General features: G+C 35.8%; 3 protein-coding genes, 1 long non-coding RNA gene, 1 other non-coding gene and 3 pseudogenes across 11 annotated transcripts; 5 read left to right on the plus strand and 3 right to left on the minus strand.

Annotated features, from left to right (window-relative positions):
- Window positions 1-52207: 52207 nt before the first annotated feature.
- On the minus strand, window positions 52208-59094 carry LOC139701613 (small ribosomal subunit protein eS4-like; annotated as a pseudogene).
- A 19607-nt stretch (window positions 59095-78701) lies between these two features.
- Window positions 78702-78774, plus strand: Trnaa-agc (transfer RNA alanine (anticodon AGC)). Its single transcript has one exon. It is a non-coding gene; the product is annotated as a tRNA-Ala (tRNA).
- Window positions 78775-85793: 7019 nt separating this feature from the next.
- On the minus strand, window positions 85794-86028 carry LOC139701615 (U6 snRNA-associated Sm-like protein LSm5 pseudogene; annotated as a pseudogene).
- Window positions 86029-86753: 725 nt separating this feature from the next.
- On the plus strand, window positions 86754-87325 carry LOC114101973 (cyclin-dependent kinase 2-associated protein 1 pseudogene; annotated as a pseudogene).
- Window positions 87326-90399: 3074 nt separating this feature from the next.
- On the minus strand, window positions 90400-92026 carry LOC139701503 (uncharacterized). The gene is made up of 2 exons (XR_011704034.1): window positions 91899-92026; window positions 90400-91110 (listed from the first exon to the last, which is right to left on the minus strand). It is a non-coding gene; the product is annotated as an uncharacterized lncRNA (long non-coding RNA).
- Window positions 92027-98917: 6891 nt separating this feature from the next.
- Window positions 98918-107213, plus strand: LOC139701616 (intermembrane lipid transfer protein VPS13A-like). Its single transcript, XM_071600796.1, has 6 exons — window positions 98918-98989; window positions 99056-99182; window positions 101938-101981; window positions 104329-104371; window positions 106630-106725; window positions 106987-107213. The coding sequence occupies exons 1-6, from the start codon at window positions 98918-98920 to the stop codon at window positions 107109-107111; spliced, it is 507 nt and encodes a 168-aa protein (XP_071456897.1). The 3' UTR covers window positions 107112-107213.
- Window positions 107063-206474, plus strand: LOC139701552 (intermembrane lipid transfer protein VPS13A-like). 6 transcript variants are annotated; one of them, XM_071600495.1, is made up of 11 exons: window positions 107063-107088; window positions 118050-118109; window positions 120889-120948; window positions 121149-121229; window positions 121601-121658; window positions 124481-124608; window positions 124796-124902; window positions 143566-143606; window positions 153772-153821; window positions 162984-163111; window positions 206456-206474. In XM_071600495.1, exons 2-10 carry the CDS (start codon window positions 118104-118106, stop codon window positions 163068-163070), a joined length of 618 nt encoding a protein of 205 aa, XP_071456596.1. In that variant the 5' UTR covers window positions 107063-107088; window positions 118050-118103; the 3' UTR covers window positions 163071-163111; window positions 206456-206474. The 6 variants fall into 6 exon arrangements, with proteins under 6 accessions (XP_071456596.1, XP_071456594.1, XP_071456595.1 ...); XM_071600493.1 differs by lacking the exon at window positions 206456-206474 and adding an exon at window positions 172157-172215; XM_071600494.1 differs by lacking the exon at window positions 206456-206474 and adding an exon at window positions 165295-165360.
- Window positions 206475-210269: 3795 nt separating this feature from the next.
- On the plus strand, window positions 210270-228645 carry LOC114082602 (spermatogenesis-associated protein 31D3-like). Of its 2 annotated transcripts, XM_071600490.1 has the most exons (5): window positions 210270-210334; window positions 213832-214110; window positions 224672-224711; window positions 225316-225376; window positions 225642-228645. In XM_071600490.1, the coding sequence occupies exons 2-5, from the start codon at window positions 213943-213945 to the stop codon at window positions 226477-226479; spliced, it is 1107 nt and encodes a 368-aa protein (XP_071456591.1). In that variant the 5' UTR covers window positions 210270-210334; window positions 213832-213942; the 3' UTR covers window positions 226480-228645. The 2 variants fall into 2 exon arrangements, with proteins under 2 accessions (XP_071456591.1, XP_071456592.1); XM_071600491.1 differs by lacking the exons at window positions 210270-210334; window positions 213832-214110 and adding an exon at window positions 221982-223946.
- The last annotated feature ends 59713 nt before the right edge of the window (window positions 228646-288358 follow it).

The following is a 288358-nucleotide window of genomic DNA, read 5'->3' on the forward strand; positions in this document are numbered from 1 at the left end:
ATTCTTTCAACAGCACAATGAAAATGTTCCGAGGTAGAGAGCTGTGTATGCTTCTCTAGTTAGTATATTTTTAAACTTAGGAATGATATTTTAATTATGTGCATGGTTCAGAGATTTTTGGGATGGGCGAATAATGTACATCACAAATACAAATAAATACATCTGATAGGTCATTTGGAAAAATAAGTATTTTTGCTTATAACCCGATAAGTACACTTGCAGATGTTTTCCTGTAAAAGAAGGGATATCCAGTGAATTTCAGGAACTTTATTGGAATGACAAAGTTCAAACTGCTGCCAAAGCCAACACATGAGGTTTATATACAGAGAGAAAAGAACAGATTTCACTGTGTTGATGAGACTTTTATTTCTTGGTTCCCGTTTTCCATTACTGCTTGGTCAATAGCCATGAAGGGTTCAGGGTGGTTATGCTCAATAAACATTTAAGTCTCATAACTTCTTTCCCAATTTTATTAGAAAACCAAGCACAAATATTAATAAAGATTATACATGTAGAGAGCCTAGTAAAATCAGTGAAAAGCTATACTAAGATCTCTGTGCATTTTTGAAGATAACCTAATATATAAGCTGTCTTTGGAACATGGACTTTGTTTAATAGTAATATTTTAGTAAAACTAAGTCATGGCACAGTTAAGAATTTCTGAAAATTGTGGTAATTGATCAGATTGAATGCATTCATCCAAGCAGTGTGCATTTCTTTTGTGTTTTGGAAGTGAAGATTACTAATACATCGGCTGTTATTTGCCTACCATGGTTTTCCATGTGCAAATGGATACCTCATTTATTATGGACACTTGAAGGGGGCTTGAAAGAAAAAGCACTCTGAGATCAATAGCTGACAGTAAATGATAATAAGTTGAAGTGTTATGTCTTAGAAATATTTTTGCTCCTCCGAAATGTATTTTATGTTAAAGTCATTTTACTTTCACTTGTTCTTTCTCTGCAGAACAGAGTATAGTCATGACCAGGGCTGTGATGTCTATTGAATTCTCGATTTGAAAGGTAAGAAATTTTTGAAGATGCACTTACAAAAGTATATTATAACTTTGAATCTAAAACTACGTTGATTGTAAAATAGAACACTCATTTGATGTACCACCAAGAAAAAAAAAATCACTAGATATCAAAGTTGATGTACGACCAATCATAAGACATATTGCAATTTCAGAGAAGTTAAAATGTGGTGACTTAAAATTGATAAAATATGATAGTTTTCATGATAAAATGTAGTCATACCACCTCAAGACCATTCAAAGAAGACTATATATAATGATACAGGAAAAAGGAGAGAACTTGATTACTTTAGGAGACATAATGATGCTTTACAATCACCCAGTGGAGTAGGTCTCTACTTCTGTACTTGAGAAACACCAGGGATCTCCACAACCACCACCAGCAGCAGCCAGAGCAAATGCGAGCACAGCCAATATTCAGAGATGCAAGGTCACTGTTTGGATACTTCTTGCCAATTTTGTTCAAGAAAGAAGATTCAAGAAACATGTTCAATTCTCATTCAAATAATTTGCTGATAGAGTTACTACAAGAGGAGGCCTGGGGATCAAGAAATGGCGAAAGTCTCAGAATGACCTGTAGTTTCTCATATCCTGAGACATTTGAGAGGTTTATTCCTCCAAAGCAAACAATGCTTCATATTTCTCTTCTCCCCACCAACCCCATTTTATTTCATGGAGACATATTATGATAAATGTGATGTGCTACTGGGGACATGAAAATAAAGGACAAATACTGTCAAGGTAGGATAGAACAAATAAAAAAATAGGTTAAAAGGAGATAAAAAGAAAATGTAATTTATATCTGAGATTCTACATAGCTTTCCAAGCCTGTTACTTCTCAAGCTAGTGTCTCTCCCAGGCTTGTCACCCCCAAATTTCTGGAAAAATCAATAAATCTTAAAGTTACCTAAATTCATCTGGTTATGGAGATTATCATATGCGCTGGTAATTAGTCCACCAATAAATAGATTAAGAGAGATATGCGATTTTAAATCTATAATCAGGAGACTTTCCTACATTATCTGTGGATCAGATACCAAAGACTGCTTAGCCTAACAATACTGAAAATGACCAGACCATCATAAACTATCTTGTAATCACCAAACTGAGGTCATCCCCACATACCTTTCCCATGCCCACCCATCACCAAACTATTTTTTTAAAACAAGAGCCTAACAACTCAAAAAGCATCTCTTGAAATGACCTGCTTTCTTCCTTGAACACATATTCCTTGCTTTTCTTAATAAATACCTGTTGCTCTTCTGGTATGGTGCTGAAATTCTTTTCCATCATATATACCAAGGACCCTACTTGTCCTAAGTTGAATTTCCCCTTTCCAGGAACTTCTTGGACCCTCTTCTGGTGACATCTCTTCTCCAGTGACACTGGAAGTCACATTCTAAAGGTTTACTGAGGTTAAATAAGGATAGCAAATCTCAATAAACAAGGGTTAGAATGAAAACAAGACAAAATAGAATCATGAAACTTAACAAGTAGTGATATAGAAGCCAATTAAGTTTATCTGAATAAATTTTCGAGATGAAATATAAATGTATGAGCCTTTTTGGGTTGGTTCATGTTTTGAATTGGATTAATCCTGATGGTCTACAGACTGAGAAGTAAGCAGACAGCACCATTGTCTTTCTCTAGATGCTTCTTAATTCCCAGTGATAAATGTGGTCCTCCACTAGGGCTTCCTAAGGGAAAGAAATTCTAGGAGACACTTCTCTCCAAAGAATCTAGAATAAAAAATAAAAATAAATAAAAATTCTAAATCTTATAGACATTTTAGAGATGCCTAGACATTTTCATATCTGGATACTTCAATTAAGGAGTTAAAAAAAGGCTTAGAGATGAAATCTATTCTTATATTTACATAGTCTACCAACTCTCTGTAAACCTATTTTAGTAAGAAAATATAAAAAGTTTCCCCCAAACTGCAAGATTCTTTTCTATTTCCTTTTAGTCTCATTTAGCATTGTTCTCCCTTTCAAAAAGAAGGAAAGAATCAAGAGAAAATGTACAGGAATGGTATGCCTACATGGCAACCTCTATGAACAACAAATTACAATGAAACCCAACTCCAAGTGTGTCCAACCTCACAAAACTGTGACATAAAACTGAAGCCAAATTATGAGGTGAAAAGATTCAGACTGCATTTAAGTTTTATCTTTAGAAAGTGCATGAATCTAAGAAAAAGACAAAATTAAATGGTGCACACTTTTCTTTTTCAATTTATTTAAAGGTATTTTTAATTCGAAAATATGTGAATACTTTATATGCATGATTCTACAATTTTTGATAGATTTCAGGAAATTAATTAGGCTTTGGACCCTGAGGATTTCCCATGTATGTGGAATGTCTGTCCTTTAGCTCAGTGGGTGCTCCATAGAGCAGAGCAGCTGCAACAACTTGAAAGGCATTTCTATTGTGCATGGCTCACTGTGGTCCTGAGAACCAGAACTGAGGGAGGTTTATCAACGCTGTTCTCTGCCTCTAATGCTATGCAGTGCACCTTTCTTTATGGAAGGACTACACTATTTAGACACTGAGAACAAATTTCTCCCACTGTCTTCCATTTCATAGTAATAAAATTAGTGCCATGTTCCCATGTAAAGAATATTAGTTCTGATATAAAACAAAATATGCCTTAAGATTGGAGCAACTCTTGCTTTCTCTCTCTTATTTTAAGTCACATGATGAAAAGGACAAGATTTCTTACAATTCCCAAATGGCAATCCTCCTAAAAAAATATTTGTGCAGACAAAAATGAAACTGATGATTCTTACTGAAAAAAAAAAAACAAAACAGAGCCCTCCTGGGGCTTGTTCCACATAAAAGCAATTGCCTTAGTCTTTAAATATAAAAGATATTGCTTTAAATACAGTTTGTAACTCATGACATTTTATGAGGGGCAGACATTGTCTCTCACTCCTTTAAATGTAATAGTTTTTCTGCCGAAGATTCCTTAACATAATAGGAAATTTTCTCTCACAAGTCAGGATTTGTTTTGTTTTACATTTATTGAACACTTATTATGTACTACATATTAAAGGTACTTCTCATACCTTTGTTTTATTAGGTCCTCTCAGCCCTGAGATATACTTATTAATATCACAGTTTCTAAAGGCAAGATAATGAAGGTTCAGAGATGTTGAATAAATCGTTTGAAGAAAAAAATTTAAAAGATAGAATTAGCACTTGGACTGAGTTTTTCTGATTCCATGTCTGTCTGCTTTCATAGACTGTTGTTTAATGAGTAGGCAGGTTGTAACATTCTTTGCTGGCATTTTCTCTCCTTATTTCTTTTATCAAGGCACGCTGCACTGGAATTTTGCTTAGATCTAGAGGGCACAACTGTCTTTGGACAGCTCAAATAAAATCCTTTAAGAAATAAATTTAGGTGACAGAGAGAAAGAGAAAGAGAGGTGCACACAGACTGAGGGTAGGTACTGATTGGCCCACACTAGAGACAAACTCAGAGCCATGCCTGAGTTGGCCTCTAGGTAGCATGCCTGACCAGCAAAAGTAGAAGAGTCTTGAAGACCAGCCCCACCCTAGGACCCAAGAGGTCTCTAATGCAAGATCACGTGCAAGTGAGTCTCCACTGTCTTTGTTTGCACTTAGTCGCAGTTTGATTAGGCAATGATGTGTACAGCAGCCCTTCTCAACTTCCATGAGCTTAGGAATCAGGAGGGAATTTGTTCAAATGTAGCTCTCTGGACCTGGAGTGGTCCCAAGATTCTGCATTTCTAACAAATTACCAGGCGACACTGATGCTGTTGATTCAGTGATCACATTTTGAATGGCAAAGATGTAGAGGAAATCACTAACTAGGGCTTCTGACAAAACAGTACCAGGAACTCAACTTCACTACTTAATATATATATAAATTAAAAGAAGTATCTTTATGCCTGAGCTTCTGTTTTCTCATCACTAAAGTGGAAATGATAGTAACATTTAATCAGTGTTACATGTGAGGCACTGCTTTAAATGCATGCAATAGGACAGACCCCAAGCAGCTTAGCTCAGGGGCCTACACTTAAACTTCCACACCTTATACTATCTTGCTATCATGTATATGAATACTATCTATGAGTGCTCAATAAATCCTAATTCCACTTTTCTTCTCCTACACCATGTTTACTGTCTTCAAGCAAACTCTACATATAACATAAAATTTAGAAACTGATACCGCTGTTTCATATGTGCTTTTCACCACAATCCTCTCTTGTGGACTTTTCTTTAGCTAGAGGAAGCCTTTGGTGTTTAGAGATTTGCATGAATTGCTACTGTTGACAGAAGGAATTGCTTTGATCTCTCTTGCATTATTACTTGATCCATTTGTTTCTTTTCTTTCTAGAAGTGCCAAAAAAAAAGAGTCTGCAATATATAGAAAAGAACATTTGCTACAACTGTAATCTTATAACTGTACCCTGCCTTTAGCAAAACACAAATCTAGATTTATTAAATATAAAATGGTTGTAGGTCATTTTTAACAGACTTACTGAAATCTCTTTTTAAATAGTAAGCTCTCTGACATTTAAAAAAAATTATTAAAAGTAACCCTTTTTACAACAATAAAACAACCAACAAATAAAAAATTAAAAAAAAATAACACTTTTTAAAAAGTGTCACTATCATGTTAAAAATTGGAAGCTATAGCAAAAATACTTTACATACACTGGTTTGCAGATAAAACTGGTCCTATCATGAGAAGACTTATACAGGAAAAATAAGTAAATGAAAATTATTATATCATACATACTAGTACAATAGATTGCTTCAAAATTAATTTCGTATTTAAATTTAATTAGGAACATACCCCAAAACATTAAATTGTCTCCCCTTTTATTTTGTTTCTGCCTATTATAATTCTCTTTCCGACATCCATGCTGACAAGCGTTGTAGCACTTCTGATATAGAACTTAGCCTATATGTCTGGAATATCACATGCTAGAGTTGTTTTGTTTCTTGTTTCTCCACAATTCATTTACCTCTTGCTATCATTTGCTAACTACACTCTGGATTTGAATTCCTGGTCCTTTATTGTAAACATATTACAGGTAATTGTTTATGTGATGAAGAAGAGATGATGAGGGTGAATCAGTCTATCCTATTATTTCATTGGCCCTAGAGGAAAGGGTGGAAAATAATAAATAATTTGTCTTTTAAGAGAGTAAGGAAGGATGATGACAGGCTAGAGCCTAGCAATACCTGATTTAAAATATATGTTTTCTAAATTCTCAGTGATTCAAACGGGATGATGCTAATGGCATGACTGAACAGCCAGATATTGGGGTAAATGGAGAGCCCACAGATAAGTTAAAATACATAAAGGAATCTGGAGTAGGACCATCTCAATCTAGTTGAGAAAATACACATCATTCAACAAATAAAATTGGAACAACTGAGTTCAAAAATAAATTGGACCTATAGTGGACACCTTACACCAAGTGGAAATTTCTAATTAGTCAAAGATTTAAATGTAAAACAAACAAACAAGAAATCCATAACATGTAAGGAGAAAATAATGGAGAAGTCATTAATACACTTGGCATAGGAATAAAGCATGGCAACCTTGTGATTTATGAGAAAGGACATCACTCCCTTTACACGCTCGGCTTCACTATCGTCCCACTCCCACCCCACTACACCAGTGGGTTAGAGGGCTTCAAGAGCAGATATTGCAGTCTTTCAATACCATTCCCGAATCAGTCTCAACCTAAGCACAATATATTAAAAAGGCCTGTCTTCAGCTCTAACTGGTTATATACAGAATAAACACTGATTTTCCCAGGCCCTCCCAAATGTAGCTTTTCATTTAACTTTGTTGCATTTGACAGCCTTCTGTATTTATTCTGCCAGCCTTTCTAGGTGAAGTCCTTTCTTAGAATAATTTTTTTAAAAAAGTAAACAAATATTCATCATCACTATAATTAGCACATATAAACAGAATAAGAATTTGAATACTTATCTGATTTTCTAGGTCAATGTTAGTCTTACTCATCTTTGTTTCCAGAAAGGAATGGACTTTTCACAACAACAAAATAATTGTCCATCTTAATAAGTTTAATCAGAAGACCACAAACTGCAGCTGGCTATTCACTTGTTCATACAAATGATGTTTGTGCAAATATTTGGGTGATTACAACATGGGCTGTTTGATAATGATATATAGATAGTTATGAGGTTGCACACAGAATTCTTCTACCTTTTTGTTTTCCAGAAAATAAGATTTCAGTCCAAATAATCTTTAGTTTTCTTAATGAGTTCCCTATGAGAGTCACTCTTTGATTAAAAGAACTAAATTGGGGTGCTTGAAATTTCAGAGGCATTTCTTACTATAAATTAAATAAAGCAGTCTTGGACTAGTGGACAATTCTAATAAAGTTTATAATGGGATTAGAAAAGGTTTCTTGAGTGAACCCAAACCCACCAACTATCTAAAATGTTTATATAGGACTAAACACCACTGATAAAATGTACACTTTTTCAAGAGTAAAAATGTATGGGCTAGAGAGTGCTTGAAATTTTTTTTAAAAAAGCATATCCAAAATTAAAATTTAGAAAAATAGTAAAAGAAGTTATTGGTTTGGAAAAAAAATTCACTGTACACATTAAAAAAAAGAAAGAAAGAAAAGAAAAAAAATCTCCACAATTCATAGTAAGTCTAAATTACAGTTGGAAGGCTGCCAGCTAGTTACAGAGCACAGAAAAGGTGAAAATCTCCCAAACTAGAGTACAATTAATGCTGCCTGGGCTCTCTGGAATCCTTTCCAAATGTATTTCCAAATAAAAGTACTCTGCTTCTCTGTTGGACGCCAATAAATGGTAAAACTTAAACTTGGGAACTTACAACCCAGCAATAGCCAAGAGCTCATTTACAAAACACTATGGAAGGATCCATTTCTTCACATAACGTGAGAGAGAAAAAAGTTCTCTTTCTTAAAAGAGTCTTCCACTCATTAGACATTCTGCCCTTTACCATCCACAACATTTTGCCTTCACTGCATTGTAGCAGAATGAATATATTTGGTTATGAAACTGCATGATAAAGTTTCCACTTTGCCTGACTAAATTGTGTTTCCTCTTTGGTAGGTTTTAGACTCCCCCCACCACCACCTTTTTTCAAACCACTGCAGCACACTCAGGGATAAGTAATAAGCAAAGATAGGAGTCTGAACTTTAAAGCTGCAAGCAAATGTAGATTCTAGCACATCTGCCTCCTTAAACACAGGTGAAAAATTAGACCCAGGAAGTTGAGTATCTTAACAAAAATCCTACAACTAACTAGCTGGTGAAAAAAAGTAGGCTTTAATTCAAATTAATCAACATATTTAGTTATTAATAACTCACATTTGTTGGATGGTTTATTTGAGTGACACTGCTCTACATCCTTTACACGATTTCTACATTTTATTTACACAAACACAAATAATCATGCATAACCTTCAAGACAATTATTGGCCAAGTCAAACGAGTCCTAAATAGTGGAGAAAGAATATGAATCTATGTCTTAGGGGAGATATAATAAAACTAACATACCTGCCCTAAAGGGGAAATCCAGAAAAAAAAATACTTTCTAATAATTCTAGCCTAAGTCATGTAGGATTATTCCTATCCTTTACTCTGGGAAGGAAACTGACCCATAGCTGGCAACGAACCTATAGAGGAGCAAAAATATATTTCTCTTGCCCTTCTTGGTCCATGGCTAAGTCCTCTATAACAAAAGAAAGACTAACAAGAAACTTGTTTAGGTTTTATGTGACATAGGAGCCTTCATAAGGAAATGAAGACCCAAAGAAACAGTTTAACTTATGTATTTTTATGCTAAGTCTGAAAAGGAAGTGAATAGTCATGGAGAAATAAGATTGGATAAGGAAGACATGACCTGATGATAACAAACTGGGGGTAACTTATCAAGGCCTGTTTGTTCAGCATCTCTGTGTCCTTATATCTTAAGAGTTTTTTTTTTGTTGTTTTTTTTTTTTTACTGTGGGCTGAGGGAGGGCACCTCTCACATGAGGATCTTATGACCTGCTTCAGAGGAAGGTCAAAAAATTCTTCCTAGGTTTTAGAAGCTGCTTCAGGGTAAAGAGTTGGGGAAAGATGAGAGTGACCTTCCTTCTAATGCAGTTTTTCCCAAATATCCAGCTTAAAATATTTGGGGGAAGCATGTTCTGAGCCCATCACACCTTTAAATTTAGCTTTATTAATAGTGAGCATATAATAATCACAGAATCACACACAGATGCTCTGTGGGTAACCGAAACCCTAAACACACAACTACAAATTATTTTGTTATAACATCTGACACAACCATCTAATTCTTCAGTTGATACTTGGAAATTATCTTCAGTGTCAATTGGCTTAAATTGAAAATTAATTGTTAATTAATTCAAAAGAGGAATGAATGTTTCTTCAAGCTTGTTTTGTTACCTACAATAGCCTTGGCAAGAGAAAGAAGTTGGAAAGAACTTATACTATCTATAATTTACCTAATAAACATTAAGTAGAACATGTTATATAGAATTTACATGTGTAGAACTAAAGGAATTGTTACCATAGCATTATAATAGTCTTTAGTTGGTATCTTAAACTATATCTAGGGTTCCAGATACTGTAGGTTCACATTTCCATATAGACATATAATAGAGCTTAAAAATTTCAGGTACTCATTTTCCAATCTCTTTGCATGTAGAGAAGCCACATGAGTTCTGGGTAACAAGACTAGGTCAGATGACCAAGGACAGGTCCAAGTCAAAAGATGGATGGGAAGAATGATTTGGACTTGTGTTAGCATTCTGTAACTACTGCAAAATACTATGAATTAAATTATAAGGTAGAAAAGTTTATCTTGACTCACAGTTTCAGAGGATTTAGTCTATGGTTCCACGGGCCTATTGCCTTTGGGACCTGTGGTGACACAGTACATCATGGTGAGAGCATGTGGTGTAGGATCTGCTCACCTCACAAAGGCCAACAAGCAAAGAGAAAAGAAGAGGTAGGGCCAGGTACCCAGCATCCCCTTCAAGGGAACACTCCCAATGACCTCACCTCCTTCCACCTGGCCCCACCTCCTAAAAGTCCCATCATCACCTAACAGAGATCAAGCTTTCGGGATTAGAAATCAAGCTTTTAACCCATGGACCTTGAAGGCACACTTATCCAAATTATAGTAAATAGGTGGCATAATGATATTCACCTGAGAAGTATGTAAGAAAATGAACGCTGCAACTTTCTGTAGTCTATATGAAAGATCAGTGCTCAGTGCAATCCAGATATTATGAGAAACCTACCAGTTCTTAGGAGCCAAGAAACTGCAGGCTTGAGCTCTTCATGTGATCATACTGGGAAAGAAACCACATTGGTCTTAGAAGCTCTGCCTGTTACCCTGAAAGGCAATTCCCTGCTCCATTATTGTAACATACCTCAGGGTTCTATTTTTAACTGCATCATATAGCCTATAAAAGATCAGGTGATGGTCTTCCACAGAAAGGGAAATATTCTTAGGGACAACTGAGTAGAGAATGAATTGCTTCTGGGAATTTTTTTTCCCCTAATGAAAAGAGATTCATGTTAAGTGAACTCTACTCTCCATTTCCTTCCTTCCTTCTTTGGAAGTAGAACATAAATCCTAAATTCAAGCAGAAATCTTATGACTGTATAGATCCAAAGAGGGATGAGCATGATTGAGAAGGATAAAACATCCTTGATCCTGAATCACTTTGGTAAACTGTTAAGATCATCAATCCTGAGATCTCCCACTTCTAAACTTCTCAAGAGAATAAAAGCTACATTTGCATGCATTAATTCTGACATTTGTGTTTAAAACATGTTAAGTGATGCTAGTGACATGCTAATGCATGAAGAAAATCAGAAATCAGAAAGGAAAAAAATATTTCAGGGAAATAATCTCTAAAACAAATGTCCTCTAAAAAGGTTATGACAGGTACTACCTTCTTTACCTCATAAACAGCACTTCTTCCAAAAATCTTCTGTAGTTAGGATTCTTAACGAAGGTCCTATCTGCATATGTGTCCTTTCAGCACTCATTTAATCTATAATTATCTCCTAACTGTCTGTGTTCTGTGACAAGCAGTGCAATAGCAAGCTCCAGAAAAGCAGAAGCTCTGACTCAATCTACACTATATTTGGCATACCGTACCCAGCATATAGCTTTAGTTGAATTAATACTCCAATTGGATTACTTGAATCTCTAAAAACCAAGTATAAGCCATTAATTATGTGAAACTGTCTTCAATGGTTTCTTCATTTCAGCTCTGTGACTTCCCCTTATAAAACTCTGTTGCTTCCTTTTATTTCAGTCTATCTTTGACTTCCTTAAAATTTTATGCTGCCCAAGGATTATAATTCTGATTTCTAAACCATGCCTGGTGCTGAAGAAAGGTATATGAGCCTTTGACCTTCCATTAATTATTTATATGTGGTGGATAATAGGTGCTTAATAACTACTGAACAAAAACATACACAATGAGTCAATTGTGTGACTGTTTTAAAGTGGATGATATTTGAGCTTTATTTATTTAATATGTCAAATTGGGATTTAACCAACAAATCTTCATTTAGAAGCTCATATGTTCAAGGCAACTGATAATTAACTTTATCTTTCCACATCAATTTAATTGAGTTTTTATTTTAATGGTAGACTTACATGTGCTTTTTGTCATTAATTGAAAAATGTCCTAAATTTATGAGATAAAACTAATTAGCACATTAGTATATACTCATTTATTATAGCAATTAGGTGGAATCTTGGTCTCTGAAGGGCCTAAGATAACAATTTTGTCCCTGGAAAAGAGCTCCAAAACCTTACATTCCAATGTCCTCAATTTATGGTCATTTTAGTAAACTCTGGAATTTGAACAGAGGTATATTATTTTCTACTGCTGCTCTAACAATTTATCAAAAGTTTAGTAGTTTAAACAACACACATTTATTACCTGACAGTTGTGTAGACCAGAGGTCAGACAGATGTCACTGGAATAAAATCAAGATGTCACCTAGGCTTTGCTCCTGACTAAAGTGGGTTGGAAGAGGAGCCATTTGGGACCTTCAGAGATCAAGTTTCTCATTACAGCTTTTCTCAGCTTTAAAACCACAAAGTTACATCTCTCTGACTTTTCTTTCTTTTTTTTCCCCCCTGTCATTCAATCACTTTCTCTTTGACTGCTGCTGGAAAAGATTCTTCACTTTTAAGAACCTGTAAAATTAGACTGGACCCACCCTGATAATTCAACATGATCCCTCCATCTCAAAGATCTCCTTCTCCTCCTCCTCCTCCTTGTCCTCCTCCTCCTCCTTCTTCTCCTCCTCCTCCTCTTCCTCCTCCTCCTCCTCCTTCCCTTCTCCCTTCCCCTTCCTCTTCTCCTTTTTCTCCTTCTCTTCCTCCTCCTCCTCCTCCTCCTTCTTGCTTGATATATTTGAGTCTTTCTTTTTATTTTTAAATTTGTTTTAATTAGCTATACATGATAATAGAATGTATTCTTAATCACATCTACAAAGTCCCTTTGCCGTGTAAGGTAACGTATTCCTAGATCCCAGGGATTACGATGTGCACATCATTGGAGGGTCATTATTCTGTTTACTGCAGCAGGATATACCTAACCATATATTAATTTGCATGCATGAATGGTTTACAGAGAGACAGAATTAGTTGTTGTGAAGGTACTGGAAAGAATATATTGGAGGTAGACAGGCAATCTAGAGACACACCTACTGAGAGAAAGGTTCAGGGTGGTGGTGGTGAACACAGCAGGAATGGGATGGAGGATGAATTAATAGAACTAAGTGGTCCTTACAGTTAGATTTAAGACAGCTAAATTCATGGAAACTCAGCTTTGTGGTGAGGAGCATCTCTAGAGCATGAAATTGACAGTTCACATCTGAATGTAATCTGTGTATGCAATATTTTTGGGGAAAATAATATAGAATATATATATTTACCTATCATGGTCTTTAGCTCCCAGGTAATTTGGGTTTGGAGACCTGTGTTCATAACAGGAGAAATGAGGTCCAAACAACTATGGGTAAGAAACTGAGCCATAGGGAAAACTTTATAGCTGGGAGCTCTATCACTGTGAAGCATCATCTGGAGGAGTATCGTGTGACCTTTGGGGGTAAAAGAATGGTCTACAGTGGGGAATAAAATGATTACCATAGACAAAAGAGGAGATGAGGGATTGGTAGACTGGTCAAACACAAATGCCATTTTCTAAAATTAAGAAAAGGTTCTTAAAACCAATCTGCAAGTAGAAAAACAGAACCCAGAATAAAGATGCCCTCTGTTGAAAGAGGTTACATGAATTAGATTGCCTGCAAAAAAAATTAGTTTAGCAAAGACCGGGGCCACTATGGCACTGCTTCTAACTGGGACCCTAGAATATGATTATATCTTAGAGTCCTCAGTTCTCTGGAATATGTTCTGACATCTTGTTACTCTCCTGACTTGATATTTCAGAGTTAATTTATCCAGAGAAAAGCTGGCCTGGCTCTTCTTTGTAAGCCTTGGCAAGTTCTTAGTCTGTTGGTGGTATGGCTGTAGGCCCAATTCTCATCCAGCGAATGTAGTCAGTGACTACATGTTTTGGTATGCAGGCCTGTTTATGTGTACCAGAAAAAGAACTTCGACATACATAAAGGAAAAAGCCTTTAAGGTATTTGAGCCTTATAACTACTGTTAAGTGTGAGGTGGCCTACCTCCTTATTACTGCACAGGTTTCTCTAATTTTGTTAATAAAAGCCAGATTCCTATTTCTATAGTTAGGTTATGACAATGATGAGTAAGAAGTGAAGAGAGCAGATGTGCAGAAATTCAACACCAGATAATGATATTTATCCTACAGTATCAGCATTAGATATTTGCAGTGAAAACATAATAAAAAGTGGCTGAAAAAATTTCCATTTGTTAATTCGGCAAGACTCAGGTTAAATAGTATTGTTCAGAATGCGGTCGATATTGACATTCTACTTTTCTAGAATGAAATCAGATCAGATGCAGACAGTATCTTCAAAAGAATTAAGCACCTATAAAAATGGAAAAAAAATTTAGTTCAACTATCCAGATGTTTGACCATATGGTGCCAAACATCTGCATATTCATTCTACACTGATTCAACTTTTGTTGAAATGTTTGAAAAATTATGTATAGGTGAACCAACTCAAAAAGATTAAACTTGGAAGGAGGTCTAGAGGTCATCTAGTTTCTACATTTTAGAGCTGACAGGAGAGTGAAAAGAGCACCCTTCAGTGGTGGAAGAAAAGAGTTGTGTTGGTTTGCTGGGGATGAAGCCCCAAGAAGTGACCTTTACTGAATTTTGTTCATTTTCATCATGTTTGTTGTTAGGTAGGAAGTTGCTTGATTTTTAATAGTTGACTGGCTAGATCTTTGGAGGTGAGTGAAAAAATAAAAAGACACTGACCTAAGTTCCCAGAGTCATCAGTTTGCCTCAGAAAGCAAAAGATAAAAGTCTTTTTTCATTTGCCACTAAAGTTCTACCCCTTTCCAAGGGCAAACGCTCATTTCCATAGGGTACATATAAAAGCAATTTAGAGCGCCTATCAATGGAAAATGTATTAGCTAAATTCCTTGGGCTTGAAATTAATAGGAGAGCTTTAAAATTAATGGGACTAGAAATATCATTGCTTTCACTTGCCATGATCTTTATGGCATCTTTATATTCTTAAAACACAATCTGTTATTATGAATCTCCTGTCTCTTCAGATGATTTTGTGAATTCTCAAGATCATAAAAATACAAAAACTAAGGAATGATTCTTGTCCTCTGTGCCATACAAATGAAACTGTATCTAATCATATTCAATTAAGCATCTGAGAAGCTAGAAGGCAAAGTTTATGGAAGTTATAAATAGAGATGTTTCTTAAATTTTCAAAACAGAATCAAGTAATCTAGAAAAATATATGCTGTTCTTCTAAATATACTATCAGCTAATGCTGATAGCTTTAATTTAATAAGAGTTTAATAATTAAATTTTTATATAATTAGTAATCAGAGATTTGTTGAGGATAAATATAGCTATAAATCCTTTGAAGGATGTGAAAGAAATATATTATTTTCCCCCTTTAACTGTAGTCTAGAAAAGCTAGATTCCAATGAAATTAAGAACAATAAAAAGTCTTATAATTATATTCTAAATTGTATATTTGAATTTAAGAAAACTTTAGTTTTTGAACCAAAATAAAATACTGTGGGTGTATTTTTCATTCCAAGTTTGTAAATGTTCCATGAATCTCAATTTAAAATGGAAGGTTCACTGCGGGAATTATAGTTGGAAAAGTAACAGAAAAAAATGACTACTGTTTTACCATATAAAATTACCAGGCCTTCCCCATAAGTTTTTCTCATTTGCTTCTCACAATAGCCTGTGAAGAGATAACTGAAATCCAGAGGAAAAAAGTAATTTTGTCAATATTACTAAGTGGAGGGTCAAAATTCAAATCCAGATTTGTCTAATTCTAGATCCTGTGTTCTATCATAGCTAACTCATAGTTAATTTTCATGCATCATGTTGTAGACACATCAGTGTTTAAAAGCATAATCACCCCGTAGTTGAAATGAGATGGTGAGACTGAGAGCTGAGATGAGTAGAACAAGCTTAACTTGGCCAATGATTCAGTGAATAATTGTGTCTTGGCCACTTAACTAGAATGGAGTCCACTTTCTCATTTATGAAACAGAAAATTTAGGTTAATCATTTGGAAAACTCATAGCTTCCAAATCAAATGAGTGCTTGCCTCGCCTCTAAGATGACAAATTGTAATGACTAACCCCATCCATATGCCAAAGGGATAAACATATTTCAAGCCAAACCTAATTTTAAAAATAATATATTTGTCCTTTATGCATTTGATATCTAAGTCTAAATAACAAATATGTGGTTTTGTCCATATTCAACCATACTACATCTAGGAAATTAAACAAGTAGGGTCATCTTATTTCTGAAGGAATTCTCAAATCTTCACATAGACTCTTTTTCTTAATTGTTGTTTTAGAATTTAATTTGAGTTTTTAAAGGTGCATTTAAATTTTTCTTTTACTTTTTTATAAAGAAATGTATATAGGCTGTGTTAAAGATTTTGAGGGAATTTATAAAATAAGGCAAAAAGAATAAAAAACTGTGTAATACTATTGGATTTAGGAAATAATATAAATTCTTCTATGGAATGAAGACCTCTATCAATCAACCATTCAATGTGTCAATGGAGTCATGAATATTAGATGAGGATTCAGTTTTAAGAGCTCACTTACTTATTGTTCTTACTATTTATTTTATTACTCAAATGAAAGAAATCTTTTAATTCTATTTTTAAAATATCTTTCCCATTTCAAATACTGTCCAAATGCTTTATAAATTAAGACTAATTTCCTGTCTGAGCTCTACAAAATTTTGCCAAAATACCCTGAGTCCAAAATCAAATAGCAAAACCATGAATCTGAAGGGGATACCAATGAGTCACCTTTCCTTACCCTAACTCTATGTCCTTACCCTAACTCTATGTCTCTCATTCTTCTCCCAGGTCAGTTTTCCTCTCCCCAATTCAGTGGTTCTCCCAGTTCACCAGTAAGCCATAATCTGAGCCTAGCAAATAAGCTCTTTCTGGTTCAATAATGTTCTTTGCTTTTATAATTCAAAGATGGCTCAAATTCCAGTCCTAATCACCATTTCTGTTCATTGGTGTCAAATTCATTTAAGTATCTATGCCTACTTCTTGAATGCCTACAATGGATTATTATTCCCATCTCAAGAGCTCCCTTGCTAGTTTAACCCATGCTCTTGTTTTGAATTGAGAAGTTCCTAATGCTATCTCTTTTTAATCACCAGGAAAATATAATTATTGTATAGTATTATTTTCTTAGCATATCTACAAATTTTAGTCTTACCATAATGTTCTATAGCATCAAAATATGTTTGGTAGTTGATCTAAGAATCATTTATTCTTCCTTTAATGAACAAGGCAGTATCTCTTCATACTTTTGTTATCAACAGTAGGGGTTAGGATGTGACTAGCTATGTAAATTTTAAGTATGTATGGATCTATTTGGAAAATTTGCTCTTTTTAATTTTATTTTGTATCTTAATTCATTTATACTCCTCCTTACTTTGTCCCTCAAAGTCCCAGAGCCTGCAAAGATATATAACATAAAACAATGCCAGAATAAAAGTGAGAGAGAAGAAAACAAACCAAGAAAGTTTAGTAGTGAGGTTATCATAAAAATGTAAACCCTAAAACCATTATTCACTATTGGACCAAAATTTTGATTTTATGTTTTCCTAGGAGCCAAAGTTGGAGGGCATTAGAAGGGAGAGAGATCTGATCCGGGTGTTAAAAAAAAAAAAAAGAAAAGAAAAAGAAATGCAAGATCTCAGAAGAGGCGAGCCATAGTTAAAACAAAGATTGAAATTTGGAAGCTGTGAAGCATAAAAATCACTTTTAACAAAATCCTTACTCTGAATACATTGAGTTCCCCAAAAAACTATTTCCTATGGTGGTCCACAATAAAGGCCAAAGGCCTTCTAACAGAATTAATTAAAGTAAAAAGAATGGTAGTAAGTGCAACACTGTGACAATAATGTAAATTGATTTTTGAATTTCCATTTAATACAGGTATTACTCTGGACTTTGACAACTACTGTCTGCATCAGGCTTCACATGTAAGTACTATACAAAAACTATAAACACAGTAATTTCTGCCTGCTGTTATTGATAAATGTTTGTCTATTTCTTATTTCTCCATTATATGTCTATTTGTTGCTTCTCCATTATAAGATTTATAGCAGTGTCTACATCTTGCAATCAATGCAAACATTGTTTTGTACGAAGAGGATATACACATTTGAAATTGCTGTTTTTAATCATCTTGACTTTTTGCCCACAATATTATGTCTTTTTAAAAAACCTTTTTCACATTATGACAGTTCATGAAACTAACAGTACAAAAGGGTCTCCTAGATGAGTCTATATACACAGGCAAAGGTAAAGGGCTCACACAGTTCCTGACATGTTTGTAGCATGCACAGGTAAAAAGGCAAAGTAATGTTCCTAAAATACTTGAGATGTTAGAGAGACATGTCAAAACACAGAGCATCTGGGATTGTCTCCTCTTTCCTGGTGAAATCAATGGAGGTAGGCCAGAACAGAACAACCCTCATGGCCTCCAGATATGTAATGTGTGCTATTTCTGATTTGAAAACTGAAATAGATTTTTAATTTATGATTGAAAAAGTTGAGTTCACCTTTGAACAGCTTAGGTAAATTAGATTGCCCCCAAGTCACCCTTGAAAAGCTCCATCACCACCACCATCAGTTTCAATTTGCAAAATGGAGCCAATGAAAGATTTGCTAGGGGCACATTCACACACCTCGCCCTTAAATTATGCATAAATAAGAACCACTAACACCTCCAGCAGGCAAATGAATTTCAAAGTGCAGGGATTTCTATGGAGAATACCTTGTGCAAAAGTTCAGCTCAGCAGTGCCAGCAGGACTGTACTAATGAATCAACTCTGAACCCACCATGGAAATGGAACAAAGATCACTGCTTTGTTATGACCAATATTTTTCTGTGGTAGTAACTAGGATGCCACTAAAGTGTGCTTCTCTAAAAGACCTAGTGAACTTAACTTCCTGATACTAGATACTACATGTTTAAAAACCAGACAACGCCCCCCCCCCAAAAAAAAGGGTAGATAATGCAATCTCAGCTAAAGTTCTTAATTTCCTTCCCTTCTCCAACAAAACTTATAAGATTATAATGAAAAATGTCAATTTGCACAAAGATTTAGAAGGTAGCATTTGGGTCTATGAATTCTCATTAAATTAGTCCTATAAATCAGATTCTATAGAATAACTCCGAAAAGCAAACCTTATCTTACCAGGAAAACTCACTGTATATATTTAAAACCTCATAAGTTTCTATTACTTATGCTATATATTGTATTAAGTAAGCCCATTTAAAGCATACACTTCAGCTTCCTTAAGCCAATGTTTTTACAAGTTCATGACCATGATAAAATATATTGCTTTTCAGAATAAATATCCTTTATGCCTATCATAACTATGTTCTACCAATTAAATTACACCAACATTTATGGGACAAGTTCCCTAGAAACAGACTGTGTTTAATGCCTGCAGTGACACCTACTGGTAATGAAGGACACCTAATTTTTGAAGGTATTTGAAAATAATAGTATCCTGAGTTCAGACTTTGATTCTCAGGTCCTGAATTTACTACCTACACCATATTCTTTCCTTTTATTTCCTTTTTAGATGATTCAGTGAAGTCTATTTTTTTGGCCACAACATACATACATAATGTTTTATTTTAGTAAATAAGTATTTGTCATGCAGTAGTTTGCATTATTATATAGAGTATGGTAAAGAAATGCCTTTTCGGTTGGTAACAGATTGTTACAAATCATTCCATTTACACTTATGCAAAAGCAGATGTCTCTTCCTAACCAAGATGAAAGATTGTGGTTCTAACAAAATGAGGAGAAAAAGAAAGAAAGAAACCTTTTGCAGCAATTGCAGATTTATAGAATGATCACCACTACTATTATCTTTGAAAGCTCCTGGATATATTCTCATTGATAATGTGGAATTATTTTAGGATTCTGTTCACCTAGTTGCAAACTTCCTTTATTAATCCTCAGGACTACCCTCCTCAAATATGCCACATACCCCTTCTCTGACCATATTAAAATCCTGCTTCCTGTGACTATGCCTTCCATCATGTATGCTTTCCTCAAATTTGCCAATCACATCCTCTTCTCCCTTACTCCTCTATAAAGTTACAGAAATTATTAGAAATCCTATGAAGCTTTTCCTGACCACTCCACTACCCATGAATTAGAATTCTCATTATTCATTGGTCTTTATGACATCATTAAAAACTGTTTCTGTCCTCTTTTTTAGTCTCTAATAACAGCAATTATGAATCATCCACAAAATGCTGGGAATATGTTAACCTGGATGTAATGGATTTCATTCTCATTATGACCTCTCAAGTTAGATGCTATCATCTCTACTTCACAGACACAGAAGCTGACAGGAAGGTAATAGACTGACAAAAGTTAAGATTCTAAACCAAATCTATCTTGAATTCCAAATAACTTCTGCTTCCACTATGGCACATAATTGTGTTTCAGTGAGATGTTTCCATCTGAATTCCAGATCTAGTGGCTGTTGGGAACATTTCATCTCCAAAGGCTATGGCTATCCCTCCCCTCAAACAATGACAGCTTTCTAGAAAGTTAGCACTTCCTCTACTAAACAGCATAGTTTCAGACTTTTCTAGTATTGCCTAAAAGTTAGTTTCTGGAGGAGGAGACCTAAGGTAGTTTTTGTAAACAATATTATTCACTAGGTTCTGGATATCATGCTAGTGCAATGGCTCACCAGGTAACATTTAAAAAATATGACTGCTGTTCTGTATACTACAATGCTGTATGCATGTCATTAGGCATTTGTGCAACCCCACAAAATGTACGATTCCAAGAGTGAAACCTCATCTCAACCATGGACTTGGGGTGACAATGATATGCCAATATAGATTCATCAACTGTAACAAATGCACCACTCTAATGCTAGAGTTGACAGTAGGGGAGGTTGTACATGTGTGGGGATGAGGGTATATGGGATTCTATGTATTAATTAATTAATTAAGTTTATTAATTTCAAAACACTGCCAGTGCCTGGACCCCACTCCAGGAAAGTAATTTAGGATCTCCAGAGATCAGATCTTTGTATTAGTATGTATTCGGTTTCCCCCAGGTAACTTTTTTTTTTTTTTTTTTTGGTATTAAGGATTAAACCCAGGGATGCTTAACTACTGAGCCACATCCCCAGCCCCACCCCACCCCTCACCCCCCTTTTTTTTTTTTCAATTTTGAGACAGGGTCTCACTAAGTTGCTTAGGGCCTTGCTAAATTGCTGAGGCTGGCTTTGAACTTGTGATACTCCTGTCTCAGCCTCCTGAGTTGCTGGGATTACAGGCATAAACCACCATGCCCAGTCCCCTCAGGAAACTTTACTATGTGCAGCTGGAGTTGAAAACTGCTGTGCTAGTATCTCTTGTATATCTGGAGTACCTATGGGCCTCAGGTTGCCTGAGAATAGAAGGCAACTAAGTCAGCTGAATTTGCCCATCCTGTAAACGCTCTGGAGTTATCTCCATGGAGATCCCTCAGCTTCCATCTCCCTTATTATAATATTAATTGTAGTATATGTTATATATATAATGTTTATAAAATGGTGAATCCATGTTGCTGTAAACAGACCATATCTGCACCTTATATAGCATACCACCACCTAACTCATTTGAATCTTTGTCCCAGAATCTGACTTCTGTGAAAACATTAGAATTGCTAACTGCTCCTGTGATTTTGATATCTGCCCCCAGATTCATCTCTGAACTCTTTTTTTATTTTTTATTTTTTTTAGATGAAGATGGACACAACACCTTTATTTATTTATTTATTTTATGTGGTGCTGAGGATTGAACCCAGGGCCTCATGTGTGCTAAACAAGCACTCTGCCGCTGAGCTACAGCCCCAGTCCTCAGCACTGAATCTTATCTCTCTCCTTCTCTCTGCCATCATCTTTCATTGAGTAAATATCCAGCTGTGTTTATTGAGATCATGAACTTTTCCAACATTATTTTACTGCCCGTGGGCAACACTGGCATACAGCTACTGTTAACCTGACAAAGGTTACATCCAGTTCAACATTCATGAACTTTTAACAGATCCTAATACCAAACACATCCCAAGACCTCTTCCATACATGTACATGCAGTTCCTAGGTTTGAATGAGTGTATTCAATCACACTTCACTTTATTAGATAGCAAGGTCTTTGAGGGCAGGAAATTGATCTCATTCATATTTACCAGCTACCATAGAACTTGATAAACCTTGGTAGATAACATTGTAAATGAATAAATCAACCTTTCACTTATCTTCCTGAGGCTATGAAATATGTCTAGAGAGTTAACAGTATCTACTGCCCTTATTAAAATATGTACTTGAAAGGTTGAGGTTGTGGCTCAGTGGTAGCACACTCGTCTGTCATGTGTGAGACACTGGGTTTGATTCTCAGCTCCACATAAAAATAAATAAATAAAGTAAAGGTATTGTGTCCATCTACAATTCAAAGGATATTTTTAAAAGAATATGCACTTGAACTATTTTCCCATATATGGCAGTGAGAGCTTCTACTAAATCATTCAAGTACTTCTTCAGAACACTCTTACAAGAGAATTATTATAAACTATTTACCAACTTTGTTGTCATTTGCACCTCATTCTAAGAAATCAAAAGGTGTACTTAAGGGTCATACATATCATTTTATTAAGCATTTTATTCAAATTTGGAATAATAAGTTACTTTCCAATTGGAAAACGAGTTCAGTTTCTTAAGGCAAAACACAAAACCTACTATTAAGTCCCAAATACTTAGTGTTCTGACCAACACCAAGTTACTTAAAGATGCAAACTACTTGTGGGGTTTATTATTATGTATATTTTGTAATAACATTTTTGTGCCAGATATGGGGAACATAACAAAGATAATAAATAATTTTTGTTATTATCACTATTGACATTTTAATTACTTCCCCATAAAAAAATTTTTAAAGAGGATTTAGCCTGCAATTGAAATACGGTATCTGTCATCAATCTGCATTTATCTGGAAAAGTTTACAGTTTTCTAGATCAGCCAATGGTCTTAAAATACAGTCTTTCATTCTTTTTTTTTTATTGTTGGTTGTTCAAAACATTACATAGTTCTTGATATATCATCTTTCACACTTTGCTTCAAGTGGGTTATGAACTCCCATTTTTAGCCCATATACAGATTGCAGAATCACATCAATTACACATCCATTGACAGTCTTTCATTCTTAAGAATACATTATTTAAAAGTGCATTGGCCACCATAGTTCAAAAAATGTTTTGATCATGTCAGGGAAGTTTTAATAAGGCAAATTATTTATATTTATCACCTATGTCAATCAACTAATATCTAAGTGTTCTACAGATGTTTTATGAGGAATGGACAATCTTTTTTTTTTGTGTGTGTGTGTGTGTGTGTGTGTGTGTGTTGCTGGGGATTGAACCCAGGGCCTTATGCATTCATGCAAAGCAAGCACTCTACCAACTGAGCTATATCCCCAACCCCAGAATGGAATATCTTAGTTTAGCTTGGCTACTAGGTCTCTATAATTGACACCTACATCCTAATTCTCAAAGAGATTTCTAATACCTGCCTTAGCAATAGAGAAGGATCAGGCCAGCTCTACTTGATATAGAAACATTCAGACTTTGGATCAAATTCTGGCATATTTAATAAGCCCAAGATTGTTTTGATGCCCTGAAAGTAGAATATTAATATTTTGGAAAAGGGATGAGGCAGCCAGACAGACCAGATGTTTATATCTGTCTGTTTTTGGCTGTGATTATCTAAGTACAACCTCAAGAAAGGTCTGATGAATACTTGCTGTGGTGATGAAAGTTCCTGCAGTGCTTCCAGGGTTTCAACAGTTGATTTGCATCCCTGCCTGATGTTAGGATGCTGGTGGGGCCTATTAGTGCTATTTTATAATAGATTTTCTATGTGCCTTATTTGGTATACATTTGAATGTGTATATGTACACACATAAATGTTTGTGCTTGTTATTTAAGATATTCCAAGTAAGGTATAAAACATTGAAACCATCTGATTTGCATTTTTCAACAAGAACCAACATTTGTATGTATTTATGGAAACATTTTTGGCATAAGACTTTCTACTAAATTATAATAAAAAGCTTTCTTTATCACCCTGGGGAATCTGGCAATCAGCCTACCTCCTACCCAGATCAGTCTTCTCCACCTACTCCTGCTTTCTCCCACCCACTGTATGCATAACTCAAAGCTGTGGTCTTGCCTGGAGCAGGAGTTGGGGGAAAACAGAAATTAAGTGAGGAAGTCTGTGGTAACATGACTGTGAGTCCACAGTTCTCTTGGTACCTAGGAACCCAGAGAGTCACGAGCTATCATTTAGGTTGCTCGATTTTCACTGTCCGCAAAATGGACATGAAATTATTTCACACTTATGTTTTATATTTCAAAATTTAGTTATACCCCAGAAATTAATTGAATACAATTATGCCTATGGCCTAAGGCTGGGAGAGCCACATTCCTGTCAATTTTCAAATTTTTCAACAACATTCAACCTATCTTTCCAGTCTAAAATGTATTATTACTGTTCCCCCAATTAAACAAGATGATTTTAAAATGTATAATATCATGGATTACTACCATTAAGATAATAATAATAACAATACACTTTCTTGAGTGCTTGTTGTTTTCCAGGTAGCAAAATTATTTAGATGTACACATTTTTTATATACATGATTTCATTTAATTATCAAAATTCTATGATGTCCAGTATGTAGATGATAAATTTGAAAATCCAAGAGGTTAAAGTGACTTTTCTAAATTCACACAATTAGAAAGTGTAATAAAGACAGAAAGAAAGAAAGAAAGAAAAAAGAAAGAAAGAAAGAAAGAAACTTAATCTAGTTGTGTCTTATTTAATTTACTTAACTTTAACGTATACTCATTTTATTTAAATAAATAAATAAATCCCAAAGTATGTCTGTATTCTTAGCTACTATCCAGCCTCCTATGCTTCTAATGTTTTATTAATAATAATGAACACAAAAGTGTATGTTTTTCCCCGTTAGTTGAACACTTATTGTTTCCCTGTTATTTTATTAAGTGCTTTAATTTCTGAATTAATCTTTATATTCCTGGGAGTTGAGCATTGTTAACTGCAATAGGGCCTTGTCTCTGCCCATACTGGAATACTTTGGAAGTATTTTTGTCTTGTTTTGTTTCTATTTATTTATTTATTGTAGATGGACACAATGCTTTTACTTTTTTTTATTTATTTATGTGATGTTGAAGATGGAACCCAGTGCCTCACATGTGCCAGGTAAGTGCTCTACCACTGAGCCACAACCCTAGCCTACAGTTGGAAGTTTTATTACAATGTACTTCTTTGTTTAATTATATCCATCTATTTAAGAAATGGTTACAAATGGAACCTGTAGAGAAGGGAACTAAGTATCTGAAAGAATGATACATATATACACAGGTGTTTTTAAAACAATAAGAGGAAAATACCTTGGATCTTTGGTTTAAGAGGTCATTTATTAAATAAGATATCAAAAAAGACCAAACCATAAAGGGGAATACACACACACACACACACACACACACACACACTTAAACATCTGAAGAGAAAAAAATGCGCAGCATACAAAGATACAGCTCCCTCTAAAAAGGATCAGATAAAATATATAGCAACATAATCAACATACAAAAGAGTTGTGGCTAGAATATATATGGACTACAATAAGAAGATTTTTTAAACCCAGTAGAAAAATTCAGAGAAAAGAATACCTATAAATATACAGATATTCTCATCTTCACTAGTAATGATGCTTGCCATACTCATCAGATAAATATTCAATAAATATCAAATATTAAAAATAAATATTAAAAAGTCAACACTACTTAGTGTTGAAGAAGACGAGGAAAATTGGAAGTATACTTCAGTAACAGCACAAATGGTCCAATCATTTTAAACGTACCACTATTTGGTAAAAGTGAAAAACAAATTTCTTATGACCTAACAAGTTGGATTCTACACAAATATGCTCCAGAAACATACAACTATATCAAATAAAAATGATTACAACATTGTTTGTAGCGGTAAAATGTGGAGACTACTTAAACTTCTAAGAGTATAAAGTATAAATGAATTTAATAGGATAAATTATAAATGAATTTAATAACAATTAAAAAGAGAAACTATTCTACATAGATCTCTAAATTTATGTTTTGTCCCCAAAAAATTACAAAATTAGATATACATGAATATATATTTTTAAAAAGCCTGGATTTCTCTAAAATCATAACGGGGGCTGACTTGGGTTAGAACAGAAATTGTGTCAATGGGGAAAACAAACTTCATTCAAGAATAATATTGAATTATTTAATGCATATAAAAGTTAAAGCAAAATGACAAAAGTATCATGATTTGGTAATTCTGGTACAACTACAAAAATCTAGATTGAACCTTTTTAAAAAGGAGAAAAAATGATCTTTTATGAGTTTATCTTTTTATTTTTCAGTGGGCTCTGCTTCTGGGTAAGTAATTTTAGCATTTTGCTTTTCAAATCAATGAATGGAAGTCAATTCTGTTGACGCTAATGGCTAAACTCAGGGATAATTGGAGAAATAGAGGTTAGATCTCACCAGTTTAGATATTATATTATGTTTTTGATTAAGCTGTTGGTATGTCAGTACAAGAAATTTAAATATTCTATGCATATTTTTTAGGGCAGTACCGGGGATTGAACTCAGGGGCATTCAACCACTGAGCCACACCCCCAACACTATTTTGTATTTTATTTAGAGACAGAGTCTCACTGAGTTGCTTAGCGCCTCACAGTTTCTGAGGTTGGCTTTGAACTCAGTATCCCCCTGTCTCAGGCTCCCAAGCAGCTGGGATTACAGGCATACACCACCGTGCTCGGCTCTATGCATATTTTTAAAGTTATATATTTTTATCTATAATAATAAAGCTTTTCTAGTGCCTTGTTTAAAAATATAACAATAACAATGTATATGGAATTATTGCCAAACATCATGCCAATTATTGTAATTTTACTTTATCATTTGTATAACATCTTATGGTGCCCACATCTCAATTTAAAAGATATGAAAACTATTTTTCACATCTGTGAAGATACTAGTAGCTAGTTTATAGGGTTGTTCTAAAGAGTCAGTCAACATATGTAATGTTACACATATATAGTAAGCTAATAGTATTGATTTGAAATTAAGGGAACTAAGGCTCAGAGTGGTAAAATAGCCAGCCTGAAATCACAGATCCAATGACTCTTTGCTTAACTACTGTCTGAAATATCAGTTTGTTCTATTAGAGCATAACCATGAAATACCAATTTTCATCTACTAGAGTCTCAGAAATCTAAATTTTTCATTAAAAAATATAGATAATATTGTTGAGATTGAGAGAAGCCAGGCACTCTAATACATGATTATGAGGAGAATTAATAGAATTTCTTCAGGCAAAAACAATCTTTTTCAAAATTTAAAATATGCATATCTTTTGATCTAGGAACTTCCCTTCTAATTTTATGCTTTCATTGCATAGACAAATGCTCAATAATACCTACCACATCACTTTAGCAAGCAAGACTGGAAACAACAAGTGTGATTATCAAATGTGGATTGTATTTAAAATGTATGTTCACTCAAGAAAATACTCAGAAGCCATTAAAAAGAATAAGATAGATCCATGATATTGCTATGGAATTGTTTGTATTATATTTCACAATTTTTTTTAAAAAGTGAGACAGAGATGAGTATATATATATATATATCATGCTAGCCTTTATATAAAAATAATCATAAATGTCTATGCTTCAATATGAGTATCTTCTTATCTCTCTGGAAAGTTGCCCAGGAAACCAAGAGCAAGAGCTTTCTTTGAGGTGAAGAACAAGAAAACAGAAATCAAAGAAGGGAGGAAAATAAAATTTTTGTACCACTTTTGGTTTTTCCCATATGTATTTACTAACATTCTAAAATTTCAAAAACTATATTTTTTAATTATGCATGTCTCTCCTGTTAAATGCTACATGAAAACATCATCTAAAGTCAATGTCTGCTGTATTATCTTGTTTCCCAAAGGAAGATAAGAGCTGGGAAAACTTAGCAAGAAGGAGGCTGGAGCTGGGGTATGCTGGGAGGAAGTAATGGGGGAAAAAAGAAAACAAAGGGGACTTATGAAAGAGAAGATAAGAATGGCTGAAACATTGAAATTCTGCAAAAGTTTAATCTCAACCCCTGGCCAGAGTCTATGCCTCAAAAATGGCAGCACAGATGCCAGCACTGGAACTTGCCACTGGAAAGGCAGAAGGCATGGAAACAGCATCTGCATAAAAGTGAACCGAGTAGAGGTGTCCACACAAAAAGCTGCCTCTCATGGCTTGAAGGTTTTTGTATTTATGTTTCCAGATGGTTTCCACAAAAATACCAGACACACTTGATAAATCTCTATCTGGGAGCTCAAAAAAACAGATGGCTTACAACTGGACACCAGACACTCTTATTTGCAGTATCTGATATCATGGAGAATAAAAAAGAAGGTCAAGGAGAATTTTGTAAGCATCCCTCTAACCTTGAGCACTCTACTAGACCTGAAACTATAGTGATAAGGTTGGGTAGATGTGGAGCTGATATTTCAGGACCCCAGCTTGTGGGGACAAGCCATACAGATGTACAACTTATGCTGGTGCGGCTTATGCAAGCGGCAGCTTCAGTAATGGAATTGCATTGCCTAACATACAGAACTGATTGTAATTTTTTTCCTTAATCTTTTTAAATTTACTGCCATATGAAAAAAGTAAGAATTTCTTGATTGGGGTGATAAAGAAATCACACTTCTATTTGGATGCTATAGAGAGAACATTGATAAATAATTATAACAGGAGAATTAGGAATTTAGCCATTCCTAGGCAGTAAGAGTTAAATGTTCTGCTTACAGCAACCTTGGAATACATGATGTTTTTAGATGTTCATCTTGTATATTCTATAGATATGTGGCATTTTTGATAAACCTTACCAACATTTCATTTTGCTATTTTGAGAACAAAATCAACTGCAAAAGCAATTTTTAAAGAAAAGGAAAGAAAAAAGAGAGAGAGAAAAGAAGAAAAACAATTTCTTGAGGCCGCTGGGGAAAACACTTCTTAAGAAATGAAGTTTAAGTAAATAAATTAGTTTAAATACAGTTAAAAACAAACTTTTAACTTTCTTGATAATAAAATATTTGCTGATAAATTCATGCCAGGTAACTTTCTTTTCTTCACAAATAAGTTAGTTGGTTTTAGTTACTTTCTGTCTCACACTATGAATAAGTGTAATTCCTGTTTCACCATATAGTTGCTTGGGAATTTACTTTTCAAAATACATTAAGGAAAGTTTCCAAGAATTGTCCCAGACTCGAACTTATTGAACCATCTGCCAGATTAATTTTGCTTATCAAGCTTCTTTGTTTATTCTTTTGAGATGCTACACCAAGACTCAATCAGATTTACTTTTTTTTTTTCCAAAGAAGAAACATATATTGAGTTTTAACAGATGTTCACATGTTTTAATTTTTGGAGTCTGCATTTCCCATTTGACTTTAATGAGTTCATTCAGTAATGCTGGCTTTTACTAGACACTATACATTCTCACGCTTGCTTTTTTAGCTCTAAACCACAAAAGAATACTGGAAAGGAGAGGCTGTACAGCAAGCTTATTGTGGGAATGGAATTCTCACATGCCAGTGGGGCTGCAGTGAGGGAGCATCCTTATATGGAAAGTAGGAAATGATGACAAATAAGAAGCACTTCAAAAAGCATATTCTTCACCATGGAATAAGCAACTTGCCTCTTAAATTCTAAATCTTTAATATGTGTAACTACCTTTGATAATAAACAAAATGTTATCTTTGCTAGATAGTGTCTGTCAGCATTTTGAATGAAAATGTAAAATTTAATATTTTCAGATTTTGTCTGTAAATCACATCCAATCAAGTAGAATTTCATTGAAAAGTTCCCAGATCTTTGTAATCTTACTTCTGTTTATAATACCAGAGTCTTCAATGAGAAAGCTAAATAGTGTTTATTTTCATATGTCAATGTCTCAGCAATTATATGTTATGATTCTAACATTTGAAGTACTTCGCACTAAATATATAATCACTCATAAAAATATTAAATAAGATTATCCTCATCCTTAGGGGATATTGTGCTCAGGATTCTACTCTGATGGAATTGATTCATGAGAATCAAAATGAAAATCCAAGCTTGATATAATATAGTATTGCATTGTGTGACGGGTATAAAATACTCGAATTACCAATTGCTATAAATTGATGTCCTAGGCTTTAAGATCTAACATACATTATAATCACATAGGAAAGATTTTTATTGTGCAGGCTTCAAGCTATTGCCAGTTCTAAATCCAAGATTGATTGAATTGGAATAAGAAAAAAAGGGAGTAATATTTTTCATAAAAAATCAGGGAACAGACATCCCATTCATTTTCCATTTTCTCTCCTCCAGCTCAAACATAATTCTTAGACATTATTCTGTGTTTTGCTTTATTTTTTGCTTTCTGTTCCTTTTTCTCTCACCCTTCCCTGACAAAACATTACTTCTTTTTTTTTAAAAGAGATTCCTTTATTGTTTTTAAATGGGCCTTTACTTTGTTCATTTATTTGTATGTGGTGCTGAGAATCGAACCCAGTGCCTCACACATGCCAGGCAAGCGCTCTAACACTGATGGTAAATTGCAGTAAACAGCACACAGGAACTCTGAGTGATAAAAATATACTAAGATTTCTCATTGTTCAAAGTGATTCATGCTTAAGCAATGTCAGGTTAAAGGTGTTACTTTTCCAGTATAAGTCTATTGGTTTAGATGCCTTCAAGTTATCTGCCATTTGGTTGAAAGCAATCTTGAAATTTTTAACATTAAATATTATCAAAGTGAATTTAATTTGGGTTTGTCCAAGATTGAAAGGATAGTTTGTAGATAGCAAACTTCAAAAGACAATAAATCCAATTTAAAAACAAACATATATTAAAATGCAGAAGATAAAATTCATCAAACCTTCCTAATAAAATTCAGAAGATCACAAAGAGAATAATACTTCCTGAGCATAATGTAGAATATCAATCTTACATAAATTGTCCAAAGCAAAATTATAGAGAAAGCCAAGAGGCATTCTCAGTAATATGAGAAAAATGACAAGAATATGTGCAATTCCTGTGTGCTATTTGCTTTCAGGCAAGATCCTGGTGGGAAACAGATGATACACATGCTGAGAGTGAGGAGCATTGCTCAGGCATGGGTAAGAGAATCCTCAGAGGATCCTGCAGCACCCTAGATTAGCAAGAGCAGGGAAACTATACTCAGGCCTGAAGGGCAGCTCTGTGGAGAGGATCCCAATAGGAATAGCAGCTTTTGGACACAGCCCACAGTACCACGTAAGCAGGGAGGGACTCCTAGAAAGAAACTTCCTCTCTTGCTCTTTGCTTCCTGCCAGTGCCCTCATTGGCTGGCTTAGAGCAAGGTACAAACTAGAAGAAAGCTGGAAGCAAACCAGCTTGCCCAAACACTGCTAAAAGTTAAATTCAGGTACAGATGGGAAAGCCTGCCTACAGGACCTGAGCTTTTAATTACCACATTATACTACTTCTCCCTAATCTTGAATTCCTGTTTAGATTAGATTTGAAGGGAAAAGACATTTTAATATCAGTGACAGCTAAAATCATAGAATGCCTCATTTCATAAGAATACCAAAATCATAAAATACATAGGAAACCTTAACAATATATAGGGGCTATGTAAAGAAAATATTTACTAAGGAATGTAAAATATTGTTTGAATAAATGGCAAGGGATAATATGCTCCTTAGTGAAAACATGAAATATTATCAGGACACCATTTTCTCTCACTTAACCTAATCCTTTTTTGTTGTTGTTGTTGTTGTTTTTTTTCATTTGGTACTGGAGATTGAATCCAGAGGCATTTTACCACTGAGCTACACCTCCAGCCCTATTTATTTATTTATTTTAATTTTAAGACAGGGTCTCATTAGATTGGTTAGGGCCTCACTAAGTTGCTGAGGCTGGCCTTGAACTCACAATTCTTCAGCCTCAGCTTTCACAGGCACTGGGATTATGGGTGTGCATTGCCATGCCCAACTCCCAATTGAGTTCTTTGTAATATTTTTAAATTAAGTTTCTTTCAAGGTTGAATTGAAAGAAAACTAGCAAAAAAGAAAGCTAATTTTGTTTTCCTGAAGGTTATTGAGGGGGTATTTGCACATTCAATTGAAGAACTTAATAATGTTTGAATTATAAAATATACTTTTTATCAGTAAAATTGGCAGATTTATTATTCTCTCTATTTTGCTTAAGACATCCACTGCAGTGTAGGATGTAATGAAAAGGACATTCTCACTGCTGTTGGGAGCATAAATTAGTGGAAACTCATGGGATACAAACTAGTAATATGGATAAGAATGCAAAGTATGTTCATACCCTTTGCCTACTAAATCAATTTTTAATATTTTTTTCTTTAGCAGGTGATTAGACTCCATAACAGTGTAGCTAGACAAGTATTCATAACATTATAATAAGTTTTTAAAGTAAACAACATAAATGTTTAATATGTGGAATTCATTAAATAATTGAAAAGTGATGTGCTAAAATACCACATAGACTTTAAGGGCATTTGTTTGAAATTTTTGAATAGCATAGAAGTACTCTATATGCAGGAGAGGGGAAGATGGCAGCGAAGGGAGTGCATTACCCCCGTGTACCTCGTCACTGTGTGGGAGAATGACGAGTTAGAAAGGCTAAAAGCTATCTTGTTAGGAATTTCCAACAAAATTGGGGTGCTCCAAAACCTAGAGGAAGGATTTCCATCGCACGAGGATCAGCTACGGGGGCTCAAACGCGAGAGATTTGTCCGCACGGAGGGTCACGCTGCTTATTCAGCAAATCGCCCCACGGCTAGAGTCTGTGGCGCGCGCTGGGAAGCGAGGAGATAGCAACGCAAAGATACAGCGCTGCAGTTTCCGCGGGCTTCTGCCAGCTGTGCAATCACCGTACTAAGTGCTAAATTCTGGGTTTGAGATGGGGGAAGGAAGCGGTCCAATTCGGTTCTCCACACCGGTCAGACCGCAGAGGAAGCCAGCGGCCACCATCTTGGAGAGCTGACATCACCATCCCTGTTTTCGACTGATCGCAGCTCATTCAGCCATAGAACAGGTAATTTCAGGCTGCCATTCGCCTGCGGCTCGCAGACAACTTACTCAGGCTCAGTGCTAATTAACCCACGGAAACTGCTTCTTGGAGCCTGCTCCTATCAGAACATACACCGAGCACAGAGCAGCCGAATTCTGGCTCCCAGAAATGCTCTGGCCCAGGGCTAAAGAATCCGCGGAAACTGCTTCTCGGTCTGGGCCCTGCTGAATACTGTGGAGATAAATACCAACCGAGCCTTCATAGGTAGTGGCAACAGGACTGAGACGGGGCTTGTGAGGGCCGGTCAGGACTCACCCGTTGCTTTGGTCACCCAGCAAAGGGAACGAAATGCTGCCATTCGCATGGGATACCAACATGGCAGAGATCTGATGTCATCAGAAAGCGGCAGAGGAGAGAACTTCATTGATACCAGCGGCGACAGAAACAGTTGGTCTCCTGGTAAAGAAAGTGAGTCACAAACACCCGAGTCTCTCTCACTTTATCATCAAGCCAGAGGGGCAGAGCAGAGCGGCCGCCCGTGCCTGGAACAGGACCAGCGGCCCGCCGGCGTGACCCCAATTGGAGTAGGGGCAGAGCAGAGCCACCACCCGCGCCAGCAAGGTAGGCAGACCTGCGACCGACCAGCAGAGCAGGCCCAGGGGTCTGCGGGCATGGTAGACACGTCACACCAATTGGAGGAGGGGCAGAGCAGAGCTGCCGCCAGCGCCTGCAAGGTAGGCAGACCACCGCCCAACCCTGCAAGGGAGACTTTTCAACTATACAAGAGCAATATAAATATATAGGGGGAAAAATCTTTCAAAAACACAACAGTTTCACCAAGCAGAAAGAAACGCAAGCAATATGAAAAGACAAGGAAAGAAAGGACTACAAGCAATGCAGGTCAACTCAACTTTAGAAGAGGTAACAGCTGCAGCAGATGGAATGTCAGATAAAGAATTCAGGATATACATGCTTAAGATGATCTGGAGTATCAAGGAAGACATTAGACAGCAAAATCAGACAATGAAAGATCACTTCGACAATGAATTACACAAACAAATCCAGGAATCAAAGGATCAACTATACAGGGAGATAGAGGTTATAAAAAACAAACAAACAGAAATCCTAGAAATGCAGGAAGCAATAAACCAACTTAAAAAATCAATTGAGAATACTACCAGCAGACTAGAACACTTAGAAGATAGAACATCAGACAATGAAGACAAAGTATTTCAACTTGAAAAGAACATAGACAGCTCAGCAAGACTGTTAAGAAACCATGAGCAGAACATCCAAGAAATATGGGATAACATAAAGAGACCAAACATAAGAGTCATTGGGATACAGGAAGGTATAGAGCTCCATACCAAAGGAATGAGCAATCTATTCAATGAAATAATACGAGAAAACTTCCCAGACTTGAAGAATGAGACAGAATCCCAAATCCTAGAAGCCTACAGGACGCCGAATGTGCAAAATCATAAGAGATCCACACCTAGACACATTATAACGAAGATGCCCAACATACAGAATAAGGAGAGAATTTTAAAAGCTACAAGAGAAAGGAAGCAGATTACATTTAGGGGTAAGCCAATCAGGATAACAGCTGATCTTTCAACACAGACTCTGAAAGCTAGAAGATCCTGGAATGACATATTTCAAACACTGAAAGAAAATGGGTTCCAACCAAGAATTGTGTATCCAGCGAAATTAAGCTTCAGGATGGAAGATGAAATTAAAACCTTCCACGATAAACAAAAGTTAAAAGAATTTGCAGCTAGAAAACCATCTCTTCAAAACATCCTCGGCAAAACATTACAGGAAGAGGAAATGGAAAATAACAACGAAAACCAACAGTGGGAGGTAGGACAGTAAAGGGGGGAAAAATAATCAAAGAGGAAAACAAACCATGTTTAGTAACATAAATAAACAAATATGGCTGGAAGAACAACCCATATCTCAATAATAACCCTAAATGTTAATGGCTTAAACTCACCAATTAAGAGACACAAGCTAGCAGAATGGATCACAAAACAAGACCCAACAATATGCTGCCTACAGGAGACGCATTTGATAGGAAAAGACATACATAGGCTGAAGGTGAAAGGTTGGGAAAAATCATATCACTCATATGGTCTTTGGAAACAAGCAGGAGTGTCCATTTTATTTTATCAAATAAAATATATTTCAAGCCAAAGTTAATCAAAAGGGATAAAGAGGGACACTACATACTGCTTAAGGGAACCATACACCAACAAGACATAACAATCATAAATATATATGCCCCAAACAATGGTGCAGCTATGTTCATCAAACAAACTCTTCTCAAGTTCAAGAGTCTAATAGACCACCATACAATAATCATGGGAGACTTCAACACACCTCTCTCGCCACTGGACAGATCTTCCAAACAAAAGTTGAATAAGGAAACTATAGAACTCAATAACACAATTAATAACCTAGACTTTATTGACATATATAGAATATACCACCCAACATCAAGCAATTACACTTTTTTCTCAGCAGCACATGGATCCTTCTCAAAAATAGATCATATATTATGTCACAGGGCAACTCTTAGACAATATAAAGGAGTAGAGATAATACCATGCATCCTATCTGATCATAATGGAATGAAACTGAAAATCAACGATAAAAGAAGGAAGGAAAAAGCATACATCACTTGGAGAATGAACAATAGGTTACTGAATGATCAATGGGTTATAGAAGACATCAAGGAGGAAATTAAAACATTCTTAGAGATTAATGAAAACACAGACACAACATATTGGAATCTATGGGACACATTGAAAGCAGTTCTAAGAGGAAAATTCATTGCTTGGAGTTCATTCCTTAAAAAAAGAAAAAAACAACTAATAAATGATCTCATACTTCATCTCAAAATCCTAGAAAAAGAAGAGCAAAACAACAGCAAAAGAAGTAGAAGGCAAGAAATAATTAAAATCAGAGCTGAAATTAATGAAATCGAAACAAAAGAAACAATTGAAAAAACTAAAAGTTGGTTCTTTGAAAAAATACACAAAATCAACAGACCCTTAGCCATGCCATGCTAGTGAAGAGGAGAGAGAACTCAAATTATTAGCATACGAGATGAAAAAGGCAATATCACAACAGACACTTCAGAAATACAGAAGATAATCAAAAATTAGTTTGAATCCTTATACTCCAATAAATTAGAAGATAGTGAAGGCATCAATAAATTTCTTAAGTCATATGATCTGCCCAGATTGAGTCAGGAGGATATAGACAACCTAAACAGACCAATATCAATTGAGGAAATAGAAGAAACCATCAAAAGACTAGCAACTAAGAAAAGCCCAGGACCGGATGGGTATACAGCAGAGTTTTACAAAACCTTTAAAGAGGAACTAATACCAATACTTTTCAAGCTACTTCGGGAAATAGAAAAAGAGGGAGAACTTCCAAATTCATTCTACGAGGCCAACATCACCCTGATACCTAAACCAGACAAAGACACTTCAAAGAAAGAAAACTACAGACCAATATCTCTAATGAACCTAGATGCAAAAATCCTCAATAAAATTCTGGCCACTCAGATACAAAAACATATCAAAAAAATTGTGCACCATGATCAAGTAGGATTCATCCCTGGGATGCAAGGATGGTTCAATATACGGAAATCAATAAATGTTATTCACCACATCAATAGACTTAAAAACAAGAACCATATGATCATCTCGATAGATGCGGAAAAAGCATTCGACAAAGTACAGCATCCCTTTATGTTCAAAACTCTAGAAAAACTAGGGTTAACAGGAACATACCTCAATATTGTAAAAGCAATCTATGCTAAGCCTCAGGCTAGCATCATTCTGAATGGAGAAAAATTGAAGGCATTCCCTCTAAAATCGGGAACAAGACAGGGGTGCCCTCTCTCACCACTTCTGTTCAACATAGTTCTTGAAACACTGGCCAGAGCAATTAGACAGACGAAAGAAATTAAAGGCATCAAAATAGGAAAAGAAGAACTTAAATTATCACTATTTGCAGATGACATGATTCTATACCTAGCAGACCCAAAAGGGTCTACAAAGAAACTATTAGAGCTAATAAATGAATTCAGCAAAGTGGCAGGATATAAAATCAACAAGCATAAATCAAAGGCATTCCTGTATATCAGCGACAAATCCTCTGAAATGGAGATGAGGACAACCACTCCATTCACAATATCTTCAAAAAAAATAAAATACTTGGGAATCAACCTAACAAAAGAGGTGAAAGACTTATACAATGAAAACTACAGAACCCTAAAGAGAGAAATAGAAGAAGATCTTAGAAGATGGAAAAATATACCCTGTTCATGGATAGGCAGAACTAACATCATCAAAATGGCGATATGACCAAAAGTTCTCTATAGGTTTAATGCAATGCCAATCAAAATCCCAACGGCATTTCTTGTAGAAATAGAGAAAGCAATCATGAAATTCATATGGAAAAATAAAAGACCCAGAATAGCAAAAACAATGCTAAGCAGGAAGTGTGAATCAGGTGGTATAGCGATACCAGACTTCAAACTATACTACAGAGCAATAGTAACAAAAACAGCATGGTACTGGTACCAAAACAGGCGGGTGGACCAATGGTACAGAATAGAGGACACAGAAACCACTCCACAAAACTACAACTATCTTATATTTGATAAAGGGGCTAAAAGCATGCAATGGAGGAAGGATAGCATCTTCAACAAATGGTGCTGGGAAAACTGGAAATCCATATGCAACAAAATGAAACTGAATCCCTTTCTCTCGCCATGCACAAAAGTGAATTCAAAATGGATCAAGGAGCTTGATATCAAATCAGAGACAAGCTGTCTGATAGAAGAAAAAGTTGGCTACGATCTACATACTGTGGGATCGGGCTCCAAATTCCTCAATAGGACACCCATAGCACAAAAGTTAATAACTAGAATCAACAAATGGGACTTACTCAAACTAAAAAGTTTTTTCTCAGCAAAAGAAACAATAAGAGAGGTAAATAGGGAGCCTACATCCTGGGAACAAATCTTTACTCCTCACACTTCAGATAGAGCCCTAATATCCAGAGTATACAAAGAACTCAAAAAATTAGACAATAAGAGAACAAACAACCCAATCAACAAATGGGCCAAGGACCTGAACAGACACTTCTCAGAGGAGGACATACAATTAATCAACAAGTACATGAAAAAATGCTCACCATCTCTAGCAGTCAGAGAAATGCAAATCAAAACCACCCTAAGATACCATCTCACTCCAGTAAGATTGGCAGCCATTAGGAAGTCAAACAACAACAAGTGCTGGCGAGGATGTGGGGAAAAGGGTACACTTGTACATTGCTGGTGGGACTGTAAATTGGTGCAGCCAATTTGGAAAGCAGTATGGAGATTTCTTGGAAAGCTGGGAATGGAGCCACCATTTGACCCAGCTATTCCCCTTCTCGGTCTATTCCCTAAAGACCTAAAAAGAGCATGCTACAGGGACACTGCTACATCGATGTTCATAGCAGCACAATTCACAATAGCAAGACTGTGGAACCAACCTAGATGCCCTTCAATAGACGAATGGATAAAAAAAATGTGGCATTTATACACAATGGAGTATTACTCTGCATTAAAAAATGACAAAATCATAGAATTTGCAGGGAAATGGATGGCATTAGAGCAGATTATACTAAGTGAAGCTAGCCAATCCCTAAAAAACAAATGCCAAATGTCTTCTTTGATATAAGGAGAGTAACTAAGAACAGAGTAGGGAGGAACAGCATGAGAAGAAGATTAACATTAAACAGAGATGAGAGGTGGGAGGGAAAGGGAGAGAGAAGGGAAATTGCATGGAAATGGAAGGAGACACTCAGGGTTATGCAAAAGTACATACAAGAGGAAATGAGGGGAAAGGGAAAAATAATACAAGGGGGAGAAATGAAAGACAGTAGAGCGGGTAGAGAGAGAAGAGGGGAGGGGAGGGGAGGGGAGGGGAGCGGGGATAGTAGAGGATAGGAAAGGTAGCAGAACACAACATACACTAGTATGGCAATATGTAAATCAATGGATGTGTAACTGATATGATTCTGCAATCTGTATATGGGCTAAAAATGGGAGTTCATAACCCACTTGAATCAAAGTGTGAAATATCATATATCAAGAACTATGTAATGTTTTGAACAACCAACAATAAAAAAATTTAAAAATAAATAAGTAAAATAAAGGCATTGTGTCCATCTATAACTAAAAATATATTTTAAAATAAAAAACTTTCCAAGGAATCATTCAAGTGTTTAATGTGTTGTACTGGCATATAGACTGTCGCTATGTGATTTATAGAGTTAAAACCCATTTTATTAAAGTCCACGATATTTTTTTACTTGTATAAAATGGCTTTTTTAAATCTATAAACCAAACTTCATATTCTGGAATCATTTTGTTCAATTATTTCAATCATTTTGTTCTCTAGGATTAAGAATTCTGGTTATTTATGTTTCATTTTTCTTTTCTTTAATGCTCTTTCCTGTTCCTCTCTGAAACTTACTGTATTGGATATCTTCTTTATCTCTCCAAATTCACTTTTCAGCCTTCTCTATTCTGCTACTTGGGGTCCAGAAGTCAACTTATATGGAATATAGCAATGAGTGGTATTTCTCATTGCTATATTCCTTATAACCATTTCGATTCCTTTAGCTCTTTCTCCTAATATACCAGTCTTCAGGTATTACCCATTGATAACCTACAATAAAAAGTGACTCTCTTATATGCCGCTGTCTGTCTTCCTGTCTCTCTCTCACTCACTCTCTCTCTCTCACACACACACATACATTTACCCTCTACCAAACAAATTCTATGTCACCCCGTTTTTACCAGATAAATATTCAGTGTTTTCATGATTATAGGAGCACATCAAATATTACCTTTTGTGCCTAGTACACTTTTCCCTCATAAAGTTAATGATTACCTCATTTTTATACCTATTTTGTTCTTATCTATGAATTGATCACCAGTTCATCCCCAAACTCTGTATTTGAAATCTTTTGATATATGCAAATATATTAAAAGAAAACTCTTTTGACATATGCAAATATATATAGTTTATATTTTTATTCTAGAGCTCCCCTTCCTACTGCTCCCCTTTAGACTGCTACTTTCTTGGTCTGGTCTTGCACTGGGGATCTTCTTTCACCATAATCCTGGGAATTTCTTTTACCTTTCTCTGACTTTTGTCTCCCATTTTGGATCCCATGCTTTTCCTTTCTCTGTTGCCTTTATTGTTTTAGTGGAATACATCCTCCAGAAACTTTGTGAGAAATGGTGTAGGCAAATATATTTTGGGAGATATTAAATTCTGTTAATACTCTAATTCACTAAGTTGTTTTTCAGGGTATAGAAATCTAAATTGGAAAGCACTTTTCTTCATAATTTTGAAGACATTCCTCCATTTTCTTTTAGTTTCCAAAGTTGTGGTTGTAAAACCAATTCCTCTCTTGATCCTTTATGAGTTTTCTTTTTTAAACTTACACTTAAATGCTTTCAGAATATCCACTTCCTCCAAAGTACTAAAATTTTATAATCATGTGCCTTGAGGTGGGTATGTGACTTTTTCATGTGTTGGGCCTTCAACAGATTTTTCAAACTGGATTTATGTTCTCTAGTTGTAGTAATTTTTAAAGTGTATATATTTAATGATATTATCCCATTTCTTCTTTCCGTTTTCAGGTAGTTCTTTAAAAATTATCGAAATATTGGATAACATGGCTGATGCTCTTTTTTTTTTCTTTTCTCTCATTGGTCTGCCATTTAAAATATTTTCTTGACTTTATCTTCAAATTGCTCTTGAGATTTTTATTTATGCTATTTTAATTTTCTTACTGACAGAATTATTCTCTTTTATTGCTCTTGTTCTTGTTTTATGGAAGCACTGTGTTTTCTTATTTCTCTCTGGAAAATAATTATGGATGTTCTTTTTGCCAGTGCTTTTTTTCTTCATAAACTCTGAACTGCTTTTTTAAAATTAATTTAATTTTTTTCTATTTTGGTCTCTTTCTTTCATATTTGAAGCTTTCCTTAAATGTTTGATGATTGCTTACTGTATGGAATAAAGTATTAAAAAGCTAATGTTAACTCTGTGCACATGGGTGGGGCATTTGAACTGATGAGTTTCACTATCCAGTGATCAGGATTTTGGTAGATTTGGCACTCCTATACAACAGCATATGTAAACTTTCCCCTGGTCAAAGATTTACCCCCTGCTTGCTCAGAAAAAATACCATTTTGCATTGGGGTATGTATCTGCATGATGGTATTCCTAGATCTATCATGGGAAGATAACAGTAGTATCAAAAAAAAGGTAAAGGATTCATGAATGGATGAATTTATATTTATAAGCCTGAACATATTTCATATTTTATGTTACATTTTAATGTTTAGTTAATTAGCAAGAATATACACACTATACATAAAATACTTTTTTAATGGACAGAATGCCTTTATTTATTTATTTATTTATTTATTATGTGGTGCTAAAGTTCGAACCCAGTGCCTCACACTTGCTAAGCAAGTGCTCTGCCACTAAGCTACAGTCCAAGCCCTGGCCCCATAAAATAGTTCTTGAGACTTAAATATATGTACTTGTGGAAGTTTCATTTATTGCTGCTCAAAGGCTATGATTCAATTTATGTGCATTTTCAGTCTGAATATTGAGAAATGATTGGAATGCTCTCACTGACACTAGTAAATGCAATCAGTTCATTAACATGATTCTGATAATTAGATAATTTCTGGTTATGAACTCAGAATGCAACCAGCACAGAGGTCAAAAAGAAAAAGTGTGGGTTGGAATTGTAACTCAGTGGTAGACTGCTTGCCTCACATGTGGAAAGCACTGGGTTTGATCCTCAGCACCACATAAAAATAAAATACAGGCATTGTGTCCATCTATGACTAAAAAAAAATTTTAAAAAGAAAAAGAGCAAATGTACTAGTCATATAGATATGGTCTTAATTAATTTGTGGTGCTGTTGGGCATTCAAAGCCATCTGCTTGCTCACTTGAACCATGTAGGTGCTATTCTGCAGAATATTGTAGCACATCTTATCTCAGCTTTAGTAAGTTTTTTTCATCCAATTATTATTATGAATTCCACATGCCTTTTACAAGGATCTACCATGATTTTCTTCTTTCTAATATCTTCTTAAGTACTCCAAGTTTATATTCAATCTCATTCATTTCAATCCCTTTTAGAAACTAAAACCTTTCTATTTGATTTACTCAAATATACAAGTACAAAAAAAAGATTTTCAACAACTTAAGTATTATCACTTAAATTGAAAATTCCTAAACTCTTTTTCATTTTTCTTTTTATTTCTTTTTATTTTTTTTAGTAGTACTAGGGATAGAACCCAGGGGTGCTCTATCAATGAGCTATATCTCTAGCCCTTCTTATTTTTACTTTGATACAGGATCTCGATATGTTGCCCAGGCTGGCTTTGAACTTGCCATCCTCTTTCCTCATTCTGCAGCATAACTGGTTTTATAGGTATGTACCACTGTGCCTGGCATACTATTGAATTTTTTTTTCAATGCTGAGCATGAAACCCGGGGCCTCACCTAGTCTAGGCAAGCACTCTGCAATGAGCTACCCAGCCCTCAATTTATTCTTAATATGATTGAAATGATGGATATAATGTGAATAAACAGAGCAGTATCTTTTAGGTAATGAAGGTCATCAGAATTTTGCTATCTTAAATTAATATATTGGCATAATTAGCATATGGTTAAACTCTAAAACCTCAATAGGGTAAATTGGCAGGTAGGTCAAAATGATTGAGCTTTAAAATTAGGAAAGTTCTGTTAAAAAAAATAAAAAACAAAACAAAGAACAACAAAAGAGCAGACTAGATAGAAAGAGTAATGTAGTTAAAAGATTTCCAAAATGAGTTCATTCATGGATTTGGAAGATTCTCATTCCAAGTGGAATGATTTCTTTAATCCTATATTGAGGTTCTCACTAAATTTGACTGTGAAATTGTTTAAAATAAATTTTGATAATTTATCAAAAGAATAAGTCTTGCATCAAAAGCTATCTCACAAGAATGCTTATTTTAAGTCAAAAGCAATTTATAATCCCATCTAGCATACAATGTATCCCACACTTATGCTTTTGTTATATCATTTTGTTACAAAATGATCCAAATTTAATTGGGAATAGATTGTGCCTATAAAATGGTATATTAACAAATCTAATCACTGAAGGTTTAAACTTTACTGGCAGTTTCTAGTAAACAAGAAAGCCTCATGTCATAGAATACTTTCCTATAGTCTAGGGAGCCACTTCAGTTAACAAATTTGTACTTCAGTTGACAAATCAACCACAAGGTTACTTTCTTGGTTCTTTTCTCTTTACCTGGCTAAATAATCATTTCTTTTTTCAAAGAGGAAGTTTGGTGTTCTGCAACTTTTCTGTGTTGCTTTAGGCATCTAAGGTAGAAATGATGAGCAAGTTTGGCTTCCGTTGAAGGGGAAGAATATGCTCAGTTTATAAATGTCTCAGGTATTTCCAATAAATTGGAGGTCACCACAAAAGATGTTGGGATAATAAATCTAGCCTTAAGTACACACTCCCTTTGCCCAGCGGGTAGCCTCCTGGGATCATTTGTCTGCTGTTCATTATCTTGTCTGCATTATTCAACAGCTCTGTTCTTGCTCCTTGGGCTTCGGAGAGCTTTTAACAGCTGCAGCATCCTCCAATTTTTACTTAAGTTCCCTTTGTAATAGGGGAAAAAAAAGCCAAGAAGAAGAAAAGAAAAGAAAATCTGTCTTTGATGGCCAAGAGCTACCTGGATAATCGAATCCACATCAAAACTGAGTTTGTTTGCTTGTTTTTGCATTAACTGTATTGGTGTCATATTGTCATATTTAAAGGTGCAAAATAGAAAGCTTACATTCAAATACTAAAAATATGAGGATTCTTTAAAAAGGTACCACAAACCATCTATAGGCTATTATGAAAAGGAAAAAAAAAATCATTTGATTCCTTGGAAATACTAAGTATAAGCATCACTTTTTGTACATGAAAAATTGAGAAATTCTTTAAAAACCACCAAAAAATCTACGATGTGATTGAAAGAAAAGAAACTTTGAAGAAAGGAAAGCAAGAAGATAGTTTATTAGCTTACTGGGGTAGAAATCTTTGCATTTGATTTGTTTCAATGGGGACATATTTAGCTGACCCCTCAGGTAAGCTATTTTTCAGAAAGGTTTGACATTCATGACCATGATCTGACTTAATAAGACTATCTTGAATCTAACCTAAAGCTATTGTGTTAAAATAAAGTATGGGACTGTATTTATCAACCAGATGATGGAAAATGTGAGATAGTTTTCCAATGACCAGAAGCAGGGAACCTACTTTTTAAAAAAATTCTTTTTAATTTGTTCTTTTTAGTCATATATGATACTAGAATGTATTTTGACATATCATATATACATGGAGTATAATTTCCCATTTTTGTGGTTGCATATGATGTGGTTTTACACTGGTCATGTATTCATATATAAACATAGGAAAGTAATGTCTGATTCATTCTACTGTCTTTCCCATTCCATCCTACTCTTTCTCCTGCTCAAAAGTACCTGATGACAAGAACAGCAGTAAGCCCACGAAGAAGCTAATGGAAGCACTTTGTGGACTTGTCACTATTTTGACAAAGTTATGTGAGATTCAGAGGACTAATGAAAATTTTCTAATCAGAATGATGGAGACCCACTACAATTGGTTCTATTCCCAACACTTTATGGTCTACAGCATAAAAAAAGTTCAGGTGAGTGGAACACTATAAATAAACAAGCATTTAAAAAATGGATCTAGCTCATGTCAATCATAAGGAATGAAGTTATCCAATAATAACGTGATTTGTAATTAACACGAATTATCCATTTTTTTCTCTGAAAGCTATGCTTTAGACTAAAAGTGTTTAAGATGGGAGCGGAGAGAAAGGGATAGTTGTGGACAAAGTAAAGTGATTTAAATTTACTCCTGTTGCCTAGAGATCCTCTGATCATTAGCAAGAAAATAAGGTCTACAGAGGTTACAGTCCACATCCAGAATGGAATGTCTTGATCTATGTATAATAACAAGAGACTGCAATTTCCTAGCATTAGATCATCATATTAAAAACCAAGGGAGCTTTTCAGCACCACCATTTGATCAGATTAAGATCCTTAGTTTTGTACAAAACACAGCTTGTTAGCCACCCAAAGTCTGAAAGCATCTCTAAAGTGTCATAGAAATGCTAAGTAGTCTCAGGCACCTGGACAATGCCTGACCTCCAAGTAAAAACCAAAGATCTTCTCAATTATCAGGATATTTGTTACTGGGAAAAATATAAATAATTAACTGAATTTGTGGTTAGAAATATGTAAATAAATGCAGGTAACTTTTATCCTAATCCTTGATACAGTTTTATGTGGACCTCTTAAAGCACATTAAATGCTCTGAAAGCAAAGATGACCTTTGGCACTTGCTCTCTGAGATGGAAGAATACCAGTACAACAAAACTGTAAAAGTTATACCCTGTTCCTCAAAATTATTTTCCAAATTGTTAAACATACCAAATCTGAAACTGCTTCCTTAAACTATTAAAATTCAGTTTATAAAAGTAGCAGATTTAAGTTTGTATTTGCTTTATATATTAATTCTCTCTCTTAGAGTAGACAGTCATTCTTGCAATTCAGTGATTTAACTCTCATCAGTAACATCTTTTAGTTTAAGAATAGGATGTGTTAGGGCTGGGGCTATGGCTCAGCATGTGCGAGGCACTGGGTTTGATCCTCAGCACCACTTAAAAATAAATAAAATAAAGGTATTGTGTTCATCTACAACTAAAAACTATTTAAATAAAGAGAATAGGATATATTTTAGTATGCGGTCAGCACAAAATAAAAAGTTTAAGATAGGGTACATTTAAAGTAACTCTAGTCTCACAAAGTAGGTATCCAGATTCCTCTTATGAAAACAACTTCTAAATTTTTGTTTTGCTTTTATTTTTCATTCCACCACTACTAAAATCTCAGGTTTCCACTATCAGGGGAAATAAAATAATCATTCAATGTATTTTTTGGCTTATTTTCATATTGTCTGCTAACCAAGACAATTCATATAACAATAAAAAAGACAGATTGCCCCAAATGTGTCATTTATACACAAAATCTCAAGAAAAAAAGAAGAAAACCTCAACAATATTCAATGTAATAGAAGATACGTTACTCAATTATATAAAATTATGGAGAGAAAAGAGGGCAGTAGGTAGACATACATTTTAAATAAACCATGTGATGTTAAACTACCTTTTTTAGCTTTGTAGCTGTATATTTTACTATCCAATCTTCATTACTTCATTTCTCTCTCTCTCTCTCTCTCTCTCTCTCTCTCTCTCTCTCTCTCTCTCTCTCTCTTTTGTTAAGAAGGAGTCCTGGTTTCAGAGTAACTGGAAACATGGTTGATGATTACAGTGTCCCTTGTATCATAGTGGTTTCTGCTTCACTCTGACTTCCAGATCAGTATAAGGAGAGAGCAAGAAGAGGTGCAGGGAGTATCTCTGAGACAGTCTATGCTTCTTTTTATCTATGAACATTGGTTAGATAGGTATGAGTGTGTGGAGCAAATTGTTCATAAAAGCAGACATCACAAGTGTGGAACAAAGCTCACAAGCTCAGGCATGAAGTGCTGGCTAATGACCCTACTAAGCATAATTTAATTCCTGTCCTATATGAAGATCTATATGATCACCCACAAAATGTAACTGTTTTTAAGAAGGGATTCAGGCACAGATATGAAGCATCTGCCTCATATTATACCTGAGATTTGCGAACTATGACTCACAGATCAAATCTAGTATGCCACCTGTTAATTATATGACACATAAGAGAAGAATCTTTTTTATACATTTAAATAGTTAAAAAAATATATTCACCTGGGCATGGTGGCACATGTCTGTAATCCCAGAGGCTCTGGAGGCTGAGACAGGAGGATTGCGAGTTCAAATTCAGCCTCAGCAAAGGCAAGGCACTAAGCAACTCAATGAGACCCTGTCTTTAAATACAATACAAAATAGGGCTGGGGATGTGACTCAGGGGTTGAGGGCCTCTGAGTCCAATCCCTGGTACCCCAAAAAATTCAAACAAAAAAGAATATTTATGACATATAAATGATATAAAATTCAAATTTTGGTGTCTATAAATAAAGTTTTTGTTGTTTTTTTTGTTTTTTTGTGGGTACCAAGGATTGACTGAGGCTGTCTTTGAACTTGTGGTCCTCCTGCCTCTGCCTCCTGAGGTGCTGGGATTACAGGCGTGTGCCACAATTATTCATTTACAGATTGTCAATAGCTGCTTTTGCACAATGCCAGAGTACAATAGTTGCAACAGACACCATCTGGCTTGCATAGCCTAAAATATTTATTACCTGGCTCCTTACAGAAAAAAAATACTGACCCTGTAGGTTACTTAATTCTTCCTATCTATTTATCTATCAATCTATCTATGTTTTACACTTCAGCAGCTATTGTTCCAAATTGTTTCAGTACTTGAATTCTTTCCTCATCATATAAATCACCTGTACATTTTCATTTCATTGAGGGGGTTTATTTCCCAAAGAAATATATTCTCAGCATCATGTTTTTAGATTTGTGGTTACTAGTAGTACAAAGATTAGTGCTCCTCTGTTTCTTGTTTCTTTCTTAAAAAAAAAAAAAATTCTCCCCGTTTTCTTTCTACTTCTTCATTAATTTTATAAAATTGACCTCTATCATAGTTGGAAAATTCCACAATCCTTACAAAAGAATCAAAAACACTAGTTTCTTCTGAGGCAGTGCCAAGAGTCCTGTAATATGTATACTTTCCCAAACAAGATTGGCAAACTTGGCCACTGAAGCAGCTGTAAAAATGGAAATGCAATCACAGAAGGAGTTATCAGCCTTATGAATTGAGGCGTCTTGACACTACTTGACATTCATTCTCAATTACCAAGTTCAGGCTTCTTGCCTTCATTGAGCAGCACTACAGAGCACCTCACATAAATGAGTGGCTTCTGGGCAGCCATGATGGTATAAGTAACATGCTTCCCTGCTTCAAAGGACTTGGGTCAGCCAACAAAGCACAAAGCATTAAATTATTTTTGACAGCAGCCACAGGCTTTTAGAATGCAATCCGCCTCTCTCTTTCAGATGTTTATCTTTGAAGAAACCACTCACATCTTTATTGCAGTCATAAAGTGTGTTGTAATGATAAAAATAAAAAAGACATTTAACCTTTACCTACACCCTGGAGCAGAGACCTGGATATATTAATTGCTTTCTCTCATACTTTCTTCACTTCTGTTGTAAGGTAAAATCTGTGGAAAGATCAAAATGAGGAAGAACTGCTATGGAGTCATGATAAAGTCAGGGATGTTCCCAAGAACTCTTGTCTCCCCAAGAATATGAGTGGAAAGGAATAAGGAAAACTGAGTTTTGTCAAGACATGTATGTTTTTGTTGCAGTATTTATAATAGCTTCATGAATCATAAGATACAGAAATATCTATGGCTTCTTTGGAATTTGATATTTTAAAAACTTTGTAATGAGGGAAACTAAAGGAATTTATATTCTATATATTCTTGTCTTCATTGAGTGTCTAATATGTTTCAGATATTGTGCTAAACAAATACATATATGACTACCAACACCATTAAGGAAAATACAGAGAATCCAGCAAGAATGATTTTCGTTAAGCTTGAGGACAGGTCAGTCAGTGTCTGGCAAAAATCCTTTGAGGCAAGGGAATTTAAATTGCAAAGGAAAAGAAGATGCCAGGCAAGGAAAATGTTCCATGGCCAATGGCCAATAGTGGAAGGACTATGGTCCTTTCAGGTGAGTGACTAGGTCACTAAGGTTTAGAGATACACCCATTAATTTTAATCCATCAATAACAATAACAATAACAAGATAACTCCACATGCCACTGATTGAAATTGAGATCTTCTTTTATAGGAAAGAAATACTTTATGACCTAAATTATTTAATATGTAATTATGCATTAAGTTCATTCAATTATATGTTTAGAAGAAAAACTACAGTTGTGGAAAGTGCCTGCATGGAATCAACTACAGGTATTCAAAATCCAAATTTTCTCTGTCTTTTTTAAAAGAGAGAGAGAGAGAGAGAGAGAGAGAGAGAGAGTATTATCTTAACCATAGCAAGAGATTATGAGACATGGGGATGGAAATGTGCTTCATATTTGTGCCTGTATTATAATGGCTAAGATGGTTTGGTTCCAAAAACCATTTGCTCAGGAAGAGGCTCAAGAAGACCCAGGAGTTCTGAACCTATGTCACACCCATAGCACTGATAAAACCACACATGACACATTTCCCTCTCTCCCTACCCTCCCCTTTTATGTAAAACTCTGACAAATAAATCACTAAGAAAAATACCAGAAATCCAATGAGAGAAAAAGAACAAAAGATTTAAACAGGTAACTGACAAGAAATACAAACAGCCTTAAAAATGCAAAGATGTGGCTAGGGTTGTAGTGGTAGAGTATATGTTTTACATGCTTGAGGCCTTGGGTTTAATACCAGTGTAAGAAGGAGAAGGAGGGCTGGGGATGTAGCTCAGTGGCAGAGCACTTGCCTAGCATGTGTGAGACACTGGGTTCAATCCTAGCACCACGTATAAATGAACAAATAAAATAAAGGTATTCTGTCCATCCACAACTACAAAAAAAAATTTTTTTTTAAAGGAGAAGGAGCAGGTGCAAGAAAAGAAAATTCAACCCCTAGTCTTTTTTTTTTTTTTTTTTGCTACCAGGGATTGAACTCAGGGACCCTCAACCACTGAGCCACATCCCCAGCCCTTTTTTGTATTTTATTTAGAGACAAGGTCTCACTGAGTTGCTTAGTGCCTGGCTTTTGCTGAGGCTGACTTTGAATCACCATCTTCCTGGTTTCAGCCTCCCAAGCTGCTGGTATTACAGATCTTCTTTTGTAGGAAAGAAATACTTTATGACCTAAATTATTTAATATGTTTTGAAGTCTAGACATCCACTGCACCTGGCTATTTTTTTAAATATTTATTTTTTAATTGTAGTTGGACACAATACTTTTATTTCACTTATTTATTTTTTTGTAGTGCTGAGGATCGAACTCAGGGTCTCGCACATGGCAGGTGAGCGCTCTACTGCTGAGCCACAATCCCAGCCCCCTATTTTTTTAAGCAGATTTTGTTAGTTGTAGATGAACACTATACCTTTATTTTATTTATTTATTTTTATGCAGTGCTGAGGATCAAATCTGGTACCTATAAGTGCTAGATAAGCATTCCACCACTGAGCTACAACCCCAGCCCTCAACCCCTACTCTTAATTAAGGAAATTAAAATTAAAATTGCATTGAATGTTGTTTTCAAGTACTTAATTAACAAAGATGAAAAGATCAGATAATATAGAACTGTGGCCAGGGAATGGGTTATTTCACGTATGCTATTGGTCAAAGTGTAAACTGGTACCCTATATTTGTGAAACAATTAGTAAACATAATTATAAAAATATATATAAAAAGCATAAGGAGCCTAATTGTTTTGTCCAGACCAAAAAAAAAAATCAGACAACAAAATACCCTACAGCCATTTAAATAATGAGGTGGATGTATTGCTGCTATATGATATGAAAAGACCATCAAGATAGAGTAAATGAAAAAAGGCCAAGGGAAATGTGATTATTAAAAAATACATTAATATTTTTCTAAAGGAAATATACATATACATGTGTTTGGGGCTGAATTATGTTCCACAAAATCCGTATGTTGAAGGCCCAACACCCAGTAACTCAGAATGTGACTGTACTTGAAGACTTTAAAGAGGCGATTAAGGTAAAATGAGATTTAGGGTAGGACCTGTTTAATGTGATACCTTTATAAGAAGAGGATATTAGGATCTACAGGGCCACACCAAAGATGAGTGCCCTGAGGAAAGGCCATGAAAGGACAGAGCCAGAAAGGGGCCATCTGCAAGCCAAGGTAAGAGGACTCAGGAGAAATCAAACCAGGCAAATCTTGTTCTTGGATGTCTAGACTTCAAAACTGTGAGAAAATAAATTTCTGTAATTTAAACTACGCACAATGCTCTTTTGTTATGGCAGCCGGCAAACTAATACAACATGCATATGCAAACATGTGCTTGGGATATTTCTGGATCTTAAGATCTTATCTTAAGATCTTATCCTAAGATCTTAAGAGTATGGCTAAGGTCTAAAGTAGAAAGGATACTAACTTTTGTACTACTTTAGCTTTTCCATGTGCATCTGTAGTGAATTTGAAGATTTCAGAGTTGATCAAAGGAAACACCATAGTATTGCACAGCAAGCTTTCATGGGCATCTCTGGGACAAGGTTGCATGAGAGGAATCCCTCATGCCAGTAAACCTTCAAGAGACAGTGGTATGAAGCCTCTACATACAAGGGAAGAGGGTAAGGGAATGCTGGAGGGAGAGGAGAGTTGGACAGGTCTAAGCAATGCTTAGCAGCAAGGCAAGGAGTCTCTGGGTCAGAGACCTGCAAAGGGCAGCCACAGTTTGGGGTCATTTGTAACTAGAGAGTTTATCTTCTCTATAACTAGCACATGCTGGGTGCAGTTTCATGGATTATGAAAAACAAATATACTGAATTGCTAAAACTGAGCTTTTTGGATATATCTTATCACATTACATATATATATATATATATATATATATATATATATATATACACACACACATATATATATACACACACATAATATATATATTAATATGTTATATAATTTATATATTTTATATAATTATATATTAATTATATAATGCATGGATCAATACATTACATAATTAATATATTATATATATTAATTTATTGTTAATATTAATATATTAATTTATTATTAATATATGATAATATATTATATTAATCATGTAATATATCGATTTTATATAATTATGTAATATATTGATATATTACATCATTAATATATATAATTATTACATCAATATTATGTATACTATAATTAGTACATAATATATCAATTTATATATCAATTAATACATTATTAATTATATATTGATTATGATACATTATCTTTAATCAAGTACAAAGACATTTCCTTTCCAAGAATGTCACCTAACCATTCATTTCACCTGCTTCTCTGTTTGGCCACCAGTCTCTTTTGTCTCTCTTTTTCCTAAGGGAAGAAAAATCCTTGATTTGTTCCCTTTGCCAATAATGAGAATGTGGATAGCCAAGCTGCAAAGCTGTTGCCTTGGACATAGTTTACATGAACCACATCAAAGGATCCAGGATGCTACTCCATGTTGGTGATTACACCAATTCTACCCAAGTTAACACTTCTGGTCACCATACACTTTACCACTTAATGAAATCAGCAATGCTGATAGTCTTCAAATCATTCTGAATGGTGTCATTCATCTTGATGAGAGGATCTGGGTAGCAAATTATGAGTATTGTGAGTCACAAGATGATGGGTTCTTTTTGTTCCCACAAAGATCTGTCTCACTTTGTACAACATGTACTTGGCCCCCTCAGGTGTAATACAATGAATAAATAGCAAAGCAACCTTTGGTGTCATGGATCAGATGGAAATTTTATATGGTCTTGTAAATGCAGATGACATTCATAAAACCAGCAAGGTAGAATATATCAGTTCAGACTTTGTTATCAGTCTTAATAAAGATTTGTAAAACAATTAGTAAACATAATTATGAAAATATATAAAAAGCATAAGTAACCTAATTGTTCAACAATTGTGTTCTTGATAAATAAAATACAGAATAATCAGAAAAAATAAAATTTTAAAAAAGAATATTGTTTCACAATCTTCTTTATTTCATCTCCTATTAAGGCATACTTAAGTCTGTTCCTTATGAAAATGATGAAAGACATTCTCTGCTTGTGGGGACAAGTGGATGGGCAAGGAGCAAACACACTGTTCAACTTATCCTGTGGAGAGCAGTGACACTAAATGGTAGAGCAGTGTCTGAAATTGGAGTCCCTGATGACTTCATGGCTGTGCCTGGGGAAGTTTCTTGCAAAGGTGCAAGATGCCTAGTTGCTATAGTAATGCCCTCCATGAGGAGAGACTGTACTAGAGTATTATCAGCCTCAACATTTATCTCAGGCACACAGCTCCTGGGAATAAAAGAACTCTTTGCTAGACAACCACAATGTTTCACCAGCTCTGCTGCTCCTGAACCTGCTCCCAGAACAATAACTTTTAAAAATGAACTTTCTTGAGAGCTACACAAAGCTCCTAACATTGTACATTGCAACTGTAGAATGTAACAGAGGAATAAACTGCATAATGTTGCAAACTCTGTAACTTTCATGAATACAAAACTAATGCTTGCATAGTTTTTAATATTATGTGCAATACTATGGTGTTTTCTTTATATATTAATGAGATGTATGTAATAAAGATTTCTGGAGTAATTCTTTGGACCTGCTTCTCCATCAGAGAGCAGCACTCCACCCAATCCCAGCTGTTATCTTCAAAATCTGTGCACGTGAGTCTTTATTTTCTAATCCCCACCCTCCCGCCACCCCTTGCCAGAACCTACTTGTTTAGCCACAATGGTTAAGGCATTATCCAGTATCCAATAGTGTGGAGCTGCTACTTACTTCAGATTCTTCTTCAGACCATGAGTCTTAGGTGTGCCTCACATGGAAAGAGCCTTAGGGCTATAATTTAATGCCAGTGGAAATTAGCTTGTTTTAACCACTTCACAGTGTGTGAATTTCAAACCATATTGTTGTACACAAGCACATACTATTTTGTCAATTAAAAATACATAAGTAATTGTTAAAACATCCTATTTTCAATATTGTAAGTATGCAAAATTTTTATTTGCTTTTTTAAAAAAAGTTTTAAACAAATAGAAAAAAAAACCAAAGAAATTGGATGTGTAAAGATGCGAGTTCAGCATCAGAGGGCTTTGAGCTAACAGTCCTAGCTTTCTGTGACGAAGTAAACAGTATAGGGGTTAATAGAGAAGGGTCATCTTTAACCAATTCACATAATAACATAATTATTATCATTGTCATCATTGTTGCCATTGTCCATCATCAACATCAAGTATTAAGTGTGAAAAAAGAGATGTGGCTACATAGAAATTTCACTCTCTGAAGACTAAGATGTTGAAAAGTAAGATGTCAAGCATTTTCACCTCTACTATCCTTCACTGGGAGGCCTCAGACTGAAGTTTCCCACCATCCATTTATTAAACATACTGCCTTTCTCACTTATTCTGAATCTCTGTGACATTTCCTTTACTTAAAGCTGGCAAGCTGGTGTGTCTTGATAATCAGGACTTTTATCTCTTCTGGGAAGTCATTTTACATTTTCTCAAAATCTATTGATATACATTCATTGGCAATATCTTTGAGCCAGTATGTCCAGAGAAGAAAATGATATTTGATTTATTCCACAATGATGGCTATTTTTCTAAGGATCACAATTAATGCAACTAAGGCTTTGTGAGGAGTAAAAGACAATGAAATCTTACATGCACGTAATTTGACTAAATGGCCTCTAAATGTTGCTTAAATATCTCCTTTTCTGCAGTCTAGTGCTAGCTGTGATGTAAATACATACTAAGAGAGTTCACAATTAGTGTGCTCAGTGTCAGCAGATTAGTAAGGACAGAGAATTTTCATAAAATTCTTAAGACTGGAGATACCCTGGAAGAAGGACAGCATTTAGATAAGATGAAGAAGAAAAAAATGTAAGCAAAAGAAACATAGGATGATGATGCCAAGGTCTCGTTCATGGTAGGAGGAACATGGCAAGGGCATCTGACCCAAGACTTTCTACCAGTGAAAGAATGTCTAAGACCAGCTGGGTGACCAGAACAAGAAGGTGGGGAGGGTAAAGAATCATCCCCATTTTGTTCAACTAGCCATTTTAATCATTTCCTTGAAAAGAAAAATATTTAAGACTATGTTATAGGATTTGTGGGCTTGTGTATGTGTGTGTGTGAAATGAGTTGGTCCATAAATATGTTAAACACGAATATGGTTTTTAAAATCAGAAGAATAACATGTGAAATAAATGTCTCCTTGTAATAAGATAGGTGGCAAAACAGAAGTCAATCTGTAATGTCATAATGTTTCAATGTTTGCTAGAAAAATTAAATAAATTTATATAAAAACAGCCTCTTGAGGATATAAAACATATATTTGCCCTAAGTAATAAATGAGACTTGTAATTGACATAAGTAATTCTTAAGTTATGGATTTTTTAGGTCAATATACATATATATGTATACACACAAATATAAATGTGTGTGTGTATATGTATATATATAAAATGCTTAGGGAAAAATTTGATTTAACCATTTGGGACAAATAAACAGTGTGTTTGTCTTTGGTTTCTAGAGGGTATTCAAAGTTCTCCTTACTACTACAACTACTAGTTCTGTGCCCATTAACTATTGCTAGAAATATATATTTTATCATTCCAACCACAGATGAAGAGCAAGTTGTGCTTCTGAAATGCTGACATTAATAGGTGGCATATATAGTAAACTAAGAATTGTCTGAGTTTCTGATACTTGTTTGTGTAAGCTTTCCAAAATTAAGCTCAGAATTTTCATAACGTACATATTTAATAGAGTGCAAAAAGGAAGTATAAATCTGCTTTATCTCTGTGTACAAAAAATACCAGATTCTGTATTCAGTCTACATGACACTGCAATACAAAGATGAGGTCAGTGAACTCCGATATCAACTGAAATTATACTATGTAGAATAGAAAACTTTGAAGAAAGAAACTGAATTTTAAATGAGAGTGGGAAAGCAAAAATTTCATAGGATTAATAAATTACAAATACTGTATTATAAATGTTTAGCAAATTAGAATCAGCCTGGAAGGATTTAACATAGGAAATAAACAAACTTTAAGCCCTGTGCCCATAACTAACAAATACTTTGTTAAACACAAAATGTTTTACTTTGTAAAACAAATATGTTTTTTTTTAAATCAGATGAAAATAACTTCCTATACACTTGGAATTTTTGGTCATTATTCAAAATTCACAGGGACAGATTCTTTTGGGTTGAATCAGTATACATAATCTGAAATCAGAATTATTTTATCAAAATTCAGCCACAGGACTCACTATGCTATAATTGAGAGTTAGACTGCCAATTTTTTCTGCAATATACAAATAAATAAATAAAATATAGCAATATTTCATTAATGACTGTTAAGATCTCATGGCTTCTTTTATGCATGCAAATTTTAGTGTTTTCTCAAATGTATTATCTCATTCTTGCAATCATTTATTTTATATATATGGAAAATAAGACTCAAAAGAAAACTGACAAAGTTAAAACTAGGATCTCTGTATACCTTCCCTTTGTAAACTAAATGCATTATTTGTCAGACTATTCTGGGTATAAAAGCCAGGGCTCTATCGGCCTGTGCTAGAAAGACCCTGCCACTTCTATCCAGAGTATATGCCCAGCTCCAATACTGAAGTATTATTTTGTCTGCTGTGTTTGAAAGCATCTGTTTTGACTGGCTTTTTAATAATATTAATATCATCCTTGTTTCTATCCAGACCTATTTAGGACCAAGTTTTCAAGGCTGTTAAAAGATTATAGGGATTAAATCTACCTGTTCATCTATAGGTTAATTACATAACACAAACATCAAGTGACTTACTGATCTGTGTTTAATGAAAGCTATTGTCATTGAAGAACTGAATAAACATTAGTCATTGTTGGAACTTAATACAAAGAAATTTTTAATTGAAAAGACAATATAGTAGTGAGATGAATAAAACTTAATTCTAAAAATAAATGGTAGCTATTGTCATTGGATTCTATATGTAGGCCTACAATCATATTTTTAAAAAAATATTTTTAGTTGTTATGGATCTTTATTCTATTCATTTATTTATATGTGGTACTGAGAATCGAACCCAGTTCCTCACACATGGGAAGCAATTGCTCTACCACTGAGCCACAACCCAACCCACATATTTTAATATGATGCTTTATTCACTTTACATGGTTATAAACATTTTTTCCTTGTCCTTACAGTTTTTTTCTAATCATACTACAACAGCTGCATACTATGTCAGCATATATAATTTTAATCTTAAATATGATGTTATCAATTTATGATAATGTAAAGTTAATACATTAATGTTTTGTCAAGCATCAGGTATTTGAATTTACATGATTCACAACACTAAATATTTTTAAGATGGTTATTATTTTAATTATCTACACTCTTGCAAGCATTGTTATCCTAAGGTGTGAACAAACTTAATTCAAATTGGAAAATGTGAAAACATACCTTGAAGGTACAAACTACTTTTACAATAAATACCAAATGATTTTGATTTGTTTAACATAAAACTTAAACCAAACAGGTAATTAAATATAGTTTTAAAGAAAAAATAATTTAAACCAATATGCTACATGCTTGTTGAATAGATATTTATATCACTATTTCTATAGGAGACAAGTAAAAGAGCTCAACCTTGGTGAAACTAGAGAATTTAGAAGAAGAAGAAAGAATCCCTACACATGGCCACTTTGTTTTTATACATGTTTTAATAGTAACATGTCTAAACATATTATTTCGGTATTCAGACCTTCATGGCAATTGAACACTTGAATGACCGTCACTGCTTCAGTCCAGACAGCAGTATGATTTAACTTGAGGTCAAATCCCACACCAGCACAATTTATCAATGCAAAATTTTATCTCACCAAAGTATAATGCATTCTGCCAAGCCTCTCAGTGCCAATGCAGATTATTTAGTATATAATTGGCTGCAACTGGCACTCGCACAAGCTGTGACATTTTCTATCAGCAATAGAAAGTATTTGTAAAGTCAAAGAAACAATTATGTACTGCAGGAGATGGCCAGATTTGAGAAGAAAGGAAATATAAAACAACTCAGCTTTTCTCCACTTCAAACAGGTAGTGAGGAAAATGCAATACTTGCCATCCTCTCTTATACAAAATTTGAGAAATTAAATTTAAAAATAAAAGAAAGGAAGAAAGAAAGAAAATGCTGACTTGGGAAATAAAGGATGAAATCATTTGGGGTCTTCTGTGTAGGTAAAGGCATAAAATGAAGAGAATATTAATTAAAGGACCCAGAGACTACATAATATTAAGGTGAAAAATAACATTAACATGAAATATCATTCCATTGATAAATTCTTCAATAAGAAAGTAGGCAGCCAGGTGTGTGGCATGTGACTGTTATTTCCAGCTGTTAGAAAGGATGAGGCAGGAAGATTGCTTGAGCCCACAAGTTCAAGGCCAGCCTAGGCAACATTGTGAGAACTTGTCCCCCCACCAAAACAACAACAAAAAGGGGAATAGACTAGGCACATATGGGAAAATACAAAGCTAAATTAGCATCAATAATAAGTTAGCTAAATTGGCATAAATTTATTTTCTTATTTTCCTTATAAATTTTGTGTGTGTGTGTGTGTGTGTGTGCTGGGGATTGAACCCAGGGCCTTGTGCATGCAAGGGAGGCACTCTACCAAATGAGCTATATCCCCAGTCCCCTCATAATTTAATATAAAATAATATAAGTGATATTTAATCCTTGCCTGTCCCATTAGCAAACATAAAACAGAAATTTAATATCCAGTTTGGACAAGTGTGTGGATAACAGTCTCCTACACTATTGATGAAAATAAAAATAAACTTTGAGTGGAACTGATGTGTAAAACTTTATTGAACTATTCATATTCATTCACTCAATAGTCTCCCTTAGAGAGAGACACTTAAAAAGTATGAAACAATAGAGAAACGAAGATGGCAGGCCAGAGGGAGGCAGCATTCTGTGTCGCTACGTGATCCAGATCTCACCAAATTGGAATATTGCATCCCTGAGAGTGTTAGAGGACCCCTATACAGCTGCTTTCCGCAGAAATCACCAGCGCTGTGACACCACACAGGGCTCTGGGCCTCAGCATTCGAGCAGGACTCCAGACTCCTGGCTCCCAAAACCCAAAGCCCAAAGTTCCAGCAAATTCAGGGCTTGGTAGTGCTGTAGCAGAATCACCTATCAGCATCTCTGCAGAACTCCAGACTTTGCTCTGCTCCCATGCAGGTCACTCAGCTGCTACCTACCCACAGAATAACACTATCACTGGGCTCCCCCCACCTCACCAGACACCCTGACACTGGAGGCAGATGTCTTCATCTTGGCTCACCTCCCTTGCCATATTTGGTGGGGGCAGCTCCCAGATTGAATCTCCAGCTAGCCAGGTACCAGATTTCCAACTCTCCCCCTCCCCAGTGGCAGTAACCCAACACAGTAACTGCCCAACTCAAAACAACTCTCAGTTGGACAGGTATGCAGTGTGATCGGGGCACCACCCATGGGAGCCCCAGTGCGAGAGGTCCCACAATTGGGAACTGCTAAGGCAGAGGGAAATGGGACTAAAGTTTGGAGCCTAACAGAGAGACCAGGAATTGGGAAATCTCCAAGCAAGATAGGGAGATAGTACCGGGTGCTCAAGTCATGAGCAGTCCCAAAAAGACTTGCAATCTCCCTGCAGGGACTGGCGGGTGACACTCTGGGCTTCCAGGCACCCTACACCAGGATCAGTCTTCCCACCCTGGCTACCTCCACCATCCTGAGGGCAGAGACACCAGTTTACAATAGACAACCCCCACTATTGGATGAGAAAAGAAGCAGGAAAGAAATGGATCTCTAAAACTAGCAACAACCCTGGTTTCTTCCATTGAGTGTGTGTGTGTGTGTGTGTATTTTTTTTTTCTCTCTCTTTCTTTTCTACTCCTCTATCCTCTGGCCCTCACATCCCCAACATATGTGAAATCAAGAACTTTGCATGAAATAGGATTTTGAGGACTGAGTCATCTGAATAAAATAATATAGAGGTGTTGTGTTCTTTCATTTTTCTTTCCCCCTCCAAATTTTACTATTTTAACATCCTGTATTTTTCTAAATACATGTGTATTTATTTTATGTACTCTACTGTCTTCCCACCTACTTGTCTACCCTAAATTATTTCCTGTCTATTCTTTTGCTACTAACTCTCTTCATTAGATTTCTATTTCACATTTCCTAAGATATATTAACTTTAAATCCTCTCATCCTATCTCCTCAGCATATTGTCCTGCGCCCCACCCCCAGTTCATTGTCCACATTTAGAAACTGTGAACCTTTTTACAAAACTACTGATTATATTTTAGATAATAATTGAACTCATCATTTCTGTACAGTGAGAATAAACTGTAAACATCTTAATAACAAATTGTTCACAGATGGTATATGGTTGGTATTGGGATCTGTTAACATTTTCCTTCCCCACAAAAGAGAGGTCTTGGAACCCTACAAGAGCACTACAAACCTATAAGGTAAAAACAATAACACTCCAGACCCACAGAACTGGAAAGGAAGACACACCAGCAACATGAAAAAACAAGAGAAGAAAGTTCTCCAAACAGATGAAGACACCACATCCTTAGAATCATTGGCAGCCATAGCAAAAGAAGTTACAGAGAAGGAGTTCAGGATGTACATAGTTAAAATGTTCTGGGATCTCAAAGAAGAAATAAGAGAATAAATACAGGCAGTGAAAGATCAATTTGACAAGGAGCTACATAAACAAATCCAAGAAGCAAAAGATCACCTCAACAGGGAGATAGAGGTTGTAAAACAAAAGCCAAATAGAAATCCTTGAAATGAAATAAACAATAAACCAAATTAAAAGCTCAAAAGAAAATATCACCAACAGAGTAGACCACTTAGAAGATAGAACATCAGACAATGAAAATAATATATAATCTTGAAAAGAACATAGACCACACAGTGATAATGGTAAAAAAAAAAACCATGAGCAGAACATCCAAGAAATATGGGATAGCATAAAAAGACCAAATTTAAGAGTTATTGGGATAGAGGAAGGCTAGAGGTCCAAACCAAAGGAATGCACAATCTATTCAATGAAATAATATCAGAAAACTTCCCAAACACAAAGAATAAATTGGAAATCAAAATTCAAGAAGCCTACAAGACTCCAAATGTACAAAATCACAATAGATCCACACCAAGGCACATTATAATAAAAATGCCCAACATACAGAATAAGAAGAGAATTTTAAAAGCCACAAGAGAAAGGAATCAGATTACATACAGGGGAAAACCAATTGGGATAACAGCAGGTTTTTCAACACAGATCCTAGAAGATCCTGGAACAACACATATCAAGCTCTGAAAGAAAATGAATGACAGCAAGAATCCTGTATCCAGCAAAAGTAAGCTTTAGATTTGATGATGAAATAAAAACTTTCCATGATAAACAAAAATTAAAAGAATTTATAGCTGGAAAACCGGCACTACAAAACATCCTTGGAAAAATATTCCATGAAGAGGAAACAAAAAACAACAATGAAGATCAGCAGAAGGAGGTAGTACCCTAAAGGAAAAACTAATCAAAGAAGAAAATCAAGTCAAGTTAAATAACAAAAATAAACAAACATGGCTGAGAATACAAACCATGTCTCAATAATAACCCTGAATGTTAATGGCTTAAACTCACCAATCAAAAGACATAGACTAGCAGATTGGATTAAAAAATACCCAACAATATGCTACCTCAGGAGACTCATCTGATAGGAAAAGACATACACATACTGAAGGTGAAGGGTTGGGAAAAATCATACCACTCATATTGATTGAGGAAGCAAGTAGGGGTTTCCATCTCATATCAAATACAGTAGACTTCAAGCCAAAGTTAGTCAAAAGGGATAAAGATGGACATTAAATACTGCTCAAGAGAACCATACACCAATAAGACATAACAATCATAAATATATATGCCCCAAACAATGGAGAAACTATGTTCATCAAACAAATTCTTCTCAAGTTCAAAAGTCAAATTGAACACAACACAATAATCTTGGGTTACTTTAACACACCACTTTTACCACAGGATAGATCTTCCAAACAAAAGTTGAATAAAGAAACTATAAATATTAATAATATAATTAATAACTTTGACTTAACTGACATACATAGAATATTTCAACCTGCATCAAGCAGATACACTTTCATCTCAGCAGCACAGGGATCCTTCTCTAAAATAGACCATATAACATGCCACAGAGCAACTCTTAGCAAATACAAAAAAGTAGAGATACTACCTTGCATTTTATCAGATCATAATGGAATGAAATTCGAAATCAATGACAAAATAAAAAATAAAAATTAGTCCAACACCTTAAGACTAAATAATATGCTACTGAATGAATGATGGGTTGCAGAAGACATCAAGGAGGAGATTAAAAAATTCTTAGAGGTAAATGAGAACATAAACACAACATATAGAAATCTATGGGATATTATGAAAGCAGTTCTAAGAGGAAAGTTTATTGCATGGAGTTCATTTCTTAAAAGAACAAAAAGTCAACAAATAAATGAGCTAACTTAACATCTCAAAGCCCTATAAACACCAAAAGCAGCAGAAGTCAAGAAATAATTAAAGTTAGAGCTGAAATCAATGAAATAGAAAAAAAGAGAAACAATTGAAAAAAATTGACAAAACAAAAAGATGGTTCTTTGAAAAAATAAATAAAATTGACAGACCCTTAGCTGCATTAATGAAGAGAAGGAGAGAGAAAAATTAAATTATGAGCATACGTGATGAAAAAGGTAATATCACAACAGACACTACAGAAATACAGAGGATAATTAGAAGTTATTTTGAAAACTTATACTCCAATAAAATAAAAGATATTGAAGGCATCAACAAATTCTTAAGTCATATGATTTGCCCAAATTAAATCAGGATGATATACACAATTTTAACAGACCAATATCAAGTGATGAAATAGAAGACACCATCAAAAGTCTACCAACCAAGAAAAACCCAGGACCCAATGAATACACAGTCAAGTTCTACAAGACCTTTAAAGAAGAACTAATACCAATACTCTTCAATTTATTTCAGGAAATAAAACAAGAGGAAGCACTTCCAAACTCATTCTATGAAGCCAATATCACCCTGATTCCAAAACCAGGCAAAGTCACATCAAAAAAATTAAAATTTAGACCAATATCTCTAATGAACATAAATGTAAAAATTCCCAATAAGATTCTGGCAAATCAAATACAAAAACATATCAAAAAGATTGTGCACCAAGATCAAGTGGAATTCATCCCAGGGATGCAAGTTTGGTTCAACATATGGAAATCAATAAATGTAATTCATCACATCAATAGACTCAAAGACAAAAATCATATGATAATCTCAATAGATGCAGAAAAAGCATTTGACAAAATATAGCACCCCTTCATGTTCATAACACTAGAAAAACTAGTGATAATAGGAACATACCTCAACATTGTAAAAGCTATCTATGCTAAGCCCCAGGCCAACATCATTCTAAATGGAGAAAATTTGAAGGCATTCCCTCTAAAAACTGGAACAAGATAGGGATGCCCTGTTTCACAGCTTCTGTTTAATGTAGTTCTTGAAACACTGGCCAGAGCAATTAGACGAAAGAAATTAAAGGGATACACATAGGAAAAGAAGAACTTAAATTAGCACTATTTGCTGACAATATGATTCTATACCTAGAACACCTAAAAAGCTCCACCAGAAAACTTCTAGAACTAGTAAATGAATTCAGCAAAGTAGCAGGATATAAAATCAACGCCCATAAATCAAAGGCATTTCTATATATCAGTGACAAATCCTCTGAGAAGGAAATGAGGAAAACTACCTCATTTACAATAGCCTCAAAACAAATAAAATACTTGGGAATCAACTTAACAAAAGAGGTGAAAGATCTATTCAATGAAAATTATAGAACCCTAAAGAAAGAAATCAAAGAAGACTTTAGAAGATGGAAAGATCTACCTTGCTCTTGGATAGGCTGAATTAATATTATCAAAAAGATCATACTACCAAAAGCACTATACAGATTTAATGCAATTCTGATCAAAATCCCAATGGCATTCCTCATAGAAATAGAAAAAGCAATCATGAAATTCATCTGGAAAAATAAGAGACCCAGAATAGCTAAAGCAATCCTTAGTAGGAAGAGTGAAGTAGGTGGCATCACTATACCAGAACTTAAACTATACTGCAGAGCAATAGTAACAAAACCAGCATGGTATTGGCACCAGAATAGACTGGTAGACCAATGGTACAGAATAGAGGACACATAGACTAATCCACAAAATTCCAATTATCTTATATTAGACAAAGGTGCCAAAAACATGCATTGGAGAAAAGATAGCCTCTTAATGGTGCTGGGAAAACTGGAAATCCATATGCAACAAAATGAAATTAAACCCCTATCTCTCACCATACACAAAACTCAATTCAAAGTGGATCAAGGACCAAGGAGACTTGCACCTAATAGAAGAAAAAGTAGGCCCTAATCTTCATCATGTGGGATTAGGCTCCAACTTTCTTAATAAGACTCCTATAGTGCAAGAATTAAAACCAAGAATCAATAAGTGGGATGGATTCAAATTAAAAAGTTTCTTCTCAGCAAAAGAAACAATCTGGGAGATGAATAGAGAGCCTACATCTTGAGAGCAAATTTTTATCCCTCACACATCAGATAGAGCACTAATCTCTAGGGTATATGAAGAACTCAAAAAGCTAAACACCAAAAAAACAAATAACCCAATCAATAAATGAGCCAAGGACCTGACAGACACTTCTCAGAAGAGGATATACAATCCAATCAACAAATATATGAAAAAATGTTCATCATCTCTAGCTATTAGAGAAATGCAAATCAAAACTACTCTAAGATATCATCTCACTCCAGTCAGAATGGCAGCTATTATGAAGACAAACAACAATAAGTGTTGGTGAGGATGTGGAGAAAAAGGCACACTCATACAGTGCTGGTGGGACTGCAAATTGGTGTAGCCAATATGGAAAGCAGTATGGAGATTCCTTGGAAAACTGAGAATGGAACCACCATTTGACTCAGCTATCCCTCTCCTCAGTCTATACCCAAAGGACTTTAAAAAAGCATTCTACAGGGACACGGCCACATCAATGTTTATAGCAGCACCATTCACAATAGCTAAACTGTGGAACCAACCTAGATGCCTTTTAGTAGATGAGTGGATAAAAAAAAGTGGCATATATACGCAATGGAATTTTACTCAGCAATAAAAGAGAATAAAATCATGGCATTTGCAGGTAAATGGATGGAGTTAGAGAAGATAATGCTAAGTGAACTTAGCCAATCCCCCCAAAAAACAAATGCCGAATGTTTTCTCTGATACAAGGTAACTGACTCATAGTTGGGTAGGCAGGGGGAGCATGGGAGGAATAGACGAACTCTAGATAGGGCAGAGAGGTGGGACGGAAAGGGAGGGAGCAGGGGGTTATCAAGGATGATGGAATATGATGGACATCATTATCCAAAGTACAGGTATGAAGACATGAGTTGGTATGAATATAGTTTATATACAACCAGAGATATGAAAAATTGTGCTCTATATTTGTAATAAGAATTCTAACAAATTCCACTGTCATTTATTTTTTAAAAAAATCAACAAAAAATGTTAATAAGTTAAAAAAAAGTATGAAACAATAGAGCCAGGTATGGTGGTACAGACTTGTAATTTCAGCTACTTGGGAGGCTACTTGGGAGGCAGGAGAATCACAAATTCAAGGCCAGCCCGGGCTATTAGTAAGACTCTGTCTCAAAATAAAACAAAGAAGGCGCTGTGAATTTAGCTCAGACATAGAGCACTTGACGAGCATGTGGGAATCCCTAAGTTCAATTTCCAGTACTGAAAAAAAAAAAGTGTTAAAAAGATATGTGTATGTTGCCTGTGCATATAAGATACAAGTTGATGATCAAGAAAAGTTGAGAACAACCTAAAAATGAATGAGTTATTGATTTAATAAATTGTCATACAGCCACACCATGAAAAACTGTATATAAATGAGAAAAAACATAAGAAAATCTTACAATAATAGAATGTTCAATGTATGTTAAGTGAAAATGCCTATAATAATAGCAATAACAATGATCATAATAAAAAGCTAATATTATATGATTTTGACTATATAACAGTTTTGGAAATGTGAAACTATGGAAATAGTAAGATCCGTTGGTGCTAAAGGTTAGAGAGGAGGGATGGATAAATAGGTGGAGCACAGAGGAATTTTAGGGCAGTGAAACACGCCAGCCTGGTAAGTACAGTGGTAAGGATTATTTGCCAATCCCAGTGTATAACAGCAAGAGTGAACCCTAATATAGACTATGGACTTTGAATGATAAAGATGTGCCAATGCCGATTGGTGAACTATAGCAAAGGTACAACTCTGATGGGGAGTATCGATAGCAGGGGGTTCAGGGGACATTTGGGACTGTATACTTTTTACTCATTTTTGCTATGAACCTAAAACTACTCTAAAAATATAGTTTATTAATAACATAAAGTTAATATTTATTGAGAACTTATTTTTAATAGCATGCCAAGTCCTTTACAAGCATTATTTCACAAGGAATCTGAGCTGTAAGGAGGTTAAATATGTTGTCCAGGATATTAAGTAGGTCAGAGCTGAGTCCCAAAGCCAGATATACCTGGTTTCCAAGCCCAAGCTTAGAGTCTCAGAGTGCCTAGGACTTAATAAACTCCCAAGGTCAAGTCTAAGTGTAAACTTCCAAAGTCTGGATGCCCAAAGTATAGAATGATCCAATTTCTAGAAGAAATACCTAGTAAATGCATAGGAAAAAAATAGAGTATTGACCAAATTGTTAACATCTTCTATATGCCGAAGTGTAGACTATAATGTTGTATTACATTCTGTTTATTTCTACATTTGTAATTTTGTAATAACATTTACTGTTTTTTAATAAGGAAAGTCAATAACATTATGCTTGCTTTCTGAAAGTTGATTGTAAAATAGCACTCCAAAATGACTGGCATGTCTCTGAGTGCAGAGACTCCCAAATGCCAGCCTATGAACTTATCATGTCACAATTATTTTATTGCACACATCCATTTTTTTTTTGTTTTGGCCCCAAGTGTCTCATCCTAACCAGTATGGTGTATCTGGGATGGAGCTTAGGAATTTACATCTTTAAAAAGCTCCTCAGGTGATTCTGATACCCAGCCAGGTTTGGGAATCACTGTCTAAGGAAATGTGATTTATGTAGATCAAAAGAAGAGAGAAAGAGTGCACCATATGGTATGTTAACTCTTTTTAAATTTTATTTTAGAAGTGGTGTCATGGAGAAACGTTGCTTTATCAACAATACATGACTTTATCATTGAAAAGATGCTCACAACCTTATTTCCTGAAATTGGCAATAGTTCATAAATAACTTGGAATGGAGGGTGTTTGTAAGGTTTGAGGGAGAGAAAATGTTTGTAAGGTTTTATATTTGAATAATTAAAATGCAGTGGCATGAGTGCAGGGATAGACATCAAGACCAATGGAGCATAATAAAGAACACAGCCATGTGTGGTGGTGCACGCCTGTAATCCCAGCGGCTTGGGAGGCTGAGGCAAGAGGATCAAAAGTTCAAAGCCAGCCTCAGCAAAAGCAGGGCACTAAGCAACTCAGTGAAACCGTGTCTCTAAATAAAATACAGCATAGGGTTGGGAATGTGGCTCAGTGGTCAAGTGTCCCTGAGTTCAATCCCTGGTACCAAAAAAAATTTATTTAAATAAAATTTTTTTAAAAATAAAGACCACAGAAACATAATCAAGCACAGGTGGGCTGTTGGCCTATTGCAAGATTAATTCTTAACAGAGTTCCTGGTACTTATTGGGCATTCATCCTTTTGTTTTAATAGAGTAATAGCTTAAAAAACAAAACAAAACAAATCCCGAATTCCCCTTCATTAGCTGGTCTTCTTGGGTAGAGGAATCACCTTTACAAACCTCCTCCCCTACCTTCCATCCAGTGATCTTATTCCCCCTGGGTTCTCTCCATGGTTGTCTTCCCGTTTCTTTAGTTTCTTCCTACCCTCCTGGATGGTCTCATCCATTCTCATGACAAAGACAAAAAGAAACCCCAAATATTTTCTTTCCAAAAGAAGCTTTTTTTTTCCCCAAATTCCAAACACACATTCTAAAGCTTAAGGGATCAGAATGGCACCTGACATAACTTATTTTCATCTCTCAACACTTTCCCTACTGAAATCACAATTTAAATTAATGAACTCCCTACCCAACAATTGTCCCAAGGTAGAAATTTGTTAGTCATACTTAACTTTGTATTTTCCCTGTAATCTGTTCAGTTATACCTAAAATACATTTCTTGACAATACTCCATCTCCATTACCTTTGCCTTAGTTTAAGTCCCCACCACTCTCACTCTATAACTGCATATCTCCTATCTCATCTCCCTATTTTCCACCTTTCCCTGGTCCCGTTTATTCATCATATTCCAATGTGGAGTGATTTAAATAGAGTTGGTTAAAAAACATCAAATTATGCCTACCGCTTCCCCTCTTAAAGAACCAGTGGCTTACGAAAGTCTACATAACTAAGTCCAAATGACAATAATAACAGAACTAGCATATGAGTGCCGATTTTATAGGTGAACTAAATGAGGTTCTAAGATGTTTCATGTATTTTTCAAGGTGACTTACAAGTAGCAAAGCTGGGATTTGAACCCAGACTGAATTTATCTGAGGGAGGAAATTTATAATAAGAAGAGCTGTTTGAAAATAAAACATTTACAACAAAATGTCAAAAGCTCTGGATCAGTGGAAGCAATCAAGCAGATTGCTTGATTTGTCCAAAGGTACAAAGAAAAGAATTTCCATAGCATTGTGGAATGGTTTAACTTATGGATACATAGGAGTTTTTCCTAGTAAATTTTCCATGTATATATTTCATTGTTTGCATCTCCAAGTGATTAAAAGGATGCAATGTATTTTAAGAGGGAAGGATTTAAACCTTGCATTTTGGTGAACACCTATAATACCAGTAACTTGGGGGCTGAAGCAGGAGGATAACAAGTTTGAAGACATCTTGATAAAGCTCTGTCTCAAAATAAAAAAATTAAAAAGGGCTAAGGATGTAGCTCAGTGGCAGAAAATTTCTGGGTTCAATTCCCAGTACAGAAAGAAAGAAAGAAAGAAAGAAAGGACTTGGCAAGTGTGGAAGTTATTCAAAAAACAATAATGTTAATGTTTACCATTTTGCTTATTTCCTAAAGTCTTTGTACCTTTACTTAGATAACAAATATTTGTGGTCTTTAATTAAGGGCAACTCTCAGAATCAAAATTTAATAAGTAATCCTTGTTTGATAATATCATGTTATCGAGGAATAAGATCTTTGCTCCTCTGTTTCATGTAGTTAGACTTTCATAATGACCCTTTGTAAAGGATAAATCAGGTCTAAAATGGATTAGCCTTCTTGTTTCTCTGTGAAAAGCAATGAGTGAAGCATATGTAATTCATTTCCATTGTTTTTCATGAGTCTTTTTTTCTTTAGGAATATTTTATTGATATATAATAAATATACATAGTTATGTGATATAGTGTGATAATTTGACATATATACACTATGTACAATAAACAAATCAGGGTAATTAGCATTTCCACCTCCTTAAATTGTTCTCATTTGTGTCAGGGTGCCTCAAATACCTCTCTTCTAGTTCTTTGTAAAACATTAAAAATAAATTGTGAAAAATAGCCTATATAGGCTAAAATACATTAGAAAATTTATGCTTCCTAAGTAACTGCATTTTTGTTACTGTTGTCCAACCTCCCTTTATTCAAACCCCTCACTCTTTTTGTTGACACAAGTCAAAGAAAATGCATTAAAGAGAACATCAACTATGAAGGTATAAATTTGTTACCTCCACTGATCAATACTTGCTGCCATCTGCTGGTCAAAAGAGAAAACTGCAGGTAACCGACATGACTATGGTCAGGTTTGTGGTAGGGTTTTTATAAAGGACAGGGAAGGATTAATAATCCAGAACTGCGCTTTTTAAAAATTTGTGCATTAAAATTATACATAATAGTGGGATTAGTTATGCCATCTCTAAACATACGAATAACACTTTGATCAATTTCCCTCCCCAGTATCTCCCCTTTCCCTCCCCCATCTATTTGCTTTATTGATCTCCTTTCTATTATTATTATTATTATTATTATTATTATTATTACTATTGAAGTAAAATTATACATAATAAGTATTCATTGTGGTATATTCATAAGTGGACAAAGCATAGTTTGGTAGATTTAGTTTCTCAGAACTTCCTCATTTCCTCACCCCCATTCCCCCCTTTGGATTCCCTCTCTCTACCCTCTTGGACTCTCCTTTATTTTCACGAGATCACATATTTTTGATTCCTATTCTTTTTTTCTCTGTACAATTTCCATGCATGAAAGAAAACATTCAGCCTTTAACTTTCTGGGTCTGGCTTATTTCAGTTAGCATGATATTCTTCAGTTTTATCCATTTACTAGCAAATTACATAATTTCATTCTTCTTTATGGCTGAATAAAACTCCATTATATATATACATAACAGATGAATGGATAAAGAAAATGTGTTATCCATTCATCTGTTAACAGGCACCTAGGCTAGTTCTATAACTTGACTATAACTTGTTCTATAATTTGATCCTGAACCAATGTGAGAATGGAGGTCCAGGGCTCAACATGAAGAAAAATAAAAAAACCTAAATCTCTTATGATCATGGAGCTAATATACCATCTCTGGACTGCATCTAGTACACTCTCCTTTAGAGAAAAATCAAACTTTACCATATTTACGTCCTTTATTTGGGTTTTCAGCTAAATTTAATCTTAATATATCTTTAACAAAACTGGAATGAGAGAGAAACTGAAAAGATTATGTGCTTCAAGAAAAACAGGGGAATTTTATAAAAATAATGTTGGTTTCATTATATTTAACATGCAAAAGATATGTACTTTCACACCTGACTAGTTTCCCTCATTTACTGTCACTTGCCTGGTCTATGGATGCATTTGAGTCCATGATTCTCGCCCCAGATTCCCTAAAGAAGACTCTTCTTACAAAGTCATGATATAGGGATGGGGTTGGCGCTCAGTGGTAGAGTGCTTGCCTAGTATATGTGAGGCACTGGGTTTGATCCTCAGCACCACATAAAAAATAAATAAACCAATAAAAATAAAGTTATAATTTTTTTTAAAAAGTCATGATACATGATAAGAAGTAAGCATTAGGGAAGATCAATTAATATTTTTAACTCAGTCTCCCAAACTTATTGAATATGGAAATACTTTCTAAAATGAATCCCTTATTAATATTCTACAGAACTAATAATGTTCTATAGGAAACACTTGAGGCAAAGCTGTTCTAATGATGGGTTGTTGCCTTTTGCTATTAGTAACTTCACATTTCAACATTTGACCAAGAAATTATCTATGCTTTTTAAATTTTTTTTTAGTTGTAAGTTGGACACAATACCTTTATTTTATTTATTTACTTTTATGTGGTGCTGAGGATCAAACCCAGGGCCTTGCATGTGCTAGGCGAGCGCTCTACTGCTGAGCCACAGCCCCAGCCCATGATCTATGCTTTTTTAAGATGCAGAGAAATTTTAGGAATACTATACTATTTAATTTTCTGTACCAAACTAATCTAATACTCTTTTTAAAATTTAAGGCTTCTATTTTCTGGTCTTATAACAGTGTACTTGAAAAACCCTAAAAAAAATCAATGAGGAAACTAAGTAAGTAAAACAATAAGAGCTGGGCAGGTACCAAAAATTAAGGGACTTTATTTATATTCACAAATATCAACTAACAAGAAGATGTTATGGATAAGACAAAACTACTTATAATAGCAACGCAAAACAAAGAGAAAATACTTAGGGATAAATTACACAAAAAATGTTCAACACCCATATGAAGACAATAATAAAATTCTTCTGAAAGGCACAAAGTAGATGTATTTGATAGGAAAAATAAATCATCACATACTTTATTCTATCTCTTAAATTCCTTTTTTATTCTTGCACATTTTCTCATCCCCACTGTCTCCTTTTTAGGGCACCATCACCCCCTTCCTTTTTATAAGAAAAAAAATCTTAATAATTTTTCTAAATCTGCTTTTTGTCTTCCTATCTCCAGCCTTAACCCCACACAACCTATTATCATTACTGTCTTCTAGTTGATTGTTAAGGTTTAGATCTAGAATGTCCCCTAAAGTTTCTTGTGTCGTAGGCTTGGTCTCCAATGCAGTAATGTTTAGGGGATTTGGGGAAATAACTTTGAGAGCTTTGACCTCAGTGGATTAATCCATTGGTGTGAGAGGCCATCCTTGCACAGGATTGAGTTACCTCCCCAGCTGGGTGAGAGGCGCTCAGACACTTTTCTAATGTGTTAGAGTTTTCCCCATCCTTCTTGGGTCCAAGGGCTTGTCCATGTGAAGGTGTGCCTGATCACAGCCCTCAAAAATCCAATCATCTCACCTGACCTTGGAGCACTGCCCCCTTAACCTTCATTGGATGGGATTTTCCCCAGAATTTTTTGTTCCCCAATAAAAGCCCTCTCCCTGGCATGCTCACCCTCTCTTGCTAGCCTCTTCAGTAAATCTTGCTACTTCCTTGGGTAGCTTGAGGCTGGGGGTTTGAGGAGCCGTCCTGGAGCTAGTTTAAAGGAAATTGGAGTCTGTGTCTTTAATTTAAACTCCTTTAGGATTTTCCCACTTAGCCAAACCGTTCATACATTCATACTGTTCATACCGTCTGCGCTGGCCGCGGACTAAACATCGGTGAATTAATAATTTTGTGGCATTAATGGGACATGGTTGAAACTGTAGGAAGTGTTGTCTAGATGGAAGAAGTAGGTCACTGAGAGTATTTGCTGGAAGGGTGTATCTTGCCCCTGGTCCCTTCCTCCCCACTACTATCTCTGCTAGTGACTATTATGAATTGGGCAGCCTTCCTCTGTGTTAGGATGGCCTTAGGCCTGAGCCTAAGCAACTCCATTTTAAAAACTCCAGTTTGAAACCTGCAGTTTCACCAGGCACACCCACAGAGCCCTCCAGTATGGCCTCAGACAAGTTACTTCCCCTCACCCTGATGAACAGAGCAAGCCCCTGGCAGGCTGTCCTCGCCTGATAAGAGGGAAAGATGAGATCAGGATGGAGACCACCAGACCAGATGTCTCTGACCCCCAGGGTAAATGATGTCACTGAGAAATCTAGTGGTAGCTGATAAGGATTGAAAGGAGGGTCAAAACCCCCAAAATTTAAATAATAGAGCAAATGAACAGGAATTGAGCCAGCCGAAACAAAGATGCACTTGAGCTGGAGAGCCTAATGAGGACCTGACATCCCATCACTTGCCATCATTTCCTGAGCCTCTGCAGATCCTAACCTCTCTCAAACTCTATCACCTTGTCTGGACCTTCAACCCTCTCCTCAATTGGTCATCCACTCCACGCCAGGAAAAGACTGCCTAGGTTCCAGACCTGGTTACCAGGGTCTGAGTGAGTGTGCATCTGCTGGACATAAAGCCTAAGGCTTAAGACTTTTGAATTTAGCATGCAGAGGAAATGTCTGTCATGATTAAGTGTGTTTTGCAGTGCTTAGAATTAATCTAGAATTGTTTGCTGTGAATTAGTTAATCTAGAATTGTTTGCTGTGAATTGATTATGTCTATTGCATTGCCTAGTGTTAAGGATTGTTGTTTTCTTGATTATGAACCTATAGAGAGAAATTGTATTGAGTAATTTGAGTGGATAAAGCACTGAAAGGAGCAGAAACGCGTGGGTATTCTTTATTTCTCCCCTCGACTGCATACATTGCAATTTTGCTCCCTCACGACACTCTGCCATGTCCTTCCACCATGCTGTTTCTGCTTTAGAGGCAACCAACCAAGAACTGAAACCTCTGAAACTGTGAACCAAAATAAATCTTTCCTCCTAAGTTTTTCTCAATTTTTTTCCAGCAATAGAAAGCTGACTGATAGAGTAAAAATTAATGAATATTGGTCTGGCTTATTGTCTCTAGGGAGGATTTATGAACCTCAATATACCGCCCGGTCAGCATTTTTAGGAAAGATTAGATCCGACCAATTTATCCCTAAGGGGATATATGTTAACCAACATTTACAGAAATAAAGAACATTTTTTCCCCATTGCAACACTTCAACTGCTTTCTTCCATATCATTTTTCCTTATTCTGACATAACAACCTACATTTCACTACTTTAGGTTGAGATTTGTGAAATTGCTAGTTCACTCAGCAATATCTTTGGACCCAATCTACAGCATCAAGGAAGAAAATATACCCTACAGAGAGCAGCAGTCAAGACAAGGGGAAGGAGGCAGAGGTTCAATGCCATGGACTTTGGTATTACTGGAGAGAGAACTCGAGTCACCCAGGATCCTGCAGGGGTGAAAACATGCTGAGATGCTAGTAAGTGAAGTTGCCAAAGAGATTACAGTCACTGTAACCTACATCCCTTGGGCTATATCTCTATTCAAAGAAGGAGAAAATGAAGAAACACAGTTACATGCATAGATATATCAAGGAAATCAGAAATCTCCCTTTTGACTGCTTTTGGGGTTTTCTGGAATACTTCAAACCTTTGAAGACCAAATAATGACCACAAAGACTTAATTAAAGAATGCCTAACAGAGGTATGATTATCATCTTTGAATTGTAGTACACTATTAAAAAGAGAAGATTTAAGAATATAGAAGCATAGCACACTCTCCTGGCTCATGTGTGTATCAAAACAACATGAATAAACCCATTCACTTGTTTCCTACTGTACAACTTGAAAGATTTCTTTTTCTTTCTCTCCCGCTCTCCCTCCTCCATCTATTTTAGTTTTAAAGGGTTTTTTTCTGATAGCAAAAAAAAAAAAAAAAAAAACAAATACACATCCAATAAAATTAATTCAATGATCAATGATCAAAAAATATAAGAAACTTAATTTATACCTAGTTCTACCATTTCGATACAGTCACTTTTATGTTCTGGTATAATTTATCTTAGACTTTTTTGTTTTGTTTTGTTTTGGGACAGGGGATTAAACCTGAGCTTCATCATCAGCCTATTTATATCCTGAGACAAGGTCTCACTAAGTTTCTGAGAAACTCATTAATTTGCTGAAGCTGGTCTCAAATTTAGGCTCCTTTTGCCTCAGCCTCCTCCTCTACCGCAGTCATGAGAAAATACAAAAAGAAGTTAAAATGAATCATAGACTTTAATGTAAAATGTAAAAATTTAAAAACTATTATGTTTTTAAAACATAAGAGAATATCTTTAGGATCTAGTGTTAGTCAAAGATTTAATATACTTGACACCAAAAGTAAAATCCATAAAAGGAAAACTTGATAAATGAACTATGTCAAAATTAAAAACATTTTTCCAGGCATAGCAACATACACCTGTAATCCCAGTGATTCAGGAGGCTGAGGCAAGAGGAGCACAAGTCAAGGCCAGATTCAGCAACTTAGGAAGACCTTCAGCAACTTAGCAAAACCCTCTCTCAAAAAAAAAAAAAAAAAAAAAAAAATTAAAGGACTGGGAATGTGGCTCAGTGGTTAACAAAACAAAACAAAACACCCCTGAGTTCAATCCCCAGTACCACCCTCCAAAAAAGAGAGAAAATTAAAAATATTTTTGTTTTTTCAAAAGTTTTGTTAAGAGGTTGAAAAGACAATCTAACAATCAGGAGAAGATGTTTGTGAAACATATATCTGACACAGGACTATATCCAGAATATTTGAAGAATGCTTGATACAGTTTAAAAAGCCAACAATCCAAATACATTCCTAAGTCATAAATATTTCACTAAGAAGATAATGAGGATGACCAATAGCATGTAAAAAGATATAAAAAGGTGTTCCATATGGCTAGTTATTAGAGAAATGCACACCTATCAGAATAACTGAAAACATTGCTGGTGGGATTGCAAATTGGTGCAGCCACTATGGAAAGCATTATAGAGATCCTTGGAAAACTGACAATGGAACCACCATTTGACCCAGCTATCCCTCTCCTCAGTCTATACCTAAAGGACTTAAAAACAGCATTCTACAGGTACACAGCCACATCAATGTTTATAGCAGCACAATTCACAATAGCTAAACTGTGAAGCCAACCTAGATGCACTTCAGTGGGTGAATGGATAAAAAAGAAAATGTGGCATATATACACAAAGTAATTTTACTCAGCAATAAAAAAGAACAAAATCATGGCATTTGCAGGTATATGGATGGCATTGGAGAAGATAATGCTAAGTGAAGTTAGTTAATCCCAGAAAAACAAATGCCCAATGTTTTCTCTGATAAAAAGAGTATGACTCATAGTGGAGTAGGGAGGGGGAGCATGGGAGAAATAGATGAATTCTAGATAGGACAGAGGGGTGAGAGGGAAAAGGAGTGGCAAGGGGTTAGCAAGCATGTTGGAATGTGATAGATATCATTATCCAAAGTACATGTATGAAGACACGAATTGGTGTCAACATACTTTATATACAACCAGAGATATGAAAAATGGTGCTGTATATGTGTAATAAGAATTGTAATGCATTCTGCTGTCATTTTTTTAAAAAAAATCAATAAAGAAATTTTAACACAGAAAAAAAAATAAAGACAGTGACATCAAGTGCTGGGGAGGATATGGAGGAACTAGATCGCTCAGTAACTGCTGGTGGGCATGTGAATTGGCACCACCTGGCAGTTTCTAAACACTACACATGAAACTGCTGTGCTACTCACTAGTTGCACTCCTGGGCATTTATCCAGAGAAATGAAAATGTATGTTTTCACAAAAACCTGTGTACAAATGTTTATAGCAAATTTATTCATAATAGCTCCAAACAGGAAACCACCTTGTTATCTTTCAGTGTATGAGTGGTTAGACAAACTGTGGTATACCCACACGTTGATTTCTACTCAGTAACAAAGAGGAACAAATTACTGATACATGCCACAATGTGGATGAATCATCAGAGAACTGCACTGCATAAAAAATGCCCAACATAAAGTGATATAGCTGAATCATCCCACTTATCTGACATTTTTAAAATGACAAAATGATAAGAAATGGAGGTTAGAGTAGTGGTTACCAGTGTTTAAGGAAGGTGCATGGTGGGGTGAGTGGCAATGGCTATGTAAGGAGAGTATGAGTGATCTTTGTTCTGATGGCAATGTTCTGGAACTTGGTAATACGGGTGTTGATATCCTTGTGCTACTGTATTATAGTTTTGAAAGGTTTTACTAATGAGGGAAACTGGGTGAAGAGTACATAGGATCTCTATTATTTCTTATATAACTGTGTGTGAACTAAAATTATCTCAAAATAAAAAGGTCTTTAAAAACTTAAAAGTTAAAGCTTTTATAGTAGCTACAGTAGCTATTCTAACTGCTATGGCTTGTATGATTGGCCCTTCCAAAACTAATGTAGAAATTTAATTGCTGTTGTGATAGTATTAAGAGATAGAACCTGAAAGAAGTAATTAGGCCATGAAGTCTCTATTCTCATGGGTGGATTAAATACCTTAATAAAAGGCCTTTTAGATGTGAGTTTGCTCATTCTCTAGCAGCTTAGTCCAGATATATTTTCATTGAAGTGGCCCAATCATCCAAGTGCTTTTAAGATATATTCCATCATCTCAATTGGCCCAAACAAGTCACATGACCAGATGGACAGTCAAAGGGTGAGGCAGAATGTGCCTGCCAGGAAGGGAGAATGCTGCAAATTAAAGGACAAGACACACAGTCTTTTGCCAAAGAATGGAGTCAATGATGAAATTTTTACAGAAAGAGTCAGAAAACGAACATCTGTATATTATGAGACATAATGATAAGTACCATAAGAGAAAATAAAACTATGAAAATAATGACATGAGGTAGAGGTAGAGATGGAATTGGTGCTCTTTTTGATTGGGTGGTTAGGGGACATCTCCTTGATTAGGAGACATTTGAGCAGAGACTTCAATATGAGGAGGGATCATTTGGGGGAATCTGATGGAAGCTAAAAGAAACAAAATAGAAAAATAGGTAGGGGAATAGGCAAACAAAAGTGATGAGAACGCAGATGAAAATTATGAACTTGTATCCCTATTGACCATATGGTGCCATAACCACTTTTACATGTTGATGATGTACTCCAAAGTGCCACAGCATCTTCATTTTGCTGCTCACATTGTTTACAGTATCTCCAGCCTGATGATGAAATCAGTGTTTCAAGCTGAGTCAGTCATCATGTTTGTCTTTTTATACCAGATGAATTAATGAATTTTATGCAATCAGAGAAAAAAAACAGTTTGTACTGGGGCATGGCAACTAAAAGATAAAATGGAGTCTTATACAGTCATCTTTAAACCTCCTCAGAGACCAGTACAAATGCCTGACATACTCAGTGAATAGAATCAAAACTTTGTTTAAAAACTGGCCCACTAACAATATCATGTTGAAGAAAAGAAAAGCTAAATTTGTATTCCATACCACAAAGTTGCAAGAAAAGCCAAATTTGTGTTTAATACTGCAAAGTTGCCATCAATTGAGACTTTTTAAAAAAGGTATGGTTAAAAATGCCATAAATTGACATTAATAATGTTGCACTTTTGATCTGACATTTAGTTAAAAAGAGGTTTAGAATTTAGTTAATTAATTATGTAAGAATTAGTTTATAATCAATATCACTTAAAAAAAGTTTGTCTTAAAAATTGGTAATTTCGGGGCTGTGGTTGTGGCTCAGTGGTAGAGTGCTCGCCTAGCATGTGAGGGGTGCTGGGTTCGATCCTCAGCACCACATAAAAATAAAATAAAGGTATTGTGTCTAACTACAACTAAAAAACAAAATATTTTTAAAAAATTGGTAATTTCAATTCGAAGACCAAATAAGAGGGATTTTATATAAAAAGTTCCACTAGATGGTGCTCTCCTAACTTCTTGGAGGGAAAGCTCAAGCAGTTGGATTCAGTAGCAGACTACTTGACTCAGCTCATTTAATGTTAATAAAACTCTGAATTTCCCTGGATATAAAAAGCAGAGTGTGGCCGGATGCAGTGGTGCACACCTGTAATCCCAGCAGTTCGGGAGGTTGAGGCATGAGGATCCCAAGTTCAAAGCCACCGTCAGCAACAGTGAGGCTCTAAGCAACTCAATGAGACCCTGTCTCTAAATAAAATACAAAATAGGGCTGGGGATGTGGCTCAGTGGTGGAGTGCCCCTGAAATCAATCCCCAGTATCCCTGCCTCCAAGAAAACGAATTAAAATACTGCAAAAATACAAAAAAAAAAGTGTTATTGAACTTTCATTGACAATGAATATTTATCTTAACATTGAAGAAGCTGTGTATGTTTATGTTAAGTATGGACATGAACTGGATTTTCTAGATGAAAATGCACAACTAATAAAGATGAGTCTCACATTTGTTAGTACCTGTTTTTGTGATTTAAAACTGTTCTCTTTTTATGACTCTTAAAATTACTTTTGTTAGGTATCTTAATTTTCTGTTGCTGTAACTGAAGACTATAGACTGGGTAATTTATAAATGGAGGTTTATTTGGCTCATGATTCTGGAGGCTACAAAGTCTACCAGCATGGGCAAGCATCTGGTGAGGGCCTTCCTGCCACATAACAATGTGGTGGAGGGCATCACGTGGCAAGATAGCACAAGCGTTCTAGCTCAGGTCTCTTCTTCAGAGCCACTAATGCCAGCCTGGGAACATAACCTCATCTAATCCTACTTACTTCCCAAAGACCCTACTTCCAAAGTCTGTTATCATATGAACTTGGGATTAAGTTTCAACACATGAACTTCTAAGGAATTCTTTCAAGCCATAGCAACATCTCAGGTGGATCAAATGAACTTGTTTGCATTCTCTAATAGCTAAATTCATTTTAGTTTTCAGAATTTTTCTTTTTTGGTATCTCTCTGATTTTGATATTGCTGACTACCCTCTTCCGCTTATAAATCCTTCTTGGATTTCTATGTTATTCCTGGTATGCTGGTTTATGTTGTAGGATTCCTCATGTTTGTTTGCCTCCTCTCAAAAGGAGAGTTTCTTCACCATTCAGTTCTTACGTTTCTGTTTTTCTTTCTCTAGAATTCTTTTTTATTTTTTGGGTACCAGTATTGAAAGGGGCAGTCAACCACTGAGCCACATCTTCAGCCCTATTTTGTATTTTATTTAGAGACAATTGCTTAGCACTTCTCCTTTGCTGAGGCTGTCTTTGAACTCGTGATCCTCCTACCTCAGTCTCCTGAGTCGTGAGGATTACAGGTGTGCACCACTGTGTCTGGTTTCTCTTATTTTTATTTTGGTAGTGGGAATTGAACTCAGGGTTGCTGTACCACACTGAGTTATGTCCCCAGTCCAGGGACAGGGCTTTGCTAAGTTACTGTGGCTGGTCTTAAACTTGTAATCCTCCTCCTCAGCATCCTAGATTGCTGGAATTACAGACATGTGCCATTGTGCTTGCAACAGTTTTTTACTCCAGAGTGTCATCCATTCATTGTATACTGATGATTACTTCTGTGTAGGGAGTTTTCAAGTATTCATCTCTTGACCTAGACTCTCACTGGAATCCCATTCCTTAATTTCTAACTATTATTAAACATTTCCTTCTGGATTTTTAATTCTAATCTATCCTGAATATTTTGTTAGATTTGAAATTCCATGTAATGTATCAAAACCTGAACTCCTTATCATCTCCCATAAAACCAATGCCTTATTTTTACATTCCAGTTACTATGAATAATACCATCTTTAAATGACTTAATTTACCTAATTCACCACACTTAATTAGTCTCCAAGGCTGGTTAATTCCACCTTTATGACCTCCATCACATCTATGCATTTTCTATTTATTTAATGTACATGGACTTGTCAAGATTCATAATTATTTCTTGCCCAAATCTCAATAATGGCCTCCTGGCTGCTCTGTAAATTTGGTAGTTTCCCCACCTGTCCTTGTCATTGCTTCTTATTTGTATGTTTCAGTTTACTTACACTAAAAGGTTGCATAAGGTAGGCAAGGCACAGTGATGGAGGCTGGCCTTAGAGCTGCACCTTGAAGTAGTGACCCAGGCTCTGGGAGATAGCTTAACAAAAGTGGCAACATACACAGGTTCACAAGGTCTGTTCAGTCAATGATTTACAAAGGAAGGAAAGAGAACAGTGGCAGGAAATTGAGATGGTAGTTAATATTTAAAGGTCCAAATCAGCAGAGTTAATTTCTGGGAGATCTTTCACATTCTGTCTAAATCAAGAACATGATTTAGACAAATGGGAAGATAGGCTGGTCTGAACAAGCAAGGGTGATATTAGGGGATTCATCTCATGAAGAGCTACTTAACTCTGCTGGTCTTGTGCCACAGGACAATTAGGATCAGACTCTCAGCACTTCTCTGCATCCTTCAACTTGACACACCTAATACTTCACTGCCTGACCTGTTCTTGATCATCTGAGTGCCTGACCCTTGGATTCATTATCCATTTATAGACTGGCTGTTATTGCCTGGCTTCTCTCTTCATCCATAATTTGCATTTACTCTCTTTGATGATATTGTTCCCATCTCTCAGCCAAACATCTCCTTTGGCACAGATGTTCCTTCTCTTAACAATAGATGTATACAGAATCGTTAACTAGATAGAAAATTATATAATGAAAAGGTGAAAGGCATCCTCCAAGATATCAAGGATATACCTAACTCAAGGGTTGAGTGAGCAAAGGGACAGAGCTGGACACTCAGAGGAACCTTCCAGCTGATACTCAGATTTCCAAGGTGGGGTGCTGTTTGATTGGCCTCTGTTTCTGAGTTCTGAGGATGGAAAATGATAAGATTGGTTCTGATGTCTTTGGAGATGGTGATATGATGCTGCTTCTGCAAGTGTTGGAGAAAATGCAAGCCAGATTCAGGTGCTGCTAAAATAATTTGACCAAGTATGACTGCTGAAGACTGACAGGTCAGGGAAGAACTCTCTGATTAGATGACATTTTTTTTTTTGGACACAAACCTGAATAACAGTCAGTCAGTTCTGTAAAATCAACCATCTAACCAGAAATCTGAGATCAGCAAATATTGATTGATGTGAGCATTTTGGGCTCTCTAACTGAAAAGAGGCCAATTGTTTCAGATAGAGGCAGAAGACAGTGCTTAAAAATCCCTTATTTTATGTTCCCTTTTCAAGTATTTTAATGGAGACCACATAGTAATGGTATTTTAATAATTCTGATAAGGGACTACATTCAAATACCTTTCCTTGAATAATTTACCAAGGACCCTAGGCAGAAATGTTAAAACATCACATAGAATCTCTTAAGCTCATTTCGTTTTTTTTTTTTTTTTTTGAGGCAACTCCTAGTTGACCTTAAATTAGCAGAACTTTAAAGAATTATTTTAAAATAATTATAGATTCATAGGAAGTTGTAAAAATAATTACAAGAAAATCGCATGTACCATTACCCAGTTTTCCTCAATAGTAGTATCTTAAATAACTATAATACACCATCAAAACCTGGAAATAGAGACATCAGTACCATCTGTAGTGCTTATTCAGATTTCATGAGTCTTAAGCACTTCTCTGTGTGTGTAGTTTAATGTAACCACCATTGCAATCAAGATTCAGAAATGTACCATAAACACAAGATACTTTCCTACTACTTAATTATAGCCACACCTACCATTTCTGCTCATACCTAACCTTCTATCCATTTGTAGCTACACGTACCCCCTACTCATACCTAACCTTTGGCAAACAGTCATCTGTTATCCATTTCAAGATTTTTTTTTCAGTGCTGGGGTTTGAAACCTGGGCTTTATGCATGCTAAACAAGCAGTCTTCCACTTAGCTATATCCCAATCCCATTTTAAGAATGTTTTATAAATGGGATAATACAGCTTCATGCAACACAATTCCCCTGAGATCATGCAATTTGTTGCATGTATTGGTAGTTTATTTCTTTCTATTACTATTACTTCATATTATGGAGGAACCACAATATAACCATTTAGCCATTGAAAAAAATTGGGCTGTTTCCAGCTTTGGCTATTTATGAACAAAGTGGCTATATACTTTCGTGTATAGTTTTTTGTGTGAACATATATTTTCATTTATTTAGGGTAAATGTCTAGGAGTACAACTGCTGGTTTATATGGCAGGCACATGTTTAGTTTTTGTATAAATTGCCTTTTTTCCAGAGTGGGTGTATCATTTCACATTTCTAATATACGATTAATCCAAATTTTCCTTATCCTCACCAGCATTTGTTGTTAAACTATTCTGACAGGTTAAATAGAATAAGATATTCTGATATCTCACTGTGGTTTTAATTTTTGTTTCCCCAATGGCTAATAACATTGAACATATTTTCATATACTTATTTGCCATCTGTACACTCTCTTTGGGAAATGTCTGCTTGTGTCTTTTGGCAGACTTTTAAAGGTTCATATCCCTCTTCATATCTTGGCTATAAATCTAGGGAGAACAATTTGTCCTTGTGCATTTATACTTTTCCCAGTTATAAAATAACATACAATATAATAAAATTTCAAACACATTCCTCTTCACAGGTTAGAACAAATTAATACATGCTCACTGTTAAAAAAAAAAAAAAGAACTTCAAGAATAGAGAAAAATGTTCATTCACAAAAAACTTGTCATCTGGAAATAACTGTGTTAATATTTGGTGAGTGTACTTCTAGATTTCTGTATTTTATGTATATACATATGTGTGTGTGTGTGTGTGTGTGTATATATATATATATATATATATATATATATATATATATATACTTTGCATGCTTAAAAACACATCCACAATTTATACAGTTGGTGTGATACTATTCTGCATCTTGTTTCTTATAATATTGGCATCCTTCCATATTAGTTTACATCTTCTCTATCATCTTAATGCCTGCATAGTAACACAATGTGTTTACTTATGTTTACTTATTAATGGATATTTAAATTGTTTATGGGTTTTTTGTTATAAGTAAAGCGTTAGTGAATATTTCTAGAGGGATAGTTTTTGGGATTTTTACAATTTTTTAGATCAAATCTCTAGAAGTGGGATTGCTGAGTCAAAAGTCATCTCTGTGTGTGTTTGTAAATGTTTAAAAATTGCCTTTTAGATTGTGTCAATTTACATTTCCACCTATACTACTTGAGTATGTTTCTTGTCTCTCATGTATGCTTCTGATACATTTCTCCATTTAAAGACTGAAGCACATATATCCAAGTAACTTTTATTTATTTTAAATTTTTTTTCTTAGTCATAGATGGATACAATATCTTTATTTTTATGTGGTGCTGAGATTCGAACCCAGTGCCTCACACATGCAAGGTAAGTGATCTACCACTGAGCTACAACCACAGTCCAACTTTTATTATTTATAATTTTTAAGCCATTAACTGAGACAGAGTCCAAGGCTCTGTATGGCTAAGTCAGTTAATGGTCATCTTTCTCCAGCATACTTTTTAGGATCATGGTCTTCTTCAATGGCTTTGTAATCCATCTAGCCTGCTACTATAAAACTAATGATAAAGACAAGCAGAACCCCAAAGATGTTTACTAGTGGATAGAAGAATTAAGAGTTGCAGAAAAAAGGTTCAAGATCACTACCAGCATGCAATTTCATAGACAGAAACTAAACATAAAACAGCAAGTCCTACCTACAAAAGTCAGAAATTTATTGAAGTTAGATGATATTGTAGTTTGGGGTCCTTTGAGTGCTCCCCCAGGCTTTTCCCATCTGATCATACAATTTGGTGATACAACGAAATATAACATTTTAATTATGTTTATGGAAGAAAAACAATTTACATAGACATATTCCCAAATTTAATACTTGAACTTTTTTCTTAGTAGTTCTTAGGCTTATTTTTCAAGGTCCAATAGAAATTTGGTTTAATTATCGTACCTGTGTTTTTCATTATAGCATAAACGTAGTTTTACCTGCAAACTTCCTTGGATGGATTAGGCAACACCATGACTGAATGTAAATAATATGTTTGAGTAACAGGGAAATGTGTTGTTCATGATTTACTACCTAATATTAGAATAGGATTCAGTTACAATATGAATTTTATTTCTAAACTTTCTTCAGTAGATTTTTTTTCATTGCCATTCAGCAATTAAATTCTCATACTTCTAATTTTTCAGCAGCACCCTTTCCCTTTTCTTGGATTGTAGAAAACCAATATTAAGTTGTTGAGATACTTAAAGATGCATTTTTGGAGTAAATTCTGGAAGTTCTTGCAACTTTAAATTTATGATGGTTGATATAACAATGGAATTTTGTGGCTACTGTACATCTGGCTTCTTACTAATAGTAAAATAGCAAAATACCTCATTAGGGCTTTATCCTTTGCTAAGTATCTTCGCCTCTATTAGTTTCTCCATACAGATATTCTGAAATAGGTTTCTTTTTTCTTTTTTCTTTTTCCAACCAAAAAGTCTTTACCTTTTAGTCTTCAAAAAACCAAACTCATAGGGCTGGGGCTATAGCTCAGTGGCAGAGCACTTGCTTCGATCCTCAGCACTACATAAAAATAAACAAATAAAATAAAGGCATTCTGTCCATCTACAACTACAAAAAAAAGGAACTGAATTAATTTCTTCTTTTTCCATGATAATTATGATTAATTTAGAAATTTGGTCATACAATATATCTTGAAAGTATTTCCCTTTAATGGGAAAAATTATCCTTAGAGAACCTAAACATTAAAAGATTTAAAAAATATATATTTTAAAAATACTCAAGATTTTAAAAAATCTATTATAAAACAAAATGGAATCTAGTATAAGTCAAGGAAAATCATTCATCCTTCAGGTCCCTCTCCTTCAGGAACCAACATTGTTATATTCTTTCCATTAAGCAAAATCTTATCAGATTTAGTAATCCTTTTTCCTTCTGATGTCAAACTCAGTGACATCTTACAGCACCATATTGACAGTTAATCCTAGAAGAGTTCCATCAATTTCCTTATCATTCATCACAATATGAATTCTTGATCCTATACACTTGTCCACAAACTCTAGTGGCAGCAGGTGCATTATACTTGTGCTATACTCTTGCTTTGTATACTTGTCTGTAAGCTCTAGTGGCAGTAGGCAGTGTTAGCCAGAAGTGGCCAGCATCCTGTAGTGGCTAAGCCAGAAGTGGCCAGCATCCTGTAGTAGATTTCTAATGTAAGCCAAATGCAAGAGAAGCAATGCAGTGCTTCTGACCTCCACCACTGAGTGAGGTCAGTTAGAAAGGCCAGGTTCCAGTTCTGTGTGACTTTGGAGAAAACCTTAACATCTCCACTTCATTATCTTTAAGACCTTTAAAAAGACCTTATAAAGGCCCTTCAAATATAAGATTGTATAAAAATAATTAATCAATTCATGTAAAATAAAATTTTACACCGTTTTTTTTTTTTTTTTGCCAGTCATTCTACTTGCAAAGATAAAACTTGAACTTTTAGTTTTGAAACCCTGGTGAGGACGCCGCCGCCCCTCCCGGCCGGGCCGGCCCCGCTGGCTCGGCTCAAAGTTTGCGGCCGCCCCTGCGCCGCGCGCCCGATGTATGGGTGATATACTGCGGCGGTGTCAGGGTGAGGGACGGCCATATTTGCCGGTGCGGCCCCAGCGGTCAACAACAAAAAGTGCGCGGGCGCTCGGCGGGCGCTCGGAGGGGCGCGGGGACGCGGGGGCCGCCGCGCCGCCGCCCGGCCTCGCCGCCGCGGCTGCCCTCGTGGCCTGGCCCGGCTGCGCCCGGCGCGCCCGCCGCCCGGGGGATGTCGTACAAGCCGAACTTGGCCCCGCACATGCCCGCCGCCGCCCTCAACGCTGCTGGAAGTGTCCACTCGCCTTCCACCAGCATGGCAGCATCCTCCCAGTACCGCCAGCTGCTGAGTGACTATGGGCCACCATCGCTGGGCTACACCCAGGGAACTGGAAATAGCCAGGTGCCCCAGAGCAAGTATGCGGAACTGCTGGCCATCATTGAAGAGCTGGGGAAGGAGATAAGACCCACCTATGCAGGGAGCAAGAGCGCCATGGAGAGACTAAAACGAGGCATCATTCACGCACGAGGACTGGTTCGGGAGTGCTTGGCTGAAAGGGAACGGAATGCCAGGTCCTAGCCTCCCCGCCAGCTTGGGGGTTCCTGGCTCTCTACAGCTCATCTCCCCTGTTCAGATGAAATACTCATTTTCAAAATGGTAACAGTTTAGTTTTTTCTCCCAAGATTCATAGTCTCAAAATATTGGGAAAAGATTTCGAAGTTAATTAGGATTTGCATTTTAAGTAGTTAGGAATGACCCAGGTTTTTTTGTTTTTGTTTTTTTAAGATGCATGTGAAGTTATTTTTCAGCAAACTATTGTTTGGCTCCAAGATACCAGTGTCTCCCTTTAATCTTTTGAATACTTTATGTCACCCAAGTTGTTATTTGTACCTTTTCATAAGCTCATTTGATCCCAAGGACTTTGTTTTAATGCATCCTGACCACCTGCTTCACTTAGCTGGTCCCATGTGCCATACAGTGTAGATTCTGCTTACTGGCACTTCTTTTTTGCTTAAGCATTTGCATGACTCTTAGTGCTTTGAAGTCAATTTTAAGAGTGCACAAGTTATAAATACAGAAGAAAGAGCAACCTACCAAATCTAATAAGGACCCCGAAAATTTTCATACTAAGACTGTATGTAGATTTCAGTTTGTGTTTACTGTAAGTTGTTCAAAACATCTGGAAGAAAATGACTAAAACTGTTTGCATCTTTGTATGTATTTATTACTTGATGTAATAAAGCTTATTTTCATTAAAAAAAAAAAAAGAAGGAAAGAAACCCTGGTGACTATGCTCAAAATTTAGTAATATGGGGCTGGGATATAGCTTAGTTGATAGGGTGCTTGTCTCACATGCACACAGCCCTGGGTTCAATGCTCAGCACTACAAAAAAAAAAAAATAGTAATATGATACAGAAAGTAACAGAAGTCATTGCTATTTGACATGCAGAGAAGTTCAAGGTACACTCATATCTGAAATAGGTAAGAAGGTGATCACTCATCTCCAAATCTCACATCTAGTGCTCCTGTGATCTCAGGCCTTTAGGGCTATTATAAACCTCAGAAATGGGGTTGAAAGAGCTCTAATTTTTACTTAATTTAGGTCAGTGTTGGGCTAGGCCCCAAAATGGCTGTAGTTAGGTTACCTAGCTGAGACTTCCAGCAAGCTGTTATGTTTCTAATGTGCAGCTAGGGCTAGAAACCAATTATGTTATGGTAAGTCAAGGCCAGAAACACTCTGATTCAGCTTTTATACTCAAGGTCATAAACATTAACTTATGAGCATGAGTCCTGCTCCCCTCCATCCCCATGTAACCTGTTGGCAGTGTGCCTTCTTTGATTTGCATATATAAAAAGGGCCTATGGGAAAGACTCAGGGTGAACTGGGCTAATGGGGGTAAAAATGGGGGCTGAAGCTGAAGCTGCAAACTGTGGCCATCGCTAAGTAAAACACATCTACTATACTAACTGCATTTTGCATCTTCTTCTACCTGCCAACCCTGAATTTGTTTCCTGGGTCTGAGTCCTCCGAGACAGTCTGTCACTTCCCAAAGCTCGCAGGATGTGTGTGTGTGTGTGTGTTTGTGCGCGCGCGCGCGCGTATGTGTGTGTGGCTGCGGGTGTGTGGAGGGGGTGCAGCGAGTATCCAGGAAGCACTCAGTATTCCTTTGAGGGACTCCGCAGTTTCTGGACTGGCTGACTTTTTGTATCTGTGAGAAACCTGTCATTCTTTGGAATGAAAGGCGGCTCCCAAAAACAACAGGGGGAAAAAAAAAGTGCCAATTGTTCTAATTGCAGTTATAGGAAAGGGGGCGTGGCATTCCATTCCCGAGTTAACTTTCGGTCACTACACCCAGCCCCCATTTGCAGCTAGGGAGCTTAAGATATCTCGAGGGCTGATGGCGCTTTCTCCCCGGGGCATGGAGGACAGGAAGGGACAGTACAACCGTCCAAATACCCAGCTGGCCGAACCCTCCCAACCTGTAATGAGTGGGGGTATTGCTCCCTGACCTACCTCCTTGGGAAACCTTTGGCCTAACAGAGAAGGGGCTGGAATTAGCCCACGCTTTACTTAGGGGCAGCTCCTTCAGCTCAAATGGCGGCGGGTGGGGAGTCTATCATTTCCTCAGACTGGGAAGGGGCGTTCCTGCCTGGCGGTGAGAAGCGCGGTGCTGGGTCCAGCCGGAGTGGCAGGTCCACTCCCGGGACTGCAGGTCTGGAAGGGGTAGGAAAAGTCCTGTAGACCAAGCATTTGTTCTGTTGCTAGGCAATGCGGAGGAGGCGGGGCCCAAGGAAGACCAGCGGGCTTTGGCCCCAATGGGGAACGCGCCGGACTGGCAGCCGCGCAGCAACCCTTCCGCTTGGAGAGGCGCGCTCAGATCTACACCACGCCCCGCCCCCACCCACAAGCCCGAGCTGCGCAAGCGCAGTGAGAGCGGCCCCTTCGCCCTTGCCGGCCTCCGCGCTGGGGCTGAGCGGCAGAGGCGCTGCATTCGGAGCCGTCCAGGAGCCGTTAAACTGGGCGGTCTCGAGGGCGGGGCACTGGGAGAAGAGGGAGGCCGCTGTACCTTGCGCAGCCGAGGAAGATGGTATTCGAGTCAGTGGTCGTGGACGTGTTGAACCGGTTCTTGGGGGACTATGTGGTGAACCTGGACACGTCCCAGCTCTCTTTGGGCATCTGAAAAGGTAAGGAGGCCGCCGCCGACATCCGTCTCGCTTGCCTCCGGGGCCCTCGCTGCCTGCGCCGGGTGGTGCCTTCTTGGGGCCTCGGGCTTTTGGCTAGCCCTGCGCTGCCACCTGCCGCCGTCCGCCTAGCTGTTCAAGTTACCTAAAGAGGGCCGCGGTTCCCGGGCCTCAGCTCCTGAGTTACTTTTGGGGGAGGGTCATGAGTGCAGGGTGAAAGACTGCCAGTTTTTGGAGCTGAGGGCACTGGTAGTGGGCTCCATGGGTTCAGGTTCCGGGGGAGGCGCCCATTTTTTGGGCCCTTGTCCAGCGCGTTTGGCTAGGGAAAGCCACCACATGCTTCTGAGTTTGGTCTCATCACTGTCATTTTCCCCTTGGGTTATGAGGAAGGCTCCAGAGAGCCCACGGGAATGTTGCACGCTGCTTCGCACGTGAAGGCAAGGCGCTGTGACCAAATACGCCCTCCTACTTCCTCTCCCAGACTCGCTTGTTTGGCTCAACACCTGGGTTTTCCTTCTACCAGCCTGGGCTCCGGGCTGGTAACTAACAGGAAAGTCCTGAATAGAACAACAAAAATTTGGTTTTTTGTACCGAGTATTAAACCCAGGGGCGCTTAACCACTGAGCTATATCCCTTGCTGCAGTCCGGCTGCAGCAAAATAACCGGGGGGTGAAGAATAACTTGTGTACTTGATACAGCAGGAGTAGGAGCCCTTTATTGCAGGACAGGAGCAGTATTTATACATTCCACAGAGCTTATCTAATTAGCATAAACTAGATACAGCAGTCAACCAATCAGGAATCTCCACACTTAATGGCTTGCTTTTGTTACTTCTCAAACCACTCCCTCTGGCATTTTGCCAGGCACCATCCAGACTTGTTTACAAACTCTAACATTCCCCTGGCAAAATGCCAGGTGTTATTTTTGACTTGTTTACAGACTCTAACATTTCCCCCTTTTGTTTAATTTAAATAACGACCATAGTGGTTTTTACACAAACACCATAAATAATCTGCTACAAGCAGAAGGGGAGGATACAAAATGTCACAATACCAAGCCAATTGATGGCTCCATGCAAGAAGCCCTTGGAAAAATTATACCAGCAATGACACTGTTAGCAAAGATACCGAGTTACAATTTGTTATAGATTACAGTTTGTTGTCTCAGTCCAGGTAAAGCAGTCTCTCAATAGATTAACTCACAGTCCTGGTAAATCACAGTCCAGGTAAGTTCTGCAGGCAGCTAGCTTAAATCACAGTCCAGGTAAGTTCTGCAGGCAACTAGCTTGATCCGAAGTCTTGTCCGGTTTTCAGCAACACTGGAAATTCTTCCACCTTCGTCTTCACCCACACTGGGAGGAAGGCAGGAACTCCAGATGGCTAAAGAAAATCCTGTAGCATTCCACTAAGAAAACAACCTTCTGAACAATTTAGTACATTATCTCAAGGTTTTTTTGCATTTGAAATAAGCATTAATAGTGCTCATTACTCATCAGCTTCCAGGTGTGGGAGAACCATTGTAGCTTAGTTATTGGCATTGAAAATGACCAAACATCAGGGACACCAGTAGCGTCTTCTGCTGGCTGTAGTACCTGGGCAGCCCCAGATCGCCCTGGGGAGTGTCCCGGGCTCAAACTGCTACTGGGCACAGGGAGCAAGAGCCTGCGAGACTGTGCCTCCAGGTCAGGTCTAGATTTGGGCTCGCGGCAGTGGAAGAGCCAGCTCCCCGGCCAGGAGGCGGGGAAGGGCCAGTCGCCGCCGCCTCTTGGAAAATCCTTGCTGCGCTGTGACCGGCTTGCACACTCGGCAGCCGCCTCTCCGCTTCACGCACCCTCCGGTAACGAAAAGTATTTAGTAATAGCCTTTTGCTGCAACTTTTTTCCTGATAATCCTTCTTCTTCTGAACTTTCTTTTTCTTTCTGACTAGAGTTCCTGGGCTTTTATCAACACATGCCCTAACTATTCTTGGTTCCACTGGGGTGCCTTCTTCCCTTAGTAATTTACTTCTCACCCCTTCCATATTTTCATCACAAAGACAATACAATACACTGAGACAAAACAAGACACAAACATACTGTATCAATCTTCTCCATTTTCTCAAAATGGCCATTTTTCCTCTAGTCCTATCTGCCTAGGGACGAGCAGATTGCTCCCGTCCTATCTATGGACGGGCAGCTTTTTTTCATCACTTACCCCCGAGTGTCCCGGGGCTCCCCGTAACGGGCCACCATCTGCCGCAGTCCTGCTGCAGCAGAATAACCAGGGGGGTGACGAACAACTTGTGTGCATTGATACAGCAGGAGTAGGAGCAGTTTATTGCAGGACAGGAGCAGTATTTATACATTCCACAGAGCTTATCTAATTAGCATAAACTAGATACAGCAGTCAACCAATCAGGAATCTCCACACTTAATGGCTTGCTTTTGTTACTTCTCAAACCACTCCCTCTGGCATTTTGCCAGGCACCATCCAGACTTGTTTACGAACTCTAACATTCCCCTGGCAAAATGCCAGGTGTTATTTTTGACTTGTTTACAGACTCTAACAATCCCTAGCCCATTTTATTTATTTATTTTTTTTCTTTTGAGGTAGTGTCTCACTAAGTTGCTTAGGGCCTTGCTAAATTGCTGAGGCTGAACTTGGGATACTCCTGCCTCAACTTCCCCAGCAGCTGGGGTTACAGACGGGTGTGGCTCAGCGGTAGGGTGCTCGCCTGTCCTGTATGAACCACTGGGTTCAGTTCCCAGTAATGCAAAAAGAGATGAAAGTGCTAAGTCAGAATAACTCTTTAGGTCGTTCTTGTGTGTTCAGTGATAGCTTGACCAAGAAGAATGTGGCATTGGCAGTGAATTACTGACTTAAAAAACAAAAACAACAAAACCTAAATGGTCTGGGCATCATGTCAAGCCTACAGAAGATAGGAAAGAACATGCATGCATCTGCACTGTATGGTGAAGGACTAAAGCTTTATTTTGTGTGTCTCTACTGTAGTGCTGTACCTTATCTAGAGCCTCATTTTTAGTTCTTCCATCTGTTCTGTGTTATACCCTTTCTTATTTTAAAAATGTATTAGAAATTAGATTCCTTTTTGAATTGAATTTCTGAGGCCAAAATTAAGGCTAATTATTTGTGTGAATAGTATATTGTTTTAAAAGTACTTTGTTCTCAGACATACGCACACTTCCAGCCTTCTAAAATACTTGTTTGAGTCTTCTTGTTTATGGAATAATATAAACAAGTAATTTAGTTTGACTTTTTAAAAACCTCTGTAACTACTGATGTCATCTAATACCGTGATGGAGTGGACTACAAAAATCAAGGACTTAAATGTAAGCACAGCCTCTCTGATGAGTACCAGAAACTTGTAGATTGTTTGATTTGTGCTACTTCTCAGTTGCAAAGCGAAAGTAATAAAACCTGACTCCTCATTGTGCCTCAGAAAGAAGCCTTAGAAAACACTTAAGGTGTACTTTTTTGCAGGGATACAGGAATTGAACTCAGGGTCACTCAACCACTGAGCCACATCCCCAGCCCTATTTTGTTGTTGTATTTTATTTAGAGACAGGGTTGCTTAGCACTGAGTTGCTTAGCACTTCGCTTTTGCTGAGGCTGGCTTTGAACTCTGGATTCTCCTTCCTCAGCCTCCCAAGCCTCTGGGATCACAGCACTGCACCTGGCATTAAGGTGTACTTTTATCTGTAGGGAAACAGTGTTTCTGCAGTTGATGAGAAGTTTTGTGTAGTGTGATTTATCAATAACTTTATTTATTTAAAACACTTGTGTACAAGTCTCTCTTGATGAATGGTAAGAAGCAGATATCATCACAATAATGATCTAGAAAAGTTCCATCAAGCCCCCCCAAATTCATTCTGCTGCTCCTTTGTAGTTGACCACTCCCAACCTCCTAGCAATTGCTGATCTATTTCTATCTCTATCATTTTGCCTTTTTCAGAGTGTCATATAAATGGAATTACAGGATTTGTAGTCTTTTGAGTCTGACTTCTTGATTTCACTTTTTTACACAAAATGCATTTGAGAGTCATCCATGTGTTGTATACATAAGTATTTCATTCCTGTACTTGTGAATGTTGTTTATTCTCTAAATGAACTACAAATATTTATATTTTTGACAGTTGAAGTATATTCCTATTTTGGCAGTTACGAGTAAAACTGCAGTAACATTCATTTACAGGTTTTTGTGTAAACATAAATTGTTGTTTCTCTTGAGTAAATACCTAAGAGAGTAGGATTGTGTGGTCATATGGTAACTTTATGAGAAACTACATATTTCAGGCATAAAGAAGAATGAAATGATGGCATTTGCCAGTCCCCAAAAAACCAAAGGCCAAATGTTCTCTCCAATATGTCGATGCTAACACATAATAGAGGGGGAAAGAAGAATAGAAGTTCATTGGATTAGACAAAGGAGGATGAGAACAGGAAAGACAGTAGAATGAATTGAACATAACTTGCCTATGTTCACATATGAATGTGAAGCTCCATATCATGTACAACCTCAAGAATGGGATTCAAATTAGAATAAGTTATATTCCATGTATGTATAGTATGTTAAAATATACTCTACTGTCATATATATTTAAAAAGAACAAATAATAAATAAAAAAAACTCCACACTATGATTTGGATATAGTATGAATGTATCCCCCAAAGGTGTTGGAAGCTTGGTCCCCAGTGTGGTGATGTTAAGAGGTTCTGGGATCTTCTAGAGCTAGGGCCTAGTGGGAAGTCATTACTTGTTCCTCACTTTGGCTTCCTGTCCCCCTGTGTGATCTCTTTCTTGCATGTGTTCCTGCCATTGTGAGTCCATCTACCACAAGATGCTATAGCCAGGGGGACCCTCACCATAGCACTGTGCTTTTTTGAATTTCAGCCTCTAAGATTGTGGGCTAATTATACTACTACTACTATTACTACTACTACTACTCTCCCCCTCCTCCTCCTCCTCCTCCTCCTCCTCCTCCTCCTCCTCCTCCTCCTCCTCTTCCTCCCCCCTCCCTCCCTTCCTCCCTCCCTCCCTTCTTTTTTAGTAAGTGCCCAGCCTGAGATATTTCATCATAATAACAACAATAGCAAAGTATTAATGCTATATGAAATTGCTTTTTGAAGTTTCTGTATCATTTGCAATCTCATCAATATAATATCAGGATTTAATTTCACTACATCCTCAAAAGCACTGGTATTTTTTATATGAATATTTTGCCTATATTATTGCACTCCTTTGTATTTGCAGTTATAACATTTAAGCAGTGCCCTCTTTTTAAAATTTTTTTTTGGGGGGGACTTATACATAAATGGCTTCTTTGGGATATGTTTAATCTGCACATAGCATAATTTGGTCTATTTCTTTCCTTTATATTTTTCTTTTCTCCTCTCCCTTTCCCTAATCCCCAGCCTTTATTCTACTGCTCTCCCTTCTATTTTCATGAGATCCTCTTCCTTTTTCTGTCTTCCACATATGAGGGAATACATATGACTCTTGACTTTCTGAGTCTAGTGGCTATGTCACTTTGATATCGTTCAGTTTTGTTCATTTCCTGCAAATGACAATTTTATTCTTCTTTATGCCTGAGTGAAACTCAGCATGCCACATTTTCTTTATCCATTATCTTCTGATGAACACCTAGGCTGGTTCCATAAATGGCTCTTGTGCAATGTTATGCATGTATCACTATAGGGTGCATACCAAGAAGTGCAATAGCTGGGTCATACGGTGGTTGTATTCCTCATCTTTTGAGGAACCTCCTTATTGATTTTCAGTTGTTTTATTAATTTGCAACTAAGTGTTTAACAGTGTTTAAATGTACCTTTTTCACCATATCCACTTCAGCATTTTTTATTACTTGTGTTGTTGATGATTGCCATTCTAACTGGAATTAGATGAAATGTGTTAATTTGCCCATTTATTGATTAGATTATTTGTTTTTTGGTGTTAAGTTTTTGAGTTCTGTATATATTTTAGATATTCTGTCAGAAGAATAACTGGCAAGGATTTTTCTCCTATTTTGTAGGCTCTCCATGATCTTAATAGTTTCTTTTGCTGTGCAGTTTTTTGTTGTTTGTTTGTTTTAATTTGATGCCATTCATTTGTTAATTCTTGGTTTTATTTACTGAACTTTAAGAGTCTTATTGAGGAAGGCAATGCCTGCACCTGTATATTAAGAGTGTTGACTCTGTGTTTTCTTCTAGCATTTATAGAATTTCTGGTCTAAATCCTAGGTCTTTGATCCATTTTAAGTTGACTTGTGCAGGGTAAGAGATAGGGATTTTGTTTCATTTTTTTATATATGGGTAAACAGTTTTCCCAGCACCATTTGTTAAAAGGCTGTCTTTTCCCCAAATATGTTTTTGGCACCTTTGTCAAAGATCAGGTGTCTGTGGAATTTTTTGTCTTCTCTTCTATTGTTGTTCATGTCTGTTTTTATGCCAATTCCTTGCTGTTTTTATTACTATAGGTCTATAGTATAATTCGAAGTCAGGGATAGTGGTACCTCCAGCTTTGCTTTTATTGCTCAAAATAGCCTTGACTATTCTGAGCCTTTTATTCTTCCATATGAATTTTAGAAGTTTTCTTCTAGTTCCATGAAGGATGTCATTGGTATTTTGATTGAGATTGCATTGATCTGTGTATCACTTTTCATAATATGACCATTTAATAATATTAATTCTGCTTATCCAAGAACATTGGAGGTCTTTTTATTTTCCAAGGTCTTCTTCATTTTTTCTTCAATGTTCTATAATTTTCATTGTAAAGGTCTTTTCCTTCCCAGGTTAGATTTATTCCTGGGTATATTATTATTATTATTATTATTATTATTATTATTAAAAAATAATAAGACAATTGTGAATGGAATTGTTTTATTGATTTCTTTTTCAGTGGATTCACCATTGGTATATGGAAAAGCTGTTGGTTTTTGTATATTGGTTTTGTATCCTGCTACTTTGCTGAATATATTTATCAGCTCTAGAAGTCTCCTGATAGAGACACGACAGTCCTGTGATGTCTCCCTCCCCACCCCCAGTGGATCTTCTAAGTATAGGAACATGTCAAGGACATCCTGTCTTGTTCCTGATTTTAGAGGAAATGCTTTCAGTTTTTCTCTATTCAATGTGATGTTGGCTTTGGGTTTGTCGCATATAGTCTTTATGATGTTGAGGTAGGTCCCTTCTATCCTTAATTTCTTTGGTATTTTTAGCATGAATGGATGCTGGATTTTGCTAAAGGCTTTTCCTGTATCTACTGAGATGACAACATGATTTTTGTTCTTAATTCTACTTATGTGGTAAGTTACATTTATTGATTTGTTTATGTTAAATCATCCTGTCAATCCTGGAATTAAAGCAAAATTGAAGTATAGTCTTCTTAATATGTTGAATATAACTTGCTAACATTTTATTAAGGATTTTTGCATCTGTGTTCATCAGGGATACTGGTGTGTAGTTTTCTTTCCTTGTTGTGTCCTTTCCTGATTTTGGTATCAGGGTGATACTGGCTTCATAGGATGATTTGGGGAGTATTCCCTCCTTTTCTCTTTCATGGAATACATTAAGGAACACTGACATTAGTTCTTTAAATGTGTTAGAATTCAGGTGAGAATCCATCTGGTTTTAAGTTGGGAGACTTCATTTCTTTGTTGGGAGACTTCATTACTGCTTTAATTTCATTGCTTTTTATTGGTTGGTTTAGGTTTTATTTTCTTGATTCAATTTTGATAAGTTGTATGTATCCAGAAATTTGTCCATATTTTTAAATTTTTGGAATATAAGTTTTCAAAGTAGCCCCTAATGATGCTCTGGATTTCAGAAATGTGTGAAGATGTCCTTTTTAATCTCTAATTTTATTAGTTTGGGTCTTTCTTTGGGTTACTTTTTAAGGGAACATTTAAGGCAAAAGTGTTAGAAATTCAAAAGGCAGTTAAAGTGTCTTGTGTAATAATTATTACTTTCAGCATAGAAAAACCTGAATTTCATAGCCTTTTCTTAATTTAGTCTTTCTTCTCTTCTTTTTTTTCTCCAAATTTACACTACTTGGACAACTATAATTTTTGTTGTTGTTATGCCTGACATCTTTATGTAACATAGTTATTGCTCTTTAACTGGTGTGCATATCCTGTTTTTGAAATGTTAAGTCCCAGTTTTCTCTTTGTGTACAGTACAGTAGCCATTTACTGCATACCTCCATTCTGCTAGGGACTGGACTATATAGGAAAAAATGAAGATTCAGTCAGGACCTTTTTCCTAATTTTAAGAGGTCATTATTCTGAAATAGGAATATACTAGGGAACCAGACAAATGGTTCTTGCAGTTCAGGGGTAATTACCAATTCTAATTCTTGAAGTATTATTATTGTTACTATTTTTATTTTTCCAGTGTTGGGGACCAAACTCAGGACCTTGTGCATGTGAAGCAAGCATTTTACCTCTGAGCTACATCCCCAGCCCTTAAGTAATCGTTTTAAAATTTTTATTTACTTATTTACTTTTACCATGTTCTAAGTTCTTTCATAGTACTTTTATGAAAAGTATTCAAGTATGAATCCATGTTATCAGATTTTCTTAGCCTATGTCCATTTACATACCTATCCACTATCTAGATCCTGCTACATATATGTTAAACAGGTATTTGAGGTATAATTGACATAGTAAAATACATACTATTTTTTTCAAATGCACTTTTTAAAGTCTATAATTTGGTAAGTGTTGGCATGTGTATGCAATTGGAATACGTCATCAGAATTAAGATAATGAACATATCAGTCATGCTCCAAAGTTTCTTGTGTCACTTTGTCATCCTTTCTTTTAAGCCCCCTTTCCTTTCTCATGTTTCTTGTCCACTGATCAGCCACTGATCTGCTTTCTGTCACTATTAGTTTGAGTTTTCCAAAGTATCTTTATCTGGTTTTGGTATTGGGATAATTCTGGCCTCATAGAATGAATTAGGAAGTGTTCCCTCTGCTTGTGTTTTCTGGAAGAGATTATAAGGGATTAGTATTTTTTCCTTAAATGTTTGGTAGAACATCACTGAAACTGTCTTCCCCAGCCTCTCCTTGCTCTCTTCTGGGGTGAGCTGATCGAAGGTCTTGGAGTCCTCTTTGCCCAGGAAGGCCTCGTGGTCGCACTGGAAACTCTGGTTGTCCTCCGGGCGGCCGCTCGCCCAGCTCTGAGTAGGGCCTCACCACGCGCTCCTTGCGCACCATGGGCTTGCCCCGCAGCGCCCGCGGCGCCAGCAGGAGCCCCAGGAGGCGGCAGGGGCCACGGCGCGCCACGGTCCGGAGGAGAGGGCGGCCGCTAGGGAGGCAGGAGCGGGCGACACGAGCGGTGGATCAGCTGTAGGGGCTCGCAGCGCAGCGGCTGAGCTGGGACCGCCGGGGGGAGGGACGGCCGGCGCCGCAGCCAGAGCCTGCCCCGGCCCCGCCGAGGGGCGCGCCCCGACCTCGTGCGGGCGGCTTCCAGTTAAGAGGTTTTGAATTAAAGTTTATATGTCTGATTATATCTAGCATAGATATCCCTACTCTTTTGAGATTTCTTTTCCTATCTTTTTGCTTTTAACCTATGTGTGTTCTTAGCATATTATTGGATCCTATTTTGTTTTAATCCATTCTGCCATTATTTATTTATTTATTTTTGGTTAGGGAGTTAAACATTTATATTTAAAGTAATTACATATAAGAAAGGACTTAGTATTGTCTTTTTTGGTACTCACTTTCTATATGTTTGAAAGCTTATTTTTGTCTCTCATTTGCACCTTATGGCTTTTATGTGTTCAGTTGATTTTTTTTTTTTTTTTTTTTTTTTGGTAGGGACATGTTTTTATCCCCCCCCCCCTTTTTTGGTGTATATTCTATAGATATTTTCTTTGTGGTAACCATGGTGATTGCATATCCTGATGTTATGACACTGTATTTTAAATAAGTACCAATTTAACTTGAATTGTGTACAAAAACAACTTTACAGGTGCATCCCCCCTTGATCTATATTTTGATTAGTGAGACAAATTACATCTTATGTCGTATACTCATTAACATAGACTTATAATTATTTTTTTGTACTTTTGTCATATAAAACATAATATAAAGTGGAGATGCAGATCAACATTATAAGACTGCTGGATCTTATATTTGTCCTTGTTTGACTTTCCTGGAGAAATTTATGCTTTTCATGTGATGTTTGTTTATTATCTGGTATCCTTTCTTTTCAACTTGAAGGATTTCCTTTAGAATTTTTTATAGGGTAGGTTTAATGGAAATGAACTTGCTCAGCTTTTGTTTATCTGGGAATATATTAATTTCTCTTTTATTTTTGAAAGAGTTTAAGTGGATATAATCTTTGTTAAAATTGTTTCCCAGTATTTTAAATATGTTATCTCATTGACTTTTGATTGCAAAGTTTCTGCTGAGAAGTTTAATAATCTTTAGGTTTATCCTATCTGGAATTTCTTGAGATTCTTGGATTTGTATATTCATGTCTTCCTTAAATGTGGGAAGTTTTTGTATGTTATTTCTTCAAAGAGCTCTCTGCTCTTTATCTCTCATCTCTGAGACTTCCATGACACATAAAATGATCAATTTGATAGTGTCCTGTTAGTCCTTAGGCTCTATTTACTTTTCTTCTTTTTTGCTCCTCTACAATTTCAGATGACTGATCTTCAAGACAGTGATTGTTTCTTCTGCCTGTTTAAATCTACTATTAATATTTCTGTAGCAAATTTTTCCATCTGATTATTATACTTTTCAGCTCTAGAATTTATATTTGGTTCTTTTTTTTTAATATTTCTAACTCTGTAGATATTCTTTGTTTATAGTTTCCCAGATTTCCTTAAGTTCTGTATCCTGTGTTTCTTCAGTTCTTTGATCATAATTGAAAGTTGTTTTAAAGTCATTTTTCTAGTAAATCCTGAGCCTGTTTCTTTAATGTTGGTTTCCTGAAGTTTTTTCACCTTAGAATGGACCATGTTTTTGTGTTTCTTTGTATGCATCTTTGTATGTATTATTTATCTTTTCTTAAAAATTGGGTATTTGAAAAGAGAGCTGCCTCTTAGTCTGCAGACTGGCTCTGTACTTAAGAGACCTTCATGAGGAAGCCCTGAATGAAGGCCTAAGGTTTTCTCAGCCTTCTTTTTGGCATGCATTATCCCTTGGCTTATGTTTGTGGGTTTTTTTTTTTTCCCCCTCTCAGTTCCCCCAGATATGCAGCTGCTTGCTTGCCTGCAAGCAGCCAGGGGTCTTGCCAAGTTGCTGAAGCTGGGTTCAAACTTGTGATTCTCCTGCTGCAACCTCCTGAGTTGCTGAGATTACCACTATACCAGGTTACAACTGCTTTTAATATGACTTAAATTTTTAAATATACCTCACCTACTTCTTTGTGCCATATGTATTCTTTTTGTATTTATTTATACTTAATCTCTTGGATCTCAGTTTTACAGGCTATAGTTCGGTGTAGCTCTTATGAGTTATGGTGTCTACCACTGGTTTTCTTGGCTTTTAACCTGATATCCAAACTATAATTTCTTTTCCTGAGCTCTGAGTCATCTAATACAGAAACCATTCCTTTCAGTAGTCCCCAGAGAGGTCAGAACTTGGTGTTCTCTGAGCTTCCTGGATCTATGGTGTTTGTATCATTAATTTTGGAAATTTCGCAGCTATTATTACTCAAACTATATCATATTACATATAATATGTATGTAATGTTATCTCTCCTTTTTTTCTCCTCTGGAAAAATAATAATCATCTGGCAGTTCTATTATGTTAATTTAAATTTTTTTCATTTTGTATTTGAATTTGAAAATTTTTATATTTAAATATCTGTGTGCTCACTGATTTTACATTTTTATAATTTCTTTCCAGACTGTTCATTGCCCATATAAATACAACTTGCTTTTTGCTTATTGATCTTGTATTATGCTACTTTGGTGGATTTATATTGTTTGTATTATTCTGATTAAATTATTTGTATACATTAATGTTAGGCTACAATTGCAGAGGTAAAAAAATTTCAATAGGTTTTGATTAAACATACCATCTTAGGTCATGCAGAAGAATGAAGGTAAGCTAGTTAAAAAAAAAAAAAGGTAGATTTTATTTTCTGTTTATGTACTTTTTTTGTGATTATTCTTCCCTAGTATTATATTTAAGAATGAAACATACTTAACCTTTTAAAATGAAAAAGTTTTGAACATTTTAAGTTTATTTTTGTAATTTTTTTTTTTTTTTTTTTAGGAGATGTGGCCCTCAAGAATCTTGAAGTCAAAGAAAATGCCCTGGTAGGTATTAACTATAAAAATTTTTAATGTTAGTGCATTTGATGTATTCTTCCTAATACAGCTTGCCATTCTAAATTATGTAAGTTTGAAAAAACTTTTTGGAAGTTATTTTTAAAATGTGAATTGTGTAAAACAAAGATTCAATTTCATTAAAAGCACAAACTGATATTGTGGCTCAGTGGTAGAATGCTTACCTAGTATGGGTAAGGCCCTGGTTTCAGACCCCAACATTGCCATAAATACATACATACTTGCATACATAAAAATTTATATTTTATTTATTCCCATACTGTTTTATTTTAGTGTTTCATTTGTCTTCTAGTTTTCACTTAATTTTTTTTTTAGTTGTAGATGGACACAGTACCTTCATTTTATTTATTTATTTTTATGTGGTGCTGAGGATCGAACCCAGGATCTCACACATGCTAGATGAGCGCTCTACCACTGAGCCACAATTGCAGCCCCCCCCTCAGTTTTCACTTTTTTAAAATACCATTTTAATATGTTCAGTTCAGTGGCATGGCTTATATTCACAATTTCGTGCAGCCTTCATAGTACTATTTCCACAACTTTTCCATCCCCAGGAGAAACTATAGCCATTAAATAGTAACGTCTATTCCCTCTCCCCACAGACCCTGGGACTCTTTATACATTGCAAACTGAAGCTCTGTATTCATTAAAAAGTAGTTTCCTAATCCCCTCTCACCACCCTGATACATTTGCCTATTCTAAATATAAATGGAATTATGTGGTATTTGTCCAGTTATGTCTAGCTTATTTCACTTACAAAGTGTCTTTATGGTTCATCATGTTGTAGCATGTATCAGACTCTCATTCCTTGTTATGGCTGAATAATATTTGTGGTGTGTGTGTGTGTGTGTGTACATATACATACGGATCGTATCCATTCAGCTGTTGATGAACACATGGGTTGTTTCTGCCTTTTGGCTCTTGTGAATAATGCTACAATGATATTTGTGTACATGTGTTCATTCCAGATGCTGTTTTCAACTTCTTTGAGTATTTATTTAGGAGTAAAATTGCTGGGTCATATGAAAATTTTTATTTATATTTATATATATTTTAGAGACCACCCAGGTTTTTTTCTCCATAGTAGTTGTACCATTTTCCATTCCCCCCGGCAGTGCACAGGATTTTAATTTCTCCAAATCCTTGTTGAGTGCCTTGATGTATGCCTGCAACACAGAAGGCTAAGGCAGGAGGTTTGCAAGTTCTAAGCCAGTCTCAGAAATTTAGCAAGACTCTCAGCAACTTATTGAGACCCTGTCTCAAAAGTAAAAAAGACAGGAGAAATAGTTCAGTGGTATTAGGTTCAATCACCAGAACCAAAAAAAAAAAAAAAAAAGAATTTCTTCATATCCTTTAAATCTTCTAGCATTTGTTATTTCTGCTTTTATTTGATAATAGCCATTCCAATAGATGTGAAGTGATATCTTATTATTTTGATTAGTATCAATTTAAATTAGTAATGACTAATGATATTGAACCTCTTTTCATGTGCTTATTACCATTTGTGTATGTTTGTAGAAATGTCTGTCCAAGTCCTTTATCGTTTTTTAATCAGGTTTTTGTTGTTGTTGCTGTGGTTGTTAAGTTTTTGGCAATCTATCTATTCTGCATATTGACCCTTAACAGATATTTTACCTCTTTCCAATGGTTACCTTAACATTCTATTGACAGTATCCTTTGGTGTTCAAAAGTTTTTAATTTGATAAAGGTCAGTTCATCTGTTTTTTAAATTATGTGTGCTTTTGTTGTCTTATCCAGGAAATCATTGCCAAATCTAATGTCATGAAGATTTTTCCTTATATTTTCCTCTAAGACGTTTATAGTGTTAGCTTTTACATTTAGTTCTTTAATCCATTTTGAGTTAATTTTTTGTATGGCATAAGACATATTTTTGCAACTAGGTATACAATTTTCCTAACACCATTTATTATAAAGGCTGTTCTTTCTGACATTGAATGGGGAGAAATGTTTTGAAACTTTTTTTTTTTTTTTTGCAAAATGTTTCTAGAAGCACAAACGGACAGTGAGCTTTCTCACTTAAAAAAAAATAATACAAAAGTGTTAATTATCTGGTATGGGTAGCTTTTTTGGGCAGCAGGAATGTGGACCCTTATACTACTTATTATGAAAAGAGAAGCCTCCATTAATTTTATTGACTTGAATAATATTTTAATTATATATTTGTAAATTTAAGTAAGTATTGAAGATAATGTGCAGGTAATTCAGATACGCTTTAAGCAATTATTGGGAGAAAAAAGTAGTTTTTGTTTTGAACTTTATATTTATTAATGTTTTACATATTTTTTTTTCTTGGTAGAGTCAACTGGATGTGCCCTTTAAAGTTAAAGTTGGTCATATTGGTAAGCTGTATTAGTGGAATGCCCTTCTTGCCCTGTAATGATATATTTTAAATATTTCTGAGCACTGCTGAAAATAAAGTTATCATGTATTCTTGTTTAGGTAGGGTTTAGTTGTATGGCTTAAAAATATTGTGAGATTTATGTACTCTTGCCCAGTACTTGATACCTTCATAATTTAGAAATGACACATTCTAGTAGGTTTTAAAATTGAGTTGGGGGCCACCAGGTACCTTAAGTGTCTTTGTTTTCTAGGTTTCTGAGTAATCACTGTTGCTGTATTCTGATTAGTACTGGATATATGATGTGAGGATGAGGGTTTGGATCATCCGTGTACTGTCACCAGGAACCAATCTGAAAACTTGTTTCTGCTCTGGATTTTTTTCCCTAGGTTTCCAGAATTTCCAGAAAATACTGTATAATTTCTTGTTTTACATTTTTTATATTTTAAATTTTATTTTTAATTATTTATCTTATGTTATTTTTTTGTGGTTCTGGGATCAAAGATAGGGTCTGGTATGTCCTAGGCAAGTGCTCAACCTCTAAGTTAGTACCCCAGCCCCTTGTTTTTGTATTAATTTACCTGTATTTATAGTGCATACTTTAAATATATTGATTGACTAGAAACTGAGTGTAAAGTTTCAACATGTTTAATAAAAACTTGTCATAATTCTTAGATTATATTATGGTTTTATTTTAAATATTGTGGAAGATGATAAGTGTCTTTAGTTGGGACTTTGAAATTTTTGCTATATTGTTTTTGAAGTGGGATTCTATAATGTTATTGAATATGTATTGGTCCCATTGAGGAACTGGTATTTTGAAAGTTTACATAAATTATATTATGAAGGTTTTCACAGTTTTGTGTATTATAGTTGGTATTGGACCATATACCACAGAAAGTTTTCATCACCTTATATTGCCAAGACTTGAATTTTGTCCCATTCCTCCACCCATTTAAAGGCAGTTTAGCATAAGTAAAAGGGTGGGGGGGAACATCACCCATTATTTTGCCCCCTTACATTTTTCTTTTTGGAGTTTTTGATTGTGTACATGTATATATTTTAAATACTTATAACCATGTTGTATTTATGTGTAATAAGGATTTCTTATAATCCAAGTTGACTTGAACTCATTTATTTCTTATGGTATCATAATAATCCTATAAATGCATATTTGGGTATGGTGAATAATCCCCATTAGTCCATTGTACAACAGGTAATATATTTAAGATAGCTTTTAAAAATTTCAATAAGTCATTGAATTCTTAAAATAATTATTGTCATATTTTATTGTGTATTAATTTAACCTCATGTATCAGGAGGGAGTGGTGGGTAAAGCTCAGTGATATAATATGTGCTTCGTAGGCATAAGGTGTTGGGTTTGATTCTCAGGCACCACCTCTTTCCCACCCAAATGTGTGTGTGTGTATGTATATGTGTGAGTATAGATATATAAATTCATATATATGTATATGTATATGCATGTATATACATATGTGTGTGTATATAGATATCTAGTTCCTTTTGATGGACCTATTTCCCTTAGATCATGCATTCCTCTTTTTTCTTGCTTGCTATTGTTTAAAAATGATAAGGTAATGTTTAGTGGTAATACAAGGTAATGGAAAGAACTCTGGACTAAACAAGATAATTTGGAGAATCATTTAAGGTATTTGTTTGCATACCTTTCTCCTAGTACCTATCGTTCTTTTTTTAAAATTTTATTTAATTATTTTTAAAATACACAACAACAGTGGAATGCATTACAATTCTTATTACACATATAGAGCACAACTATCGTTCTTTAATATTATTATTATTGTTTATTTTTTCTTTCTAGTCACTTTCTTTTTAAAAATTCAATATTTTTAGTTGTAGATAGACACAATACCTTTATTTTATTTATTTTTATGTGGTGCTGAGGATCGAACCCAATGCCTCACATGTGCTAAGCAAGCACTCTACCACTGAGCTACAATCCCAACCTGACACCAAGTTTCTGGAGAAGAAGTCAGTTTAGTTTTTATTGTATCCTCACCACTTAGCATCTTCCCTAGTATATATAATAGGAATACAATTTGTTGAATGAGAAAACATTTCCAAATGTGTGGTACAATGAGCATATTGTCCCCTTGCCATTATTGGATATAGTTAGTCTTATTGATCTTTCAAAGATCTCTTCTAAGGCAGAATAAAATAGATGGATGGTAAATGTAGGTTGGATGAATATTTTCATACTTTTTTTTTTTTTGACTGTAGGTAATCTTAAACTTAGAATTCCATGGAAAAACCTTTATACTCAACCATTTGAAGCTGTATTAGAAGATATTTATTTACTCATAGTGCCTTCTTCCAGTAAGTCAAATATTAAAGTTTATAATTTACTCTTTTTTATAGATGGGAAAACCTTTATGTTTTATAATTATATTTGTATAAAATATTTTGGGTGGTATTTTGGAGATATTTTAATATATAAATTTGGTATATTCAAATAAAATTGGCTTTTATTCTAAATTTTTGTAGACGATGAATTAGTGATTTTTTTCAAAGGTAAATATTAGAATGAGTATATTTAAATTTAAAGTATTTAGATTCTTCCTTTTAATGCTTCTATAGGAATAAAATATGATCCTTTAAAGGAAGAAAAACAACTCCTAGAAGCAAAGCAACAGGAATTAAAAAGAATAGAAGAAACAAAGCAAAAAGTAGTTGATCAAGGTAAAAAAACCAAACAAACCTAAAAGTGCTAATAAGAAAGTGTAAAAAAACAAATATTTCTCATAATAGAATGTTTGTCTCTGGAGGCACTGAGATTATTTAACAAATATGAGAGAATCTTATTACATGGAGAATTTTAGTGTGGTTTGTATTTTGTCATGTATACAAAATTTTTTACCTTGCAGAATTTATCTTAAGGCATAAATACTATGTCTGGTTTATAAGGATAAAGGTCAGTTTTTAGTGATAGCCATTAATTTTATCAAGTGTATTTTCTTACCTTTCTAGTCCTTGCTTTTGTATTCTCCTTGTATCAATTTTTACACTTTTGAAGATACTTAGTATCTTGATATATTTATATTTGCCATAGACTGTTTATTTGCTTTCTTACTTCACATCTTTTCCTATTCAAATTAGACCACATGGTCCATTATTACTATAAGCCCTTTTTCAGTGGTATATGAGGTATCCTGCATCTCTTTATTTTCACTTCCTAGTCAGCATCTCCAGCTACTTTTTACATGCTGACTCTTTGCTTCTTTCCCTAGTGGATTTTTCTTCTTAGCTTAAACATACTGTAGCCTCTCCTTATTTTTAAAAATAAAGTCATCTACCTAATCTAGTCCTTTGCTTATCTTTTACTCCTCTGTTATTCCTTGAACAGCTAAGCATCTTTAAAATAAAGCATATGTATACTTCACTATTCTTGCATTGATTGTTTTTAAATGAAAAGTGAACTCCAGAAATAAAATGTTTTACCTGTTGACAAACATTAGTGGAGATTTAGCATAATCTCTGGTAGTACCACATGTAAATCTATTTTCTTTGTCAGACTTTTTTCATATCCTCTATATAGTCATTTGTAGGCATTTTCTTTTTAAAATATTTATTTTATCAATATAATAAACAGTACATAACTTTAAAGCTAAATAGTACTATAGTACCCAAAGTTAAATAAACAAAACACTTCTCACTTAGCCATATACCCTACTCCCTAAAGAATTATCATATTGCTAAATAAGATACATTTCTATTACTTGATTTATTAAATTTAGACTGTGTGTGTGTATGTGGGTGTGTGTGTATGTGTATAGTGTGTGTGTGAATGATATAGTGATGGGACTGTGAAGATTGACCAAGTAGTATAAATGTTTACCGTTGAGCCAAATAGTATACTCTAATTACATAGATTTTCTTTTTTTAAATTATTCTAATTTGTTATATATGAGCACAATTTTTTATATCTCTAGTTTTACACAAAGTAGAGTCACACCATTTGTGTCTTCATACATGTACTTAGGGTAATGATGTCCATCTTCTTCTATCGCCTTTCCTACCCCCATGCCTTCTACTTTCCCATCCCTTCCCTTTTCCCTATCTAGAGTTCATCTATCTTAAGGCATAAATAATATCCTTTATCCTTATAAACCCATGCCCTCCTCCAACCCCATTATGAATCAGTATCCTTATATTGGAGAAAACATTTGGCACTTTTTGGTATTGGCTTACGTCACTTAGCATAATATTCTCCAACTCCATCCATTTACCTGCAAATGCCATGATTTTATTCTCTATTCATGCTGAATAATATTTCATTGTGTATATATACCACATTTTCTTTATCCATTCATCTACTGAAGGGCATCTAGGTTGATTCTACAGTTTAGCTGTTGTGTTGTGTTGCTATAAACATGGATGTGGCTGTGTCCCTGTAGTATGCTGTTTTTAAATCCTTTGGGAATAGACCGAGGAGTGGGATAGCTAGGTCAAATTGTGGTTCCATTCCCAGTTTTCCAAGGAATCTCCATACTGCTTTCTATATTGGTAGCACCAATTTGCAGTCCCACCAGCACTGTATGAGTGTGCCTTTTTCCCCACATCCTCGCCAACACTTATTGTTGTTTGTATGCATAATAGCTGCCATTCTGACTGGAGTGAGATAAAGTCTTAGAGTAGTTTTGATTTGCATTTCTCTAATTGCTAGAGATGATGAACATTTTTTCATATATTTATTGATTGATTATATATCATCTCTGAGAAGTGTCTGTTCAGTTCCTTGGCCCATTGATTGATTGGGTTATTTCTTTTTTTTGGTGTTTAGCTTTTTGAGTTCTTTATATACCCTAGGGATCAGTGGTCTTTGATGTGTGAGGGGTAAAAATTTGCTCCCAAGATATAGTCTCTCTATTCTTTTTTTGCTGAGAAGAAGCTTTTTAGTTTGAATCCATCCTATTTATTCTTGATTTTACTTCTTGTACTATAAGAGTCTTATTAAGGAAAGTGGGGCCTAATCTGACATGATGGAGATTTGGGCACAGTTTATCTGGTTTAATTCCTAGGTCCTTGATCCACTTTGAGTTGAGTTTTGTGCATGGTGGGAGATAGGGTTTTAATTTCATTTTGTTGCATATGGATTTCTAGTTTTCCTAGCACCATTGTTGAAGAGGCTATCTTTTCTCCAATGTATGTTTTTGGCACCTTTGTCCATATACGATAACTGTAATTATGTAGGTTAGTCTTTGTTCTCTATTTTGTACCATTGGTCTACAAATCTATTTTGGTGCCAATACCATGCTATTTTTGTTACTATTGCTCTGTAGTATTGTTTAAGGTCTGGTAAAGTGATGCCACCTGTTTCACTCTTCTTGCTAAGGATAGCTTTAGTTATTCTGGGTCTCTTTATTTTTCCAGATGAATTTCATGACTGTTCTTTCTAATTCTAAAAGGAATGTCATTGGGATTTTGATTGGAATTGCCTTAAATCTGTATAGTGCTTTTGGTACTATGGTCATTTTGACAATATTAATTCTGCCTCTCCAAGAACAAGGCAGATCTTTTCATCTTCTAAGGTCTTCTTTAATTTCTTTAGTGTTCTATAGTTTCCATTGTAGAGGTCTTTCACTTCTTTTGTTAGGTTGATTTCCAAGTATTTTATTTGTTTTGAGGCTATTATAAATGGGTAATTTTCCTTTCAGAGGATTTGTATATCAGATATACAGAAATGCCTTTGTTTAATGGGTATTGATTTTGTATCCTGTTACTTTGCTGAATTCATTTACTAGTTCTAGAAGTTTTCTGGTGGAATTTTTTGGGTCTTCTATGTATACAGTCATATCATTAGCATAGTGCTGATTTGAATTCTTCTTTTCCTATCCATATCCATTTAATTTCTTTCATCTGTCTAATTGCTGTGGCCAGTGTTTTAAGAATTGTGTTAAATAGAAATGGTGAAAGAGGGCATACCTGTCTTGTTCTAGTTTTTAGAGGGAATACTTTCAATTTTTCTCAATTTAGAATGATGTTGGCCTGGGGCTTTGCGTAGATAGCTTTTACAAAATGTCAAGATATGTGCCTGTTTTTCCCTGGTTTTTCTAGTGTTCTGAACATGAAGGGGTGCTGTATTTGACAAATGCTTTTTTTCTGCATTGATTATCATTAGATAAAATCATATGATTCTTATCTTTAAGTCTCTTGATGTGATGAGTTACATTTATTCATTTCCGTATGTTGAACCAAACTTGTATCCCTGGAGTGAACCCCTTGTGATCATGGTGCATTATCTTTTTGATATGTTTTTATTTGATTCGTCAGAACTTATTGAGAATTTTTGCATGTATGTTCATTAGTGAAATTGGTTTGAAGTTTTCTTTCTTTGATGTGTCTTTGCCTGGTTTTGGAATCAGGGTGACATTGGCCTCATAGGATGAGTTTGGAAGTGCTGCCTCTTTTTCTATTTCCTGAAATAAATTCGAGAGTATTGGTATTAGTTCTTCTTCAAAAGTCTTGTAGAACTCGGATGTGTATCCATCTGGTCCTGGACTTTTCTTGGTCAGTAGGCTTCTGATGGCATCTTCTATTTCATCATTTAAAATTGATAAATTTAAATTGTGTATATCATTCTGATTCAATTTGTGCAAATCATATGACTCTAGAAATTTGTCGATGCCTTCAGTATTTTCTATTTTATTGGAATATAAGTTTTCAAAATAATTTCTAATTATCTTCTGTATTTTTGTAGTGTCTGTTGTGATAGTACCTTTTTCATCATGTATGTTAGTGATTTGAGTTTTCTCTCTCCTTCTCTTCATTAGCATGGCTAAGGGTCTGTCAATTTTATATATTTTTTTCAAAGAAGCAACTTTTTGTCAATTTTTTCAGTTGTTTCTTTTGTTTCACTTTCATGGATTTCAGCTCTGATTTTAATTATTTTCTGTCTTCTGCTTTTGGTGTTGATTTGTTCTTCTTTTTCTAGGGCTTTGAAATGTAATGTTAGGTCATATATTTGTTGACTTTTTTTTTTTTTTTTTTAAGGAATGAACTCCATGCAATGAACTTTCCTCTTAGTACTGCCGTTATGGTGTCCCAGAGATTTTGATATGTTGTGTCAGTGTTCTCATTTACCTCTAAGAATTTTTGAATCTCCTCCTTGATGTCTTTTGCAACCCTTTGTTCATTCAGTAGCATATTACTTAGTCTCCACGTGTTGGAGTAGCTTTTATTTTTATTTTATCATTGATTTGTAATTTTTTTTCATTATGATCTGATAGAATGCAGGATAGTATCTCTACTTTTTTGTATTTGCTAAGAGTTTCTTTGTGGCATAATACATGATCTAGTATAGAGAAGGAACCATGTGCTGCTGAGAAGAAAGTGTATTCGCTTGTTGAAGGATGAAATATTCTCTCTATATATATATGTCAGGTCTAAGTTATTGATTGTATTATTGAGTTCTGTAGTTTCTTTTGTTTGGAAGATCTATCTAGTGGTGGACGTGGTATGTTAAAGTCACTCAAAATTATTGTGTTATGGTCTGTTTGATTATTGAACTTGAGAAGAGTTTGATGAATGTAGATGCTCCATTGTTTGGGGAATATATTTTTATAATTGTTAAGTCTTGTCGGTGTATGGTTCCCTTGAGCAGTATGAAATATCCTTCTTTCTCCCTTTTGATTAACTTTAGCTTGATGTCTACTTTATTTGATATGAAGATGGAAACCCCTGCTTGCTTCCGCAGTCCATGTGAGTGGTATGATTTTTCCCCACCTTTCACCTTCGGTCTGTGGATGTCTTCTCCTATGAGATGAGTCTCTTGGTGGCATCATATTGTTGGGTCTTTTTAAAAAATCTAATCTGCTAGTCTGTGTCTTTTGATATGTGAGTTTAGACCATTAACATTCAGGGTTATTATTTAGACATGATTTGTATTCTCAACCATTTTTGTCATTTAATTTGACTTGGTTCTCCTTTGATTAGTTTTTTCTTTAGTGTGATACCTCCCTCTGATGAATTTTATTGTTTTTTTTTCATTTCCTCTTCATGGAATATTTTGCCTAGGATGTTCTGTAGTGCAGGCTTTCTAGTTGTAAATTCTTTTTAACTTTTTTTTTTATCATGGTAGGTTTTTATTTCATCATCAAATCTAAATCTTTATTTTGCTTGATATAAGGTTCTTGATTGGCATCCATTTTCTTTCAGAGCTTGATAAATGTTGTTCCAGGATCTTCTAGCTTTCAGGGTATGGGTTGACAAATCTGCAGATAACCTAATTGGATTTCCCCTACATGTAATCTGATTCTTTTCACTCCTGGCTTTTAAAATTCTCTTTTTATTCTGTATGCTAGACATTTTCATTATAATGTGCCTTGGTGTGGAACTGTTGTGATTTTGTACATTTGGCGTCCTGTAAGCCTCTTATATTTGCTTTTCCAATTCATTCTTCATGTTTGGAAAATTTTCTGATAGTATTTCCTAGATTGCTCATTCCTTTGGTTTGGAATTCTATACCTTCCTCTATCCCAATAATTCTTAAATCTGTTCTTTTTATGCACTGCCATATTTTGAATGCTCTACTCATGGTTTCTTACCATCTTCATTGGGTGGTCTATATTCTTTTCAAGATTATATATTTTCTCTTCATGGTCTGAGGTCCTGTCTTCCAAGTGGTCTAATCTATTGGTGATGCTTTCAATTGAACTTTTAACTTGGTTTATTATTTCTTTCATTTCAAGAATTTCTGTTTGGTGTTTTTTTTAGAACCTCCATCATCCTATTGAAGTAATCTTTTGCTTCCTGTATTTGCTTATGTAGCTGTTTATTGAAATGATCTTTCCTGCCTGTATTTGTTCTCATATCATTGTTTAATTCACAGCACATTTTAATCATGTACATCCTGAACTCCTTCTCTGTCATTTCTTCTTCTGTGTTGGCCATGGATCTGAAAATGTAGTGACTTTATTTGTTTGGTACACTTTCTTCCTTTGTCTTTTCACATTGTTCTTGTGTCTTCCCTTTTAGCAGGATTGGAGGTGTTCCAGTTTTACCATATAGGCTTATATTGTCCCTGCAGGGTTCCAGTACCTCTCCTTTGAGGGGAAGGACAATGTTAATAGTTCCCAATACAAATAACATACAACCTTAAACCAAATAGTTGTTATTAAGATGTTTACAGTTTGGTCACAATATACAGAAATGGTGAATTTAGTTATTATCTACAATATAAATAGTAGGTTTGCAAAAGGGTTTACAGTTTCTGATGTTGGACAAAGAGCCTGGAGTGAGGTGGAGGATAAGATGTTGAGTAGATAGGAGGTGAGGATGTAGAGTTATTATATCTTAGGAAATATGAAAGAAGAATCTAAAGAAGAAAGTTTAGTAGCAGGAGAAGAAAGTAATTTTGGGAAGACAAGTGGAAAGACAGTAGAACACATAAACAAAAAACACATAAATATTAGAAAAATTTAAAAAATGTAAAAATAGGAGAAAAAAGAATATACAACACAACTGTAAGATACTATTTAGACATCCCAGTCCTCAGTATCCTAATTCATACAAAGTACTTGGTTTCAGATATGTTAGGGATGTGAGGGCGAGAGAGAGAGAGAGAGAGAGAGAGAGAGAGAGAGAGAGAGAGGGGGAGGGAGAGGGAGAGGAAAGTATAATCTTGAAGAAAGAAATAAGAATTGTTTTGGTTGGAGATTAGTATCTTTCCTGCTTTCCTTCTCTCCCAGTAGGTGGGGTTGACTGTTGTTAGCTGATATCTCTACCCTCAGGATGGTGAAGGTTACCAAAGTGGGAGGGTTGGACTTGGGTGCAGGTCACCTGGAAGTGGGGTATGGCACCTGCCATTCCCCAATGGGAGACTGCACCCCAAGGATCTCCTTTGGGGCCTGCTCATGTGATGTGAGTGCCTGGTCTTATCTCCTTATCTCACCTATAGATCTCACAGTTCCTGGTCTCTTAAATTAGACTCCAAATTGTATCTCACTCACCCTTTCCCTTTCTACTTCCTAATCAGGGACCTTTATCTCCAGAGGTCTTATGGGTTGTGCTTTGGGAGCCGCACACCTGTCTTGGAGAGTTGTTTTGTATTGTGCAGTCACTGCTAGGCTAGCGGCTGCCGGGGAGACGGGGTAATTGGGAACTATGATACCTGCTCTGCCAGTGTTCCATACTTGGAGTTGCCCCAACCAAAGGTGGTGATGAAGGTGACCCAAGATGGAGGCAACTGTTTTCAGCCATGGGGTGTTGGGTCGGGTTGGGAGAGCCGGGCCATGGTGTTGGGCGATGTGTTTAGAGATTAGCTCTGTGGTGTGCAGTGTTGTGGCTGTTGGCTGTCTTCAGAACCTGTGCAATGTCCCCAGGTGCAGGTAATCTACTGCACACAGGGGACTATGACAATGGCTGCAGAGTCCCAAGATGGAGGTGATGTGGGAGCCCCATGTTAGTAGATGGAGTCTGCATGGGAGTGGTGGCTGGAGTTCCTGCGCGTGGGCAGTGGCCATGTGTCCTGCGTGGGAGCATTGTCTGGGATTTCTGTGTGGGTGGGTTGCCAGAAGTCCTTTGTGGGTTCTGATGCTGGTGGTCCTGCTTGGGCACCTGGGAGACCTATGTTGGTGAGTAGTGGGGAGTCCTGCTCTAATGCTGAGGCCTGAAGCCCTGCGTGGGAGCAGCTGTGTGTGTGGGGGTGTTCTCTCTCTCTCTCTCTCTCTCTCTCTCTCTCTCTCTCGTGCATGCACACTCGTGCGCTCAAAGAAGCAGTATTCTTACTACTTGAGTCTTAGGTCATGGAGCGACACAGAATGCTTCCTCCCTTTGGACCACCATCTTGGATCCTCCTCTAATTACATATATTTTCTAGCTCAGCTTTGTTATGTGTTTGATAATATTATTAAGTGAATGTGCATGTAATTGTACATTATGTAGAATTTTACTCTGTTTTAGTGTGAGCCTTATTCTGCTGCCCCCCCCCCCAAATGAATCTGGAGCCTGTTAGGTAAATTTTCTCCAGAATAAACCATTCCATTCTCATTTGTTTGCAAAAGGGATAATTGCTTGGCTATTAGGAGAGGACCTAGAAGTTTAACTACTTTGTATGCAGACTTTAAATCAATTCTTGTATTGTCTCCCTTTCCCTTCACCGTGCTCCCTGATGGCCATTTTTCTTTTGTGGGGGTTTAAGCCTGAATGTTTCCAGGATTCTGTTTTCAAATTAATTTTGTGTTTCAATGGTATTTCCATTCATGGTCATTTAGAATTGAATTTCTTCTTCCTTAAGGCCATCTACTTTCTAGTTTCTGATTTTTCATTGCTTTGTCATCTGCTCTTTTTCCTCTCTTTTTTTCCTTTGACCCTGGGGATTTATTCATTTTCCCCCTTGTTTTGCTTTAATGAGGTTTTATTGAGCAATAGAGAAATTTATGCAATCCATCATGTTTAATCAGAAGTCCTTCCTATTATACTAGATCTAAAATATAAATGCGTAGTCATGCTTAAAATTCATTATTGACACCTTGTTCTTATCAGGATAAGGTTTAAACTCTTCAGCAAAATATATAAAAGCTCTTATGATAATGAATCTCATCTACGTCTCTAGCCTTATAACTGGCCCCAAATCTCATCTCCTCCATTCTTCACTCTAGCCATATTGAACTCTTTGTAGTTTACTGAATGTGTTGAGTTCTCTGCACTTTGTATTTCACTTCCTACTTTATTCAATATTTATTTGAGAGTTACCAGCATTGGATTTATAATTCAGGCAAGAAGATATAGATGAGGTTCCCTGAAGCAGCACTATAGAGTAAGAAGTGAAATAATCCTAGGATTGAGCCTTAAAGAAATCTAACATGTAGGATTGTATAGCAGAGGAAAACATACAAAAAGAGAAAAGGAGTGGATAAATAATAGGAGGAAATTTGGAATTTATAGTTCTGTGGGAAAGGGGCTGTTTTAAGATGCAAACAATAGATCTTGATGAAATATATGGGTAAGATGATTAAGAAATTATTTTGTTTCTGGCGTGTAGGTTATTGTTCACCTTAAAAACAGTTGTTTTGACTGAATCATGATGACAGAGAAGGAGTTATCTAACTGTGAAACTGCCTTCTTCCAAAGTTGGAGGCAAGAACATCTAGTAAAAGAAAACAGAGTTGTGTAAATAGAGTAGTTGGAACTTTGAAGAGAGTCAAAATGAATTTTGAAATAGTTGTTCTAAGAGTATGAACATGTTGACTAGAGAAATGTAATAGGGTTACTGGTTGCTTGAAGATAGTGATGAGTACTGTACCATAATTCTAGTCTGTCCTGTTGTGATCTGTATTTTGTAGCACTCACCTGGTAAGACACAAGCATGAGCATATTTTTATATGAAGTTTATATAAAATTGGTCTTATTCAGGGTTGGGTCTTTATTGACAAGGGAAAATTAGAAAAAAGAGCAAATCAGTTTAAGGAGTGGGTGAAATAATACATAGTAGTCCACCCGTGTCTGTGGGGCCCCCTGGTGTAAGCAGGAAATCTCACTATATATAAATATATACACTATTTTTTTTCCTATGCATAAATTTCTGTGATAAATTATAAGTTTAAATTGGGCATAGTAAGAGATTAACAGCAATGAAAAACAGAACAATTATAATGATATACTGTAATAAATAAAAGTTATGTGAATGTAGTCTCTTGAGAAAGTTAAGATAGATGTTAATATTTTTGGATTGGTTGACTACAGGTAGCTGAAACCATGGAAAGTGAAATGATGGGTAGGAGGATACTGTTGTTACATGAAATTTGAGCTGCATAAGGAAGTCAGGAGGACAATAGTGGGTAGGGAAAGAAATACTTATCATTTAATTGAATAAGTTTATAAGGGCAAAGGATTTTATTATGAAACAGGATTCAAGGTTGAAATATGGTCTTCTGGTTTCAAAGAGCTTATATTCTATGGACTGATTTACTTAATTATATAGACCTTTTATATTCAGATATTCTTACTTAACTCTTGTAGTTTTGAGGTGTATAGTTGATATCTTCATTCACTTTTTGTGAAGTCCTCCTGGGCCAACTGAATTAGGAGATGTAGGTAATTAGAGTAAAAGAGAGTATATATATATATATATATATATATATATATATATAGTCTATAAAGAAGACTGATAATACTAAAGGAGAAATAGACTAGAAATACAAAAGGAGATAGCTTTCATCAGCACTTTTAAAAAGAGAATAGGGATGGTAACTAGCAGTTATCAAAGGCATATGTCAGAAAGAATTATAGTCCTCAATTGTTTATTCTTTCTGTTCCCCTGGAAAGTATTGAAACTGAAGATACTTAATATTTTCTTTTTCTTTTTTTCTGGCAAGGGTGATGATACCAGGGATTGGACTCAGGGGCACTCAACCACTGAGCCACAACCCCAGCCCTGTGTCAATGTTTTTTAATAAACTTTTTTTTATAAACTAGAAAACATTGTGTAGGTGTATCATTATAGTATAACACAGATGTTAATATTTAGTATTTTAATTTGTTTTAGGAAAAATGTAGGAACCAAAGATATTTTCAAAGGAAGAAATACAATGTTTTTGAATATTCAAAATAGGATACTTCCTAGAAAGTTAACTTTTTCCATAAAGTGAATTTTGTTCAACTGTTAACAAATTTGACTAAGATTTTCTTTTTTCCCTCTTTAGATCACAAATCGTGAGAAACCACTGTCATTTGGTATTTCTTTACAAAATCTCAGCATGCAGGTACTTCATTTAAAAAAGTAATGACGATATTTAATTGTGGAATACCGTTATTCAGACTACAATTATGATTTGTATATGCTGTATTAGAAATAGTTTTGCATTTAGTTGTAGAAAAGTCATACATAGAATTGGAATTGAGGGGAAAGTAAATTCACATTTATGAAACTGGAAATAAAATTTAGTTTAAAATGTGAGGGCCTATTATTATTGGTAACTACAATGTTAGATACTTTTGTTTGCTTAAAAAATTGATTTTCTCCTCAGCACTGCAAAAATATTTCCAAAGTTCTAATAAATAAGTACTAAATAAAAATAATAAATATTTGTTTCGGAATCTTTGATTAGTCTTGAAAAACTCTAAGAATTCATTTCCTCACCACTATTATTAGTATTGTCGCATATTTTCTCCTGTTTAATTGTAAAATAGAGCAATTTTGAAAATAAAGGAACACAGAGAATTTTGAAAAATTTGCTTGCATTCAGAATGAATAGTTGTTGAATTTGTTACTTACTCTAAATATTAAATAATTTTATAGGACTACACAGTTATAGATAAAGTTTAAACTCCTTTTGTTTTCAATTCACCCTTCTCATCTCCCCTAGAGATAAACATTCTAAGTATTAAAACTTTTATACAATATGTTCATTAAAAATGTAGGTTTATTTGAAAAGTTTACATAAATATTTTGTTTCTTCAGTACGTTAACTTTTCCACTTCACAATATTTAAAAAACTCTTTTTTTCCTCACATGTAATGCAATTTAACTTCTATATAGCTTTTTATTATATAGTTGCATATCTTGTATCTGTTGGGTTTTATGTATGATTTCATTTTTCATGGCTCTACCATAAGCAAAAACAAAAAGTGAAAAGTCACTCTAAAGTGGGTAGGGTAAGTTGTCAAATACTGCTGTTATGTTGAAAATAAGGACAGAATACCTTGATTGCTTTAAGGAAAAATGTGTAGTTTTGTCTTTGTATAGTTTATAAATCTTGTAATCTGACTCCACGTAACATAACAGATTTCACCTCTTTTCTTTGTTTGTGTTATATTCTCTGGCCATACTGCGTTGTTTCAGTTCTCTGAACGTGTCATCTTTACATATCTTTGGGCCTTCTTTTTGTGAACAATAATTCCTACTGAGGATCAATAATTTCTACTCATATCATAAATTAGGTTAGTCATAAGCCTTTTTTCAGGTGTCATTTCTATAGTTCATTTTATTAAGTTGATCATCATTTTATTTGGCAAGCTCTTTGTTGCCACTGCCATTTGGCAAGCTCTTTGTTGTCACAGTTAACTATTTAACCTCTGTGGTGACACTTACCTGTTTGTATTTACTTGTTTTGTTTTTGACCTCCATGAAAGCAGAGACTTTCCTGTGGTCCTTAGTAGTCTTTGATTGAATGATTTTGCGGGGTGGGGTTCCAGGGGTTGAACTCAAAGGCTCTGAGCCACATCCCCAGCCCTATTTTGTATTTTACTTAGAGACAGGGTCTCACTGAGTTGCTTAGCGCCTCGCTTTTGCTGAGGTTGGCTTTGAACTCAGCAATCTTCCTGTCTCAGCCTCCTGAGCCTCTGGGATTACAGGTGTGTGCCACCACAACCAGTTGGAATGGTATATTTTAAAAAAGATTATTAGAGCTTTGTGGTTCTACATAGTAGTTGAGTTCATTCTGACAAACAGATATGTTCAAGGAGTTTGATTTTGGTTCACAATCCACCCCCTTTGTCCCTCCACCCACATTTCCTACCTGTCCTTCCTCCCCTCTCCCATGCTTCTTCCTCTACTAGACTTCCTTTTGCTCCCTAGCCTATTATTTTATTTGATTGGTTCTTTATGTAATTTTATCTTTCCTTTCCCTTTTCCTTTAGTTTACTCTAGTTTCTGCATATGAGAGAAAATATTTTGACCTTTAAGTTTCTGAGTTTGGCTAGTTTCACTTCCATTTCCATCTACTGGCACAGGCCATAATTTCATTCTTTTTAATGGCTGAGTAAAACTCCATTGTGTTTTTTTTTTTTTTTTAATGTGTGTGTGTGTGTTTCTTGCACTATGGGGGTCTTGTTAAGGAAGACTTATATGATGGAATGTTGGCCCTGTATTGTCTTCTAGCAGTTATAAATTTTTGTTCTAATTCCTAAGCCTTTGATCCATTTCAGTTTGACTTTTGTTCAGGATGGGTGATATAGGTCTAGTTTCTATTTTTTTCTACACATAGCTATCCTGTTTTCCTAGCACCACTTGTTAAAAAGGCTTTTTCCAAAATATATTTTTTGCACTTTTTGTCAAATATCACATGGCTGTAGAAATGTGGCTTTGTCTCTGTGTTTTCTGTTCCTTTCATCTTCTTGTCTATCTTGCTGCCAGTCCATGCTGCTTTTGTTAAGATAGCTCTGTAGCATAATTTCAGATCAGCTATTATGAGGCCTCCTTCTTTGCTTTCCTACTTTGTATGGCTTTGGTTATCCTGTGTGTCTTATTCTTCCAAATGAATTTAAGAATTTTTGTTTTCTAATTCTGTGAAGAATGTTATTGGTATTTGAGAGGGATTGCATTGAATCTGTATACTGCTTTTGGTAGTATGGCCATTTTGACAATATTTATTCTGCCAATTAAGAACACAGGATATCTTTCCATCTTCTAAAGGTTTTTTTTCCTAAATTATATATATTTAATGGCATTTTCATGAGAAATTGGTCTTAGGTTATAATGACAGCACTCTGCCATTTCAAATGTAATGATCATTTTACTGCTCTTCTTTTTTCCCTTTTCAGACCACTGATCAGTACTGGGTTCCATATTTACAAGATGAAACTGAGAAACTAGTTCGTAAGGTAAAATAAACAAGTGCTAACTCATTGACTTGAAAGAGACTTTTAGAAAAATAAATGAAAATATACATATAGATAAGAGTTAATGTGAACTGTTGCTGTTTGCTTAACTCTGTCATATCACTCAATTATTTGAGACTTCTGAATGGCTTATGTTAATACTTCAAAGAAAATAAAACATAATAAATTTGATTTATTTTCAGTTAATTCGATTGGACAATCTTTTTGCCTACTGGAATGTACAGTCTCAGATGTTTTATCTTAATGATTATGACAAATCATTGGTGAGTAAATTATTTGGATGTGTGCATATATGTTTGTTAGTATAAAGTATATGTTTGTTTTGTATAAAGTATAATTCATCATAAGTATTCTATCACTACCAGAGTTGGTATTTTTTTTCCTAGGTAAAATCCATTAGCTATTTATACTAATAGGTGAATTACACAAGCATGAATGCACGTACACACACATATATGCATATCTTAATATCTCTTAAAGCATTGTTTTGTAGTAGTTTAGTGCTATATTGTTTAATTACTTTAATATTTTCTCATAGCTAAGTGGTTTTAAACATTTTTTGCAGATAATAGAATTTTATAGGATAAAGGCATATTGATGTGAATATAAATAAAAGTAATTTGTCTTTTAATAGGACAACTTGAAGAATGGCGTTGTTAATGAATATATTGTTCCAAAAGGTTATGATTTTGGTAAGTGTCTCCTATAAAATAAAATAAAAATCAGTATAAAATGTACATTAACATTTTTGATATCACTGTTCTTTTATATTAAATTTTCTCTTGTATAGTTGAGATCTCTATAATATATTTAATATATGTGAGAAGAAAGGAGGAGGGATGAGAATGGGAATGACAGTAGAATGAATGAGACATAGCTTTCCTATGTTCATGTATGAATGAATACACAACCAGTATAGTTCTACATCATGTACAACCACAAGAATGGGAAGTTATACTCCATGTATGAATGAAATGTCAAAATACATTCTATTGTCATGTATAACTACAAAGAACAACAAAAAAAAATTTGAAAAACAAAAAAATTATCTTTTTTATATGCTTAGGAGCTTTAGTTATCATTCAGAACTACAGGAGAAAATGTCTAAAAACAAATACGGTAATAAATTGTGATAAATCTCTAAGGAATATATTCAATAAGGCTTATATTCAGTTATATTTAATATTAAGATAATGTTTATAAAGATATTTTGACATAGCAAATACAGCTTAATAAAACTAGCTGCATAGCTTTAGTTGCACTGTGATCTTACTATTTTAAAAACATGCACTTAAAATTTTTCTTCTTTATAGTTTTTTGTTTTTCAAATTTTCTAAATGAATACATATTGCTTTTATAATGTGAAACAAGTTACTAAAATACACAGAGAAAAGGAGTGTCATTTCTTCAATCCTGAGGGCACTCTTGAATTTGGCTGCCTGCTGTCATTAACCACAAAATATTCTCCCTGAAAGTATTTTTCTTTTTTGTATTATTCTACCTTATTGATAACCTTTGTCAGTTTCCTCAAATGGCTCTTCTTATTCTTCCCACTCTTAAAATATTATTTTCATTTTTTTGAATATGGTTTCATTTTTAAACTTGTTCCTCATAGGAAATGCTCAGAATAGAAGAGCTATCTATCATATATGTTTATGATTCTCAAATCTGTTACTTAAGGTTTGACTTATTTTTCCTTTGCCCTGTGGTCATTTTATATTGTATCAGTAAGGATCCAATGAAGAGAGAGAATTGAATATAATTTGAACATGTAAAGTTTAATGTAAATAAATATTAACTGTTAGACAGGTTTGGAGTAACAAGGTGTTGACTAGTTAAAAAAAAAAAAAGAAGAGAAATCTAAAAAATTTAGGAGTAGATGATAAAAGAAATAGCTTCTACCCTAGGGCTAAGATGAAGTGCCTAAAGAAGGACCCCTTCCTGAGGACTGAGGTCTAGACCTTGTTGGAGAGATAATGGTTGTAGCTCACTGAATGGCAGAAAGTCCCTATTCTGCTGTGCCCGCAAATCTGTTCCCTGGTTAGCCTCATGGAGAGGTTTCTTACTGTCAGTACTTTAGTACAGGTCTTCCTAAGTAGGGTAGTAGGGGAAGTTGCTGCTCTAAGCTCTACCTTCAAAAGGCTGGTTCTAAATACCTTCATGTTATAGGAACCAGTTAGTGGTTAAAGTCTGTTCTAAAGGAATGGAGAACCATTCCTTTGTAGAAGTTTTTTAAATGACCACACTGGAAACAGGCAGGATAAATCCTTCCTCTGTAGTGTCGCTAGTGGTTTAAAGGTTATTATTATAATGGCTGGTAAAGGAAAAATATTTGAAGGACCTTAAACCATTTTTCAGAGCAGGCATAAAGGGTAAATTTGGAATTCACAGGCAATAAATTCATAACTGGCATAATGCTAGGAAGGGGAGTTGTTTGTTTGTTTGTTTGTTTAGTACTGGGGTCTTGCTGTGTTGTTTAGAGCCTCGTTGAGTTGCTGAGGCTGGCTTTGAACTTGGGATCCTCCTGCCTCAGCTTCCCAAGCCACTGGGATTATAGGCATGTGCCACCATGCCCAGCTGGAAAGGAAGTTTTTATCATGAAATTTTCACTATAAATGATGAATCTTTGAGGACATAGATAGATATGTTTAACCATATTTAAACATTTCACGATGTATGCATGTATTCAAACAGTAGATGACAACCCATTAATAGGTATAATTTTTATGCTTTTACCTATCAGTTAAGACATTTTAAAAAGTAGAGAAAACAGACTTTAAAAACAGTAACACAAAAATAACATGGCAGAGTATGGATGAAACTAAGGACATGTAGCAAAGTGAAAAGTTTGCAGATCAATCAGTTGTAGTAAGTGATAGTCTTTAGGGATGATTAAGAGGAATGCATTATCATTGTATACAAATTAGTTTATAATTTGATGGTTGATGTCTGTCTGGATTCTGCTATTATTGGTCTCCCTCTGCATAGTTCTTATTCTTTTTGGTATGATGGAATGAGCGAAGCAGGTAATCTGGGAAAAACTGTCATTTTCTCTGCCCTTTTTTCACAAATTGAAAGGAGGAATAGGAAGATACAGAGAAATTTAGAATTCAAAATCATAAAATGAAAGTCAATTTTAAATATAATTGTTTTCCTCATAATATTTCTAATAATCATTTTAACGGTATACTTTTAGTGAAACCATTTTATTGGACTGTTTTTCCTTATAGTTGAGTGTTGCTGCTTTTAAGCATTTATTGGTGTTCTGAGGGTGCGTTTTGTTAGCCTTATTCTACTTATGGAAGGTAACATGAATTATAAGAAAGAAAAAAACCCATTTTCACTCATTAAGAAACAGTTCTTTGGACCAAGTTATGGCAGTGTGAACATTTAAGAACTGTAGAAAGGGTATAAAAGAAATGAAAATCAGTGTTTTCAACTTGATCCGTTTGGTGCCTTGAGACTTTTAAAGGATGATTGAATTTAATTTTTTTCAATTTCTATTATTTTTCAGTATTTCGCCCCATATCTGCTAAAGCCAAACTTCAGATGAATCGCCGATCAGATTTTGACTTTTCTGACCCCAAAATAAACTTGGAAGTTGAGTTACATAGCATAGCAATTGAATTTAATAAACCACAGGTGATTTTCTTTGATGAAATTTTAAGTTTTGAGTTATTGTTTAATCAAAGCAGAACTAAGATTTTCAATGTTTTTCTAAAATTCATAATGTTATATGGTAGCATTTCCTTAAAAAGTTGGTAATTTCACTTTTCAGTTGAGCAAAAAACTTCAAACATTTGAGAATTTTAATTTGTCCATTCTTTAGTATTTCAGTGTTATGGAGCTTCTTGAATCAGTTGAGATGATGACACAAAACCTGCCATACAGGAAATTCAAACCTGATGTTCCTCTTCATTTCCATGCCAAGGAATGGTAAAAATGCCTTTTAAGTTTGTTTGTTTGTTTGTTTTGTTTTTTAATAATGATTTAAAACATATGGCAAAAAAGTAAGTTTCTTAGACATTAGTTTTTTTAAGGTAGTCTTTTTAAGGTCTTGATACAAACTTTGATTAAATTGATTTGTGTCTGGAAATGTATGTAGTAGCTGTTTTTGTTAGTAACACTGACTCAAGGGGTTCTTTATAACCGTTTATAGCTAGAGATAATAAAATACCGTAATTTTTATTTACTATAGAGGGATCAGTGTTTTTGCAATTATTTAAAAACTATCTTGGTTTGTTTTCTAGAAATATCTTCTTTATTTCCTTCAAACTTTCCTGTCGGACCCACTAAATCTATTTATTAGACATAAGTTTTAAAAACTGAGAAGGTTATAGAGTGTATATGGTAAAACTCCATTTTAAACTGCAAAGATATATTGTTATTCTAGTTTTTAAATAATTATCTAGTTTCTACAAGTTTCTATGACTTTTTTAGGTACGTAGGTACGTACTTCAATTATTATTTTACTAAAAAGCCTTAATAGTTTTTGTGTAGAGCCATATAAGTTTTAGCCAAAATTGAATGATTTTGCTTATTTTTACTTTGGAAAGAAGATTAATGATTAATGGATTGTTAATATAAACAGGATTGGGAAACAGCAAATGCTCAGATAATACATCTTTTTACTAATCTCAATATTATAGATATGCTTGTTGTTAGAGTATAAGTTTTGTTTCAGACTGTTGATTTTAGAGTGTTATGTTTGGGGTGTTTGTTTTGTAACTAGGTGGGCTTATGCTATACATGGTATTCTTGAAGTAAATGTTTGCCCCAGCTTACGGATATGGTCATGGAAGCATATTCGGGAACATACATGAACAGGATATATCTCTTGATGTATTTGGCTCTTCTTTAATTTTTCTCATAGCTGTTTTATAGTTCTTATCCCTGTTATATGTTTAATAATACTGTAAATGGTATTATGTACTAGTGTAAATTTCAACACTGTCATTACTAATACAACATGTCTGGTATTGAAATATATATGTGCTTTCTAACAGTTTCTGTTATTTTTTTCATTAATTTTTTTAGATTTTTCTGCATAGAAAGTTATATCTGCAAATAAAGATAGTTTTACTTCTCCCTTTCCATTTTTCTTCCTTTTGTTATTTTTTCTCACCTTATTACACTGGTTAGGATCTCCATTGTTAAGCAGAAATGGTGAGTGTTGAGGGTATCCTTGCCCTCTTTCTGATGTTAGAAGAAAAGCATTCAGTGTTTCTTTCATCATTGAGTATGCTGCTATTTATAAATTTTTCTAGTTGCCCTATAGCAGGTCAAGGACATTCCCTTCTATTCCTGATTTGCTGGAGTTTAATTATTTGAATTGTAATGGCCTCTTATGCATTGTGTTTTAGTCTTTTAATTTAGTAAATTATCCTGATTGATATTCTTTTAATAAAGCCACCTTGAATTCTAAAATAAACCCATTTTATCATTGTATATATATAATGAGATATGTATGTGTGTGTAAACTTTTATATTTATTTATATATAAGTATATGTGTGTATATATATATATATATATTTTTTTTTTTTCATCCCCACACCCCCAGGATTTGATTTGTTAGGATTTTTTTATCAAATATTTTTGTGTCTATTTTCTGGAGGGATATTGGTCTGCAGTTATATTTTCTTGTGTTTTGTCATTTATTCTTACTTAAACCATTGTAATGCTGGCCTCATAAAATGAATTGGGGGATGTTTTCCCTTTTATTAGTAGGAAGAATAAACACTAACTTATTTGTGAATTCACACGTAAGTTCACTTGTACCATTCTTAAAAGCTTATTTCTTATGACTAAAGTAAACATTTTAGTATTTGGTAAAGGGTATGTTCTACCTTTCAAATATTCTCCAAATAGTTATTTGTACCTAAAACTAAACTAGCAACAACAAAACAGAAACTTGAATATACAAATAGGGTTACAGTAGGTATTTATAAACATTGATATGCACATTAAATGTTTTATATCTTTGAGTGTAAATTTAATCACAACACATTTTGAATATATGAAAGCATATTCACAGAAATGTTTAAACTTGCATTAATTTTTATTCATTTAAACACTTTATGCAGTTTCTTATTCATTCTTATTAAGTCATGCATTGTTTATGCTTCAACTTCTTTTTTTTTAAACTTTTTAAATTGTAGATGGACATAATACCTTTATTTATTTATTTTTATGTGGTGCTGAGGATTGAACCCAGTGCCTCACACATACAGATGCGTGCGGTACCACTGAGCCACAACCCTAGCCCAGTGCTTCAACTTCTTAACAAATTTTTTAGTGGTAATTGTTATACTGCAGTGAATTAAAATAAATCTTGATTTAGCAGAATATTGTTCTACTTACATTTCTTCCTAGCAAGAAACTATTTCTTAAAAGTGCAATAGTTCTTAAATTGTATCTTTATATATGAGAAAACTGGTAGATCTATTGCAGTTGCTTAGTCATCAGTTTGACTTGATATTATTGCATGGCTTTTTGCATGTTGGAGTTGAAACATCCAAAGCACATTCTGTGAACTTCGGGATCTGATTAATAATAGTATTTGTTAAATTGATTATACTGTTTTTAAAAATTGTTTTGGAGGGTTGGGAAATTGGATTGAATGAATTAATAGTAAGCTAATTTGGCAGTAAAGAAATCAAATTTATGTTTTGATGAGATGAAAATAATTTGTTGCTTACTTAGGTATTTTCAAGAATATTTGAATTAAAACTTTACCAAGAGCTTTGTAAACATTTGCTATGTTATTTTTGTCTGTATCTAGTTTAAAATATATACTCCTTGGGGAGAAACTGTATGCCCTGTAGATCGTCTAGTATGTTCTTGTGTTGATAAATGTTATATAGGATTTGTTAGGATAATGAAAACTTAAAACTGCCTAGAAAGTTTGAATAATATAAAATGAGATTTAATAAGGTGCTTAAATAGATTCTTTTTTCATTTTTTGTCATGAACCTTAACTTTCTCTCCTGTGTAAATTTGCTAAGTGCTTACTTTGCGGTAAACGCCACCTACATAATGATATAATCTGTGAGTCAATAGCTATAACCAAATCATTAAATGCATTGTTGATACTTTGCATGATTATATTTTATGAAGTATCTCACTCCATGAACTGCACTTATATTTTGTTTACTCTAAGGCATTACATAAAAAGTCAAGTTTTACATTACTAAAAGCAGCAGTAAAACTAGTATAATGTATATTTTAAATGAATATTAATGAAGACAAAGTAAGAAAGAAGTAGTAAATCTCAGGGATGGATGTTCTAACTCTCTCAGAAGTGTCGTATTTTATAAATTATGGTAACCTGCCATCTTACAAGTAAAATTGTGAAAACATTAAATATATCAAAGTAAGAAGTGTTAGAAGACATTTGTAGCTGTCTGTTGCACATATAATAAAATATATATTGTTGATTAAGAAATTGAGAGATCATCTAAGGAAGTGCCATCTTTTCTTACTGTAGAAATAGAAGTATGTATACTTGGAACTGACAAGGAAAATAAGGAGCAGTGTTTTGTTTTTTTTTTATAGTGGGCATGTGTAGCTTATAATTACCTGCTGTATCTTAGTGTAATTAGTTATGCAAAGTATCAAGTTTGAGGATTTTATTCCCTCCTGAACCTGGGGTGGGGGGAAGGGAGGTTAAAGAAAAACTCTTGAGATTCTGTGAAAATCCTGCTTTAGATGAGTTGTTCTAGAATGAAGTGACCAAGTGATACAATGAGGCTTTATAACAAATTTAGTTTGTCAATTTCAGGTTTAATGTTTAGAAAAGTAAGATTGAACATTGAAAGTTATATTTTTGGATTTTTAAAAATGTTGGTTTATCTGATTTATTTGATGAGTACATAATGTATAGGGAAATGGGGAGAGTGTCAGGGTGATCTTTGCTTTATTGAACAAATTTTTTTTTCTAATAAAGTTACATCTGTTATGTGATGTTGTTAATATTACATTAAATTTAGTTTCATTCATGCATATATGGAGGTGCAGCAATGTATGTGTTTTATGTTAAGGTGTGTAGTTCTTAGCATACTTGATGCTGATATAATCTGAATCTTTTTGTAAGAAACTCTGGTATTTTGGTTTAATATAATACTTAAAGCCTAAAATAGATTTAGTATCTTCATAGTGTTTGACAAGTAACTTAGGTTTTTTCAGCCTATGCCTTCCTTTGTCTAGTTTGTCACAGACACTGTGACAAAGCTGGTAAGTTTGTGTGTTCATATTTAGGTTGGGTTGTTAGCCAGGATAATGGTAGAGGGCAAGAGGAAGATCCCAGATGAGAATCCTTTGATATGTGTCACCATCTTTTATCATGGAAAACTCATTATATAATAAATATTTTTCTATATCATGTCACTATAATGTTACTTAATATCTTTTTTTCTTGACAATAAAATAGCACATAGATCATTAAGAAGAAAGGAACTATTACCCATAATCTCAGCATTCATAATAATTGGATTACCTTTTATAGATAATAATACATGTGAAATTATTTGAGGGTAACTACTATAAGATTTTTTCAGATTCTGCCTTCTCAAAATATAAGTTACTCTGCATAGAATGAGTACAAACATAGCAGAATGAGTGTGTAACTAGGGGCTAAGGTGAAGACTCCCAAGAACTCTGGGAAGGAAAAAGTCCTCATTAACTCACTGATGTGCTGACCAAAAAGGGAAAAATACCCAAAACATCTGACCTCATGAGTGTATCTGTGGAAATGCAAGTATTATACATAAATAAGTATTGTTAACCATGTTGTATATTATTTGCAACTTATCCTTTATTACTTTTGAAATTAATTTTGACTCCAGTTGCATTTTAGTTAGCAGTGTCCCTCCCAATGAAAAATAATGTCTTCACAACTGAAGAAGTGTCCAGTAAGCACTACTTTTATTAGGAGAATTTAATTAATAGTATCTTGTCCTTAAACTTAACAAGTGTGTATTCTACTTTTCACAGATGCAATTGAGGTAGAAATCATTCCTGTTTATCTGAATGAGAACTCTGGTAAAATTCCTTTGATTCTAAGATAACTAGATGAAATGTGTTGCATAAATCATGTCACTGCAAACAGTTGTCACCTGGCACTAGAACTTGATGAAATTTAAAAATGTTGGCTCATTGCCTGTAGTGTTCAGTTGCAGTTCTATAGAAAGTCTGCTTGTACCAGATGCAGTAGTTCTTGGTGTGATGCAAGATTCATCTCTCAAGTGATAGGACTGGTGTAAATTTATACAGAGATCCATGCTCTGAGCTACTGAGACATACTTAGTGGACCTTTGTTTGAATTTCTCATTGTGTTCCCTTTGGCACAATTATAAGAAAATGGAAAAGACCTTCAGTTTGGTGAAACCCTCTGTATTTTAGTCCAGCATCTACCATAGAGTAGGATTATTTTCTGTAATATTCTTGGCAGATGATCAGATCTGGGCTTTAAGATGCTGTTTTTATTTGAAACTATTTACTCCCCTTCAGACCTCATATTTGCTTCCATCAATTTCTGAAATGTTACATTCATCTTACTTATTGGTACTTTTGTTTGAAACCTCACCTTTTCCTACAGAATTATAGGGATCTACTCAGCATATGTAGAAAAGGGGCAAGAAACCCATTCTCTTCACTCCAGAAGAAAACATAACTAAAGGGCTGTAGCCTTCTTCTTTTTAAAAACCACATTAGATTTTGCCATTCTCAGATCTTGAAACCTCTGCTACTTATAGGAAAATATATAGACTTTCTTGGACATCAAACAGGTGCATAATTGCTGAAAAAAATCCCTTGTTCTCGTTTCCCACCCCATCCCCTATTTTTCCCACTCCATAAGTAAGTACTCTAATGTTTTAACCTGAATCTTTTTGTTTGTGTTCTTGTAAAACATGTAGATTTATTTTGTGTGCACACAATGGGTGTGTACATATTTTAAATTTGTATTGCTGGTATTATGCTGTAGGCATTGTTTATTTTGCCTTGAACACTATTCCATCTTGATTGCTACTCCTAATTGCTGCTTAGTATTCTGTAGAGAATATTTGCTTTTATTTATCCTATATCCTATATATTAGGCACCTAGATTATAAAAGCTTTTTATAACTGGCTGCATGTTTTCAGGCTGTTTCTTGCAGCTTATAATCTGTGGAACTTCAATCCCAGACACATGAAGTTAATCACTTTTGTGTGAAAACAATGTACTTTTTCATATTGCCATGGCTTTTGCACATGCTGTCCCTAAAATACTTCCAGTTTTCTAATGACTGCTTTTTCACAACTCATTTTGAATGTTGTTTCTTGATGAAGTCTTCAGTAGCTGTTTTATGCTTGAGCTAGTTTCTCTGTACTCTGCTCAACAGCACTTATTTTTATCTTGGTAATTTAGAAGTGTATATTTCTGCCTATTGGTCTATATTTCCCTCTGGATTACTTAAAGTCAGGAACCAGATCATAGGCATCATTTTGTCCTTTGTTTTAGTTTGTTCAGGTGTATATAGGGGGCAGTCATTTATTGAATGAATGAAGGGTGTGGAAGTTCTTTAAAAGTGATATACTGACAGTATAAGCACATGAGTCTCACAAATTAAAACAAAAATAATATATGAAACTCAGGGAATGACATATTGGAGACTGAATCCTAAAATGAATTGAGAGATACTAAGCACCACAACATACTGTGTTCCGATTATGAAAATGAAGCAAATAATTGTTTGAGACTGATGGTATAATGTTACGTGTTAAGCAGAGTTATGGAACTCCTGGATTGGTTTCAACTGATCCATCATAAGAAAACAATATAAAAATTCAATAAAGGAGACTAATAGTGATACTGAGGGAATTAAAATCAAGCAAGGTGAAGCAATGATGAGACCACATTCTGATGCCTTCAACTAGTTAAATGTCCTACTATTAAATGACTGGCAGATATGCATGACTTGGTGATCTTCTGGCAATTATGGTCAGTACCAGAGGTGCCAAATGGCTAAACATTATGTAGATACTCAAGAATTTCACAACTATAAAGATTAGTAGATTTTATATCAGTCCTTGTGACAATTTTCTTTTCATTAGCTAGGTGGTTTGTGAGAATTTAACCAGGAAAAGAATCAGTTCTCTGGAGTCCACATTAAAGGAAGTATCACATTAAATATTGTGTATATTTTTTCCAGTATGGGTGGAATAAGTCTATTTGAGCAAGGTTTTAGATTAAGTGTTTCATGGTATAGTCATGATGTAGGTAGTCAAATTAGGGTAGATTATTAGGATTGATACAAACTTGGATAGAGGATTTCTATGACATGATGTGGCTCTTTTTCCTCTTTTCCTGTGAATCATTTTTATCACTGAATTGGATGAAAGAGGCAAAAGCTAATAGTGTGGATGAAGGAATCAGGATTGAAAAGAAGTTTAGCCATCTGAAATAATTGGCTAGAACTAAGTTGGCATATAATAGTGACTAATGTAAAATTCTGCACATTGGTTTGTCAAATTATTCACATTCATCAAGACTATAGAAGACATGTTTTTAAGAGCATTATATGCGGAGACTTGGTGATTTGTAATATTACTGTCACTGCCATGTTTCCTGTTACTATCCCTCCAAAATTCAGGTGTTGAAACTTAATGGCCAGCATGTTGGCATTAATATGTGAGCCTTTAGGGTTGTTTAGGTTATGAGGGACCTTTTCTTCTTTGATTAGATTGATACTTTACAAACGAGGATTCACACACCATGCTATATGTAGATTGCTCTTCCATACCTCTGCTATACAAAGACACAAACTTTCTTCCCTCTGGAGATTTCAGCGCTCACCAGACAACTGAACTTGCCAGTGACTTTATCTTGGAATTTACAGCCTCCAGAACTTGAGAAATAAATTTATTTGATTTATAAAGTATCTAGTCTCTGATTTTTCTGTTATGGCTGTACAAGCAGACTAGGATACTGTATAGATTCTTTTAATAGAAGTATAGTCTCTGTGGACTGAAGAGAAGATATCATTGTGTTCATTTATGACTTCCAGGCTTTTTGTTTTTTCTTTCTTTTTTTTCATTTGTGGTGCTGGAAATCAAATGTAGGACCTTACATATGCTAGGCAAGTGCTCTACCACTGAACTACACCCCTGCCCAGTTCCAGGTTTTAAGATGCTATCTGGGCAATCACTCCTGCAAGGTAGGCGGGCCTGCGACCCACCGGCAGAAGAGGAGCAGCCTCCTGCTGAGAGGCTGAGCCGCCCCCTCCCCCTGCGCCGGCATAGTAGAGGGAACTGTGACCAAACACAGAGCAGGCCCAGCGGCCTGCTGAGGGACAGAGCCGCCCCCCACCCCCCTCGCCTGCCAGGTAGGGGAAGGGTGACCACCGACAGAAAAGGCCCAGTGCCCCGCGGCGGGACAGAGCTTCCATTCACTCCTGCAAGGTAGGCGGGCCTGCGACCCACCGGCAGAAGAGGAGCAGCCGCCTGCTGAGAGGCTGAGCCGCCCCCTCCCCCTGCGCCGGCATAGTAGAGGGAACTGTGACCAAACACAGAGCAGGCCCAGCGGTCAGCTGAGGGGCAGAGCCGCCCCCCACCCCCCTCGGCTGCCAGGTAGGGGAAGGGTGACCACCGACAGAAAAGGCCCAGTGGCCCGCGGCGGGACAAAGCTTCCAATCACTCCTGCAAGGTAGGCGGGCCTGCGACCCACCGGCAGAAGAGGAGCAGCCGCCTGCTGAGAGGCTGAGCCGCCCCCTCCCCCTGCACCGGCATAGTAGAGGGAACTGTGACCAAACACAGAGCAGGCCCAGCGGCCGGCTAAGGGGCAGAGCCGCCCCCCACCCCCCTCGCCTGCCAGGTAGGGGAAGGGTGACCACCGACAGAAAAGGCCCAGTGGCCCGCGGCGGGACAGAGCTTCCAATCACTCCTGTAAGGTAGGCGGGCCTGCGACCCACCGGCAGAAGAGGAGCAGCCGCCTGCTGAGAGGCTGAGCCGCCCCCTCCCCCTGCGCCGGCATAGTAGAGGGAACTGTGACCAAACTCAGAGCAGGCCCAGCGGCCTGCTGAGGGGCAGGGCCGCCCCCCACCCCCCTCGCCTGCCAGGTAGGGGAAGGGTGACCACTGACAGAAAAGGCCCAGTGGCCAGCGGCGGGACAGAGCTTCCAATCACTCCTGCAAGGTAGGCGGGCCTGCGACCCACTGGCAGAAGAGGAGCAGCCGCCTGCTGAGAGGCTGAGCCGCCCCCTCCCCCTGCGCCGGCATAGTAGAGGGAACTGTGACCAAACACAGAGCAGGCCCAGCGGCCTGCTGAGGGGCAGAGCCGCCCCCCACCCCCCTCGCCTGCCAGGTAGGGGAAGGGTGACCACCGACAGAAAAGGCCCAGTGGCCCGCGGCGGGACAGAGCTTCCAATCACTCCTGCAAGGTAGGCGGGCCTGCGACCCACCGGCAGAAGAGGAGCAGCGGCCTGCTGAGAGGCAGAGCCGCCCCCTCCCCCCCGCGCCTGCAAGGTAGTCGGAACTGTGACCACTATCAGAACAGGTCAGACCTGCAACCGAGAGACAGAACAGGCCCAGTGGCCTGAGGAAGGGTAGAGCCGCCCCCCCCCACGCCTGCAAAGTAGGCAGACCTGCGACCCACTGGCAGTACAGCCCCAGAGGCCTGCAGAGGGGCAGTGCCGCTGCCTGCGCCTGCAACGTAGGCAGAACTGCGACCACCGACAGAACAAGCCTAGCGGCCCGCAGAGGGACAGAGCCGCTGCCCGCGCCTGCAAGGTCGGCGGACCTGCTACCGACTGGCAGAGCAGGCCCAGCGGCCTGCCGGCGTGGTAGGCACATTGCCCCAATTGGAGGAGGGGCAGAGCCGCCGCCCGCGCCTGCGAGGGAGACTTTGCAACTATACAAGACCAATATAAATATATAGGGGGAAAATTCAATAGCACAACAGTTTCACCAAGTAGAAAGGAACGCGAACAGTATGAAGAGACAAGGAAAGAAAGGACCACAAGCATTGCAGGTCAACTCAACGTTACAAGAGGTAATAGCTGCAGCTGATGGAATGTCAGATAAAGAATTCAGGATATACATGCTTCAGATGATCTGGAGTCTCAAGAAAGACATCAGACAGCAAAATCAGACAATGAAAGATCACTTCAACAATGAATTACATAAACAAATCCAAGAAGCAAAAGATCAACTATACAGGGAAATAGAGGTTATAAAAAACAAACAAACAGAAATCCTAGAAATGCAGGAAGCAATAAGCCAACTTAAAAACTCAATTGAGAATACTACCAGCAGAGTAGAACACTTAGAAGACAGAACATCAGACAATGAAGATAAAGTATTTCAACGTGAAAAGAACATAGACAGCTCAGCAAGACTGTTAAGAAACCATGAGCAGAACATCCAAGAAATATGGGATAACATCAAGAGACCAAATTTAAGAGTCATTGGGATACAGGAAGGGACAGAGTTTCAAACCAAAGGAATGAGCAATCTATTCAATGAAATAATACGAGAAAACTTCCCAGACTTGAAGAATGAGACAGAACCCCAAATCTTAGAAGCCTACAGGACGCCGAATGTGCAAAATCATAAGAGACCCACACCTAGACACATTATAATGAAGATGCCCAACATACAGAATAAGGAGAGAATTTTAAAAGCTACAAGAGAAAGGAAGCAGATCACATTTAGGGGTAAGCCAATCAGGATAACAGCTGATCTTTCAACACAGACTCTGAAAGCTAGAAGATCCTGGAATAACATATTTCAAACACTGAAAGAAAATGGGTTCCAACCAAGAATTGTGTTTCCAGCGAAATTAAGCTTCAGGATGGAAGATGAAATTAAAACCTTCCATGATAAACAAAAGTTAAAAGAATTTGCAGCTAGAAAACCATCTCTTCAAAACATCCTTGGCAAAACATTACAGGAAGAGGAAATGGAAAATAACAATGAAAACCAACAGTGGGAGGTAGGACACTAAAGGGGGGAAAATAATCAAAGTGGAAAACAAACCATGTTTAGTAACATAAATAAACAAATATGGCTGGAAGAACAACCCATATCTCAATAATAACCCTAAATGTTAATGGCTTAAACTCACCAATCAAGAGACACAGGCTAGTAGAATGGATCACAAAACAAGACCCAACAATATGCTGCCTACAGGAGACGCATTTGATAGGAAAAGACATACATAGGCTGAAGGTGAAAGGTTGGGAAAAATCATATCACTCATATGGACTTCGGAAACAAGCAGGAGTATCCATACTCATATCAAATAAAATAGATTTTAAGCCAAAGTTAATCAAAAGGGATAAAGAGGGACACTACATACTGCTCAAGGGAACCATACACCAACAAGGCATAACAATCATAAATATATATGCCCCAAACAATGGTGCAGCTATGTTCATCAAACAAACTCTTCTCAAGTTCAAGAGTCTAATAGACCACCATACAATAATCATGGGAGACTTCAACACACCTCTATCGCCACTGGACAGATCTTCCAAACAAAAGTTGAATAAGGAAACTATAGAACTCAATAACACAATTAATAACCTAGACTTTATTGACATATATAGAATATACCACCCAACATCAAGCAATTACACTTTTTTCTCAGCAGCACATGGATCCTTCTCAAAAATAGATCATATATTATGTCACAGGGAAACTCTTAGACAATACAAAGGAGTAGAGATAATACCATGCATCCTATCTGATCATAATGGAATGGAACTGAAAATCAACGATAAAAGAAGGAAGGAAAAAGAATACATCACTTGGAGAATGAACAATAGGTTACTGAATGATCAATGGGTTATAGAAGACATCAAGGAGGAAATTAAAAAATTCTTAGAGATTAATGAAAACACAGACACAACATATCGGAATCTATGGGACACATTGAAAGCAGTTCTAAGAGGAAAATTCATTGCTTGGAGTTCATTCCTTAAAAAAAGAAAAAACCAACAAATAAATGATCTCATACTTCATCTCAAAATCCTAGAAAAAGAAGAGCAAAACAACAGCAAAAGAAGTAGAAGGCAAGAAATAATGAAAATCAGAGCTGAAATTAATGAAATCGAAACAAAAGAAACAATTGAAAAAATTGACAAAACTAAAAGTTGGTTCTTTGAAAAAATAAACAAAATCGACAGACCCTTAGCCATGCTAGCGAAGAGAAGAAGAGAGAGAACTCAAATCACTAACATACGGGATGAAAGAGGCAATATCACAACAGACACTTCAGAAATACAGAAGATAATCAAAAATTATTTTGAATCCTTATACTCCAATAAATTAGAAGATAGTGAAGGCATAGATAAATTTCTTAAGTCATATGATCTGCCCAGATTGAGTCAGGAGGATATAGACAACCTAAACAGACCAATATCAATTGAGGAAATAGAAGAAACCATCAAAAGACTACCAACTAAGAAAAGCCCAGGACCGGATGGGTATACAGCAGAGTTTTACAAAACCTTTAAAGAGGAACTAATACCAATACTTTTCAAGCTACTTCGGGAAATAGAAAAAGAGGGAGAACTTCCAAATTCATTCTACGAGGCCAACATCACCCTGATACCTAAACCAGACAAAGACACTTCAAAGAAAGAAAACTACAGACCAATATCTCTAATGAACCTAGATGCAAAAATCCTCAATAAAATTCTGGCCACTCAGATACAAAAACATATCAAAAAAATTGTGCACCATGATCAAGTAGGATTCATCCCTGGGATGCAAGGATGGTTCAATATACGGAAATCAATAAATGTTATTCACCACATCAATAGACTTAAAAACAAGAACCATATGATCATCTCGATAGATGCGGAAAAAGCATTCGACAAAGTACAGCATCCCTTTATGTTCAAAACTCTAGAAAAACTAGGGTTAACAGGAACATACCTCAATATTGTAAAAGCAATCTATGCTAAGCCTCAGGCTAGCATCATTCTGAATGGAGAAAAATTGAAGGCATTCCCTCTAAAATCGGGAACAAGACAGGGGTGCCCTCTCTCACCACTTCTGTTCAACATAGTTCTTGAAACACTGGCCAGAGCAATTAGACAGACGAAAGAAATTAAAGGCATCAAAATAGGAAAAGAAGAACTTAAATTATCACTATTTGCAGATGACATGATTCTATACCTAGCAGACCCAAAAGGGTCTACAAAGAAACTATTAGAGCTAATAAATGAATTCAGCAAAGTGGCAGGATATAAAATCAACACGCATAAATCAAAGGCATTCCTGTATATCAGCGACAAATCCTCTGAAATGGAAATGAGGACAACCACTCCATTCACAATATCTTCAAAAAAAATAAAATACTTGGGAATCAACCTAACAAAAGAGGTGAAAGACTTATACAATGAAAACTACAGAACCCTAAAGAGAGAAATAGAAGAAGATCTTAGAAGATGGAAAAATATACCCTGTTCATGGATAGGCAGAACTAACATCATCAAAATGGCGATATGACCAAAAGTTCTCTATAGGTTTAATGCAATGCCAATCAAAATCCCAACGGCATTTCTTGTAGAAATAGAGAAAGCAATCATGAAATTCATATGGAAAAATAAAAGACCCAGAATAGCAAAAACAATGCTAAGCAGGAAGTTTGAATCAGGCGGTATAGCGATACCAGACTTCAAACTATATTACAGAGCAATAGTAACAAAAACAGCATGGTACTGGTACCAAAACAGGCGGGTGGACCAATGGTACAGAATAGAGGACACAGAAACCAATCCACAAAACTACAACTATCTTATATTTGATAAAGGGTCTAAAAGCATGCAATGGAGGAAGGATAGCATCTTCAACAAATGGTGCTGGGAAAACTGGAAATCCATATGCAACAAAATGAAACTGAATCCCTTTCTCTCGCCATGCACAAAAGTTAATTCAAAATGGATCAAGGAGCTTGATATCAAATCAGAGACACGCCGTCTGATAGAAGAAAAAGTTGGCTACGATCTACATACTGTGGGATCGGGCTCCAAATTCCTCAATAGGACACCCATAGCACAAAAGTTAATAACTAGAATCAACAAATGGGACTTACTCAAACTAAAAAGTTTTTTCTCAGCAAAAGATACAATAAGAGAGGTAAATAGAGAGCCTACATCCTGGGAACAAATCTTTACTCCTCACACTTCAGATAGAGCCCTAATATCCAGAGTATACAAAGAACTCAAAAAATTAGACAATAAGAGAACAAACAACCCAATCAACAAATGGGCCAAGTACCTGAACAGACACTTCTCAGAGGAGGACATACAATCAATCAACAAGTACATGAAAAAATGCTCACCATCTCTAGCAGTCAGAGAAATGCAAATCAAAACCACCCTAAGATACCATCTCACTCCAGTTAGATTGGCAGCCATTAGGAAGTCAAACAACAACAAGTGCTGGCGAGGATGTGGGGAAAAGGGTACACTTGTACATTGCTGGTGGGACTGCAAATTGGTGCAGCCAATTTGGAAAGCAGTATGGAGATTTCTTGGAAAGCTGGGAATGGAGCCACCATTTGACCCAGCTATTCCCCTTCTTGGTCTATTCCCTAAAGACCTAAAAAGAGCATGCTACAGGGACACTGCTACATCGATGTTCATAGCAGCACAATTCACAATAGCTAGACTGTGGAACCAACCTAGATGCCCTTCAATGGATGAATGGATAAAAAAAAATGTGGCATTTATACATAATGGAGTATTACTCTGCATTAAAAAATGACAAAATCATAGAATTTACAGGGAAATGGATGGCATTAGAACAGATTATGCTAAGTGAAGCTAGCCAATCCCTAAAAAACAAATGCCAAATGTCTTCTTTGATATAAGGAGAGTAACTAAGAACAGAGTAGGGTCGAAGAGCATGAGAAGAAGATTAACATTAAACAGGGATGAGAGGTGGGAGGGAAAGGGAGAGAGAAGGGAAAATGCATGGAAATGGAAGGAGACCCTCAGAGTTATACAAAAGTACATACAAGAGGAAGTGAGGGGAAGGGGAAAAATAATACAAGGGGGACAAACGAATGTCAGTAGAGGGGGCAGAGAGAGAAGAGGGGAGGGGAGGGGAGGGGAGGGGGGATAGTAGAGGATAGGAAAGGCAGCAGAATACAACAGACACTAGTATGGCAATATGTAAATCAATGGATGTGTAACTGATGTGATTCTGCAATCTGTATATGGGGTAAAAATGGGAGCTCATAACCCACTTGAATCAAATTGTGAAATATGATATATCAAGTACTATGTAATGTTTTGTACAGCCAACAATAAAAAATTAAAAAAAAAAAAAAAAGATGAGAAAGTTTAAAAAAAAAAAAAGATGCTATCTGGGAATATTCTCATAAAAGGGATATTTCAAAGAATCAGGGTGGTTTCTTTATTAAAATTAATATATATATATATATATATATATATATATATATATATATATATATAAAAAGAGAAAAATCATTGGAATAACAGCTATTTTTTTCAAATATTTAAAGATTAAAAGAGGAATTAGCCTATTTCTATATTTTTTCAAGTTTTCTTTTTCTTTTTTTACATTGTTGATTTATTATTTCTTTTATAATATTAATATGTGACTGTGCTTTTTTTTAAAAAAAACTAATCCTTTTATAATTTTGTTGTTACTGCCAATTTTACTGGCTTTCTAATTTGATTTCTGCTGCTATCTTAATTCCCTCCTTCTGACTTTTTAAAAAATTCTAATTAGTTATACAATGCAGTAGAATTTGTTTTGACATAAATGGAGCATAACTTCTCATTCCTCTGGCTTTACATGGTGCTAAATCACACCAGTAGTATAATCATAAATGTATATAGGGTAATAACGTCTGTCTCACTCTACTGCCCTTCCCATCCTCACTGCCCCATACCTCCCCTCACAATCCAAAGTTCCTTCATTCTTCCCTATCCCACCCCCCACTATGGATCAGCATCCCCTTATCAGAGAAAATATATGGCCTTTGGTTTTTTGGGATTGGCTTATTTCACTTAGCATGATATTCTCTACTTCCATCCATTTACCTGCAAATGCCATAATTTCATTTTTCTTTAAGGCTAAGTAATATTCCATTATGTATATGTACTACAGTTTCTTTATCCATTCATCTGTTGAAGGACATCTAGGTTGGCTCCACAGTTTAGCTATTGTGAATTGAGCTGCTATAAACATTGTTGTAGCTGTGTTACTGTAGTATGCTGATTTTAAGTCCTTTGGTGTAAACCGAGGAGTGGGATGGTTGGGTCAAATGGTGGTTCCATTCCAAGTTTTCTGAGGAGGAATCTTCATACAGCTTTCTCTAGTGGTTGCACTAATTTGCAGTCCTACCAGCAATGTATGAGTGTAACTTCCTACTCATATTCTTGCCAACACTTATCATTGCTTGTATTCTTGATAATTGCCACTCTGACTGGAGTGAGATAAAATCTCAGAGTAGTTTTGATTTGCATTTCTCTAATTGCTAGAGATGTTTAACATTTTTTCATGGTTATTGATTAATTGTATTTCTTCTTCTGTGAAGTGTCTGTTCAGTTCCTTGGCCCATTAATTAATTGGGTTATTTGTTTTTTTGGTGTCAAGTTTTTTCAATTCTTTATATATCCTGGAGATTAATGCTGTATCTGAGGTGTATATGGTAAAGATTTTTCCCACGCTGTAGGCTTTCTCATCACTTTATTGATGAGAGAAAGCTTTTTAGTTTGAATCCATGTTTATTGATTCTTGATTTTAGTTCTTGTGCTTTAGGAGTCTTGTTAAGGAAGTCAGGTCCTAAGCTGACATGATGAAGATTTTGGCCTACTTTTTCTTCTGTTAGGCATAGGGTCTCTGTTCTAGTGTCTAACTCTTTGATCTACTTTGAGTTGATTTTTGAGCAGGGTGAGAGGTACAATATAATGCCATTTTTGTTACTATTGTTCTGTAATATAGTTTAAGTTCTGGTATTGTGATGATGCATCCTGCTTCACTCTTCTTGCTAAGAATTGCTTTGGTTATTCTGGGTCTCTTATTTTTCCAAATGAATTTCATAATTGCTTTGTTCAGGTTTTCAAAGAAAAAGTTAAATATCTAATATGGTGCTGAAAATAGTACCAAGGATTGGGATTATATTAATGATTAAAAACAGAAATACTTCCTTACTGCTTATAGCGTGGACAATCTGTTGGAAAAGGTAGACATTAGCCAAGTAATTACATGAGTGAATGTAAATTGCAACTATGCCAACTTCAGTGAAGTAGAGGTACATGGTACTATGAGAGACCACATATTTTGTAATGAAATTTTATTTGGTTAGTGTGATAATGGAAGGGAAGACTTGATAAGGTGAGAAAGAGGGCATTAGCCAGGTAAAAATGGACAAAGAGGGATGTAGGGTGAGCAAGTATGGTGAATACAAAAATCAGAAAGTCTGCCTGGCACACAAGAGTATTTTCTTCTAAAGGAAGGGATCAGGCCATATTCAGCCTTTGAAGACCATAGTAAGAAGTTTACTCCTTATCTAGAAACAATAAAAGTGTTTGGTAATCTTACCTAAACACATATATGATTTAAATTTGGGAAGATATCTCTGGCTACTGTGTAGGGGATTGATTGAAGTCAGAGAAGGTGTGATTAAACCACTTAAGGAAGGATTGCAGGTGATGAACAGGCGTTGTTATGCTCCAACAAAAATATATGCTCCAAAAAGAGAAAAAATCCTGGAAGTCACAAATGAACACAACACACATGTGTGGTTATGCTCCATAAATAAACACACAACTGCTGTCTTATTGGAGAAAGTAGAATTGAGTTCAGACTCTCAGGTGCAATAGTGTGAACATAAAAATTTGGGGGCAGAAGATTTGGGTATAAATCCCAGTTTTGCTACCAACTAGTTGATGGCCTTGGGCAAACAGCATTATTATTATTATTTTTTATCTCCAGTTTAAGTGTTTTGTTATTTTTTTTTCAGGATTAGATGATTTGTTATATGTGTGAATGAATGGCTTAAAATACTGTGAAGTGTTCTATGTGAAATAGACGATTTCAGGGAAAAAAGTAATCAATAAAATCAATATTAGACAGGGTTGTCAGTAATGGATTGGGACTTTTTTTTCAGTGATTCCTAGTTTAACTAGTTTGAATGGGTGGTTCTTTTAGAATTTTTTTTAATATTATAGTTTCAGAATTTTGTATCTCTTCCCAATTGTTTTGAAGCATTCAGTATCAGCAATAGAGTAATATTTTATAGTAGGTCTATGCTCTTTGGTTTTCTAGTAGTAATTGAGTAGTTTGAGGTGTTTTAAATCAGTTTTACATCAATTGTTTTCCTTATGTGTGATCTCAGAAGTAAAAAGCAATTTTAAGAAATCTCTGGCAAAACCTTAAAGCAAAGAATTAGAAAGTATAAAAAATTCTCATATCATTTAGTTAGGTGGAAGTTTGATATTTTCAAGTACATAGAGGTACACATGTATTTCTTCTCTGGATCATTATGTGTGTATGTATTGGAAATCATGCAAAGGTCCTGTGAAATATACCTTTATGTTTTTCTTTTAATACCTGTATTTTATTATTTTTTTTTAGTATGGTACTGAGGATCAAACCCAGCACCTTGCACATGCTAGGTGAGTGCTCTACCACTGAGCCACAACCCCAGCCCCTATACTTTTTTGTTTTTAAAATGCTAATTTTAAAAGCATGATACAGTGAAAATCAGGGTAAAATAATGTTTTTTGGTTTTTTTTTGCTGATTTTTTTGTGAGAAAAAGAACAAATTTTCTAATACCTCTTAGGAGGGCATATGTGTATTTGCTATTATGACAGAATTCACTCAAACATACATGTTTATTTGCATTACTCTAAACTGCATTTTTATTAAAGTTTTTATGTATGTTACCTCTGGCCTCAAAGGTGTACCCAAGTAAAATGTGACATACCCTTTTGCAGTTCACTAAGACAAAAGTAAGGATGCAAATAAAATCTAAAATTTTAAATATGCACTGTTTTCTGTGAGAATCCCAAAGACCATGCCCATTGTAGCTCTTTAAAAGTTTTAGAATGTTTGATGTTACAGTACTTGAGAATTTTCTCGTTTATGGTCTGTGAGAATTATTTACTTCTAAATATTTGTGACTTTGTGTCTTTTGCTTTGGAATATTTCTGTGCAGAGGAGTAAATAATGATAATTTTAGTATTTAGTGATAAATATTTAGTTCAATATGGAACCAGGAATAATAATTTCTAAAAACCAGTTATACTTTGGCAGTGTTCATATTTGCTTCTGAATCCATAGATGAGTAGAAGACATGCCTGAGTGATAAATCCAGTCTTCACACAGACTGCTGATAATGACAGTAATACATAGGTTAGCCATGAGGGCTAAAGATTTTACATGTATTTTTACTTCTTGTTGTGGTGCTATATTAAAAAGAGATAATACACAGATAGCAGACACAAAAGTTGATGTCAGAAACCTATATGGATCCCAGAGTAACAATGAATTTTTTGTTGTTGCCCATTATAATGAGTTTTTAAATAATTAATGCATGCACATAATGAAAAATAATCCAGATAGTTCAATAGTTTATTTAGTGCAAAGTATGTCTCCCTCTCACTGTATCCTCCCGTTCCCTTAAGCAGAGCAACTACTTTATCTAATTATTGGTTATTATTCTAAAGATAATGTTAACATGAGTTGATTTTTTTTTTTTTAAAAAATGGCATCTAAGGATCAAAGAAACAAACTTTAAGAAGCTGGTTTGTCACTGGGTTGTCACCTGGGTTAGCCAAGTCAGGGAAGGCTGGATGCCTAAGACACTAGGGTTGAAAATGCACCAGGACCATCTGCATTTATCCCCCTATCCCATAGGGGTGGTAGAAAGTCCTTGCAGCATTTGTGTGTGTTTTATAGATAAACAAAGTCATTATTTAAGTCACATGTATAGTTAAAGCAGAACTCAGCTGCAGGGTTATGCCTCTTTCTATCCTACTACAGTGAAGTGACCTCTGGATTTCAGAGTGTTGTGAAGAATTATATAACTGGAAAAACAGCATACTTCAGGGACACAGCCACATAAATGTTTATAGCAGCACAATTCATAATAGCTAGACTGTGGAACCAACCTAGATGCCCTTTAACAGATGAATAGATAAAAAAAATGTGGCATAAATACACAGTGGAATATTACTCAGCAATAAAAGAGAATAAAATCATGGCATTTGCAGGTAAATGGATGAGTTAGAGAAGATAATGCTAAGTAAAGTTAGCCAATCCTAAAAAAACCAAATGCCAGAATGTGTTCTCTGATATAAGGAGGCTGATTCATAATGGGGTAGGGAGGGGTAGCGTGGGATGAATAGATGAACTCTAGATAAGGCAGAGGGGTGGGAGGGAAGGGAAAGGGTATGGGGATAGAAATGATGGTGGAATGTGATAAACATTATTATCCAAAGTACATATGTGAAGACACAAATTGGTGTGAATATACTTTGTATACAATCAGAGATATGAAAAATTGGGCTCTATATGTGTAATAAGAATTGTAATACATTCTGCTGTAATAAATAAATTAAAAGAAAAGGGGGGGAAAGAACTATACAATTGAAATAAGAATCTCGGAAGCAAACATTTTAGGAAGCCAAAAATAGTGCTTTTTTTTTTTTTTTTTTTTTGCTTGTTTTCTTTTAAAATGCTGTTTTAATTTTAGAATAGATTTAGATTCCTGGAAAGTTTATAACAATAGTACATTGTTTTCATATACCCTGCCCTAGTTTTTCCTATTAACAGGTTTCACCACTATAAAGTTACTCCTTATCCCTTATAATCATATTGTACTCTTTCAAAGGAAGTAATTCTACAACATACATTTAAGGAGTGGGAAGTTATATTCCTCCTTGAGCCTGAAATATCTAAGTAAATTATCGGGCATACTTCTGAACAAGGGATTTCTCTCTCCTCACCCATCTATGTTCTGTCATTTAAGTATGGATTCATAGTATGATTATTAGGTTATAATTCAGTACAACTGAGGGATTTTTAAAGTTGGCTTCTGGGTCTCTGTGATGTACCTTTCTCATGGTGATTATATTTTATTGAGCACTTCTTTACTTTCTGAATATGCAGTATACTTAAGATTCAACTTATATATTTCCTACTCTTCTTCTAGAAACTACAGTTTCTCCAAGTTGGCCTTATTCCTTTTACTGAAAGATAATATTAGAAACTAAGATCTAAGTGCCAGATATGTAATTGCAATTCTTTTTAAAAAACCAAATATTGAGTGGAAAAGAAAGTTTTACTTATTGTCCTAGGAAACATTAAATTAGATCTTAATAAGAATTTATTTAATTTTGCTGAAATGTAAGATTTGCCTCAGTTATTTGAATTGATTGATACTAAGAATTTTTAATGGACAAATCTAGGAAATTTTATTACTTTTTTTGTTACTTAAGAAAAAAACCTGTCCTTGATGTTAATTTACTTGATATATATGTGTGTGAGTGTGTGTGTGTGTGTGTGTGTGTGTGTGTATATATATATATATATATATATATATATATATATATATGTAATATATATATAAGGTACATATATAATGTATATTTTATGTAAAACATTTTATGATATGTATATTATATAATAAATATTATATAGAAATGTGTGCTATATAATTATGAATAATATACATTTTATTAAAAATATATAATATATGTGTGTGTATATATTTTGGTGCACTTGACCAGAATACCTGGGGCAAAACTTAGAGCATGGTAATTTGAAACAGGTTGAGATTAACTCTGGGATATTGAAAGGGTTTTATATTCCATTAGGAAAATTAACAGGCATGGAGTCTATGAAACACATGTAGTTTATATTTATCTAAAGAGTAATACTTTTTTTATGACTAAGCATTTATTTTGTGTGTCCAGCAGAGAATTGGGGAAATGGTTTTTTAAGAAAAGGGAAAAGCAAAACAAAACATTAAAAAATGATTAAAGAGAATAATGACTAATCTGTTATAAATAATCTATTATATTAATCTGATGTCCTAATATGTATTATATATATATTAATTATATATTAATTTTCTATATATACGCTATATATTAATTTTCTATCTCTTTGTTAAACTATAAGAATAATCTTTTTAAGTCAATGTAAATAGAAAAGTATTTTTAAAAGCCTGTGTACAATTGCAATTAGTAAGAAACAGAACTTATCAGGAACATAACCAGCAGGTGAAAAATAAAGCAAAGGTAAATGAAGGTATCTTTAATGAATTAGTAAACCATGACAGCACATGGGAAAATCATGAGGCAGAAATGCCCTGGGAGCTCTAGAATGAAAATAGCTGGAAAGCCTCAAGAGGAGTGGAGTGAGTGTAGAGATGGGAAAACAATAAAAGTGAGATTTTGGGTGAGGATTGCTGGTGAGGGGTGAGGACTGCTGGTGAGTGCTGAGGCTGGCAAGGTTGCCAGGAAAAATGTGAGATCCCAAGCATCTTATTGGAGGTTCAGTGGAAATGTTGAAAGCAATGCTTGAAGAGCCTGGAAACGGTGATCTGGGACCTGGCAGAGGGAAATATTTTTATTGTGTCCACAGTATGTTAGGTACTGCCCTTCCATGTATTATGTCATTTAATTCTCACATCAACTCTTTGAGAAGAGGATGTTATTAGTTATGTCTTACATGACGAAATGAGGCACTGAGGGAATTGAGAACATAGGGTAAATGACATAGCAGCCAACTGGATGGAGGTAAAATCAGACCAAGATATTATTTTTAACTTCAAAGTTGTGTAGGGATCAAGTTGAAAACCAGCTAGGTATAGCATAGGTGCAAACTCTTAGGGCTTGGAGCAACCAGCTGTACTTTTTGGAGTTTTGGTGTTTAATTGGTTAAGAGAAAGGAACTTAAAATGGTACCAGGTTTAGATAGTTCTTAGTTGTCTAAGCAGTTAAAAGTTGGGGTACTGATCATGATCTGTATCTTGGGAAGGTCTCAGAATGGACAGTGGATTAATGGTGATGGATGATACAGAAAATAGGCTTGGGCATGGGATTATTTGGTCATTTTAATTACCATTTAACACTCACTTTGAACAAAATCCTTTGACAGGATTTATACAGGGAGTAATTTTGACTCTTCTTGAGGAGGATAATATTTAAGGATTGTTTTATGACTCTGGCAAGCTGGTTGATATTGCATTAGTCCATTTTTGAATGGGAAAGGAGAATAACTAAAACTACTGTGAATTTTAAGAAGGTAGTTTTTTAAAATGGTGTGTTTGTATTTACAGAGTAAATCTCAAGAGCAAATTAATTATATGACTATAGTTCTTGAAGTTAAGTAGGCTAAGTGAGGGAAAAGCATGATTTAATCTTGCTTTATTGCTTGCCAAATCTCTATGCTAGCCATTTTTTCCTTTTAATAAAAATGCTTGTGGTTCCTTGTTTTCCCATTAGCTCATAGTTGAGAGCTCTGTTGTCTGTGAGATGGAGTGTATTAAGCTTGCCTGATTAAAATTGTTCACGAGAGATCAAGCAGACAAGGGACTTTTAGCATAATTTAAAAAGCACTGCTGCCCTTTAAAGATGAGAAATCAGAGATTTTCAAAATTTATATCCACCTGTAGGGATGTGTGTTTATGTAATTATATTCCATTTCTTTCATGAACCCTTCTTTCTTAATTCATACATGGTGTCTTTCCTTTTATGGGGTATTATCTTTGCATGTAAGAAACAAAAGAACTGTTTAGAAGAGCCTAGAACTTGAATGAATCAAAATGTTTCCCTTGAAAGATCACAATGTAACAAGTTAAAAAAATTATCAGTTATCTCCTTATTTTTTTTTTTTTTTTTGAACAGAAAAATGACATTTTAATCTGATTAGCCAGCAACATAAGAACAAATCTCTTCTTGGAAGCACCAATTTTTATAGTGGTAAAGTAGGTGTTTTAGAAGGAATAATATTGGGTAAATTAGAGATCAAGGAATGAATTATCAACACTAGCGTATTATCAATCACCAGATCAGAATAATATTAATTTCATATTCTCCTAATGTCCTTGAATATTATCCTACCACTCTGATGGTGTTTTGCAAACTTTAACCATAGTAGACAAGTTCTTGGTTGCTTACTTTAACTTTTGAAGGTTTTAAAATCCATTTTTCTATATAAACATTACTTTCAGTTAAATCTAAATTTTGACACAGAAAGACTGATAAAACAGCCTACTGTTGATGTTTTATAATTTACTAAATGTACAAGTAGATATTAAGTAAAAGAAAACCAGCGAATGGAAGGATAGCAGAATAAAATAGACATTATTATTGCTGTGGGTATATATGTGACTGCATGACCAATGTAATTCTGCAACCTGTACACTCAGAAAAATAAGAAATTATATCCCATCTGATTTAAATGTATGATATGTCAAGATCATTGTACTGTCATGTGTAACTAATTAAAACAAATTTAAAAAATGGGAAAAAAAAGAAAAAAAAAGTGGAGTGGAAAGCTCAAACCAGAGTTTAAAATGGTACCAGGTTTAGATGGTTAGAAACCTCCTCAGTAACCCTAAGCCTATCCTTTATTCTGCTTCTTTTGGACTTCTTGAACTTCCTTTGCAATACTATTCTATTGAAATTAATTGTACACAGCAAGATAATCACAGATAAACTTGAAAGCTTTCAAGGGAAATTTCCTAATTTATGTCATTTGATCTTTCCAATTTCCTAATAGACTTATTTTTCATATAAATGTGTTTTAGGCTAAACACCTCATAGAATTCAGAATATAACATTTTAAATATAGAGTGACAGGCACTTTTACATTTCAGTGCTTTTTAGGAGAGTTTGAAGTTATCCTTTTCTTAGGAAAGTCATTCACTTAAAGTCCACAGATCAGAATTATTACCCTATCTACTTTAAAGTTATAGTTGATCTCCATTTTAAGTTGGTTTTATATGGGTTTAGATATTATTTAAATCATATATAAAATAACTACATAATGGTTAACATCTAACAGGTATTAATCTTATCATTTGATGCCTGTATAGTAATATTGCTATTGTTTAATCTTAAAAGATGAAATAACTTACATAATAGTTGAATTTAGTTATGTTCTATTTTTACTTTTTAAATTAAATTATTTATTCTAATTTGTTATACACGATGGCAGAATGCAGTTCATTTCATATTACACATATAGAGCACAGTTTCTCAAGTCATGATTGTACACAAAGTATTTTCACACCATCCATGTCTTCATACATGTACTTAGGGTAATGATGTCTAACTCATTCTACCATCATTCAGTTACTTCCTTATTGAATACCAGAGTAAAGTTGAAGATGACAATGGGAAAAATTGAAGCAAATTGCATATCCTGTGTTCTCAGGCTAATCTGAAAAAATTATACCAGTTTTTGGGAAATAGTCTCCTTTTGTTTAATGGATGTCTTAGCCCAAAGTTTTTAATTTTGTCTTTTTATTTTGCAGTTCTCAAACTTTGCATTGCTGGGCTTTGAAATAATTCATTATTATTTTATTTTATTATCATATTTCATGGAAAGAAATGGATATACTTAATGTGGTTTAAAATTGCTCCTTCTTTTGTCTGTTTGAAGCAAAGTCCACTGCTATAGACTGTTTGAGTACTTTCTTGAGCATGTCAGTTGTTTTTCCTGTGTATGTTTTTAAAAAGATGTTTTAGTTCTTCAGAATGGAACCCTTTCCAGAATAAATCAAAATGATAGTGCTATAATGAGGCAGTATTTTAAAAGAAAATTACTAAGGTGTGAATTTTTTTTAAAACCTACATGTATAAGGCATTAATTTTAAAGACTAATGGCTTCTGACATGGGGATACTTCTTTAGGGAAGACATTTTCCTCAACAAATAAGTAATGCTTTGTTTTCACCTAGAAAATTGCTTTAGAATATTTTTCATGAAATTTAAATGATTTTTCCATTAGCTGAGAATGGTTCTCAAAGTGTCTTGATTTGTTTTAGCTTCATCTTAGTTTGCATTTTTAAAAATATTTAGCTCTATCTTGATTTTAACATAAAACAACAGTGTCCAACAAGAACCCAAGTTATTTCCATATCAGGTCTGAGCAAGAGAATACAATGATAGAAGAAGCTTCTCAAACCAAAATGTATTGTAAATTCCTATAGTTATGTTCGGACTGATTTGAAAAAAACTAATCAAACATATTTGACCAGGCATAAAAATATTTTAATTTAAATCATAAGAAATAAAGATGAAAGGAGCCTGAAATTTTAAATGGTAGAAGTTGTTTTATTTCCTTCTTTTTTTTCTTCTTTTTAAAAAATGTCTCATTATCTGCAGGAGGAGAGCACTAAACAAGGTTACATCTTGAAATGGTAAAATCTGAATACTTTTATTTGTGGGAGGAGGTCACAAAAAAGGTTATTCCTCTGACTTCTTCTTGACAAGTAATCAGAGAGGAGTTCAAAGATTTCCTGGTCTCCAATCATTTTAGAGTCTTGAGAATTAAGTTTCGGCATCAAATTATATATTACTTTTATTTTTGATTAAATAAACTGTTTTAATAGACTGTACAATCCAGCAGACTAGATAATAATAGATGTTACAATTAAGATATAATTGAGGATGAAATCTTATGGAATTTTTAAGATGTAGTATGTGTTGTAGTTGTGGAGACTTGTGTATCTCTATTATACATAGTATTACTTCTTTTATATATCCCTGCAAAAAAAGTCCTTAATTTCAGATACTGCTAGTATATCTGTTTATTCATTCATCTATCATTCATTCATTCAGACAATAAACACTTTTTGAACATTTCTTATACCTCAGGCATTAGGCTTGGGTGGTAGAGATACTGTGATGAGTTTACCTGTTTTTGAGGAGAGATTTATGACAGAAACAAACTCACAGATAAATCAGTATAAACATAGAATGGTATAATGTAATTGTGGCTGGAATATCAGAAATGATTTCAAAAGAGGGAATTATATTTAAAACTGATTCTGGAAGGGCAAGAGTCCATTTGCTGAGCCCAAACTAAGAAAAATGTACATGTAGAAAGTGGGAAGAGCACGTACAAATGTACTGCATTTTTAAAGGACTTTTAAAATATTTTAGTCTGTCTGGACTATATAGATGTACTTGCAGATGATTGTGGAAAACTAGGTGGGAAGGCTCTTGTTCACCACTTTGACAAATTTTGACTTCATCAGCAGGAACTGAAGGTGATTAAGTAACATGAGAAAATTTGTATTTAAAAAAATATGTGGAAATATTTGGAAAGGGAGAAAAGACTATACACAGTGTTCATCAGCTGGACCTTCCAGTAAACCAGGAGACATTCCTGTATCATCAGGTTATGGAAAACTTACTGCAGATCTTCAATCTGAAGATTTTTAATTTCCTCAGTGTAAGATTTTTCATCTATAAAATGGGGATAATAGCTATGTTGAAATATTGTAAACTTGAATTGCCAAAGATGTCCTACTGAAATTTTTAGGCGTATAATATTCAGTAGAATAAATGGTAGCTGTTATTGTCAAACTTGAGGTGCTTAGCATTGCATAATAAACATTATAAATGCTCAGTTCTCCAAGAAATTCATGATAAACCCAAAAAGAGAAAAACACATTATAAAACTATGCTTATCTTTGAAGCTGTCTTAAAATACAAAAAAAAACCCAGTTATATTTTTTAAGGTATAGTACATTAATTAACTCGGTTCATATACTCCCAAATACTTTAAATAACTCAAAATGTTTGGTGTTATGGCTTGAAAATTTGATGAATAGGATTCAGTAACTTTCTGTCCAAGTGCAAACTAGTTGTTCTGTTTTTCTAACCATTGATTAAGGATCAAGAAGTACCATCTTCTATCCCAGATGGGAATTTCTCCTAATTCCTCATGTAAAAGGTGATCAGTTTAGTTTCTGCTTAAACTCTTTTCTGACATAGACCTTTACATTCATTCCATGTATAGACAACTATGATTGTCATTGTATTCCATGAATGTAGCTGACATAACTTTTAATTTCTATTCCTTTGGTACTAGTTCTCTCATGAAGCTGCATAGACCAAATCTAATCACTATTTCATTTGCCATGCCATCAGCCATTTGTGAAAATCATTCCTTTTCTGAGGCTTCTCATTTCCAAGTCCAGTATATTTCCAGATTTTCCAAGTTTGTGATTGTTGATTTTTTTTAAACAGTTTTGTTGAGGCGTATTTGATATACAATGAACTGCATCTAGTTGAAGTGTACAATTTGATGAGTTTTGATGATGTATCTATGAAATCATCATTATAATCAAGATAGTGAAGATACTATCATTCCCAAAGCTTCTTTCTGTCCTTTTGTATTCTCTTTTTTCTGTCTCTCCCTGCCCCTCCTGATCTATTCCCATCCTCACAACTGCAGTCACTTATCTCTTTTGTCACTATAGAATTGTTTACATTTACTAGAACTTTAGATAATGAATACATACAGTTTATATTCCTTTTTATTGAAGAGTAGTATAGTAGTATTCCATCATGACTATATCACAATTGGTTTAGTCATTTACCTGTTGATGGAAACTTGGGTTTAAAAGATGTCCAATTTTTATGATTAAAGCTGCTATAACCATTGATGTACATGACCTTGGACAAATACTCCCTATGCATTTGGGCAAATAGGAGTAGTATGGTTGGGTTATATGGTAGGTATGTGTTTAAATTTGTAAGAAACTCCTGAAACATTTTTCAAACTGGTTGCACCATTTTACATTCCCACCAGCGTTGTATGAGAATTCCAGTTCTTCTACATCCTTGCCAACATTTGATATGGTAAGTCTTAAATTTTGACCATTCTAATGGGTGTGTAATGGTTTCTCTTTGTGGTTAATGTGCATCTTCCTGATGACTGATAATGTTGAGCATCTTTTTATGTGCTTACTTGCAATCTGTATATCTTCTCTGGTGTGTGTTCAAGTTTTGTGCCAATTTTAAATCAAGTTATTTGCTTTAATAAGTTTTTTTAATTAGATATGTACTTTACAAATCTTAGTCTGTTTTTTCATCTTCACAGTGCCCTAAAAATGCAAAAGTTTAAAATTTTGATGGAATGTAATTTCTCAATCATATCTTTTTAAAGATTGTGTTGTTGCCATCATATGTAATAAATTTTGCCTAACTCAAGGTAAAAAATACTGTCTTGTGTTCTAGCTATATTTATGGCTTTACTTTTTTACATTTAAGTCGATAATACTTTTTTATAATGACTTTTTTAGTTTGGAAGAATTTTAGATTTTCAGAAAAGTAGCAAAAGGTAGTACAGAGAGTGGCTGTATACCCCTCATCCACTTTCTTTTATTATTAACATCTTATATAAACATGGAAGGTTTGTCAAAACTAAGCACCCATAGTTGGTACATTACTATTAATTATACTTTAGACTTTATTTGGATATTACCAGTTTACCTCTAACACCTGATTTCTGTTTTAGAATTCACTCTCAGATTGCACATTGTGTCCTCATGTCCTCTTAGTCCGCTCTGATCCCTGATAGTTCCTCCATCCTTGTTTTTCATGAATTTTACATTTTGAACAGGGCTGGTAGTGTTTATAGAATTTATCACAATTTGCATTTATCTGATATTTTTGTCTTGATTAGATGGAGGCTATGACTTTTGGGGGAGAGTTCCTTTCCTGTCACATTGTAATCATGGTGACAAACTATCAGCATGCCTTAACTGACAGCAGTTACTTATCCTTGATTACCTGACCAAGGTATTGTTAGCCAGTTTTCTTCACTGTAAAGTTAGTCTTTTTAAAAAATCATTTTTATAGTCTGTTCTTTTGAAGCAAGTCACTAAGTATAGCTCATATTTAAGGGAAAGGTGGGAAAGGAACCAGAGGAGGGCATTTTTGCCCAGTATTCTGGCACTGGGTTTCTACATAAATTATTTGAAATTATTCTGTAAGAAATATTTGTTTCTCCTTCATTTATTTCTTTACATTAATATGTACTCATATATTTATTTTGTATATTCAAGTACTGTTATTTATTTTATTGCTCAAATTGGTTTATTTTAAGATATGGGGAGCTCTTTTAGGTTGGGTCCAGGATCCCTTTAAACACCTCTTTTTTGGAGCAAATCTTTGTTTCTTGACACTGCAAGATATGTATGGCTTCTTTTATGTTTTCTATGTCCTAGCCTTAGAATAATTCATTTCTCAAAGAATCTCTGATTCATGTTTTTTAAGTATGTTGTTAAGAAACCAATATCTGTGTACTAGGTATATTGGTTGCTGTTACTGGGGTGTCATATGTCTAGGTTCACTTCCTGACAGGGCCAGGAAATATATGTATATTTGCTAATCCATGGATATATGCTATCTATCATTATTTCTGTATCTTTCCACTTGTATTTATGTTAAGCTAAATGTGAGTTCATACTGATTGATGTCTCTGATTCTAATCCAGTTTCATGTGATTCATTTTATCATGTTTTATTGTGTATATCTAAGTATTTCTCTCAAACAGTGAGAAAATGGCTTCTGCCATCTATTTTTCATTGTTTTAACCCCAGTATACATGTAAAGCAGTTTCAGGATGTTAGCCTGAACCCTGAAATCCATTTTTAGTTAATTTATATATGTGGCATGTGGTATGAATCAAAGTTAATTCCTAAAAAACTATATTTATGTGTGTACATATGTGTGTATACATATGTGTGTGTGTATATATATATATATATATATATATATATATATATATATAATTGTTTCAACAAATATTTATTCGAAAGGCTATCTTCTATTGTTTTTATGTCTTTGTTAAAATTGCTTGTCAATTTATGTGGGGGTCAGTTTTGGAATTCTCCATTTTCTTTTCCTTTGGTGTGTTTGTCTATTTTTATCTTATAACAGATTGTCTGGATTACTGTTAACCTAAAGTAGGTCTTCAAATCAGATAGTGTTAGTCCTCCTATTTTCTTTTTTCTTCAGAGTTGTTTTGGCTGTCCTAAGTCTTCTGCATTTGCCTATGAAATTTAGAACTAGCTTCAATTTCTGTTTTAAAAGCTTACTTTTATGTGCCTTAAATGTTTAGATCACTTTTGGAAGAAATGACATTTTAACAATATTGAGTCAAGTAACCCATGAGCAAGTTATATATATATATATTTAGACCTTTAGTTTCTATGAGAAGTATTTCTATAGTTTTCAGCATACAGATCTGTTTTACATCTTTTGTCAGATTTATTCCTAAGTATTTTATATTTGAAATTCCAAATTGGTTGCTAGTAAATAAACATACAATTGATTTTTTGAATATTGATCTTGGGTCCTATAATCTTGTTAAACTCACCAGTTCTTATAGCTCTTTTATAGATCCTGATTTTCTACATAGAAGATCATGTTGTCTAGGAAAAGTTTTACTTCTTTCTTTAAATTCCAAACACTTGTAATTTATTTTTCTTGGCTGATTGGGCTAGCTAGATTGTACATCACACTGTTAAAGAGAAATAATAAGAGCAGTCATCTGATTCCTGATCATAGAAGGAGACACATTCACCTTCAAGTAGGATGTTAGCTGCAAGTTTTTCAGATGCCTCTTTACTTAGGCTGAAGAAATTGTCTTCTATTACTACTTTGTGGAGAGTTTTTAATCAGAAATTTCATGCTGGATTTTGTCAAATACTTCTTAGGTTCTCATTTATTTATTTTCAAATGACTATTATGAGTCTGGCACTGTGATAAGTATTTTATGACATTATCTTTGATTTTCAAAGCCATTCTCAAAATAAACATTCCTGTCCTTGTTTTAGATAAAGAACTTAAGTCTGTAAAGACCTTAACAATATCTTCCTCTTGAATTCCTGGATTTAATGTGCATCCTCATGTGGATAGTTCACAGAAATGATAAGCCCCAGATTTCTTTCTGCCCCTAAGTTCTTTCTTTCCCTTTTTTTTCCTTTGAGCTTATATTTAGGTGATCATTGTTTTCCTTTTAAAATTTCTTAATATGATAAATTACATATAAACCAACCTTGAAACCTTTTTTTCATTTTTTAATTGATTTTTTAAAGAATAAATGACAGCAGAATGCATTATAATTCTTATTACACATATTTAACAAAAATTTTCATATCTCTGGTTGTATATAAAGTATGTTCACACCAATTCATGTCTTCATACATGTACTTTGGTTAATGATGTCCATCACATTCCACCATCCTTGCTAACCCCCTGCCCCTTCCTTTCCCCTCCCACCTCTCTGCCCTATCTAGAGTTCATCTATTCCTCCCATGTTCCCCCTCTCTACCCCACTATGAATCAGCTTCCTTATATCAGAGAAAACATTCGGCATTTGGTTTTTTGGGATTGGCTAATTTTACCTAGCATTATCTTCTCTAACTCATCCATTTACCTGCAAATGCCATGATTTTATTCTCTTTGATTGCTGAGTAATATTCCACTGTGTATATATGCCACATTTTTTTTTATCCATTCATCTATTAAAGGGCATCTAGGTTGGTTCCATAGTTTAGCTATTGTGAATTGTGGTGCTATAAATATTGATGTTGCTGTGTCCCTGTAGTATGCTGTTGTTAATTCCTTTGAGTGTAGACCGAGAAGAGGGATAGCTGGGTCAAATGGTGGTTCCATTCCCAATTTTCCAAGGAATCTCTATACTGCTTTCCATATTGGCTGCACCAATTTGCAGTCCCACCAGCAATGTATGAGTGTACCTTTTCCCCCACATCCTTGCCAACACTTACTATTGTTTGTCTTCATAATAGCTGCTGCTCTGACTGGAGTGAGATGATAGAGTAGTTTTGATTTGCATTTCTCTAATTGCTAGAAATGATGAACATTTTTTCATATATTTGTTGATTGATTGTATATCACTTCTGAGAAGTGTCTGTTCAGGTCATTGACCCATTTATTGGTTATTTGTTTTTTTAGTGCTTAGTTTTCTGAGTTTTTTATATACCCTAGAGATTAGTCCTGTATATGATGTGTGAGGAGTAAAAATTTGTTTCCAAGATGTAGGCCCTCTGTTCACCTCACAGATCATTTTTTTTTTTTGCTGAGAAGAAACTTTTTTGTATGAATCCATCCCATTTATTGATTCTTGGTTTTAATTCTTGTGCTATAGGAGTCTTATTAAGGAAGTTGGGGCCTAATCCCACATGATGAGATTAGGGCCTACTTTTTCTTTTATTAGACCCAGAGTCTTTGTTTTAATTCCTAGGTCCTTGATCCACTTTAAGTTGAGTTTTGTGCATGGTGAGAGATAGGGGTAAAGGCTATCTATGCTAAGCCCCAGGCCAACATCATTCTAAATGGAGAAAAATTGAAGGCATTCCCTCTAAAAACTGGTACAAGATAGGGATTCCCTCTTTCAGCACTTCCATTTAACATAGTTCTTGAAACACCGGCCAGAAAATTAGACAGGCAAAAGTAATTAAAGGGCTACGTATAGGAAAAGAAGAACTTAAAGTAGCACTATTTGGTGATGATATGATTCTATACCTAGAAGACCCAAAAAGCTTCACCAGAAATCTTCTAGAACTAATAAATGAATTTGGCCAAGTAGCAGGATATAAAATCAACACCTGTAAATCAAAGGTATGTCTGTATATCAGGGGCAAATCCTGTGAGAGGGAAATGAGGAAAACTACCCCATTTAAAATAGCCTAAAAAAAAAAATACTTGGGAATCAACTTAACAAAAGAGATGAAAGATCTATACAGTAAAAACTACAGAGCCCTGAGGAAAGAAATCAAAGAAATATTAAGAAGATGGAAAGATCTACCTTGCTCTTGGATAGTCAGATTTGATATTATCAAAACGACAATACTACCAAAAGCACTATACAGATTTAATTCCTTTGAGTATAGACCGAGAAGACCAAGAAAAATGCAATTCTGATCAAAATCCTAGTGGCATTCCTCATAGAAATAGAAAAAGCAATTATGAAATTCATCTGGAAAAATAAGAGACCCAGAATTGCTAAAGCAATCCTTAGCAGGATGAGTGAAGCAGGTGGCATCACTATTCCAGACCTTAAACTATACTACAGAGCAATAGTAACAAAAACAAATGGTGCTGGGCAAACTGGAAATCCATATGCAACAAAATTGAAACCTTAAGGTAAAATTAAAACTTAAAAATTCCAAGGTTGACCTTATGTGGTAGGCTTGACATATCATGCCTTATGGATACTGCGATACTCAAATTTTAGGATTCTTAATATTTACTACATACATGAGGAATCTTGATATGTAGTTTCCTTTTATTGTATCTGTATTTGGTTCTGGTTTCAGAATAATGCTGGCTTTGTAAGTGGAAAGTATTTTCTGAAATGTTTGGGTAAATTGTGTTTGTATTTTTAAGTGAGCTTATGTCATTTGAATTCTTTAAGAAATCAATCATTTCTTTTAGATTGTCTAAATTGTCAAATTTGTTATATTTTTTATAATATTGCCATATTATCTGTAGATACTGTAGTTATGCCAGCTCAGTCCTGATGTTGTTAATTTATATCCTTTAGTTGTTGAGAAATGTGTCTAGAGATTTATCAATTTTTTCACCATTTAAGAGAGTGAAGTTTGTTTTCATTGGTTTTTTTTTCTTTTTCATTGAATTCTGCTACAATTCAATTTCCTTTTGTCTGTTTAATTTAGGTTTGATCTGATGCTTTTCTAATTTTTTTGTTTTACTTAGTTACACATGACAGTACAGTGATCTTGATATGTCATACATTTGAATCAGATGGGATATAATTTCTCATTTTTCTGAGTATACAGGTTGCAGAATCACATTGGTCATGCAGTCACATATATACACACAGTAATAATAATGTCTGTTTCATTCTACTATCCTTCCTATCTCCCCAACCCCTCCCCTCCCCTCCCTCCACTTCTCTTTACTTAATCTAGGGTAATGCTATTCTTCTTTTTTTTCTTTCTCACATCTTCATACATGTATTTTCTATAACAATGAGGGTCTCTAATTTCTTAGAGTAGAAGCTAAAACCACTCAGACCTTTCTTCTTTTCTAATACAGATACTTAGTGTAAAAATTTTCCTCCCAAGTACAATTTCAGTGGCAGTCTACAAATGTTAATGTGGTGTATTTTAAGTTTCCTTCAATTTAAAATATCTTCTAATTTTTCTTTTGATTTCTTCTTTGACCCTTTGATAATTTAGAAATGTCTTATTTAGTTCCCAAATATTTGGGGGTTTCCAGAGATCTTTCTGTTATTGTTTCCTGATTAAGTTAATTGTGAACAAATAACATACTTTATATGATTTGAATGGTTTTACATTTGAGACTTATTTTGTGGTCAGAATAGTGTATACGTGATTTCTGTTGGTTTTTACATCCTGTATCTTGAAGCTGTTATTAGGTGCATAAAGATTTGGCATTAGTTTGTCCTCTTTATGAATTGACCACTTTATCATTATGGCATTATTCTGTGAATCTGTGGTAATAGTTTTGTTCTGAAATAAACCTTTTCTGATATTGATGTAGCCACTCCAGGTTTTTTGACCAGTATTGGTATAGTATATCTTTTCATATCATTTTGCTTTTAACCTGTCTATGTTTAATTTACACTTTTCCAAAGTGGCATGTTTTGCCTTGCTTTTTAGGAGTCTGTTAATCTCTGTGTTGTAATTTTTTTTCCCCACTAGTGCTGGAAATTGATCTCAGGGCATCATGCAGGCTAGACAAGTGCTCTTCCATTGAGCTACCTTGAGCCCAATCTCTGCTTTTTAATTGGAGTTCTTAGATCAGTTACATTTATTAATGTGATTGTTGACATGTTTTAAGCCTGTCATTTTGATATTTATTCTCTCTTTGTTTCATCTGTTCTTTGTTTCCCATTTCTCTTTCTCTACTTCTTTTGTTTGTTTTAATACTGTTTTGTTTTTTTTTTCTTCTTCACAGCTTTCCAGACCATTTAAGCTTCCTTGGACTAGCTTCGATGTTATATTCTCAAAGCTTGAATTTTTAATTAATGTCTTCTAACTACTTTTGACTAGGATTTTGCTAGTCATAAAAAATTTGCTTGCTAATTTTGTATTTGCTATAATACTTAGGTGATAGACTATCTGGGTTTTATAGTTAGTGTTGAGTGACCTTTCCAGGATTTAGTATTGGTTTTGTGCTCTTCCCATTTTCTCATGGCAGTGACACACTGGAACCTGGGCTGATTGCTTTGGAATATAGGGAGAACATCTGGGAGAAGTCAACTGGAATTCCTGAGTAAAAAGTATTTATCTGCCTTGGTTTCTAATCTTTTCTTCATTTATTTTTAAAGGTCGGGGGAGAGAGGAAAAGAAAAAGAAAAAATTTTGGTATCTCCATCTCTACTCATTCTTTCCCAAATAGCAGGGATGACCGAATATATCTTTCAAAAAGTTGAGAAGCCTTTCCTATCGTATTTTTAAAAAGTAGATCTAATATATCATTCAAGGAAGGGAGGTCATTCCAGGTCTTGAAATTTCTGTAGGGAAGGGGCAATCACATGAAGAAAGGAGAAAGGAATAATGGGGTTATGTTTGAATAATTCATGGTTGTTTTACCAGATTTGAAATGGGCAAGTCAGCACCTTTTAATCTCAAATACTATAATATGAGGAGGTATGAGATCTGTGCCTGGGCTCCCTGGAGACCTATACCTGAAATAACTTTATTAACCCTGGCCTAGAACTGAGGAAAAAGAACTTCTCTGAGTTACCCCTTCTTTGAAGTTGCCTTGTTCCTAGAGGATTTCCTTGAAATAGAATTGTCACTAAGGATTTTTGTTTAAGTAGCTCCTTTCCAGAAGATATGTAAGTAAGGGTATTCTTGTTCATTGTACATTGTAAGTCTAGCTCCTATGATTTCAAAGATGCAGAGTGTGGTACATCTTTATTTGAATGCAGGTGCTTTCTGCCTTGTTTACTTCAGACAGTTGAATGTCTATAGTGGTTAGCACTGATGATTTGTAAGCCTATGAATGATGCCAAAAACTAAATGTCTCTTGAGTACAGTGGAGCCTATATTCTAGTCTCCATGAATATTAGGGCAGTGTGCCAACTAAAGCTGGTTTAATTCTGCAAGCAGGAGCCCTTTGCAGAAGGATTCGTGGTAATTAACCAATTGAAAGTGCAATATTTTCCTTTCATTAATTTGGCAGAAAACAACTAAATATCTATGGCAAGACTGTTTTTGACATATTCAGTTGCTGCTTGGAAAATAATGGATATTTTGAATTAGGCTATAAAAGAAAGCTGTTAGGATTTTGTCATTTACATTTTAACTTTCTAACAAAAAGTAGATTTCTCAATTAGCAATTAAAAAAAGTAGGATAGTTGGCTGCAGGAGTGACTAGAGCTGATTCACATCTTGAATCGATTGACTTGCAGGAGATTCTTAGGGATTTATTGGCTCAGACCTATTGCTTTGTACATCTACTTCCCTTTATGTCATAAGATTCTATTGATGGTGATAGTTTCTTATACTTCCTTTCTTCTCAAGTTCATTTCTACTCATGTTGGAGAGCATTTCTTTTTCTTGTTTCTTTGAGGTTAAAGAATTTTTTTTTTTTTTTTACCTCAAATCATTTGAAGAATTGTTAACTCTTTACTTTAAAAAATGTACTTAGGGCCAGCCACCCAGCATTGGGTATTTTGAATAATTTTGGAACTAGCAGTTCATTGATGCAAAAATTTTCCTGGAGGACTTATAAAAGAATTTATTCATTTTAGGATATGTTAGTTTCCATATAAATATTCTTATTTGTGGATAGTGTTTTTCATTTCATGAAAAATGTTTTATAATTTTCAAAATTTTACTAAACTGCAGTTATTGAATGATTTCTTGGTTCAATATTTTCCTCCTCTTATATTTCGACACATTTTCTGGGTATACTTTTTCCTCTGTATGGTCTGGATGTACTTAGTTAGAAAATATTTTTATTTTTAAATATTCTTTCAATTGTAAATATTAGGAATCCATTTCCAACCCTCCAAAAACACAAATATGGAAGGATATTGGGATATCTCCTGAAAAATCAGAGAACAGCTTGGCTTCATGAGGAATTGGAACTTTCCATGAGTAAAGCCATTAGGAACCAAGGTAATCCTCCCCATCTTATATGCTTTATTCTGTCTACATGTTTCTTCTTCTTCACAATTTATAAACTTAATTTTCATTTCTTTCACATACACAGAATCCAAATTGCAATCTATTATTATTCATTAGTCAGAGTGAGAAGCATATAGACTGAGAGGCCGGAGTCCAGTCTCAATTCCAAAAATGGAAGAGAGAATGTCTACCCTTGTTCTAATAGCCATATTCTAGAAGGCAGCATCATAGAGTGCAAAATTGGGTACTAGGCCCTTGCAGATAAAAGGCAGTGCTTGTAAACTAGATAGATACATTAGAGTATTCACATTGTAAATATAGGATAAGAGAAAAATTTCTCTATAGACATAAAGATGTCTGTTTAGCCAATATATAAATTTGTGTCTAAATATCTCAAGAACTGTGTCAGGGATTCAGTGGTGAAGGAGGTAAATATAGTTTTTAACCTTAAGGAGCTTACATTCCAGTAGGATAAATGGAATTTTGAAAAGTCAACATATAAGAAGGTAATATAATTATAAAGTGTGATAAGTGCTTTGAAGAAGAACTATAGTGCTGATATAGAAAACCACATTAGTAATGGGAAAGGGTCTGGTGAGAGAGGATCAGGATATTTATTTTCTCTGCTGACTTATGAAGAGGTAAAATTATGTTTAGATTTGAAGGGATGGGGGAAATTTTTCCTATCAGGGAAAATGATATGTATAAAGGCCTTGACGTATAAGGAACATGGAATGCTTAAACAAATAAAATATGATCATTATGGATGAATGTAGAAAACAAGCTTAGGGACTAATTTGTCAATAACCATGAGCTTTTTTTTTTTTACTGTCTACATGGACCTAGACTGATTTAACTCAGTAACATTTAGTGGGAAACCTACCATTATTTTAGAGATTGCTAGATTTAGTAAGCTTAAAAGCTAAGCTGAACATAAAGAAGGATAACCCCCCCCAAAAAAATAACACATTTAATAATGATATAAGAAAGTGACTGATATTCTATTAGAATCTTATTCTTTGTTTATTGGTTCCTCATACAAACATTTATTGATTATGTGATGGGCACTGTTTTTGTTACTGAGACTTTAGAGTAAATAATTAGATAGGATCCTTCTTGTCATGGAGCTAACTAGAAACTTACTACTCAAAAATGTCATCTTCTGAACAACTTCAGCATTAATCAACTGGGAGATTACTATAACTGCAGATTCTCAGGCCCAGCCCAGACCTACTGAATCAGAATCTGCATTAAGATTCCCATGTGATTATATGAAGATTGAGAACTCTTATTCTAAAGTAGCAGTTGACAAACTGGCCTTCAGGACAAATTCAGCAGGTGGCCTATTTTTAAAAAATTTGTATATTTTAACTGATGCATAAAAACAGAAAAAAAATGTACATGTTGATGGTAAACCATGTAATATTTCAATACATGTGTACATTGTATAATGTTTAAGTCAGGATAACCATATGTCTGTACCCAGTTATTTATCAGCTATGCCTATTTGTTTATTTGTTAATGCCTTCACTGTACAATGGCAGATTTGAATAGAAGCAGTGGAAATGCATTTGATATCTAGGTATTGATTTTATATCCTGCTACTTTGCTGAATTCATTTATTAGTTCTAGAAGTTTTTTGGTGGAGTTTTTCAGACCCTGTAAGTATAGAATCATGTCATTGGCAAATAATGATAGTTGAGTTCTTCTTTTCTTCTTTTCCTATCTGTATCCCTTCAACAACTTTTTTTTTTCTTTGCTGACTACAGAGACTTTTAAAAACTAATGTAGGAATATAACCACGTATCACAGATCTGAAATAAACTAGCTTCTTACCACAACTACCTTGTAAACACACTGCAATCTTTCTTCTCTCCAAAATGACCCTGATATCACATGAAAACAGTTAGTGGGGGAACCAGAAACCTAGATTTATAAACAAAACTATAAACAAAAGGAAAAATAGTAATTCAGTGGTTTGATAAAAGCAGGGAATTCAGTGCCCTTCACTGTGCTGCTTTGTTCTTACTCTTGCTCTTTTTGTCTGTCTCCTTCAGCCCATCCGTGTTGTGTTAGCTCTCAATAGGTTTGAATAAGCTATCTGAAACTTATTCACTTCTTTTGGAGCTCACCACTGTGCTGATCTTCTTTTTTCCATCCATTGCTCTCAACAGATACATATTGTCTGAGGGATCAATGCCCTCCACAGAACCCTTCCTCTGTGCAGGTTTAATTAAGCCATCATACTTCTTCAAGGTGATGTACAGGCTGCCTGACAACCAACACTTCGGGAAGAGCCTGGTCATCTCTATCAGGAACTACTTGCACTCCAGGAGTACCACCTTGCTGCTCTGTGGGACCCTCCTCATCAACCAAAGTCCCCTCCCTTAAATTTCTTTCCTCTGTCTAATTGCCCTGGCTAGATTTCAAGGGCTATGTTAAAAGAAGTGGTGAAAGAGAGAATCCCTGTTTTATTCCAGTTTTTAGAGCGAATGCTTTCAATTTTTCTCCATTTAGAAAGATGTTGGCCTTGGGCTTAGCATAGATAGTTTTCAGAATGTTTAGATATGTTCCTATTACCCCTGTCTTTTCTAGTGTTTTGAACATGAAGGGGTGCTGTATTGTATTGAGATGATCATATGATTCTTATCTTGATGTGATGCATTACATTTATTGATTTCTGTATGTTGAACCAACCTTGCATCCCTGGGATGAACCCCCTTTGTTTAGGGTGCACTATCTTTTTAATATGTTTTTGTATGTGATTTGCCAGAATTTTATTGAGAAGTTTTGTATCTATGTTCATTAGAGATATGGGTCTGAAGTTTTCTTTCTGTGATGTGTCTTTGCCTGGTTTTGGAATCAGGGTGATGTTGGCCTCATAGAATAAGTTTGGAAGTGTCCCCTCTTTTTCTATTTCATGAAATAATTTGAGGAGTACTGGTATTAGTTCTTCTTTGAAGGTCTTATAGAACTCAGCTGTTTATCCATCTGGTCCTGGACTTTTCTTGGTTGGTGGGCTTCTGATGGCATCTTCTATTTCATTGCTTGAAATTGATCTGTTTAAATTGTGTATATCATCCTGATTCTGTCTGGGTGAATCACATGATTCTAGAAATTTGTCGATGTCTTTGATATTTTCAATTTTATTGGAGTACAAATTTTCAAAATAATTTCTAATTATCTTCTGTATTTCTGTAGTGTCTGTCATGATATTTCCTTTTTCATTATGGATTTTAGTAATTTGAGTTTTCGCCTTCTCTTCATTAGCATGGATAAGGGTTTATCAGTTTTATTTATTTTTTCGAAGAACCAACTTTTTGTTTTGTCAGTGTTTTTAGTTGTTACTTTTGTTTCCATTTCATTGATTTCAGCTCTTATTTTAATCATTTCCTGTCTTCTGCTTTTGGTGTTGATTTGTTCTTCTTTTTCTAGGACTTTTGAGATGTAATGTTAGGTCATTTATTTGTTGATTTTTTTCTTCTTTTAAGGAATGAACTTCATGTAATGAACTTTCCTTTTAGTATTGCTTTCATAGTGTCCCAGAGATTTTGATATGTTGTATCAGTGTTCTCATTTACCTCTAAGATTTTTTAAATCTCCTTTTTGATGTTTTCTGCAATTTATTGTTCATTCATTAGCATAATATTTAGTCTACAGGTGTTGGAGTAACTTCTAATTTTCAATTTATCATTGATTTTTAATTTCATTCCACTGGTAGAATGCAAGGTAGTATCTCTACTTTTTTTGTGTTTGCTAAGAGTTGCTTTGTGAGATAATATACGGTCTGTTTTAGAGACGAATTCATGTGCTGCTGAGAAGTGTATTCACTCATTGGAAGGAATAATCTATATGTATTTGTTAAGTCTAAGTTATTGATTGTATTGAGTTCTATAGTTTCTTTGTTTAGCATTTGGAAGAGCTATCTAGTGGTGAAAGAGATGTTTTAAAGTCACCTAGTATTATTGGGTTGTGGTCTCTTTGACTCTTTAAATTGAGAAGAGTTTGTTTGATGAACATAGATGCTCCATTGTTTGGGGCATATATATTTAAAGCCTGCAGTATTTATAGTTTAGCCCTTTGCAAAGTAAAATGTGTACCTTTCTTCTAAAGTTTCAAGTAATTTCAGCTTGAATTTATGACAGATTATTTTTTTACTTGTTGATAGTGAGATATTTTATAAACTAGGCAGTGTTTGAACTATTTTGAAAAGCAGTGGTTTTATACCTTTGTGGCCTACAATCTGTAATTCAAATGGAATACTTTGGAGACTGACACATAAAACATATTAAAAAGTTCAAAAGAATGAATTCGGCTTTGTGACGGATACAGTATAGACAATGGAATTCGGACCTAGGAGATTTAAGATTTTTTAGTGTCATTGTGAGGAAATAAAAGAATAAGAATAATATACATTTATTTATTTAATTTTATTTGTTTTTTTTTCCCCCTTGAAATGGGTCTTTCTATGACGTCCAGACAAATTAGCTTGAACTTGTGGACTCAACACCCTCCTGCCTCAGCCATCTGAGAGGCCGGGACTACAAGTGTGTGTTCCACCATGCCTGGCTTACTTACTGTGTTTAAAAGTTGTCTTTTTTTTTTTTTTTTTTTTTTTTTTTTTTGTAGCTATAGACGGGCAGAATGCCTTTATTTTATGTTTATGTGGTGCTAAAGATCAAACCCAGTGCCTCACACATGCTAGGGAAGTGCTCTGCCACTAAAAAAATCCCTGAAAAAATTTTTTTACCAAATGTTTTTGAAGCAAATTGTTTATTTCATGGTAATAATACTTTGGAGATTGCCAGGGCTTATGTTTATATGTCTATATTATTTATGAAGAAATTGAGACTAAAATTAAGGAAAAAGTTTTTTTATTACTAAGATTTGGGGGCTAAAATGAAGACCTCGGCTTTCTGATTAAACTCACTAAATTTCCATGAAGCAAATGGATTTTAGGAGGTTCATGGTTAGATTTAGCCATGCTATTCTCTTTTATTCCAAGCTTTGATCCAGATTGCTCTGCTTTTATATATTCCAAGTATTATATTTATAAGTAAAAATTCTTTTGAATATCAATGGAAAAATAATTCTCTTAAATCACTTTTCTCAATGAAGATTTTGTTTGTAACTTTGGTCACTATTAATACATATGCCATGAAGCCGTGATGATTTGAATATAGGAAGCACTTGCTTGAACAACTATGAATAAGTAATTCAGAGGACCTGGAAAAGTCAGTGAAACTAGTAGCCTAAGTCATCTAAGGAGAAATTGAGACACTGTGGGTTCTCAGTGTGATTCTCATCTTGGCTCTACAAGTGGGCTGTGGGTTGGAAGCCACTGCTTAAACAGGAACTTGTGATGATAGGCTGCTTCAAAGAGATATATAGAAATGGGAAGAGACATCAAGTTCACTTCTAGTGTAGAAAATAAATATAAAATAGTTGTGTAGCATATGTGAAGATAACATCTGCACAGTAGCTTAAAAGAGCCCACAGAGATATCTATTTATCATTGTACCATTTGTCCAGTATCTTCTAGTTCTTGGTTTGCCAAATAATTGCAAATGGTGCAGTTCATCTACACCAAAAAGACTAGGGAAAAGGTTAGGGATGGATGAGTACCTCTGAGAACCTGGAGGGAATAATACCTCATTCAGTCTAGTAGAAAGATACCTAGGGCCGCACACTGTAGAATCTACTTATTTTAAAGTAAATTAAATAAATTCAAACATGTTTTTGGGTTCCTGAAAGAATTATGGTCCCTAATATCTAATGGGTAAGTTGGTGCTATTTCTAGTCATTTGTTTGAATGAACATCTTTAGTATCTTAAGTCAATTGAAAAGTCCATATTCAAAAAGCATATACTTCATTTGTGGAACCTTCCATTTTGTGAAAATATTTTTAATTAAAACTTATATATATTTACATCAATTTGTCATTCAAATTGCTCATGGTTTATCTAGTAGTTGTTTCTATGCTCCTAAATATAGATAGTCATTTACACTTACGGCAGTGAGATCAAACTAATTTAAAAAATTGGAAAGTAAGGAGAATTCTGATAACTTGAGGTTTTCTTATTTTTCTATTCTTATTTTAACTTGAATAAAAATAGGCAAACATACTCTAACAAGAAAATAATGTTAAAGGTAATAAGGCATCCATTTATCGATAATATGTTTCTTATGCTGTTTTGTTTATGAAAAAGGCAAATAAGTATGGGAGGATACTTTAAAAATCAATTTTAAATAATTTTGCTATACTTCAGAAACTATAAAACTCATGATAATGCTTTCCATCATCATTATAAGATCTAAGATATTTTACCAAGATCATTTAGCACTATGTACAAATTGAACCTCAGGCTCATAAAATGTACACATTGGGCATGAAGAGACAAGTGAAATATAAATTGAGACTGAGAGAAAACAAGAAAAGTTTAAATTAATATGGGGAAGAACTTCTGTTACTGACCTTGGTGGAATAACTGGTAATGGGTTAATTCTCCTGCCACAAACAATTAATAAAATTGACAAAATATTTGAGGCAACTGTCTTTAGGAATTGGACAATAGGCAGTGCAAGAAGCCATTTATAAGAAGAACCCCACTTGTTCTCCGCCTGCGACTAAGGGCAGTTTCCTGTATTGTGACAAGGACCTGAAGTATAAGCAGAAATAATGACACCTTTCGACTGAGAAGGCAAAAATCAGAGTTTGGGGTTATTGAGGCATCGGATATCTGGAGTAAGGCATGAGAAAAGAGAGGGTGGGGGTTCAGAATTTAAAGTTGGGTTCCCCTTGAGTCCTTTAATGAAGGATTGTGTAGATAGGTTCCAAATGAGACTGTGTGAGCTTGCCAGAGAGTGTCTACTAGTGATTTGATCATGTCTGTGTTAAAGGTTTCCAGTAGACATTGGAACTCTGTCCCAAACAAAGTACAGAGATGTTATGATCCTGCTAGCTGACCAGTTGAGAATCAGGAAAGTCCCTAGTTTAAGAGTAAGGACCTCTGCCTTAGTAAATTTTAATGCTGTTACAAAATACTTGGGACTGAGTAATTCTTAAGAAATGGGATTTTATTTTCCCACACTTCTGTAAACTAAGAAGTTGAAGACCAAGGCACCAGAGGTTTAGTTTCCTGGTGAGGGCTGCTCCTACTTCCAAGATGGCACCTTCAATTCTTTGGCCTCCAGAGGGGAGGATGCTGTGTCCTTACAGCAAAAGTTGTCGAAAGGTGGAAGCGCTAGAGAGCTGAATTTTGTGTAGTTCTTAATCACAACCATGAGGAGATTCCTCATGACCTAGTTACCTCTTAAAATCCTCACCTCTTAATATCATCACTGATATTAATACTAAATTTTGGAGTGGACCCATGCAAATCATAGCAGCATCCCAGAGTAAGGCTTAATAAGATTAAAACTGGATAGAACTCTGCAATAAACAGGAGGCAGAAATTTAATACTGCCAAACTGGAGGAGTTTGTAAGAAATACCTTGGGCCTTTCAAAACATCCGTAACTCAAAAGTGTACAGCCAATTGTACTGCTTGAGAATAAGAGTCACTTACCAGTCTTCATAGGATCATAGCACAGAACCAAGATTTCTTCATTTTTTAAAATTATAATGTTCCATATATAATAAAAAATTACTAGACCTGTAAAAGAACCAATAAAAAATGGAACCTGTAGTTGAGAGGAAATGAAGTCAACAGAAACAGATTTTGAGATAACCTGGATGTTGATCTTCAGAGGCTTATGTATTATACAAGGACTGAAACACAAAAATAAGCCAAGCAAGCAGAGTGAAAAATCTGTGATCTTCATCAGTGAACAGGTTGAGTATTTTGGCTGAGAAATGGAAACTATAAAGAAAGCTAAATGGAAATTTATACCTGGGGAGAACAATAATTATAATTAAAATTTTATTGGTTTTACCATCTCTAATAAAATGTTTTAAAGAAGCAATGAATGTGATGTACATCAATAAAATTTACTCAGTCTGAAGAACCTAGAGAAAAAAGGTTGAAGAAAAATGAGCAAAAATCCAGAGAACTACTGACCTAGCATATGTATAATTGGAGTTACAGCAGGAGAATATCATGAGAATGGAGCATAATATTTAAGGAAAAATGGTTGAAATTTTTTGATTAAGAAAACATCAGTTTATACCCTCCAAGAAGCTTAGCAAGCTCTAGACATTTTAAATAGACTATAATGTGGCAAGTTAAACTGTTAAAATATCTAAAAGTCATTCTGGTGGTGATGAAATTGTCAAGGTACTTAAAGTAGCCCATTATTTAAGAAGGCATTAACTTTGTCTCACATAGGGAAGGTAGGCCTCTTATATTTAAAAATATTGGATCATAAGGTCTTTCTGCCTGTGTGGGCCCATTTAAAAATAATTTTATGTTTCAGAATATAAAAGCAATACAGGTTCATTGAAGATATTCATAGTCATATAAATATAAAATAAAATTGCTTTGGCCCTTTTATCCTGCCATGTTTCTATTTTTTTGTTTGATTACTTTTGATAAGCAGTATGGAATCTTCTAAAAGAACACAAAACTGTCTCACTAACTTCTGTTACTTTCTAAAATAAGCCTTATACTCTGATTCTACCTAAATTTTTTATCTTAATTTGGGACTGATATTGTCGCTTTGTGACTAAAGCTCACCATAAATTCACCTTAAATATAATATGTATGTGTGTATACATTTATTTAAAAGATAGACCAATTATAGATGAGAACTCATTCATAGAACTGAAGAACATAAACATTGCTTATTTTTTATTTCCTTATTAAGAAACTTGGATATATAATTTCGTTTTTAATTAATAAGACCCTCAATCATGTATTATACTTATCATTCTTTCTCCCCATGTTTGAGATGGTATTGCCCTACTAAAAAAAAATTCCATAGACCTTGTGGATATTTGAGATTTTTCTCTTACTTAAATAGTATTTAGAAAAATGAAATTGAAGTAATTTTGTATCTGAAGTCCACCAAAGACAGCTTCCTATTTCTTTTTATTCAGAGATTTTTATCAGAGGAATGTAGACTGGAATCTGCAATGGTTCTCAAAATCTCAGAGTGGTAAGTGAGACCAATTAAGTCTTTTCTTACCAGTATTTAATTTTTTTTCTCTGTAGTTTTTAACTGAAATATTTCATATGACAAGCCAAATTAATTCTTGGTTTCTTGACTTTTAATGACAGCCTTCTTTTAGTTGTTTTGCCATCGATAACTTTAGTTTGGTTGCTAGAAATTCTGTATTTTGTATCCTCAGGGTTTTTATTTATTTGGGACCTGGAATGAGGTCTAAGAATAGTGGGAGTCTTTGAGGCTGCCATCATGTTCTCTATACTTGTGTCATCTTTGTGGAGCTGACCACCCTGAATCCTGGAGTTGATTTCTCTTTGACCAGCCCCTGGTTGATTGTGGTAGTCTGAGAATAGAGGTGGCATTTAACTGTTTTCACCTCACCAATTCAAGAATTGTTTGCTGAACCCATTAAATCTGGCATGGATATTGATTAGGTGGTTGAAATGAATCTAAAAACATTTAAAAATTTTAAATGCTTATAAGAATTAGCCATGCTGGAGCTACAGCATGGTGATTGAGAGCTTATTGAGCATGAACAAGGCCCTGAGTATTTGATCCCCAACTCTGGGGTGGGGGAAGAAAAGAAAAAAGAGAGCGAGAGAGCAAGGGGGTAGGGGGAGAGAGAGAGAGAAGGGAAAGAGGTAAGAAGGGAGGAAGGAAGGAAGAAAAATCCGCATAGAGAAATGAAAGATGCTCAATGAATGGGGACTTAGATTATTATGTCATTAACACCAGAATTACTTTTAATTTGTAGCTTTAGCTATAAATTTCAAAACCGGTTTTGAGTATTATTGACATATATTTTAGTCTGTCTTCCTTTCTGTAATTTTTATTGCAAATAATAAAAAGATAAAAAACTGACTCATAAACTTAAGCTACTAATGAATATATTAGCTCATGTAACTTCAAAGAACTACTTTGGAAATGATACAGCAATTCAGTGACTTCTGTTTTTTGTTTTGGCTTTCTGGTGTTGCTTTCATTCTGGTGCTCCTGATAAGGCTTTTACTAGCTCTTAACTATTATTATTTCCATGTTTACTTTCACTTAGAAAAAGAGTATTTGCCTCTGTATATTTAATAAATGTCCCAATATTTATTCTGGTTTGACCAGTGGAGATCATATTTCCATCTCAGTAGTGTTGTATCTGGTTTGTATGTTTCATTCCAGGAGACAATGATGAAGGTAACTTCTTTGGAACTTTTGGATCCCCAAATGAGTAATTGTCTTCTTGGAAAAGGAAAGTGGAGAATAAATGTGAAGGCAGGTGATTAACATGCATTACATAACCTTCATTCTTTACTTTCACCTGTCCCATACTTTATCATTAGTATCTACCTGATGATGTCTTAACTTTATTTTTTGTCATTCTTGCTACATATTAGGGACTCTCCCCAACCCAAACAAATAGAAAAACCACTATTGTCCAGGCCATTCATTTACCTTTATTAGAAACTTGCTTGCCACATTTTCTTTGTCAACAGTTTTCTTTTAGGCAATACTTGAAATTTTATCAGAAAGTAAATCATTCTAAAGTGTATTTTTTTTCCAATACGGAAGAATTTTACTATTAGCTGATTTATAATAAACAAGAACTCTGCCTCAGATGTATTAATGATGAACAGTTACGTTTTTAAAGGTGAAGCTCAATTTAATCAAAAACATTTTTTAAATACTGAAATATGAAGTGCATAGTACTAACAGCCACCATAAAGTTCAATACTTTGAGATAATGAAATTTTACTTCAAGTTATATAACAGGAGCAGAATTTACTGTAAAAGAGATTTTAGAGACCATTTAATTAATTATTCTAGTACCTTCTCTAGTAAGGCTGACAAAAGGAGTTCAACAGCAACAGCTCCATAACTACTTTATTAGAAAGCTCACATTCCATTTACTCCATTTACATGGGAGATGGTAAATATTCAACAAGTGTAATTTGAACCCTAAATAGAATAGCTTTGTCTTTTATATGTTGAGAATAAATTCTGTGTGTATGTAACTTTCACCCAGTAGAAGTATGTTTCTTTCCCTTGGAGGGGGATCTTTTCAGGCACGTGAAAGCAATGATGTCTCTTTTATCTTCTTGTCATCAGTCCAAATATATAAGCATTTCTCCTATATGATTTTATTGCCAATTACAATCAAATAACTGTTCAATTTACCCTCCTAATTTTCTTTAATTTTTCCAGGGCCTTACACATGCTAGGCAAGTGCTCTACTCCCTGAGCTACACCCTCGGCCCTAGTTTCCTTTATAATGTTCATAAAGGTAAACACCATACCCTTAACATGATATAAGCGCTGCAGGAAGTATAGTGTATATACTGTTTTCTTTGTTCTAAATGTATTACTTTCAAATGTTTTTTAAAAATAATTTTAGTTAAAGTGTACATGCTATAAAATATGCTGTACATAAGATACACCCTTTTTAAGGTGTCCAGTTCAGTTTTTAAAATTTCTATTTATGTAATTACCACCACAATAAAGACAGAATATTTTTATACTCACTGAAGCTAACTTGTGCCTCTACTTAACATCATATCCACTTCTGATCTCCAGCCCCAGGCAAACACTCATCTGCTTTCTGTCTCTGTAGATGAGATTTTTGTTTTCTAGAATTTATATAAGTGGAGTCAGACATACCTTGGAGATACTATGGGTTTGATTCCAGTCCACCACATTAAAGCAAATACTGTAATAAAGTGAGTTATATGAACCATTTGGTTTCCCAATGCACATGAAAGTTGTGTTTACATTATAGTCTTTTAAGCATGCTGTAGTATTAGATCTAAAAAATTTACATACCTTAATTTAAAAATACTATATTGTTAAAAAATTCTATCATCAGAACTGTTAGACAAACAACTTCTTCTATAAAGTGTTGCCACAAACCTTTAATATGTAAAAAGCACTTTATCTGTGAAGCATGATACATCATGGCACAATAAAATGAGATATGCTCTTTTGGTCTTTTTTTTTTTTGCTCATCATAATGTTGTCAAAATTCATCCATATTGTGTATGTATGAATAGTTATTTTTTTAATTGGTGATTAGAATTCCTTCTCACCAGTGTTTTCTTTTATCCAGTTTTTACCTTTTATGAACAAAATGCTATGAAGGTTTGTTTCCAAGTCTTTGTTCAGACAATGTTTTCATTTATTCTTGGATAAACAAACATGTAGGAGTGAAAATGCTGGGTTGTATGCTTAAATATGTTTACCTTCAGAAGTAACTTCAGAATTAACTTCAAAAGTGGCTTTCTGAAGTGGTTATACCATTTTCCATTCTTGCGTCAGTGTGTGGAGAGCTTCAGTTCCTTCATAGCCGCTCAATAGAATTATTAGCATTTTTATTCATTGTGTTACATGGATGTTAGAAAAATAGTCTGTATTCATTCAGAGATTCCATTTAGTCTGACTAGACAATAATATAGTCCTGCAATAAGGACATAATGTCTCTTTTCATCTTTTATCTTCCCAGGGTTGACAATTTTCAGTTTTCTATTTTATTTTTCTAAGAAAAATACTACTATTTTTTGTGTGTGTGTGTGTTTAAATATAGCTCAATTGTAATTGTCCATTGAGGCATATAGGAATTACATTCTGAAGTCACATTTCTGAAAGACATTTCTCCTCTTACAACCATTTTTATAAAAAAAAACTATTGACCCCCCGACATTTCTTATTTATAGCAGGTACTTTACACACAACAGAGCAGATATTTTTTAGTCATTGTCTCTTTTTTTGAATAATATTTCTTCACTGTACAAAATGCATTACTTACCTTCTAAGCAAATAACAAAAACTAGTCAGAATTGTGAAATAATGAATCTGACAATATAGAGAATTCTTAACTAACATAATGATGCAAGTTGTTGAATTTGATCTATAAATCATTTGAGAATCAATTTTTATTCCCTGTAGACTGAAAGAGTGGAGAAAGGATGCTTCTGATAAGGCAGAGTGTTTTTCCATCACTGTCTAGCAATTAAAAACCTTTCTATTTTAAACTCAAAATTCTGTATGGTTGGGAAGCTCCACGCCATGCCAGGACAGAATTGCCTTAGCATTTCTGCTATTGAGTTTAGGTCTCCACTTTTAAGGTATACACGTGCATGTACTTCATTATCACTGACAACAACAAGAACACACAGCCCAAGTAGATTTCAGTATCAGTTTGGCAACACAGGGAAAAGCCAAGGTTGATTTTTACATGTGCTGTGATCGTTTTACTACACATTTTTCATTTGGGTTAGATTTTGTGAATTAAGTTTTGTTCCCAACCTCCTGTCTTCTCATTTCTATAGCAGCTCTTTCACTCCTTAGGTACTTTTTCTACTCAACAGAACAAATCAGGTCTCCTTTTAAAAAATGCTTCCTGATCTCTGCCCCCCTTCCCTGCCTCTTCCGAAAAGTTTCTTTCATGCTGATGGCTTTCAGAAAAATATTTACAGAAGCACACTCTTTGACTTTACTATGAGGGTTTTCTATCAACAGGACTATACATCCTATTGATGGACTAATGCTGTGTGCTGGAAATCTGGAAAACAGGACTACTTGTATCATAGGGTTAATGGGATGATAGTGAATTCATATAGATAAAAATACTTTATATTTGTTGGATTCAGTTTTGATCCAGGGATATTCTTTGGTTATGCAGAACAGGATCTGAATGATTTAAAAGGACAAAATGTTTTTTGACTTCTCAGGTCATCTGAAGATAAGATGTAATTAAAGGAGGTAAAGAAGTAAAAGAAGGAATGGGATTAGTAAAGGCAGTTATAGAAGAGTATATAGTTTATAGAAGTAATTACTGACTTTGATATGAAAACTGCTTCCTCTTTTATATGGGATATAACAGGGTAGCTGAAGGGCTAAATTTAGTTTCTGCTGTTAGATTTGAGGAAGATAGAAGTTAAGTTCCTGCTCAACTAGTTGTTAAAGTGACCTCTGTCAAGTCTCCCAACCTTTTTTAATCTCTGCCTGCAACAGAGTAAGAATAAAAATACTGTTGCTATCAATATTGAAATAATTTTATGTGAAGATACTTTGTAAATGGTAAACCTCTAGCTAAATATATGGTGATGACAATATTCCTGACCTCACTCTTCAAAGCCACCTATGCATTTCGTTCTGGGCTTATGTTTTCATGTTTCGGTTGGCATGTAGACTCAGTTAATGACCCATTAGTACTCAAACCAAGTTTAAGTATTTTTCTGGGCTTGCTCCCTTCAGATGGTAAATGCTGCTGGTTGGTCTAGTTTATTGCAAAATCTTAGAAGACAGCATACACAATGAGAAGTTTGATTTTCTGCTGGTTCATTGGAGGATGGATGGTGGCTGAGAGGCAGCACAGAGGAACAAGTGGTGCTAGGGGTTCTTTCATGCTTTCTGTCTTTGTCTAACTAATCTGTTTCATTGCCTTCATGTGCCACAATCACAGACCTCCTCATAATTTTGAGTATTGTATGAAGAGAAGAGAAAGGTTGTTTTACAAATAGATAAATTATGGATGAAATTTCAGTTATAGTATTAAAGGTGTAGTAAATCTAATCACCTACTTAGTTCTTACACAGTAGCTTAAAGTAAGACAGGCTTATTCTATTTTGTCGTATTGATTAAGGCACATCCTCATTCAGAACGGCTAAGGAGGCTTCTAGCCTCAGTGTCAAAAAGAACATGGATTACAAATAGTAGTTTTCATTAAAATGTGAAATTTTGAGATACTTTGTAAAACTATACTTGTTTTTCTTATTCTTTCAAACATACAAGAAACTTATAAGACTTTTAATTAAAGAAAAAACAAGAAACTTGTACTTTTGATACTTGGAAGAAATTTTAAAGTATAATTATATCAATTTGGTATTCTTTACAATTTGATAGTACAGCATCTATTTTTGTGCTTTTAGTAATGTATGCAGTGTTGAAAGCATTGAAGTTGCATAAACTAAAAAATATGTGAAATGCGTTCTACATTTATTCTGTTGTTTTCTTATACCAAATGGAAATTTTTCTAGTGCTATATTGCTGGATGTTGCCTTTTAGTCATTTAAAAACAAATTTAGAAATAAATGTTATGTTTTTTTAAGACACAATATTTAAATTCATAATTCTGGTTGAATGGAGCTCATAATCAGGAATAATTGAAGGCAACAGAACAACACTAACATGTAACTTCCATATCATCTGAAATATAATATTATTAATTTTGTTGGTTGATCCCAAAACACTTTATGTAATTTTTCATAGGATCATTATTTCTTGCTTTGAAAAGAAATTGCCTTAGCTTTGTTTTGACATTAACTTTGAAATAACTTAAATAACTTGTAAACTTTTTATAACACTTGTGAGTTGGAAGCAACTCCTTCTTCTGTGATGGTATCCCATTTTAATTTATGTCATCTAATTAAAAAATTCATGTTGATGTCTTATCTACTAAACTTCAGCAATTATAAATTGATGCTGTGTAATAGTTGTTAATTTTTGAGTTTTTTGATGCATCAGATATAGTTGTAAGCCTACAAAAGGCAGTAGCTTGTATAATCCTAATCACTCTAGCAGGCAGGAACTATTTATTATCATTTTACAGTTATTTTTATTTTGCACTTGAGAAAACTAAGGAATCCAAATACTTTTCTAGTATCACGGCTACTAGTTGTGGTAAAGTCAGGGCATAAGTCAGGCAATATAGATGGAGAATTTAGCACTTTTAACCATTATGCTGTTGTGTGTAACCATGGAAAACTTAGTTTCAAAGCACAGAATGCCCACATTAACCATATAGAAGATGAAGAAATTTGTATATCTGTTTTGTAAAACACGTTATATACTTTTATTAGGTGAAAATATGCATTTAAGGAACTCAGATATTTATATTATATAGCTATTAACAGAGACTGCTCATTTAAATAAAATTCACTATTGATTCCTATTAAGCAAGTCATATGTTCTTCCTGAAATTATTTCTTCTGTAAATTCCATGTGTTTACAGATTTTCGAAATATTTCTAGAATTCTTCTAGTTCTAATATTTTATGAATTTATAATTCTCTTTTAATCTTAATTCCTGATTTTAGTGACATAAAATAGATCAAATAATTTAATCCTTTTTTCTGAACTCATGTTTATGGAGAGGGTTCTGCTTCTTACAATTTATAGTATTTAGCTGAGTGCAGTAGTGCAGGCTTATAATCCCAAAGGCTCAGGAGGCTGAGGCAGGAGGATTGAAAGTTCAAAGTCAGTCTCAGCAATTTAGTGAGTCCCTAAGCAACTTAGCAAGACCTTGTCTCAAAATAAAGTATAAAAAAGGGTTTGGGATGTGGCTCAGTGGTTAAGTTCCTGTGAGTTCAGTTCCTGGTACCCGCCCCGCCCCAAATGTTGTCATTTTCATTCCACTCAAATAAAGTTTAATTTTCCTTTTTCTCTTTTAAAAAACAATTTTATTTCATAATATATATTCATTGTACAAAATAATGTTTTCCTTTGTGAAGTTTTTATATATGCATATAATGTACTTTGAACATACCCACCCTCCCTATTACTATGTCTTATCCCTTTTAACAACCCCTTCCCTGAGGTATCCCTTTCCCTTCTCTAATAGTCCTCCTCCTCTTATGTTGTCTTTTTATTTTTTCTAGATTCTGCATGTGGGAGAAAACATGTGACAGTTTTTTGTTTTTTTTTTAATTTGGCTTATTTTGCTTGACTTGATGATCTCCATTTTCATCATTTTCCTGTTTTTGTTTTATTTCTTCTTTGACCAATGAGTTAGAATTGTATCATTCAGTTTCCAAATATTTTGCGATTCTCTGTTACAGATTTCTTTCTTCTTCTTCTCCTTATTTTATTTTAACTTTTCCATTGTGGTGCTGGGGATCAATCAAACCTAGGGCCTTTCCTGGCAAATAAATGTTCTATCACTGAATTACATCTACAGTCCTGTTATTGATTTCTAATTTAATTCTGTTTTGATCAGACAACTTAATTTATAAGATTTAAATTCTTTGAAATTTATAAAGATTAGTTAGGCTATTGTTAAGACAATAAGAGTATGGTCTGTCTTGGTAAATGTTCTCTGTATAGCAGACAAGGGTATATATTTCTGCTATTGTTCGGTGGAGTGTCCTAAAAAAGTTAGATCAAATTGATTGATAGTTTGTTCAACTTTTTGTTTTTCTGTCTTTACTGATGTCTATTTGTTATATCAATTTGAAAGAAGTATTAAAATCTCCCTCTATGTAAGTTTATTTGAGTACCTTTCCTCTTTCAAATTAATCAGGTTTTGCTTTATGTATTTTGGAGTTCTCATAATAGGTGCATTTAAGGTTGAATTTGAGAGTGCTGCATTCTCTTGATGAAGTGATTCCTTTATCATATTATAATGACCCTCTTTGTTTTTTTTTTTTAAGGAGAGAGAGAGAATTTTTTTAATATTTATTTTTTAGTTTTCGGCAGACTCAACATCTTTGTATGTGGTGCTGAGGATCGAACCCAGGCTGCACGCATGCCAGGCGAGCGCGCTACCACTTGAGCCACATCCCCAGCCCACCCTCTTTATTTTTGATAATATTTTTTGCTTTAAAATCTGTTTTGTCTGATGTCAATATAGCATGGTTTGTATTTTCTATCACTTTAACCTATCTGTGTCATTTAAAGGGGATTTTTTGTGAGCAATATTTAATTTGGTCTTTTATTATGTGATTTGACGATCTGCCTTTTCATTTGTGTGTTTATATTTTATGTCATTAATATGGTTGGATTGGATTCCACTGTATTAGCACTTGGTTTTTGGTTGTCTTGTTTATTATTTTGTTCTTTTTTCCCTCTTATTTTCTTCTGGATTAGCTGAATAATTTTTATGATTTCATCTTATATCCTTTATTGGATTATTTCTCTACTTTTTTTATTTTTTAAGTGGTTACTATATGGTTTGCAATATATTTCTTTACAGAATACCTTCAAATAATTTACTATCTCATGTATAACATGAGAAAAGCCAGGTATTCTCAACAGGGGTTGGGACAATGGAATGTAGGACCATACTGGAATCATGTTGGGTATATGTACAGGAACTTAGAAAAATGCCTCACAGCACATTTTTCTAATGACTTCTGTTCCTCTCAGAGGAACACTTGTAACACCCTTTCTTTCTTTTGTTTTTTAATGAGAAAATTGAGTTCAGATTAAAGTGACTTTAGAAAATGACAGGAACAGGCCCAACATGGCATAATACAATAAATATGTATCTTAAAGTCAGTAGACCTGTATTCAATTCTAGCACTGTCACTTCCTGTATGTGACCTGGGACAAGTTATTTAACTACTTGAATTTTCATGTCTGAAATGGAGAGAATAATCACCTTACACAGGGTTGTTGTTCCATGTGCTCATATAGCATTGATTTCTATCTTGATTGTCAAAATCAAAGGGGATAGTATTGAAATACCTAGTTAAATCACTTGGTAGATTTAGGGCTTCAAAAATGTGTATCATGTAGAGCTTATGGAAGTTATTGACTGACTCCCAAGTAAGTGCTCTTATTTTAATTTCCTAGTAAATTACCTTTTGAACTTTAGTCCGCCCTTTACACCTTGAATAATTTTGTATGCATGTTAGGAATACAATTGTCAACACAGATGAGGTTACTATGAGTGAGTGTAATAATTAATCCAAATATGTTCAAAATTTGGGGGACATATGGCCAGTGAAGGAAGCCCCAGAAGGCTAGTGGATGAAACATTCAAGAACATTACCCCCCTTTCATTTTATGAATTATAGGGTATGAGTGTATTAATGTTGACATGGTATGAGAAGAACATCTTGTATCTCACTGAGTTATATTTACAAAGAGGCAGTTCATATTAAGAGATTAGAATTCAGGTGAATGAGAAAGCCGGAACAATAAATCAGAAAGTCATCAAAATATACAAGTGAAAGTTGAAACTTCAAAATATTAGTCCCGGGATAGTGTGTGCAGAGAAGAACACAGAAAGAAAAGGATGAATCTTATGGAGAAATAGTCCTTGCTTTGGGGAAGAGGAGATAGCCAAAGAAGTTAATGCTTTTCTCATCTTGGGAGCATTTCCAGCTTCTAATGGCAATGTCCTGAATTCAGTGAATGGATATTTATTTATAATGATTATAGATTTTAGTATATGAAAGTGTTAATGGACCTATTAAAAATGCCACTGGTATCTAATGCAAAGTTCTTTTTTGATAGATACAGCAAGTAATTCTTCGCTTTTATTTTATTTTTTTGACATTCTTTCAGTTTAATCTTCAATAAGAGTAAAGTTATCATTTGTTGGGCATTTATTATATTACACAAATCACCAAAACCATTAAGTTTTTTAAAATATTGAGGTATAGAACTGAATCCCACTATATAAGCAAAGTATTTTAAACAGTTTAATTGAGGTAAAACCAACATATGACAAATTGCAAATACTTAATTTGAGAAGTTTTAACATGTATAGATTCTCATGAAACTGTCACCACAATCAAGATAATAAACATATTTCTCTCCCCTAAATCTTCTCAGATCCTTTTGTAATACATCCCTCCTTATCTCCCACCTCTATGCAGACAATCCATGATCTGCTTTATGAAGTTACAGATTAATTTTATTATTCTAGAATATCATGTAAATTGAATCATAAACTATGTATGGATAATGAAAATTAAAGGGAAATATGTGGTGATTTTAAGTTCTTACTTTGTAAGACTATGATTTTACTCTAATTTTTTTTTAGTTGTAGATGGACGCAATACCTTTATTTTATTTATTTTTATGAGGTACTGAGGATGGAACCCAGTGTCTCAGTCGTGCCAGGCAAGCGCTCTACCACGAAGCCTCAACCCAAGCCCCATGATTTTATTCATAAGTGCAATTCTCATAAATGTCAAAAAATTTCAAATATGATATTCAGTCTTTGTTAATGTATGTATATTTTTGTTATGTCCAAGAATAGACATTTTATAGTTAGATGTAGCTCCCTTTGTGTCCTGGTGCAGTCTTTTACCAGCTGTGATACTTTGTGGGAAATTATTCTTTCCAGAATTTCCAGAAATTCTTTCTGGAGCTCAGTGTCCATTTCAATAAAGTAGAAAACAGCACAAGATTTTTAATATTGGTGTAATAATTAAGTTTAGTGTTGGTTATGTGGTAGGTGATCAATAAATGTTAGGTTTGTTTTATGCACACTAGGCAAGCACTTTACCACTGAGCTCCATCCCCAGCCCTTTTCATTTTATTTTGAAACAGGGTTTTTGCTAAGTTGCTAGATCATCCTGCCTTCACCTCCTGAAACCCTGGAATTACAGTGTGGCCACCACACTAGGCTTTTTATGTTGTTGTGGTTAATTTGATATAACTGAAGGAGTACAAAGAAGACAACCCTAAATTATTGGGTCAATCTTGTAGGTGTCAAGAACCATCTTATAATTTTTCAGGTTATCTAGGGAGAGTGTGTCATTTTTTTTCTTTTCCTGATCTATTACATAGTATTCATCCTCCCACACTGAGATATATTAGATATATCATGCAAAAAAGCATAAAAGGGTTTTCACTTGCAGCCTTATTCACAGTTGCCAAGAGAACTGCTACTCTACAGAACTTAGCTTACATTTGTTCCAACTGTCTTGACTCTGTGAAGGTGTTAAAGCAGTGAACTGTTAGGTCAAATTCCACATTCAGCAAGCATTTGTTCCTTGTCTTCAAAGCAAGAAGAAAGGGAACAAGGATGAATTCTTCAAAGAAATTGTGTCTAGTATCTGTAGTAGTTTTAAGTATTTTTCTCTATGGAAGTTCTTTTATCTTCTTAAGTGAAACTGACATAAAAAAGAGTATAATCTGAATACTGAAGTCATGCCATTTAAAAATAAAATGAGAGTGTTCACTTTTGAGCACCTCAGACAAATCATGAATCATGATGGACATATCCTTAAAATATTAAACTTCCATAAAAATTAATTTCATTATTTATTTTTGGGAAGAAACATGAATCACCTCAATTACAAATTATGAATTACTATTGAGTCTTATTGGTAATATTTCACAAAACAATTTATTGAATATATTTAAATATTTCTACTTGGTGTACATTATGTTTTAAAAATGTTTTAATAACATTTTGATGGAAAATGAATCTGTTCTTAGATAATTTGGATTAAATGAGAAAATGTAATTGAAAAAAGTTAAAATGTTGTTATAAAATGGTAGGTTTTTGTCGAATTTTCTATATATTTTATAAGGAAAAGATTCTTTCTTTTTCTTGTTAAATTGAGAAAAATTGCATATATTTAAAGCCTGTGCCTAAAGTACTGTGATTTTTAGACTCATCAATATAACTTAAAATCTTATTTTTTAAAATTTACCCCATTCTTTATAGTTATTTGTTTTTATTTAACTACTATCAAAAGATAAGCACAGACTTTTCAACATTTGTAGTAAATACTAATCATTTTGGAAGAATGATTTTTTTTTTTCAGCAATTCTGCTAGCATTAATGGATTTAAAAAGTTAAGAGGTCTTCATTTTTTTTCCTGAATATTCAGATAATCATAAAGATCCTTTCTTTCCAAAGATAATTTGTAATAAGGCTGGTGTGGTTAAAAAGTGCACTGCTTCATTTTTTTTTTTTTTTTTAATTAGATGATTAAGCTTTTGCTGCAGACACATTGCATCTCCTGAAGCCACCTCAGGGATTTGTGGGTTTCACTGACTTATGTGGGTTTAGAGCAACAATTTTAGAAATGCCTGCTTTTACATAAGTTGGTAGAATTAATTAAAAAAACAAGACCCCATTATATGTTGTATGCAAGAGATGAACCTTACAGGCAAAGACCAACACAGGCTGTAAGTGCTAGGATTGAAATTGCTATACCATATGAATGGAGCCTGAAAACAAACAGGAATAGATACTCAGATTTCTGACAAAGCAGACTTCAAAGAAAAATTAATTAGAAAAGACAAAGAAGGTCACTTCATACTGGTAAAGGGAACAATCCAACAAGAATTTAAAATATTTATACTACAAAATTGGGTGCAACTTAATTATGTAAAAGAGATACTAATTAAATTGAAGCTTTAGATAGACCCCAGTTCAATAGTATTGAGTGAATGATTTCAACATACCTTTCTCACCATCAGATAGGTCATCCAAAAATAAACTTAGTGAAGACTCTTTGGACCTGAAAGTGCTAGGATTGAAATTGCTATACCATGTGAAAAAAATATTGTAAAGCAAATGAATCTAACAGATATTTATAGAATATTTTGTCCAACAAGAGCTGCATATACTTCCTTCTCCACAGCTCATGGAACCTTCTCCAAAATAGACCATATTTTAGGCCATAAGGCAACTCTTAGCAAATACAAAAAAAAAAATTGATATAATTTCTTGCATTTTTTAGTCATTTTTTTAGTTGTAGATCGATACAATATCTTTATTTATTTTTATGTGGTGAATTGAACCCAGTTCCTCATACATGCTAGGTGAGCTCTCTACCACTGAGCCATAAGCCCAGCCCCAATTTCTTGCATCTTATCAAATCATAATGGAATTAAATTAAAAATGAATACCAAGAAACCCTAAACTGTATGAGACATGGAGATTGAGCAATACACTTTGGAGTGATAAATGTGTGGTGGAAGAAATCAGAAGAGAAATTTAAAAACTCTTTGACTTAAATGAGAATAGTGATACAACATAACAGCTGGGATCCTATGAAGGAAGTTCTAAGAGGAAAGTTTATAGCTTTGATTGCCTATATTTTAAAAAAATCAGTAAGTCCCAAATAAACAACTTAATGGTATATCTCAAGGCCTTTGAAAATGACAAAACCAATTCCAATACCAGCATAAGCAAGAAAATAATTAAGATCAGCAGTGAAATTAATGAAATTGAGAATTTAAAAACAATATTACAAAGGATCAATGAAATAAAGAGTTGCTTCTTTGAAAAGATAAACAAGATTGATAAACTCTTAGCCAAGTTAACTGAAAGAAAAAGAATACTCAAATTAATATAATTAGATATGAAAAAGGAGAAATCACCACAGATAGCACAGAAATTCAGCAGACCACTAAGGACTATTTTAAAAATTTATACTCCAGTAAATTGGAAAATCTAGGGAAAATGGATACATTTCTAGAGACATACAACCTTTCAAAATTGAATTAAAAGGAAATAAAAAACTAAATAGACCAACAACTTGTAATGAAATAAAAGCAGTAATAAAATTTTTTTCAACAAGGAAAGCGCAGGACCACATGGATTCTCAGCTGAATTCTACCACCAATAAAGAAGAATTAATGCCAATATTCCTCAAATTATTCCGTGAAATAGAAGGGATGGAACACTTCCAAATTTATTCTATAATGCCAGTATCATACTCATACCAAAACCAGATAAGGACACATTACAGAAAGAAAACTAAAGACCAATATCTCTGATGAACTTAGATGTAAAATCCTTAAAATATTAACAAACATGTTCAATAGCAGAGTAAGAAGATTATAATCATGATTGAGTTGGTTTTATCCTAGAGATGCAAGGGTGGTTAAATATATGCAAATCAATAAATGTAATTCAACACATAAAGAGAATTAAGAACAAAAATCATTTAGTCCTCTCAATAGATAGAGAAGGCCTTCAACAAAATCCATCATCCATTTATGATTAAAATATTGAAGAAACTAAGTATAGAAGAAACTTACATCAATAGTATAAAGGCTATAAATGGAAAACCCAAATCTGACCTCATATTAAATGGGGAAAACTGAAAACATTTCCTTTAAAATTTGAAACAAGACAAGGATGTTCACTCTTACCACTCCTATTTAATATAGTGCTAGAAATTTTACCAGAGCAACTAGGAAAAAGAAGAAAATAAGAGGGATAAAAATAGAAAAGAAAGAAGTCAAATTATCACTGTTAGTGATTTGAATCCTATACTTAAAGGTCCAAAAAACTCCAAAGACTGCCAGAGCTAATAAATTTGGCAAAGTAGCAGATTACAAAATCAACATACAAAACTTAAAAAATTTTCCTATCTACCAACAATGAATCTGCTGAGAAAGAAACCAGAAAAGAATTCCATACACATACCCTAAACAAACAAACCTAGGAATAATTATAAGTCCTCTACAATGAAACTACAGAACGCTGAAGAAATAAATTGAAGAGAATTTCAGAAGATGGAAAGACCTCCCAATTTCATGTACAGGCAGAATCAATAATGGTAAAATGGCCATACTACCAGAAGCAATACACAGCTTCAATACAATTTCCATCAAAATCATAATGACATTCTGCACAGAACTAGAAAAAAACAGCCCTAAAATTCACTTGGAAGAAGAAAAAACTGAGAACATCCAAAGCATTGCTAAGCCAAAAAAGCAATGCTGGAGGCATCACAATACCTCCCTTCAAATTATACTAATGAGCTGTAGTAACAAAAACTGCATGGTATGACATAAAAAATGACACACAGACTGATGGTACAGAGTAGAAGACAGACAAACCAATCTATCTACAATCATCTGATCCTTGAATAAGTTGCCCAAAATGGACACTGGAGAAAAGACAGCTGCTATAACAAATGGTGCTGGGAAAAAAGGTTATCCATGTGTAGAAGAATGAAACTATATAGTTATCTCTTACCTTGCTCCCAAATCAACTCAAAGTGGATTAAAGACCTAGGAATTAGACCAGAAACTATGCAACTCCTGGAAGAAAATATCGGGACATGCTTCAGCATAGAGGCTCAGGCAATGAGTTTTCTCAATAGAAGCCCTGAAACTCGGGAAATAATACCAAGAGTTAATAAACGAGATGGCATAAAATTAAAAACAAAACAAAACAAACTTCTGCACAGAAAAGGAAATAAGAATGTCAAGAGAGAACCTGTGGAATGGGAGAAAGTCTTTGCTAGCTACTCTTCTGACAGAGGATTAATATCTAGAATATACAAAGAACTAAAAACACCAAAATAATCCCCCAATAACCTAATTAATTAAATAGGCAAATGTATTAAACAGACATCTCAAAAAAGAAAATGTCCCTTAAGTATATGAAAATGTTCACTATCATTAATAGTTAATGAAATGCAAATCAAAACTGAGATTTTTATCTCATGCCTGTCAGAATGGCAGTCATCAAAAATACAAACAATTATAAAGGTTGAAGAGGATAAGGATAAAAAGGGACACTTTAGTATTGTTGGTGGGATTGAAATTAATACAACCGCTATGGAAATCAGTATGGATATTCCTCAAAGACTAGGTATGGAAACACCATATTACCCAGCTATAAAACTGTTTGGTATTTATCTTAAAGAATTAGCTGGGGGTATAGCTCAGTTGGTAGAGTGCTTGCCTTGCATGCACAAGGCCCTGGGTTCAATCCCCAGCACACACACAAAAAAAGAATTAAAGTCTGCATACAGTGATACATGCATACCCAATTTATAGTGGCACAATTCACATTAGCCAATGTATGGAACCAGCCTATTTGCCCATCAATGCATAAGTGAATAAAGAAAATGTGGAGGCTGGGGTTGTTGCTCAGTAGTAGAGTGCTCACCTACTGTGCATGAGGCACTGGGTTCGATACTCAGCACCACGTTAAATGTAAAATAAAAAGATATTGTGTCCACCTAGAACTAAAAAATGAATATTAAAAAAAGAAAATGTGATATAAATACACAATGGAGTTTAATTTATGTCATTTATAGGAAAATTAATGGAACTTGAAACCATTATGTTAAGCGAAATAAGTCATGCTCAGAAGGTCAGGGGTCATATACTTTCTCTCATATGTGGAAGCTAGAGAGGAAAAAGGAAAGAAAGGTCTGTGGGGGTGGGGGGAAGGATCTCATGAGAAAGGGAGATCACTAGTAAAAAGGTACCAGGGTGTGGTAGGTTAGGATGGAGGGGAAAATACTGGAAGTGATATTGATCAAATTATGTTGTTACATTGTACGTATGTCCAAATATGTAACAACAAATCCCATCACTATGTACAACTATAATGTACCAATAAAAATGTATATAAAAACCAAATTATGATGTATCCACACAGTAAAAAGCCATGCAACTAAGAAAGAAAATGCCAGCTTCCCCTTTTGCATATTTTATGAACTTTTACTCAATTTATTTACATTAGGAAAATTATATTTTTGTTTAGAACACTCTGAAAAAGAAAAAGAACAAATGAATTAATAATTTCATAAAATTTTTTTTATTATGTTATTTTAGGCATTTCTTTTGTCTACTGCTAATTATTATTCCTACACTTAAAAAGAAAGAGTTACCTTAAAGAGCCAAATTCTGAAATTCATAATAATTCTAGTCAAGTGGTATGGTAGCACTTCATTATGGAGATTCATAGAGATTATGGTGAAAACCATGACTCAAGGTCATAAACCTTGAAGATTCTAATCTTAGCTTCTGTTAATCTACTTTTCCATAAAAGAGCTGCATTAAGTAATGTAATAAAACTTATTGTTGACCTTTCATGGTCTTATTGTAAAGAGGCTTTCTCATTTTAAAAGTACATGCCAGGATAAATATATACTGTTGTTCTGTTTTCACAATAAGCATTGTATTAGGACAGCAAATATTTCGGCCATGTCGCTTTTACACACACAGAACACTAATTTAGCTTTTTTGTTTGTTTCTTTACAGGATAAGAATGGTGTTACTGTGAGAGCCTATGTATAGTGTCAAAATCAGTTGTCAGGATGTGCAAAAATTTTTTTCAAAGCAGAAAGTAATTGATATAATTAAGCTTTGTGACTGTCCTGGCTTATGTATACAGAACAATTTGGAGGGGTTGTTGTCTAGCTAGTATTTACTTATGGGAAGTCCTTTTATTTGGAAGAGGTAGCAGAGAAATTATGGGGAAAAGCATGGAGGGACAGAAAGAATAGTTCATTAGCCCACATTGAAAAAAAAAATTCTGTTGCTGTCTTAATGATCAAATAATTTATTATTCAGTGTTGAGTAAATTTCATAAGGAAAGGGTTTGGATTTTTCACATGTAAATAATCTTTCAGTTGCATTTATAAAGCATAATTCTTGTAAATCTGGTGAGAAAAATGACTCCATGGAACCATGAAAAGTAATCAGTCCATATTTACATGTGATTTTTGAATGCAATGTTAGATTATTGTTATGATACAACAAGAAAATCATTTATATTACTTTATAGTAAGGACTACATAGAAAACAATTTTTGAGTTGGTTTTAATGGGAGGTTTTCTTCAAGTTTGCTTCATGTGTTGCATATTGCAGTGTTACTACTTTTATATAAATTAGATCTGGACAACTTTTAGGTTAGTAAAACTCAACAGAATGTATCAGGTGATTAAAGATGCAAGCAGCATGGTTGGTTTTGAAGTTACATTTATATCAAACAATTTGCAAATCTTAAAAGAGAATATGAACGTAAAATGTAAAGAAGTAATTGCAAAAAATTTTAACATGGATAAATAGAACAAGTTGTGGAAAGCTTGTAAACTTCCCATCTAAAACTGATTATCCTTATGAGCATTTCATGTTGACAGTGAAAAGTGCACCTTGTAAGATCTGCTACACAAACTATTACATTAAAAAGGTTTCTGTCTCACACCCTAAAATTACACTTATTTGCTGCAAGAGAAAATTCAAAATTTGTTCCCTGTTTATTTTGGTTGTGATTATTGTATGAATTTTGCCTTTTTCCCCTTCCTGGTAAACTAGGTATTAGTCTTTTGGGTTTCTTTATTTCAGTGAAACATAGTCAGGTTTTGTATTATAGGTTACCTCAAGAGATGATATAATAATAAAATTATGAGCCACAGGCTCAGATACTATAAAGAGTAATAAAATATTATACCTGGAATACCAAGATTATCTAAGTATCTGAGGAAGAAGAGAAGATGATGAAGAAGAAGAAAAGGAATAGCTTTGCAAGATCCTTCAGAATCCCTGTAGAATATAAAATACAGTGAACCATTTTTGTTGATATCGACACACACACAAACACACACACACACACACACACAGTTTGCCTCATTTGAAACTTGTTAAACACTCTGAAACAGTACCCTATTCATTTATGTGAGAAAGAAACTTGGAAACGTCTAAGAGACCCTCTTATTTTAGGATTACATTCTCCGTGTTATATGAGCATTTCTTTTATTGTGTAATAAGCACTTTGAGCTTCTGGCAGGCCTTCCTGCTTCTTTTTGAGTGCCTTCCTTCTTTGTTTTCTTATAAACCATAGTCTGTTAGAAAGAGCTTTTGACTGGGAATTAGAAGTACCGAGTTCTAATGCTAACTCTAATACTAACTAAAGGGTCCATTTGGAGTATTGATATTGGTCTCAGACTGTATGAAATGGAAGCATGAACTAGATGATCTCCGGAATATTTTTAACTGTGAAATGCTGTGATATTGAGAAGCAGGCAAATTATATGAAAACCAATTATCCTTCCCCATCAAAAGAAAATTTATTGGGGCTGGGGGTGTAGCTCAATGGTAGAACACTTGCCTAGTATAGGGAGACATTGGGTTTGATCCTGAGCACCACATTAAAAAAATAAAAGGCTAAAAAAATTTTCTGAGTGATCAGTTCACCAAATGGGTAATTTTAAATTCAGTTTGCTGACGTAAATTCATTAAATAGTCGTTTTGATAAATTTACCAAATACTTTGATTTATCCATTTGTCTTATGACTTGTTTTCCAAATTATTAATTGCTTAAGTTTGTATTTAATTATATATATAAGTTTATCACTAATCATGCTAGATAGAATAGTTGCAAAAGTCTTTGTAACTTTTGGTGAGGAGTATTATGTTTTAGTCTTTTTGTACAAAACAATTTCACCCCTGATATTTTATGATAGAATCATTTATCAGTTCAACTCAGTTGAATGCCAGATTTATCATTGATATTTATTTCCTGAATGTAGTGACAATGACCTTCAGTCATTTAAAACAGGAACAACGTACTCATCTAGTTGAACTGGTTAACAAATGTGTGAATTAAGGCAAGTACAAAATGCATTGAAGTATATAGAAAATGTGTTGAAAGAAATAAACCTTTTATACTATCATTTATAAGCTCTGTAGCATTTAAGACATCCATAGCCCTTTGATTTAAAATAAACAGATTTTAATTCCCAAAAGTTATGAGTCCAGATAATAGTAAGTTTCCATAGTAGTATGGGTAGGCTACAGTGCTGGATTACAACAAAATTTTAGGTACATTAAAGCCTTGATCTCACTAACTTAAAAATCAAATTACTCTTCAAGCAATTTCTCTTCAAATGTTTAGAATATATTTATTCAATACATATACCGGTCAATATTGTAAATGGTTTAAATAAACAAGTTTTGAGTGAATGTGTTAAATTGACCACTGGGAAAAGTGAGTTGACTTGGCAAAGGAGACCTTGTTTTCTTCATACCGCATCATCATCTCTGACAGGGATAGGGGAAAATAAGGCTACAATGGAAGCATATTACTGTCTTTTGGAATTAGAGTCCTTTTTCCTCAGCTACATCCTTTAGCCTGAATTGGAACCATTTGGAAGTTCTGCCTCTGTGGGTGTGACATTTTTGCTACCATACAGATCTTTTGAAGTCCTGAAGAAGTACAATAAATGACCTGGATGAGAATTGAAAAGTTAATTTACTTTTGTCTGATCACTACAGTAAAATATGTCCCATATGAGCATTTGACTGATTCAACAAAATTAATTGATCAAGGCATATGATAATTTCTTCATTATGTCAAGGAAGGATGGCCTGTGCTAGAGTAGGAATAGAGATGATAGTTGGACTAGAGGAGTACATTGTGGCATTGTCATAGGGATCATTTGTCATAAACACTGTTTGACTTAGAACCTTCCTTAAAGCTAATTGCTGCTGTTATTGGCCTTATTTCTAACACCATCAGGTTGTGGACTTCAATATATTTTTCTGGCAGTTACTAAATGCAAATTGTGTTTCTGTGTATAGGTGAGGGCATAATAACCCTGGGCACCTGTGTCAAAGACCCACTGATAACCAGATTTTTGGCAAATGAACTAGTTGAAATGCTTCCTTCTTTTGGCAAGTGGAAAGCTGCATTCAGTCATTCCTATTCCTCTAGAAGTAGAATTGAGGGTGAAAACCTTGAGAATTCCATTCTGAGATATCAGAAAGAAAATATATTGCACTGTGGCACATGTTTATTAACATTTTCTGAGCCCTGATTCAAATTCCAACAAGTGTATCTGTGTTGATGCTTCAGCAGAGGTAATACAATATCCACCTGATTTATTATTCTTAGCGGAAGTCTACATAATAGAATAGACAACCATCTTGTCAGGTATTTTGTGTCACTGGAATCAAAATTAAGACTTTTTAGAGGATTAATGTGTCATTGAAGATTATTAACTGGGTTAAAAATCATAGCATGTCTAATTTCTATGATATAGAAGATTGAAAATATAGAAAAGACTCCTAGAAAGGACTTTTAAGCATTTTATAGTCTGTTAAGCATTTAATTGTCACATTTTAAGCCTAGTACTGCACATGGCTGAATTAAGAAAAGAAAAAGAAAAACAAAACTTGCTCCTGAACCTAATAGGTCATATAAGATATTCAAATCCTTGCTCTGCCCCTTTCTAGTTGTGTGACCTTGGTGCTGATACAGTTAAAGTTCAATGCTTCAGTTTTCTCATCTATGATAAAAAGGATATTAAGAGTACCTACCTTACAGGATTTCTAGGCAGATGAAATAATGTTATATAAATTCCTTACATAAATACTTTAACTAATTAGTAACTACAGACTTCCTGAAATATTTTTTTTTGGAGAGTTTCAATGATTATTAAGAAGACATAGAAGAATGTCAGTTGAATATTGCCAAGCTCAAAAAATTTCAAGTGTCTAATTAATGATGAAGTCAGAATAATTACTATTACGATAATTACTTATTCTTAGCATGTCCGCTGTGAAAATTAAAGTTCTGTAAACTAAAGATCTCTGAGTATTTCTGTCAACTAAGTAGCCTACCACATCACCTAAGATGACATGATTAAAGCATTGGTTCCAAATCCATAATTCAGCAAATCCTGTACTCTGACAAAGTGACTGATGTGTCAAAAGGTACAGAGCAATAACTGAATACCTGATTTGCTCATTTGATTTTATTTCATTATTATTTCTTTATTTAAAAACCTTTTGATATTTAAAATTCTTAGAATATATGAGTTAGAAAATTCTGATTCAATAGAAATTGAAAGTGAAGTCTTAGAAAATTAAGAAAAACATTTAAAATGAATATTTTGATTAGAAGTGGTTATAATAAACAATTATACAATGTTTTATTGCATTGAATGCCTTTGATAAAGCTCATCTCCTCTTTGGAGATTCATTTGTTCTTTCAACAAATTGAAGATTCCATGTGTATTAGGCCCATTTGAAAGTAAGAAAGATAAGCATAGTCAGTGTGCTCATGGTGTTTAAGCTCTGGTTGGCAGGACAATTATACTATAATATGATAATTGATAGATTGAAAAATGATAGAGTGCTATAGGAACATCTAGGAGAACACTAAACACAGATGTGTTAAAAGGAAGGGTGCAGAGTTGTTGTTTGGGAAGCTGGGATAAGTGGAATCAATCCTGAGACATACAACATGAAGTTGAGAGAGGTAGGAAAGAAAAATTGCTTCAAGCAGAAGAAACTGCTTGTTCCAATACCCCAGGGTTGGGGAACTGAGAGTAGCTCCATAGGGCTAGACTGTATATACTTTTGGGAAAGATATGGGCCCAGTTATATTCTAAAGAGCCTCATAAGCCTTGTTATGAAGTTTGGAGTTTGTCCTGAGAGTACTGGGGACCTATTGTAGGGAGTATCCTGAATTCTAGGGATCTATGTGATGAGATGAAGATAAGTGAATAGATTCTTTGCTAGATAATTAGGAAGCAGAATCATTAGACTTGTTAATTGATTAGATTTGGTGGATGGGAGAAAAAAGAAGTCTGATTATTTTTAGACTTCTTTGAGAAGAAAGGTTGCCAAGGTACTGGTCCTCAGATTGTTTCTCTTTGTCTAATGCCATAGGTAGACTTTGAACTCATTGATGGGTAGAGACTACATATCTTCCCATATCATGTAAGAGCAGTTAATGGCAGCTTTAATTTAAGCATGATGAAAATTTAAGATGGACTTTGATGATTACATTTAAACAGTTAGACTTGAATTGAAAGGCTATTATAAAAAGATTCAACAGGTAGTCAAAAATCCAGAACTACAACTCAGTAGAAAGAAGAGTATTGACTCAACTTACAGATCAGGGAGTTATTCACATGTAGGTAATGTTAGTGACTAATTCTTCAAAACAGAATAGTGAAAGGGCAAAAGAGACACCCCAAACTCAATTGTGTGTGTGTGTCTTTGTGTGCATGTGGTGTATGTGTGTGTGTTCTAAGGGAAGAATAAATCTTTGAAGAAAACAGAGGATTGGCCAGACAGGAAGATCAGAAAAATGCAATGTGTTGGAAAGCAAAGAGGAAGACTTTTTCAAGAAATAATAGATTGTCATTAACTTCAAGTGTAATTTGATAGTACAGTGAGTTTGAAAGCCAAGAAAAGGATATAGAAATTTATAAAGAGATTATTTCTTTCTATCTTTGGAAACCACAGGACGTTTAGAGTGATATGGTAGAAAATGGATATCAAGAAATAGGGAGTTGAGTATAATTTGCAAAGGTGGAGATGGTAAGTATAGAGAACTCTTTTTGAAAATTTGATGATGAATGACTGGAATAAGAGTAGCTACTATTAATGTATTATCAAGGATAAAGGAAAAGTTCTTTCTCCTTTTACTGCCCACAGAAGACCATCAAAGTATAATAAGAGGAGGAGGCAGAAAGGAAATGAAACTCCTTATATGAAATTTCACACTTACCTAAAATATTATATAAACAAAACTGCTTTTAATCATAAAGAATTAATTTTGAACATTTAAATCATCCCAGTTAGTCACATTTATTAAGGGTGTATGAGATAGTATTAAATAATTCACTTTAGAAGATAGAACTATTTAGTATGGAGTTTTTAAAGGAATTATTGATACCAGCCAAGAAAATGCTTAAGACTAAGTTGGAAATATAGCCATATATAGAGCATATCATTGATTCCAATAAAATAAGCTCCAAAGGAACAGTGTTATTAAATAACTGCAATTATTTCATATTTTACTGATTTTTTTAAACAGAGAAATAGTTTGGTAAGTATGTAAATTTCATGATTTGGCTAGATTCTTCAGTATGTTACACATGCATTTCTATAATGAAAGATAATATAAACATTTAATTTGATTAATAGCATTGTTTATAGCAAATGTTTCCAGAGTTTTATGTGTTCCTCAGCTTTGTTCAACATATTTGACACAGTATGGCATTAATGAGAATTTAGTTTTTTAACGTACTGTACGTTTAAAATGGAGTATATTATTTCCATTATTAGCAATGTTATTATACAGTATTATTTCCCCTTTTTAGACATGTTGATCTCTTTGAGCCTGTCATTAGACTAGTGAGGAACTGCAAAAGATTCTATTATCCACTTTTATAGAAAGAAAAAAGATTGGAGAAAAAAAAATTTTGTGTAGGCGAGAGAATCTAAGAGGAAAGTTGTCATTGGAATCTTTTTCTAGTGTGTAGATAATTAATATTTTTTAGTTTTGCTTTCCCTCTTATAAAATCCAAAGGAATCCTTTGTGGCTATTTAGGTTGTGTTGACATTTATGCTAAACTTTGCTTTTATTTCCATCCCATCTAAACTGAGACTACTTGGATGCCTTACTTGGGAAGCATTCCCCCCCCCCCCCCCAGGGATTGAACCTAGGGGCATTTAATCACTGAGTCACATCCCCAGCCCTTTTTTATTTTGAAGTAGGTTCTCACTAAATTGCTTATTGCCTCTAAATTGCTAATGTTGATCTTGAACTTGTGATCCTCCTGCCTCAACTTTGTGAACCACTGGGATTAAAGGTGTACACCACTGTGCCCAGCAGCAAACATATTCTTTATCAACCCCCAAATTAAGTAGAATGAGTATTTCTATGTATGTGGTTAAAATCAGGCTGGTAAGTATAGGGGGGGAAAAGGATAAAAGTTTTTTGTGTTCAGGGTTTGTAGGAAGAGTGTACATGTGACATTAGGGCTAGTTTAGAAAGGAGATACTTGTTTACTTGGTTAGACTCCTAAATTGCACACCTTTATCCTCTCCTCAGTTGAGATTTTTAGAAGGGACACCATTGCTGTTTTCAATTTGTATACAAAGGGAGTAGATTTAAATTTAAGTCTTGATTTTTGGATTGGACAATATGTATTGGGAAGCGTCATCAACAAGGATCATTTTTGACTTTTGGGAATGTGTACTACTGTAGGTTTCCTTCCTTCAGCATAAAATGGCTGCGTTCATACAAGTGACAATGAGTAGATCTATTGAGACAAATTTCAGAGATATTTTAAATAGCTTATACTATTGGACAAATTTTATAAAAATAGCTTATTCATTTTAATTATGATGTATTGTTGAGAAGTTCTTTTTTTTTCCTTGTCTATTTAAGGTTCTAAATGCCTCCTTGTAGCTGAATGTCCATTCATTCTCAAAGCTTGGAAATTTTTCTGTTACTTCTTTAAAGAGGTTATCCATGACATGAGTCTTCATCTCACACCCCCTTCAATTTCTCTGATTCTTAAATTTAGTGTCAATGTTGTTCCAGAGTTCTTGTACATTATGGTTAGGGTTACTTATTTTCTTTAATACTCTCTAAATGTTCAAGGCCAGTCACCTTGTCTTCCATCTCTGAGATTCTGTCTTCAGCATTGTCTACTCTATTAAAGAGACTTTTAACTGAATATTGTACTTGATTTATTCTGTCATTCATTTCCAAGATTTCTAATTGGTTCATTTTTTTTTTAATATTTATTTAATTGTAGATGAACACACAGTATCTTTATTTATTTTTATGTGGTACTGAGGATCAAACCCAGTGCTTTACACATGCAAGGCAAGTGCTTTACTACTGAGCTACAGCCCCAGCCCCGTCTAATTGGTTCTTTTTAAAATCTCTTTCTCCTTACTGAATTTCTCATTCATATTGACTTCCTTAAATCATTCAGTCATTTTTCTGTGTTCTTTTGGAATTCATTATTTTTATAATCATTCTTTTGACATCTTAATCTGATATTTCATCCATTTCAATATCTTTGGGGTAAGTTGCCTGTTAACTATCCCTTGTTTTTTCACATTTCTTGTATTACTGTGTCAGAGTTTATGCATTTGTTGGGATGTATATATATTTCATGCTTATGATTGCACCACAGCTTTCCCTTGCCAAATTGTCCTAGAGTAATCTAGATTGAGACCCCCCCTCACAGGTGTGGTATTCTCAGGCTTTGTGGTAATTCTGTGTCATTGTTTTTGTTATTTGTTGTAGAAGTGGATGTCCATAGTGAAACTGAAAACCCACCCATAGAGATTTCTATTTGGAGCTTTGGGTTTTAGTCTCTTCTCTTCTTCGTAGAAAAGTATAGCTGTAGTTTGAGTTTGGTTAATTTATGTGTGGAGCAAAGTGTGCTTTCTTTTGGCTGAGTTTAATTCAGTATCAAAATCTCTTCCCTGTGAACTTTCAGTGTCCCTGTGTATTACCTGAACCTCACAGAAAAAAGGGAAACAAGTAATAGCACACAGAGAAGCAAACAATATACAGCATTAAAATAAATGCCTTGTGAGGAGCTGAGGTTGTGGCTTAGCGGGAAAGGGGCTGAGGTTGTGGCTCAGCGGTAGAGCACTTGCCTTGCATGTGAAGCACTAGGTTCGATCCTCAGCATCACATAAATAAATAAATAGATAAATAAATAGATAGATAAAGGTGTTGTGTACAACTAAAGAAAAATTTTAAAAAAAGAAACTAAAATCTGAAAAAATAAATAAATACCTGGTGCCTACTATGATATCTACAACACTACCACAGAAACAAGAATGATGGGTTCAACAATTGTCAACAGCCAAAACAGTAAATAACCATGAACTATATCTAGAATTAATATAAACAGCAGGTGTCAACTCTATCATCCATAGTAGTAAGAATCACAACAACATAAATGTTGGGGGCAGGAGTTATACAAACCATATAGTTCTAAAAGATGTTAAAAATACAGTTCATTAAGAGAAAAGAAAATATGATATCAAGCTCCTTGATCCATTTTGAATTCACTTTTGTGCATGGCGAGAGAAAGGGATTCAGTTTCATTTTGTTGCATATGGATTTCCAGTTTTCCCAGCACCATTTGTTGAAGATGCTATCCTTCCTCCATTGCATGCTTTTAGCCCCTTTATCAAATATAAGGTAGTTGTAGTTTTGTGGATTGGTTTCTGTGTCCTCTATTCTGTACCATTGGTCCACCCGCCTGTTTTGGTACCAGTACCATGCTGTTTTTGTTACTATTGCTCTGTAGTATAGTTTGAAGTCTGGTATCGCTATACCGCCTGATTCACACTTCCTGCTTAGCATTGTTTTTACTACTCTGGGTCGTTTATTTTTCCATATGAATTTCATGATTGCTTTCTCTATTTCTACAAGAAATGCCGTTGGGATTTTGATTGGCATTGCATTAAACCTATAGAGAACTTTTGGTCATATCGCCATTTTGATGATGTTAGTTCTGCCTATCCATGAACAGGGTATATTTTTCCATCTTCTAAGATCTTCTTCTATTTCTCTCTTTAGGGTTCTGTAGTTTTCATTGTATAAGTCTTTCACCTCTTTTGTTAGGTTGATTCCCAAGTATTTTATTTTTTTTGAAGATATTGTGAATGGAGTGGTTGTCCTCATTTCCATTTCAGAGGATTTGTCGCTGATATACAGGAATGCCTTTGATTTATGCATGTTGATTTTATATCCTGCCACTTTGCTGAATTCATTTATTAGCTCTAATAATTTCTTTGTAGACCCTTTTGGGTCTGCTAGGTATAGAATCATGTCATCAGCAAATAGTGATAATTTAAGTTCTTCTTTCCTATTTTGATGCCTTTAATTTCTTTCGTCTGTCTAATTGCTCTGGCCAGTGTTTCGAGAACTATGTTGAACGGAAGTGGTGAGAGAGGGCATCCCTGTCTTGTTCCAGATTTTAGAGGGAATGCCTTCAGTTTTTCTCCATTCAGAATGATGCTAGCCTGAGGCTTAGCATAGATTGCTTTTACAATATTGAGGTATGTTCCTGTTATCCCTAGTTTTTCTAGAGTTTTGAACATAAAGGGATGCTGTACTTTGTCGAATGCTTTTTCCGCATCTATCGAGATGATCATATGGTTCTTATTTTTAAGTCTATTGATGTGGTGAATAACATTTATTGATTTCCGTATATTGAACCAGCCTTGCATCCCAGGGATGAATCCTACTTGATCATGGTGCACAATTTTTTTGATATGTTTTTGTATCCGAGTGGCCAGAATTTTATTGAGGATTTTTGCATCTAGGTTCATTAGAGATATTGGTCTGTAGTTTTCTTTCTTTGAAGTGTCTTTGTCTGGCTTAGGTATCAGGGTGATGTTGGCCTCGTAGAATGAATTTGGAAGTTCTCCCTCTTTTTCTATTTCCTGAAGTAGCTTGAAAAGTATTGGTATTAGTTCCTCTTTAAAGGTTTTGTAAAACTCTGCTGTATACCCATCCGGTCCTGGGCTTTTCTTAGTTGCTAGTCTTTTGATGGTTTCTTCTATTTCCTCAATTGATATTGGTCTGTTTAGGTTGTCTATATCCTCCTGACTCAATCTGGGCAGATCATATGACTTAAGAAATTTATCGATGCCTTCACTATCTTCTAATTTATTGGAGTATAAGGATTCAAAATAATTTTTGATTATCTTCTGTATTTCTGAAGTGTCTGTTGTGATATTGCCTTTTTCATCCCGTATGCTAGTAATTTGAGTTCTCTCTCTTCTTCTCTTCGCTAGCATGGCTAAGGGTCTGTCGATTTTGTTTATTTTTTCAAAGAACCAACTTTTAGTTTTGTCAATTTTTTCAATTGTTTCTTTTGTTTCGATTTCATTAATTTCAGCTCTGATTTTAATTATTTCTTGCCTGCTACTTCTTTTGCTGTTGTTTTGCTCTTCTTTTTCTAGGATTTTGAGATGAAGTATGAGATCATTTATTTGTTGGTTTTTTTTGTTTGTGGAAAAAGTGACAAAATGTTTTCATGTTCCACATTGTCAACCTTTGAACAAATCAGGCTCTCCTATTATCTTCCAAAAGTACATTTAAATTTCCATCCCAGTGTAAAGAGTACCACAAAATTTTATATGTAATTTATTGACAATGGGTTACTTTTATCCAGTTACAAAACATTAACTGACATAAGTAAATACCAACCAAATTTGTTATTTCTATATAAACCTGAGGGTGATTATTGCTACAGATAATTTTAGTTTAGAGAACACCAACCTGGTAAATTGCTCTTCTAAGCTTACATTTAGATGGCTTATATATTTGAAGAACATAAACTCATTTAATATTCAAAGAAGCTAGTAATGGTTAGCATTACAATTGCATAGATGTCCCTATATTAACTAAGTTTAACTTAAAAGTAAAATTTAGAGTCCACATTGTATATGGTAACAATAATCATAAGTCTTCATACTAGCAAAAATCAAAGAATAGCCTTAAGTCTCATATATTTAGGAAACTATTAATAATCAGGAATAGGCTTAGTCAAAGCAAATAGATATAAACCAGGTCTTCAAATGGCATTGTGGCCCTTCTATGTCAGATAGAAAGTATAAAAGAACATTTATTAGTTACCTTGCTAGTAAACCTACATAAACTTTCATTTTATGAACTTACATAACACTTAGACCAGGCTCAGGCAAACACAATTCTCAGATGTATACTTATCTCTGGTAACATGTATTCAGGGTGTCAACTATATTGTAGTAACCTAAAATAGAAGTTGCTTATTTAACTAGTTATGAAGTAATCATTTAAAATACTTTAAAACAGGCATAAATCCTAATTCCTTTAAGATTTAATTTCCGTAAGTAATAAAACTTGACAGACACAAGAAAATTATCTTAATAAGAGCAGATAAATGTTCTAGACTTTGCTTCATATCATTGCATTAAAATTTGAATAACTTTGACTATGCTAATTACAGCCAATTTAATCACACAAACTTTTTCAGATGTACCTTCACAAACCTTCTGCAACTTATTTAGCCATTCTACAACTTGTTTACATCCTTAGTTTTGTCCTCTCTTTCATCTTGGTCATTAGCACAAGAATATTACTTTGTCAGATAAAATACTTCATCATCCAGAAATTTCTTTTACCTTCTAAGACTAAAATATATTTCCATACCTATAACTTTCTTACATTTCTTTTCTAGTTTCAGACCCTCTCTTAAATTCATATTCTGAAATAATCTTTATGAATATTATATGTGCATGTAATTACTCAACAAATTTTATCCCAGGAGAGGACCAGACAATTTGGCATATAGAAAAACTGTACCTTAATCTTTTTCTTCTAGGTTGGATTCAAGGGGTTGGAGCACGGGATATTTTTGAGCCTGACCTGTCTCCCTTATCTTTATTATAATGCCACCAACTTTGAGTTCCCCAATGGTCAACTGTACCCCAAGTCACCTTTCACACCATTTTCTTACACTAGGCATATTGATGGTCAATAGAAGAGGCCCTTTCCATCCTTTTCTTTGGGCATTCTTGAAGATCCCTTTGCGGAGGTTGCCAGCAAAACTTGGGATTGGCTTTAATTTCTACTTTTATTTATTTATTTTTTATTTCTGAGTGCAGTTGTTTATCCTACCAATTTCCTTATGCATTTAGTTTTTTAAAATTTTTTTATAGTTTTAGATGGACAGCATGCCTTTATTTTATTTGTTTATCTTTATGTGATGCTAAGGATTGAACCCAGTGCCTCACACAAGCGCTCTGCCACTGAGCTACAGTCCCAGTGCCTGCATTTAGTTTGATGGGATACTATTATAGCAAGGATTGCTCTGCCCCAGTGATGGATATCCCTGACTGAATGGCTGCTTTCCCTGTTGTCATTTCTTTTGGTGCCATCCCTAAGTCTGAATTACTTTGTTCCAGTGGTAGGTGTGTGCTCAAGGATAGATAACTCCTTGGGATGGGGAAGAAAGGTATTCCTGTTTCTCCTGAGGTTAGGGAGGAGAAGGGAGAGAGGAAGAGAAATAAACATGTCCCCTTTAAAGTCACAGTGGCAGAGCAGCAAGGGCTATATTCAAAGCATAAAGTAGACCACTGTTACACTATTACCCAATGTTCAGAAGACATTAATACTGCTTCTTATGTTACAATATGTCATCTATCTTAAGCCAGAAGATTCAATATTATATCTTGACAATCCAACCTTTAACAAAACCAATGCCCCTTTTCCTGTGGAGCTGTGGTTTCCGAAGTGCAAGAATTATATTCATAGCTTTATCAGCCACGTTTTTTTCTTTCATTGCTTTCAAGCATTTTGTTAGCATGTAATATGGTTCTTCCTTTAAATATATATCCAGAGTTCAGTGACTTCTCGACACTCCTTCTGCTTGCAACATGGTCTTTCTTAGTCATCACCATGACTTGTCTGGATTGCTGAAATCAACAGTTTCCACCTTTATCCTCCTCTAGTCTGTTTTTAACATAATAGGCATGTGCTACCATACTCAGCTTGCCAAGTTTTCAACATCATAATGCCTTTAATTTTTTCATCTGAAGCATGTATATCCTGAATTCTTTATCTGACATTCCATCTGCTGCAGCTATTACCTCTTCTAACGTTGAGTTGACCTGCATTGCTTGTGGTCCTTTCTTTCCTTGTCTCTTCATACCGTTCGAGTTTCTTTTTGCTTGGTGAAACTTTGTGCTCTTGAATTTTCCCCCTATATATTTATATTGGTCTTGTATAGTTGCAAAGTCTCCCTCGCAGGCGCGGGCGGCGGCTCTGCCCCTCCTCCAATTGGGGCAATGTGCCTACCACGCCGGCAGGCCGCTGGGCCTGTTCTGCTGGTCAGTAGCAGGTCCGCCTACCTTGGAGGCGCGGGCGGCGGCTCTGTCCCTCTGCGGGCCGCTAGGCTTGTTCTGTCAGTGGTCGCAGTTCTGCCTACTTTGCAGGCGCAGGCAGCGGCACTGCCCCTCTGCAGGCCTCTGGGGCTGTTCTGCCGGTGGGTCGCAGGTCCGCCTACCTTGCAGTAGTGGTTGGCAGCTCTGCCCCTCCGCGGGCCACTGGGCCTGTTCTGTGGGTGGTCACAGTTCTGCCTACCTGGCAGGCGCGGGGGTGGGGTGGGGTAGGGGGCGGCTCTGCCCCTCAGCAGGCCGCTGGGCCTATTCTGTGGGTGGTCACAGTTCCGTCTACCTTGCCGGCGCGGGGGGAGGGGGCAGCTCTGCCTCTCAGCAGGCAGCTGCTCCTGTTCTGCCGGTGGGTCGCAGGCCCGCCTACCTTGCAGGAGTGGTTGGCAGCTCTGCCCCTTCGCGGGCCACTGGGCCTTTTCTGAAGGTGGTCACAGTTCCGCCTACCTGGCAGGCGCGGGGGTGGCGTGGGGTAGGGGGCGGCTCTGCCCCTCAGCAGGCCACTGGGCCTGTTCTGTGGGTGGTCACAGTTCCGTCTCTGAATTATTTCTTATAATTTTATCTACTTTATTATCTATGTGTTTTTAAAAGCCTGTAACTTTAACAGAGGTTTGTTTTTAATGCATCCTTCTCTTATTAGAATGAAAATACAGAGCTAGAATATATCTACAAAATCTCCTGGATTTCATTTTCCAATTGTTTAAATTTTGTATACCAACAACCATATGTTTAATGTCCCAAGTTCTCTTTAAGCCTTTGTTCCCATTTTATACAACTATTTATCTAATAAATATAATCTTATCTCCCAGGGAATATTATAATTTTTGAAGTTTCCTTCTGTCAACATGGTGCATTTCTTTCAGTTCTACTTTCTGTGTGTTTTCCTCACCAGTTAATTTGTTGTACCTGCCTGACTCTATCCTTAGATGTCCAGGAAGCTCTGTGAGTGTGGCAAGAACTGCTTATTTGCTATATCCTTATAGTGCCCTAACCTTTGGGGACAATGCCTTAGTATTTAGAGCCCTATTCCAGAGGCTACTCCACTTCTCTAGAAAGGAATTCTCCAAACTTCTTGGGGATTATTCCTGCATCTGAGAGGAGGGAGTAGGAAGGAAACTTAGAGTTCTAGCATTCAGGAGATACATAAATTCCTGGATTTTGAAACCCATATCTTCATTCCCACCTATACTGTACCTAGTATCCAGGAATCTGGAGGCTTTCCAGCTAACTAGAGGTCCTCTGGTCTCATGTACGGAAAATGTGGAAGGAGAGACAATGAAGAACTATTTGCCCAGTTTTGGGGAGTGGGGAATAAAGGAATTCAAATGTTTCTCATATGGACTTTCACTCCCATATCATATCTCCCATCCCCTTCTGCAATACTTATTTCTCCACATCCTGAGGTTCCCCCCCCCAAGATCAATCTTATAAAAATGAAAATTGAAACTAAATGAAAAACAAAGGTACATGTATGTATATGTGTGTGTATATATATGTACATACACTTTAATTGAGAAAAAATATTTACCTGAAAAATTAAAAGAACAGCTAAAATGAAGAGTTGTAATAAAAGCATTTCACAATCCCTTTGTAACATTTAATATCTTCTCATTGAAAAGTTTCAACATAACCAAATCAACAGTTTGTTGTTTTGTTTTGTTTTTCCCTTTAACTTTACTCAAATGCTCCAGATCAGGGAGCACCATCAAGAAGTGATCATACATCACTTTTTCACAGGGCCATCTATTCACCCATCCCACAAAGAAATGCAGATGCCTGGTGTGGGCTCATACTAACCTGCACTCCAATTCTTTGCACCAGTCTTTAGCTCGGTGTTTATGTTCATGCCAAGGAACAATCATTAAGGAGTCACCACTGAAACTTTTAAAAATAAATAAGTAAATAAGAAAGCACATATACACACAGTATTTAAAATACACACCATCTAGCTTCATAAGGAATATGACTAGCTTCTCAAGAAATACAAAACCAAAAAGTGTCTCTGTAAACTTAACCATCAAGATTTCCATTTATAGTATTTTTTTTTTTTAGAGTTAAAAAATTGTCTCTAATTTATTTTCTAGTTTTCGGCGGATACAATATCTTTGTATGTGGTGCTGAGGATCGAACCCGGGCCGCACGCATGCCAGGTGAGCGCGCTACCGCTTAAGCCACATCCCCAGCCCCTCATTTATAGTATTTTAAGTGGCATATGATACACATTGTATGCAATATATACGTGGGAAATACCATACTACTGCTTCCTCTTTGATTTTAAGTTTCAAAAAGAAAAGGAAAAATTATGAACAAAAAATGGCAAATAATTAAAAGAATGGTATAGATATATGTCCATTCATACATTCTAAAATTCTTGAAGAGCTTGTACTGCATACTCTTCACATCAACATAAAAGGTTCCCTACCCCAAAATCCTGCAATATAGATCAGTGCTATCCCAACTGAACTCCCAGTGATCATAGAAATGGTCTGTGTGTCATCCAACACAGTATATCTATTAAGCACTTGAAATACAGCTCCAGATACTAAAAAACAGAATTAAGTAATTCTATTTAATTTTAATTCATTTAAACTTAAGTAGCCACACACGGTTACTGGCTATGATACTGAATAGCACAGACAGGCAGCAGCAAAAGTGGAGAAATTATTCTGCAGGTTGAAAAACATCTCTAGAAGATGACATAAAAGAAAATCTAAGAGACATAGAAATTCTGACCGTTTGGGATGACAAATTTAATTTAAAAGGAAATGGGAAATAAACAGTAGGGTAGTGGAGCAATTTGATACAAATCGGAAAAAAAAAATTATCCTTCAACAAGTCTTTAGCACAAGAGTTTCCAAAGAAAGGTGTTTTCACCATTATTGCTAAGGTCCCTTTTACTTTTAACACCCACAAATCAGTAAAAACTACTGAATTCTTCTGAGGAAAGACAGAACTTTTAAAAAACAAACTTCAACTACCTTACCTTCATAGCTCAATAAAACATTTTCTCTTATTTGAGTAACAATAGTGGCATTTTCCTAAAATTTATCATAGCCTCAGAAAAAGAATTGCACTTTCTCCTATTATTAGGTGATGGCATAAGCTTTGCACAAGAAACACTTCATAAACATCTGAAAATTATGTTCATGAAGAAATTGATCTTCAAGTGAAAAGTAATAGGAAATAACTGGAGAGTTGTGAAGTGGGTGAGTCTGGGAAGGTGCAGTGAGCACTCGTTAATAGCATCACTCTTGCTTTATTACTGGAGCAAATTATCCAAAGTCCAGCTCCTCAGTAGACGTGTAAGATAAGTTTATTATATGGTGTAATAAAAACACAGCTTTTCAGCAAGGCCATGCTTTCTAGCAAATATGTACCAGACATACTCTAAAAGCTTGAGTTCATATTTCTGAATCAGATGATTTAGATGAATAACCTAATGATAGAATTTCATCAGCCACTACATAAAAAATTTTTACTTTCATGTCATCAATAATTAGTACTTTATCACAAACCACTAAAATTAAAAATAAAAAGGGTCACGTTTGAACATAATGATGACGACAATGCTCACTCTTCCAACATAATGTTAGAGCAATGAATTGAGAGTGAGGGGGGAAATGAACCTAGCAAGCTATTATGCCTTTTCTAATTAAAGCAGACACAGTTCCTCAAGCTAACAAAATGTTTTCTAAAGGAATTTCACAAAACTATCACACACTGACATTTGTATTTTCTATATAAAGTACATATGAGATACAACATCTATTATTACTAAAATGATTAGTAATAGTAGGGGACCCTCAGGAAAATAATATTTATTTGAAATTTGGAATCTAGAAAAAACTTTCACTATCTTCACTGAACAAAAATGGATAAAATAACTATATTTACAAAAATACACTAAAATCAAGTTCTGCTCAGAGACCAACTGTGAAAGGTAGACCTGGTGAGTACTTTGCTGCACTTTCAAGGACCGGCACCAACTATCCTGTGTCTAATGTCCTAATAGAACTGCTACTATTATTTTGTCTGTGGTGAAAATCCGCAACAATACTTATCCTTATCTTCATCCAGTCCTGCCAACCTAATGTGGATGACATTAGCTTCCTCATACTACAGTGAAACATTGTCCATCCTCGTGAAACTAACGAATGACAGTCTGTTTCAAACACACCAGATAGCTAGAATCCAAAGCTTACACTTTTCAGTAGCATATTATCCTGCCTCTAAAAAGGATGTAAGGGCTATAATCTAGCTCTCAAGTACATTTGTACCACTCCCTATTTTATACATAGTAGGAATCACTCAAATTTAAGCACAGCAGCCTTTGCCCAATTTTATATAACCATGTGTATATCTCTTTACATGTGTAATTAAGATACATTTAATCTAAGATATGTAATCCACACTTTTATGAAACTAACTTCTACCCCATTCCTCTTAATCTTAGATCTGATCATCAATGTTATCATAAAAATGAAAACATTCTGCTGTTTTCTAACAAATGGTTCCATGAAACCAATTATTTTAAGAGTCTAAAGTGCTTGCTTAAAAAGTATCAAAACTTCTTTATTTTCCTTCAAATCACAGCATTTAAGAAATAATCAGGAGCCAGGCATGATGTGGCATGTCTGTATAACCCAGTGATTCAGGAGGCTGAGGCAGGAAAATTGCAAATTCAATACCAGCTGGGAAACTTAGCAAGATCCTGTCTCAAAGATTAAAAAGGGATGGCGGGGGGGGGGGGGGGGGGGGGGAGGGCTGGGGTTGTGGCTCAGCAGTAGAGCACTAGCCTAGCACAAGTGAGGCCCTGAGGTTGATCCTCAGTACCACATAAAAATAAATAAGAGTGACAAAAAAGGGGGGGATGGGGAATAGAACCCCTGAGGGGTTCAATCCCCAGTAGCCCCCACTGCGGAGACAGAAAAAAAAATCCTTAAAGAGCAAATTTTTGTTTTTGTTGTCAATTGTTATATTCTTAGTATCTAAAATAGTGCCTGCTCTTCAACAGACTCTAAAAACAATACATGTTGATTGACTTAAATAATCGACAACAAAATTTTTAAACTGATCATGAGCATCAATCAAGACTGGAATATGACAATGAAAGGGAACAGTTTGTTCTTAAGAACCAGATATGCCAAGGAGGTGTGCTTCTATAGCAGGGAATCTACAGATTTAGGAGTGAGCATAAGGATGCTTTCCTAAGACATTATCTATATTTTGCTATATTCATTCATTAATTTTTTTCAATAACATTTATTATTTTCTCTTAGTTTCGTAGATGCTAGGAGTGTAGTTATAAACATGATAAAGTTGCACTGTCCTTGTCCTTATGGAGCTTATATTCTATCAAATATAAAACAACAGTTATACAATAGATGTAAATACAGTTGTAGTAAGTACTAAGACAATTAGGGTCTGTTTTAAAAATTTGTAGTTGGGCATTTTGACTTAGTCTGGGATTTAGGAATGATTTCCTTGAAGAAGTCACATTTGAATTACCTTATCATTATAATAAATGTGATTGAGCAATTCATTTTATATAAATGCTTATCGAAATACCTATGTGCAAATTATTTAATGTTTAATAATAAGCATGGTAACATTTATGTTCTCCTTTATTCTTGATATTCCATTTGTATAGTTTGGGTAAACTTTTGATTTTCTTTATATTAATATTGACTTTCATAGTTCCTAGATGAACCTTGCTATATAGTCTCATACTTTATAAACTCAATCTAGTTTTTACATTTGATAGCTAATAAAAGCCTCCAAGTATAAGACATTTGAAAAGTATTTGTGAAATGCATCAAATTTGTCTTGTATGCCATTCTGTCATTGACACTTCCTTAAGTAAGCAAACCAAAGCATTTCTAATATCTGTCTTTCCAGATAGACTGTGAGCTTCTCAAGGATTAAGGCCCTATCTCCAGAACCTTGCAGATGTGAGACACATAGTAAGTGAGTGCTAAATAAATACTGAGCAAATCAATTATGAATAATCTGTGCTTATAAGGAGGAAGCAACTTGGTGACTGACCTTCGTGTTCTTTTAAGCATCTTTTTTTAGATAGTTAAGGGCAGTGGGAACATTTACTATCACAAGGCTTAGTATTGAAAACCAGTTCCTTAATGTGTGTACTCTTAGGCAAGTTACTAAAACTTCTCTAAAGCTAATTTTCCTCATCCTTAAAGTAAAATGAGATAACATGTGGATAAAGTACTTTGCATGGTTTCTGACATTTAGTAAGTGTTCCACAAATGGTGGCTAGTACAATTACAAGAAACATGCGTTTTAACTTTTTATCTATGGTTTTCTCTCAAGTTTAAAGTACACTCGTTTAGTGGCAAAAAATACTAGAATATGTGAAACTTGATAAGAGACTTGACCCATTCCATGACTATGCCAACCCAGAAAGTAGAAACCTTATAACTAGTAGGCTGTTTGTTTAATGAAACTGAATTTCATGAACAGTCATTGATAATTAAGTAGATAATCATGGCTCTTATCATTGAAATATCATTGAAATAAATTTACTTATTTTAGAAGTTGGTTTTTTAAAAATCAAATAGTTTTTATGAATACATTTTTATAGATTTAAAGATAAGGAGTAATTTCCCAATGTATCTTTTATATGGATTAAGATATTTGATGTATGAGGTTTGCTTTACTTGAATGCATGTATATGTATAGACATATTTAATGGACATTTCCAGGTGAGGATGGAAAGACTATTTCTAACTTTTTTAGCTCCTATAAGTAAACTTATACTAAATAAATACTGTCACTCTTCTTTTACTCTTTACATTAATATTGGCATTTTCTGAGTATCATTAAAGTAAAAAATATAAGAAAACCCATTAATTAAAGAAACACTTATCCAAAGGTTTCAAATTTGATTTTAAAATTTCTTTTAATTCCAAATACAAAGTTATGGTTTGCTGGCAAAAATAAAGTAATGTAAATAGCCCCTGAAACAAAACAGCCAAAAAAATGCTAGCAAACAAAAAACCTTTAAGATCTTCTACTCTACCTTTGAAACCTATGTATTTAGACTTTCTCCAAAAGCAAAATATCTACAAAGTAGTATAAATCCTAAGAATTGGCTGTAGTCAGGGGTTTCACAGAACAGAATTTGGAATAAATTTTTAAGAATATAAGATTTTTAATTTTTGCCATTATTATTTTGCAGTACTTAGCATTGAACCCAGACTTGTGCATGGTGGGCAAGCATTCTGCTGCTGAGCTATGTACCCCCAACCCCAGTATGTAAGATGTTTGATTAAAAATATTATAGGAATATATGGCTTCTGAAAAACTCTGCCCAAGAAATATTTTGATCGATTTGTAGGGTTTACATGCTTCTTATAGGACTTAAAAAGGAAGGAATTCCACATATATTGGGGGTTTCTAGGGGCCCATTTAGAGGAGTTTGCTTGTAAAATTAAAGAAGTTTTATGTAAAGTACCCCAACAACCTGTATTGTAAAAATATAATTTAGTGAATGGGCCTGTCATAATAACAGCATTAAATTTGTCTTTTTTCAAATGACTTTAATTTTTTCTTTTTCCCATTTACTTCTAGGATATCACTGGGAATTAGGAATCAGGCAATTTTCTTTCTAATAACTGCAACAAGCCCAGGGTTACAAAGCAAATAATTGATTATTTGGTATCTGCATGTGGGTCTCCTTATTTTATTTTTCCATATGCTGGGTTATTTTCACTGGGTTATTTAACTGTCTCATTAATTTGAGCTGAAATTAATCTAAGTTAAAATTTTAGAGATCTTAGTCTATAATTGTTAAGATAATTTCCTCAGCATTGCAGTGTATACTGAAAGTGGACTTCGAAGTAAAATTGCCCAGGTAAACATAAATATTTCTCTTAACTTGTCAGTTTGCATTTTTGGACTGTTTCCTTTGTTTATGTATTGCAGTTCTGCGTTTGAATTTGAGATTAGCAAAATTAGACAGTGATGTTTAAAATCTATCCTCCCTGTTCTTTTGGTTTTTAACCTATTAGCGGTGGCCATGTTTTTCTGCTTCAAACAGTTCAGCTTGGGTGTTCCAGAGAAAGCTAATAAAAGCCTTATTCTGTTTGTTTAAAACATTTCAGATTATTAACTCCTTTTAAAAGTAACTTGAAAAAATTTTTGGAATAGAGGTTTCAGAAAATCTATTTAATAAACTGAATTTTAGAATTACATTTTTATTGACTTTTTTTTTTTTTTGAAGTTGATTTTAATCACTAATGCCCCTGGGGAACCACAACTAGAATTTTAAAACATACCTTGAAACACTGAAGTATTCCTGAAATCTTAACTCCTCACTGGCCATCTATGAGGGAGGTTTGATCTGTGAGAACTCAAGTAGTTCAAGTTGTAGGGGTGTGTGTGTGTGTACATGTGTGTTATAAAGTCCTGTTGTGATTGGACGGGAAATAAACATAATTTATTTTCTTGAACTGTAATTGGCTAAAGTCCTTTTCTTTCCATGATATTTTCTAGTAACTGAATCTAGAGCCTCTCCTTGTTTTTATCACCTGACCACTGTGTTTAAACTATGTACTGGTACTAAAAGTACTCAGATTGGCGCAGAGTGTTTGACCAGAGCCCGCAGTGGAGAGTTTGGCGTTCTGGTAACAAAGCAGTGGCGAGGTGTCTGGTCTGAACAGCTTCAACATGTAATTAGTATCACCCTAATTGGGGAAGAATGAAAGGATGACAGGCTTTTCTTCATTTTAATTTAAAGTCGTAGACCCTTTTTCTGCAGTGTCTGAGTTCTTTGGGCTTAGTTTTTTACAGTAGGAAATGGTGCTTTGCTGCTGAGACTGCAGGACTGTCAATTTAGGCTAACCCCAAGGACAGGCGCCAGTGTTCTGAAAAACATCGCTCTGGAGATGAGGCATACACCCTTGAGTTTATTTTATGATCCAGAGTGGAACCAGCACATTTCACTTTCTCCTCAGACTCACCTCTGAGGGGATAAGGAATAGAAAGGTGGACCACAATCGCTCTTAACAGTGTTGCTGAGGGAGAGTACTCTCTGCTCCCGCGCCCTTCTTGCTTCGCGTGTCTGAGAGCAGCCACCGCAGCTGCGGGCACTACTTTCTGTCTGCGGTGGTTCCGCCGACCCTTTCCGCGGCTTCCTACCCCCCGCCTGCACAGGCGGAAGGAGACGCGCGGCGCACTCTCCGCCTCGCCAGTGGAGGGGAGGCGGAGTAGTACTGGCCGCGGCGCTGTGGCAGCGGCGGCTGGGGCAGCGGCGGCTGGGGCTGCCTCCGGGCCTCCGACGGTGGTGTGGAGATTTGTCAGTTTTTTTGTGGAGCTGTTGCCCGAGGTCGCGAGCCTGGGAATCCAGAGGAGTGTTGGGAACTGAGAGGGACCAAGGTCGCCGTGTCCTTCTGGGCAGAACTTCTGGGTCATCCCTGAGTCCTAGCTTTCTCGTTCGCAGGACCGTCGCCGTCTCTCGGTCCGCTTTCCTCAGCATGGGCGGCCGGTAGGAGCGAGTTTCGCTGCTTCCCTCTCTGTGGAAGAGGCAGCAGCCGCTCCGGCAGCTCCGGCTATGGCGGTGGAGTCGCGGCCAGAGCTGGTGGGGAAGCGGTTCTTGTGTGTGGCGATCGGCGAGGAGGTGCGTCCGGAGCGCGGGGAGAGCGGACGCTGCCGGCGGAGCTGGAGAGCCGGGGTCATTCGAGCCGTGTCCCACAGGGACAGCCGCAATCCGGACCTGGCGGTAAGAGAGCTAGTGCCCCCATTCCCCGGCGTGCGCACGGGCCCCTCGCAGCTTCTCCTTGTTGGTACCTCCGGCACCTTGCTCAGCCTGGCCAACTGGCGGTCACGCCCCTCTTTCCAGCCCTCGTCGAGTTTACCCACATCCCCAGCCCAATCTCCACCTCCAGCGAGTGGTTTTCCCTGCAGAGGCGATATCAGAGCGGGACTCCCTGGCGTCCGGAGCCCGTCCTGCTTCCTATCAGGGATAGGTGGTCCATAGCTTCCCCCTGCGGCGCCGGGACGGCCGCGCGGACCTCGAGGAAAGGCGGGGCTGCGAGCTGGACCTGGCGCGCTGGGGGCAGGTGGGGGTGGGGGCGGGCCACTTGCGGTGGGAGGCGGGAGGCGGCGAGCGTTGGTGCCCTCTGGATGCAGAAATCCTATGGTGCCGGGCTAGAAACTTATTCGGTAAGGTTGCAGAAGGGGCGGGAAAAGGGGAAAGATATCTCTGGTTTTCCAGTCCTGGGATTCGCGCGCGCGTGTGTGCCTGTTAGAGGTAAAGCCCATGGCAGTGGCGGTGTTCTGATTTGTCCCTTACTTAGATGCTTGGCTTTCCAACAGGAAACGAAGAAGATGAGGATATTTTGCTATGGAGGGTAGTAGGAATTAATCTTTCCTTCCTTTTGAATTTTTTTTTTTTTTTTTGGTTGGGAGCCGATAGTGATTTAGAGTCAAGATGTTTTCTGCGTTTTATGTGACTTTAAATGAGAAATATTGTAAATTGTTAAAGGTTCTACAAAACCTTAGAGTATTTATTTATTTTACTCCCCCTTACACCGGATACTTTTTCTTTGAGTAGTATAGATTTATGTGCATAATTTGAGACGGAATGTGCTCTGTTGTGGTAACTGCATTCTCACTAGGGAAAAGCAAGGGGCTGAGTAGAGACAGTACAATGACTGATTTCCCAAGGTTGTTTTAGGAATACGTAATCCGTGAGATTTATTTCTAGTGCCTTGGGGCATTTACTTTTTCACTGAAAATTTCAAATGTCGGTATTTTTCCCCCTCAATGTGTGTATCTAGGCTTTTAGTTCGCAATCCGTTGTAATATTTGTACACTCAACCTGTTTTAATATTTTTGTTGTAATTTCTGAGTGTTTTTGTAAAATCCTGTTTTTTTTTTTTTTTAAAATCACTGTAGTCAATGATATGGTTTCATGTGACATGTATTAAGCTTAACATACTGCAAAATAGGTTTGTTTGGCTAATAGGTATTTCGAAAATGAAATAAGAATAGAGGTAATTTTCGAGATTTTTCTTGTTCAACTGGAGAAAAAATATCTTCCTAGTTTTTTTTTTTATTATTTTAATGATTCCATAAGTTGTGACAGTTTAATTCAATAATTATTTGTTTGTGTAAAAGGAATGTACTGAATTCATTTCTCTTTCAACTTTGATATGAAAATTGACTTGGCTTTTGTGTGGAATCTGTTTGAATAACATTTTTAATTATCACAAAACAAACATGGAGTGAGATTTGTTTTCTACTGTATTGTGTGTAATGTGAAAATCAGGAAAGTTTTAAAATAATATATAGTTTTGGTGACAGTCAAGTTGTGAAACTTGAATATATTAAAAGACTTAGTTGGAAATTTATATTAGATAGAGGTGGTTACATATATCATTTTTGTAAATAACAAGGTTTTGAGTATTTAAAATTAAAGTTATTTAGGAATGATAGGGCCTGACTGGAAAGAACAGGAAGGAGTTTCATGAGGTGATAGAATTGTTTTGTATCCTGATTATTGGTTACACCCATGTATATGTATTTGTCAAAATTCACAGAATTGTACACTTAATATCTCTGAATTTAATTTCACTATGTAAATTTTTTAAAAAAATGCACGTTGACCCATAACTTTAAATCTTTGACAGGATTTCCTTCAACAATCTTTACTTGAAAAATGAATATTAGTAACTATAAAATCATTTTTTAAATTCTAGAACCTATAATTTTAGATTTACTTGCAGTCTTTTTTACTTGCATATTTCTTACTTGAAACAGTCTAGCACCAACATAATATAATCTCCCTTTTAGACTTGTTTCAGCATAGTAAATTTTAAAAAGCTTGATCAATTAAATAAAAATGCTGATAAGTAGGCTGTTTTTGTGGTTTTGTAAAGTTATAAATATATGTATTCAAAGCTCTGTAAATAGTTGTAGCTGTACATTTGTGTGGCACATGAAAAGCACATGATTTGAGGGAGAATAACTTATCAAAACTGGAAGTAATTTTCAGTGTTTCAAAGTTAATTCTACTTTTGGTTTTATGTGTGAGAAATTGCCGTATATATTATTTTCCTGTCATTTCACACAATCTTGGTGCTGTAAAATATATAAATTTATTATTTTACAGTTCTGGGCTCACAAATCTAACATAGTTCTCTCACTGAAATAAAATTAAGGTGTGACAAGACTATGTTCATTGGAGACTTTGGCAGGTATTCATTTCTTTTTCTTTTCCAGTTTTTGTTTTGTATTTTTAAATTTTTAATGTTTTTGGTACCAGGGATTGAAACCAGGGGTGCTAATCCACTGAACCACATCCCTAACCCTTTTTATTTTGAGACAGGGTCTTGCTAAGTTGCTGAGACTGGCTTTGAAAGTGTAATTCTCCTGCCTCAGCCTCCCAACCCACTGGGATTAGAGGCCTAACTCACCACAACCAGCCTCCTTTTTTTAGTTTTTAGAAGCTACCCACATTCCTTGCCTTATCATCCCCTTCTTGCATCTTAAACCAGTCAGGTTATATTTCTCTGACCATATTTCCTTAGTGATCTGTCTCCTGTTTCCTCAAGTGCCTTTGAGCCTACTTAGATACCATCTGAAACTTAATTCTCCTTTAATTTGGTCTGAACCCTTTGGGATAGTTTTTACTAGATTATGTTTGGACAATTTCAAATACTTTGTTGGTGACTTTGTAAAATGGCTTGACAACGTTCTGTGTTGTCTTTTTTGGAACTATATCAACCAAGAAAAGATCTCTTATGTATCCTCCTTTACTGCAGAGAGCCAATCATAGATGTTGAAATAGATATAATGTATCAGGAGCCTTTGATTTCTTTTTTTAGCACCATTACTCAGGAAGGTCTTGTCTTGGCATACATTGTTGCACATTAGCCCTGCCCTACCCTTTAAGGAACTTTTCTAGAACAGTTGCAGTATCACAGAAGGAAAATGACAGTTGAGAAGCCCTGTTGTGTAATATTAATCCTTTCTTCCCTTCTTTCCTCCCTCCTCCCTCCCTCCCCTTCTCCTTCCTCCTCTCTCCCCCTCCCTCCTCCCCCTCCCCCTCTCTCGCCCTCCCCCACTCCCCTCCCCTGTCTCCCCCTCCCCCTTTCCCTCCCCCTCCCCCTTTTCTTCCCCCTTCCTCCCTCCCTCCCTGTGTCCCCCCTCCCCAGGAAATTTACCACTTTTTATTTTGAGACAGGGTCTTGTCCAGGCTGGCCTCAAATTTGTGATCCTCTTCCCTCAGCCTCCTGAGTGACTGGGATTACTGGCATGTGCCAGTTAATATTAATCCTTGAATAACAATATCATGCTATAGCTATTCTCCATTTCCATATCCTGATATCAGTCACATATTTGTTTACTAATTTGTTATATATCAGTTTACCACCCATATATCTATATTTCCTTGATGTTAAAGGTGGTTAGAGATCCCTCTTTTAAAACTATTCCTGTCTAAAGAGTATTTAAGAAATGTGTCAGGGTTTTTCAACACACAAAAATCATACTGCTTTGCAAAGAAATAAATTTCCTTTTATTTTGGAGAATTTTCTTGTACTCACTTGAAGAGAAATAACTAACCTGGAAATGCAGATTTTAAATTGTTCTGAACTGTGTAACTGCAGGTAAAGTTTATTTTGCAAAATTTATGTGTCTTAAATATAAGTGAAACTTCCATGTTTAGGAAATTCAAAATGGTTTATGATTATTTGTCTATAAGTAAGCCCTTTTCCATTTTAAATTCTATGTATTTCTGCCCAGCTTTCTTACTGAGTTTGTATCATTTGGTTTTCTTATGTTTTGTTTGGATAATTCTTTCTAATTAGAATTATCTGTTACTTAGATCTTGGGCATACAAAACAGATAATGCTAATTTCTGGTGTATTCACAAAATGTTTAATATATGAATGGATGATTTTTATTTCATTGGTCAATATGAGGCTCCCCTCAAACATGTTTTAAAACTTCCTTTTAAAACTTCCCTTTTAAAACTTTGCTTCAGCCCTTCCCTGGCAGTGCATCCTTCTGGTCTGTTCAGACAGAACTTCAATCGACAGTACCCCCCATGCCATCCTGCCTTATACTGCTGAGGAGGGAAGTCGAGAGCTATTCCAACCAGTTTCGGTTTAAGGCCTCCAACTGGAAGCTTAGTGAGCAACACAGAAAAAGAAAGGGGTCAGAAACATCCAACCCTTGCTCTTTCTCTTTCTCTTGGCACATAGCTCAAGAAAAATGGAAACGAGGACAGTCCGGCACAGGCATTGGCCGTCCATGCCCATCAACAGTTTTGACCACCTCAGTGAAGATAATTCTTTCATTTTTCATTACGAATCTTTTTTCCTCCCATGTGTGTGTGTGTGTGTGTGTGTGTGTGTGTGTGTATGCATGCGCGCGCGTGTGTGTATGTGGTGTCTGTGTACTTGTTGTATTGTCATATATACGTATATATATGTGTGTGTGTGTGTGTGTGCATCTATCTATATATAGTGTACTTTGACATATTATACATACATGGGGTATGACTTCCCATTCTTGTGGTTATACACAATGTGGAGTTACATTGGTTGTGTATTCGTATTTAAACATAGACAAGTTATGTCTGATTCATTCTATGGTCTTTCCTATTCCCATTCCCCCTCCCTTCCCTTCATTCCTCTTTGTTTAATCCAATGAACTTCTATTCTTCCTACCAACACTGCACCCCTTATTGTGTGCTGGCATCCACATATCAGAGAGAACATTCAGCTTTTGTATTTTGGGAATTGGCTTATGTCACTTAGCATGATAGTTTTCAGTTCCATCCATTTGCTGGAAAATGTCATTAGTTTTCTTCATGACCGAGTAATATTCCATTGTGTATATATACCACATTTTTCTTTTTTTTTTACAGTTGTATATGGACAGCATGCCTTCATTTATTTATTTCGTTTTTGTGTGGTGCTAAGGATCGAACCCAGTGCTTCACACATGCAAGACAAGTACTCTGCCACTCAGCCACATCCTCACCCCTACCACATTTTCTTTATCCATTCATTTGTTGAAGGGTACCTAGGTTGGTTCCATAGCTTAGCTATTGTGAAATGAGCTTCTATAAACATTGATGTGGCTGTGTCACTGTAGTATTCTGATTTTAAGTCCTTTTGGTGGGATGAGTGGGTCAAATGGTGTTTCCATTCCAAGTTTTCTGAGGAATCTCCATACTGCTTTCCAGAGTGGTTGCAACAATTTGCAGTACCTTTCCCCCCACATCCTCCCCAACATTTATTGTTACTTGATTGTTGATAATTGCCATCTGACTGGAGTGAGATAAAAATCTTAATGTAGTCTTAATTTGCATTTCTTTAAATGCTAGAGATGTTGAAAATTTTTTCATATATTTGTTGACTGGTCATAATTCTTCTTCTGTGAAGTGTCTGTTCAAGTCCTTTGCCCATTTATTGATGGGTTATTTGTGGTTTTGGTGTTAAGTTTTTGAGTTCTTTATATATCCTGGAGATTAGTGTGTGTGTGTGTGTGTGTGTGTGTGTGTGTATGTTGTGGTGACAAAGATTTTCTCTCATTCCATAGGCTCTCTCTTCACATTCTTATTTCCTTTGCTGTGAAAAAGTTTTTAGTTTGATACCATCCTATTTATTGATACTTGATTTTGCTTCTTGTGCTTTAGGAATCTTGTTGAGGAAGTTGGTTCCTAACCTGAATGATGGAGATTTGGGCCTGCTTTTTCTTCTAGTAGGTTCAGGGTCTCAGGTCTAATGCCTAGGTCCTTGATCCACTTCAGGTTAAGTTTTGTGCAGGGTGAGAGATAGGGGTTTAATTTCATTTTGATATGCACGGACTTTCAGTTTTCCCAGCACCATTTGTTGGAGAGGCTATCTTTTCTCCAATGTATGCTTATGGTGCCTTTGTCTAGTATGAGATAACTGTTTTTATGTGGGTTTGTCTCTGTGTCTTCTATTCTGTACCATTGGTCTTCATGTCTGTTTTGGTGCTAGTACCATGCCATTTTTGTTACTATGGCTCTGCAGTATAATGTAAAATCTGGTGTTGTGATGCCTCCTGCATCACTTTTCTCACTAAGGATTGCTTTGGCTATTCTGGGCTTCTTGTTTTTCCAAATAAATTTCATAACTGCTTTTTCCATTTCTATGAAGAACATCATTGGAATTTTAATGGGAATTACATTAAATCTGTTTAGTGCTTTTGAGAGCATGGCCATTTTGATAATATTAATTTGCCTATCCATGAACATGGGGGATTTTGCATTTTCTAAGGTTTTCTTCAATTTCTTTCTGGAGTGTTCTGTAGTTTTTATTGTATAGGTCTTTCACCTCTACTGTTAGATTGATTCCTAAGTACTTCTTCTTCTTCTTTTTTTTTTTTTTTTGAGGCTATTATGAATGGGATAGCTTTCCTAATTTATTTTTTAGCTAATTTATCATTGGTCTATAGGAACACAATTGATTTATGGGTGTTGATTTTATATCCTGCTACTTTGTTGAATTTGTTTATGAGTTCTAAAAGTTTTTGGTACAGTTTTTTTTTTTTTTTCCTAAATAGAGAATCATGAGTCATGTCATTGGCAAATAGGGATAGTTTGAACTCTTCTTTTCCTATTCATGTCCCTTTAATTTTTCTTTAGCCTAGGATAGAATGATCTTATGTTGACATCATAAAGGCTATTTATGATAAGTCTGAAACCAACATCTTTGTGAATGGAGGAAAATTGAAAGTGTTTCCTTTAAGATTTGGGACAAGGGTGACTGCTTTTATCACTCTAGTCCAATGTAGTTCTAGGAATTATAGTCAGAGCAATTAGGCAAGAGAAGGAAAAAAAAAGAATAAAAATAAGAGAGGAAGAAGTCAAATTATCAGATATGTTTATATGTTTGCAGACATGAACCCATACGTATAAGATCCATAAATATTTACCAGAAGACTGCTAGAATTGATAAATTCAACTAAGTAACAGGTTAAAAAAATCAACATACAAAAGTCAATAATTTTCTTCTATATCAACAATGAATCTGCTGAGAAATCTTATCCAAAATAGCTAAAAAAAAAAAAAAAAAAAAAAAAAACCCAAACAAACAAACAAAAAATAAACCAAAAAATCTCAAAACCCAATGACCTTAGGAATAAATCTAGCCAAGGAGGTGAAAGACCTCTACAATGCCATAATTCTTCTTTATGGCTGAGTAAAATTACATTGTGTATATATACCACATTTTCTTTACCCATTTGTTGAAGTACACCTAGGTTGGTTCCACCAACAATGGATGATTATATATTTTTCCCTCACATCCTTGCCAACATTTATTTTTTAAAAGAAATACTTTTATCCTGCTGCTAGGGTTGTAAATTAGTACAACCTTTATGAAAATCAGTATGGAGGTTCCTCTAAAGACTAGGCATGGGAACACCTTATGATCCAGCTATACCACTCCTTGGCATTTATCCTAAGAAATATACTATAGCAGCACAATTCACAATAGTCAAACTATTGACCCAGCCTAGGTGTCCAACATGGATGAATGGATCTGTGAATCTGTGAAAGGAATCTGTGGCATACATACACAAAGGAGTTTTAGAGAGGGAGGGAGGGAGGGAGAGAGAGAGAGAAAAGATTTTCTTTATCTTCCCAAAGGATTGTGATTTTGTTTCAGAAAACTGGGGAGACAGGCAGGGAAGCCTTGGTACAGAGCATGATGTGTTCTAGCTGTTAACACCCACAGTCTCTGATCTACTCCACAAATCTCTTGGGAATTAACAAATGCTAAGGGGTTCTGGACCTTTCTTCTGCCTTTGTACAGCTTTCCAACTGTGTAGGACTTATCTCTACAGTCTCAACATGAGCTCCTTAAGGATAAGGGCAGAGCCTGTGACTTATAGCTGTCCATGTCTCCTAGTCTTCACTAGTAAATATTTGTTAAATGGAAACCTGACTGAGGCTGCATATCAAAAGGATGGGGGATCTTCAAGGCAGGGTACCTGCCCCTGCCTAACTGAATAGAGACTGCTTGGCTTGGAGGCTGCCTTATCCTGTCAAAGAGATCAATAATGCTGCTGGGTTATGGGCATCAGATAAGAGGTTTCAGGGTTTAAAAAAGACATGACAAGTTAGGGGACAGTTAGGAGGATAGCTGTCATGATGATAAAGGGTTTTAAAAAGCAGGTGTAAGAAGAAGGCTGGGGCAATATTGGGGCTATTTAAATATCAAAAGTTTTGCTTGAATCATGTATGATAGGCAGTTGATTTTCCATTAGTAGTAGGGTGCTTATGTAGCACAGATCTTAATAGCTTTTTTCATGGCAAGACACTCTTATTTTCTTAGGAAAATATCAAAATTATGTGTCCCACAAGGGTAATGCTTTTCAAGACTAATCTGCCCTAAGGTTCTGACATTTTAGGTGGCTCCCTGCCACCAAGGACTGAGGGTTCAATTCCTTAGCACACCATAACCTCTTCCTGGTTTGAGAAAGTCATATAAGCATTATGAAATTGATATGGAGGCAGGGAATATTTGAATTTCAGGTAGCTAGAAGCAAGTTAGATCAAAATAATGAATGAAGAATTGAAAAAAAATGAGAAGATGGTTGATTATCAGATTTGAAAACACTGGATCAATTTGTCAGGGGGCGGGAAATAGAGCACATCCAATAGTCTTTGTTATGTTTAATCTTCACTACTTCAGAAAAAAACAAGCGTTATAAACTTATTTCCAAGATCACTTGAAGTTTCAATTTTATTTAGTTTTTTTATGTTTATTTTTGTTTCACAGTGTTGACTAACAAACTATTAGTTTTAATGAGAGTGAGCCACTGTGACTGAAGACACTACAGGCTGATTGAAACAAAAATTTGCTATTGAAACTTATAAAACTACATAAGTATTAAAGAACGTTAAGTTTTACATGTGAGTTAGAGTAAAGCAAAAGCTTTCTGTAGATAAGATAGATTTAAGGATGTAGGTGACCCAAGAGTGTAAATGTCTTGGTACAAGCAAAAATTCCAGGCAGTGTATGTCAGATTTTCAAGGCAGTGGAATTGGTGGGGTGTAAGTCAAGGGATCCAAACAGTAAAAAGGGACTCATGTAAAACATCTTGGTTACACATGAAACAAACAGGAATGCTCCCTGAGATAATGAAGGCATGATATGAGGAAAGAGTCGAGTGGGAAATGGAACAACAGACCTGAGCAGAGGGATCTGCTGGCTGGTGGGCAGGTGGAGGAGGGGCACAACCTCCTCAAGTCTTCTCTCCCCGCCTTCAGAATCCTTTCCCTTTGTGACTCTTCAATGGTGTGTGATGCAAGCCTGGAGATATAGAGAAGCCCAGGCACCCTCAGAACTCATTTGCCTTAGGCAACTGAGCAATTCAGATGATGAAGAGTGTTCTCTCTTTGCTGAATAGCCATACTGAACCATGGTTGATCTTGGTTCAATTCTTTGGGATATTGATCCCAAAAGTACCATTTTGAGTGGGTTGGTGTTGCTTTTTCTATACCTGTCCTTTCAGGTATTGAAACGATTTTCACCAACACTCGAGAAAAATAAAGCCATCCAGAAGAAGGTAAGGAAGCAGAGTGAACTCCCAAGGGAGTTTCTTGATTTTTGTCAAATGTGAAATGTCAAATGTGATTTGTTATTTCCATTCTCACATTACTAAATGTTTGGTTGGCTCAAAGAAGATGTGACTTGGGAAGTCTGAGGACAAGATAGAACTGCACTCTTTAGGGAAAGAAGTCAGAGGTTCAGGAAGGACTAAGGTTTCCATCTGAAGCTCAAAGACTATCTTTTGGGGTGTGATGGAGGGTTCCAGATTGGTTTGGATAGAGAGTGTGGCTTCTCTGAAGGAGACGGGTCTCTTCTGACTAGATTCTGAGTCTCATTCCCATGTCAGATGTGCTTCACCCAGCCTTCATATTGGGCTGATCAGGACAGCAGTGCTGACCTCGGAGTAGAGCCTGTAGCCTGAGCTCTGCCCCAGGACACAGGGTTCCCCGGGGGAGCCCAGACGTGACTGTTGGCCTCAGATTCTATGCCCTTCTTCCGCAGAGGGTTTAAGACCATCAAATGTGGAATCTCACAGACAAAAATGTCCTTTGAAATTATCAAAGAAGTAAAAAATTGAAAATATTTCATTGCCCTTCAAGATTAATAAAAGGAAGGAATACAATTTCTACTAATTAAAAATGAAGAGTTGTCCAATTCTTGCCTAATGAATGTCTAAGCTTGTTAACAAAAGGAGTAAAAGAAATGAGCCCCAGCCCCTCATTCTTTTCTTTTTGTTTTCAGCGTCAGGGAACAAAGAGAAGGAGAAATGGAGTATCTAAAGGTAAGGTTCTGCCTGTTCAACCTGAGCTCTATAAGGGTGAACTTTCCTATCTCCCTACAGCTCCATGATCTTGGAGGATGTCAGTTTCTAGGTGCAGTCTCTCTCAGGAAACAGGGTCTCAGAGGAGAGGCTCAGGAGAAGGCAGTGAGACCTGAGAGATTCCTCAGAGTCCCTGCCCTGCCCACCCTTCCTTGGGTGTGAATGAAGTAGTGATGGACCTGGGCCTTGGACATTTACTGCCGAGTAGGTGGCCCTGTGAGATGTCCAAAGACCCCTGATTGCCTTGGAGTCAGAATTTCTGTCTGGTGACATGGTGTAAACTACTTTAATTCTTGGCTGATTAGATTCATCCTGAGTTAGCTACTGATCCTTGTGCTTCAGGTGGTGGTTTTGAGCAGCATGTAGGATGGTACAGGTGAAAGTACTTTCTAAATGGAACCACATATACCTGTGAACCTTCTTACTATTATCCCTGACACTTATGACCTTATCTGCAGATTTTTAGGGCTTTCTGACTTTAATATCCTGTTTCCTGTAAAAACTCCTGAATGATAACCTGTGTTTTTACCTTTACTATATATAACCAACTGTCCTGGTTTTCCAGGTCGGAGAACTTGCCAGAGAGAAGTAGAGGAGGGGAGGAAGCTGCCTTCTATTCTGAAAAGGTGATTAGTCATTTCCCTTTACTGATTCCTTTCCTAGCATGCTTTATTCAGTCCCCCAGGAATTCTTCACAACATGCCCTAATCACAGGAGGGATAGCCATAGCCATGGGTACGTGAATAAAGAACTTGGGAGGGGAGGGTATTGTGAGGTCATAGATGTGTGGAATGTAGAGCAGGTAGCGGGCTCCCCACCACCCATAGAACTGCAGATCTTGCTTCCCTTGTAGTGGTTCTGGTTACAGCTTTGGCTTTCTTTCTCTTACAGTCTCATGAGCCAGAATAATGATTTCCTCCGCTTTCGGCAACTGTTATGTAAATGCCCGCTCTGTGGGAGGTGTAATAGAACACCAGCTAAGGTCAGTCAACTGATCTGTAAGGCGTCCTTGGAAGATGCTCTTAATTCTGTGTCCCGTGTGTCTTCCGTGACGTCTGTGAGAGAGTCATCAGTTTTTCTGTCCGATGTTGTCTCTGCAATCCCTCCGGGAGCTTCAGTTTCAACTCCTTTAACTGAGCCAACTCTATTTCCTTCCTCTATTCGTTCACCTGACCAAATTACCCCTTTAATGGACCTACCTGGACCCTCATTACTGGGTGACTCTCTGCCACCAGAGCCTTCTCCCTTGAGTTCAAAATTGCCAGTGGATCATATCCCACCTCAACCATCTGTTCCAACTCCTCCCCCACCTGTTCCAACCCTTCCCCCACCAACTGACAGTCAAGAAGCAAAACCTGTTCTCCAACCAGAAGCCCCTTTATCTCTGGTGGATAGCCCTGATGGGTTGTCTACTAATGTCCCAACAACCACATGCACTGACAGTGCAAGCCTTCCAGTGTCAGAGTTCTCTGGAAACCAGTCTCATGCTGAAAACTTGTCTCCATCTAAATTGGAGCACTCTGATGATGACAAAAACCTCCTCGACCTCCATCCTCCTGAGGCCTCTTTTGAGAGTGATACTACAGCCATCCTTGTAGAGCCCGGAAACCTCTCATTTCTATGCCCTGATGTCTTGGCCCTTCCGGAGAGACATATAAAAAAGAAGGGTGATTTCCTGATGCAGAACAAAAAGAAAAAGGAAAAAAAAATCTTTTCCAAAAGAACTTAAGCCAGACGACCAATTGAATTCTTCAGGGAAAAGGTTAGAGTCAGTTGCTGAGCAACAGGACTCACCTGTCTCCCTTCCTTCACAGAGCAGTGAAGGCAAATCAGAGGGATTGCAGGTAGACCACCAGTCTTCAGATCCTAAGACCTTTGAGGATAACTTACCTAAAAAATGTACCCAATTCTTCTGGGGTCTCCCATCTTTGCATAGTGAGTCCTTGAAATCTACAGTTCCTGTCTCAGGTGACTGTTCAACCTATGTCTGCTTCAATTCAATGCCCACTTTCTTTGAAGCCCCTGAATCTCTAGTTCTACCCCCTCCCCCAACTCTGTCCTTGCCTGAGATCCAATCTCAACCCTTGACCCAAGCACTGTGCCAATCTCCTGTCCCACCCCAGGACCAGCTTCAGTGCCAATCTCCTGTCCCACCCCAGGACCAGCTTCAATTCTCGGTCCCTACCTTGTCGCCACCCATTTCATCTCAGGTTAGTGATGGTGGAGTGAGGATTCATAGATTCCAGGATGAGATACACTCTCTCATGCCATCCAAAATTCATGACTTGGAAGACCATATTAAACTGTTTCATAAGAGGATGATGTGTGGGCTTCCCCAAAAGGTCCAGGAATCCATAGACATCTTCAAAATGAAAGGAACCCCATCCTGGTCCTCAGTTCGCTCCAACATTTCCTCCTCATCCAGTCTTACTTCTGGCAAGGATTCCAAAATTGGGGTCTCCAAGCCCCTTAAAGAAAGCATTAGTACTTTTCAAGTAAACAAGGTGGGAACAATAATTTCAGGCCCTACTCTAGATCATCCTCTTTCTGCCACTTCACCTGTGAGCAAGGAAAATAAGAGGGCCCTAACACATTCACCCTCTCACACCAACCCTGAGCTTACAAAGAATGTCAAGGCAATTGAGGGTGACAGATGGGCTTCGTTGCCCTTCCCACACAGTGACAAAGATAAAGACAGTCAGAAACAGACTGTAATAGCCAACAAATGCAGCCCAAAGTTGCCTACAAAGCAGGCTGGGGCCAGACCCAAATCATGGAATAAGGGAGTGAGTCCCAGCAATAGTATAGAAAAGATTCAGAGAAAAATGATTAAGAATTTAGAATATTTTCCCATGTCTAGTGAGGACATGGCAGCTCCCCAGGTGCTGCAAGCCCACTGTGACAACAGAGGGATCAACATAGAGCAGGGGCAAGAACCTGGGATCCCTACACATGTCTTATGCAAGTGTCAGGACAAGAATGTACCATTAGCATCAAAAAGGGTGTGCCCTCTGGTACCCCAAACAGGCAAGTTTGGTGGAGGGGATGCAGGGTTGGTGACACGCCAACCTAGAGGGAAGCTCCCCCACCCTCAAGACAGACCACTAAAGGAGGCACTTGGGAGCAAGTCCTCCTCAGCCCCATCACTGAAGGGACAGCCTTCTAAAAGCCAGTTCAAACGCTTTTTTCAAAGGCTTTATCTTGGTATAAAAGGCAAAGGGCAAGAAGGTTCTCTGAAAAAGGGCAGCTCTTCATCATCTGTGCAAGGAAGAAACCCAGCTAAGAAGAGAGCTGCCTTTACTGGGAATACTGAAGCTCAGAAAATCATGACAGACAGTGGGAAGATCCTAGAGGAGAAACTAGCAGGTCAGCATGGAGTAGAGGCCAACACCCCGCAAAAGCCTCTTTCCACCCCCATGAGGCCTGGGAAAATTCAGCACAAGACTGGATTGCCGGTTCAGGCAGAACCCATCCAGAAACATGACTTCAATGTCAATACTCCCTGTGCTAAGGTGCCAAGTGCCAAATCTTGCAGCCAAGAAATTGGCTTTGCTGGTCAGTGGTATCGTATAGGGACTAATAAATGGGTCATGGACAGGGGCAGACAGCCCCAGAAAAGTGTACCGTACAGGACAAGATAATATGTCAGAAGCATCACCCATCCATGCCGCACAAGGAACCCTTGCCCCATCTGAATACTACATGCAAATATAGAGTTGGTCAGGTGGCTCCAGCTGCTGCTCCTTTTGCTAAAGGCACTGTGTTGGGAGAGTTGTCCCTATTGTTCAAACAGAAAATGCTTCTCCAGAATTTTCAGAAAGAAAATTTTCTTCCCCCCAAATAATTTATCCCTTTTTGAGAATACTGATTTTCCCCAATAAATTTTCTAACAATATGGTGTCTTTTCTTGTGTTGGGGGTTTGGGTTTTTGGCAACCTACTCCTTGTGTTTAGGGAAGCGGAGAAAGTAGTTCAGCTTTTATTGATTGCCTCTCTGGACTTCTAAAAAGGGGACCAAATCTCCTGGACCTCTCATTAAGGAAGGGATATCATGTTTTCAAAAAACACCTTTCCTCTTCCTGCTGAAACCTGAGGAGGTGGCACTGCTTCCTACCCCTTAGCTTAACCTTAATGGCATTATATATGGCATCCCACACCTTCCCCCTGCAGTGAGGAAGATAGGTCTTCTATATCTAAAGAGAGAGTCAAGGGGCTAGGTGTTTTGGCACAGCGGTAAAGCGCTCACCTCTAGGCGCTGGGTTTGATCCTCAGCACCACATAAAAATAAAGGTGTTGTGTCCAATTACAATGAGGACAGGGAGAGAGAGAAGGACAGGAACAATTTTGAGAATGGTTAATAGAGTGGCTTAGTCATTTTTTACAAACATGTCAGTTATCAGGAGTTCATACAGAAGGGTGAAACTTGCTTGAGAATGTTTAGGGGGTACTGCTGCAGTGGATTCTGGGTGATTGGGGTAGGGTTTAGGAGCAGGGTAGGTGCTGCTTAAGAAGTTTTTATAAGGCATATCTTATAAATAACCATACTGTGAACTTGCCATTGTGGTTCCTTAAATGGTTCCTTACTGGAAAATCACTTAAGAGTTTCCCCTTGCTGGTTACTTTTCCTTGCTGCCTGGACTTGGTATTTTTGCAAAGCAAAAGGTTAGCCAGCTGTTGTTGATAGGAATTTTAACCAGGCAGTTACCTTACTCTCAGGTAAGATAAAGCTGAGAATAAAGATGCTTTAAAGAAAGAGGAGGCTGGGGTTGTGGTTCAGTGGCAGAGTGCTTGCCTCACATGTGTGAAGCACTGGATTTAATTCTCAGCACCATCAACTAAAAAATTTTTAAAAAGAGAGAAAGTAACACCAAAACAAAACAAAAAAAAATGAGGGGAAAAATGACCTTTCTGGTGGAAGAAAGGATTATGCTTCATCACCTCCACATTGTGAACAACTACTCTTTCCCAGTGTGATCCTGCCAGCACTTCCCTGAGGCTCATCAGGTGCTACAGTGGTTACTGATGTCATACTGGCAGAAGTGTACATGAGGTTGTGTGGCTGTTGTCAAACATGGCATACCTCTTTTCGGGTGGGGCTAAGGGGGTAACCTTGGTGTCAACATGCAAGATCTTGCCCTTAGTGTGTACAGTTCACTTTCCAGGATGCAGACGTCATTTTTGACTTTCATGGGCTTCTTAGAGACATGGTCGATCTCCCTCCATCACCTGCAGCTCACAGTCCAGAGGTGAGTCCTGGACCATGCACCAGAGTCACAGATATTTGAGGGTTTATCACAGACCTGCACAAAATGCTCCTTTTAACCAAGATTCAGCACACATTTATTGTTAAAATAGGGGTCTGTTGGGAAGGCAACTGCACTTGCACAGATTGGGACTCAAAAATGGGTTGAGTTTCCCAGAGGCTTTTTTTTTAATTAGTGCATTTTAATTATACAAAATAATGGTTTTCATTGTCCCAGAGTACTCTTGAATTGTTTTTTTTTTCCCAGAGACATTTATGAATACTGGATGTAAAAATAGAAATGAAAAAGATATATGTACCAAAGCCCCTGCATTCTACCATACTTCTTTTACTCCAGAGTTATGCCATTGATTTGCAGTATCTAAAGCTTAGTGTTTCAGACAGTAGACTCTGCAGAGGCTCTGGGAAGAACAAAAAGTGGCAGGGTTCCATGGGCAAGGGACTTGCAGGGGTAAGGAATCAGTCACCAACATCCATCTGGAGAGACCTGCCAATAATTTACCTCTTAGTTCCTTTTAACTCATATTAGGGTCCTTCTATTCCAGTTCACTTACAGCCATGTCCAGGAACACCTCTGCCACTGGAGTAATATAGCCTGACTTTCTTCCCTCTGACCTCACCCCCTATCCTTCCATTATAGGCCCTCAATTTGTGAGCTTTCCAACTCCCAGTCTTTATTTTTTGCACTTACTCATTTATCTACTAATTTATTTCTTCCCTCTTCAAGGTAGGCCTCAAGATCTCTCAGGCAACCTACATTTAGCACTGCTCCAAATGGGCCTAATTCAACCCCATTTAATCCTTACTCTCTGGCCAAACCCTTTCTCTCTACCTTTTCCAGGAATGTCTTCCTATAAGTGACTGATTGCTGTTGGATTTAAATCTTATAAATCTACTAGAACCACGCTAAATTCATGATACACACTAGCACTAAATAGAGATAATTCAGTCATTCATTCCCCCAAGTTATTATTCTATGCTTAGTTTCAGTTAACAAGCCTTATGGAGCTTAGGTCACTGATTCCTTATCCACTCTTCTATACTACTCACATTTTTTTCAAACCTTCTGCACTTTCTTCAAAATGAGGCCATCTCCACTTAGCAGATGTATTGGACTCATAAATCACAAAGGAACTGAAGCCATTCATATGGGATCTTGGCATGAAAAACACTTCACTATCAATTCCTCTTTTCCTCCTGTTATATAGAATGTTTTCCTTCCAAGGTCCCAACCTCAAAGGAATTACACTCCCAGAATGTCTTTACTGAGAGCTCAAATCTAGTTTTGACAGATTGTCCCAACCTTGTCAACCATTCTTTTTGGTCTTTCCCTCTCCTTATGAGGCAGTCAACATTTTCTCTTTTAAAAAGATTATTACAAAAATGTTTAAACATATAGGGATGGATTAAACAATAAAACTCCCCATGCACCCTATACTCAACTTTCATAATTATCATTTGACATGTGCGGTGTCCCCCATCTTTTATATTAAGATTAAAAGTCCATCTCTCAGGTGATATGCTATGTAGGCTGTGTCAATCATATTCCCATGATATTTATCATACAAGAAACACATGCAGAACACAGGTATATAGCATTGGCGATTAAAAACAGTGAGCATAATTTGACAATCTGCTCTGCTCTGCCTTTTAACACTGAGGAGTCATTCAACTCCTTCCCCAACTTCATTCAAGAAGTAACCTTACAAAATTCAGTGCACAATATTGTCTTCTTGTAACTACATAGAAAATACAAATGAAAAAAAGAATAGAAGTAGTAAAGTGTACATGTGTATGTCAGTCAAATTTGCATATTTGTGATGCAAATACCTAACAGAAAAAATGTAGAGGATAAAAAACTTATTTTGGCCATAGTTCAAGAGGTTTAGTACATGGTCCGCTAAGTTCATGACTCTGGGTATAAGGTGAAGCAGAACATCATGGCAGAAGGATATGGTGGAGGAGGTGGAGGAGCACTGATCCATTGATCCATTCACCCATTCATGGCAGCCAGGAAGGAAGGAAGTAGGGAGGGAGGGGGAAAGCAGGGGAGTAGGGAAGGAGGGTGGGCTGCTGCAGCAAAGGCAAATCCTTGTGGGGCACATCTCCAGTACCTACTTCCTTCAGTCATGCATCTCCTGCCTATAGTTAACACTCAGTCCATTCAAACTAAAATGTTCCAATTAGGTTACAGCTATCATCATCGAATCATTTCACTTCTAAATATTCCTTCAATAACATAAGAACTTTTTGGGGACAACTAATATCTAAACCATGACAGTGTAGATAAAAACCTGAGATTGTAAACATATAAATTGCTTACAAGAATTTAGAAGAAAATAAATTTTTCCTTTCACATGATTAAAATGAATTATGTTTCTAGTTAACTGTATTATACAGTCAAACAGTTGGGGGACCATCCTTCCCTAAATGCCATTAGAAATAAAGGATTTTATGAAAAAAATAGTTGAACTCATTAATCTTTGGGGAACTATAATTTAAAACCACCAAGATATTACTTCACACACTAGGATGGCTAGAATAAAAAATCAGATAATAAGTGTTTAAGAGAATATGGAGATATTGGAAGACTCATACACTCCTATGGGACTATAAAATTGTGTGGCTGTTTTCCATTTACTCAAAATGTTAAAAACAGAATTGCCATATGACCCAGCAATTCCACTCTTAGGTAAATACATAAGACAAATGAAAACAAATCCATACAGAAACTTGTACACTAATGCTCATAGCAGTATTATTCATAATATTCAAAATGTGAAAACAACCAACATAACCAACCAATGAATGGACAATTGGTGTATGTGCATACAGTAGAATCTAATTTATCCATAAAAGGAATAAAATAATGAAGTAGGCTAAAAAATTAATGAACCTTCAAATCTTTGTTAAATGAAAGAAATCGATTACAAATCACCATATATGATATTAGTCTTATGAAATATCTAGAAAAGGGAAAATATACAAAGATAGAACATAGAACAGTAGTTGTTTAGGGCTGGGAGAATGAAGGGTAAGAGGAATGCTAACTAAAGTGTACAGAGTTTATTTTGGAAATCACAAAAATATTTTAAAATTCACTTGTGATAGATGCACAACTCTGTAAATACATTACAATCATTGATTATACACTTGAATTTTATGTATGTGAATGTGTTGATTAGCTTTCCATTACTATGACAAAAAACCTGAGAAAATAAGCATAAAGGAGAAAAGACTTACTTTGGCTATGGTTTTAGATGTTTCAGTCCATGGTCACTTGGCCCCATTTCTATGGGCCTTTGGTAAGGCAGAACATCATGATGCAGAGCATGTGGCACAGCAGAGCTGCTTGCCTCATAGTGGCCAGAAAGTAGAGAGATGAGGGAAGGGGTCAGGGACAAGATATACCCTGCCAGGGCATGCCTCCAGTGCTTTCCTTCCTCCCACTATGCCCCACCTTCTACAATTTCCAACACCTCCCAATGGTGTATTCAATTATGAACCCATCAATGGATTAATCGACTGATGAGGCCAGAGCCCTTATGACCTAAACACTTCCCAAAAGTGCTACCTCTGATTATTGCTGGCTTAGGGCGACATTACAGATCCATAATATAACAGAATATATCTTAAAAAAAAACTGCTTAAAAAGTAAAGTATTTAAAAAGAAAAATTGCTTGAGTATGATAAGGAGAGGATGTTACAAAGGGAGTCAATGCATTTTTTGAAAATGAGAATCCTGTGAAGAAGAGGTAAGTAACTTAGTAAGCAGAAAAAAACATCTGAAAACCAATTACCACAAAATCCCAGAAGACATGTGACCAGTGGTACCAAATTGGAAAGAAAATAGGAGTTATATGCTATAAACATAGTTTCTTAAAATTTTGGCTCTTTGGTTTTACGTTGTGTATCATTAAAAAATATATATGTTTTGTTCTCTTCCCTAGTATTTTGTAAAACTCTACTGAAATATTAGTTGCTTTACATGTGAGAAAGAATCCTAGGTCCATGGTAGAACCTGAGACAAGTATTTTAAAGTGGATACTGAGCATTACTGAGGGTCGGGTGCAGTGGGAACAGTTGAGGGAATTTAAAATCTCAAAGGTTAAATATGAGAACAACATAGTTGGTAGTCCATTTGAAAAATATCACTATGAAAGTAATTAAACTTGCAGAAAAGTTGCACAAATGGGAAAATAGTGTACCTGCTATACAGATTTACCTATTGTTAATATTTTGATCCATTAGCAATCTCTCATTTTATGTATGACATATATCCACAAAAAATACACATTTATTCCAGAATATTTGAGAATATAGGTCATAAAGTTAGTTTTTCTTAATATTTCATCACATATTAAGAATTATCCCCTTTGGTAAATTTAACTGGCATAAAATTTTAAGCTGATATCTCATCCATATTTCATTTGTTTGTGTCAGTTTATCCAGTAGTATCTAGCTTTATTTTTATTTTAAATCTATATTACAAAATCATGTGTATAGGCATGCATTGCATTTAGTTGCTGTGTGTCTTTAGTCTCCTTTAATCTGGAAAAGTTTCTTAGCCTTTATTTTTATACACCATTTCTGAAGAATACATTCTATGTGCCATTTTTTTTATTAACCCCTTCACATCTGGAAATATTTGGTGAAGGTTATCTTGCTCAGATATTAAAGGATGTTTTTACATTTCTCAGTCCTGGGACTTCAGGGCTGCAGCACTAGATTTGTATAGACAAACAACAAACAACAATCCCAAAGGCTCTATGGAGGCATTTTCCTGAAGAGCACAGATCTCCTGTGGTCAAGGGAGGGTAGATAAGAGGAGGCAGTCTTGAAGCAGACAATGGAGAAGCTGTGGACACAGAAGACAAGCAGAGAAAGGGGCTGTCATTACTGGAAAGCCCTCATCAAACAGGAAAGGAAAGGAGAGGGTGTCATGGGACCAAGGCAGATACATCAGACTCAGTGGGGAAACAGGCAAGAAATGGAAGGAAGTGACACATGGTTTATTTTCAGCTGTTTATAATCTAAAGAACAGAGCTTTGGGGGTTATAAATGTTAAGCATCTAACACAGGAAGATAACACAAACATATAAATAACATCAGCATAAGCGACATCTTGTTTTAAAAATATAGAAGAGGTCTGGGGCATTGCTCAGTGATAGAGCACTTGCCTAGCATGTTTGAGGTCCTGGATTTGATCCCCAGCACAAAACAAAATAAAAAACCAAACCCCAAAACAAAAAAATATATATATAAAAGAACCAATCAGCCTGTTAGTGAGAAGAAAATGGATGGAAAAACTTATCATAAAGCCTTTTATGGAGGAAGTAACTATAGGTGTGCTTCAAAACAAAGTATAATTTCAGTTATGCTCACAAGAGGTAATATAATGATAAAAAGAAGCCTACTTCCTAAATCAGGATGGTTTTGGTGTGCAGGTTGTTGTCCAGCACAATTGTTCTGTGAAATTGAGGCAGATTTTAAAATGTTGAGGAAAGGACAGAGGGGATTTGGTACAACAGTGAAGGAGTAGCAGGGTGGACATTGTGTGGACAGAAGGAGCTGTAGTGAGAGCTTTTAAAAGCAGAATAGCTTACTAGGGATTTGGGCAGAAAGAATTACTAAACAGTGTTTAAGTTGTTTGCTATGGGTGTGCCATACCTGTGTCTTCCTCCTATCTTGCCTTCTATTTCTTAGTTCGGATGACTGTGGACTAAAACACTTTTTATGTTTTTTTTTGGTAAACATGGATCTCTTAGAATATATATGCTGCTGAGTATATGTTTAGCTTCATACATTTCAAAAAAGGGAAAAAAAAGCATTGTGTTTTGGAGGAAGCTATAGTTGAAGACACAGTAGATTTTGTGGGCATGTGAGGTTTTCAAAGGTTATATGTTTTTCAGAGAGAGATCATCAAGCAGAAAAAGGGTCTCTTGTAATATCTAGGTAGCAGGTGCAATAAATATAAAATGTTGTTGAGGTAAATATATGGTATAGTGAAAGATGTGGTTGGAAAGTACGGACAGAGGGATCCAAAGGGCACCTGAGGGTAGACAGATCAATTGTGCTTAGTAATGGGGTGGTCGAGGAATATGGGCTCTTCTCCCATAGGTTTTGGCCACCTCTCCCCAAAGCCTCTAGTGTTGTGTTGAAGTTCTGGGATGTAGGCCTGGACCTGGAGTCTAGAAAGGGCACATACTCTCAGTCCCCAGTTTCTGGTTGTGGACTACTTCTTTGTCCAGGGAGACTTGCTAAGCTCTAGCTTGTCCTTTTATTTTCCTTTCTTTTATCTTTATGGTGCTGGGGATCAAGCCTAGGGGCTAGTTTACTTTCTGAAAATTCCTATTCTTGTGTTGGCTGGCTCTCATCCTTCTGTCCTTATGCTACCTGTGGAGGAATCTATGTTTCTCCATGTTTTGGAAACAGATATTAATAAGGTAAGCAAAGCACAACTGCACAGAGATTTTAGATGTTTTTATAACTTTTAAAAAGTTTATTCTAATTTGTTATATATGACAGCAGAATGCATTACAGATTCATATTTCACATATAGAGCACAATTTTTCATATCTCTGGTTGTACACAAAGTAGAGTCACACCATTTGTGTCTTCATACATGTACTTGGGGGTAATGATGTCCATCTCATTCCACCGTCTTTTTTTCTTTTTAATATGTACATTTAATGCTATAAGTTTCCCTTTAAGCACTGCATTTTCTGCATGCCACATATTTTTAATGCTGTATTAAATTTTTTTAAATTGTAATTGAACACAATACCTTTATTTTTATTTGTTTTTATTTTTATGTGGTACTGAGGATGGAACCCAGAGCCTCGCATGTGCTAGGCGAGCGCTCTACCACTGAGCCACAGCTTCAGCCCCTAATGCTGTATTTTTATTTTATTTAATTTAAAATATTTATCTTGATAATTCTTTTTTTTAACATTTTTTTTATTTGCTTTAATTAGTTACACATGACAGTACAATGATCTTGACATATCATACATTTGAATCAGATGGGATATAATTTCTCATTTTTCTGAGTGTACAGGTTGCAGAATTACATTGGTCATGCAGTCACGTATATACCCACAGCAATAATAATGTCTATTTCATTCTACTGTCCTTCTTTTCCCCCCTTCCCCTGCCCTCCCCTCCCATCACTTCTGTCTACCCAATCTAATGTGACCCACTTCTTTTTTTTTCCTCACTTGATAATTCTTTTTTGATCCATGTGCTAAAAGTATGTTGTTTAGCCTCCAAATATTTTGGGATTTCACAGCTCTTTTTCTGTTTTTGATTTCTGTTTTTATTCCATTGAGGTCTGAGAGCAGACATTGTATTGTTTCTATTTTTTTTCAGTTATGGGGAATTTCTATTATTTTATAGTTGTTAAGGTGTGTTTTATGGATCAGAATATGATCTATCTTGGTAAATATTCCATGGGAACTTTGAGAGAAATGTATATTCATTCCATTGCTGGGTAAATTATTTCAATGTTAGTTGGATCAAGTTAAATGATGGTGTTGCTCAAGTCAAAGATATTCTTGATGATTTTCCTACCTGCTAAATCTGTCAATTAATGAAAGGGAGGTGTTGAAGTCTTCAACATTACTAGTGAATTCAGCTGTTTCTCATTGCAGTTTTTGTCTTATATATTTTGATACTCTTTTAAAATATATACATCTTAAAGATTATTGTGTCTTCTGGGAGAATTGACCCTTCCCTTTGTTATTATGGAATTCCCTTTTTATCCCTGATAATTTTTCTTATTTTGAAGGCTGATTTGTCTGAAACTAATAAGACTACGTCTGTTTTCTGTTAGATTAGTGTTAGAATAATACATTTTATACATCCCTTTATTTTTAGTTTATTTGTATCATTATATTTAATGTATCTTGTAGGTGACATTTAAAAATTTTTTTAATTTTATATTTATTGCACCATAAATACCCTTCTAGATGCCTCATTGTACATTAAAGTGCTTTTCTAGATTGTATACCTAGAAATGGAATTTCTACATCAGACTGTTCAAATTTTTAAAAACATGTATTCTTTATTTAAAAATTTCAGTGTAGAAGTTGTTTGATATATGTAATCTATGTGATAAATGCACGTTAGAAAATCATTGGAAAATTTTGTAATGAAAATCAGTCCTCTCAGTCTGGAACCAACATAGTTGATGCTTAACTTACAATGAGTTAAATATTATTAGCCAGTTATTTTAATTATGTCTTTCATTTTGGTTTTGTGTGACATTTCTCATGTTTAGTTTCATGTTATATGTCTTTGGTAGGAATAGCACACGAGTCAGACTGACTTCTTATTTCATCCAGTCTGGTATTACATGATTTAAATTAATCCCACTTCTAATGTTGCTCAACTGAATCACTTGATTAAAGTACTGCCTGTTGGACTTTTTACTAAAAATTTATGTGTTTTTGTTTGTAACTGCTATTTTGTATTCTTTGATACTAGTGCTTATTTTGTTTTTCATCAAACTTTTCATTTATTTTTTTATTCATATTTAAATGGCCCAATGGTTTCTATTTTATTTAATTATATTTCATTCTTTTAATATTCATTTTGATGTTCATATTGTCAGAGATTTGGACAGTTGGAGACATTTCAAATTGACTTCTTGGTCCTTTTGAGGTATCTTCATTATTCTTTGAACACTTTCTTATCCAACAACACATATAAGGGTCATCTTATATTTTTTCCTGCACCAGTCCTACTATCAACTGTTTCTCTATGAAGCCTTAATCCTATTTGCTGGAGAATAATAGTTAGAATACAATATTTAGGGAATAAGTATATTCATTGCTATTGGGATATCATTGCTACCATGATTTCTTAGTGGACAAATCTTGTTAAATACATATAAAATGTATTCATATTTATTTCTCTATATTCATTGAAAATCAGAGTTTATACCTATATTCAATTCCAATTAAATACTCTATACTACAGGGTTCATTTGTTTTCTCCCTCTCCACATATGTGACTCTTTTCATCAAAGGTAATTCTTTTCTTAAAACAGGGAAGACTAATGCTGTGCTTTTGGTAGACCAATATTAATTCTTACTTTCTCATTCGAGGTATGTCAATGACAGTAATCATGCAATATGAATGCAGTGGATTATAGAGCTTTATCTGACAGTTGAATGTGCATGTATCCTCTTAGGAGATGTCAAAAGGAGTAAAATATTTAATTTCACATTTGTAGATATTTATACTGTATTTTGACTGCCAAAGAAGCAAAATCTTAATTTGGTATCTCAGGAGATAATCATATTGTTACACTTCAAATGAAGGAAATAAATTTTGTAATATGAAAATATCTTCACAAAAAGAAATACAATTAATTGTATGATCATTAATGTCTTTAACAGTTACTGATTGCAAGCTTTAACCTCAGGTAACTCTCTGTGACTTTAAGCATTATTTAGAAAATGATCTCTGTATTTGGAAATATTTTTGATAATTATTTAACTTTCAATTAAACCATTTTAATTATATATTTTTTATATTGATATGTTTTTATTTTAAAGATTATTATTTTTTTTTTTGGTGGTAGTGGGTATTAAACTCAGGGCACTATACTGCTAAACTATGTCTCCAGCTCTTTTTATTTTACTTTGAGATAGAGTCTTTGCTAAGTTGTCCAGAATTTTCAATTCTCTTGTCTTAGCCTCCCAAGTAGCAGAGATTACAGGCATGAACCACTATGCCTGGCTTACACTAATGTAGTTATTTAAAGGTGATGTTTGATTCTTTGATTATATTTTTTTCCTAAATACAAATATTTTAAATGCATTATCAACTGTTCTTTTTCAGTCTTTGACCTGAGATCTCTTCTCCATCCACACATTTACTTTTTCATATCTTTAAAATACTGTACATATGCTGACCAGGCTTTACTTCAACTTTGTATATCAAATTGATACTTCTGTCAAATAGAAAGCTTAATCTTACTATGTACAAAACCAAACCCCTGTTTTTGTTCATTTAATTTTTAAATCAAATCTTATCCTCTCACATTTTTTTCTTATTTCCGTAAATGACAATATCTTTCTACAAGTTTCCAAGGCACAAAACTTTAGAATCAGCTTTGACTTCTTTCTCATTCTCCTACCAAATAATTGGTTCATCATCAAATCCTTTATAGTATATCCAGAGTCTATGTAATTATATCTTTACCTCCTCTATCATTTGGGTCAAACCACCTGATTTCTTTCTTTTTTTATTATATATTTAGTTTTTAGTTGTAGTTTGATACAACACTTTTATTTTATTTATTTATGTGGTGCTGAGGATCAAAACCAGGGCTGCACACATGCTAGGTGAGGGCTCTACCACTAAGCCACAACCCCAGTCCCCATCTGATTTCTTGAAATAGCCTCCCAGTTGTCTTCCAGCATCCATTGTTTGCCTTTAAGTCTGTTCTCCACTTTGAAGCCAGTATTATCTTTTAAAAATATATATCATGTCATGTTACTTCTCTGTTCCAAACTTCCAGAATCTTTTAACTCAGGAAAAAGCCCAGTGTCCTCTGAGTTTCTTCCTTATGATCTTTTTACTTCTGTAGCCTAATCTCCAACATTATTTCCTTTGCTTATTCTACTCTAGCCATAGTAGGCCCTCTTGCTCTTCTTTGAACAAATCAAGAATTTCTTATATGTTCCTTGTGTTTTGAACAGTAATATTGTTATTCCATTAATATTTTATGGAATAAATAAATTAAAACTCTTTCTTAGAGACTCTATTGTTCCCAGATTCTAATAGCAGCAGTCAAATTGCACCATTTCCTAATGCTTCCTTCTCCTCTCTTTGCCTAACTCCATCTCTGATGAAGAAGATTCCACACTTTGATTCAACACCTTGTGTGTGGAAATGCGAGTTGGGTGGATAGGAAAATGGATGTGGGGAAATAGGGAAGAGCAAAACTATGCCCTCCTCCCCTCACCTCCTCACTCCCTTCCAGCCTGAGAGTACTACCCATTTGGCAAGAAGGTAAAATTTTAACTTCAAAGGAAGTTGGTATTTTGATCAATAGTCATTGAGCTAGATCATTTCTGACATTGTGAATGACTTAAAAGAAATTCTAGGTGTGGTGGCACACAACTGTAATCCCAGCTACTTGGGAGCCCAAGGTAGTAGGAGGATCCAAAGTTCACAAGTTCAAGGCCACCCTGTGGAACTTAGGAAGTCCCTGTCTTAAAATAAAGGGCTGAAGTTGTAGCTCAGTGCCTGTTTATCATGTGTGAGGCCCTGGGTTCAATCCTCTGTTAGCCCCTCCCCCCCAAAAGTAAACAAGTAAAATAAGAAAGAAGAAAAGAGGATGCATGTTGAAGTAAAATATGGAACCTTTAACCACCAACATTTCTTTTGGAAGTCTAGACAAAAATAAATCTCCAGATTGGTATAAAGGGCCTGTGAGGGCAATAAATGATTTTTTATTTTTATAAAAACAATTCCTTCCTTCCTTCCTCCCTCCCTTTTTTCCTTTCTTTTTTGCTTACCTCATGGAATTCTATTATTCAACTTAATGGTTATTTTTCTGCTGTTCTATTTATCACAATGATTAGTAATCTTTGTTTCTGTGCTTCCCTTTACCCAGCAGAAGACAGAAGCTGCCACAGTCTGGCTGGGCACAATTCATGAGCCACTTGTCAAGCAGGAACAAACTTTATTTTTAGAACACACGCTGCACCATGAGAGCTCTCCAGGAATTCCCTCAGAGCCCAACTGCCACCACTGGCACTCCTGGTGAGCACTCTCAAATTATACTACAGAGCCATGGTAACAAAAACTGCATGATACTAGCATAAACACACCCAGACCCATGGGACAGAATAGAAGGTGCAAAGACAAACCCAGAGATAAACCCATTTATTAATTGGGTTATTTAGGAGTGGTTTTGGTGTTTTTTGAGTTCTTCAAATATTGTTATTAATCCTCTGTCAGTGAGTTGCTAGCAAAGTTTTCTCACATTCTGTAGGTTCTCTTGTCTCATTCTTAGTTATTTCTTTTGCTATGTAGCTTTTTAATTTGATGTCATCCCATTTATTAATAAAGGATTATTTCCTGAGCTTTAGGGTCCTCACAAGGAAGTTGCTGCCTTTGCCTGTATGGTGGAATGTTGACTCTCTGTTTTCTTCTAAAAGTCACACAGTTTCTGGTCTAATTTTAGGTTTTTATTCCATTTTGAGTTGATTTTTGTGCTTGGTTAAAGATAAGGATAGTCTCATTTTTCTACATATGGATAATCAGCTTTCCCAGCACCATTTGTTAAACAGGCTATTTTTTCTTCAGTGTATGTTTTCGGCACCTTTGTCAAGGATCACATGACTGTAGTTGTGTGGGTTTGTGTTTTTCTTTTTTTGTGTGGGGGCGGGGTGGGGGGGGAGTCCAGGACTACCAAAGCTTGCTTTGGGTTTGTCCATTGCACTCTCTCTTCAAAATGGTCAATTTCCAAAAAAGACTCTTTAAAAAAAAAATTTTTTTTTTAGTTGATAATTGACCTTTATTTTATTTATTTATATGTGGTGCTGAGAATGGAACCCATTGGTTCTTACATTCTAGGCAAGTGCGGAAAAAGACTCTTTTTTGTTAAAATTACTTAGTTTATTTTTTAGTTTAGTTCTTAATACTTTACAATAGCATTCAGGTATCCGTCCAAAGAATTTTGAATACATTATCACTATGTTTATTTCTGTAGAATTTAGCAAGATAACACAATAGTAGTGAGAAAGACAGAAAGTGTGAGGTTAAGAAATAGCATTGTTTTGGAAGGTGTTAGACCCACTAGTTAGTTCATTGTTCAGAGACTTTGTAAATATAGAAAAAGTATAAAATCTTATTTTTTGGTGGGGGTGGTTATAAACAGTATTCAGGCTAACCAAATAGTTAATTAGGGAAAACCTTTTTTAAAAACAAATTTAGGTAATTAATGAAAATACAATGATAGAATTTGCAAATCACATGTGGGCACCTCCTAAGGAAATATTGGAAAAATGACTACTGGGTGAGTTAGGCAATACTTGAAGATAATAATAACTGTGTGTAGGATAACCTATATTAAGATTATGTGTATCTTAATGTAATGGATTAGGAAAGTATATGGAGTATTCAATCTTTTTTTTTTTTGGTACTGGGTAAGGGACCCAATTGGGCTCTACCACTAAGCTGTGTTCCCAGCCTCTCTCTTTTCGTTTTGAGTCAAAGTCTTGATAAGTTGCCCAGGCTGGCCTGAAACTTATATTCTCTTGCCTCAGCCTCCTGGATGGCTGGGATTACAAGAGTGTGCCAGTGCACCCAGCCTAAGTAAATATTCTTGCCAACAAATTGGAACTGAAAAATGTCTCTAACTCTTACTGTTAGTTTATAAGAAATTTAAAGAAGAGAGCAATAAGTTAGTACTCTTGAGGAACCAGCTCAGTTTAGTATGTGAGAAATTCTGCAGGACAAGTGACTTATTACTGATAAGGGAGATTTAAGAGACATATTAACCAAATGCATATATGCTTCTTGTTTTTGTTCCTGCTTTCAACAAACATGATGAAATTTTTATTTTGAGATAATTGAGGAAATTTGAACATGGACTATTTATTAGATGATATTAAGGAATTATTGCTAATTATGTGAGATGTAATAATGGCATTATAATGTCAATTTAATGAAAAGACTGATACTAGTACATTTTTTATCATTAATGGATGAAGTGAAATGTTATCTTGGATTTGCTGTCAAATACTTGAAAGAGAAAGAGTATGTGTTTGTGGTGTAGAAGAATGAGATTGGCAAAATGTTGCATTGCGTGTTGTATACATGAGCGTTCATTTTACTCACTTATGTGAATGTTTGAAAATGTTTGAAACAGAAAGCTGAAAAAGAATTCAAAACTAAAAAAGAATATAGCATAAAGCTTTCTAGTGACCAATATTAGAAAGAAAACTTGTATTATAATTTATATTTTCCGTATGATGAAAACAAAACATCTGCTAAGGAAAAACATGACTCTTGCTGATTGATAGTAAGAACAAAAAATTTTTTTCCTCTCTTGCTGATTGATAGTAAGAACAAAAAATTGTTTTCCTTGATTTTGTACTTGAGTATAGTATGTAAAGTATTTTAAGCCACGTCTTCCAACAAATAGAATGTTTTTTTTTTTTTTTTTTTTGTACTTGGGATTGAACTCAGGGGCACCCGACCACTGAGCCACATCCCCAGCCCTATTTTGTATTTTATTTAGAGACAGGATCTCACTGAGTTGCTTAGCAACTCACTTTTGCTGAGGCTGGCTTTGAACTCTTGATTCTCTTGCCTCAGCCTCCTGACCTGTTGGGGTTATAGGCTTGTGCCACCACACCTGGTTAGAATTTTTTTTATATAAGGTTTTTTAAAATGGCTGTGGAATCACATCATTATTAATTCCAGTGAGAGCAGCCTTATGGTGAGCCAATCCCCTACATCCTGGGAACTTCACACCTTGTTGTGCATAGTGCCTCAGTAGAGTTCATCAGAAGTCTCCTTCTGTTGTTATTTTGGATGATGATGATGGTGATGATGATTATTATTATGGTTTTTTCTTTTTCTTTTCCTTTTTTTTTGTAGTGCTAGGAATTGAACCTGGGCCTCATACATGTTAGGCAAGAGCTCTATCAATGAACTATATTCTCAGACTTATGGTTTGTATCTCCAAAGGCTCCTGTGCTAAAGGCTTGGTTGTTAGCCTGTGGTGTTATGGTATGGTGGCAAATCCTTTACAAGGTGGGGCCTAATGTATAGAAGTTGGGTCATTAGGGGCATACCCTTGAAGGGAAATTGTAACCCTGGACCCTTCCTTGCTGTTTCTGGATTGTGCAAGGTCAACAGACCCGAACGCCGCGGAGGCCGGCAAGGGGCTTCAAGGTCCCAAGAAGGAGGATGGACGCCTGAAAGCTCGACCACGCGTTGGACAGCGGAGCCGCACAGACCAGGGCTCTCCGTGAGCGCTCAGTGCCGGCTCCTGGAGACCGCACCTTGTCTAGGCCAACAAAGACCTGAACCGTCCTGGAAGGTGAGCGAAGCCCCGGAAGACGACGACGGGTGGAACGGTTAGCGGCCTCGGGCGGTTGGTGTTCCTTCTACCAAAGAGAGAAACGGTAGAATCACAAGCCGCATCTACCCAGTTGGAAACGCCCGCCACCCTTTGGGGAGATTTCCTGGCCCTTTGTAAAAGGCCTCTGTATATAATATGAAAAAGCTGCTCTCAACTTGCCCCCCAACCTTTTAAAACTTGTGCTGCATCTGGACATTCTAAATGTAAAGAGGATGCCTGACGTATGATAGAGTTAGAAAATAACGTCTTGTAAATGTCCGTTTGTTTGAAAAAATCAGAAATGTTTTCTGGAAGTGACTTTGAAATGAATTTGTTAGACCACCTCTAGGAGCGACACTTGTCCACGTTTGTTCAGTGGGTTGTTGGACATGGAGAAGACTGACCGTGAGAAGGAGGTCCTGTGCCAGACTGGTTTTACGTAAAAGACATTTTTCATATAATAACCATTGTTTTGCGTGTGCATTTTATTACTCATTAGTGTATATATAGTTGAAAATGCTAAATATTTTTTAAAAAAAAATATCTAGGTTTTCTAGATGTTCTAAAGTGCCTGATATATGTTAAAAGTAGAAGTGGTAAAATATATGACACATTTTGTAAATTTATTTTGTTAAAATTCTTATGAAATGGTTTCTTTTTTTTGGGCGGGGGGGGGTGCAATAGCCAAACCCCTGTTGAATAGTACAGTTGTGTGCTGGTCCTGGGGAGCACCGTGCCAGTGTGCTTACTGAGAGCCAAGAGTTGTCTATGGGTTTTGTTTTACTTTGCTGTGTACATAGTGTATATAAAGGACAAATAAGTCCTCCTAATCTACATCTAGCCTTTCTAGATGTTAAAGAGGTTGCCAGTGTATGACAAAAGTAGAATTAGTAAACCAGTTTTGAATATTTTGTGTTAAAATTCCTAGGAAAGATTGTCTTCTGAAAATTTTGAGCATTATAGCCCACTGGGTCGGTGAAGGGCCAGAATGCTCATATTTTGAAGACATTTTCAAATTAGAACTATTGTTACATGTGTGCAGTGTATTCAAGACTGTCATGTACATAGTGGACAAATTGAGTCCTTACTTGAAACATCTAGTCTTGTCTAGATGTTTAAAAGTGCCCGATGTATGTTAAACGTAGAGGTAGTAAAATATCACTTTGTAAATATCTTTTTGCTAAAATTCATATGAAATAGTCTTTTGGGAATGGAACTATTAAACCACCTCTGTGAGCGGTATAGTACTGTCTGTATTTGCTCAGTGATGTGGAGGAGGTGGGAGGGAAGCAATTGCAAAAGGTTAGTGTGTTCATATTTGGACATTTTGTTTTTGCTGTGTATATAGTGTATATAATGGACAAATAAGTCCCAATTTTGTAACATCTAGTCTCTAGATGTTTAAGAGGTTGCCAGTGTATGACCAAGTAGTTAGTAAAATTAGAACATTTTGTACATTTTTTTTGTTGAAATTCATAGGAAAGCTTGTCCTCTGTAAAAAGACTTTTGGATATGGATTTGTTCGACCATCTCTAAGTGTTACATATGCCTGTACTTGTCCACTGGACTGAAAATAGAAGGAAATGAGGAGGGAGAGGTTCAAGGACAAAATGGTCATATTAGAAGATACCTCATATTTAACCATTGGTACGCGTGCAATTTTATTTACCAGTGCTGTGTGAATAGTGGACAGGGTCTTATGTGGAATATCTAGTCCTTCTATATATTTAGAAGTGCTTGATATATTTAAAAGTAAAAGTGCACAAAGTATGTTAAAAGTAGAGGTAGTAAATAAAACATTTTGTTATATATATCTTTTTTAAAAATTCATGAGGAAATAACTGTCTTTTGGAAATGGAATGATCAAAACACTTCTCTGAACAGTACATATTATATCTGTGCTGGTTCAGGGAGGAAGAAGGAAAAGAAAATATAAAGGGCGTTATACCAGTGTATTTTCTGTGAAGCAGAATTGACCATTGTCCCTTATATTTGTGGGTTTTGTTTTACTATTCTGTGTAAATAGTGTATATAAAGGACAAATGAGTCCTAATTTACATCTAGTCTATCTAGATGCTAAAGAGGTTGCCAGTGTATGACAAAAGTAGACTTAGTAAACACACTGAGTACATGTTGTTATATTCATAGGAAAGACTATAATTAAAACCAGTTAGAAAGTGAAATTTGTTAAAAGTCATCTCTAAGCATTACAGATGCATATACTGACCCATTGGTTGATAAGACTAGAAGGGGAAGGGTTCTAGGCCAGAATGTTAATGTTTAGAAGACACTTTCAAATTCTAGCCTTTAAAAAAAGGGGTGGGGGGGAGTTTTGCTTGAAAGTATAGCCTTTGTTAAGTAAGTGTTGCAGTTTATTCAGTGCTACTGTATGTAGAGTTGGAAACTTAAGTCCTTGTTGGGAACATCTAGTGTTTCTAGATGTTGAAAAGTCCACAACACATGGGAAAAGTAGAGAGCTAAAGTAATGCCCTTTAAGTATGTTTTGTTGCTACTTAGGAATGGTTGCCATTTAGGGGAATGGAATTGTTGAACTTGATGTCTTGGAGGGTAGGTTGAAGGTTCACTGGGTCGGGGGTAGGGGAAGGAGAAAGTATGCATAGAGAAGCAATGGGTGCCCTTTAGATTAGTTCAGATTGTCTAGCCATTGTTATATGTGCATTTTAGTTAATATTGCTGGGTATTAAAGGATAAGTCCTAATGCCCAAAGTTTGTTAACAATAGCAAAATAATCCCTATATAAATGTCCTTTTGTTAGTTTTTAGAAAGAACTGTCTTCTGAGAGTGACCCTTGTTAATCCAGCTCTTGGAGCTAGGGATAGTCCTGAATTTAGTCACTGGAGTGGTGAAGAGGGAGAAGAGGAAGGGGGAGGGGAAGTGCTCTTTGCTAAAGTCTCCATATTTGGAAGACAGGTTTAGATTATAAACATATATCTATATGTACATTTTTGGTAAATTGTTTTTGTGCACAAAGTTCATACTTCATTTCACAATATCTAAGCTTTCTAGATGCTTGAGGTGACAGTGAATCATAAAAAGTAGTGCTAGTGAATTAGCCTACTTGTAAATATCTTTTTTGTTATAATTGATAGAAAAGATGCATCTTGGACATGGAATTGTTTTATCTCTGGGCATTGTGTATCAGGACTTGTTCATTAGGCTGGCAGCAGAGGGGCACAGGGAAACACAGAAAGATGGAAGCAAGTGCTCAAAGATTTACATTTTGATGTAAGCCACTGGTGTGTGTGCATCTTCTGGCTGTACTATAGGAATATTTTAATTCACTGGGAACATGCATTCTTGCTAAAATTTTAGTAGTAGAAATCTGTTAATGAAACAAGCTTGGTGTATTCTGTTGCTGTTTCATTTTAAATTGAGCTTTAAGGGAATGAATTGTTTTAGTTGTAACTCTGCCAATATGTCTATCTAGAGGCCTGTTGCCATTTCTGTCTTCAGTGAAATTTTTGTCCCCAAGAAAGGATAACAGATTTGAGTTGGTGTAGTGTATTCTTGGTTATCAAAAAATACTCATGTAGCTTCGGGATTTTGAATTGGTGAATATTCATGATGTGTGGAAAAGCACACACCACAATCTCAATCACACAAAATGGGATATTGTGTATATATGCATACAACCTAGAGGGACACGTCCAACTAAGCTTCTTGTGACTGGATGACTTTGTTCTTTGCTTGTGTGTGTGTGTGTGTGTGTGTGTGTGTGTTTTTCCTGTAATGTACAATTTACTTTTAAAAAATAAAAATTATTTTAAAAACCTGAAAAAAGAAAAAAAAAAAAAAAAAAAAAGATCTTGCCCTTAGTGTGTACAGTTCACTTTCCAGGATGCAGATGTCATTTTTTACTTTCATGGGCTTCTTAGAGACATGGTCGATCTCCCTCCATCACCTGCAGCTCACAGTCCAGAGGTGAGTCCTGGACCATGCACCAGAGTCACAGATATTTGAGGGTTTATCACAGACCTGTACAAAATGCTCCTTTTAACCAAGATTCAGCACACATTTATTGTTAAAATAGGGGTCTGTTGGGAAGGCAACTGCACTTGCACAGATTGGGACTCAAAAATAGGTTGAGGGCCCCCTCCCCCTGCGCCGGCAAGGTAGACAGAACTGTGACCACCCACAGAGCAGGCCCAGCGGCCTGCTGAGGGGCAGAGCCGCCCCCCACCCCCCACGCCTGCCAGGTAGGCGGAACTGGGACCACCGACAGAAAAGGCCCAGTGGCCCGCGGAGGGACAGAGCTTCCAATCACTCCTGCAAGGTAGGCGGGCCTGCGACCCACCGGCAGAAGAGGAGCAGCGGCCTGCTGAGAGGCAGAGCCGCCCCCTCCACCCGCGCCTGCAAGGTAGACGGAACTGTGACCACCATCAGAACAGGCCAGACCTGCAACTGACAGACAGAACAGGCCCAGTGGTCTGAGGAAGGGTAGAGCCGTCCCCCCCCCCGCGCCTGCAAGGTAGGCGGACCTGCGACCCACTGGCAGAACAGCCCCAGAGGCCTGCAGAGGGGCAGTGCCGCTGCCTGCGCCTGCAAAGTAGGCAGAACTGCGACCACCGACAGAACAAGCCTAGCGGCCCGCAGAGGGACAGAGCCGCCACCCACGCCTGCAAGGTAGGCGGACCTGCTACCGACCGGCAGAGCAGGCCCAGCGGCCTGCCGGCATGGTAGGCACATTGCCCCAATTGGAGGAGGGGCAGAGCCGCCGCCCGCGCCTGCGAGGGAGACTTTGCAAATATACAAGACCAATATAAATATATAGGGGGAAAATTCAATAGCACAACAGTTTCACCAAGCAGAAAGGAACGCGAACAGTATGAAGAGACAAGGAAAGAAAGGACCACAAGCAATGCAGGTCAACTCAACGTTAGAAGAGGTAATAGCTGTAGCAGATGGAATGTCAGATAAAGAATTCAGGATATACATGCTTCAGATGATCTGGAGTCTCAAGGAAGACATCAGACAGCAAAATCAGACAATGAAAGATCACTTCAACAATGAATTACATAAACAAATCCAAGAAGCAAAAGACCAACTATACAGGGAGATAGAGGTTATAAAAAACAAACAAACAGAAATCCTAGAAATGCAGGAAGCAATAAACCAACTTAAAAACTCAATTGAGAATACTACCAGCAGACTAGAACACTTAGAAGATAGAACATCAGACAATGAAGATAAAGTATTTCAACTTGAAAAGAACATAGACAGCTCAGCAAGACTGTTAAGAAACCATGAGCAGAACATCCAAGAAATATGGGATAACATCAAGAGACCAAATTTAAGAGTCATTGGGATACAGGAAGGGACAGAGTTTCAAACCAAAGGAATGAGCAATCTATTCAATGAAATAATACGAGAAAACTTCCCAGACTTGAAGAATGAGACAGAATCCCAAATCCTAGAAGCCTACAGGACGCCGAATGTGCAAAATCATAAGAGACCCACACCTAGACACATTATAATGAAGATGCCCAACATACAGAATAAGGAGAGAATTTTAAAAGCTACAAGAGAAAGGAAGCAGATTACATTTAGGGGTAAGCCAATCAGGATAACAGCTGACCTTTCAACACAGACTCTGAAAGCTAGAAGATCCTGGAATAACATATTTCAAATACTGAAAGAAAATGGGTTCCAACCAAGAATTGTGTATCCAGCGAAATTAAGCTTCAGGATGGAAAATGAAATTAAAACCTTCCACAATAAACAAAAGTTAAAACAATTTGCAGCTAGAAAACCATCTCTTCAAAACATCCTCAGCAAAATATTACAGGAGGAGGAAATGGAAAATAACAATGAAAACCAACAGTGGGAGGTAGGACAGTAAAGGGGGGAAAATAATCAAAGAGGAAAACAAACCATGTTTAGTAACAGAAATAAACAAATATGGCTGGAAGAACAACCCATATCTCAATAATAACCCTAAATGTTAATGGCTTAAACTCACCAATTAAGAGACACAGGCTAGTAGAATGGATCACAAAACAAGACCCAACAATATGCTGCCTACAGGAGACGCATTTGATAGGAAAAGACATACATAGGCTGAAGGTGAAAGGTTGGGAAAAATCATATCACTCATATGGACTTCGGAAACAAGCAGGTGTGTCCATACTCATATCAAATAAAATAGATTTCAAGCCCAAGTTAATCAAAAGGGATAAAGAGGGACACTACATACTGCTCAAGGGAACCATACACCAACAAGACATAACAATCATAAATATATATGCCCCAAACAATGGTGCAGCTATGTTCATCAAACAAACTCTTCTCAAGTTCAAGAGTCTAATAGACCACCATACAATAATCATGGGAGACTTCAACACACCTCTCTCGCCACTGGACAGATCTTCCAAACAAAAGTTGAATAAGGAAACTATAGAACTCAATAACACAATTAATAACCTAGACTTAATTGACATATATAGAATATACTACCCAACATCAAGCAGTTACACTTTTTTCTCAGCAGCACATGGATCCTTCTCAAAAATAGATCACATATTATGTCACAGGGCAACTCTTAGACAATATAAAGGAGTAGAGATAATACCATGCATCTTATCTGATCATAATGGAATGAAACTGAAAATCAATGATAAAAGAAGGAAGGAAAAAGCATACATCACTTGGAGAATGAACAATAGGTTACTGAATGATCAATGGGTTATAGAAGACATCAAGGAGGAAATTAAAAAATTCTTAGAGATAAATGAAAACACAGACACAACATATCGGAATCTATGGGACACATTGAAAGCAGTTCTAAGAGGAAAATTCATTGCGTGGAGTTCATTCCTTAAAAAAAGAAAAAACCAACAAATAAATGATCTCATACTTCATCTCAAAATTCTAGAAAAAGAAGAGCAAAACAACAGCAAAAGAAGTAGAAGGCAAGAAATAATGAAAATCAGAGCTGAAATTAATGAAATCGAAACAAAAGAAACAATTGAAAAAATTGACAAAACTAAAAGTTGGTTCTTTGAAAAAATAAACAAAATCGACAGACCCTTAGCCATGCTAGCGAAGAGAAGAAGAGAGAGAACTCAAATTACTAGCATACGGGATGAAAAAGGCAATATCACAACAGACACTTCAGAACTACAGAAGATAATCAAAAATTATTTTGAATCCTTATACTCCAATAAATTAGAAGATAGTGAAAGCATAGATAAATTTCTTAAGTCATATGATCTGCCCAGATTGAGTCAGGAAGATATAGACAACCTAAACAGACCAATATCAATTGAGGAAATAGAAGAAACCATCAAAATACTAGCAACTAAGAAAAGCCCAGGACCGGATGGGTATACAGCAGAGTTTTACAAAACCTTTAAAGAGGAACTAATACCAATACTTTTCAAGCTACTTCAGGAAATAGAAAAAGAGGGAGAACTTCCAAATTCATTCTACGAGGCCAATATCACCCTGATACCTAAACCAGACAAAGACACTTCAAAGAAAGAAAACTACAGACCAATATCTCTAATGAACCTAGATGCAAAAATCCTCAATAAAATTCTGGCGAATCGGATACAAAAACATATCAAAAAAATTGTGCACCATTATCAAGTAGGATTCATCCCTGGGATGCAAGGCTGGTTCAATATACAGAAATCAATAAATGTTATTCACCACATCAATAGACTTAAAAATAAGAACCATATGATCATCTCAATAGATGCGGAAAATGCATTCGACAAAGTACAGCATCCCTTTATGTTCAAAACTCTAGAAAAACTAGGGATAACAGGAACATACCTCAATATTGTAAAAGAAATCTATGCTAAGCCTCAGGCTAGCATCATTCTGAATGGAGAAAAATTGGAACAAGACAAAAATTGTAACAAATCTGGAACAAGACAGGGATGCCCTCTCTCACCACTTCTGTTCAACATAGTTCTCGAAACACTGGCCAGAGCAATTAGACAGACGAAAGAAATTAAAGGCATAAAAATAGGAAAAGAAGAACTTAAATTATCACTATTTGCTGATGACATGATTCTATACCTAGCAGACCCAAAAGGGTCTACAAAGAAACTATTAGAGCTAATAAATGAATTCAGCAAAGTGGCAGGATATAAAATCAACACGCATAAATCAAAGGCATTCCTGTATATCAGCGACAAATCCTCTGAAATGGAAATGAGGACAACCACTCCATTCACAATATCTTCAAAAAAAATAAAATACTTGGGAATCAACCTAACAAAAGAGGTGAAAGACTTATACAATGAAAACTACAGAACCCTAAAGAGAGAAATAGAAGAAGATCTTAGAAGATGGAAAAATATACCCTGTTCATGGATAGGCAGAACTAACATCATCAAAATGGTGATATTACCAAAAGTTCTCTATAGGTTTAATGCAATGCCAATCAAAATCCCAACGGCATTTCTTGTAGAAATAGAGAAAGCAATCATGAAATTCATATGGAAAAATAAAAGACCCAGAATAGCAAAAACAATGCTAAGCAGGAAGTGTGAATCAGGCGGTATAGCGATACCAGACTTCAAACTATACTACAGAGCAATACTGGTACCAAAACAGGCGGGTGGACCAATGGTACAGAATAGAGGACACAGAAACCAATCCACAAAACTACAACTATCTTATATTTGATAAAGGGGCTAAAAGCATGCAATGGAGGAAGGATAGCATCTTCAACAAATGGTGCTGGGAAAACTGGAAATCCATATGCAACAAAATGAAACTGAATCCCTTTCTCTCGCCATGCACAAAAGTGAATTCAAAATGGATCAAGGAGCTTGATATCAAATCAGAGACACGCCGTCTGATAGAAGAAAAAGTTGGCTACGATCTACATACTGTGGGGTCGGGCTCCAAATTCCTCAATAGGACACCCATAGCACAAAAGTTAATAACTAGAATCAACAAATGGGACTTACTCAAACTAAAAAGATTTTTCTCAGCAAAAGAAACAATAAGAGAGATAAATAGGGGGCCTACATCCTGGGAACAAATCTTTACTCCTCACACTTCAGATAGAGCCCTAATATCCAGAGTATACAAAGAACTCAAAAAATTAGACAATAAAATAACAAACAACCCAATCAACAAATGGGCCAAGGACCTGAACAGACACTTCTCAGAGGAGGACATACAATCAATCAACAAGTACTTGAAAAAATGCTCACCATCTCTAGCAGTCAGAGAAATGCAAATCAAAACCACCCTAAGATACCATCTCACTCCAGTAAGATTGGCAGCCATTATGAAGTCAAACAACAAGTGCTGGCGAGGATGTGGGGAAAAGGGTACACTTGTACATTGCTGGTGGGACTGCAAATTGGTGAGGCCAATTTGGAAAGCAGTATGGAGATTCCTGGGAAAGCTGGGAATGGATCCACCATTTGACCCAGCTATCGCCCTTCTTGGACTATTCCCTGAGGATCTTAAAAGAGCGTACTATAGGGATACTGCCACATCAATGATCATAGAAGCACAATTCACAATAGCTAGACTGTGGAACCAACCTAGATGCCCTTCAATAGATGAATGGATAAAAAAAATGTGGCATTTATACACAATGGAGTATTATACAGCACTAAAAAATGACAAAATCATGGAATTTGCAGGGAAATGGATGGCATTAGAGCAGATTATGCTAAGCGAAGCTAGCCAATCCTTAAAAAAAATGCCAAATGTCTTCCTTGATATAAAGAGAGCAACTAAGAACAGAACAGGGAGGAAGAGCATGAGTAAAAGATTAACATTAAACAGAGATGAGTGGGGGGAGAGAAAGGGAGAGAGAAGGGAAATCATATGAAATGATAGGAGACCCTCAATGTTACACAAAATCACATATAAGAGGTTGTGAGGGGAAAGGGGGGGAAACAAGGGAGAGAACTGAACAACAGCAGATGAGGTAGAGAGGGAAGATGGGAGGGGAGGGGAGGGGGGATAGTAGGGGATTGGAAAGGTAGCAGAATACAACAGTCACTAATATGCCATTATGGAAAAATGTGAATGTGTAACCAATGTTATTCTGCAATTTGTATTTGGGGTAAAAATGGGAGTTCATAACCCACTTGAGTCAAATGTATGAAAGATGATATGTCATGAGCTTTGTAATATTTTGAACAACCAATAAAAAAAAAGACAAAAAAATCAAAGATTTACAGTAGCTGGGCGCAGTGACGCATCCCTGTAATCCCGTGGCTCAGGAGGCTGAGGCGGGAGGATCATGAGTTTAAAACCAGCTCAGCAAAAGTGAGGTACTAAACAACTCAATGAGACCCTGTCTCTAAAGAATACAAAATAGGGATGGATATGTGGCACAGTGGTTGGGTACTTTTGAGTTCAATCCCTGGTGCCCCACTCCACTGCAAAAAAAAAAGATTCATAGGCTATTCCTTGCTTACGATGTATAGACTAGTAGTTCTCAGACTATGTCTAAGCCTGTATTACTCCTTTTAAAAAGTGGTAGGTAGTTTTCCATAAGCTATTCCATTTTGAGTTTAAGTGCTGAGATAGAATGACTCTATACCTTGTTTGTCCAAGTACAAAAAAAAAAACACCATTTGCATAGAAAATTGATAAATAAATTAATCACACTAATAAAAATAACACCTGTGGAATTATCAAATTATCAAACTCAAATTATAAAAACTATGAGCTTACCAAATACACCAGGCCACCAAATGAAGCAAACCCCTCACTCCAGGTCCATAAAAGGAGGAGTACCCTGAGACTGGACACCATGGCACCCTGCCCCTATCACCTGGTGACTCCTCACAAACTTTGCCAAAGGAAATTGCTATAGCAACAAACCTCTAAATCTCTATCCTCAGGCTTCAGCAGAGCATGACTTCTCCTACTCATAGCTACCACACATGGCCCACTCCAAGATGACATCTCAAGTTGACACTCTGAGCTGATACTCTGAAACTGCTGTTTCATCTGGACCTGGACCGAGAGTAAATTCCTATACTTTGACAGCTTTGCACCATGAACAAATTCTTGGCTGGTTCTGCATCTTATCTAACCAATTACAATGACTCTTTGCATTCACATCTGCTCTGTGCCTTTGCTTTCAGTTCAGCCACCTGAACCTTTGTGGCTGTCTTAGCCCTTTTCTTATTCTTTCTGTTATATATGAAATTGTATTAGTATGACATGTGACTTCAAATGTTATATAGAAATTAGGATTAGAATAAAATAACTTGTGATTACCTGATTTATGACTACCAAGTAACCCACAAGTATTCAGTGAACCAATGAAAGTGGTGTAACCTGAGAATTTATTGTTATTCAATAAATTCTGACATTGTGGAAAGATACAAATATATTTGGTATATGTTAATGACCATAGCTTGCTCATGACAAAAGTTAACATAAAAATGTTTAAATCCTTAAAAATAATTCTGTTCATAAACCAGGCACAGTGGTGTATTCCTATAATTCCAGCTACTCAGGAGGCTGAGGCAGGCACAATTCCAAGGCTAGCCTTAGCAACTTAAGACCCTATCTCAAAATAAAAAATAAAAAGGTCTGGGAATGTAGCTCAGTGGTAAAGCACTTGATTTTCAGTTCCACTAAAAATTTTGTTTTGGTTCATGTGATACATGTTAGAACTATTATAATTTTCTGTCATTGACTGCAGGGAGCATCAAAGACAGAAAAATAAAAATAAAGCCATTTTAGATGTTTGTTTCAAAGCAACATTTCCCATACTCTTTTCCTATTCTCTCTCTTATCAATACTTGCAGAATCTCTGCTACCCTGTTTTTCCATCACTGAAATAGACAAACTCACAGTGTTCTTATACTTCCCTGCTTTGAACTCTCTGAAAAGAATGCATATAGATGTACCGACTTTACTGAGCTCAATGTGGCATTCCCTGATTCTCAAAAGTTACAGAAATAATAACAATAGTCTAATGATACCAACAATTGAACTCCCCTTGCAAGAAGCCAACTATTACTCAAATAACTTAATAGCTGTTCCTCCCTCACTGATTATGTATCATATGGTCCAAACTTGATGTTCCAGAATGTATGCTCTCTCTTTCAAATTGCCAATTCCACACCTAACTTATTTATTCAACCAAATTCATTCATTGGAGTATTTTATATTTACTGAGCATCTACAATGCAATTTTTTTCCCTAATGTTTGAATTGAACCCAAGGCCTCATAATACTAGCTAAGTGCTCTATCACTAAGCTACATTCCCAGCCTGAGCATCTACAATATATTAAGCAATGTTGTAGGTACTGTGGATACAGAAGTGAGTAGAAGGCCTCAGCCCCATTTCACTGAAATGGAGAGTTAGCTTGGTGAGTTACCATTTATTCTCAAAGAGTTTGTGCATCTGCACACAAACTAAGGTTAAATTCCTATTCCATGAAGTTTCCATTGACTAACTAGGGTCATGGGTCTCATATCAACTCATCTTATCCTGTAATTAAGATACTATGTATTTCCTGTGTAGAGATATTACTCACATCTCTCATTGCCTTGGATTAGTATTTAAAGATTTCACTGAATTTGACTTTTCACATACGTGTTGTCTCCTCAACTAAATTAAAAGTAAGAGACACATGGCTTGACATACAATAATATGAGAAACCTTTAAAAAGTTTAATAATAAAAAAATATACAATATACCTTTATACAATATACAATGTTTAACAATATATCTTTTTTTTACATTAAATACAGCCCATTAGCAAAGCTTTATATGCTATAGAACTTTAGTGGTTATTAATCAAAACTATATTATTATGTTAACAGTAAGTTATATTTTATGTAATCCCCAGAGCAAATGTCAAAAACTAACTCAAGAATATAGTAAAAAAAATAGCAAAAGAATTAAAATGTTATGCTAAAAATATATCTATTTGACACAAAGGAAAGCAATAATGAAGAACCAGATGAGCAAAAAGGATATAAGATACATAAAAAGCAAAAAAATGACAGGAATGAATCCTGCCTTTATGAGTAATCATATTAAATGTAAATGGATTAAACACTCCCAAAGGCAGATATTGACAAATTGGATTTTCTTTTAAAACTGATCTAAGTCTATAAATATAGACTATAATCTATATATAGATTCAAAGACATGGGTTAAAAGTAAAAAGATGGTGCTATGGTTTGAATATGTTCCCTTCATGTTGCCAATGTGATAGTATTAAGAAATGGAGCCTTTAAGAGGTCATTAGACCATGCAGGTTCTTCCATCACAAATGGGATTAAGTTCCTTATAAAAGAGGCTTTATGTGGGATTTGGATCACTTGTCTGTTTACCATATAAAGACACAAAGTCCCCCACACACTGGAGATTGCAGCAACAAGACATCAACCTGAATGTGGAGAGAGCAGGCCCTCATCAACCATTAAAACCTGCTGGTGCCTGCCTTGATCTTGGACTTCCTAGCCTCCAAAACTATGAGAAAATAAATATATGGTCTTTAGAAATTACTCAGTACCAGGTATTATTATAGCAGCACAGACAAAGACAGCTTTAAAAAAATATACCATACAAGAAGTAACCAAAATAGAGTTGGAGTCCTATACTAATAGCAAACAAAATAGACTTTAAGGCAGAAAAGACTGATGATAAGAGAGTCAATCCATCGGAAAGACATGACAATATAAATATGTATACATTTACATACAAATGCTTGTAGCAATGCAATTCACAATAGCCAAATTATTCCATAATTTGGAACCAGCCTGGGTGCCCCTCAATAGATTGGATAAGTGGTTGATATATACAATGGAGTTTTACTCAGCCATAAAGAAGAATGAAATCATGTCATTTATGGGCAAATGGATGGAACTGAAGAACATTATGCTAAGTGAAATAAGCCAAATTCAGAAAGTTGAAGGTTAAATGTTCTCTCTCCTATGTGGAAACTAAAAAGAGAGGAGGAAAGTTGGGTAAAATGGTGATGTATCTCAGGAAAATAGAACAGAGATCAATAGACTAGAAGAAGGGGATTGAGAGGAAGGGCATGAGGAAGTAATGGGGAACAAAATTTACTAAGTTATGCTAGGTCCACGTTCAAATATACCACAATGAATTCTGATATATATATATATATATATATATATATATATATGAATGACACAGACAGACAGACAGACACTCCATGCAGAGGGAGCCATAAGAAAAAAACAAAAACAACATTTGTTCAGGGAACTGGGATTAGCTCAGTACAACAGGAACATACTAAGATTAGGAACAGTTACAGAAAAGCCTAGTGAGGCAGGCAAAAACCAAGTCACAGAATGTCTTATTTCCCCCATCACTGAACTGAATCACCAGATGAATAGGGATCTCCCTATACCCTTCTAACAGAGGCACTTCCTTTTATTGGTTTTATTTGTGGTGTTGCTGTCACCAAAGGTCAAAGGGCAAAACAAGGACTGAACACACTTTGCCATGCTTCAGACAACTTAAACATTTCTAAAATGTTCTGCTCATTTTACTTCTGACAAGGCTAGTCATTCACTGGTCAGTCACCAATGTACAACAAGAGACTGCAACAGCAATCAGAAACAAAGTTTCCTTGGTAAGTGCTGTGCACTTTGTAAAGCCCAGTTTTCCTTCCCTGCTCCCTACATGCATCATTCCCACGCTGTACACCAGGAGGCTAAAACAAGATAGCAGCTCCCAGAGGAGTCCCCTCAATTACCTACAAGAAGCAGCTGCACATAGAGTCCTCATCATAGGTGATTATGGCCATGGGTTAATCTAGTGGTTCCTCCTAATTAATAGCCTGGAGTATTGAAGAAGCCAGAAGTGACCACAACACTCCAAGTTTTTGGAAAACCCCAGCTGTGTAAGTGTCAGACTTGCATTAGGCCAGCCCTTGGTGTGCTGTTTAACCACATCACCCTTTCCTGGAATCCAGCCCTTTGGCTGACACTCTTCTGTGGAGACAGAGTGTCCCTCTCACGGTTCACAAATACCACTTAGGCTTTTTTCTGCTTCAGCTTTCCCAGCCCTCAGTCCTCAGCCTCTTCTAATCCATTCTTATCTTCTCTAGAAAACACATTCTTTCCTCACTTGTTTGTCAGTTTATTCTCTCTAGAGTTTTGTTTTTCCTTTTTTCTTAAAAGAACTTAAGATTTTCCAACTTCTCCCTTTCCTACTGCCCCTCATCTTTCTCTCACTTATCTATTTTTCCTTTTTTCTACTGCCTTCAAATGAAACAAGTAGATTAACTACATTAAGTGTTTCTTGACATTTTCACCAGGTTCCATGCACGGACTTCTTTAATTTGGTTTGTGTTTTTTTTTTTTCTAATTACTTGTTTCAATAATCATCTCCCATGAATCCAACGATCATTGAAACAAAAACAAGAATATTCTACAGTGATCCCACCACCACCATTAATGGTCACCATCATGCTAAAACCTGTGCATCATACATCCTTTCTTTTTATAGTTTCATCCTATCTAACTACTATAACTAATTTAATCTACTCTACATTTTTACATTTATGAAAAGGTACAATACTATTTGTACTCCTTTTCTATGTTTTAGCCTTATTTTATAGAACTTTTAAAAAATTTTTACCTTGAAATAAGTTCAAACTTACAGAAAAATTGTAAGGATAATACAAAAACTCTCTCATAGCTTTACTGATACTTACATATATGTATATGTTATATATATTTATATATTATTAATATTTTCCAAATCACTTGCAAATAGGTTGTATGTATGTATGTGTGTGTGTGTGTGTATATATATATATCATGACTCTTTTCTCTCTCAATATATCAGTGTGTATTTCCTAAGGACAAGGAAATTCTTATATAACCACAATTATCAAATTTAACATTGAAACCATATTTATATACTATCTATAGTCTATTTTTAAGTTTTGTCAGTTGTCCCAACATATTGTTAATAGAGGCTTTCCAAGTATGTAATCCGGTCCAGAATTACACATTGTGCTCAGTTGTCTTATCTCTTTAGTCTTCTTTAATCTTAAACATTTCCTCAACCTTTCTTTGCTCCTCACAACCTTACCATTATGAATGTCTGATAATTTAACATGTCAGTGCCTGGTATTTTATTAATGTCCTTCATTTTGGTTCTTCTGATGTTTCCCTTTGATTGGATTCAAGTGATTCATTTTGGGCAAGAATATAACAAAATCCATGCTACAAGTTTCTTAGTAAGTCACATCCTGAGGCCCCATGTTAGTAACATTAGCTTTCATCCTTTTGTTACAGAGCCACCTAATTTCTCCAGATTATATTTATATCTTTGCATATATTCTTGGAAGAATTGCTATTTCACTTAATATGACATTGCCAAGATTTATCCATATTGTTAATCCTAATCACCCTAACTGGTCCCCATGCGGTCCCAGACCAGGAACTGAACTGGGACTATAATACTGTGGCTGGACTCCAATTAAGGGACCAATTTGCAACATGTATTATTGTAGGCCTTAAGAAGTCCTCTAGAAAAGCAGTCAACTTTCAAAAACTTCAGGAAGTTATTCAGAAAAGGGAAGAGATTCCTTCAGAGTTCCTGGAGTGCCTTACAAAAGCCCTCCAACAATATACAAATTTAGATCCTGAGTCTCCAGATGGGAGACGTGTCCTTATGACGTACTTCCTATCCCAAAGCTACCCCGACATAAAAGCTAAATTGAAGAAATTGGAACAGGATCCTGCAACTCCTCAGACCGAAATTTTGGCCATAGCCTTTAAAGTATATCATAACCAGGATAAGGAGGCTGAGCACCTCAAGCATCAGAGATCTGAAAAATTTGAACACCAAAAATTTCAAATGCTGGCCCCGGTCTTACAAAAGGCTCCACAAGCTCAATGACCACTGCCCTTCTGGGGTAAGAGTCCTCTGGGTGCCTGCTTTAAATGCGGTAAAGAGGGTCACTGGGCAAAGGCCTGCCCAACCCCGAGGACTCCAACGCCTTGTCCGAAGTGCCAACAGATGGGCCGTTGGGGGTCGGATTGTCCCAATCCCCGAAGGGGGAATGCGGTCAAACACCCTGGCTCTGACCTCCTGGGTCTTGCTTTCCTACACCTGTACAACTGGTGGATCCCATAATATGGGACATTCAAAGTCCATCCAGGGTAAATTGCCCACCCATTTTGGCGCAACTTAAGGATCCCTCCTACTTCCCCAGCCAGCCCCAATATCCTTTATCTACAGCAGCTCTCATTAGCTTAGAGCCAATCATAAAAGACTAATAAGGATACATTAGGCCCACACATTCATCATTCAACACCCCCATACTGGCAGTAAAAAAGCCTAATGGCACTTACCGCCTGGTTCAAGATCTTCACCTCATTAATTCCACTATTAAACCCATCCACCCGCTGGTTCCCAACCCCTATACCCTTTTGTCACAAATTCCTACCGTAACCACCCACTTTTCTGTCATGGACTTAAAGGACTAAACTACTTCCTTTAGCCCTTCTCCTGCAAGCCCTACCTAAGAAGCCCTCATCTCTCTCTCCCTTTGAGGTCATGTATGGACGCCCAATCCTTCTCCGGGCCTTACCCCATCATCTTGGCCCATCCCCAGTCGCTATGCATTACCACTTCTTACTCATCTCCATGCTGAGATCTGGAAACATCAGGACTGGCTTCTTCCAGATCTGGAAGCCTCCCAGATCCCTCTCTCCATGTCACCTGGCCAATCTGCCCTCTTTAATCTGCCAGGAGACAAGGGTCCCCTACTATCGAAGTGGGAAGGTCCAACACAAGTTGTATTATGTATTCCAACTGCACCCAGGCTAGCGCTCCCTAATAACCAATTAACTCCTTGAATTCATATTTCCAGGCTCAAGCCGACCTAGGATTTATCTGCATGCGGCGCAGTCTAAGATCCATCTGTCTCAGGTCGCACTTCTTGAACCCATATTGGAAAATGAACCCCTGGGTTTCTAAGCCGCTCCTTTTCTTAACTCTCACAAGCCTTATTCTTATGGTCTCTTCTTCCCCTTATGTCTGGAGATTTAAGGCTAGACAAACCTATACTGAAAAAAATACTAAAACTACAGCCCTAAACGCAACGGCAGACTGCCCCCTGCATGGTTGCTCTGACACTGAGTACTTATCCTTACCTGCCTCAACAAAACTTATTCAACAGTCCTCAAGGCCATACCTTTGTTTCCTATATGATCAATGGGATGAATAATGCCGTTGGTGGCCAGAGGTATATGGGGGATGTCCATATTCAGGCCAATTAAACATGGGAATATGCTCCTATGTTAGCCAGATTCAAAAATATAACATCACCATCAAGGACCCATGGGACCCACAATGGGCTGCAGGGGTCACCGCCTTCTTCTATCTCAAGTTTCTCGAGTGTCCTCTGACATTCTGCATTCAGAAGAGGTTATCATATAGGCAATTCGAGACTCCTCTTCCTCTTCTTCACTCACAATGTCTTACTCTTGGCTCCAGATCCTAACAGATACTTAACAAAACATCAGTAAACTTAATGATCTGGCAGCAGGCTTACAGAAGACATCCCAAACCTCTTCTTTTTCCTTCTGGCTCCAGTCACCCCTCTTGACATGGATGTGGCCAATAATGGGACCGCTCTCCATTATTCTGTTGGCCTGCCTCTTTCTCCCTTGTATGATTAAAGTTGCTCAAAATCAGATAGCAAAAATCTCTAACCAATCTTTTAACCAGCTCCTTCTTAGGAATTACCAACTACTGGCCTCAGAAGATCCTGATCAGTCTTCTACCACTCAACTCACGGCCTGCTAAATGGCAGATCCATGGAAAACCTTTTTGGATGCCCTTCACCATGAACACTGAGGAAGATTAGTGGGACGTGATCCAGGACCTATGGTTTCAGGGTACTTTTTTGGACCTGGCCCCATCAGAAGTCTTTAGTTTTTTGGTGCTGCTTTGGGGATTAACCTCAGGGTAATCCAGTGTTCTCCCCGCCCCTTCCTGGCAACGCCCCTGCTCAGCAGGAAGCAGTCAGAACGAACTCCGACCCTACACCCATTATTAAACTAAAAAGGGGAAAATATTGGGTTACCTGCCCCAAGATGGTGCTGACTAGGCTTCTCTTCTGGGTCTGTTTCCCACTTTATGCAGATTAAGGTGCCAATAAGTCACCAATGGGCAACTGACAAAACCATTCTAATGACTGTAATCCAATAAGAATTTGCCTCCTGTCCTAAGGGGCTCCGCCTACCCTGGATAAAAAGCTCTGCTGTACTGGAATAAACGGACTTCTCCTATGGGTAACTCCATGTCTCGGTTTCAGTTCTTTCAGTGATCCTCCTTCCTTAGCCTCCTGGGGCACTGAGATTATAGAAAAGTGCTACTGCACCCAGCTGGAATTTTTTTTTTTTTACACAGGGTAAGATGATGAAGTTTTAGGTTTTGCAGACCAAGAGGCAAAATCAAAGATACTTTGTATGTATGCATATAGCCAATTAAAATACTGCTATTTGAAAAATGAAAAAACATTTCTTAATTCAGAGCTGTGCAAAAACAGATGATGGGCCAGATATGGCCTTGAGACAAAACTTATCAACTTCTGATGCAGATATATAGATAAAATAGATATAGATCATATATGGGAAAACAAGCAATTGTTGAATCCAACTAGGTACAAGGATAATCATTGTACTAGTCTTTCAAATTCTGTCTTTAAAGATTTTTAAAGATAATAATTGGAAGAAAATGAAAATATATAAAAATAATAATGAAAATAAATATGCATAAGGCTAGCATCCAGAGATGAACACCATTAACAGCTCAGTAAATTAGTTTTTAGTTTATGGAGCTTGTGCTTTTTATTCCAAGTCTTATAAGATCCTATTCCATATAAAATTTTATAGCTTGCTATTTCATTTAACATGTAATCCCAGTAACTGGGTTAGTGGGGTAGCCCAGGCAGGAAGATCACAAGTTCAAGGCTAGCCTCAACAACTTAGGGAGGCCCTCAGCAACTTATCAATGATTTAATCCCCAGTACAAAAAAATTGATAATTACTATAAATAAAGCAATTTACTAAATTGTGTATGTGTATATGTGTGTGTGTCTTTGTTTCATACATAATATAGGGAAAAAGGAGAAAAGATAGTAAAAATTGATGGTCAATAATACTAGAAAAGCCAGGTGCAGGGGCACATGCATTTAATCTCAGCAACTGAAGAGGCTAAGGCATGAGGATTACAAGTTTGAGGCTTGTTATAGCAACTTAACAAGATCCTGTCTCAAAAAAATAAAAAAGGCTAAGAACGTGATTCAGTAGTAAAGTGTCCCTGGGTTTAATTCCCAATATAAAAAAAAATACTACTAGAAAGTATCCATATCTTAAAGTCCTTGTCCTTGTAAACAGTTACTTGAGAGGATAAAGTAAATAATAGGAATAATGAAGAAATAAAGAAAGTTTTTTGATTGTACTAAAATATGTATAATATAAACTTTGCCATTTTAACCATTTTAATTGTACAGCTCAGTGGCATTCAGTATATTCATAATATTGTGCAACTACCACCACTAACCATTTCCAGAACTTTTTCATAATTCCAAACAGAAACTCCACACACATTAAAAAATAACTCCCCAGTACTCACTCTCCTTAGACCCTGGTAACCTCTGTTCTACTTTTCTTCTCTGAGAATTTGTCTATTCTGAGTATCTCATATAAGCAGAATCATACAGTATTTTTTCTTTCTTTTTCACTTAGTATAACACTTTTCAAGTTTCATCCATGTTGTAACATGTATCAAAATTTTATTCCTTCTTAAAATTCAATAATATTCCAAGTATGTGTACATATCACATTTTGCTTATTCATTGATTTGTCAATGAACACTTAATTTGCTTCACCTTGCAGCCATTGTGAATAATACTGTTCTGATTATGGGTATGCAAATCTCTCTTTGGGACTCTGCTTTCAATTATTTTGAATACATACCTAGAAGTAGAACTGCTGGGTAATATGATAATTCTATGTTCAACATTTTGAGAAAATACCAAACTGTTTTCTGAACAAAGATTTTGATAATATTACATTCTATTAAAGATCTTTTCTCCTCAATGTCTGTTCACTTACTGGTTCATAAGGCCAAACCATGATCTGGCCCTAGTACCTGCCCAGTCTCATCTTCTAGCTGGTTCCTATCCTTCATTTCATTAAGTCATACTGACTGCTTATCCACCTGACTCATGGTCTTTGCATAGAAACTTCTCTCCAGATGCACAGAGCCCACACTTGGTTTGCTCAAGCTTTTACTCCAACGTCACCTCTCGAGAGGCCGGCCTACACTGACTACCCTATCAAGTAATAGTAATTTTCATTTTCTTTCTAGTACTTACCATTACACAATCAATGGTATGGGTATTTGCTTTTTTATGTCTTTCCTAGCTCCAGGAGGGCAGAAATTTTGTCTACAATATTGGTTGCTATAAGCCCTGTAAAGAGTCTCATATTCAGTAATTGTTAATTAAGTATGTGTTAGATGAATACCAGTCTGGGGTCCAACCATGGTAGAGACTAGGCCTTAATTTGCTAGAATAGTAGGTCTCATCCAAAACTTCTTAGATTGATATGTTTGGTATGTTTATTATAGTTGTGGTTATGCTGCATAATAATCCCTTCTATGAATCTACTATGCAGGAGTTATGACACAATCTCTTATGTGTAAGTTATGTGATAACATTTTTTGCTTTTCTAGTTTTTAATTTGAAACTTTTTAAAAAATTTATTAGTTGAAACATTTTTAAACTATGGAAAATATACAAGAACAGTACAACGAATACCACATGACTTCCACCCAACTACACCAATTGTTAACGGTTTTACACATGTGCTTTATATCTCCCTCCCCATAGTCATTATTTGTTATTGTTTTTGAGAATCTTGAGAAAATTGCCCTTAAATTTCTTGTTAAACTATTCAAAAATCTACTAAAGAGCTGACTTTCTCAGGATTTCCAATTTTCAAATCAAATGTCCTCTGAAACATAACTAATCTTGAATAAATCAATTAAATGACACTTGAAAATTGGGCTGGAGTGTAATCAGTAGTAAAATACATGATTAGCAAGAGAAAGGCCCTGGGTTCAATTCCCAGAACTACAAGTAAAAAAGAAAGGAAGAAAAGAAAGAAAAAAAAATGAACAAACCCAAAAGATATTTTTAATAATAATGTCAAATTAACTTTTTGCCAATTAAAATTAACTTCATGTATTGGGATTTAGAGTTAATAGTTCCCTAATAGTTCCCTAAAGGTATGTACTTTTATCTTATAAAGACTCAAATGCAGAGAAAGAATTCAGCTCCAAACACGTTTTGTCAAAATGAGTATATATGTTTGAGTGTTATATCACACCTTCTTGTAATTTCTCTTTGTATAGATTTTGTTCTCCCTCTGTCTTCATTGCAGCTTTGTGGGAAAATTCACCAAGTCTCTGAAATAAAGAGATAGAGGCTTTTAATGTTTTTCTTTTGCTCTACTGCCATCTCATGGACATAAAAGAGAATTCTGAGCTCAGTAAAAACAAAATTTGCTTGTTTATCTTGGGACATAGCATATTTTACTATAAAATAAACTCTTGGAAACTTACACCTATCATAGTCTTATTTCTTTGCTATGGATTAAGTAAAATTCTTAGCAAAATCATACTTCAAAAAATCCACCATACACGTATTTCACATTGTCCTGAAAACAATACAGGCATTAAGGCTTGGTTTTGTTAGTGACCTTTTGGTCCATTTGGCCTCACAAAGGGGGCCTCCATTTTCCCTTTCTATACAGTCATGTCTTCAGATCTTTGGCAAGGTTATATTCCTTCTTTCAAGTGTGGCAAGTTGGGAGCAGGGAGAAGAAACAAGAGAGAGAAAGTCAAAAGAAAGAGGAAGAGAATGAGATGGGGTATAGATGATAAGGGCAAAAAGACACTAAAGAAATTAAACAGTGGGATGAGAGAAAGAAAGTAGAGAGGGAAAGCCATATAATGCTAGAGTAAGAGACTGGGATATGGTTTGAATATGTTCCTCAAAGTCTCATGTAATGAAAGATGATCTCTGGTATGGCAACATTGAGAGGTGGTGGGACCTCATGGGAGTTTGTTAGGTCATCATCCTTAGAAGATATTAACATAGTTCTCACAAAAGACCAGTTTTTGTGAGATTATCATTATAAAAGTTATTATAAAAAGGATAAATCTGACCCCAAAATCTCTGATTTCCTATCTTTCCATGTAATCTCTTGTGCTTACAGAAGGTTCCCTTTTCCTTTCTCTACAATGTTGTGACATAGCTAGGAGGTCCTTGCCAAGAGACTGGCACCATGCTGTTTGGACCCTCCAGCCACCAGAACTGTGAGCTAAATAAACCTCCTTTATTTACAAGTAACACAGTCTCAGTGATTTTTTTCTGTAATAGAAAATAGACTAATACAGCTGGGCATGTTGGTTCATGCCTATAATCCCAGTGTTTCCAGAGGCTGAGGCAGGGGATTGCAAGTTCAAAGCCAGCCTCAGCAACTTAGCAAGATCCTGTCTCAAAATAAAAAATTTAAAAGTACCTCTGTGTTCAGTCCCCAATACACACACACACACACAAAAAAAAAAAAAAAAAAAAAAAAAAAAAAAACTAATTCAGAGACTCAAGAAGGTATAATGACAATGAAATACAAGGGACGGACTGGGGGTGCAGCTCAGTAGTAGCATGTTTGTGAGGCCCTAGGTTTAAGTAAGAAGGAAGGAAGGAAGCAAAGAAAGAAAGAAAGGGAGAGAGAGCGCAAAAGAAAGAAAAATTATAAAGAAATCATTTGAGGAAGGAAGGAAGGGCAAATATCAATTAATAGAAGAAACAAGGTAAAAAGAAGGAAAAGAAAGAAATGGAGAGAATAAAGGGGTGGGCTTGTCACTTGTTGTTCGTTTTTTAACCTCAAGAGGGACACCTGGCCAGATCTATGCACTTGCATCTTGAGCAGTTTAGAAACCTTCAATGGTCCCTAACCCCACATCCCATTCCCCCAACACCCAGAGTTGCACACGTGTGCAGTGGTCCTGATGTCCCCTACCCTGCTCTGTTCATTCCCCAGTACTCATCATCTCCTTTCCTACCATCTAATTGGCTTATTTGTTAAGCTTTCTATTCATTGCTGGATTTTCCCTATCCCTGCTGGAATGCAACCTACAGAAAGGCAAAAATTTTTATCTTTTAGTCTTTCCTGATTTGTTTGTTTGTTTTTACAGGGATTCAATCCAGCAGTGCTTAACCACTTGGGCCACATCCCCAGCCTTTTTTATTTTTTGAGACAGGCTTTCTCTAAGTTGCCAAGGCTGGCTTTGAACTTGCTATCCACCTGCCTCAGCCTCCCTTGTCACTGGGATTATAGGCATTGCACCACACACCTAGTTCTTTCCCGTTTTGTTCACTGAATTTACCCCCACTTGAACAGAGTAAAGTCTGGCATACATATGACAAGCACTTAATAAATATTTATGAAATAAATGAACAAAAGGAATAAATGAAGAGAATGTATATTTGCATAATTTCCTTTGCTCTGTGACTGATACCTTTTCCCAAAGGCAGAACACATTTTCATTCACAGGCTTCATATTTCATTCACAGTAAAAGATCACATTCATGACCTTTGGTATTTTGTTGTTGTTGTTTGTATTCTAAGGAGAAGGGCAATGTTGCTTCCTTTCTTTTACTACCATTTCACTCAAATAAACATTGATTCTGTTTATCAAAAACAGAGAAACCATATATGTGTGTGTGTATATATATATATATATATATATATATATATATATATATAATATATATATAGTATGACTAGATATTACACAATACCGTACATCAAAAATAGATATTTTGCTAGGAACCATGTAATGATAGAATAGAATAACTCTTTAGAAACAATAAAGCAAACTAGACAAGATATAGATTCTCAGTTCAAGCTAAATCTTGGAAATAATGTTATAAAGCAATAATACCAAATTTTAAAAGGTTGTTTTTCCTTCTATCTAGTGACAGCCTTATTTGTTTTGTGGGGCTAGGAATTTAACCAAGGGACTTGCACATAATAAGCATGCACTCTACCATTGGGCTACATCCCCAGCCAAATAACTATAATAAATTTCTCCTTTCCCTACATTTTACTCCTTGTAAATTATTATAGATATCTTCTTAGATTCCCAATTCCTGATTCAGATAAAGTAATCACTATGAATTTCTGAATCCTGAACCTTGTATAAACAAAAAAAAATTATAAAGAACTAATTTTAAAAATTATGTTAAGAATGGATTTCATCCTAGGGATGCAAGGTTATTTCAACATATGCAAATCAACATAATTTACCACAAAATAATAATTGGAAGAATCACATTATCATCTCAATAGATACAGAAAAAGCATTAGAAGAATTAAGTATAGCACCCATTCATGTTTAAAACTAGAGAAAATAGGGATAGAAAAAACTTACCTCAACATTTTAGGACTACATATAACAAACACAAAGCTAACATCATTCTGAACAAAGAAAAAACTTAAAGCATTTCTTCTAAAACAGGAACAAGACAAGAATATCCATTCTCACCACTCCTATTCAACATAATCCTTAAAACTCTAGCCAGAATGATCGGACAAGAGAAGGAAATTAAAGGGATATAAATAGGAAAATAAGATGACAAATTATCAATTTGCTGATGAGATGATCCCATTATTTAGAAGACCCAAAAAAACTCCACCAGAAGTCTTCTTAAGCTGACAAACAAAGTAGCAGGGTACAAGATAAATATATAAATCGTTTCCCTATACTCCAATAAATCTGCTGAAAAATAAATTAACACTGAAGAAAGAAATTGAAGAAGACATTAGAAGATGGAAAGATATCCCATGTTCTTAGATAGGCAGGATTATTAATACTGCATGACCATCAAAATGGTCATACTAACAAAAACATTATGAAGATTCAATGCAGTTCCCATCAAAATACCAATGACATTTCTTACAGAACTAGAAAAAATAATCTGATTTGGTGGTGCATGCCTGTAACCTCCCGAATTCAGGAGGCTGAGGCAGAAGGATCACAAGTTCAAGATGAGCCTCAGCAACTTAGCAAGACCCTCAGCAACTAGTAAGATACTGTCTCAGGGGAATTAAGGGAAGGGAGGGAGGACAGATGGTGAAATTATTCGGACCTAACTTTCCTATGTACATATATGAATACACCACAGTTCGAATCATTACTCTAAGTACATGTATGATTGCACTAATGCTGTGACTCTACTTCATGTACAACCAGAGAAGTAAAACTTTCTGCTCCATTTTTGTATAATGAATCAAAGAGATTTCTACTATCATGTATAACTAATGAGAACTAATTTTAAAAAAATTAAATTAATACACTATAATGAATTCCTTCATCATGTACAAGCACAAGACTGGGATCCTGATTAGAATAAGATGGACTCCATGTTTGTATAAATAAGTCAAATTATACTCTACTGTCATGTATAACTTTAAGAACAAAAATTTTAAAAAAATTTAAAAAAGAATGACCCCCCCACACACACAGTCTCAAAATACAACTCAAAAAAGAGCTGGGTTTGTAACTTAGTGATAGAACGCCTTTGTTCAATCCTCACTACTGAAAAGAACTAGAAGAAACAGTTCTAAAATTCATTAGAAAGGATAGGAGACCCAGAATAGCCAAAGCAATCCTGAGCAAGAGCAATGCTGGAGGCATCATAATATCATATTTCAAATTATACTAGAGTTATAGTAATAAAAAAGCATAGTATTGGCACCAAAACAGACACGAAGATCAATGAAAGATAATAGAAGACACAGAGACAAATACACATAGATACAGTCATCTCATACTTGACAAAATTGCCAAAAACATACCCTGAAGAAAAGATAGTCTTTTGAACAAATGGAGAGCCATATGTAGAAAAATGAAACTGGATCAAAGCGGATCAAAGACCTAAGAAGTAGATCAGAAACTCTGCCACTGCTAGAAGAAAACGTGTTGGCTCAACACTCCAACACACAGGCCCAGGCAACAACTTTCTCAATAGGATCCCTAAAGTTCAGGAAATTGTACCAAGAATTAATAAATGTATATCCATAATGTACTAATTTTTTTAAAAAACTGTATAGAAGAAAAGTCTGCAGTGTAAAGGAAAGGGAACAAAGCAAGGGAGGAGAGAAGAAAAAGGAAAGTACTGGGGATTGAATTAGAGCAACTTATATTTTATACTTGTAAAATTATGTCAAAATGAGGGCTGAGGTTGTAGCTCAGTGGGAGAACACTTACCTAGCAGGTGTGAGGCACTGGGTTCAATTCTCAGCACAGAATATAAATAAATGAATAAAGTAAAGAGGTCCATCAACAACTGAAAAAAAAACGTTTAAAAAATGAACCACAATGTTATGTATAACTATAAGGCACTAATGAAAAATATTTTTAAAGAAAACTGCATTTTCAAAAATTACTTATGAAAAAAAATTATTTATGAAGCTAGGCATGTTGACACATACCTGTAATCCCAGTGACTTAGAAGCCTGAGGCAGAATGCAGCAGGATGATCCTAAATTCAAAGGCTAGCTTCAGCAACTCATGAGACTCAGCAATTTAGGGATACTCTGTTTCAAAATAAAACAATAAAATAGGCTGAGGGGTGTAGCTCAGTGGTAAAGTGCTACAGGGTTCAAAAGAAAAATAATTACTTAAGAACAAGAAGATTACATGAGAATCTACTGAAATATTTTAAAAAGGAACAGAGAAGCAAGAAGTGATGGCACACACTTATAATCCCAGCACTAGGGAGGCTAAGGTAGGAAGATGGCAAGTTCAAGGTTAGCCTGGGCAACAAAAAGACCTTGTCTCATAATAAAAAGGCCTGAAGGAGTAGCTCATTTATAGAGCACCTGCACTCCAAAAAAAGGAAAAGGAAAAGAAAAAATGGGGGGTTGACATAGAAAAGTTTAAAGAAGACAGTTTCTCAAGTATCTACACCTTCTTTACCTTATTTGGTACTCCAAATATTCTTTTGGCATAGGTGAAACCAAGTAGTATCCTTAGCTGCACTGTTTTTTGGTGGAAAACTGGATTCATACTTTCCCCTGCCCTTCTCAGCCTCCCCCTGCCATGGAAATGAGAGATGAGCCAGTTCAGGACTTTGGGTCTCTTCTCATCTTCCACCAGACCATCATGGAATCTGAAATAAATCCTAGAGGGTAAATGGAGCAAAGGTTGAAGATCTCAACTGGGAGCCTCTGAAAGGTTTGATAGAACACAGTTTGGTCTATAAGCAAATTAAGTAAACTCTCGATTTTATATTATGTACTTGTAAAATGGTCACATAATTCTATGTGATTTTTTAAAAATTTTTTTAGTTGTCAATGAACCCTTATTTTAATTTACATATAATGCTGAGAATCAAACCCAGTACCTCACAAGTGCTAAGCAAGTGATCTATCACTGAGCGACAATCCCAGACCCTCTATGTGATCTTTAAGGTAAAGGATTCCAGATGATAAGACCCTAGATCAGTTTGAAACTGACTTTAATTTTGGAGATGAATGGTCTTGCCAACTCTTTTTTATTTGAAATACGTTAAAGAAAATAAGTATGACTATTCACTCACTCTTTCTCCCACCCTGGTTCCAATCAGTAAAGAAATAACACACAGAGACAGATGTAGTGGCACATGCTTATAATTCCAGCAACTCAGAAGGCTGAGGCAGGAGGATCACAATCACAAGTTCAAGGCCAACTTCAGCAATTTGCAATATCCTGTCTCAAAATAAAAAGGGTTAGGGATGTAGCTCTCTGGTAAATGCCCCAAAGTTTAATTCCCAGTACCAAATGTAAGTGGAGAGAGAGCCAAACAACCCATTTCTAAGAAAAGTAATTCACCCCTGAAAAAGGCATTAAACCCTCCCAAGGGTAGTACCCCTAATACTTAACCATCTTCTACTAGGCCCCACCTCTTAAATGTTCCACCACCTCGATACCACCACATTGGGGATCAAGATTACATGACATGAAATCCTTGGGGATACACTCAAACCATACCCAAATCAAAACAATGAGTGTTTCAGATGGAGGGTTGTGGATCCCAGTGGCACTTGAGGTATTTTCAGGAACAAGCCAGTGGTCAAAGGTACAATCCACATTCAAGTTTCCAATAGAATGGATCCTAAAGGAGGAACTATTGAAACGGTACCTAATGACTGAACAGATAGGCCTTAATTTTTGTTTGCTATACCTGTTTCTCAGCTGTGGCAGAAAATGTATCACGTTTTCATATACTACCCAACCCTGTATCCAAGAAGATGCTAGAACTTCCAAACAATCTTAATATAATATCAAAACTATCTGTGCAAATGTACCACCTGACACACTGAAGACCTAGTCCAAATTCCTTAGAGAACAATTAATCATATATTAGAATATTATTCAGCCTTAAATAGGAAGGAAATTCTGACACATGCTACAACATGGCTGAATCTTGAGGACAATATCTTTTTTTTTGGGGGGGGTACCAGGGATTGAACTCAGGGCCACATCCTTAGCCCTTTTTTTGTATTTTACTTAGAGAAAGGGTCTCACTGAGTTGCTTAGTGCCTTGCTAAGTTGCTGAGGCTGGCTTTGAACTCGGATCCTCCTATCTCAGCCTCCCGAGCCGCTGGGATTACAGGCATGTGACATGGCACCCAGCTTGAGGACTATAAGCCAGTCACAAAAAGATAGATATTACATGATTCCACTTATATGAGTTGCTTAGAGTAGCACATTCATAAAGACCTACAGAAGAATGGGTGTTGACAGGAGCTGAGGGATAAGGGAATGGGGAGCTGCTGTTTAATAAATATATAGAGTTTCAGTTTTGGAAGATGGAAAAAGTTCTGGAGATACATGATAATGATAATTATACAACAATGTAAATGTACTTAAGCCACTGAAACATGCACTTAAAAATGGTTAAGATGGTAAATTTAATATTAGTATATTTTAATCACAATTTTAAACTTTTCTCTTTAATAAAAAATAAAGATTCTTGTGGGGCGCAGTAGTGCATGCCTGTAATCCCAGCTGATACAGGAGGATCTCGAGTTCAAAGCCAGCCTCAGCAACTTTGCAAGGTACTAAGCAACTCAGTGAGACCCTGTCTCTAAATAAAATACAAAATAGGGCTAGGGATGTGGCTCAGTGATTGAGTGCCCCTGAGTTCAATTCCCAGTATGTATAAATAAATAAATAAATAAATAACTCTCCTATGTTCCACGGAGGAAGAGGTCCACAGAGGACCTCCCTCCAGACCTACACTGGGAGGAGAGCTTTCACTCTACATTTTTGCCATCTCAAAGGAAGAGAAACACCTCTTCTGATTGGTGATGGTTGATGTTAAGAGTGTATAGTTCGCTGGTGATCAAGGTCCTAGAGTTAGAGTTCACTGTACCTGTCCTTATCTTTGTTAGGTAAGCAGACTATGCTAGGAAATCAGCAAATCAAAAATTCTCTTTCAGTTCCACCTCCTCTGCCTGTGTCTGGTATGAGTCAGATCATCCTCATGGGATGGACCTGACTGAATTTGGTTTCGAATTTTCAGAAATAGGAAGTTCCTTCTGGCCTGGAAACCGAAAACTTTTTTCATCTCAGTTTCACAAGAGCTGGCCTGAATTTAGGGTTCTACTGGGGGAAAAGAATGTATCAATCCCCTTCTGGATGGGATCTTTTTTTTAAAATTTATCTGTTCTAATTTGTTATACATGTCAGCAGAATGCATTTTGATTCATAGTACACTAATGGAGCACAATTTTTCAATTCTCTGGTTGTACACAAAGTAGCCACGCCATTTGTCTCTTCATACGTGTCACCTAGGGTAATAATGTCCATCTCATTCTACCATCTTTCCTATCCCTGTGCCCTCTCCCTTCCCCTCCCTCCCTTTTGCCCTATCCAAAGTTCCTTCATTCCTCCCCCCACCCACCAATTATGGATCAGCATCCACTTATCAGAGAAAACATTTGGCCTTTGGTTTTTTGGGATTGGCTTACTTCACTTAGCATGATATTCTCCAACTCCATCCATTTTCCTGCTAATGCCATAATTTCATTCTCTTTTAATGCTGAGTAATATTCCATTGTGTATATATACCACAGTTTCTTTATCCATTCATCTATTGAAGGGCATCTAGGTGGTTTCCACAATTTAGCTATTATGAATTGTACTGCTATAAACACTGATGTGGCTGCATCACTGTAGTATGCTGTTTTATGTCCCTTTGGGTATAAACCAAGCTGTAGGGGATCTTGAGCCTGTCCTCTACTGGCAGAAAGTGGGCAGAAACAAAAGAGTAGAGCATACAAGCTTCATTCCCTGAATCATTATGAAATTACCTTCTAAAAATAAGAAAAGTAGGACAAACATTCAAAAACAAAATCTTTTCAATTGAACACATTTCACTTTATAAATCTGGTACCTTTCCAGGCGTGACAACACATGTCTGTAATCCTTGCCACACAGAAGGCTGAGGCAGGAGGATCACAAGTTTAAGGACAGCCTCAGCAACTTAACGAGGCCCTGTCTCAAAATAAAAAATAAAAGGGCTAGGGATATAACTCATTGACTGCCCCTGAGTTTTATTCCCATGCTGGGGGTGGTGAGGGACTTGCTACCTTCTTACTTTGTCTTTCAGTTTGTCCAAATTAAGGATAATTTCCTAATCATCACAAGTCTATAAAGCTGCATTTGATATTTGACAGCATTCTTCTGAAGCACTTTTTTAACTCTAAAATTCTATAATATGATACTCTCCCTTTATCCACAAAGGATATATTCCAAAACCTCCAGTGGATACCTAAAATCATGGATGTACTAAACACTATACTAGCTATGTTTTTTCTATATATATATATACCTATTATAAAGTTTAACATAAATTAAGCTCAGTAAGAGATTAATGCTAACAACAGAACAATAACAACAATGTACTATAATAAAAGTCGTGGGAATATGGTCCCTTTCTCAAAATGTTATTGTGGCCAGGTGCAGTGGCACACACCTGTAATCCCAGCGGCTCAGGAGGATCATGAGTTCAAAGCCAGCTCAGCAAAAGTGAGGTACTAAGCAAACAGTGAGACTCTGTCTCTAAATAAAATACAAAATAGGGTTGGGGATGTGGCTCAGTGGTTCAGTGCCCCTGAGTTCAATCCCCAGTACTAAAACACATATATTATTGTGCTACACTACTTAACCTTGTGATGTGTGATGATATATTGCTTTCACAATAAGATGGTGAGTGGTATAGGCATTGGTTATAGAGCACCATGTTACTAACAAGCTTTTGACAATATAAGATGAAGCATCTTTTTTTTTTTTTTTTTTTGTGGTACCGGAGATTGTACCCAGTTTAGTGGTAGAGAGGTGTTCTACCACTAAACTTTACAGCCCAGCCCTTTTTATTTTTATTTTGAGACAAGGTCATACTAAGTTGCCCAGGATGGCCTCAAATTTGCGATCCTCTTGCCTCAATGTCCTAGATCAGTGTGAATACAGGCATGTACTATCATAACAGACCAGAAAACCATTAAGCCATATGATTCCTGTTAACTGCAGATAATAGAAACCACAGAAAGACAATCACAGACAAGGGGGACTACTGTATTGCTTCACCATGCTTCCCATAACCTCAGGAAATGGAGGAGATAACAGAAGACTAGAGTGGAAACCAAGGCTTAGTGCCTATAGTCAGCTTTCCTGAGGTAGCCAACTTACCAAGAGAAAAGTTTTAATTTGTCTCAAGGTCTTGGGAGGTTTCATTCCATGGTTGATCTGTCCTGGTTTTTTTTGTTTTTTGGTTTTTGTTTACCTTTGTTTTGTCCTGTGGAGTCACAATACCGTGGAGTAAATGGCAGAGCAAAACCATTCATCTCAAGGTCAAGAAGCAAAAGAAAGAGATAGAAACCAGGGTCCCACCAACCCCTTTCAAGAGCACACCTTTGATGACCCACAAACCTCCCACTAGGCCCTATCTTAAAGCTACCACCACCTTCCAAGAGCACCAAGGTAAGGATCACAGCTCTAAAATATGGGCCTTTGATTCAACACAGAAACCAAAGCAGTACTTTATAGACTACTTTGACAAAGATATACTTGACAAATTAAAAGATACACATATAGCCTACTATACTCTGGATCTGCAATGTTCCCCCAAAGCCCAAGTGTTAAAGGCTTGGTCCCCAGGTTGACATACTGGGAGGTAAAAAACTTAAGAGGTAGGGACTAGTGGGAAGTCTTTAGGTCCCTGGGGAATCCCCTTTAAGAGGGACTGTGGGGGGCTGGGATTGTGGCTCATGGGAGAGCACTTGCCTAGCATGTGTGAGGCACTGGGTTCAATCTAAGCACTGCATATAAATAAATAAAATAAAGGTCCCTTGACAACTAAAAAATATTTTTAAAAAGGCGGGGGAGGGTTTGTGGGATCCAGCACTCTCCCTCTCTTTCTTGCTTTTTGGTCATTAGGTAAGTAGTTTCCCTCTGCCATGTGCTTCCACCATGATTTGCCACTACAGGTTCAAAGCAATAAGGCCAACCAAACATGAACACGGACCTCCAAAACTTTAAACCAAAGTAAACCTTTTCTAAGTTTAATATCTCAGGTATTTTGTTATAGTCACAGAAAGCTGACTAATATATAACCTGTTCTGTGCCAGGATGACCAAGAACTCACTCAACCCAAAGTTCTGTTCATTTGAATCCAAAGACTGCTGGAAGAAGATGCTCACATGCAAATGGAAAAGATTACCAGGAATGGCACATTCCTGGGGCACACACTGCAACAAAAATGATTTTGCAATAGGCGCCCAGCTTATTTTTACTTCATGAGGCTACCCACAAATTCAGGTCTTTCTAGTTTATCTCCTTTGTGTTAGTATTTATTAAAGTGATATCAGCATTTCTTCCTGAAGCTTGCCTCATTTTGTATACACCTAGGCTAGTATTAAATTTTCATTTCATGTTCTCCAGATATCTGGATTCATCAGAAGTCATATATTTCTCTGAGAATCATCAGGTCATTCTCCCTACCCACCATTCTGAGTAGAGGCAGGTTAAGAACTCCCTGTGTCCGCACCCCTATACCAAGTCCTTTTCTCCTTGTAAGCAATTGGTGCATTTTTCAGTTGACATGTCCCAGATTGTTCTAAAAAGAGTAGCAGCCAAAGAAACTATAAAAACAGATGATTCAAAGACTACTCGCATACTGCCGCCAGCCAGTTCATAATTACAAACGCTGGGGTAGGTGGAACATCTGTATACTGAGTCACTCCACTTTTCTGGAAGAGAGAATGTCATTAGTCCTCTTGTTGCATAAACCTTTGCAATCTATTTGCTGGCTTCAAGACCAGTTCACAGAGTACTCTATCTTGAGACTACAACTGATCCCTTCCCCATTCTCACACAAATTAAACGTATATTGCAGTCATCTTAATTATCAATTGCTTACAGCCTAGACAGCTTTCAGGCTATATTTTGAATAATGACTCTTTCAAAGGCGGGGTGTGTGTGTGTGTGTGTGCGCACGCGCGTGCGTGTGTGTGTGTGTGTGTGTGTGTGTGTGTATTTTGAAGTGAGAAGAAAGCAAGTAGCCTTAAAGTCTTGTGATTCTGACCCTGGTTCTCTAATGCCTGGAATACTATTAATATAGGGACATTGCCTTTTGTGGGAACAGATACTAGGAAAAAGTGAAAAGTAAGCAGAAAGTCTGTAATCTCAGCAACCCAAGGGCTTGAGGCTGGAGGATTGCAAATTCAAGGCGAGCCTTGGAAACTTAGCAAGAACATGTGTCAAAATAAAAAGTACTGAGGATATAGCTCAGTGGTAAAGCACCCTTGGGTTCAACCTCCAGGACCAAATAACAACAAGAGCCAGGTGTGATGATGCATGTCTGTAATCCCAGCAACCAAGCAGGCTGAAGCAGAAGCCTCACAAATTCGAGGTCAGTGTGGGAAACTTAGCAAGACCATGACTCAAAATAAAAAATTTTAAAAAGGGCTGGGGATGTAGCTCAACAGTAGAAGGCCCCTGGATTTAATCCCTAGTACCATAAAATAAAATCTAAAAATAAAACAAAAATAAAAGGAATGCATGGTATTGTGCATACTCAGAGGATAAAGCAGGAGGATCACTTGAGCCCAGGAGTTCAAAGCTAGCCTGGGGAATACAGCAAGAATCCACTTCAAAAGAACATGACAAAATAGAAACAAAAAATGCAAAATATACAAAATTTTAATTTCTAAATTTTAGAAATTTAAATCCAAATCTTTAAAAATTAATCTCATTAAATTTTTAATTTAAAATGATCAATAAAAGCATAAAAATCATAAAGCTGAGTGGTGATGAATGCCTATATGTAATCCCATCTACTCAGAAGGCCGAGGGAGAAGGATGTCAAGCTCAAGGCCAGCAACTTAGGAAGACCCTGTCTCACAAAGGGCTAGGGTAGCTCTGTGGTAGAGCCTTGTCTAGCATGCATGAGATTCTGTATTCAAATCAAAGTACTGCAAAAATAAATAAATAAAGACTTATAAAAATATTCACCCATGTTATGGTTTGGATACAAGGTGTTCCCCCAAAGCTCCAGTATTAATGCAGGTATGTTTGGAGGTAAAATGTTTGGATTGATTGTGAGCTATTACCTAATCAGTTTGTGTAGAATAAATGGGTGGTAACAGTAGGCAGGTTGGGCATGGCTGGAGGAGGTGGGTCACTGGGGATGTACCTTGGAAGGGTACATTTTCTCTGCAGCCCGGTCTCTCTGCTTCCTGATGCTACCATGAACTGAGCAGCTTTACTCTACTGAGCCCTTCTCCTATAATGTGCTGTCTCATCTTGAGCCCAAAGGAAAAGAGTCAGCCATCTATAGACTTGAGACCTCTGAAACCACGAGGCCAAATAAACTTCCTCCTCTAAGCTGTTCTTGTCAGGTATTTGACCAACACACCCCAAGATAAGTTTCTCAGTAAGAAGAATTAAACTATTCATGATAAATCAAGAACAGAAGATTTTGACTTTATATTTCTATCTTTTCCTTACAGACAGGGAAGCTGAGGCCCAGGAGGGAAGACAACTTGCCCAAGATCAAAGCAGAAACACTACTGGAACTATGGTTTGAGCCCACTGAGTCTTAGTTTCCGAGAATAGTCTCAGAAAAAGAGAATTCAGAAAGAAACAGTGGCTCTTTGGAGTATAAGACCTCCATCAGGGGACAAGAGCTTAGCCTGTGGTCTAGTAAAAAGAGTATAAACTTTGAAGTCATAAAGATCTTGGTCAGTCGGGTGTGGGGATACAGGCCTGTATTCCCAGCAAGTAGGGAGGCTGAGGCAGGGGGAGACCAGACTTAGCAATTTAGTGAGACCCTGTCTCAAAATAAGAAATCAAAAGGGCTGGGGATGTAGCTCAGTTGTAAATAGCCCTTAGGTTCAATTCTCAGTACCTCCCGCTCCCCCCCCCAAAATGAAACAAACCTCCTCAAGTCTTAAAGAGGACCAGTGAAGCCATAGTACCACTGCCTATAATTTAATTTCAACGAGCCTCCACTTTCTAATTTAACTCATAAATTGTAGATTGCAAAAAGATAACCAGTCACATATACTTAGTGCTCCGCCCAGTGTTACTACATATAGAAGTTTCCTTCCTCCCTCTCCTGTCTTTGCATAATCAACATGGTAACAGGTCTATTTAACACCAGCTTGATCTCCTTTTTAAGGAGATAGATTTTTTTTTCCTCTGAAGAATGCAGCCCTGATTTCTTCCCATCATAGCCCAATGTCAGGTGCTAAAGGAGGGATTCCATCTATGCTAGAATTATTAGTCAGGTGCAAGGCAGCAGCTTGCTGGCTTCTTCTGGGGGTTAGGTCTATAAAGATGAAGACAGCCACACAATGTGCCTGTTTATGTCCTTATTGGTGACAGTGACTTATACCACATGGCTGACTATACCTAGATGAGGGCTGGGAGATCACAATCTCCAGTTTAACAGGGATTAATTTAGTATCAATTCTATACAATGAAAGGAGGTACACTGCCATCTCAATCTTACACACACATGACATAACATCTTTCATTACAAACAATTAATTCATTGAGAGTTTATATTATTTTCTAAAATAGAGTCTTAAAATACTGGTGCTTTCTTAAGTTATTGTAAAATTTGTGCACTGTCAATGTAATCTGGTGGCCTCTTTATCCTAATTTCAAAGTCTATCAGATTTCAAAACTGGTCCAAGTTTTCTTCTCGTTCCTTTGTTTTAAATTTTCCTGGCCTTGTCTGATCCTTGAAATCTAGCTTCCTCGGTTTCAACCCACATTGACTGGCTGAAGCTCAGACTTTTAGGAATTAGAGGTACTTCACTAGAGCAAGCAGATAATGGTGAGGGAGGAAAGGAGAGAAAGGGAAGGTATGGGAAATGAGATTAATGACATTATCTTATGTGCATGTACAAAGATGCATGATGAGTCCTGCTATCATGCACTGACAAAATGTTTTAAAAATTAAAAAAAAAAAATAACACACTGGTAACACTAAAATAAATCTTACAAAAAAGAATTAAAGATACCTTTTCCATTCTTTAAAAAAAAAAAAAAAGATGAAGATAGCCTAGGGATGAGTCTGAAAGCCCCAGGATGACCCCCAGTAAGCCAGCAATGAGAGGACTAGAAGCTATGTAGGTAGCCCTGAGGCCCAGGGATATACTCAGCTTCGTGACCCAGTGAATGCAGAGATCTCTAGGGAAAGTTCTGGAAGCAGGGCGTGGATAGCCAGAGAGAAGTGGAGGCCTACATTTGATGAGTATAGAGATGAGAGAACCATTCTCCATAGTGAAAGTTTGAGGCACACAGCTATGTTATCTACAAAAATGTTGGGAGTTGGGTATTCAGAAAAAGGAAGGCTGAGACTTGGAAGTGGAAGTGAAGGGAAAGGCAGGGTGGTCTCCAAGGCAACAGGAAAGGAAACAGAACATTCTACCATATTTGAGAGTAAGAATAGTCAAAGGAAAAGCTTAGAGTATGTGACCCTGGCTTGGAACTAGGGGAAGTTAACCACTAACAGAAACAGAATGGTTTCAGCATTATAAAAAATAATAGCAGGGCATAGCAAGCAGAACAGGCCCAAAACTGGCAAATTTAAAGCACACTTGAGATTCATGTGTCCTTGGAAGGAATCCAGGCATTCCTGGGTTCTTCGTGGTGCCAAGGGAAAACATATGGCAAAGTAACCAGGAGACAGCCACAATTGGAGCAAAGTAGTGGACCACCCATACTGAAAATCACCTGTGATTAAAGTGAAAGGTGGGTCCCTGTCAGCAGGAACAAAGCACAGGAGATGGACTCACCATTAGATATCATCAATAAGGCAATGAAGAGAGACTGGTATTAAAAGACAAAACCACAACAATTTAGATTAATAATCTTAAATGACTTTATTTTTTATTCTAAAATCAGGCAAGTCTTCACTCCACAGAAGAGAAAAAGGGTTCCAATGGGCAAAGCAGAAAAGGTTGGTTTTATAAACAGAGAATAAAGAAAGCAAAAACAAAAGAACAAAAAGCAGATTCATCATTTCAAAACAGTTCTTAGTAAGATGGGAATAGACAATAGAAAAATTAACTGATGGATAAATTTCAGATCACTTTAGGATAACTTCTTTGTGTAAGGATTAAGGTAGAGGAAACTTTTACTACTTTGTCAAGTGAAAGTACCCTATTTGGGAAATTTGGCTGCTACCTCTCTCATCCTAATTTCTCAGAAGATAAGAAAAAAAATTAGCTTATTTTCAGTTTTGTGACATGAAACTTTAGTGTGTGACTCCATTTAGGTTTCTAACCTGGGCTATTACAGGTTCTCATTTCAAAGCAATGTAATGTTTATTTGACATTGGAAACATCAGAGAAGCAAGTAGAACAGAAACCTACCTGGACAACTTATCAAGATCCTGGCTCAAAATAAAATTTTAAAAAGAGGTAAGGAGTCTACTAGATCAGTGGTAGAGTGCTTATCTAGGATGATAGAGACCCCAGGTTCAATCCCCAGTACCACCAATTAAGTTTAAAAAAAAAAAAAAAGAGGCTGGGCATGGTGGTGCATGCCTGTAATCCCAGCAGTTTAGGAGGTTGACACAGGAAGATCACAAGTTCCAGGACAGCCTCATCAACTTAGTGAGGCCCTAGGCAATTTAGCAAGACCCTGTCTCAAAATTAAAAAGGGCTGGGGATGTAACTCGCATCCCTGGTACCAAAATCAATGAAATATAAAATAAATAAGTTAGAGAATCACACAAACAGCCCTGTGGATGTATGTACAAGGACTCTTTCCAAGCATAAGTCCAGATCATCACATCCCCAATGGTATCCATGGAAAGTGAAATAGGAAATCTGAATGAGAGGACATATATCCAAAAGAAGTGGAACTATAAGACATAATTCAAATTTGAAAAAACTAAGATACATTAAATGGGGAGTAGGATTCTCAGAGCAAGATTAGATCAATTTTCAGTTGGGGGGGGGGTCTGAGTAAGATCTTTCTTTTCTTTCCTTTTTTTTTTTCCCTCCAAGTACTGGGGATGGAACCTCAGGCCCACTGTAGGCAAGCCCTCTACCACTGAGCTACATTCTCCACCTCTCTGGAAATACTTTTGAGTGTCACAGACAGAGGAAATCACAGTTAGAGATCCAGAACATTCTATCATTCAGAGAACAGTACCATACACAAAGAATTACCCAACTCAAAAATATAATAGTTTTGAGGTGGAGAAACTTGGTCTAAGGGTAATGATTCCCCCTTACCTGAAACTGCTATTAGACTGACCTATTTAAGTATATTAAGATGTCAAATGAAGTTTGCAAAAGATTACTGGAAAGTTCTTCCTGATCTCTGGAGGCCACCTTCTCTTTCTCTCTCTCTCTTTTTTTTTTTTTTTTTTTTTTTTGGTATCAGGGATTGAACCCAGGGCCGCTCAACCACTAAGCCCCATCCCCAGCCCTTTTTTTTTATACATTTTATTTCGAGACAGGGTGTCACTAAGTTGTTTAGGGCCTTGCTGAGTTTCTGAGGCTGGCATTGAACTCATGATCTTCCTGCCTTAGCCTCCCAAGCTGCTAGGATTGGTATGTGTCACTGCACCCAGCTTACCTTCTTTCTTGTTGGTAGAAGTGAAGTTAATAAATGTTACTGACAACTGTGCCTTTCTGAAGATGTTCACACACACAGAGGAAAGCACAGCCACTAGATGAAGCTGGCACAGAAGACTGTCTGGACACTGTTTTGTGAATCAATAAATGTCCTCATTGTTTAAACCAGTTTAAATTAGGTTTTTCAAACCCAAATCCCTATACTTCTTAAGTGGCTCAAGAAGTATTCTAGCTAGGTGCAATGGTGCACGCCTGTAATACCAGTGACTCCGGAGGCTGAGCAGAAGGATCACAAGTCCAAGGCGAGCCTCAGAAACTTAGCAAGACCCTCAGCAACATGGCAATACCCTGTCTCAAAATTAAAAATAGAAAAGGCTGGGAATGTAGCTCAGTGGTAAAGTGACCCAGGTTCAATTGCCAGTACCAAAAAAGAAAAGAAAAAAGTATTCTTATTTAATTAGATTTTTCACCCCTGGTACTGGAGACTGAATCCAGGGCCTCACGCATGTTAGGCAAGTGCCCTACCTCTGAGTTACATCCCTAGTTCTATTTGAGAAATTAAAAGAAAAAAAATTAAAGGCATTATGATGTTGAAAACTTGGCAAGCTGAGTATGGTAGCACATGCCTATTATGTTAAAAACAGACTAGAGGAGGATAAAGGTGGAAACTGTTGATTTCAGCAATCCAGACAAGTCATGGTGATGACTAAGAAAGACCATGTTGCAAGCAGAAGGAGTGTCGAGAAGTCACTGAACTCTGACCACATTTATCTTTTATTTCCCCTGGATATATATTTAAAGGAAGAACCATATTACATGCTAACAAAATGCTTGAAAGCAATGAAAGAAAAAAACGTGGCTGATAAAGCTATGAATATAATTCTTGCACTTCGGAAACCACAGCTCCACAGGAAAAGGGGCATTGGTTTTGTTAAAGGTTGGATTGTCAAGATATAATATTGAATCTTCTGGCTTAAGATAGATGACATATTGTAACATAAGAAGCAGTATTAATGTCTTCTGAACATTGGGTAATAGTGTAACAGTGGTCTACTTTATGCTTTGAATATAGCCCTTGCTGCTCTGCCACTGTGACTTTAAAGGGGACATGTTTATTTCTCTTCCTCTCTCCCTTCTCCTCCCTAACCTCAGGAGAAACAGGAATACCTTTCTTCCCCATCCCAAGGAGTTATCTATCCTTGAGCACACACCTACCACTGGAACAAAGTAATTCAGACTTAGGGATGGCACCAAAAGAAATGACAACAGGGAAAGCAGCCATTCAGTCAGGGATATCCATCACTGGGGCAGAGCAATCCTTGCTATAATAGTATCCCATCAAACTAAATGCAGGCACTGGGACTGTAGCTCAGTGGCAGAGCGCTTGTGTGAGGCACTGGGTTCAATCCTTAGCATCACATAAAGATAAACAAATAAAATAAAGGCATGCTGTCCATCTAAAACTATAAAAAAATTTTAAAAAACTAAATGCATAAGGAAATTGGTAGGATAAACAACTGCACTCAGAAATAAAAAATAAATAAATAAAAGTAGAAATTAAAGCCAATCCCAAGTTTTGCTGGCAACCTCCGCAAAGGGATCTTCAAGAATGCCCAAAGAAAAGGATGGAAAGGGCCTCTTCTATTGACCATCAATATGCCTAGTGTAAGAAAATGGTGTGAAAGGTGACTTGGGGTACAGTTGACCATTGGGGAACTCAAAGTTGGTGGCATTATAATAAAGATAAGGGAGACAGGTCAGGCTCAAAAATATCCCGTGCTCCAACCCCTTGAATCCAACCTAGAAGAAAAAGATTAAGGTACAGTTTTTCTATATGCCAAATTGTCTGGTCCTCTCCTGGGATAAAATTTGTTGAGTAATTACATGCACATATAATATTCATAAAGATTATTTCAGAATATGAATTTAAGAGAGGGTCTGAAACTAGAAAAGAAATGTAAGAAAGTTATAGGTATGGAAATATATTTTAGTCTTAGAAGGTAAAAGAAATTTCTGGATGATGAAGTATTTTATCTGACAAAGTAATATTCTTGTGCTAATGACCAAGATGAAAGAGAGGACAAAACTAAGGATGTAAACAAGTTGTAGAATGGCTAAATAAGTTGCAGAAGGTTTGTGAAGGTACATCTGAAAAAGTTTGTGTGATTAAATTGGCTGTAATTAGCATAGTCAAAGTTATTCAAATTTTAATGCAATGATATGAAGCAAAGTCTAGAACATTTATCTGCTCTTATTAAGATAATTTTCTTGTGTCTGTCAAGTTTTATTACTTACGGAAATTAAATCTTAAAGGAATTAGGATTTATGCCTGTTTTAAAGTATTTTAAATGATTACTTCATAACTAGTTAAATAAGCAACTTCTATTTTAGGTTACTACAATATAGTTGACACCCTGAATACATGTTACCAGAGATAAGTATACATCTGAGAATTGTGTTTGCCTGAGCCTGGTCTAAGTGTTATGTAAGTTCATAAAATGAAAGTTTATGTAGGTTTACTAGCAAGGTAACTAATAAATGTTCTTTTATACTTTCTATCTGACATAGAAGGGCCACAATGCCATTTGAAGACCTGGTTTATATCTATTTGCTTTGACTAAGCCTATTCCTGATTATTAATAGTTTCCTAAATATATGAGACTTAAGGCTATTCTTTGATTTTTGCTAGTATGAAGACTTATGATTATTGTTACCATATACAATGTGGACTCTAAATTTTACTTTTAAGTTAAACTTAGTTAATATAGGGACATCTATGCAATTGTAATGCTAACCATTACTAGCTTCTTTGAATATTAAATGAGTTTATGTTCTTCAAATATATAAGCCATCTAAATGTAAGCTTAGAAGAGCAATTTACCAGGTTGGTGTTCTCTAAACTAAAATTATCTGTAGCAATAATCACCCTCAGGTTTATATAGAAATAACAAATTTGGTTGGTATTTACTTATGTCAGTTAATGTTTTGTAACTGGATAAAAGTAACCCATTGTCAATAAATTACATATAAAATTTTGTGGTACTCTTTACA

The sequence above is a fragment of the Marmota flaviventris genome, chromosome 13, assembly GCF_047511675.1.
Source record: "Marmota flaviventris isolate mMarFla1 chromosome 13, mMarFla1.hap1, whole genome shotgun sequence".
Taxonomy (NCBI): Eukaryota; Metazoa; Chordata; class Mammalia; order Rodentia; family Sciuridae; genus Marmota; species Marmota flaviventris.

Coding starts and splice junctions, on each gene's coding strand:
- LOC139701616 (XM_071600796.1), top strand. CDS start 98,918: ATGGGCTTGCCCCGCAGCGCCCGCGGCGCCAGCAGGAGCCCCAGGAGG. Junction 98,990..99,055: donor AGGGGCCACGGCGCGCCACG/GTCCGGAGGAGA, acceptor GATCAGCTGTAG/GGGCTCGCAGCGCAGCGGCT. Junction 99,183..101,937: donor GGGCGGCTTCCAGTTAAGAG/GTTTTGAATTAA, acceptor TTTTTTTTTTAG/GAGATGTGGCCCTCAAGAAT.
- LOC139701552 (XM_071600492.1), top strand. Junction 121,230..121,600: donor ATGATTATGACAAATCATTG/GTGAGTAAATTA, acceptor GTCTTTTAATAG/GACAACTTGAAGAATGGCGT. Junction 121,659..124,480: donor TCCAAAAGGTTATGATTTTG/GTAAGTGTCTCC, acceptor ATTATTTTTCAG/TATTTCGCCCCATATCTGCT.
- LOC114082602 (XM_071600490.1), top strand. CDS start 213,943: ATGGCGGTGGAGTCGCGGCCAGAGCTGGTGGGGAAGCGGTTCTTGTGT. Junction 224,712..225,315: donor GAGAAATGGAGTATCTAAAG/GTAAGGTTCTGC, acceptor CTGGTTTTCCAG/GTCGGAGAACTTGCCAGAGA. Junction 225,377..225,641: donor CTGCCTTCTATTCTGAAAAG/GTGATTAGTCAT, acceptor TTTCTCTTACAG/TCTCATGAGCCAGAATAATG.